This window comes from Gopherus evgoodei, chromosome 3, assembly GCF_007399415.2.
Source record: "Gopherus evgoodei ecotype Sinaloan lineage chromosome 3, rGopEvg1_v1.p, whole genome shotgun sequence".
Taxonomy (NCBI): Eukaryota; Metazoa; Chordata; order Testudines; family Testudinidae; genus Gopherus; species Gopherus evgoodei.
Window position 1 is genome coordinate 181,942,488 of NC_044324.1, and position 278,658 is coordinate 182,221,145.

At 40.7% G+C, this 278,658-nt stretch overlaps 1 protein-coding gene across 3 annotated transcripts; it reads right to left on the reverse strand.

The window, feature by feature from the left end:
* Positions 1–17,527: 17,527 nt before the first annotated feature.
* SYT14 (synaptotagmin 14) lies at positions 17,528–192,815 on the reverse strand. 3 transcript variants are annotated; one of them, XM_030557605.1, is made up of 8 exons: positions 192,752–192,815; positions 177,163–177,210; positions 127,862–128,026; positions 117,678–117,896; positions 67,730–67,998; positions 64,342–64,791; positions 25,257–25,446; positions 17,528–20,451 (listed from the first exon to the last, which is right to left on the reverse strand). In XM_030557605.1, the coding sequence occupies exons 1-8, from the start codon at positions 192,762–192,764 to the stop codon at positions 20,138–20,140; spliced, it is 1,668 nt and encodes a 555-aa protein (XP_030413465.1). In that variant the 5' UTR covers positions 192,765–192,815; the 3' UTR covers positions 17,528–20,137. The 3 variants fall into 3 exon arrangements, with proteins under 3 accessions (XP_030413465.1, XP_030413464.1, XP_030413466.1); XM_030557606.1 differs by lacking the exons at positions 17,528–20,451; positions 25,257–25,446 and adding an exon at positions 63,859–63,915; XM_030557604.1 differs by lacking the exons at positions 127,862–128,026; positions 177,163–177,210; positions 192,752–192,815 and adding an exon at positions 125,260–126,226.
* Between the last annotated feature and the right edge of the window lie 85,843 nt (positions 192,816–278,658).

Below are 278,658 nucleotides of genomic sequence, written 5' to 3' on the forward strand. Positions count from 1 at the left end.
CTGGTACTGCTGCCACCACCCAAAAAATTAGAGTGTTTTGGGGCACTCTGGTCCCACTGAAAAACCTTCCCTGGGGACCCCAAGACCCAAATCCCTTGAGTCTCACAACAAAGGGAAATAATCCTTTTTCCCTTCCCCCCTCCAGATGCTCCTGGAGAGATACACAGACACAAGCTCTGTGAAACTACACAGAGTGATTCCCCCCCTCTCCGTTCCCCAGTCCTGGGAACAAAAAGGACTTTCCTATTCCCCAGAGGGAATGCAAAATCAGGCTAGCCAATTCAACACACACAGACCTCCCCTGATTTCTTCCTCCCACCAATTCCCTGGTGAGTACAGACTCAATTTCCCTGAAGTAAAGAAAAACTCCAACAGGTCTTAAAAGAAAGCTTTATATAAAAAGAAAGGAAAAATACAAATGTTCTCTCTGTATTAAGATGATACAACACAGGGTCAATTGCTTAAAAGAATATTGAATAAACAGCCTTATTCAAAAAGAATACAAATCAAAGCACGCCAGCACTTATATTCATGCAAATACCAAAGAAAAGAAACCATAGAACTTACTATCTGATCTTTTTGTCCTTACACTTAGAAACAGAAGACTAGAAAATAGAACTACTTCTCCAAAGCTCAGAGGAAACAGGCAGACAGACAAAAGACCTCTTACACAAACTTCCCTCCACCCAAAGTTGAAAAAATCCGGTTTCCTGATTGGTTCTCTGGTCAGGTGTTTCAGGTGAAAGAGACATTAACCCTTAGCTATCTGTTTATGACACCTGGGTAGAGAAACCAATTTTACGGTGGTTAAAGGAAATGTAGTTTGATAGCTCTGTCTGACAAGCAATCACTTATCAATAGCTGTGGCTGTAAAATCCCCTTTTCTTTATTGTTTTGTCTTTATGGGGCCCACTCCTCTATTGTTTGTCTGTATGGTCTTGATCTGGTTGGTTGATTGTTTCTGTCTGTTACATAATTAATTGTGCTAGGTGTAAATTAATTAAGGTGGTGGGGTAGGATTGGTTAGAGGATTTTGTTACAATATGTTGGAATTGGTTAGTAAAATTTTAGTAAAATGATTGGTTACAGCAGTGGTCCCCAATGCGGTGCCTGAAGGAGCAATGGCGCCTGCCGGGGCATCTATGTGCACCTGCGTACTGGCCGGCGGACAAGCATCCACCAAAATGCTGCCAAAAAGCGATGTCATCAAGAGGCGTTGCTCCCAAAATGCCACCAAAAAGTGGTGTCACCTCCGAAATGCCACTGATTTTTGGCAGCGACACCTCTTGATGATGTTACTTTGGCAGCATTTTGGCAGCGATGCCTCGTGACATTGCCGCTTCTTGGCGGCATTTCAGCGGATGCTTGGCCGCCAACCACGGTCCTTGGTGACTCGTCGTCTGGCACCCGCCACCTGGAAAAGGTTGGGGACCACTGGGTTACAGTATAGCTAAGCAGGACTCAAGGTCTTGGGAACCAATTCCAGAACACAGCCCCAAGATCAGAGGTGCCAGACCTCAACATTCTGCCAATGACACTGTGCAGAAACTGGAGTTCCCCAGATAACCTGATCCGGACAGGCCATCAAGAAAAGTTCGTCTCTCTTGTTGGGAGTGGTGAGCATTGTATGTTTAGTGTATACATTTTGGGGAGGGGTAATTGTTAATAAATAGAAGTTAAGTAGGATATTACTATGTAAGGCTCTTTCACTGGTAAAAGACCCCGTGAACCTGCAGAGTGTAAAGTTACGCCCTGAGCCCACAGAAGGGGGAGGGTGGATGCCTAAATTAACAGGGTTTTGCCTGAGCTGTAGGAACTGGGTAAAGGTGGGTGCCCCTAGGGTGTGCAAATAACAGATAATTTTGTGCAGGTAACAGAACAAGGGAGCCCCATTCTTTGGTGGCCCTGATGCAATCCTATAATAAACATGATTATTCATCATCATCATGCAGAATAAAAAACATAGTGATGCATAGGTTGGATCTTAAATCATTAAGGCTCTTTACACCACCAGAGTGGTGTAAAGGGCCCTAAGCATAACTGAGAATCAGTCCCTTGTGTGTGTAGATTTTTTGTTTTACTGGCTCATTGTCGGGTTAAAAATCGGGAATTGATCAAGCGATCAATTCCTGACCCCTGTTATTCTACTAACGTAGATTAATAAAACTCATTTAAAAAAATTTCATTTGAATTTATTTACTTTTTGCACTTCACTCATTTTAGACAATGAAAATGATCAAGTCAGTTTCACTCTGTAGTCTTTCTGGATCTCAGGAACTAGCACAGTGCTTCAGTTGCAAGTTCTACAAAGGAAGGTTTAAACACAAATGAAAAGTTGTCATCATTAAATTATTAAAACCCCTTTTTAAAATACAAGATCGTACACATTTTGAAGTCTGATACTTTTAGGAAGGCTTTTGTTTCCATTAGTATGGTTATCTTGTACTGTAGGTGGTGTTTACATAAAAATAAAATAAAATATAATTTACATTCTGGGTTCAGACAGCTTGCCAGAATCCTTTAAACCACAAGAAAGACAATTCCAGTACCTGTGGGACACAAAAAGATCAGCTCTGTTCCATTTTATGCTGGCAAGATCTCTTTCTTCAGTCACATGCTCTCCAAACTTGGAAGTAATAATCTCAAATATATAGACAGTCTTTGGAGAGAGGAACTTTATGGACATGGAAACAACATCATTCCTCCCAGAAGGGAAGTAACAAGGCTAGTGAGATCCTCCCTGAGATATACTCTGTCTGGGCAACAGCCTGATATGAAATCATTCTGGGAACAAACAGGGTTTCCAGGCTACAAAGGAAGCAAATTAACCATTCATGTGTCTGACCTATTAAGTTGCTAAGCAGCTATTCCTCAATATTGGTAAGAGGGTTATTATTAAAGTACAGGCCTCAGCTACTCCTCCTAGAGGCCAATCCATGTCTACGTTGGTGCTGCAGAAAGTGACACTGGGGACTCAGTAGGTGGCACTTGTCTTTCAGCCAGCCTGGAATCAGTGCTCCAGCACAATGATGAGAAGGAACACTGGCCATCTTGTGAATAAGATGTAATCCTAAGATCTTGGTTGCTTGTGTTCATTAAAGATCACCTGGCATGTTTTAAAAGAGTAGATGTGTTAACATCAATGCTCTGACCAAATTCCAACTCCATTTACCAACCTATATTCCCCCTGAAATTTCAGTTGATGTGATATGTGTCATCACTTCTTCCCCCAAACTGTTATGCAGAACTGCTGTATACTATTAGGAAGCTTCTATGGTCCAAAGTAGAACTGGCTGCATTTTCGGGGTGGGTGAAATGATCTTTGTATATTCATTAGCTACTTCCTGGGGTGTTTTGAGGATTAATTAATATTTGGAAAATGCTTAGCGATCCTCAGTGATGATGAAAGGCAATATAAAAATGAAAGCATTTTGTTTATTATTAAAGGGTGCATTGTACCTAGCAGAGTAGCCAGTGGAGACTCTACTCGTGGTCTTGCTCAGAAATCCATAACAAACAATAGCATAGGCAGGTGTTAAGTGAAGGAGATGCAAATACAGACCTTCATGACATTTTAAACTGAGGTTTTAAAAAAGTCTGTATAATATTTATGTACTGTATCACTTCTACTCTTCATGCCCTCCGTGAATGTCATGCTGTGTTCCTGGATATATGCTTTGTAAATTTCATTGCATCATTTTACAGCTTTTGTTCTTTTGATTGCTGCATTTGCAAATTACATTTAATTTGGATTACCTAGAATGACAATGAACAGTTTAAGCATATACATTTTTGTTGTAATAGATCTTATGCAGCATGTCTACCCTCAGAGAAAACTTACAGTGAAATATTATGCATAATTAGACAGGATAGGATATAGACCAACAGAAAAATCATTCCTTAAAATATTTTTGGCAGCAAAAGGCTTTGCCTCAGGCCAGATCACCCCATCCTGCAGAAAACACTTGGAAGGAGGCAGGGGAGAAAACCTCTATGAGAGATGAGAGGGTTTGGGCTCTAGCATCTTTGGATCTCAGGGGATCATCGGGAAGCTTCTGCCCTCAAATTAGTGTCAAAGTTCCCCTATCGCCTCTTGCTTCCCGGTAGTGCAGCTCCAATGGAGCTCCCACTCTATGCTGTATTACCCCCACAACACCCAAAGGACCCTCCCTCGGATCCAAGCGCAGAAAAGGGGGGGGGGCTCTGTGCAGAGAGCCCTTCTGTGAAACAATTCTCACAGAACACTCACGCCTGGGGTAGTCCATAGGCAGACCGTGGGCCAATCCAGACTGCCAGGTGCTTTTCAACAGACCCCAAAATCTTTTTATTTACTTATTATCACTGGCAGTTTTTTTATTAGTTTCTCTGGAGTCTGGACCTTGACCAAGCAATTTGGACCAAGCAATGTTTAAGGGTTGGAAGACCCATTCATATTGAAGTCACACAGAATTTAATAAAAATATTAATCATTGTATACACTCTTTGCAGCAATGCATAAAACTGAGTAGAGACTTCTATCCTAGCTGTAGACATCTGAGACAAAAGCCTATAGAAAGAATGACAAGGTAGGTGAGAATAACTTTTGCTGGTAAAAGAATCAAGTTTTCTAGCTTATGTAGAGCTCTTCTTCAGGTCTGGGAAAAGTACCAGGCCCTGCCATAACAACAGATGCAAAATCTGCAAAAACAGCTCCACTCCTTCGATGTTCAATACTCCTCCCCCAACATGCCTTTCAAGATCCATGGGTCCTATACACACCTATCACAACACGTAGTGTACCTCATCCAGAGACCCAATAAACGCCTCAATAACAACTAGGTGGGTGAATCAGACAATCACCACATTCTCAATGAATTCAGACAGAAAATGATAAAAGACAAAAACACCAGATCACCTGTGGGTGAACACTTGTCACACAACAATCATTTAATATCTGACCTCTCAGTCCTCATCCTCAAAGAAAACCTGAATAGCACCTTCAAAAGATGAGCCTGGGAGCTTAAATGCCTGACTTTGTTAGACACTAAAAATCATGGACTGAATAGAGACATTGGATTCATGCACAGGCACTGACTGTGTTCTTTCCTGGGGAGTGTGCAAACCTCACTCTATTCCTTCCCCCAAGCTCCCACACCGCCTCACCTCTTCCTGCCCCTTATCTCAAGTGTGCCCTGCCCTTGCTCCTCCCCCTCTGCCCACCGTGCCTCCTGCACACTGCAGAACAGCTGATCCACAGTGGGCAGGAGATGCTGGGAGGTAGGGAAGCTGATCAGCAGGAGGTACTAGGGGGAGGGGGAGGAGTTGATAGAGGGGCTGTCCATGGGTGCTGAGCACCCACCATTTTTTTTCCGTGTGGGTGCTTCAGCCCCGGAGACCCATGTAGTCAGCACCTATGAATTCATGGCTCATTGCAACAATTTATAACTCACTAACCCTCTCTTGTCCTGTGACTGCAGAGGCATTAACTGCTCACTTCACCTGCAATGGTCTCTTACAACATGTTAATTCCTTATGCCAAACAATCTATTCCATCTGGTGTTTAGCTGTGAGACTCTGAATACCTTCCCAGATCTGAAGAGCAGCTTTGTATAAGATCAAAAGCTTGTGTCTCTCACCAACAGAAATTGGTCCCATAAAACATATTACCTCACCCATTTGTTGATCTAATACAGGGATCGGCAACCTTTGGCACACAGCCCACCAGGGTAAGCCCCCTGGCAGGCCAGGCCAGTTTGTTTACCTGCCACATCCACAGGTTCGGCCGATTGCAGCTCCCACTGGCCATAGTTCGCCATTCCAGGACAATGGGGTCTGCGAGAAGCTGCAGCCAGCACATTCCTCGGCCTGCGCCATTTCCCACAGCCCCCATTGGCCTGGAGCAGTGAACCGCAGCCAGTGGGAGCCATGATCGGCCGAACCTGTGGATGTGGCAGGTAAACAAACTGGCCTGACCCGCTAGGGCGCTTACCCTGGCAGACTGCATACTGAAGGTTGCCGATCTCTGGTTTAATATCCCGGGACTGACATGGCTACAACAACACTACAAACAACTATAGAAAGAATATCTTTCTATAGGTAATTAAGACCAATTTCTGCCAAACCTAATTACATGTATCCCTGTTTTTATAGGACCTTTCCATAAAGGGCTACATGGATTCCTTACAGGCAGAAGGTTTCAAGGTAAAAACTTGTCCAAATTAATATGGTAGGAATCATACAATAATTTTATTTGATTCTTGATTATACTGAGGATTACTGAGAGATCTTATACTGATCTATTTAACATGGTGGAAATTAACCTTACTTATATTGTGTCTTCTTGTGTATAAGTAAATGCAGGATATATGCTACTTTTTTATATAATAGCACTTATACATTAGCTTTCATGTGTAAACGCTTCACAGACTCTCTTGCTTTCCTGTCTCAAAGGTTAATAACAAGTGTAATTATTTCTGTTTTACAAATAAATACACCGAGGCAGGGAATTTACGGCAACCAGGCTGTTCTCATTGCCAAAATTCCCATTTTCGTCAATGGGAGCAGAAGCAGGGCCAAAGCAAACTATCTACCTGAGAGCCAGTCAGTGTCAGAGCTGGCATTCGAATTGAGGGGCTCCTACTCCCATTTCCATGCTCAAACTGATAGCCCACACCACGCTCACATCATATTGTATTACAAGTTACGTCAGTATTCCTGCAGGAACTAGATTAGCATCTTCAAACCATTTGAAAGGATAGATGCAGCTTTTACAAATTCCAGTCCATATTAGCTAGCAAGCCATCATGCTGCTTGTTCCGGTTTTCATAGTAAACTTTGGCTTTACTTCTGCGAAGTGCAGTTGAGTTCCTGCACGCTTGAAATAAGATGCTACATAAACCTGTCTAGCCCCCAAATTCTTGACGTGGTTGTATTCACTGCAGAGGATGAGGACTGAATGGGCCATAGAGAGTGAACTATTACAGCTCTAGAAGTGGTCACTCCCAAATAGGCGGAAGGCATATTGGCCCTAGGCTGTGTTAGGAACTACTCTGGATTTACACTGTCGAAACTGAGAGCAGAATATGGCCCTTTCCATATTGTAATGAAATGATTTAAAAGACAAGATTCACTCCTGCCTTTAAAATGTACATACTGGTGTCACTATGATCTTACCCACTTTGACAAGAGGATTTTCATTATTAATAAGATGAAATGTAAAGCTTCTAATTAAGTGGAAAACAAACCATTGTAAACTATATTCACAACACATAACCCTATTAAGGTCTTGTTTTAATAAATAATTTATCTAATAGTCAGTTTATTTATTATATGATCTTAGCGGATATTTGATTTCATCCACACATCTTTTTTAATCTCTTTTATATCCTTCCAGCACTAATATTTTTTATGCTGATCCAAAAATAAATTTGTTTTTAGGGCTACCATGTTGAAAACTATCTATACAAAATAATTAGGCAAGAAAATGTAGCAGCTCCTTTATTATTTTTTGGGAAGGAGGGGTATACATTTACAAGTAAAATTAAATCTATTATATACATCAAGTGACATGCATTGAAGTAGAACTGCACCGGTGGAGTGTAAAAACCCAAACACTAGAGGGAAAAGAGTATGCTACAAATTTGGACAGCAAGAAAATACTAAATAGCCCTTATTCGCCAGAGTATCTGGAGCCAAGTAATTAATTATTTTAAAAAGATTTTTAAAAATTAACTTGGAATCCATCACATGAATAAAACTGTGTGACAGTTGAATGTTTTGCCAAATAGACTATATATCTGTAAGTACTGTATATCAGAAGTTGCGTCTGATAAGATCTGTGTATAGCTATCGCTAGTACTGTACGTGGAGGTATTCAATGATCACAACCCGTACCATGCAATTCTGCTCTATTACATCCATGTAATCCCACTGACCATAGGAGAATGCACCAGATGTCACTGAGGACAGAACGTGGTCCATGGAGGACAATACACACCCTATTCATGATCATCAATCATGGCAGTGATGTAGATATTTAAAGTGAATGCATGTAAACCAAGAGATATCATACTACATTTTTTATTCACTGCATCATGAAACTTTTCCAATTCTCCACCTTACATATTTTCAGAGTGTCTTAATTTTTCTTTTCTCTTAATACTTAACTTACAGGAATATAGTGGGTCAAATGATCACATTGTCATAGATCTTTTATCACAGGTTATGTTCAATTATGAATACAAGGCCAAACTTTTATTAATAAATACAATAACAATAATAATATTTTGTTCTTATAGTAGATGTCTGGAGGTGTGAGAGAGCTATGCTGCAATTTGAACCATCTGTCCTCTTTTCTTTCCATATGCCAAAAAGCAAGGGAGCCAATAACCAATGCACAATCCCATTCCATGCGCATGTCCTACTGAGCACATTATCCCCCTGCCAGCTGTGAAAATTGGCTAATACACCAGCTGTGTGATCTAATAAAAACCACGTTACTTACTGTATGTTTAGTATTTGTAATACTTTTTTCTACTACTAATTCTTCATACACTACTCACCTGCAACATTGCTGTCTATCATCCTCTATGATGGCCCAGGGCTACATGCCCCCACTGGCTGCTGGTCTGCTTTCCAAGGTCCACCACCACCACTTGGTTCTATAATCCCTTCTTGCTCCTGAGCCCTCCTCATCCTCATTTGCAGGGGGGAAGCATTTACATTTGCCTTCTCAGGCAAAGGCATTGCATTTCTGATGGTTATGTTGTGCAGAGAACTTGGGCATGACGCATGTTCATTCTGAAAAGCTCCTTGTCCCAAAACTTGCACCAAACTCCATGTGGAATAACAGGCCACTTGCACTCACACTAGTTTTGGAAAATTTCAGCATTAACACTGACAAGATCAACATTAACATACTTGCAGAAGTCCTGTGGGCTGAGATGATTATGGGGGTTTGGGAAATGAGGAATGATACAGCAAAGACGCACTCCCCCTTCTGCACTCTCTCCTGGCCCAAGCTGCCAGGATTGTGCCACTTCCACTGGCAGCACTGGAGATAATGATAGGACTCCCTATAATAAGTTTTCCAATCTTTTGGGTAGAGAAAATTATGGTTTTGTTTCATTTTAAGCATTTTAACTAGTCAATTGTTTTGTTTTATTGTTTGCATGTACATAGTTTTGGTAAAACCCCATGATTAAAAAGTATGTACTCCCACACTTTTGAAAGCAGATACCATGATGGCTCCAGAAGTTTTGTTCTAATGTGCATAATAAAATCACTAGAGAGTGCTGTGTTATTGAAAGTGTAACCTTCAGTAAAATGTTTAAGTCAAACTCCAACTATCTGAGGTTATTGAACTCTTTTAAAAACTTAATATAACTTAAGCGTACAGCTGTTCTGCAAAATCTGTAGATAGAATAAATTCACGGAAGCCTAGATGAAGTCTACAAAATGCTATAGGAGCCTTTTTCAGAGGCCTATCAAAATAGTCACCTGAATGTCCCTTTATTTGCATTTGGAGGATATATGGTACCAAAGTGCTTTGAAAATTCTGTAGTTAGAAGATTCAAGACACAGGCAGTGCCTATGAGAGCTGCAAAAGTAACTGAGGAAACTCTTTAAAAAGCACAGAAATAGCACAAAAGGGAGTGTGTTGTGTCCAGATTTAGCTTCAGGAAATTAAGATCTCATCTTTTCCCTGAAATTCAAACTCCATAGAACTGTCAACCTGCTATTACTATTTGCTAAAAAGTGGAGTTAGTTATATTTGAACAAGACCCAGAGAATTCCAAAGTAAAAGAAACATAATTAGCTACTGCAATTGATTTTTCTTTCTTTCAAATATTTTCCAACTATTAAGGTTCAAATGTAAAAGGTTGGACTCCTTCAATGGAAAATTGCTTTTTAATTAACAAAGGATACACACGCAAACCCAGAACTTAGCAAAAATGGTTTACTTAGTCATCAATAGAAACACAAAGAGAGAGAGAAGGTAGACAAAATTTATAAATCCTTAGTTACACAGTCTCAAGCATGTAAATAACAGTCTTAAAGCTGTCGTATATACATTAGCTGTGAACGGTTCCATAATATATAATTCATTGATGAGTTTTAGTTGTATGTGTGTATGGGCACGGGTATACCTACAAATACATGATGGAAATTTTCCGTAAACCCTTTTTCTGAAACCAGGAAATGTCTATTTTAACAGCAACAGACATGCTGGAACCGTTACTGCTTTTTATAAAAAGACAACTTGACAACAGTAACTTTTTATGTACATTGGAGACGTTTAAGGGTTAACGTAAGCTAGTATCAAATTTTAAAGTAGTTTTTAGCTAGCTAATGATAGGGAAAGGAAAACAAAACAACAAATTTCTGACAACACTCAATTTGAGATACTGTGATACAGTGTGACATTTAATTATAAATCCTTCTCTAACATAAAATATTGCTAACGCCCCACAATTTGATACATAATATGCAGAGCTGCACTCACTGCTAGAACTCCATTTTTGTCTACATCCAGCTGAAATGCCATGAGAAAATGAGTCATCTAGACAATCTCTCTTTCAAAGTCCTAAATATCTAATAAATCATGTGAGTAGTTGAAAAAGGAGTCACTCATTTTTTAATCCTGTTACTGTCAGAATATAGAATGTTAATTACAGAGAATGTAAATTTCTGTTTATTTGACCTAAAATATAACAAAGGAAAAGATGGGCAAGAAAGTTTGATAATAAAGAGCAAATTCTGTTTCAGGCATCAGTTAAGGGTCCTTGTTTCTAGTTGGAGATCAAAGCATAAGGATGAAGAGTTCTTTATGTTTCAATTTCTAATGTCAACAAAAAAGATAGCCCTTTTTAGGAAGGGGGGAAAAACCCAAACCACTAATTGGGCATTGATGTTTCACTTCAAAAAAGTTAATCAGGAAGGCTTCTGGTTAATTCATGGAATTATGGGTTGAAAGGCTATCAGTGACTTGATCAGAATGTACTGATTTTAATTTCTGGTATTTTTATAGTCTGATATTTAAAATTCTTTTTCATGTGCTGAATAAGACTTGGAAAGTATGGTATGTTCTCTTAAACTGCTTTTGTTGTGATAAGTCTTTATTAAGGGTGTGCAAACAATTTGCAATTATAGAAGTAAATGGAATAGGAAAACCCTGTACCTTTGTAGACTAATCATCTAATGAAAATAATTTAAAATGGAAACATAATGATTGGAGGTTTTGTTATATTATGAATATTAACCACATGTACTTTTAGTACGTATTTGTCTTGGTAAGGGCAGTGTAGATATACAGATACATTATGCTGCTATCAGGGCTTCAGACAGGAATAGGCTTGAAATTACCAGGCTTCTGGAAGTTGTACATTCTTGACATAGGCATTAAATGGGTAAAATAAGGTTAAATATGTCTGCACTGTTTATTTGTATTTTTGTTTGCTTTGTGGGCACATTTGATTAACACACACATACAGATACAAATCAACTGTTTTGCTACTGACACAATAATGTACAACCAGTCAGAAAAAAGATATCTTCTACTCCCAGCAGTGAATCACATTTACATATGTCAATTTTATATTAGTTCAATGAGATCCATATTGTCACTTCAGTAACTCTATGGTAGCAAGCCCCAAAGTTATTTGTCCAATGAATTAAAAACAGGGCTGGTTCTTTGGTCAACACCACCTGACTAACATCAGACACAACAGTCTGTTAAGTACAGTCATGTGAAGAAGTTTCTTGGGATGCAGCTGAGAAGGGAACTTCCAACTTTTAACCTCCCAAGAAAATGTACTATGTTAAACTGACCTGCCATTTAAAACCTTCTGTACTATAATAATAATAATAATAATCTGGTTAAGACATTGCTCAAATAACAGTGACATTGTTTATAAATGATAACATCAGTTTCTCTACAGATAAATTTTATACAAAAGAAGCAAGGCATCAAGTGTGTCAGTGGCATACAGGCAGTATAAAAGTATGTGAATAAAACGCTACGTACTATATATTTAATACACTCATATAAAATTTGGTGGACGTGCGATCTCTCCATACAAATACTGCTTCACAAGCCCATATTTTTATATATTTTAATGAAAGAATGAATTACAATGTGAAATAAACACATTTTAATAACCTGGCTAACAGCACAATTCAGTACAGTATTTGAATTCACTAAGAAGGTTAGTTATTAGTTTATAGTCACCAGCAAACAAGTTTGATATCATTTAAGATGAAGGGAACTATAATCTATAACCATAACTACGGGGCAGACCCTGCATCTCTTATATGTGGGAGAAGTCCCACTGAAGTCAATAGGACTGTTCACTGAGGGCTCAGTTCTGCCATTGTTACTCATGTACCTTGCTCTGTGAGTGGTCTCGCTGAAACCTGTGGAACTACTTGTGCAGTAAGGTTCTACTCAACATGAAGGAGTGTGGCAGAATCAGACCCTGAGTAGGGGCAGTATGTTCAGGCCCTTAATCATTAGTACAGCACTTTAGATTGTTTAACAGAGATGTAGCTTTGCTCATAGAGCATTTAACTTGACATTGTTAGATCAATTTTTATAAAAATAGATAAGAAAGCTCTGTAAGAAAGTATATATACTGTATAGGGAAAAGCTTCTCCTTCAAACAAGCAAAGAGAGGGAAAAAGTAAATAAAAGATTTCCCTAATTACACTTTGTCAGGAAAATTACATTAAAAACAGTTGTAACAAATGAAACAGTTCCAAGCATTAATGAACCTTGTGGTTTACTGGAAAGGACAGCAAACTAGCTGTATTGTAATAAAAGAGCGTTGCTTTTTATTTTTTTTTTTTACCATTTCTTAAAACATTCAAACTGCTTTAGAATTTTTCTTAAAATATCATAATGAACCATATCAAAACTGACTATCAAAACTTGTTCAAAGTTCAGCTCCTGACTGTACCGTGCAAGTCTTAGAAATTTCCCTGTATCTCAATGCCACACTAATGTTTCTAACTCATTTGGCAGATTCTTACAAGTTTATATTTTGGAAATCAATCAGAAGTTATAAATCAATCCACTCTAGGTATATAATGGAAGGATGTAGGATTTTCGAAAGCACACTACTACAATTAACTGGATACAGTGGGCCAGATTCATCTCCATGGACACAAGAGGAAAGAGGAGGTACAAATTACATCTGCACTGCACCCAGGAGCGACTCACCCTTGTTGGAGGGCAGGTGATAGTACTGCTGCCATTCTCCCTCCAACATGTTTCTGCCATGGGTGGGCAGCTTTAGTTGATGGCTGGAGCTCCCTAGGAATCATGGTCTGGGTTGCACTTACAGAAGCTAGCACTGTCCATGGAGGGACTCAGACACAATATTTATATAGGGCCAAATTCTGCGCTCAGTCGCACCATTTTAAATAAGAAGTAACTTCACTGAAGTCCATATTTACAAGGCTGTAACCTAGATCTAAATCAAGTAGCTGGGCCTGAAGAGGTTCTACAGGGCCTATGGGAGGGAAGAATTCCAGCTCCTAGGGTACAGAGGGGTAGCAGTAAGGCTGTAAGGTTGCAGTAATCCCCACCATTCAAGAGGAGGCAACAGCCAGCGGTAAACACCGCAGCAAGTCCATGACCTGTGGCCCTCCCACATCCCTTAAATAGCAGGTGTTGGAACCCATAGAGCAAAGTGTGCCTTTTATGTGGTGTGGGCCCCACAAATCCTGCCCCCACTGCACATCAACACAGCATTGGTTTGGGGTCCAGGGAGAAGATTTACCTCTGAGAGCAGAATTTGACCCATAGGACAAAAGGCTGTTTTAACGCTATCAAACTTATTTTTAATTCTCACATTCTTTGCTGACATCGTTTTTTCAGGCATTCATTCAGTGAGAAGCAAATGCTTCACTGGATCTTCCCCATAAAAAATACCAACAAAACAAAACATCAACTTACAGTATGTTACAAAACCTGATAACAGATTTAAGAGATTACAAGATATAGTACATTCCTGGGGCAGTTTACTTTAGCACTGTACTTTTCTGAAAGCTACAGTTAAAACAATCAAAATATGTGTGGACCATTTTTATTAAATGTTAAATTAATGCTAAAGTAAAAGAAAGAATCCACAAGTTGGAACAAATAGAACCAAAGAGGAGAGAGAGAAATTATTTAAATACTTAAATTTGAGACTCAAACTATCTCCTGATAATTGACTTTTACCTCCATTCCTAATTGAAATCACATTTGGTTGTGTTACAGGTACCATGCTATATCTGTGCTCTGATCTGCTGATCCTATTTACTCTTTTGGGGTTGGGTCTATTCTCCCGTTAATGTCTGTGAGTTCCTCTCATTAACATTAATAAAAGTTAGGCATGCATTGCAATAGAATAGAACCCTTAACGTATATAAATACCTAGCTGTTACTGAAAATTCAACATAAGGAGAGAAGATAGTCTGCTTTACTTACTCCTGGGGGAATTCTGCACCAAACATTTAAAAATTCTGCACACAATTTTATTCTGCAAATTTTATTTATCAAAATAACACTATATAATCATACCAGTTTCAATTATTTTGGTAATTTATTTCAAAATACCTGTCAGGAAATATGTCTGTCACAATACAGACACACAAAATTCCCCCCCCCAGGAATACTGAGTTAAAGAAATCCCTATGACAATTCCCAGTTCCTGCTTCTCTGCCCCCTTTCCCTCCCCCAGAGCCCAGTCAGGGGGCCAGACACTCACACCCCTGTCCCCCCAAAGCCCAGCCATGGCCTACCCAGCCCAGATACTCATATCCCCTTCCTCCCAGCCGCAGCTACCCCCCAATAACTCACACACCCTCGCCCCCAGAGGTCAGCTGCAGGCCCCCAGCCCAGACACTCTCAGACCCTACCCTCTTAGAGCCCAGGGATCCAGAGGGAGAAACAGCCTGATGCAGGGTGCTGCGCTTGCATGGAGTTTCCTGTGTGCTGCCATCTCTTTCCTTCAGGCTGTGCTGGGAACTGCAACTGCTGGAAACCCTCCAGTTCCCTCCCCCTTCTCTGAGGCCTTGTCTTCTATTTGTGAGCTGGGCTCTGCCTGGTCTTGTGGCCCCTAGTGGCAGCTAATATTTCTGCAGCCCATTTCTGCAGGGGCAAAGAAAATTCTGCATGCACAACATTAATTTCCGCAAAATTCTGCATTGCACAGTGACGCAGAATTCCCCCAGGACTATTTACTGACAAGCCATAATATTAGAGGCCTGCTTAGACAAGACAGCATTCCTCCAGACAAATGTGATGGATACGAATAGAGTCTGATCCTGCTCCCAATTAAGTCAATAGGAGTTTTTATTGTATTAAAAGAGTTTTCCCAAATTCCATCCTTTCATGTCTTTGCTGAAGCTCTGGTGGCTTTGTATTTCACCAGCAGTAATCTACAAGGGTAGATCAAAGAAAGAGAAATTTACAACACTAATCTAAAAGCTAGTCATAATGTAGGGGAATGACTGAATCATGGTAACAGGAATTATTTGGTTTTAGTTTGGGAGACAATTTTAAAAAAGGATAGTATTTATTGAGTACAGGTTGTCTACTGATGCTAATGGTGCAAGACACCCAAAACTGAGTTAATTGCCTTATTTTGCACTCCACTTCAGTGCTGAGTGTCCTCACTCTCAAAGTCAAGTGGCTGAGGACAACAGAAGTTGAGGGTGCCTACCATCTCACAGAACCAGGCCCCTTAGTGAGGACAGAGAATGCACTGACTAATACAGAAACACAAATAGGGAAAAAAGGAAACCACCCAAACAATGTTGGGTAGGAAAATAATAAAAACAGGCACTATTGTAGCCAATAGGAATGATTGCAATCGTTTATGGATGAAAGTCTCTAGAGTGCTGAAAAACTGTCTTCTACAGTATCTGCAATACAACTAGTCAGTGGTTTGGGTACTCTCGCCTACTCCACTATAGCCTGTGAACTTGTTTAGTTGATAAATAGAGCCTGTGACACCAGTAAAAGGGTATGCCTTCATTTCAAGTAATCTCCTTATTTTGAAACTTCATTTTATTAATATGCTCCGAGGATTTTAATTATGTTTAGAAACGTACTTGTCAAGTAGCTGAATCCATAGCTCTTGCATACCAGCAAATCCTCAGCTGCTGCTGTCAGCCAAGGAGCTGGACCCTACTTTAAGGCTGAATTGTGGCTTTACCACAAGCCCAGCACAAGGGGCAGCATGTGGATGTGCTGCCACAGGAGCAGACCGGGACTGTGACTGTGAATGCCATGTCCCCTCTTGCTCAGGACGAAGTTAGCGGCACCAGTCCTATATCTGGCACAGATTCACTCTCCCCAGAGCAGAGATTCCAGATGTTCTGGCAGGCAAATGAGGGAATGGAGCCAAGGCTCTGTCCATTCCCCACCCACCTGCACAGGAAGCTGTCCTCTCTCCTGCACTTCTATATTACTGGCCAGTGCAGGGGAGTAACATTGCACCTGGGAACTTCATACTCTCTTGTATTGGCCCGTTAGGTCACAATCTGGCCCTTAATCTTTTGTGCAGTTCAAGTATGAAGCCAATCATTTTCTCTCACTTTTGTAATCCTTTTTGCAAAGAGCCATGTATAGTATGGAAGATTTTAATCCTTTCTTCAAATATATAGGTATATATATTGCAGAAAAGACAGAAACCCCTTTTAAGTGTAGTTTCTCAAAGAAACTTTGCATATTTTATGTCAATCCAAGGGGTAAAAAAATATCATTGCTGTGTTGTATCAAAAACCAGTATCAATACAAGGATTGTAATTTCTGTATAATCCTGATATACAGGAGAAAAATAATTTAACCATTTGATAAATTCTTGTAAGTGCTGATTGTACCTTTAAAACAGAGGTCTGAAGGGTGAACAACAGAAAAAGTCAAGAGAAAATAGAATAATGCACAATTTTGAGGCAAGCACAAAGGCCCTGTTCTGATTTCTTTTTACTACATACCAGTGTTTTTGTTCTTTGGATTGTCTGTTTCTTGACTAAGGTTTGTTCTATCTGAATGCATACAAAAGACTCTGTGCATCAGCTACTGGGGTAAGGTTTGCACAAAGCTTTATCTAAAGGCAGATTTAGAATATGAGAGTGTATATTCACATTAAGCAAATATAAAACAAAAAAACCCGCAAAACCACAAATCATAACATTGACCTAGGAATAAAGAACATAGCAGTTACCTGTTCTACTGCTAATTTATAAAAATCCTCACGTGAATTTCAGTAGATGATGATGTGATTGGTTTTGAAAGACAAAAATGTTTGATCACATTCTATTACCTGTATATGACGTCCATGTAAAATTAGAAATTCCTTTAAGCTCTTCATATACATTTATATTGCAGGAGCCTAAATAAGTAAGATCTTTAACTTTGTGATACACTTGTTGAATCTGAATTCTATGAAAATCATGTATGAAAATGTTGGAAAAGCATCATGATCTAACAAAAACAATCTCGTTAGACGTACTCAAGATGCATCTAAATTAATATGTTAATGTCTTATATGTCAGAATTGTTAATACATGAAAACGTCATTCCTAAACAATCTCACATTTCAAAAGGAATTTGATTGCTCCTATCATTTAGTGTAGTTTGGGTTCCTTTTCCAAGTTACAGACTCACCAAGTTTAATTTGTAATATAGTCTGTGGGTGACCTGAGATATCCCCCATGCTCTGTAATGGAATTACCTTGTTCAGTAGTCACTGTGAAATACTGTACATCACTTTATACAGTGAACCTGTACAAGAGACAACCCTTGACAGACAATATTTGATCTTAGGAGACTGCCTCAAAATATCCACAAATATACGTGGTTTATGACCCTTGGTTACTTATGACTTTTTTCCTGGTAGTAACTCAGTAAATAACAAGTGTGTCTATTGTAAGTGAAACCAAAATGAGCTGGGGAAATGGAGGTGGTTTTTCTTATGCACATAAAATTAACATATATTTATTTAAAAATTTATGAGTTTGATGTTGCACCTCACAAACTGAGCAACAAACAGAACTTGAAAGAACACTTTATACTGTACCGCTACTTACAATGTTTCTGGCTAATCAAAGTTCTTGGATGTTTGAATTACCAAAATGAAGTTTATTGTGCCTTACATAAAAAACAACATGCAAGACAGGAAAGAAAATTTCTGTGGCAATGTTCTGAGAAATCCTTAAGTCAATAAAAATTGAAGGCCCTGTTCTGCAAATACAACCATCCGTTTGTATTAGCAGCTTCAACTAGTGTGAAATGAAAGGCACAAAATAATGTCAGTTGAAAACTGTAACTGGAGATTTCTTAGGAAAGGGGTTATGAAATCATTTAAGTATTGTGAGTATCTGAGAATCACATGACGTATCTTTAACATTATACACTTGCTGTATGCAATCACACAGTACCTGACTGTCTTTGTATCCCAAAGCTTGAACTGTTCAGAGGTAACAAGAAAGAGTTTCTTTCTTTATCCAAATTCTCTACATCATCAGTAATTCTCACCAAAAATAATACAGCAATCGTACTCTCCTTCTCAGTGAATACTGCACTGGGGACTTCATTACGAAATAAGAAATAAACTGCAGTATGTTTGCTCACATACTGTAGAGCAGCAATTAAGATGAAATGAAAATTATTGTAATATAGAAAAAAATCCGTTTTGAGAATCCTGACTTTTTTTAAAAAAATGGTGTCATTACTTATTCAGTCATCCGCAGTATTTAGTAATCTGAATTGGATCTAGCGGTCAGCGTGAATTAGTGAGACTCTACTGTACTTACGGTATTTAGGTCCAAACCTCAGCTACACATACACACATATTTCCCTGATGTCGGTGGAAGTTGTGGGTATATATCCAAAGGGAAAATTTGTCCATTATGCTACAGCTTTTTTTTTTCTTTTTTTTTTTTTTACCATGACGTTGCTATGAAGCCAACCGTGCCAGCCTTAAATACATGCAGAGCAAAGGGACTCATACATTTGGGAGTTCAATGTTCCATGCAAGCCCTGACAACTCATGGGTTAGCCCTATTTCTCTCTGCCACCTGGAAAATAGAGAGGAAATAACTCTCTTCTAGATCCCCTGTATTCCTCCTCCAGCAACAAGACTAGAAATTATGGTTCTTGAAACTCTGTAATTCATATGACCAGCCATGGAAACAAAAATATCTTTCTTTTCCCCAAAGTCATAGAATTGGTCCTTTGCCTTAGCAGTTTAACTACTACTGTTTCTTTTATGATCTTTCAACATAATCTTCACAATATTGACATTTTAAAGAAATGCATATCAGTTGGTTTAATGAAAAGATATTTTTAGTAAACTCGTGCTCTATGAGCTTCCTATATTGGAATACATGAATACAGGAAGTGCTTTCAACAGAAAGTTACATAGTTTTACAGTACAACCTGTCTAAACAGACTTGCAAGGGACCAGAACAGTGATCTGGTCTCTTTGGGTTAGGCAGAAGCACAAGCACAATGTGGAGCTTGTTCCTGTCACAGATTGAAGAAACATTTATGTCAAAGTTCACCTGATTTTACTGAGTCCTAGAGTTTTTCAGACTAATTTCACATCAGAAATGAAGTTAATGCAACTAAGTGCCTAAAAAACAAAATCAATCTAAAATAACAATATATTCAATATTAAGCTTTATTCCCAGGTGGTAGTGATTTTTTGTTGTTGTTTGGTTTTCTTGTTTCACAGTTTAATAATTTGTTTCTTGTATTAAAGGCCAGTGTCGCTTAATCAGGAGGTCAGAAACTAAAAATGTAAGAGCACTAAAAACCCCAACATGATAGGAGAATTTTATAATAATTTGGGGATTTTCACATAAAATATATTTGAATTGCTAAATAGAAAATAATCCCAAACCAAACAGTATTGAATGCATCAAGGGGATGGAGCGATTGCTATCTCATCTGTGTACAGAAAGGTTTAATCTGACACTAGTGAGGTGTCTGACAAATGAATTGAAGAAAATGTGTCAAATGTTCTGCTCCATCACACACTGCATTTTTAAGGTGGAATGTTGAATTTGTTACTTCCATAACAAATCTCCTGGTGGTGACTAAGGGACAGTCTTGTGAAACATGGAACACCCTGGAACCACAACTGACCCTTGGTACTACCTGTTAAGACTCTAGTAATGAGTGCCATCTGCAGATTTGTTGTCCTTTTGATTCCTTCATTTCAGTCCAGTGAATTAGCTCCTCTTCTCCCGAGCTGTTGAGACCTAGAGAAATCCAGCCTATCATCTCTTTTCGTTTCATGCTGCGTTTATTATACACAGACAGTATGAGCGTCACATCTGAAAGCTGAAATAGTGCCACTTGAAAAATGAAGGTTTCTTTGTATACTGGATTGGGCTGCCCTCGGCGGATGGATGTCTTGCACTTGGACATCTCCTGACCCATGGAATTCAGCAGTGTTAATTTAACATATGTATCTACAAAATAAATGACATTTTGGAATGTTAGCTGTGTGTTAGACTAGGACTAGACTAATGAGATATATAACAACATACTACATAAGGATATGGTGTATACCATGTTGATTGAACATAGCTCAGTTTGGACATACATAGTTATAATGTGAAGAAGATGATAAGTAAGCAAAAATATTTGTATTGCGCTAAAGACATAGCTGGTATTTTCACTGAGTTAATGAGTTTAGTTAAAGGTATTCCTCATAATCCTTCTCTTCCCCACCACCCCCAACATCTGTACACAAAGCAGACGTGAATAGCATTAACACTTAGCAAGCTTCAACTAGCCACAACACTGTAAAGCATATCACTGAGTTTTCAGAAAATAAGAACACACAAAGTGGAATGAAGACAACTAATGAAGAGGAAAAACGAATGTTGGTGTGCAGCAATGACATCAAAATAGCTAAGAATGAAATGCTTAAAAAAAATCTCTGCATGGATGTGGTTTCTTATTTAAGGCTTTTTGATTCTGTTTACATTTAAAGACCAAAATGTAGCCAAATGAATATTTACAAAACAGATTAAATCTCTTTTATAGTTCCTAGTTTCATGCAAGATTACATTTAATGCATTTTTGAGAGAAAATAAATAATCTTTGCACAATTTAACATGGTTCTTTAAGATGTGGCTTGCCAAGGGCTTTAGGAAGTACTTTCAAAATGCTGCTGCAATGTTTAAAATATATACTGTAAAATGCATTTTAACACACCATGATTTTTAGTATTTGAGTGATAAGCCTTTTATTTTTAAAACTGTATTTTTTCTTGTTTGTCATAACACCTGCATACCGTATACAGCATTTGTATTTCATAAAGTTGTTACTCATTTTAAGAAATATACAATTGTCTGAAAAAAATCTACTTTTATATTCCTATTGTATATATGACAAGATTATTAAAAGATAAGAGCTTGTGTAAAAAAGAGGCTCATTGCATGTTTTCACTTTTTAGATACTCTGAAATACCATCATCCATAATCAGAGATAAGTGCTACCACTGCTTTTAAGAGTGCCACAGATAATAAATGTACATTTTGGAAACTAACATGGTGGACAGCCGTGGACAGCTTTACTGCTGGCAAGTTTTCTTTTGCATGAAAAAGACAACATCCAATTAGTCTCTACAGGAACTCACCTCGGATTATATAAACCTGTCCACCTATCAAGTGTTTTAGACAACAGAACAGTCCGTCTGACAACAGGGGGTGGAAAGCAGTAAAAGAAATAATGACCAGATGTCAATAGTTTGGTGAGAGAGGGTCAATGGTTAAAGTTTAAGAGGAAACACTGTTCACTGGAGCAGAAGAACACAAAACCTTAGCAGTTCTGTTCAGATAGAGGATTGAACAAAAGGATTGTTGGGTAAAATTTAATGAAATGAGAATTTTGTACATTCATTGTGTAATCTTTACCAAAAAAATTACACTGTTTAAATAGCGGGAGATCTTAATATTAATAGTTATTAGATTTAAAGCACATTGAACATAGAAAGAATCATGCAAGTGATCAGGTTATAAAAGACTAGGTTGATATCACTCTATTTTCTTTATCAAACCTTACGCTTTTTCATGCAAACTCCAGCATATTAAGTAAGACTACACACAGTAATTATGCTCAGTATATTACAAATTATAGGATGAAAGATTATTGACCTGAAAAGTTAATCCTATAAATGTATAATGATTTTGGTCAGTTATTATATTTAATGTTACTTTGTGACTGTTTGAAGCAGAGATGAAGTTGAATCACAAAGTGAAACTGATCTAAACTTCTGCAAAGTTCACAGATGCTCAGACCTGGGATTCAAATATGGGTCCATCTCTAGTTTAAAATTTAAACAATTCATTAATTAAAACTAATGCATACAATTATTACATGAAAGTTTATGCATTACTTTAACATTTTAAATTATAATGGAATTTTAAAAATATATAAAAGTTCATCAGGATTAGTACACTCATCTTCATCACACTATAGTGATAATTATACTATAGATACTATACCAGGTCAAATTCCAAACTCTGATTGTTAGCATAGGTCAGTCTGTAGCTTGATGAGTTCACTACAACTCTTATAACAGTAATAGAGATGCACGAACCTTTCCAGATTTGGTTTGAAAGGACTTCGCCCAATTTACATGGGTTCACAATCCCTCATCTACAAAAAGGGTCATGTCTGAACAAAACCTTACTTTTCACAGGTGAATCTCATTGTGATCCATGGGTGAAACTGGGATTCTATGGGATCATGAGTGTCTTAGCACTCATATCAGAACTAGAAATTAGATTACATCTCAGCTTTATGGAAACAACAGAACTCTGATCTCATGTTTGCACATATAGAATTAGGCCCTCATTATTAATCAAAACATAAAATAATAAGGCAATTCCCAATAACTGGGAAATGAATGAAAGAAGAATATTAGGACACTGCCAGACTTGCTAGAAATAATAAAATAAAAAAAAACCACAAGATCTAATTTGCATAAAATTTGTACACTAATGTATTACAGGAAACTAGCTTATTCCCTCTCTCCAGCACCTTCAGGGGCAGCTACCTCTTCTTTCTTCTCTACGGGAACCCAGAGTCATCTCTCCCCTACCTTGATTCTCACATCTCCACCTCCATCCCATCACTCAAACTTCCATTGTCCCTCTCCACACTCATCTCTCTTGCCTGTGAGAGCCCCATCTCTCCATGCATCTTCTGCTCTTCTCCCTCCTCTGGGGTCTTTGGGTCCTTCATGTTTCTCCATCTCTCTCTCTTGCTCTCTTTTCTTTCAGCTTTTCCCATCTCTCTAATCCCCAATCTCTTAGTTTTTTTACTCCAAACAGATGTCTCTGGAGCTGCTGCTTGGCAACACAAGGGGAGCTAAGATTATGCCATACCCTTCTCCAGCCATGACCACCAAGCTCAGCTCCATCCCTGCAGAAAGATATTCAGAGAGGGAGATGGAGGAGAAGGCTGAGACAAAGGTAATGAATGGGATAAGTAAAGAGCCAGGGAACGGAGAGGAGAGAGTCTCAAGCCTTGGTGTCCCACTCCTGACTCAGCTGCTAAAGAAGAGAATCCCAGAGATGGGCAGGATATGAAAACAGCTTTTTTAATGTAGGCAACCTGCCAAGTAAGCCTGCAAAATGGTAGAAAAATTGCAGATTGGGGACACTGTTCCCTCCAATTTTCCCCAGCCATGTGTGGAATGAATTTTTTTATGTGCACCAATATGGAGGTGATGTCTGACACATCACCACCATATTGGTGCACATAACAAAATTCATGTGGTGGGGTGGGGCTGAGTGGTTCTGAGTGTGGGAGGGGGCTCAGGGCTGGGACAGAGGGTTGGGGTGTTGGGGGGATGAGAGTTCTGGCTGTGGGTGCGGGCTCTGGAGTGGGGATGAGGTGAGTTTGGGGTGCAGTGGGGCTCCCTGGGGCAATGATGGGGAGAGAGAACTCCCCCCACAGCTCTTTCTCCCTGCAGCAGCACCTGGACTGGAGGGGAGAAGCACCTGTTCCTTGGCCGCTGCAGGTCTGGGCTGGGTTGGGAGGGGGAGGGGGCGCCTGTCCCCCAGCCGCAGCAGGTTTGGGGCTGGGCTGGATCAGAGCTGGGGCAGGTCTGTGGCTTGGACAGAGGCATCTCTACCCGCTGCAGCCCTGAGCGTCTGCACAGCGCTTAATAGGCAGCTGTGCAGCCGCGCAGTTTAGAGGGAACTTAGATTGGGGAATAATGTGGCCAAGATCAGAGCCTCCAGACATATTTGGCTATAACCTGCTTGAGTGAGACAGATACCTACTGAATTTTGCCAAGTTGGATCAAAGAATTAGAATGGAATCACATAGGAACCAAATAAAAAATGGATTCTGATTAGCTGGGCTTATTCTCCACATCACATGAGAAGGAGCAACCCAGTCAGAGATGGAGGTAGGATTGTCCTGGAGTCTCCAGGAATTTAAGATTAATCTGTAATTAAAGATTATGTCATGTAAGGAAACATCCAGGAATACATCCAGCCAAAATTGGGAACACTAGACAGAAGAAAAATACCATCTTCTTATTCCATGTGTCTTATTTCAGCAAATTATGCTCAAACTCAAAATACAAACTTAGAAAATTTAGAGCTATTTTTAGACACAGGTTCATCTCAAACCAAGGTTGAGTTTGAGTACATTTTGCAGACTACGTTAGAATGAAAAAGTTTTCCCAGCTCCATCCAATGATGAATTTTCCAATTTAAGTGGTGAGCTGTACTGCATCACTTGGCAAAGGCTAGAATTTGTCTTAGATTGTCTTCTCTGAGATTTCCAAAGTTAAATATATTTTCCAAATATATCACATACATATACAAGCTCATACACAATTAAAGACTGTAGCATCAGTCCCCTAGTAACAGCAATAGCTTCACCATATTTACACTAGTGTTAGTTGGCACATACTTTTTTTTTTAAAACTGTAACTTTTTATTCCTGGCCTGTGATGTGAGACATTAATAGTTTAGCGATTAATCATTATAATAAAGGTAATTTATTAGTCAGTCATCATGAAAAATTAAAACAGTCTTGTCAACTTATAAGTAATATTTTGAATTTTAGATTTTTGCTATTTCCCAACTGACTAGAAATATAAAACATGAAACAGATTAGTTGATGATTGTTCTATTTCAGTTTGACTGGGTAAGACTAAATGATACGATTGAAGTTCCCGCCACTGAGAGCCCCACAAGTGCAGAAGTATTAGGATGATTAAAAAAAAAAAAAGATTATCACTCACTGGGTGGTCTGTTTGCTGCCAAATTTTTGAAGTGGCTGCCTTTTATCACTTCTGCTGATAGTCTTCCAGTTGTGGCATTATAAAGTAGGCCGATGAGGATTTCTGGAGCTGAGCCATGTACCAGGGAGTGACAAGAGGAGGTACTTTCACTGCAGGACATTTCTGACATGCTTATTTGAGAGTCACAGCCCTGTAAGCAGAAAAAAAATATTTTGATGTGTTTCACAGAGTGAAGCTACTGGAGATCAATTTTTAGTGTAGCACTTAGGGAATTAGGCAAGCAACTTTAACAATAACAGGAGTTGCATGCCTAAACCCCTTATGCACCAGATGAGAATTGTAGTCCTTTAGTATATTTGTGTTTAGATATACACTTGAGGTAACAAAGAATAAACAATCTGGAGACAAAATTATTATTAATATTGTGTTTTCATTATTAACGAGTCAGGAAGAATAAAAGGACCAAGACAAACACAGCATTTATTGTCTTTACTTACTTGAATTTATTAGATGAGACATACAGTGTACTTTGCTGGCATCTAAAAGCCTAGTAAATTTAGGATATCTGCTGTTTTTTCCATAGATAGAAATCACCATTTGAACTTGGAACACAATTTTTATTTCTCCTTTGTAAAGGTTATCTGCCAGATTGAAAACTCATGAGCATACAGTTAAAGACATGAGGAGAAACAAACACAAACACACACTGCCAAGAACCAGTTTGTCTGGTAGGGCAGATTAATTGAGGCAGGCATATGGAACGTAACAGGCCTCTGTGCCCTGAGTGGCAGTGAGGGAAAGTCATGTCAAGGGTGGGCAGGCAGTGATCTAGTGTCCTCCACCTGGGTTCCTGCAGGGAGGAAGCTTTAATTTCCACCATGGGAGCCTCTAAGAGGATGCACATCTCCCAGCCATTATGACTGTACTGCATCTTGATCCACTACTACTCACACCCACCTTGGCCCCCTTCAGCCCCTCTCCCCCAGCAAAGGAAAGGTTACAGCTACTTTACACTTTCACAGTTATTGCCCTGGTGGACTTCCTACTCTGGGGATTATATGAATACAGTAACTCTAGTGCAAACAAGACTCTGGGTTGTATTTGGCCCAACTGCTATTTGCCTGGAAGCTGTGGAGAGAATTTTAAATGCCCAATTTACTTTAAATTCCTCCCTCAAAGATCCTAAGGGTCTGTCTACACTGCAGCTAGAAGTGAACCTTCCAGCCTGGGTAGACTGACTTGCACTATCAGGACTCAAGCTAGCACACTAAAAATAGCAGTATGGACACTGCCACTCAGGTAGAGATTTGGGCTAGCCACCTAAGATCATACCCACTGACACTCATCTTTGGGTCTGAGCTCAGGTAGCTAACCCAAATCTCCATCAGAACCATAATATCTACATTGCTATTTACAGGGCGCTAGCACAAATCTGTCTACCCAGGCTGGGAGGCCTGTAAGTTGTACTCGCCTTTTCTTCAGTCAAAGAGAATTTGAGGTGGCTCCTTTCAGACTCAACATTATTTAAAGGAGTCGCTGAGGGAGAGATTGAAGGAAGAGAAATTGATCCATTGTTCTTCGAGGTGGTTACTTCTCCAGTGTTCAACACATCCATACCCTTTCTAGAAATTGGTGGTAAGGGACAATGAGATCAAGTCTGGGACCATCCCTGGCCTAGGTCAATCTTAAAAGCAAATGAAAATTTTACTTTACTCATAAAGCATGAATGAAATACAGAAGACCAAATTATAGTACAGGTATTAGTTTAGTCTAGGAGATTGCATTTGAAATGGAACCCTTGTCCTAATTCTCGTCAACAAAAACAATACGTTCAAATAAATGTAAGGATGATACAAGCTTTCCAAAGCTTATTCCAAGAATTCCAGATCTTATATGTGAATGCAAATGGTGTTACCAAATACATTTCTGCTGGAGAAGGTCCTAACCCAAATCTTCAGATCCCAGTCCCCTGAACCATCCAAATTTGCATTTTCAGCCTTTGATAATTTCTCCCAATGCTCATTATTTAGGGCTGAAAATGAGCTATGCAGTATTTTTTAAATTGCATTTACTCTCTGCTTCTTTGGTATAAGAAAATAAAAACCCACATTCCTCAACCTAAACTATGAAATACAAAGTGGAAAGCTGAAAAGGAACAGGATTCAGCTCCAGCAAGCACGGTGTACACTGTACATTCCAAAAGCGCTGGCTGTCAAGAAATGGATAAAATCAAGGTTTGTCCAGTTGGTTTTTATAATGTGTTTTCATAACTGCAGGTATGGCACACAAGGACAATTTTTCACAGCTGTTAAAACTACATATATTTTCTCTCTGTTGACCTTATTCAGTTTGTCTACTTAAGCTGGAATTACACCCCATGATTGCATGACAGATATACCCATATAACGGTCAGTACAATAGGCAGTGGTGTGAGCCTATCAACAGCCTAACCGTTATCAAGTTTTTGTAGGCATCAGGGCAATGGAGAGTTTTAAGGAGGGATCTGAAGGAGGAGGATGAGGTATGTTTTCTGGAGTCCCTTTCAAATGGAGGGATGCCAGTGGTAAAAATGATGGGGTAGGAAAATGTTTTTGCAGCAGCATTCTTAAAAGATATGAGTGGGGCAAGGCTGCATTTGTCAGAGCCAGAGACAAGGATGTTGCAGTAATTCAGATGGCAGATGATGATAGCCTGGATGAGAGTTTAGCTGTGTGGATGGATTGGTAAGGCCATATCTTAGAGATATTACTCAGAAAAAATCTGCAAGATTTAGACATTACCTGGATATGAGTACCTAGAGAGAGGTCCAAGATGAAGATCACTGAGTGACAGGCAGAATGGTGATGTTGTTGACAGTGATTGAGAAAGAGCGGGGAGAGGACTTGGGGAGCGGGAGATAAAGAGTTCAGTTTACCCATGTTGAGCTTGGGCACACAGCTAGACATCCATGAGGAGATGTCAGAGAGACAGGTCAAGATTTTAGTCTGGACAGAAGGAGACAGGTCTGGGAGTAGAGAGAGAGAGAGATCTGTGAGTCATCAGAATAGAGATGGTAGGTGAATTTGTGTTTGCAAATGAGATTACGAGAAATAAGATATAGACGGAGAAGAGAAGGTAACCAAGAACAGAGCTTTACAGAACACCCACAGGAGGTTCGAGGGTGATGAAGAGGATACTCCTAAGAACACACTGAAGGAGCAATTAGAGAGATAGAAGGAGAATCAGGAGAAGACAGAGTCATGGAAGACAAGGGAGAACAAAATGTCAAGAAGGCGGCCATGGTCATTAGTATGAAAGACAGCCAACAGGTTGAGGAGGACAAGGATGGAGTACTGGTTCTGAGCTTTGGCCAGGAAGAGGTAATTACAGACTTTGGCAAGAGCCATTTCAGTGGAGTGCAAGAAGCGGAAATGAACGGTGGGGATCTAGGATAGAACTCGAGGAGATGGACTGCAGACAATGATTGTAGACAGTGCATTCAAAGAGGTTAGAGATGAAAGGGAGAGGGGGCAGTAGTTGGAGGTAAGTGAGGTCAAAGATGGCTTTGTTTTAAAAAGGGAAAGATTAAAGAATGTTTATATTGTGAGGGGAAGAGCCAAGGAGAGTGAGAGATTAAAGAGAAGAGTAATGTAGGGTATGAGAGTGGGAGCAAGGGAGATCAGGAGATGAGATGAGATGGTTTGGGATGGGCTCACTGGGGCAAGTGGAAGTGTTAGAAGAGGAGGAGAGCAGATGAAAAAACATTGCGTCTGTTACTGTGGAGGAGGCAGAGAGTCGTAGGAGGGAAAGGGAAGGGAAACCAAGGGGAGGGAGAATCATGTCATATTTTATCAGTTTTCTCTTTGAAGAAATTAATGAGATTCTGTGCAGAGAGAGACACGGAGACAGGAGGAGGGCAGTGTTTGAGGACTGAATCAAAGATAGCAAAAAATGACTGGGATTGTGGGCATGGGATTAAATTATGTTGGAGAAGTAGAGCTGCTTATCTAGCAAGATGGCAGAACTGATGAAGAGAACAAATTTGTAGTGGACAAAATCAGCCTGGTCACAGGATTTCCATAGAAACACTCTACAGTGTGATAGCAGAAGTGGAGGAAGTAGATGTTGGGGGTCAGCCAAGGCAGGATGGACCTTGTGATGGGAGAGAGAGGCCAAAGAGACAAAGGCGAAGGAGGGTGGAGCAGGGAGACAATCAACAACCACATCAATAGAAGAAAGGGAACACAGGACAGGGAGGAGAGGGCTGAGAGCAGATAAAAATACATCAATGCTGATGGACTGGAAGTCATGGAAAAATCGGTTCTCATCTTTGTAACTGTTCTTCAAGATGTGTTGCTCATATCCATTCCAATTAGGTGTGTGCATTCCGCATGCACGGTCATTGGAGAATTTTTACACTAGCAACACCTGGTGGGTCAGCTGTGGAGCCCCCGGGAATGGTGCCTTTATGGCACTTGATATATACCCCAGCCGATCCAGCGCCCCCTCAGTTCTCTCTTGCTGGCCATGCTGACAGAGGGGAAGGGGGGCAGGTTTAGAATGGATATGAGCAACATCTCGAAGAACAACAGTTACAAAGGTGAGCAACCGTTTTTTCTTCTTTGAGTGCTTTCTCATATCAGTTCCAATTAGGTGACTCACAACCCTTACCTAGGTGGTGGGGTCAGAGTGAAGTAACGTGGATAGTAGGACCGCTCTACCAAACGCCGCATCATCTCTGGCCTGCCGGACGATGGCATAGCATGAAGCAAAAGTGTTTACTGATGACCAAGTTGCGTCTCTGCAGATCTCCTGGATTGGCACGTGGGCCAGAAAAGCCGCTGATGAGGCCTGAGCCCTTGTGGAGTGAGCGGTGAGGGGTGGGGTCAGAACACTGGTCAGATCATAGCAAGCACGGATACAGGACGTGATCCATGAAGAGATCTACTGAGAGGAGACTGGGAGGCCCTTCATCCAGTCCACCATTGCAGCTAAGAGCTGGGTTGTTTACCTGAATGGCGTACACTCAATCTAGAAGGTAAGGACCCTACGGACATTGAGGGAGTGTAGCTGCTCATCTTGGCAACTGGCTTGCTGTTTTGGATTAAAAAAATGGAAGACATATGTCCTGGTTGATATGGAAGGTTGATACCACCTTGGGAAGAAAGGCAGCGTGAGGCCATAGCTGCACCTTATCTTAATGGAAGATTGTGTAGGATGGTCCTGAGGTAAGAGCCCTGATCTCGGAGACATGCCTTGCCGATGTGATAGTGATGGGGAAAGATGTTTTCCAAGAGAGGTATAAAAGGGAGCAGGTGGCCAGTGGCTCAAACGGGGCCCCCATGAGTCTGGAGAGGACCAGGTTAAGGTCCCATATGGGGACTGGCTGCCACACCTGTGGGTAGAGACGGTCCAGGACCTTGAGGAACCTACCGACCATGGGATTGGTGAAGACAGATCATCTATTCGCGCCCGGGTGAAAAGTCGAGATGGCCGCCAGGTGAATTCTGATAGATGATGTTGCCAAGCCCTGCTGTTTCAGGCTCAGAAGATAGTCCAAAATGAGAGCCATGGACACTTGGCGGGGGGCAGGGGAGAAGGCATGCTGCAGTGAGTGCACCAGCACAAGAATTGCTTCCACTTAGCCATATACGTGGCCCGAGTGGGGGGCTTCCTGCTGCCCATCAGAACTTGCTGCACCAAATGCGAACAGAGGAGTACTGAATGGCTCAGCCATGCAGCATCCACGCCATGAGGTGGAGAGATTGTAGGTCAGGGTGACAGAGGTGGCCGTGCTCCTGAGAGATCAGGTCTGGAAGAAGAGGCAGCAGGACTGGAGCATCCACAGAGGGCTCCAACAGCGTAGTGTACCAGTGTAGTCTGGGCCATGCCGGGGCAACCAGAATCAGTCGTGTCCTGTCCCTGCGCATCTTGAGCAAGACCTTGGGCACAAGAGAAAACAGGAAAGGTGTAGAATAGACTCCCTGTCCACGGGAGCAGGAATGCATCTGTGAGAGAGCCTGGAGAGCGACCTTGGAGGAAGCAAAAAGCTGGGCATTTCCTATTGTTGTGGGAGGCAAACAGGTCGACCTGGGGAACCCTCCACTTTTGTAAGATGAAGTGGATGACATCTGGTTGAAGTGACCACTCATGGGAGTGGAAGGACCCGCTCAGGTAGTCCAACAGCGTGTTATGGACCCCGGTAGAAAACATGCCACCAGGTGAATGGAGCGGGCTATGTAGAACTCCCACAGTTGAATGGCCTCCTGACAGAGGGGAGTTGATGTAGAACACAGCTGTGGTGTTGTCCAAGAGGACCGCCACACAACAACTGTGCAACTGCTCCTGAGTGGCTTGACAAGCAATATGTATCGCCATCAGCTCCCGTACATTGATATGGAGAGAGAGCGTGGACAGGGCCCATACGCCCTGCGTTTGGATGTCTCTGATGTGGGCGCCTCATCCCAGGGTTGACGCATCTGTGAGGAGGGACAAGGAGGGCTGAGGGGTGTGGAAAGGGACTCCTTTGCATACCACCCTGGGATCTGGCCACCAGCGGAGAGAGGCCAGGACCCGCTGTGGGACGGTGACCACCAGGTTCAGGCTGTCTCGACCTGGGCGATAGGCTGATGCCAGCCAAGCTTGTAGCGGACGGAGCTGAAGTCTGACATGTCTTGTCACGTATGTGCAGGAAGCCATGTGTCCTAGAAGACTCAAGCAAGTTCTTGCTGACAAGGTTGGGAAGCTCTGAAGATTCCGGATAAGACCCACTATAGCTTCGAAACGAGCATCCGGCAGGAGGGCTTGAGCCGACACAGAGTCCAGGACTGCTCCTAGTCTCTGTCGGTTCTAGTGTCAACTTTGCCACATTGAGAAGGAGGCCTAATAGACAAAACGTGTCCATGACCAAGCGAAGATGGGACTGCACCTGTTCCTTGGTGCACCCCTAGATAAGCCAGTTGTCGAGGTAAAGGTATACCTGCACCTGCCATTGACGAAGGAAAGCTGCCACGACTGCCGTACATTTGGTGAACACTCGGGGGGGCAGGGGCGTAGAGAGGCCTAAGGGAAGGGCCATGAACTGACAGTGTTCGTAGTTGACCACAAAGAGGAGGAAGCGTCTATGTGCCAGATGGATCGCTATGTGGAAATATGCATCGAGGGCGGCGTACCAGTCTCCAGGATCCAGGGAAGGTATAATGATGCCCAAGAGACCACGTGGAACTTCAACTTTACCATGAATTTGTCGAGTCTATGCAGTTCCAGAATGGGCCTGTCATAAATGGATAGTTAAGAGTTAATAGAACAGAAGTACTTCATATCTCTTTTGCTTGTAAAGGGTTAACAAGATCAGTGAGGCTGGCTGTCACCTGACCAGAGGACCAATCAGGGGACAGGATACTTTCAAATCTTGAGGGAGGGAAGTTTTTGTGTGTGCTGTTAGTTTTGGTTGTTGTTCACTCTGGGGGCTCAGAGGGACCAGACGTGCAACCAGGTTTCTCTCCAATCTCTCCGATACAGGCGCTTATAAGTTCAGAATAGTGAGTATTAGGTAGATAAAGCGAGTTAGGCTTATGGTTGTTTTCTTTATTTGCAAATGTGTATTTGGCTGGAAGGAGTTCAAATTTGTATTTTGCTGAAAGGATTTTAATTTGTACTTGTATACTTAGACTGGGAAGGTATTCCCAGTGTCTATAGCTGAAAGACCCTGTACCTATTCCACTTTAAATTTACAAAGATAACTTTTACTGTTTTTCTCTCTTTAATTAAAAGTTTCTTGTTTAAAAACCTGACTGTTTTTTTTATTTTGGTGTGAGACCCCAGGGGATGGGGTCTGGATCCACTAGGGAATTGGTGGGGAGAAAGGCGGGAAGGGGGAGAGAAAGGTTAATTTTCTCTCTGTGTTAGGATTACTTTCTCTCTCAGGGAGAGTCTGGGAGGGGGAGAGAGAAGGAGGGGGAAAGGTGAATTTTCCTCTCTGTTTTAAGATTCAAGGAGTTTGAATCACAGTGATCTTCCAGGGTAACCCAGGGAGGGAGGGGAAGCCTAGGAGAGGCAACGGTGAGGGAAAGGGTTTACTTTCCTTGTGGTAAGATCCAGAGGGTCTGTGTCTTGGGGTTCCCCAGGCAAGGTCTTGGGGGGACCAGAGTGCACCAGGCACTGGAATTCCTAGTTGGTGGCAGCGCTACAGGTTCTAAGCCGTTAATTTAGCTTAGAGGAATTCATGCTTGTACCCCATCTTTTGGACGCTAAGGTTCAGAGTGGGGAATTATACCATGACACGGCTGAAGCCCGACCTTTGCCTTGGGGATTAGGAAGTAATGAGAGTAAAAAACCCTGCCCTTTAGCTCCCTCGGAACCTTCTCGATCGCCCCCATGGCGAGGAGCATCTGAACCTCCTGAATAAAGAGTTGTTTGTAAGAGGGTTCCCTGAAGAGGGATGGGGAGGGAGGGTGGGAAGAAGAAAGTTGGAGAGAGTATCCCCTTTCCACCATGTGGTTATGAGAGACCAAGCATGGTGGCAATGGGATAAATGGTTCAAGAAAGGTGGGTAGGATCCTGAATTACATCCAGTACATCGTCCTCAGACATCCCTTCAAAAGATCTGTTTAGAACCTGTCGTTGGCTTAGATGGGCCCTGGCCCTGCCTGGACTGGTGCCTGGAGAGCTTCCTTCTTCAATTACACCCCCATCTCCTATAAAAATCCTGCCTCAGCTGAGGAGGGGGATAGAAATATAGTGGAGGCTGCTGAGGTTTAAAGGGCTTCCACTAGGTAGCTGGTGTGTGCACACTCAGTGACCTCATTATAGCCCTTGAGTTTTTAAGGCTTTGCAGCCTTGAACTGGTCTTGTCCAAAAACAGACCCTGTCCATCAAAGCGGAGACCCTGCAATGTTTGCTGAAGTTCCAGAGGCAAGCCAGAAGCTTGCAGCCAAGAGATTCATCTCATTGCAATCCAAAAAGATAAAGTCCACGTGGCAAAGTCTGCGGCATCCAACGAGGCCTGCAATGAGGTCCATGCCACCATATTGCCCTATTCTGCCAAAGCCCAAGCTCCTCTCTGGACTCTGGAGGTACTAACTCCTTGAACTTCAGCATGGAGTTCCAAGAGTTAAAATTATATCGGCTCAGGAGTGCCTGCTGGTTAGCAATCCTGAGCTGAAGATTCCCCAAGGAATAAACCTTGCACCCAAATAGATTACGGTGCCAGGCCTCTTTTGACTTGGGTGCTGGGGCTTACTAGCCATGACATTCCTTTTAGTTTACTATGGCCACCATCAGTGAACAGGGTTGTGGGTGCGTATAAAGTTAGTCATACCCCTTAGAGGAGACAAAGTATTTCCACTCCACTCCCTTAGCAGTCAGGGGAATGGATGCGGGCGTTTGCCAGATTGTTCTGGTGGTGGTCTGAATGGTCCGAATAAGGAGTAGAGCCACTCTTGATGGAGCTTTGGCAGACAAAATATCAACCACAGGGTCCTCCACCTCTATCACTTCCTCCACTTGAAGGCTCATATTCCGCGCCACCCTACATGGGAGGTCCTGGTGGGTGTGGAGGTCTATCAGAGAGGGACCCGATATTGCAGTGCCCGCTTCCACCTCATTGGGTGAGGATGAGGAGGAGGACATAGGAGGAAGAGGGTCATCTGGGGCATCTTGCAGAGCTGGGCCTAGTTGCCCTGTGCCAGCGACCTTGATGCCTGGACCAGGAACTGGAGTTGGAGGAGGGCCTGAAGCTGGGAGAGAAGTCACCACGGTCTCCATGCCGCCAGGGGCAGGTTGGCTAGCGGTAGCCTTTGTTACTTGCGGCTCAGACGGGGCTGATTGAGAGGCCCCAGATGGAGCACCTTGGGCCTGGTGGTACACCCAGGGCGTCCAGAATGGCCATTGGATGGACCCTTGAGCTGGACCTTGATCCTGTGCCTGCCAATGTCCAGCCGCTGAGTCCAGGTGGCTGTGTTCCAAATGGTGGCAATCTAAGAAACGCGACCCTGCCTCTGACCCTGACGAATGGTCATGGTGGTGCCGAGTGGGTCTGCGCTGAGTCATGCCGAAGAGACAGTGGAGAGCAGCGCCGCAATGTAGGGGAGCGGTGCCAGGATCTGGACCGGTACTGGGACCTGGAACGGTGCCTGGATCTGGACCTAGGCTGTGACAATGACCAGCATCGAGAGCAGCATCGGGTCCGGGATCTGCTCCTCAATGGCAACTGGTGGATGGAGCAGTGTCGAGACCGGTGCCGGGAGTCAGAGCGGTGCCACAAGCATGACCAGCGCTGCAAATATGACCGGCGTAGCGATGGAGAGTGATGGCGGAACTGTGAATGGCGCTGGGACTGCGAGCAGTATCAGGAGCGGGAATGGTGCTGAGAACAGGATCGGTGCTGCAGCTCAACTGATGGTGCCGGTGGATGGATAAGTGCTGGCTTGCCCCAGGACGGTGCCACACGTACAGGTACCAGCACCTTGGTCTGAGGCTGAGGGGATGCCGACACTGTCATGGCAATCAGATCCCTTTGCTGCTGCAAAGGATCTGAGGTAGACGGCAACAGGACCTCAATGACACTGTGAGTCCAGGAGTCCAGTCGCACCAGACTCAACAGCTCCACCCTCGAGGCCAGAGTCAATGGTGCCAAAGATGCATGTTGCACTCCTGGGGGCTCCACTGCAGGATGTGACTCTGTGGACAGTTCCAGGGAGGCTGGTCTTTGCTGAGGTGGGCCAGCCTTTTCCGGTTTCTGGTGCCACTTCTGGCCACAAGAGTGGGAGCGGTGCCAGACCGATGATGTCGGCGCCACAGGTCTCTATCAGAGTCCAACCGCGGTGCCGTTCCTACTGCTTCCACCAGGGCGCTGCACATCTAAGTGCTTGGTGCCGGATGTTGGCATGCCACTGGAGGCTGAGGGCTAAGAGCCGCCTCCATGAGGAGCTGTCTGAAACGAAAGTCCCGCTCCTTCTTAGTCCAGAAACTAAACCCTTTACAGATCCTGCACTTCTCAGCTTGATAAGATTCCCCCAGACACTGCAGGCAAGAATCATGGGGGTCGCCCATTAACATAGGCTTAGAGCAGCAACCGCAGGGTTTAAAGCCCAGAGCCTCGGGCATGAGCCCAAGAGAAAGATGGGAAGTAGGGAAACCCCTTCAAACCCACCAACTATTAAAGACTATAACTACAACTATTAACTATGAACAAAACTATGAGGAATACGCTAGGAAGAGTGGAGGGTAGCATAGTTCCAACAACTATCACGAGTGGTAAGAAGGAACTGAGGGGGCACTGGGTCAGCTGGGGTATATATCAAGCACCATAAAGGTGCCATTCCAGGGGGCTCCACCGCTGACCCACCAGGTGTTACTAGGGTAAAAATTCTCCGACGGCTGTGCACGCGGCACATGCACACCTAATTGGAATCGATATGAGCAAGCACTCGAAGGAGAAGGTTGAGTGACAGGACAAGGGGAGGGGCTGAAGGGCAATGTTGAAAGGGACCAGGTGATGCTCAGAGAGGGAAAACTCAGCAACAGAGATGAGCAAGAGAGAGAAGTGCTTGGTGAAGATTTTCTACACATAGATGGCAGTATGGAAAATGTCACAAACTAAGGACTAGAAGCATTTTCATACATGGCAACAGCAATTGTCCACCACACTGACCATTATGGGGAGGTCCCATTAAACACTATAGCAAAAGCTATATGAACTCAAGGAGAGTCTATATTAGCAGGATTTCTTCTCTACAGTATTTTTCCCAGTGTATGCTGCCCTACCTGAGTGTTGATGTGGAGATCTACATTGAAACAGATCCATTTATTGCCTTTCAAGTGACCCTCTTCTTGGTAGCAATGGCTACTGGTATTTACCCTCACTTAGTCCTTAGTCTGTATATTGCATGAAGATTTAAAAATATAACAGTATCACTGGGCTCCTTTCCAAGTCCTATCTTGTTTTTACTCTGCGCACATGGTAGAAAATCCAAAAAGAGGTCACCAGTCTTTTTAAGAAAGTGCGGAAAGAAATGATATTGTATTACCTGCCTTCGGATGGTACCGATATTTTGATAAATAAAAGCACAATAATCAAGTGCCAACTTTTAAAATATTAATTATGAAATTGTTAACCAATACAACATGAATATAAAGATGGACACAATAAAGCTTTAATCTTATGACAATAATGGAGTTCTATTTCTGCCTTTCATTGCCATCTAAATCTGCCTTGAACCTACCTATAAATCAGCATGGAGGCCACTTCATCACAGCAGTTTCACTGTGAGTAAGGTAAAATAAATTATTAATAATATCTTCTGCTTTTTATCCACAGATCTCAAAGCACTTTTTAAAAAGAGGGCAGTATCTGTATTCCCATTCTGGGGATAACTGAGGCACTGGGAAATAAAGTGGTATGTCCAAGGTCATCCAGCAGAGCTGAGACTAGAACCCAGGTCACCTGAGTCTCAGCCCAATGCTCTATCCTTAAAACCTGTCAAAACAAGTTTATCTCCACTGACCTATTCATAAAGGTGTTTGTTTGCATTAAGATAATTATATTTTTCCTCGATTATCTGTGACAAAAATATATTTTTAGTACACTAAGTACAAAATAAAAATACTAAGTGGTAAAACCTTTTTCAAGCATTTGGTCAGAAGGGCAATAGCTTTATGTTAAAATGCCCTGATTTCTAGCTTTCTGGCTTTATACATCAGAGCTATCACCCCCGGTTGATCTTTAAATCTTTTCTGCATACACCACAGCGCTGGTACTTTATCTGAAGGTCTTTCAGAATTGATTTGATCAACATCATTCGAATGGGTGAATTTACATCCGATTACAAGATTAAAATGTACTGTGTATGTACACATCTGAGATTAAGAGACTCTCTCTGTTAACTTCTTTGTATGTACCAAATAGAAAACAAAACTGAACCTTTTAAAAAGAATCCCTAAAGGAGTATATCAGGTACAGGAATGTTTCTATCAAACACATTATAACTGGTTCCTACTGCACAACCATCAATAAACCAAAAGAAATACAAGACCTTTTTTCCTCATAGAGGAAAATACATATAGTGCACAGTGTTGGCATGTTGAACTCCTGAGGAAAGTTTTCTTACTATCTGAACCTTAGCCCTGTGGCACATGAAGTGACTTCCTATTCCTGGGAGTTCAGTTCTGTTTTCTTCCCTATCAGCAAACAGAGTTAACTGGGTCAAATTAAACAGCAGACATTGTTCTCTAGAAAGTATCGAAAAAATCTGGTATTTGTAATGGTATCTCTTATGTAGAGCTTGCGATGTTCTGGGTCTCAAACTCAGACCTGGGAGTCCCCAGGCAGGCACAACACCCTAGCCTCCACGCAGTGCATTCTGAAATGTGGTGGGCCAAGAAGCTGGTGGGACTATAGCCTCAGCCAAGGCATCACCCACAGAAGCCCCGATTGGAGGATTGCTCTGCTCCACCAATTGGTACAACCACACTATTTAAGCCAGAAGTCTGCACAGGAAGTTTGTCTGAGTAACAAGCTGAGTTCCTATTGTGGTTGCACTGGCCCCTGCTTGTGCCTGCCTCTTGCATCCAACCCTCTTCCTAATTCCTGCTCCACTTCTGGCTCCTGCCTCATACCTACCCTCACTCCTGTTCCCAGTATGCTCCTGCTTCTCCTCCAATTCCTGAGCTTAAACCTCATCTCCAGTCATCAGTTACTAGTCCTGGCTCTGACCCTGGCCACCAATTTCTGACCCTGACTCTGGCTTGACCCTGGGCTCTGGCATTTGGCATCTGACCTCGACTCTGTGACCCTCAGCTTTGATTCCTGGTTCTCATTCGGGCTTGCCCCCTGGCTCTGGTAATTGGCAGTTGACTCTGGTGCTGACCCTGGGTTTCATTCCCATCGTGGACATCTGCTCTGCTCACTAGACTTGATTCCTGCTCTGACTACTAGGCAAGACTGCCTACATCCCAGTCTATAGCACAACTTCTTCATTTGTCTATCTTTATTTTTTACTATTAATCACAATTTCATTGAGATAGGATGTTTGTTTCTTACATGTTCATCTCCTCCTGTGACTTATTCTGGGCTTGTAGTAAGAGATAAATTATGCTCTCAGTTCAGTTGAACTCACACTGTAAGTGCAAGTACTGGGGAAGGGATATTTTCCTTCCCAATGTTTTAGGTAGGTCATTTGTCCAAACTCTTACCAGGGCCCATTTGTCATATAAAATGCTAATCCTGTTCTGCATGAGTGAAAGAGGTTCTGAAGTCTCCGGGCTGCCCACTATTCTAATGAAGAAATCTCTTTTGCTTTGCTAAACCTGAAGTGGGCTGTATGGGGAAGAAGCTTTGAAGAAGGTCATGTTTGGGGGGAAATCTTACATGGGTTCTGCTTCCCCATATTGCTGTTTTGTTTGTTTCCTTGGCTTTGTTAATACTGAGTATTTCATAGAATCATAGAAATGTAGGGCTGGAAGGGACCTCCACAGCTCATCTAGTCTAGCCCCCTGCCTGAGGAAGGACTAAGTAAACCTAGACCACTCCTGACAGGCATTTGTCTAACCTGTTCTTAAAAAACTCCAATGATGGGGATTCCTCTCTTGAAAGCCTACTCCAGAGCTTAATTGGTTAGAAAGTTTTTCCTAATACCTAACCTAAATCTCCTTTGCTGCAGCTTTAGCCCATTACTTTTTGTCCTACTTTCAGTGGACATGGAGAACAATTGGTCACAGTCTTCTTTATAACTCCCCTTAGCATATCTAAAGACTTATTAGGTGCCCCCCCAGTCTTCTTTTCTCAGAATAAATATGCCTGGTTTTGTTTGTCAACCTTCCTCATATGTCAAGTTTTCTAAACCTTTTATCTTGTTTTGCTCTCCAATTTATCCAGTCTTCCCTAATGTGGCACCCAGAACTAGACACAGTACTCCAGCTGAGGCCTCACCAATGCCTAGTAGAGCAAGACAATTACTTCCCATGTCTGACATACGACATTTCCGTTAATACTCCTGGGAATAATATTAGCTTTTTTTGCAATTGCATCACATTGTTGACTCATATTCACTATAACCCCCAGACCCTTTTCTGCAGTACTACTGCCTGGCCTATTACCCATTTTATAGTTGTACATTTGATTTTTTTTCTTCCTAACTGTAGTACTTTGTACTTGTCTTTATTGAATTTCATCTTGTTGATTTCAGACCAATTTTCCATTGTATCAAGGTCATTTTGAATTCTAATCCTGTTCTCCAAAGAACTAGCATCCCCTCCCAGCTTGGTATCATCTGCAAATTTTATACGCATACTCTCCACCCTATTATCCAAACAATTAATGAAACTATTGAATAGTACTGAACCTAGGACAGATCCCTCTGGAATCCTGTTAGATACATCCTCCTAGTTTGATAGTGAACCATTGATAATTACACTTTTTCAACTAGTTGTGCACCCCCTGATAGTAATTTCATCTAGACCACATTTCCCTAGTTTGCTTATGAGAATGTCATGTGAGACTGTGTCAAAATCCTTACTAAAATCAAAATCTATCAAGTTTACAGCTTTCCCCGATCCACTAGGCCAATAACCCTGTCAAAAAAGGAAATTATGTTGGTTTGGCATGACTTATTCCTGACAATTCCATGTTGGCTCTTACTTATAGCCCCATTATCCTCTAGGTGGTTACAAATTGATTGTTTAATAATTTGTTCCAGTATCTTTCCAGATATGAAGTTAGGCAGATTGGTCAATAATTCCCCTGATCCTCTTTGTTCCCCTTTTTAAAAACAGGTACTATGTTTGCTCTTTTCTCATCCTCCATGAGTCCTCCAAGATAAATACTAACAGTTCAGAAACTGCTTCAGCTAGTTCTTTAAATACTCCTAGGATGAATTTCATGAGGTCCTGACGACAACCATATATAACTTATTGAAATATTCTTGAACCTATTCTTTCCCCATTCTTACTTGCATTCCTTCCCCCTCATCGTTAATATTATCTGTGAGTATCTGATCACCGTCAACATTTTTTAATGAACACTGAAATGAAATAGGCACTAAAGGCCTCAGCCTTCTTGATGTCTTCTGTTATTAGCTCTCTTTACCGGCTAAGTAGTGGACTATATTTTCCTTTGTCTTTCTCTTGGATCTAATGTGTTTACAGAACCTTTCTTCATTCATTTTTATTTATTCTTTGGCAAATTATGACATTAGCTTTTGATGAACACATTTAAATTTCAATAGTTTAGTACTACTATTGAACAAGCACTGGCTGATGTGGTATGTCCTATGCTTTTCTGCCCAAACTTGTCATTGAAAATTCTGAGAGCTCAAACCTACAATGGAGCCAGCACTATGTTGGGCAAGTATAACAGAGTACGAATTATTAATACTAAGTAGTAGTATTTATGCACTGTTGATCGGAATGTGGGAACCCTACAGACGATGAAACAATAGAAGTCTGTTATAATTTGTGAACCAATTGGACTGGTGAACGATGTGGGCACATTTTGTGTCCAGTTAAAGTTATACATTTTCCTACCTGCACAGGTTAAAAATGTGCCTTCATATTTTATGAAACAAAAGCATCTGAGTCTTCTAGATTTAAAAAAATATATGTAAGAAAGATTAGACCTTGTTGATAATCTGTCAGTAGCAAAAATGTGATTCACAGCATGTTAGTTGTGGAAATGTCTAATATTAAACCATTTAACACATTGAATTTTTTTGGCCAGCTTTTGATTTTTATTTGTACTGTATCAATATAATGTATTGAAATCCCAGCCTCAGTGACTAGCTGAACTGAATTTGATATTGTAACTTCCATTTGTTTCAAGCATTCAGCCCTATATGTACCATTATTGTAGGCTCTTACAGAGTTAAGTTAGACAATGCTACTCCAAACAGTCAGAGACACCCTCTCAAGACACCCTCTGCATAGTCCTATATACACATTTTTTTATGAGCTTTGTTTGGGCAGGGAAGAGAAAAGTGGAAAACAAAGCGGGTTTTTTGTTTGTTTGTTTTTTAAGGCAAAGCTGTTCAAGTAAATACAATGTTTTTCAAAATTTTTGCACAGTGTACCAACAACTCACAATGAGCACAATAACATGGTCTCTATTTGATACTACATCTCCAAATTCACCAAAGACATTCAATATCATTAGGTTATGGGATTTAGGGAGGAAATTTAAATTCCTCATTCCCCTTGATCTCCCAGTACTCTCCTGTGCCCAAAAGAGGCTGATCTGCTTTTTCTCAGTGGCAAAGAGGAAAATTTTAGAGCACATGACAGTTCAGGAAATCTGCTAGATGGTACAGTGTGCATCACTTCATCATCATATGTTTTATAGGGCTAGCTCCCAGGGAGCCAATTTAACCTAATGATAATGAATGGCACTGACGGATATTTAACTGGGACAGTATTAGCATAAATTCTGCTTAGTGGGAACATATTCAGCAGATCCAAAGAGTTAAGTGATGCTTATATCCTCATGTTAAATATGCATGAAATAATAAGCTTCACTCCGTTAGTAAAGATGTTGCCAAATAGCAGTTAAATGAAGAAATGAAGATTAAATGTACTGAATATTCTTTTTAATCTAGTTTTTTCCCCCTAGTACAGCACTGTCATTTTACAACTTTCAAAACTTTTAAAAAAATGATCTCTCTTAACTGGCTATTCTTTTACTTATCTACATATGGACACTCATGAAAGTTAATCCAGATTAACTAAAGGTGTGAATTTAGACTGGATTAGTAAAACAATATTAAACCCTTGTTTGGACACACTTATTCAGAATTAAAATGATCTTAATTTGGTTTAATTTAATTCTCTTTAGAAGTAAATCAAGCTAAATCACATAAAGGCCAGTTTAATTCTGAATGGGAGTGTCTACAAAGGGGTTTAATGTGGTTTAATCCACTTAAAAAAATTTGGATTAATTTTCCTTAATATCCCTGATTAGATAAACCCTAATATTTTGGAAACCATAGGATGGTAACCTCCCAACACATTATGGAGGAAATCTTGACCCTACTGAAGTCAATGGGCATTTTGCCATTGACTTCAATAGGACCAGTATTCCATCCTACGTGTAAGCAAAAAGCTCAGGAGTAAAATTACCAAAGCCTGTGTCCCTTGACTTTCACTCTGGTGGCAAGCTGCTACTCCCCAGAAAGTAGTAGACCAGCTCATCTGAACGCCAGCCTATACAGGCTACAAACCATGAGCACACTAGGAAAAATCAAGGTTGGATGCCAAACACTGAAATTTATCAATCTTCAAGGACTAAAGTTGGACCAGATGCTGGAAGTTGTCAAGTACAGGCAAATTCCCAGTACAAGACTCACATCTGGCCAAAGTGACACAGGAACTGGGGACAAGACAGGCTGGGGATTTAAGCACATAAACGTAGACAGGTCTGTATGCAAATAAACCAGTATATCTGACAGAAGAGGACTGTATTCCTTGCTGTCCAACATTATTCATTTTGGAACTATTCGTTTTATAAGAAACTTTTTTAACAAGATACTCTGTTTGTAAAGTACATGTAAAGTTAAGATTAAGGTTAATAATATTCAAAAATTACAGAAGGAATTAATCTCTAATATTCTGTCATGTTTGTTTATATGAATTATGTTTTTCAGTGGCAAAAGATGTTAATGAAGACCTTAATCCGAAAACATTTAACCACATACTTAATTTAAGCACTAGAATTTCCCCATTGATTTCGATATATATAAGTACGAAAATTTACTAAATTGGAGTTACAATATGGTAAATTAGTAGAACATATGGTATCACTCTTGTGAGTCAAGTTGTTTTAGACTCTGAGCCTGCTAGCATATATAAAAACTTTAACCACCTGACAAGGCTCCAATTCAAGACAGCATTCCTGATCAGGAAGCATGCTTATGTGCTTTAACTGCTTTCCCAAATCAGGGCCTAACTAAGCATACTGCATAGTCCTATTCATGTGCTTAAAACTAAGCTTGCAGAGTTAAGTACTGAATCAACTTAAATCATAGGAGCAACATCAAATGTTTTACAAATATTACCATTGTGTAACTTCAGTTTATGAAACAACATTCTCATTTGTGTAAAATTTAATACTTTAAATGCTGGCATGTTTTCTATATGCAAATCCCAAAACAAGACTTGATATCAACTATGATTCAACATTAATAATATTCACATTAAATGTACAATTGTTTTGATGGTTATTAAATTATTATCTATGTGGTTATAATCAGATTACCTCAAAAATTGCTAAAATGATAACTTTTCATCAAAACCTTTTCCCTTTGTTTTTTTGCTCTCAGGAGAACAAGCTACTGAATCTACTATTCAAAAAAACTCATGTTATTATGGGCAAAACATCTGGAAAGGGAGATCAAATGAAAAATATAATTCATTCATTATAGTCAAGGGACTAAAACTCTTACATACAGCCTTAATTTATCACTATGGAGGCTATAAAGTTATATAAAATGTCCTTACTCATACTTTAAAAGTTAGAAAAATATGCACAGCCAAATTAATATAACAAGAAAAATGCCATATTATTCAGTTTTGTTTCTGAACTCAAGATATTATGAATAAATTAGCCATAAAATGAAATGACAAAATAGAATTTATGTTCTCAAAACTGGCAAAACAGCATTCTGTCTTCCTGAAAGACTTTAAACAAGCCAAGTAAGAGCCCTGTGTAGCTTGTCATATTTTGAGAACACTATTACTGCTCAGGGTACAGTAATTTTATAAGTCTCATAAAAGATCTTTTTCATACTAAGTCCAAAAGAACAAAATGCTAATATGTACAGAAATAGTTAAACATTTTATTTCATTTGGTCATAATGTGCATCTGCTTAGACTAAATATTTAAATGATAGCTTTACTTTCTACAAGAATACAGAACAGTATCTAGTTGCTCCACAGTTAAAGATCTAGCTAAGTTTCTATTTAAAGCTGAATTTCAAAGCTCGTCTAAGATCCAGAAGAAAACTTAGATGAGCCTGCAAATTTGTAGGGCATGTCTGGAAAAGGAAATTTAGAGTCATTTGCACTAGAGATTTCAGAGAGAGAGAACATTCCAAAAAAATCTGTTTTTAAAGTTGCAAAAGCCTTAACACATTTTCCACATACCTAGAAATAAAACAGAGCAAGAGAGACATAAAACTTATATAGAATCATAGAATATCAGGGTTGGAAGGGACCTCAGGAGGTCATCTAGTCCAACTCCCTACTCAAAACAGGACCAATCCGCAACTAAATGACCCCAGCCAGAGCTATGTCAAGCCTGACCTTAAAACCCTCTAAGGAAGGAGATTTCACCACCTCCCTAGGTAAAACATTTTTCCTAATAGCCAACCTAAACCTCCCCCACTTCAACTTGAGACCATTACTCCTTGTTCTGTCATCTGCTACCAGGGAGAATAGTCTAGATCCATCCTCTTTGGAACCCCCTTTCAGGTAGTTGAAAGCTGCTATCAAATCCCCCCTCATTCCTCTCTTCTGCAGACTAAACAATCCCAGTTCCCTCAACCTTTCCTCATAAATCATGTGCTCCAGGCCCCTAATCATTTTTGTTGCCCTCTGCTGGACTGTTTCCAATTTTTCCATATCCTTCTTGTAGTATGGGGCTCAAAACTGGACATAGTACTCCAGATAAGGCCTCACCAATGTCGAATAGAGGGGAATGATCATGTCCCTCGATCTGCTAGCAATGCCCCTACTTATACAGCCCAAAATGCCATAAGCCTTCTTGGCAACAAGGGCACACTGTGAACTCATATTCAGCTTCCCATCCACTGTAATCCCTAGGTCCTTTTCTGCAGAACTGCTGCCTAGCCATTCAGTCCCTAGTCTGTAGCTGTGCATGGGATTCTTCTGTCCTAAGTGCAGGACTCTGCACTTGTCCTTGTTGAACCTCATCAGATTTCTTTTGGTGTAATCCTCTAATTTGTCTAGCTCCCTCTGTATCCTATCTCTACCCTCCAGCGTATGTACCATTCCTCCCAGTTTAGTGTCATCTGCAAACTTGCTGAGGGTGCAGTCCACGCCATCCTCCAGATCGTTAATGAAGATATTAAACAAAAATGGCCCCAGGATCGACCCTTGGGGCACTCTACTTGATACCAGCTGCCAGCTAGACATGGAGCCATTGATCATTACCTGTTGAGCCTGACGATCTAGCCAGCTTTCTATCCACCAACTCTCTTTGCTGAGTTTAGTGTATAGTGCCCAAAAGATGTGTAATTTAAATTACTAAACGCTATTAGACCTTCTTTTGAGAATTACTTAGTGGAACTATGAAGTATTAGTGATCGACTTATGGACTGCCAGCATAATGCACAGACTTCTCAGCTACATTCCTGACAAAGCTAGAGCTACCAACTCCCCCACTCTTCTTTACCCCTCTGAAGCTAACAGGGAATACGGAGGGGATGTTAGGGAGAGGCCTGGGAGCTGAAACTCTGTCAAGAGTGCAGATAACAAGCTCATCTCTCTCAGCAGATTTCCCAAATGGCAAACTTCCTATAGATGACCAGCACAAAACCTGAGTTTGATGAACCAAAGCTGGTTCCTCAGACCAGGACTAGAGTTCTACAATCTACTCCAGCTGCTGCTCTCCCTATCTCCTAGTCCCTAAGTAAGAAGAGGCAGGGAGAAGGCAAAGAGGGGACAAGGAGATGGAATATTTGTGGAGCAGACATACAAATTCCACTCCTGAGCTCTGTCCTGCTGGTCCTATTTGTCCCCTCACCCCCATTCTCAGTAGACAGAAGATGGATTATTTAAGGTTGCTGAGGGCTGATGGGTACTTCTGTCCCCTCATCAGGCTCATTGCAGTGCCTGTAACTTTGTCAACCAACAGCTGAGACAGGCAGAATGGGTCCAGCAGTGGAGTTCCTGTTTCAGCTGCACAATTTGGTCCAATTGCTTTCCTCCTCATTTTCCCGCCCCATACTTGCTCTGCCTGGATCCTTGGGATAGTAAGGATGGGAGAGGAAAGTGGGAAGGGAAGTACCTGCAGTAGGTTGTAAGGCACAGCCAACAATTCCACTGCTGGGCCTTGTAGCAGAGAGGATCTCTGCTCTGGCCCTGAAGGGGTTAAAACAGCCCTGGATAAGGGGCTGGGGCCGGAGAAAGCAGCCTTTTAGGCTGGGCTGATTGGGGGAAGTGGCAGCAGCTGGGGCCATGCCCCAAACTGAGCAACAGGTCCTTATATAAGATAGAGAAGCCAGGAGCACAAACAGTCTCCCTCTGCCTGTAGATGGAGAAGGGCCTGGCTGCTGAGAAACCAGACAAGGTACCTAGTGTGGAGCAGGGCTGGGGAAAGGCAGTGGAGCTGGGGAGCTCCTGCCTGGAAAGCCCCAGGCTGCAGCCTAGGATTAGGCCAGGAAGTACCGGGGTTGCAGGGTGCAACCCAGGGGTAGGCCAAGGCAGCAGGTCCAAACCCCTTTGCTGATGATGAGTGGCTGATACTGCAGTCTGCCCCAGGGTGTGGGGCTAGACAATGACTGGCAGTAGCCAGTACTGAAGCAAAGTGGGGATAGAGGGTGGGGGGTTCCCAGGAGGGGGAAACCCCAAAGAAAAAGGGGTCACTGCCAGGGGGCAGAACCCCATGTAAAAGGGGCACTGGGGTCCAGGGAGGGACACAGGGCCAGTAGCTGAGAACAGGGTGGATCACGGGCCTGCGGAGGGCACTCTGAACTGGAATTTGAGCTAATTCCTGAGGACGACCAGTGGGAGGTGCTGCTGGGGTGAGTCTGCCTGGTTACAGGCCTGTTCCTGGAAAAGGCAGGGAAGGGAGTACAGTTGCTTTTTAAATTGGCTCAGGAGCAGTGACAGCAGCTCAATCACTGATGCAACTTTTCCCCTTAAAGATCCAGGTCTTCGTCAGTGGGGACACTGTGTCAGGGGAAGACCTATTTTGTTAAAAAAAAAATTGGAATTCAGAAACAATTGAATGTTTCTAGTTTTGGTGACAAATCAAGGAAAGTTGAGCCCAGGGGTGCCATTGGCTGCCCTGCTGAGGCTGGGAAAGTCAGGATGAATTAGAGAGGGAATGCATCACCTGGAATGCCCTTGATCCATGCTACACAGACTTTGTCTAGGTCTGGGACTTGGGTTTCAGCCTGGCTAGAAGTGGTCTCTCTGAGCCAGGAGATGACCCATGTGAGGGACACAGGCAGGAACAGGCCCAGGAATGGACTTCAACTAAAAATGTTCAATTTTTTCTGAATTCCAATTTTTAAACAAAATGACGTCCCCTGGCACAGTGCCCCCACTGGCCAAAACCTGCACCTTTGTTAAGGGAAAAAGTTGCATCAGTGATGGAGCTGCTGTCACTGCTCCTGAGCCAATTAAAGAACCATTGTCCTCCCTTCCCTGCCTTTTCCCACCATCTGCCCCCTCACGGTTGCCTGTTATGGGTAGAGGAGGATAAAATGTCCACCAAGCCTGTCTTAACTCCACAAATTGCTCCCATCCTCAACTGAGAGAATCCAGTGATTTTATCATATCCTCACTCCCTTTCTAACAGATACATTCATTCACTCCTGGAACAGAAACAATACTGTGTGACTAGGTTACAGTTGAACTCAGTTTGCGAGTAATCAATCTGCTAAAATTTGTTTGCATAAAATATTCATTGAATCATTTTGGATAATGAACACACTTGCAATATTAAAAATCTGTTCACAATACAGAAAAGAGGCAATGGCTGTCAATTAGACTGTTTTCTCTGGATAGTTCACCCAACACTAAAAAAGGTTGGCAGTGGCATCCCACATGATTTGTTCAGGTCATGTTAAATCTCCTGGACAGAGGATCCCAGATGTTTTGCAGTTTGGAAATGATCTGCTTTAATCTCACAGCTATCCAGTAAACTATAGAGAAGGGTAAGAAGTGAAGATAAGATGGATTCTCTTGGGATTCAGCTGCCAGGTGATTAAGCACATTAGAAATACAGGACATGTAATGTGAAATACATAGCTCAAGGTCAGAATTAGCTGAGAACCAAGCACTGACGAACCCACGACTATAAGGGTCCTTCTTAAAGGGACTGTATAAATGGAAATGTTTGTCTGAAACAGGATGAAGACTGCATGAATTAAAAAAAAGGAATTAAAATCATGAGGTCTTAAATGAAGAAAATAACCCATAGTTTTTATGTTAAAATGTACGATTCAAGGAAAGGAGAAGAACCCAGAAAGAAGCCACAGAGGACAGAGCATGTAAACTGAACATCGAAATGACAGCACAAAAAAGATATAAATCAAATAGTTGAAAGGCAAAAAGAAGATGCATATAGACAATTTCCTTGGTTTGATTAGTGTCATTGTTAATTCCTCAATCCAGAGCTACCCCTTTAGGCACAAAAAGACTCGCGGTAGGGAGTTCAGGTGCTTTGGCTGGAAAATCCAAGCCTAAATTCCACCCACTTGGCTTCCTGCTAAAAGAATATTCCCAAAGCTGCAGAAGATAACTTGTTCCAAGTTAAACAAGCCTTAGCTGTGAAACTTTTGGAGGGTCGCCAGCAAAGGAGAGGGAGCATACATACACTAAGTTTTGGAAGAGGGCAGAAATGAAAAAAGATGTCACTAACTGCTGAGTTAATGGATGGTTTCAGATTAGTGGAAACAATAACCGAAGAAAGAAAATAATCAGTTAGTGTTCCAATTCTTCATGTCTCCGTTGCTGTGAGAAGTAGCAAGCAGGGAGAGAAAATAAAATAGAAGTTGGGGAATTGAGACTATCAGCATCTCTAAGGGAAATGGAAATTTATCTTGGAACCCACAGATTGGACAATATGCCTCCTTTGGAAGGTATGCCTGAGAAGTCTTATGGGTCAGTTTGTTGTCTTTGAAAGTAGAACTTTTATGTCAGGTGCTGACCTTGCAAATCTTCAGCTAAAAGCTCTAGCGGGATGTTGTTTGTAATTTTAGGCAGGGCCAACGAGAGTGGGGGAAGCCGGTACAAATTACCAGGGCCTGGCAGTCCGGTAGGAGGCCGGGGGCCCGGGGCCTGACTTCCCTGTCTTTGTCAGCCCTGTTTAACCAATCCACCCTTGCTGGGGGGCCCAAAAATTTTTTTTCACTGGGGCCCAGACCAGCTCTCGGTGGCCCTGATTTTAGGTATGGCTTACCAGCTGCTCTGTATGGTTCTTTGATGCAGCATTTAATCCACCCAGCCCTGATTTTGTGGATTTAACCCATATGCAATCTGAGTAGAAGAAAATGAAGAAAGCTGAAGATTTTCTGATATCCTTGGTGCATTTGAAATACATCTTGACTGCCCTTAGCCTGATTCTTCATTCCGATACACTGGTTTTACGGGGTTTAACTCCACTTACTTCTCCACTGATTTAGATCAATGAACAAACATCTGCTGGACACACAGCTTCTATAATTGAAGTAAAAATTTACATTCTGAAGTGTGATTTTTTTTTTTTACATATCCTCACATGCAGGTAAACAGAATCATTGGTGAATTTTACTAACAGATGGATTCGATTTGCTCCAAATAGGCCCACCCCTTATATACCCTTTCTCAAGACCAGAGGGAGCTGGTGACTGGCATACAAGAGGTCTTGCAGGAAAAATCCTAGTTTAAGGTTTGATAGATTTTAATTGATTTATCAATAAAACCTAACTCACAGTAAAGGGGTAAATTTGCACTTTGTACAGTACATATGTGCTCTGTTCATAGTGTGAAAACTCCATCTCCTTCCATCCCCTCTTTCAAGTGTCTCACCAAACACTTTGGCTCCTGAGCATTTTGAAGAAATTCTTTGTCTTTTGAGTATTTATGGTTTTAAGAATGCTTGGAAGACAGTTGAAGGAATGTCTGAAATCTCATTTCTAAGTTCCTTCAGTGTTTCCAGCTACAAATTATTTTGGGGGGAAAAAAAACTCCCAATAAAATACCCATATCTATGGTTAATGAACCCACAATAATATCACGTTTAGGAAGAGAGACTAAACTAGATTTTGGCCCCGATTCTATATTTTCATGCAATGGTGGCTAATTTTTTTAAACATTGTCTAGCTTTTCCGAGTCCTAGGTTAGCCCTTCCTTACTTAGAAGTGGAAGATAGGCAGCCACACATCAAGTAATGTCCCTTAATATTGAAGCACTTATCCATGGTCAATTGTATCAAAAGATCCTAAATGATCAAAATGGCCAACTGATTCTAATCTAAAACAGGCAGATCATCATTCATAATCATGACAGCCAAGGTCTAAATTAAAAAGGAAGGTTGGAAACCCAGATTTAAATCCCTCCCAGGATAAAAGTGCTGTCTAAGAATGCCAGGCCTGTTTGAATCCTGGGCTTGGGGAGGGATGGACCTAGACCTTCACAAAAAAAGATGAAGTTTAAGACTGAGCAGTAACTGATAAGTAATCCGATATTAGGAGTTGATTTCTTGTAAAGGGAGTATACTTCAGCTAGTAGCTCAAAAATTGTAAAGAGAATGTTTCATTTCTGGAACACCCAAATCCATATACAGACTGTTTTATAATTCTTTAAAACAACCCTGTATTTCAGAAGTTTCAAATAATCTCTTCTATAGTATGATGTGGACTCGAGTAGAAAGCTTCCTTTGTTAATCTTTATAGAGAGAATTCATAGACCATGGGACAAATTCACCACTGGCAAACAGTTGGCAACTCCACTGAATAAGATTGCCAACATTCTAATAGCACAAAATGGAACTCTCTTGCCCCTCCCATGCCCCACCCCCTGCCCTGAGGCCCTGCCCCTTCTCTGAGGGGATGATTTAATGGAAATATACCTTCTTTCTGATCTTCAGCATCCTTGGCATTTGAGTCAAGAGCCAAAAACGCCACATGTCCTACAATGTGTAATCATTTTGTGACATGGAGAAACAACTACTAGATATTGTTGCTGTCTGAGACCACAAACCCAATCAGAGTGAAATTCAGTTCAGCATATAGCCTAAGTAATCAAGCTTTATGCAAGAGAAAGGCACCCCACGATGGAGTCAGGATACAGAGCTGAAGCACAACCGTACACATCTACTGTCTATAGAGGGGGACAGTGGCTGCCTGCATTCCACATGATTCCACTGGATCTGAATAATCATTGCTCCCATTGATCTACTGCCTGTCTTCAAAGCTGACCTACATGTTGCAGAACACGGGGTTAGTACAGAGGTCCCCTGATGCTCTGCCCCATGTTGTCTTAACATGGAATTTAAGTGGTGTTGAGAACTGTGCACTAACCCTCCACACCAGGAAGAATTTCACCCTTAATTTTTTACTAAAATCAAACACGAACCAAGGCTTTCAGACCTGAAAGATCAGTGTGTTAAGTCCATGCACAACACGCATATATCTCCTGAAAGCTACATCATCAGAACCTTACCCAGTACATACAGACTGTTCTTATACCTTATAATAGCCTAAATGCACAGCATCATCTTTCCGTTGCAGATCAACACATTTTAAAATTTCCAAAGTAGATCTATTCAGTTTTTCTGGTTACAGCCAATACCATTTTGAACAACCTAGAGCTGAGCTGCCTTTTCATACAGTACATGACAAAGTTCTGTCAAATTCACACAGCCTTAATTAAAGATCACATAACATCTTTGGTTAAAATTTGGAACCTGAAAGTCTGCTTTTCTTCAGGTCTGATGCAAAACTGAAATTTCTTTTGCTTTCTTTCCTTTGATTTATCTTAACTATACCTTATTGTAAGGCTCGCTGTAGACCCAGATTTAGCTATATATCAACAAGCTCTGCTTATAAAATACCAGTAAGCACCAGTAATATGAAATTTTGAAACTGATATTAAAGATGACATTATGCCAGGCTTCTGATGTTTCTTGTTGTATCACTGTTTTAGGCTTTTGTCTTGCACATTAAAAAGATCAGTGTCTCACAGTAAGCTCAAAGAGCTCACAGCCCTATATGTTTGATTTAGCTCAGTCCTGTTAATGTTTGGTCTGTTTTAATCCTCTATTAAACCTTATCAAAGAAACCACAAGTGTTTCATCGTCTGTACTATGAACTTCCATGCCTGATTCTACTCCTTCATATTTTATACCAAGGTAACTCAATTAATTGACTTCAGTAGAGTTATTCCCGTTTATTCCAGTTTAAAAGAGATGAGAATCAAGCCATAACAATCATAATATCTTACACTGGAGTCTGATTTTCTATTTTAAGGATTTCCTTCAGCAACTGGATAATTAACAATTGGAATCTTACACTCTTTTCATACAGATCTCTCAATCTCATTGAAACCAGTTCTCCCAATGACATGTTATGTATTTGGAGTTGCCTATAATAATACACCTCTACCTCAATATAACAATGTCCTTAGGAGCCAAAAAATCTTACTGTGTTACAGGTAAACTGTGTTATATTGAACTTGCTTTGATCCACCGGAGTGCGCAGCCCCGCCCCCTCCTCCTCTCCCCGGAGCACTGCTTTACCGCATTATATCCAAATTTGTGTTATATCGGGTGGCATTATATCGAGGCAGCAGAGTAAGTATGCGTTGGCCTCATTAGTGTAAAGTTTACTATATGCATATATTGAGATAATTCAGTAGAAGGACTGTCAGAAAGTGCTTCCAGGAAGTGGGGAGTGGATCCAGAGATACACTTGAGGGATAATGCAAGAGCCATTTGCTTTGAGGCTGTCATGCAACCCCCTTGATGGACTTGCCAGATAGGTTTCTCCAGGTCCAAATCAGTCTCTGTGAAGGGTGAGGTTTATCAATGGAACTGGGGGGAGGAGAGGGTGTGGAGTTTAGAGAGATACACAATCCTTCAAAGACAGAGACAGGTTTTTGAGACTGAGGCCATGGCTACACTTACAGTTCTGCAGCGCTGGTAGTTACAGCTGTGTTCGTACAGCTGTGTAGGGCCAGCGCTGCAGTGTGGCCACACTGACAGCTACCAGCGCTGCAGTGTGGCCACATCTGCAGCATTTGCAGCGCTGTTGGGAGTGGTGCATTGTGGGCAGCTATCCCAGCATTCAAGTGGCTGCAACGTGCTTTTCAAAAGAGGGGGGTGGGGTGGAATGTGACAGGGAGCGTGGAGGAGACAGACAGAATGGATTTTTGGAGTTGACACTGTTCTCAGCTCCCTGCCTTGCAAGTTCTAAGGACTGGAAGATACACAGTACCTACCTTCAATCATTTTAAAAGTTCTGACTCCCTTCCCCTACTCCTCTCTCATTCACTAAATGCAAATTATGCACTCCTAAATACCCGTCAGACCAGATAAGCAACTGCTCAACACGGACTTCCCCCTCCCCCTCTGCCATGTGAGAGTGCTGTTTCTCTCTTCAAGCAAACAGCTGTGAACATTCCAAAGTAATTCCCCTGCCTGCCTCCGCTCGCTCAGCAAACAGGAGCTGTGTTTGTTTTTTAAATAAGCAGTTTGGCTGAACTCCAAGCTCTCCCTTTCTTCCAGTTTGTTGTGGACAGGAATTCTGGGATATCTCCTGATATCCCGGAGGTCAATAAAAGTGCTGTTGGGGTCCACACTTGCTGACCAACGCTGGATCACCAGCTCTGGAATCGCTACACCCGAGGCTCAATCGGGTGTACAGCCAGCGCTGCAACCAGGGAGTTGCAGCGCTGGCCGTGCTTTGCAAGTGTGGCCACATCCTAAGTTGCAGCGCTGTAACCCCCTCACCAGCGCTGCAACTCTCTAGTGTAGCCATGGCCTGAGAACCTGAAGTTTTCTGTGTGCTGGTCTGTGAGAAGTCAGACCTACCAGGGTCCCTATCAGGAGGCTGGTTAGAGAGTTTAGGTAAGATGGACATGTGTGTAGGTCTTTTGTTTTAAGATCCTTTTCTCTGGAATGCTTTGTTTGTATGGCTAAATAAACAATACTTTTGTTTTGAGAAGTCTGATTTGGGTAATGATACTCTGTTGGTCACAGGCCCCCACAGGGAAGAACCACAGATCCAAACCTAGCCAGATCTGATGGGTAAGTACTGTTGATCTATAGGGCACTGGGATCTGTATGAGTACAGAGTTGAATTACATGTTTACAGCACACAGCTTTATGTGCAATTTTGAATTATTAGCCATTCTCAATAAGAGATTATTAGAGAAAAATCTGTTGGATAAAGTAGACTTTGTGGTCCTAAATCAAATATACAAAAATATATTTTTAAATCTTTCAGTGTTTAGTGATAACTGGATCTTACTTTGGTAGAGATGATTTTATAAACTACATTAATGTATTCATGCAATGTAGAGTAAAGTCATTGATACATAGATTAAAGTTCTGTCTAAAATTAAATTAATTATATAAAATATTATGAACAAGATCTTTCATCTGAAGTTGGTTCATTTACTGTAAATTGAAACGGCTTAGTTATTTCCCCCTTTTAATCTATTAAACTGGAAGGCCACCTGCTAATAATTAAGATAAATCCGTATGTTCAAATTTTAATATTCAACTCCAGATTTCTAAAGTAGGACAATGAATGCAATGTATTAGGGGAAGACTTACTATGGGAATACAATCTTCCGCAGGTCTAAGACACAACCATTTTTATTAGGGCTGTCAATTAATCACTGTTAACTCACGCAGTTAACTAAAAAAATGAATCATGATTAAAAAAATTAATCGCAGTTTTAATTGCACTGTTAAACCATATAATACCAATTGAAATTTATTAAATATTTTTGGATGTTTTTTACATTTTCAGATATATTGATTTCAATTTCAACACAGAATACAAAGTGTACAGTGCACACTTTATATTACTTTTGATTACAAATATTTGCACTGTAAAAATGACAAAAGAAATAGTATTTTTCAACTCAGTTCATACAAGTATTGTAGTGCAATCTTTTTATCATGAGAAGGCAACTTACAAATGTTGATTTGTTACATAACTTCACTCAATAACAAAACAATGTAGAACTTTAGAGCCTACAAGTCCACTCAGTCCTACTTCTTGTTCAGCCAATTGTTAAGAGAAACAAGTTTGTTTACATTTACAGGAGACAATGCTGCACACTTCTTATTTACAATGTCACCTAAAGATGAGAAAAGGCATTCACATGGTACTTTTGTAGCCAGCATTGCGAAGTATTTACATGCCAGATATGCTAAACATTCACATGCCTTTTCATGCTTGGACCACCATTCCAAAGGACATGTTTCCATGCTGATGATGCTTTTTTTAAAAAAAAATGTGTTAATTAAATTTATGACTGAACTCCTTGGAGGAGAAATGTATGTCTCCTACTCCATGGTTTTACCCACATTCTGTCATACATTTTGTGTTATGATAGTGTAGGATGAAAACCCAGCATATGTTGTTTGATTTAAGAACACTTTCACTGCACATTTGAGAAAACACAAAGACGGTTCCAGTATCAGATTTCTAATGATAGCTACAGCACTCAACCCAAGGTTTAAGAATCTTGTGAAAGTAGAATGAATTATATTGTAAGAATAGAAAGGATTAAAGAAATGTTGTCTGTACCTTTAAGCAAAATTGTTGGAATGTTGCAACCAGGTGTCAGGAATACAGACATTAACATAGAACAATTGCACCGTTTAAGGGCAATTGGCGAAGTATTAGCCTTAGATTGATAACAGTTAGTAAGGAAATAGGATATGCATGCAGTGCCCCAGGTGAATTTTACTGTTTTGCTTTCTTTGTCCCTTTGTCTAATTCCCGCTCTTTTATCTGTATAAATAAGACTGTTTGGGCCTTGCATGGCCGCTCACATATTCTGAATGTTATGGCGGAGAGCTGCGCTAATAAACAGAGTGGTCTGACAAATTGTGAGTCCTGATTCTAACTTTGGCAATCTGAAATACCTTCCAAAATCTGAGAGGGATGAAGTGTGGAGCATACTTTCAGAAGTCTTAAAATAGCAATGCTCTGATGCAGAAACTACAGAAACAAAACCACCAAAAAAGAAAAGCAACCTTCTGTTGGTGGCATCTGACTCAGATGATGAAAACGAACATGCATTGGTCCGCACTGTTTTGGATCGTTATTGAGCAGAATCTGGCATCAGCATGGACGAATGTCCTCTGGAATGGTCGCTGAAGCATGAAGGGACATAAGAATCTTTAGCACATCTGACGTGTAAATATCTTGCGACGCTGGCTACAACAATGCCATGCAAACGCCTGTTCTCACTTTCAGGTGACATTGTAAGGAAGAAGAGGGCAGCATTATCTCCTGCAAATGTAAAAAAACCTCATTTATCTGAGTGATTGGCTGAAGAAGAAGTAGGACTGAATGGACTTGTAGGCTCTAAAGTTTTGCATTGTTTTATTTTTGAATGCAGTTTTTTTGTACGTAATTCTGAATTTGTAAGTTCAAATTTCATGGTAAACAGATTGCACTAAAGTATTTGTATTAGATGAATTTAAAAATACTATTTCTTTTCTTTTTACAGTGCAAATATTTGTAATAAAAATAAATATAAAGTGAGCATGGTACACTTTATATTTTGTGTTTTAATTCAAATCAATATATTTGAAAATGTAGAAAACATCCAAAAATATTTAAATAAATAGTATTCTATTATTGTTTACCAGTGAGATCATGATAAATTTTTTTAATTGCTTGATAGCCCTAATTTATATAAAACTTGTCAGTCTCAGTCCCCAATGGCCATGAATCCTCATGACTGTGATGAAATTTAAAAGTTTTAGTTTTAAAATGCTTTTCTGAGAAGGTAATGAGTTGACAAATGTAGCGCTACTATATCCTGTAGGACTGCTACATAATGTGTGCCACAGGTAAAGAGCAACATGAAACAAATGCACAATGCATGAAGAAATGTACATATGCCCCCCCGACTTACGCAATCATTTCATCCTGGAAAGCCTTGTGTAACTTGAATTTTGCATAAGTCGGAAACGTATACCTGCACATTAAGCAAAAATTTTCGCAACTCAAAAATCCTATTTCTGGCTTATGGAACTTTTTCCAGAAGTGCAAATTTGCATATGTTGGGTCTTGCGTAACCCGGGGAGTGTTTGTATAACAAATGAATAAATATCAGCTTCTAAACTGATAAATATGAATGCCTTACTTCACTAAAAATAACTCAAACTAAAATGTTTCTTGCACAATTCCAGAGCCCAAATTAAGCATCTTTCCACAAATGTTTGATGCACACACACCTGCCCAGTGTCTAGTCACTATCATTGGGATCACATCTAGTATATCCAAGGATGGAGAGTGAGAAATTTAAATTGAATTATTCACAGCAAAATGACTAGCACAGGGATGTAAGGTGAAAGATCATTATGCCTACTCATTAAAAGGCATAACAGATATACGCACAAGGAAAATTATTTGTAAAGTACTGCAAGTGCTGTCGCCTCTTCTGCAAGAAAGATTTCGTTATAGAGAGTTTTAAAAAGTGATCATTTAGATTGCAAAGTTGGATTAGGGAGCTCAGTAGTCAAGAAGGTGCGCAAGTGTACTAATACAGGTTTGCAGCAAGTCGAATCCAAACACCAAGCCTTCCTCCACCTCTAAGCCCTCAATTAGGAACAGACAAAATATTTTATTAAAATAAATGGAATGTACTATTCAGATGTGTTGGAATTTTCCACACTGTACCCCCAAAATTAACTTCTGAATTCAGATCCAGAGGATATTAAATGTATTTTTTTTTGTTCTATCCCAAACGGCAACTTTCTGATGGACGGTGTTAAGGGGGAGGGGTAGTGTTTTGATTTTATCCAAATAATTTTTCCTCATCTGCCAATAAACTGTTAAAATTGTTTTTCTACTCATACAATACTGGAGACTCTGATCCAATTTCTTGCACAAGACAACAATTTTTCTTATTTACTTGGATGAAAAGAATGATGAACAGTTTTCCAATCCCTTTGGAGGAAAGTGCAGAACCACTTCAGTGATCCTATTTACTTCAGATAGATCAACAAAATCTTTTGTTCAGAGGTATCAGGCAGCTAACTGATCTAAAAGAATCACATGGACACACGGACTTAGATAATCGGCCAAAAAGACCAGAACAGCTGAAATCTGATAGTGACCATATTTGAGTATTTTCCTTGTGTGTGGAAGAAGGAAAGTAAGAGAGAGAAAAATATATTCTTTACATACATACACCCTTTTTATGGTAGAAAAATAGCAGAGAGGAGGGCAGGGGGAGAAGAGTGATGATAAGGCTGTAGATGCAGCGGAGAGAGGATATTTTATCTTGGGTGAGGAATAGGACTTGTGAGGTTATGAGAAGGAGTTAAGATGTGGCACTGAGCCATGTATAAGGAACATAGTAATGTGGATGGACTTCAAGAACACCCACCAAGGACTGTAGTTGACTCTATACCAGTATGTCCCTGACGTGGGGAAGTTTGCCACCAGACACACCAGTAACCATATGCATCTGTGGGGTAGGGGCAGAGGTGAACTAACCTGTTGACCTGGTCTCTAGCTAGGATCCCTTCTAAGTATTTTTAAAGGTGGAACTGAAGCTATGCTCCATGAGACTTATGCAGGACATGCACTGCTCCCAGACTGATTATTAGCAAATAAGAATTTATTGACATGCTATCAGGCAGCAGCAAGTAAGATAAACTTGTTCAGAAGAGATTACTGCAGATGTTTCAGTGAAGTTAGTAAGGTTCGGTGACACATATGTTTAATGTTTAACATATAAATATATTTTAAAATTAAAATATATTTAATATATAAATTATCTAATATGTACAATTAAAATAATGAGAACCAGAGGGGAGAAGATAGCTACAATATCTGTATGTACAAAGGATCAATCAAATACAGCTAGTGTTTAGTAACAAAACAGACTAACACTAGCATAAGACAAATTTGGTTCTGGATTTAGAACCTATGTAAGTACGAGATTTATAATTTCCAAGTTTCCCTACTCAGTTGTAGCTGCCCAAATTAAAATAATCCTCTCCTTTTCTCCTTTAAGTAATCCTAGCCCTGCTTTTAGGACTACAAGGACAATAACATTACAAAATGCAAACCTTAACTTTACTGTGGAATCATGTACACTTCAGAGCATGCAGTCATCAGTCAGGCTTCCCACTGAAAAACTATATCTAAAACCACAGTACACAACAACCCTTAAAATGTATGGAGTTGAAAAGTTTTGGAAACTGGTTCACATAAGTCCAGAAGTATGAATTCCTATTCAAACTATCCAAACATATGAAGGCTTCTTTCAGGCCATTTGACCTTCCATTCCTATGCAATTCCTATACCAGCAACAGGCTATGTAGAAGACCCTTTGACCCACCAATAATCTCCATTTCCCCCATTCCTGGTATTCTTTTAGTGAAGGAGCAGGAGAGGAAGACTGAAAGCCTGGTACCTATATCTACCTTCTTTAGTGGATAACAATCTCAGTATCATCTTTGATGTTTTTCAGAGACATAGCTCCACTCTCCCTCCCAAGGGCTGGTCTACACTATTATGGTAAATTGACCTAAGTTATGCTACTTCAGTTACGTGAATAACGTGACTGAAGTCAACATACCTTATGTAAATTTACTGCAGTGTCTACACTGTGCTGTGTCAACGGGAGACGCTCTCCTGTCGACTTACCTTACTCTTCTCAGGGAGCTGGAGTACCAGAGTCAACGGGAGAGCGCTCTACCGTTGACTTAGTGGGTCTTCACCATACCCATTAAATCAATACTGCTACATCAATCACAGCAGTGCTAATCTACTGTAACTCCTCACTTAAAGTCTACCAGGTTAACATTGTTCTGTTGTTATGTTGCTGATCAATTAGGGAACATGCTCGTGTCATAAACAGATAAGAAAAGTTAATAGCACAGAAGTACTTTATATCTCTTTGCCTGGAAAAGGTTAACAAGAACAGTGAGCCTGGCTGTCACCTGACCAGAGGACCAATCAGAGGACAGGATACTTTCAAATCTTGAGGGAGGGAAGTTTTTGTGCTGTGCTGTTAGTTTTGGTTGTTGTTCACTCTGGGGGCTCAGAGGGACCAGACGTGCAACCAGGTTTTTCTCCAATCTCCCTGATACAGGTTCTTATAGATCCAAAATAGTGAGTACGAGGTAGATAAAGTGAGTTAGGCTTATGTTTGTTTTCTTTATTTGCAAATGTGTATTTGGCTGAGAGGAGTTCAAATGTGTATTTGGCTGGAAGGAGTTCAAATTTATATTTTGCTGAAAAGATTTTAATTTGTACTTGAATACTTAGGCTGGGAGAGTATTCCCAGTGTCTATAGCTGAAAGACCCTGTACCTATTCCATCTTAAATTTACAAGATCATTTTTACTGTTTTTCTCTCTATAATTAAAAGTTTCTTGTTTAAGAACCAGATTGTTTTTTTATTCTGGTGAGACTCCAGGGGACTGGGTCTGGATTCACCAGGGAATTGGTGGGGAGAAAGGAGGGAAGGGGGAGAGAAAGGTTAATTTCTCTCTGTGTTAGGATTACTTTCTCTCTCAGGAAGAGTCTGGGAGGGGGAAAGAGAAGGAGGGAGGAAGGTGAATTGTCCTCTCTGTTTTGTGATTCAAGGAGTTTGAATCACAGTGATCTTCCAGGGTAACCCAGGGAGGGGAAGTCTGGGAGAGGCAACGGTGAGGGAAAGGGTTTACTTTCCTTGTGTTAAGATCCAGAGGGTCTGGGTCTTGGGGGTCCCCGGGCAAGGTTTTTGGGGGACCAGAGTGTACCAGGCACTGAAATTCCTGGTTGGTGGCAGCGCTACAGGTTCTAAGCTGGTAATTGAGCTTAGAGGAATTCATGCTGGTTCCCCATCTTTTGGATGCTAAGGTTCAGAGTGGGGAATTGTACCATGACAGCTCGTTTAAAGCTGTGAAATGCTCCCTTATAACGTTGTTTGACAGCCGCCTGCTTTGTCCACTCCTTGCAGAAAGTATCACAGAGGTAGCCGTGTTAGTCTGGATCTGTAAAACAGCAAAGAATCCTGTGGCACCTTATAGACTAACAGACGTTTCGGAGCATGAGCTTTCGTGGGTGAATACCCACTTCATCAGATGCTTCATCAGTGGGTATTCACCCACGAAAGCTCATGCTCCAAAATGTCTGTTAGTCTATAAGGTGCCACAGGATTCTTTGCTGCTTGCAGAAAGAGCAGCCCGTTGCAGCTAACTGGTGGGGGCTTGGAAGCAGGGTGGACTGGCAGCCCCCCATCAGCTCTCCGCTCCTCTAAGTTCCCTGTGCAGCAGCTGCTCAGCAGGCTATCAATTGCCTGCAGTTCAGCTGTCCCTCCCCGCACTGCCATGTGCTGTTCCTGCCCTCTGCCTTGGAGCTCCTCCAGGGAGCCTCCTGCTTGCTGTGCAGGGAGACTGGGGAGAGGAACAGAGGGGGCTAATGTCAGGGTGTCCCCCTCCCGCCACTCCTGCCCCCCGCTTACTCCTTCTCCATATAGAGCGGAGTGGGGACACGACAGGGCTCCGGACGGAGAGAGCTTGCTGGACGCAGCTGCTGTCTCAACTTCCTGATCTTTTTAAAGGCAATGTACTTAGAGTGGAGTCAGCTTACTTAAAGGGGCAATGCACATCTCGTTCTCTCTCCCACATACAGGATGTGTGTCTCTATCTCTGTCTGCATGCTGTCTTCCATCCCTCCATTCGTGCTGCCTTGTGGAGTGTGAGGCTACATTAACAACGTGTTAACCCTTGAGGGCTCAGCTGAATGCTAGTTCATCATTTAGCAGTAAGACATGCCCCGGGAAATATCCCACCCTCTTCCATCCTCTAACTTCACCACCTCAACTAAGCTTCACAATCATCATTGCTGTGTACAGTATTGTTTGTTTAAAACTTATACTGTGTGTGTGTGTGTGTATATATATACAGTTTTATGTATATATAAATAAAAAACTATATAAATTTTTTTGACTGGTGAAAAAAATTTCCCTGGAACATAACCCCCCTATTTACATTAATTATTATGGGGAAATTGGATTTACTTAACATCGTTTTGCTTAAAGTCGCATTTTTCAGGAATATAACTACAACGTTAAGCGAGGCGTTACTGTACTGGTAAGTGTAGACTGGCCTTAGAAAATAAGTCAAAATTACTTCTGATGAGCACATGAGGTATACGCTCATCTAGGGCCTGATCCACTGGCTTCGATGAGCTTTGAATCAGACCCCTAATCAGAATTTCAGCCATGTGACAAAACCCAGCCGAGCTTAAAACTCAAAACTTCTTCACAAGAAAGCTCTTGTTAACATCCAAAGGGATGGAGGAGCAGAAGGAACTCAACTTCAGCACAATTTTCACTGACACAAAAATGTTACAATACATATTTCATTGTTGCAGGATCCTCAGACACTTAAAAAAATAGAAAATTTAGCGTATTTTCAATTTTGTTTCAAATATTTTTCATTGCTCTTGTATTAAGCACCTCAATAGTAGGAAAGTTTACTTAAGGTGAGTGAACAGTATTTGTCCTCAGAAAGCACTATCCAGGATTCCCTTGCATTCCTTACAGAATCATAAAAAAATGGGAGATGATAAAGTCCTCTAATATCACCTGCTCCATTACCAGGATTCCATATTATATTTTTTATCTGATTCTCATTTCAAATCCCAACAAATTATTGTCCTTTATAGATTAATGTGACTAAAAATAAATTAAATATTTTATTTTGCTTGTCCTCTGAAGTCATTAAAATGAGGGTTTCCACATCTTCAGGTTTCCTATTTCCATTGTTTCTGGGAAAGCAAAGCATGTGTATTATATTACAAACTGAATTTTATTACGGAAGACGAAAATCACCTACTAATATAGATTTTTTAAAATGAAAGCACAATGGTTAACATGTTGATAAATCAAACCTGTAAAACTAATCTCAATATAATAATTTTATCCTCCTATTACTATTATAATATTTTATAGTGAAAATACCAAAATAATCAAAATGAAAAAGCATAGGCAGGTTCTACACATGAGAAATAAATTTACCTAACAGTAGCTAATTGGACTCCCTCCCACAAACTATTATTTTGCATAAAGTGTGCATGACAATGGGGAGGGGAGGAGTCAGTGGAAGTGTTGTCTCTATAAATATATAAACTATTCCTAATCAATTCAGGACAATTTACATAATTACATACTATTCTGCTTTGTACAATACTCACAGAAAGACTGTAAGAAGGCTCCATTATCACTGGTACTGACATCTTCCCTTGAAGATTCAATTTGGTTAAGTAAAAAATCTTTTCCCCCACAATCCTCTCTTTTTTCATGCGACGTACACCATACAGTCTAAACCGAACTGCATAATTCCCAATCATCTCAGATTCAACGTGATTAAATTTGAATGTCTCTGCGAAGACAGGGCATGGTCCCCGCTGGATGCTGGTTTTTGCTCTCTGTTTCTTTATAGGTAGGAGAACTAGATGTACTTGCCATGAGTTTCCGCCTGTCCTGTTATATGTTGGGATGTCTGTGACAGCTGTCACTGTTACTAGAAGCTTCTGCTCTTGTGAATTATAGTCAAAAGTCACATCCAGCCTGCCATATTTAGCTACTGGCTCAGGATCAAAAGGTTTAGGAAGCTGTGAAGATGATCCTCGAGCTGACATATCCTAAGGAAAGAAATATAAATGCTTTTATTTATTTATTTTTGGTATTCTATTATTAAATCTAGCATAGAAATGCATGGTTTTCTCTAAGCAGCATGATGTGACTATGATCTTTTTGTTCACTTCATAAACAAGGTAATTAAACACTGAAGAATGAAGAGGTGGCTGACTGGCAACCAAGGAAAATCAAAAGCTACTTCCAGCTAGTCAAAATAGAAAAACCCAGGCACCAACTGGAAAAGAAAAAGCTAGAACTAATAAAGTTATATTAATGACTTAATTTTTTCAGTTCCACATAAGCTTAGATAAATAAACTATCATTCATTGTGATAATCCAAATGTGTGCAATCCAAATGTCTGATTCAAGTGAGGGGTTCTGCAGAATTTTTTTAAAAAACCAAATACTCAAGTTTAACATATTTAACACATTAATACCTGATTTGACGGTAACAGAACATCGTGAAATATATAGGACTAGAGCAAGTAATGGGCCAAATGCTGCAGTTGGTTGCACATACAACTCCCACTGCAGTCAGATGTACATGCAGCAGATGGCTAATATAGGTTGTTAAATGTAACTTCTTAGAAGTATACAAGAACCATACCTATGTCAGAAAAGTCTTCTTACTTGCCATATATTGGATATCAGTTCTTAAAGCAATTATTGCTAATGCTTAATTTTTAAAATCTTCAGTGTTCTCATTAGCTGTGCACTTAAAAATTTAATAGCTAATAAAATAGTGAAGACATGCTGCTACTTTCTGTTTCAAATAAAATCACTTTGTTTGCACAATGAACCCTTCTTTAATATGGGATGATTTTTCTCCCTTACAGCATAAGTAGTTTACTACAAATTTACTCCATTTACATGGTACAGGTAGGTTAGTGAAAGTTAACCTAGCTGTACCTACAAATATATTCCTATCATGGGGCATGATTAAGGCTGTATTTTTTAAGAAAATAAGTGCTATTTTGTGTGAAGTAATATGTCAGATTTCATAGAGCAACTTTAATTTCATAAATACAGTGAGTGCTTCATACAGCGCTAGAAATGTTTCAGTATATCAATCTATGTAAAAGAAACAAATAATTTCTACTCATTATTTGACAAAAATTTTATTTTTAAAAAGTCAAGTATAAAGAAATAATTTGTGTGCCTCCCATTCAAAAACACAACATTTCAATAAAACCAACAATCTGGAACTCCTCCTATAGAAAGTGTTTTTTCAGTGGTGTTCATTCTGACATAGCATGATGTATAGATGAAAATTCTCTGGCATTTATCATTCAGCAGAACATGAAAAGAATCTTTTAACACATGCACTGTGGCCTGACCCAAAAGATGACTGACTACTGACTGACTACTAGGATGACATCTTGATATTTGGGGCTTTTTCTTATATAGGCACCTATTACTCTCCACCCCTGTACCGATTTTTCACATTTGCTGTCTGGTCCTCCTTCTGACTACAATATTTATCAATCTATATTTTTTTCCATTTGGGAAAGCCAGGTTGCCTAAGTATGTTTTCTTTTCCCATGATTGTCCTGTGATCGCTGGTCTGTGTCAGCAGGCTCAACCCAAGCAAGCCCAAAGAACAGGCCAGCTATTTCCAACAAAGACCTCCTCAGCTACCTTCGTCAGCAATATTGTTTGTTCAGTAACAATCCACATCTCTGAGGTTTTTCCTCTCTGCATTAGCAGTTTATTTTTAAAAAGGAGGGTATAAAGTTTCAATGCATGTTTTACACAGCAAATTGTCAGCTCCACATTTTCCATTAAATCTGTGATTACCATAAAAATAATACAGTCATAGTCATGATCAGTGACCAGTTTCTACGAGGATATCAGGAGGGAGCAACAGGTCCTCAAACCTCCTGGATGTCATTAAAATTACATTCATCCCCATTTATTTATTTATTAGGGAATGGGAAAATTCTAGATCACTGAGGGAGCCATTTGACCAAAGGTTGGGCCTGAATTGAATTTATAATACAAAATAGTTCTGATCAAGATAAAGCAATGGTTCTGTATGCTTGCATATTGTACCTCAATAACCTCAGTCCAAGGACTGATACAATTAGGAGCTAAAAAATGCAATGGCTAGTGTGACAAAAGATACTGTATAAATAAGATTTTTGAAGTATAATATAGATCATTGTATTATTCATATGAGAAGTATTTATTCCAAACATGTAAAACCTTAATGTAAATCCTGAGGTCCTTTCATATGGCTGAAGGTATGACTTTTTCATATCAATGAATAGGAAATGCTATAATGTAGCTTTTTTGATCTAAAAATTGTTTGCTTCTGGTTTAAGAATTGATACTATTGATTGTCTTTATACATTTTAGACATCTACATATTAAAAATATTAAAAATTCAGTTTAGGAAGAATAATCATTACAAATTACAAAGAGAAAAATGAGAAAGTAAGTGTACCATAAATCAATTACATTATCCATAATAAAATATTTCTTTAATCTCAAAACCATAAGGATACTTAATCAAGATTTTTCTCCAGTTCTCTAGGGAGTTTAATATGAAAGGCACTAAGAGAAATATAATTTTGATTGATTTATTGCTAAATTATTAATTGAAAATTGTTATAAGAAGCAAGTTGTTAATATATAGTTCCCCATGAGAATGTATATCATAGCTTTTACTGGTTTAAAATATAAACTATTCCTGCTGGGGGGTTGTTTTAAAATGAAGTGTCATTGAGGTCATTATACAGAGCAAGTTAAAATCTTATTGCTATATTATTTGGCAATATACATTTTTCTTCTTTATAATAGACCTTTGAAGTTAATGTACACTTTCTCTGTAAGATGTAAAATAAACATCTTGATTCTAAAAGATCTACAAGAGAAATTAATATACTATTGTGTTACATCCAAGATGCCTACAAGTGTAGTGCTAGACTGTATTTCATTTACCTCTGGGCTAAGGACAGCAGTACTATCACTGGGTACATCCTCTTCATATCCTTTGTTATGGAAGCTTTCTATTTCATGTCCGGTGCTTCCTTCACTTTGGCACTTGTATGAACATCTTGGACTGTTGCTACAGTGGGAAAATTCACATTTACTGTCATCAACTTCAGAGGGTGTACAAGAGAGGTGAGGAGAACCACTATCATCCTGATATGGTGGAGGCTGCAGTTCATCCAGTGGAGGTGTTCTTCTCATTCTTTGAATACAGTTTGCTGTGAATAAGTGATAGCTCTTTACTTATACGCTTTCTGAACTGAAAACAGATGTAGCATTTGGTTATTATTAACTGCTTTGGAAAAAGACTGAATTTGAACATCTGGACGCAACATTTAAACACAGCAGTTATCTTCAATTTCTTGATGTTTCAAATTAAATAGGACACTCCTGAAAACACACTGCATTAATAAACAAATAACATCTATCTCTTTTAGAGACAACGTATAGGAAAAAAAGCAAATTACTTGAATACATGAATTGTATATGCATGACATAAATATTTTACACAATATAAAAACTCTGGCTCTGATTGTGAGATGTGCTAGACCCCTCCAACTCTATTGGATGCAATTCACTAAGTCAGAGTTTTGGGAGTGTGAAGCAGTTGGGCAAATGAAATCCACACCCAGACCACAGTGGAAGATTGCTGAGTAGCTGCTATGTGGTGCTATTCCAACATGCTGTAATAGTGACTACAACTCCTCCATGTCAGTTGTGTGAAGTATCAGGGATAATGGATCCATGTAAATGAAGATCTGCAGCCTCTCTCCTTGCCTACCAGCAGTGTGGCTTAGTATATCATCTTATGTAGGGCTGGCACAAAGGCCTTTTTTCCATGGCTTGTAGGGACCGCATTGGCACCTCTGAGCAGGTGCTCAGTCAGTGGACTACCTGTTCAGCCTTTACATAGAGTTAAAGTAATGCAAAAGACTAGCAACATGCCCCTTCCCAAAGGTGAATTTCACCCACTGAACTTAAACTTAATGGCTTCTCAGCATCATATCCTCTGTTAGTTATTAAAATCAAAGGGCTCAAAATTTGGGTACCTGGACATTAGACACTGGTCCCTACTCACTGAAGCCATTGGAAAGATTACTACTGACTTTAGTGAGCTTTAGATCAATCCCCAAAGTGACTTCATTTTCCAAGGGGCTGAACATTTTCAGCTTCCACTGACACCAGCTGGACAGATAAATTCTGTCTACTCAGCATCAAGGAAAATCAAGGTGCCAGAATACAGATGTAGAAGCCTGATTTTATGCACTCATTTCAAATTTTAGCTTATTGCCTTACTACTTGGCACTACAAAGTAAACTGCAGATGGGAAAATAAAATATGGTCTGTGTTAGCAGAAGTAACAGAAATTCCAAAGACATAGGTAAAATATGTACCATAGAATCATAGAACTATAGGGTTAGAAAGGGACAGCAAGTGTCATCTGGTCTAATCCCCTGCCAAGATGCAGGGCTTCCAGGCTTATTGATGGGTCTTGGTAAGGTTGTTGAAGAGCTGGCTGGTACATAACATCAGTTTTTGTTCAGCTGATGGTTAAGGGCAAAGTTATGAACAAGGTCACACTGCTGCAAAAAGGTAGGTGGTGGTCAGATTTGCAGCACGGACTCACTCCCTAGGAATGTAAGGGCAAAAGGCTTTAAAGGTGCAAGCCCTGGTGTTCGAAACTCCTTTCTCCGTGCAGCAGGCAAAGTAGCATCTACTGTCCCTCCCCTTGAGGTGTGATTATCAGGCAGGGTTTGAACCTGCTGTGGGCATTGCACTAGTCACTCCTTTTTAGGGGGCTGGGAAGGAATTATTCCCACACTACCATATTGGCTTCAGTGGAGTGGGGTTTTTTTTTTTGCCTTCCCCACAGAGAGTGGCAGGGAAGACTTATTATGGTGAGCACAAAAGGTGGCAAGCTATATGTCGCAATTTATTTTGTAAGTGTGGGGTGGATGTCCAGTGCAGGTATTCCAGAGGGAAGGTATCCAGTGACCAGATAAATGGCCTGGTAAAGGACTTAAAAAGAAGGTGCTGGTAAAAGGAACAGAACGCTGTGGAGTTAGGGGCTCCTATAGTTGGAACGACAGGGAGCCAATCCCCCACTTAACGTCTCCTATGAGGGAGGGTGGATGGCAATGGATTTGCTAGAGGGACCTGGATGGAAAAGGATGGGTAGCTGGTGGAAGCCCCCTGGGTAATTACAGAATAAACATTGGGTTACCTGCATTGTACACTTTTATCTGCTGGGTAGTCACAGACAACTAATAATAAAGTTGCATCCTGATTAAATCCATATCAAGTGTCTTCTTCTTTTGGTATAGTCGGACAAAGTCACTAATGTTATTTCAAATCTAAAGTAACAGTTTCTGCTCAAAGTGGCAAAATGCCCACAAACAACATTAAATGAGACAACTACCACCATACAGCTATGTCTCAATTTTTTATTTTTTTTAAAAGTTGCAATCTACAATGACAATTTTTTTTCAGTAATTTGTGCACAACTTAGAGAAACTAAATGTGCCCGGACAGCTATAAGCACCATAATTGTCTTAAATGAGTAAATAAAATGACTATGTGATTCATTTTTGTTTCCACTTTGATGAACTCTCTCATGTGCCCCTATGGGAAAACTGCATAAGACTGTGTGACAGAAAAGGTGCTCTTAATGTAGGTGGAGTAACAGTGAAGAGAAGAAAATTCCTTTTAAGCAGCTAGAGTGATTCATAAATGTCAGAAAAGCAGAAACATAAATGCAAGTTTTTAACTATTTATTTTTGAAAGCTTACTACAACGTAAACTATTTAAAACAGGTTTTGAATGCCGATATTGAGGATCTAAGTACACATTTGTATAAACAATGTAAACAGGCACAAACCATTTCAGAATAAAAAAAGCCCTTAACTCAACATAAAGAGGTAACTAAGTTTTTAAAGGAATTAGACTGAAAATGGTTTTCGAGGTAAAATATTTTTTAAAAAAATAGTAACAGTGGATCTTTTTGTATTAAGAATCATCTAATATTAGATAGACCTTTCTTCAGGTTAAATTTTATTTCCCCTATGTGCACACATAGATGTAAATGATCAGTGCTGCAGAATACATATCCATATCCCTTGTCCAACTCTTAATCAGAGAGGGCAGAATTTCCTGATATACTAAGCAACTGCTACTCCCCTGACTTGAGTTGGAGCAGCAAGTAATCCAGTGCTTCTGAAAATCAGGCCCATTATCTCACGGCTGCCTAAACTCTTTCTGATCAATTATGCCTGTTCTGAATTTGTTTAAACTCTTGCCTCAAAGTTCAGAGTCAAGCAAACAGAAGTATGGATTAGTAGCTGCCTAGCATTGTAGGCCTAATATATTCTGGATGGAATTCCACTGAATTCAATTAAGTTACACCAGAGATTAATTTGGCCCTGCATTCTTCTATTTTAAGAAGCCCCTCCTTTGCAAACCAGTAGCATAGAAGCATTGCCAGTATATGCCTTTCCAATCTTACGTATATTTGTATTCCAAATAACACTTCAGCAGTCACTGAAATGAAGTAATATGGGTACTTTCCTCAGACAATGCAGGTCACACAGAAATAGGAGTGTTAGGGATGTTAGATGACCATATTCAAAGAAGGAGTTCAAATATAGCAGAAGCCATTAAAAATTAACACTTGCCAACTGCTACCATACAGTTACTATGGATCTCCCCTACTCTAACCATAAGGGATACTGTGGTAGCACAGATACCATTATGTGCTAATTTGGCAAATGATGGTTTATAAATGGCTATCATTGTTTATGTATTATTGCATGCATTAAAGTACTATCAGCAGGAACTCTGTGAAGAGACAATCTAATTGCTGATGGACATCAGAGACCAATGAAATCACATAGACTCGATCAAAGCTCAAAATAAGAAGTAGAGCATTTTCCCTAAGAATTTAACTAGTAAGAAGCAAAATTATATAACCAGCAAATAATATTTTTTTGATCAACTTGTGTATAGATCAAAGTTTAAAATTAAAAAACTTTGTTTGTGTATGTCAGCCCTTTCTGAGAGATTTTATTGATTGGGCATGTTAAGAACTATGGGTAAGAATCTATGAACACAAGCAGCTGATGGACTGCTGGTACAATCAGCAGTCACACTGAGTAAATGGCCATTAGCGGACTGAAGTCAGAGGTAAAAAGATTTTCTTTAAACTCTGTCCATTAAAAGATGGATGTTAGTCTATTTTCAAGAATGCCCTGCTCTAGGCTTGATTCAAAGACCACTGAAGCCAACAGAAGTCTTTCCCTGCTTCAATGGGATTTCCATAAGTCCCCATAGAAACAACCTATGCCAGGCTGAATATTACTATAAACATACCATTTATAATTATGTGAATTATGTGAAAATTTTCACATTTTTCAGAGCAGAATCATGCTTTAAGGTTTCAACAGCTTGCTGAATAGAATGCTTTTCTTCTCACATTTTTTGTTGTTTATAAAATGCTTCATCCCCAATTTTGTTAATTTTTTCCACTTTATTCTGGTCCATTACCTTCCACTTTAGTCCCAACAAAAGTATCCTGCTATTGGTAAAGCTCTTTTCTCTGTGTTTGCAAATGTAGGATCTTCAACTATTTCCCCCAAATGGTCATCATCTCCACAATCCTATCATTCTTTTATTTAATTTTTCCAGTCCACTTCCAAGAATGACTATCTCATTAGCATCTGGAAACTAAAACTTTATTCCTGTAGTTGTAATTCCCTAGACATATAAACAACAACCAAAATACACTTTTGTACGTGATCTTTGAACATCTTGTTATAAACATACAGTTAAGGGTTAATTCCTCTTTTACCTGTAAAGAGTTAAAAAGCCCACATAACCTAGCTGACACCTGACCAGAAGGACCAATAAATACATGGAAATACCATCTCACAGAACTAGAAGGGACCCTGAGAGGTCATTGAGTTCAGCCCCCTGCCTTCACTAGCAGGACCAAGTACTGATTTTACCCCAGATCTCTAAGTGGTCTCCTCAAGGATTGAACTCACAACCCTGGGTTTAGCAGGCCAATCTGGAAGGGGGAAAAGTCTTTTGTCTGTGCTGTGTAGGCTTTTGCCAGAGACAGAAAAAGAAGGAGTCATCCCACTCCTATAGGGTAGTAAGTATTTAGAGAAGAAATGTATTAGATTACTTTTATTCTCTTGTTTGTAAGTTCTTTTGCAAATAAGAGGGAGGCTAAATTTGGGTTCTTTGTATAACTTTAAAGTTTTGCCCAGAGGGAAACCCTCTGTATTTTCAATTTAATTGTCTGTGAAATTATCTTTCATTCTAATCTTACAGAGATACTCCTTTTACCTGTTTTTCTTTCATTAAAATTCTTCTTTTAAAAACCTGACTGATTTTTCATTGTTTTAAGATCCAAGGGTTTGGATCTGTGTTCACCAGGACTAATTGGTGAGGGGGATTCTCAAGCCTATCCAGGAAAAGGGGTGCAGGGGTTTGAGGGCAGAATTATTCTCAAGTCTGCCCAGGAAAGGGGGGCTAGGGACTTGGGAGGTATTTGGGGAAAAGCAAAGTTCCAAGTGACTCTCCCTAAATATTTGGAACACACTTGGTGGTGGCAGCATAAATTTAACCTAAGCTGGTAAAAATAAGTTTAGGGGGGTCTTTCATGCAGGTCCCCATATCTGTACCATAAAGTTCAAAGTGGGGAGGGAACCTTGATGCATCTCTTGTATATTTTTTCTTTAAATATTCACAATTTTGTGGGAGACATGCTTTACTGAAAACTTCATAATGAACCTGGTTCTAAGTTTCTTTAAATCAACAAACTTTATATAAATCCAGAATTTTTGCAAGTCATGTTTTGTAGTTTTCATGAATATCTTTACTTTAGGTGGCATCTTTCATTCCTCTGCAATTTTGCTACATACAGTATTTTTCATACTTCATTTTTTAATCTAACGTAAATTTCAAGTTTTAATCCTTCAGGGGGTTCTATGCAAATGTTAAGACAATTTTAATAAAACATAAAATGAAATACATGTTTAAAAATTAAAGACTTTTTTTTTATTCTGAATGATTAAGCACCCTTAGCTGTTTCTGGTATGCAGCTCAGACCATCCAAATGTCATTTTCATGTTTTAATATTTTGGATGGGAGAAAAGTTCAACTGACTGAATAACCCTACATCATAAGGAGAGGACAAAATATAAATATATAATATTGAATGAAGGGTTTATCTTCCCTTTAAAATGAAAAGATTATGTGTGTGTGTGTGAAAAAATGTTATTTTACTATGAAGCAGATTTCCTGGTATTTTAATTTTTACGACGGAAATTCGCCTATCAAAATGTGGGGAATCTAAGGTCAACATGAAATGTATCTGTATATTGGGAGGCAGACCCTTTTTAACAATCTTCTGTTTTCAAATGCTATATATTTTGGTTTTTATTCACAATACAGTAATCTCTGGTTTCTTTTCAAATTTAAAGGTTCTTAAAGTAAGCTGGAATTGACAGAACCAGGATTTAATCTACTATACATGCTGTACCAGCACAAATGATTTATTTTGTTAATGGCACTTTTTCTTTGCTCCCAAGTATTTAAAACATCATATGTTCATACTCATTATAGGCTTTATCCTCTGCCTGTGGAAGTGTTGGCATTCACTTCCATTTCAGGTCTGAATCCCATATCACTACACTGCATTTTCATTACATTCCAGAATAGTTTTATTAATCATAGATGAATATATTAAATATTGATTGTCATATGCTAGCACAATTACTTTTTATTATTATTAATACAAATGATTAGAGTATAATTTTTATTTGATAGAATATTAGATTCCCTAAAAATGTTAAATGTCATTTATGTACATTCTTTCAAGCGACTTCCAAATTTTCTCTCAGGAGAAGTAAAAACTCCCACAACTGAGACTATTGTTGCTGGTATAGTAAATTCCATTTACTTGTGTTTGTTTACATTGTGAGCCAATAAAACTGTCGTTTGTTTTGGTTTGCTGACAAAATGTGGGAGCCTGCAGAGTCTACTGTACTTTTCTGTTAACTTCTGCTGCAACTGCTGCTTATTATTTTGCTGCAACTGTTTTTGACCTGAAAACTATTCCATTAGCTTGACCAGAAATGCATCCCTTGTGTAAGGGATAAACAATGGTCAGTGCTGAATTAGTGAAGTGATTCCAAGCTTCTGAGTGCCAAAATGGACTAAAAATAGAAGTACATTATAAAAATGAAGGAAGCAAGAATGGCTATCTGGTATCTACTCCTTATTTTAAAAATTATATTTATCATTGTCCTGTTTCTCACCATCTCTCTCCATCCCTCCCTTCATCAGAAATGAATCTTGGTATGTCTTGAATTCATCTTCCTTCTACTTGAATAGCATTCCCTGATAACTTATTCTGTTCTCAGTAGTTTGTGTATGCAATGATTAAGTTCCCATTTTATCCTTAGTTTCTTAAATAATATTTAACAATTATCCTGTACAGTGCTTTATATTGTCAAAAGTCTACCCAAATACTTCTCGGCTGTACTTATTTAAATATATAAGCTTATTAGTATAACCATTTATATTGATCAATTTTAGCAAATTCTCTCAAGTGTTTTAAAGTTTCTGCCACACAAGCTCAAAATCTCCTCTCTTTCAGTGAGATTATGCACAAATCTCTAAAACCTTTCCTTGTAAGAGAGATTCTAGAGACTTGAAATGATAATAGTTGTCTGACACTGTACCCTTATTAATAATATACATCCTTGGGGATAATAACCCGTACTGTATACAGTTCTTCAGGTAGTGTTGCCTTATGCAGTACTACTGCTCGTTTTGTATTCTCTTCTTCAGTGGATACAAGCTAGACTCTGGTTTCACCTTTTTAACTAGGGTTGTGCACAGCGTCAATAACATTAACTATATATTACTTTCCAGAATTGTGTACTAAGTTGACTAATTAGTATGTATTCCTTGGGCTGCATCTTTGTTCGACTACTAAATTGCGTCTTCAATTTTGCAAAGTTTCTAGATACAAATCTGAGAGAGAGTTTTGTTTTTGAAACAAAAAATGGGCAAATCAAAGATATTCACAAATTGGCACAAAACATTCATGATGGCCAATAAAGCCACTCTATTTCTAGAGTACAAACAGGGTAAGTACAGAACTATTGGTGGTACTGGTTGCACTGCCTATGAATAACATTGCCCAACATTCCCTCATTATATGATCCTGTTTTCAGTTGTTTATAGTTTTGCCAAACTTTTACTATTTGTCTGAAATTTTCCATACTGGGTGCTTACCTTTGCCTGAATTGCATTTGGCAAATTTCAGCCAAAAACAAGTGAAATTCAGCCAAAATTTTGGAAAAGAATTTAGTCATTTTAAGAATGAAGTTGAGGGGGGGGAATATGTTGTTTTGCCCATGTTCAAAACTTCTAGCTTTTTCTTTAAATGGTTTAGTATCTCATGCTTTAGAACAGGGAGTTGAAGTTACGCAAAAACTTATTCACATGTTTAACTTTGCACACTCTGTGTAGTTCCAATGACTTCAGTGCATAAAGCCAAATTTGCGTGTATGTCTGCAACATCAGGGTCTTGGTGTGTCTTAGTTCAGTACCACATACATAACATTGCTGTATGTTGCTGAAATTATTGGTGTGTCCCTACACAGAGATATTTATCTCAAGACTGACCTCTCTCAGTCTTTCCTATTCATACCTGGAATGCAATATCCTTTGATAAACCAGGTGAGAAATACATAAATCAATAATTTGGTAACAGACTGGAACATTTATTTTCCAGGAATGAAATAAAGCAAATTTTAAGGTCAATGTTGGTGGAGATATTATTTATAATTTATTTTAAATTGCATGTAATTTCTTATGAGAGAAAGACTTCAATGAAATTTTGTTAAAAAGTGTTTAGAATTCTAGAAAGACAGAATTCTTAGAGAAATCTTCATATCCACACAAGAGGTTTTTTTTTAATAATTTGCTCTTCCCTTAAAGCAAGCAAGTTTTTCATCCAACAGTTCTCTGGCAGCAGCAAAGTCTCAAAATATAGACTTTGTGCCATATAACATGAGGCTTGATTTAACTGGATGAAGTGCAGGAAATGTGAAAAGGCTATCGATGGATCCAAAATCTTACTTCAGCAATGCAAAATGGTACTCTCTCTACTGGTTACTCCAGCATAGTCTAGAAATCCATGAATGAGCTATACAGCAATGCCCATTTTTTGTCACTGTATTTGCTCCAAAACTTGGTCTCAAAGACAAGGAAAAGCAGGTATTGACAATTAATATATATAACATGGTTCTTAAACATTTTAAAATGTGGCGCTTGTTTCAAAAATGTTAACATGCAACTTGACAAACATTATCAGGATAAAAATCTTTTCCAGATGTCACAGAAGAGTTAAACTTATTTTTCAGTAATTGTTACATTAATAAGAATATTAATATATAATACATACAATCCAGTCAGCAGTTCAAATAACCATACTTTCCTTAATTCCAAGAATTCCACTATTCTTACATTTTAGTCGATTTTCCAAATCTTCAATTTAACAAGGCATGTAAGTGTTGTCTTTAAGAGCTGTTGTTACAGTTTAAGATATAATTTCCCTTTTTATAGTTTCTTGGGAACAACTCCAGTTTATGCATTTAAGATTGTTACCATGGCAGCTAACTCCTGTAGTTGTATTCTGAAAAGTAACTCTCAAAATGGCCATGTGAAGTTCTACATATATTAGGTCCCATTCATCATTGCCTTGAAATTTCTTTGCACCGAGCAGACTGGAGCAAAGCAACTGTAAAACAGCTCTAAGCCGCCCATATTCCCCTTCCGAGGTGGGGGCTTCAATGCCAGACACAGAAGCCTCAGGTGAAGAGGGCAGTCTTCGGTAAGAAAGGAGGAAAATGAACATGGACCAAAGGAGAGTAGGGGTGTGGCTGGAGTGGACATATGTTCCCGTGATTCAATTGCCCTAGAGTGACCACTGCAATAGGGCAAAAGTTAGGATTTCTAGCTGTCTGCTAAGGTACATATATAGTCTCCATTTCCACAGTATCTGAGCACCTCACAGTCTTTAACATATCTATCTCCACACTACTCTAATTACTCCCATTTTACAGACAGGGAATTGAGGCAGACAGACAGACTAAGGCTAGCACTTTTTTCGGTATCACTTATGTCACTCAGGGGTGTGAAAAAGACCCATATGACATAAATTACACCAAAAGCAGTACCAGTGTGGACAGCACAATGTCAGCAGGACATCTCTCCTGATAACATTGCTACCACCTCTTGTTGGGGGTGGTTTAATTATGTTGGTGGGAGAGCTCTCTCTTGTTGGCATAAGGAGGCTACATGAGTGATTTTACAGTGGCACAGCTGCACTGGTGCAACTGTGCCACTGTAAGCTTGCTAGTGTAGACATGGCCGAAGTGACTTACCCAAGGTCACACAGGAAGTCTGTGGTGGAGTAGGGAATTGAACCCAGTTTTCCAAACTCAGGATAGCACCCTAACCACTGGACCATTTTCCTTGAGGGTAACCTGCCAAGGAATTTTTCTCTGCTTTTTATCTCATGCCTTTCAAAAACCAAATAATCTCAAATTCACCAGAATGCCCATGGAACTATGCATCTACAGGGGCTTGTGGCCCTCTAGGTTCCTAGCTACTTTAAGAGATTTGCTGCAGCAGAATTTCCCAAGTTGTCAGCTATGCACTGAAGAAGAGGGGGAAGAAAAAATATAGACTGAAACCAAGGGAGCAGATTAGGAGGAAAGAAAGAGGGAGGGACTGAAAGAAACAAAAGGAAAGGGGAAGAGAGAGAAGTATGCTGAGTGATTGGGAAGAGAAGGTGGTGAACCTGCCAGAAAGAAAGGTGACTGGGAGAAGAGAGACTGAGAAGTGGGAGAGAATTTTGAGAAAGAAGTGAATATTCAAGAATTCACATAGAGGCAGAGGAAGGAAGGTGCAAACTGGGAGAAAGAAGAAAGAGGTATGAATCAAAATTTTTAAAAATGGAAAATTACATACAAAGAAAAAAGAAAAAGATATAGAAAAAGGAGGGAGAAAGAAAGGACATAAACCAGATGAGATACATCAATGACACACAGGGATGCAGGCCACCCAGATCTGCCACAGGTGGCGCCTCCAATCTAGGTAAGTTTGGAACCACTCACATACAGGTGCATGTATGCTATGACTACTGTCAATCATATTGTGAAAATAATTGATACCAATACTGACGAAAAGATAACAGAAATCTGAATTACTTCATATGGATGTCAGCAAAATCTAGAGAGCACAGCTTGTTGCCTTCCATTAGAAGAAGCAGGATGGCTCTCAGACTTATTATCTGGAATTTTTCTTTGACAAAATATGCATTTAGCTCCCTGAGACTCCAGATGGGTTTGAACTCTCTTGCCTGCTAAAGTATCAAGAAGTACTTGAAATAAAATCTTTTAACTCTTTCACCTGGTGGCATAGGCTCAATAGCTTTCTTTACCAAGAGGAAATTAATTTCCTGAAACATATCTTCATAAAAAGGGGCCTGAAAGCATTCCTGAGAAAAGCAAAATGAAGGGCTTGGTTCTGTTTTATAAACCAAATCTTGTAGCCTAACTGACCAATTGTCAGGACTCACATGTCAGAGGTCATAGGGGCCATCAGAGTAAAACTCTCCTGGTCTCCTTCTAACAGGATGTTTATGGTAGGCTATAACTATGGCAGACTAGGTATAAGCTTCAGAGTCCTTCAAAATCTTTACAAATATTAATTCCTGCTAAAAGGGGGCTTAGGAACCCACAGCTCTTGGGACCACTGTTGATGTAAAGTGCCCAGAGAGAGAAATGGGCAGCAGACACATTTAAATCCAAAAGTAAACACATACCTTGGTATCAAAGGTAGAACCTTTCCTTCCCATTAACCTAAAAAGAGTGGGAAAGTGAGGGACAATATGTTGAAGGTGGCATTAGCCTATTTTGCTTTCTCCAAAATGGCCTCAACCTGGTTCCAAAAGTGTGTTCTCCTGCTTTGAGGTTTTTTCTGGTGAGAGAAAGCAGCAGACAGAGAAAGGGAGAATATCCAATCTCCTTCCCGTGTCTTCTCATAAACGGATTTCTTGCACTTTCCTCTGATTTATCTGATACTTGCCACCGTCAGAGACAGAATATTTGACTAGATGGACCACTGGTAAATCCTATGTTCCAGTGTTCCCCACATACTTCAGAAGCAGGTGATAACCTGAAACTTGAAAAGAGTGGATGAAACTGAGTTTGCATAGTGAAAACAGGTAAACTAAACTGCTGCAGCTGCCACCAGGGTGCAAGGCTATATGCATGTTGGGTTGATGAGAACATGGGAGAGGAGGGGGAGCTAAAGATAAGACAATGTGGTATTAACAAATGTTACAAGAATGCTATATCAGCCTTGTTCATATCATAGGGGATTCAGTGAAACAGGAATACCCTTGATAATCAAGGGTCACACTACAGCCTTTTCACTTGCCATCTATTTAACTCATATGCAGTTTAACTCAACTCACAAAAATAAGAGTTGGTGAGTATAGTAGTCAAGACGTGATGATGTGTTTACTTATCAGGCTGTGTGACAGACTAAATGTATACGTGCACATAAAAAGATTTCTCTGAAGGAGCATCCTAAATTAGCAAGATGTTATAGACCTAATTTGAAATTACTGTTTCGCACTATTTGTTAAATAAGAGATCTGAAGGTGGTGCACAAGCTGGTAATTAGTAATCTAAGTCTGACAGCTACAGTTGCAAGATATTTGTATGATAATTTCAAAATTGAAAATGGCTTATTGAACTCTACATGAAATTAATGTAGACCCATTCAAAAGCTAAATAATTATCTGGAGAAATACCACTAAAACATTTCAATACTTTGCTGCATATCTAGCAGCATATCATCATTTTGGTTCAATTTATGCAGACCAGGCCTATCCATGTTCTACCAATACTATTTGGCTGTGTAGATGAGTCCTCAAATCATATTAGCCAGAATTATATTAACACTGGTTTATATTAGAAGAGTACTACTGTTTCAAATCTCAGCGTAAAGTAAGCCTAACTACCTTATCCAGTGGTTTACAAAACCAACATTATATATTGTGTAATCCAGTACAGGCATCACATTATCTCAAAATGTCTGTACAGCACGTGTTTAAAAACACTTGAAATAGTTCAGCTCTCCATGCAGTTAATTATGCAGCTCATTTCTGATCTGCAGTAGTTCTCTTCTACTCCTGAACCTCATCTGAATCTACCAGCCATGCTGTATTCTACAAATCATACATATTGGTAGTTCTGTCATACGAAAAAAAAAAAAAACAGGGACTAAAAAACACTCACCTACATCATTAATATCTATGATATAACCCGGGATTTTCACAAGGTCAAGCGCTACTACAACAATTCTTGCTGTGAACTAGTTTCAGACTGAAAATAATAATATCACTGAGAATTGGTCCTTTGTCCAAATTAATAAAAGACATATGGATTTCAGATAACAAATTTAATAATTCTGTAGTTTTATACTTAGTATAACTATAAGTCACCACATAGTCAAGCACTTCATAAATAAAACTCAGTATTAAGAACAATTTAGGGTCTATGAAGTATTAACATCGAGTATAACTAAGATTAGATTTATGAAGTAATAACTATTACACCATACTGATATTGGATAGCAATTTATAATTCAGCAAATAAAAAAGCTTTAATTTTCTTGTAATTCAAATTTCTACAAAAAGTATAGTAGCTTACACTACAGAAAGAGATGAATGCAAAAAAACCCCAACAACCTCACATTAACATTTTCACCAGTCAGCAATTCAACAATGTTGAAATGTGTGGCTTAACTCAAAATCAGATGAAGCAATTTAATAACTTAAATTAAGAAATAAGTAATGAAATGTTAGAAAGCTGATAAGTGATCACAGCTGCACCAGAATTAGTTTCTATAGCAACAGAGAAGAAATAATGTGATGAATTGCACTGCAACACAAGATGAATTCTTTACAAACAATGTAATTCAAACTGCAAACTTTAAAGAATTCACTTCAATAATTTAATTTTTTTTAATAAAGTATATCATATCTTACACTTCTTTACCCTTTCTATTTTGTTTTTCCTGGAACCAATTCTAACTCATCCATTTAAGTTTCCAATGATATTTTCTATTCATCATTGCAACATGCATCCTTTTTTAAAAAAGAGATTAAAGTCATGTTAATCTAAAAATACGGATTTTTAACCTTAGTCTGATCTGCATCTTTCAACCATATCTCTCATATTATTCCTGCATAGAGGCACATATTAAATGTACCTTTCCAGTAATACATTTGTAAAACACAAAGGAAAGCTTTAAATATGATATTCATAAGAAGCTGCATCATTGCTATGGGAATTAACATTGACATGCAACTTCTAAAACTTGTCATGAGACTTAGACTACCTTTTATCAGTATGCTCTCTCATGTCCTAAGCATGATTAACAAACGGTAACAAGCCTATTAGTACTCATAGTCTGCATACCCTTAAGATGGTAAGAGAAAAGCCTATCAACTAAGCACATCTTTATATTTCAAATGTTGCCATTTCTAAGAGTTATATTGTTTCACTGCATCTTTTCTGTTTCTAGCTATTTTGGGAAACTAATTAAAAGCATATACTTGAACCTTTTATGTATTTTCCCCTTAAAATGAGACCTATTATTGTGACTTACTCTATCCCTCTGAGTTCCAAAGTATCTCTGAGTTACCATGGATACGAATGACATGCTTTCTCTCACAACTGCTTTTTGTGTCTTATTAAACATCAGAAAACTGACACACTAGGAATCTGAGGCATCTATACAGGATGAATATCTAATCTCTTGGTAGCACTCCTCATGCTTTCAAAAATAAGAATACATCATTCTTTAAATTTTTAATGAAACATACCAGTAGGTTGTTTCCTACTTTAAATCTACTACTGTTTTTAAAGAGAACTGAAGTGAAAGTGATGTTGTACATACAAAACTAAAACTAACCTGATCAGCTCCAAGATAGAGTTATAAATGGTGTCCAATGGTAAATCAATGATCTTAAACAATTTTGGGTTTGCTGTTCATTTTGAGTGGAGAGAATTTAAGTGTTTCTGAAGTGATACCCAATGTTTCTTGTGAAATACATTGTGACGCAAGTTTCAGAACTCATCAGAGGAATGGAGACTCACTGGGCAAAATTCAGAAATGATATATAAGGTGAGGCAAGTTAGATTCCTTTAAAACACAGATTAATACCTTTAGACCTCTTCATGTCCTCTTACTATGTGTATATGTGTTCAAGGTGTCCGAATTGGTGTAATTTACATTTCAAGGAGCCAGAAGAATGTGTAAAAAGTTGTACATTAACATAACTGATGGTCTGTTAGTTGATTTTCTTGTTACACTCCTGTCTTCTGATCCTTCTTCATGTTAGTTACACCAGTTTAGACTCCCTCACACTCAGGCAACCAAATTCAGAGGTGATGTAAAAGCAGAGGGTACATTACAGGCTGGTGGGTGGAGGGGAGAGGCAGCAGAAGAAAATATTAGTTACACTCATTTAGACTCACTATAGACTGATTCAGAATCACCTCTAATTTTGACCTATTGAGTTCAACATTATGGTAAGGTGTTGGCTGCAAAGTGACTGCACCACAACTAAGGTGGGGCAAACTGACTGCACCACAACTAAGGTGGGGCAGAGTTTGTCTGGGCTTACCCAGGAGGGACAGCTCTGGTTTATGGTGCGGGGGAGACGGGAAAGTTGGAAACTGCTGTAAAAAAGTACTTAGTGGTCAGCTTTGCAGCAATGACTCTTTCCTGCCCTCCCCCGGAAAGTGAGATCCGAAGTGCTTAAAGGTACAAAACCTGGCTGGGGTAAGTCTCTTTGTTCCACACAGCAAGAAAGCCAGCACCCACCCTCCCTTTCCTAGTGGAGGTGAATGGCAGGCTGGGTTATGACCTGTTGTGGGCATTACACTAGCCGCTCCTTTTAAAGAGGGTCTGGGAAGGAATTTTTCCCGCTCCACCAGAATTGGCTTCAGTAGAGTGAGGGTTTTTTGCCTTCCCCACAGTGAGTGTGAGGGAGGACCTTTTCTGGTGAGAAGAAGAAGTGGTAGACCATATCTCACAACTTATTTTGTAAGGTTGGGTGGATGTTCAGTGCAGGTACTCCATAGGGAGGGCAGTCAGTGACCAGCTAAATGGCCTGATAAAAGACTTAAAAGGAGGTACTGGATAAAAGAACAGAACGGGGGAAGGGACTGGGGAGTCCTCTGATTGGTACAGCAGGGAGCCAGCCCCTTCCTCCCCCTGCCTCTCTGTTCTATATAATAAAGTTGCGGCCTGATTAAAATCCATAACAAGTGTCTCCTGTCCTTCTTGCGGTGTGTACCCAGACAACGAGTGTGGCAAACATAACTACTATAAAGTCAAAAAGGAAGGGAGGTCACTACTGTGAAACAGGCATCCCAAAGCAGATTAATGGGTGACAGCTTTAAGGCATATATTCAAAGTGGATAACTACCGCCTAATCACTCTTCAGGATGGCATTCTTTATGAATCTGGGGAACTAAAGATTTTGTAAAAATAACTGGAAGTAAATATTTTAGACTTCAACTTTATCACATAACACACAGGATAGACAAGAGTTATAGAACGTTTCACTTCCTTTTCTCCTATTAGAACTCTTTGGCAAATAGAACTTCTGTCCAGAAAGAAATTCCAATATTTTGACATTTGTTTTCATCATGAAGCAGAACAAAACTCAAAATATTTTTAAAAATTGCAGGACAGAAAGTTTTAAAATTGTATTTTAAAGTGTCATGATGAAAAAATTTGACATTTTTGATCAAAATGAAATGTTTTGTTTCAACATGTTGATCTGAAACAAAATGTTTCTTTGAATTTTCCTATCAAAAATTGAATTCTTTTTTTCAAAATTGAAATTTTTCTGTGAAAATTGATTGTGGAAATCTGCAGATTTCATTGGGAAATTTTTTCAGCTGAAAAATGTCAGCCAGTTGTAGTTCACATACATACAGTCTCATTATTTGTATTAGCTTCCCAGGTTTTTTCTCCCATGCTTTGGTTGAAGGCTGTGGGGGATGGCAGAGCAGTAGTACATATGATGCCACAGTCACTGCAGTTTTTTTTATTTAACAAGAACTATAATGATATTATAAATAAAGAGAACATACACCAAATAGGGTTTTTCTGCACACAGAGTGAATTTAGATCTAATGTTTACATACAATAGTTCATTGTATATACAATGGCCAGGTGCAAGCTGGCTCTCCGAGCTGGAGTGCATAAGTGGGAAATGATTGGCTTTAATAAAATAGCTACACTGGAGGCAGCAATGGCTAAATCTGTTAAAACAGTAAAGCAAAATGACACCTTATTCTGCACTCGCTAAGAACCTCTCGAAGTATTATACTTTTCAAAGGCTAAACAACTTCAGGGAATGCAGTCCCACCAGTTCAACTCCCCAGGCTTTGAAGGCGCACTCAAAAAAACCCTTAACTCTGCTCTGTGGTGACATTATACAAAAAACATACTATTATGATTAATGCATATTAGTGTTGTGCCCCCAGCTTGGAGGAAATTAATTTTAAAGATATATTTAATGTTATCTCCTTTCCCCTGCCCCCATCAGTGTCACAATAGGTCAGAATTAAGGTTGTGTGGATGCTATACGTGTGTATTTTCATTCTTTAATATGTTTGGATTTTAATTTAAAATTAACTCTGAGTTTCCTGAGTTTATAATGCTTTCTTTGGGATACCACTAAATCCATTCAATGTTTGTACACTCAACTATAAACTCCATATCTGGGAATTTGTGTATGGGAATTTCTTTATTTTTAAAAATTTCATATATAAACACTCAACAAGAAACCTAAAGAGAATGCCACCATGTGATATTTTTGAAAAGTTGATTATACACATTAGCAGCCTTGCCTTCCTTGAGTACTTCTTTAGCACCTCTATTGTCCAGTGGTCCCACCGATTGCTCAGCAAACTTCTTGCTTCTACTTAAAAAAAATTGCTGGTAGTTTGTGTCTTTTGATATTTGCTCTTCAAATTCTTTTCTGGCAAGCCTAATTATACTTTTACCCTTGACTTGCCAGAGTTTATGTTCTCTTCTATTTTTCTCAGTAGGCTTTGATTTCCAATTTTTAAAAGATGTCTTTTTGTTTCTAAACACCTCTTTTATTGTGTTGTTTAGCCCTGGTGGTATTTTTTGGTCCTCTTATTTTTTTTTCATGTGGGGTATTCATATAGTTTCTGCTTCTAATGTGATGTTTTTTAAAAGTTTCCATGCAGTTTGCAGGCATTCCACTCTCATGACTTTTCCTGTTTAATTTCCAGTTAACTAGCCTCCTTATTTTTGTGTAGTGTCCTTTTTTGAAGTTAAATGCTACTGTGGTGGATTCCTTTGGTATTTTACCCCCTGTAAGAATGTTAAACTGAATTACATTATGGTCACTATTACCAAGCGGTTCAGCTATATTCACCAATTGGACCAGATCCTGTGTGCCACATAGGACTAAATCAAGAACTGCCTCTCCCTTTGTGAGTTCCAGGACTACCTGCTCCAAGAAATAGTCATGAATGGTGTCTAGAAATTTCATCTCTGCCTACCATCCTGAAGTGACATATATGGGGATAGCTGAAATCCATTATTATTGGGTTTTCTTTTTTTGTAGACTCTCTAATCTCCTTGAGCATTTCACAATCACTGTCACTATCCTGGTCAGGTGGGCCGCAGTACATTCCTACTGCTATACTCTTATTATTCAAGCATGGAATTTCTATCCATGATGAAGGATAAACTTTCAGTTATCAAGAATAATGGGTAAAATGATCAAGTGTCAAACTTCTTAAATGATCCATTTAAAAAATTAATATTAATTGATAGAATAAAATTAACTGATTTACCTGTAAATTCTCATTCAATTCATGCTATACTCAAAGAATAACCATGATAATTTGGGGGAAAATACACTGAATTCACATAAGGTAAGTATTTAACTACTGTGTTAAGTGAAAAACTCAACTTGACCTTAAGTATGAAGCTAAAAGTAGGCATCTAGATATTAAAGTAATTTTCAGTGGGTAGTTTTAAGTTCAGAAAAAAATTGGAATCTTTTGACTTTTATTAGCCATTAGACCAGGACCTATGAAAGCAAAGAAACTTTTTTTCATTCTGAACATCACTGTCTTGAAGGATTGTTAGTCATTCCACCTATCAGGTTATTCAGGTGCAATGAAAAGGGCATGAATACTTAAGAAGTTTTTAAGAAAAGTGACTTTAAATATTTAAACATATATAGTATTGTAGTCCTCATTTTTGACTAATCAACTATAAAATTTTGTTTTTAAAATTTAACTGTGTATTTGAGTTACAAGAACACACACAAAATTCTCTTCACAATAGTATCTCAAAAATTACCAATTACTTATTTTAAATGGTACTAAAAACTGTGTTCTCAATGCTGAGACCTTCAACACAAAGTTTCAGATTGTGTTATGCTTTTACTGTCAAGTTAGGGATGTTTACAAAACAAGAGTTTACTGTGGAAAAAGATATTGATCATTAAGCATAATGAGGCAAATGGAACCACTGAAATACATTTCTTGAATAAAACAGCAAGTATCAGGACCTTCAGCCAAAGCCATCTTGAGTATATTAATATCAAACAATTCATAAAGGATTGAGAGAATTTCCATTCAAGTCAATCGAGATACTCCTGATTTACACACTGTGAGAGCAGGATCTGGCCTTCTGTCTGCCAAAAGGTAACATACTTCTTTCTGATCTTTCTATTACAAGTTTTATTTTCTAGTGTTGAATAATAAACCAGTTATGATAAACAACAGTAACCTTTCCCCCATTCAGGTAGTAGGCTTACACATAAATAGTAACTGTTTCAGCTAAACAAAGCAACAAATAAAGAAAAATAAATTACAAAAATACAAAACAGTTATTACAAACTACACCTGAAGTCAGACTCTTGGGTATATCTACACAACATTTTGGAGTGAGCCTCCCAGCCTAGGTTGATTACTCAGGCTAGTGCGGCTCAGGGCTTGTCTTCACTACTGGTGTAAGTCGATCTAAGTAATGCTACTCCAGCTATGTGAATAACGTAACTGGTACTCCAGCTATGTGAATAATGTAGCTGGAGTTGACGTAACTTAGGTCACCTTACCCTGGTGTCTTCACTGCACTGCACCAATGGGAGACGCTCTCCAGTCGCCTTCCCTTACTCTTCTTGGGGAGCTGGAGTACGAGAGAGCGCTCTGCTGTCAATTTAGTGGGTCTTTACCAGACCTGCTAAATCAACACCCACTGCATTGATTGCAGCAGCATTGATCTCCCCGGTAGCGAAGACAAGCCCTCATTCAAGTGCTCTAAAAATAGCTGTATAGACAGAGCTTTGAAGATGCAGCTCAGGCTAGAGCTGGGTTCTGAAACCTCCAGCCTGAGACACAACTTCGAAGTGCTGTCTATATAACATTTTCATATTGCTAGCACAGGCCCAGTTAACTCAAGTCTGTTGACCTGGGCTAGGAGGCTGGCTCCTGCTCCCTACAAAATGCTGTGTAGACATACCTTTAGAGAGATCATCCTGGTATAGTTTTATTCTGCAAGATTCACATTTTCCAGATATGTACTCTCTTATTAGCTCTATTTTTAACCTGCTGCTCATATATTATACTTAAAATTCAGAACATGTTTACATTATACATCCAGCAGGCTAATGGAACTGCACACCAGACAGTCATGCATAATTCAAATCAATATCCCTCAGGCTTGCAACTCTAAGTCAAAGCTGCTTTTAAATAAGATAGGGTGTGACTTTAACATGAATAAAGTGTATCTAATTTTTAACTTTATCTGACAAATTGATACACTTTGCAAAGTAATGTCATAAATGTGCTGCATCTGTATAATAATGCATTTGTAAACTACTGGAAAAAAGGACAAATAACAAATAAAAAATAAGATAACTGTAAAATAGTCTTAGAAAATGAGCTCTAAATCTAACAATGTAGAGTGGTTCAACAAGATTCAAATACTAAAAGACACAAAAAGATAAGACAAGTTTTTACAAAATGTTCTGTTAATATCCATAAAAGTTAGTGTCAGAAGTTTAGATGGTATAGAGAGTGATTTCTCCTTTACATATCAAGAATGAAATGCATTCAGTTTAGCTGGCACCAAAACCCTATGCCCAGATTAATATGACTAGGACAGGCTGAAAATTAGAATATTGGAGGCGAAATCCTGGCACCACTAAAATCAATAGGAGTTTTGCCATTGACTTCCATGAGGCCAGGATTTCACTCTAGGAGCCAGATCCTCAGGATAAAATGACAATTCACTAAAGATTAGGCTCTGCCCCCAGATGTCTTACAAATCATGGAGGTCTCATGTTGCCACTAGGAAAACAATTGTGAAGTTCTTAAAAATTCAGGTAAATTTCTAACACAAGAAATGTTGCACCCAAATTGGGGGAGTTATGTATTAGACCTCATTCTGACAGATGAAGATGAATTGATCACTGATCTAAAAATAGATGGCTACCTATATGCAAGTGATTATAACCAATTTCATTTATTTGCAAACACAATATAGTAATAACCAGTAGAAAAAACACTAAAAATATCAATGGAAATAATCAGTGGCCAGTAAAAATAAGGACAGCAAGAAGGATTTATTTAAATATCAGGAAAAAATGAAATACAGGTCTCAGACTAGACAGCAAAGTTGTCAATCATGATGTACAAAAGGCAGAAGTATTCAATAAATATTTCTGTTCTTTATTTGTAAAGAAGCATGTTGATGTAGTCATATCTGACAGTGATAATGAAATACTTCATTACATCAATAACTAGTTACCTATTGAGGTTACACATTTTTAAATCTGCAGGACTAGATAATTTGTACCCATGAGTATAAAATGGATTGGTCAAGAGGGAGCTCTCTGAAACATTAATGTTGATTTTTAAAGATATCATGTAGCCTTGGTAAAAAACTAATATAGTACCAATACATCTCTACCTCGATATAATGCAACCCGATATAACACGAATGTGGCTATAACGTATTAAAGCAGTGCTGTGGGGGGGGGCGGCACACTCTGGTGGATCAAAGCAAGTTCGATATAACGCGGTTTCACCTATAATGCAGTAAGATTTTTTGGCTCCCGAGAACAGCATTATATCGAGGTAGAGCAGTACACAAAAAGGGTAAAAGGGATGACCCAGGTATATAAGCTGGTTAACTTGACATTGATCCCAGATAAAATCATGCAAAAGTTGATTTGGGACATAATCACTAAAAAATTAAAAGATAACAATTAAAATCACCATGATTTTATGGAAAATAGACCTCATCAAACTTTCTATTTTTTGACGAGATCACAAGTTTGGCTGATAAAGGAAATTGTGTTGATGTAACATATTTAGACTTCTGTAAGTCATTTTGACTTAGTACTTGTCTATATGGAGAAGTCGGTGCGCAGTAACACAGAGTTTAAATTTAAAGTGCACTAACTACTTTGCATTCACTCCCCATATTGGCAGCTTTACTGCACACTGAAAGTACCATCAGGTGATTTAGCTTAATGCACTTCTAAAATCTATTAAGGCAGAGCTATTGCATACAAAGGCACTCTTAGGTCTTCTCTATACAGGGACACTCAGGAAAGTTAATCCAAATTAATTTTTAAAGTGAATGAACACAAATCAAATTAAGGCCACTTTAATTCTGTATAAAAGCATCCACACAGGTATTTAACATGGTTTAACTAATCCACTTTAAATGTACATCATTAGTTAATTTGGAGTAATTTTCTTGAGTGTCTCTATATAGACAAATCTTTAGTCTGCAGTAAGAGCATTCACAAGGGGTAGTGCATACTAGTCAATGCAATCTTTTGCCCTGTGTAGAAAAGCCCTTAGTCTCACATAACATCATGATAAAATAATTAGCACTGTATAAAATCAATGTACCCCACATTAAATTGCTTAAATGCTAGGTGATGGACCTCAAAAAGTAACTGTAAATGGGGTATAGTCATCCAATAGAGGTATATCTAGTGATGTTCTTGGCTGAGTGCTATTCAATATCTTTATTATTTGGAAGTATTAAACCATTATTGGTAAAATTTGTGGACAACACAAAAATTGGAGGAGCAGTAAAAAAAGATAGAAACAGGTCAGCTATACAGGCAAACCTGGATTACTTGGTAAGGTTAGCTCATTGTAATAAACACAAATGAAAGCTCATACATGTAGGAACAACAACAGAGGCCATACTTACAAAATTACAAATTAGAAAAAAGAGTTCAAAAAAGAGCTACAAGAATGATTCAAGATCTGGAAAACACACCTTATCATAAGACTTGGATAAACAAATAGATTGAGATCCAAGAGAAGTTTAAGAAGTGATTTGATCATGGTCTACAAGTATCTATGTGAGAAAGAGATTTCTGATAGTTTTGATAAATCTTTAATCTAGCAGAAAAAGGCATAATGAGATGGAATGGTTGGAAGCTGAAGCCAGACAAAGTCAGACTCGAAATCAGCTCATTTTTTTTTAACAGTGAGGATAATTAACCTTTGGAATAACTTACCAAGGGATCTGGTGGTTTCTCCATCACTTCAAGTCTTTAAATCAAGATTGGATACATTTCTCTAAAAAATAAGCTACAAGTCAAACACAAATTATGGGCTTGATGCAAATTTTACTGGGTGAGATCAGGCAAATCCAAAATCTGACAATTTGTAGGAAATTTTGCCAAGCCTCCTTCCTTCCACTATAAATGATACTCAATTTCTACAACTCTTTTAGTCCCAGAACTCTCCTACTCTTCCCACCCCCCACGCCCCCCCAAAAAAAACCCCTACCACAAGCAGAGTTCTGACCCCATAAAGGAAGAAGTGCCAGAGACTCCACGAAGTCCACTATGGACTTCGCTCTTGATTTTAAGTGGAAGATGCTCAGACATTACAGTGATGGGTGGCCAAATAAAACTGATTATAGATTAGAGAGCTCTATTAGATATTGTTACTTGTCCTGCAATAGTCTCTTCTGCAGATTGTTCTGTTTCTAGAGTTTCAAACCACTGTATGATATTTTCACTAGCTTTGATAACTAGGTTCCAGGGTAATATTTTCTAAAAGTCAATACACTTTAGGAACAAAATGCTGAAATCATGCATACATCTTTATATTTCATGTAGAATAATGTGTTTAAGATAATGATTGGACATTTATATTATACCTAAAGTTTCAAGGTCAGGTTTTGCAGGGCCCTTACATGAATGAACATTTTAAGATTTCTGCAACACTGACAATCATTTTACAAGCTTTTATGTCACATAAGTGACACCTAGTTTTCAGTGTAAAACAACATAATCAACAAAAATTCTTGGTTCTTCAAGAATGTGTTCTTTTACACTGATACCGTACTACATCTGTGTTTGTACTGCATCTGATTTCTGTGTCTTTTTAATAATGTTAAATGCCCAAACACAGTATTATATTAAAATTTTCCATTTTAGCCAATTATTCACATAGGCTTTGCCAAGTTACTTACAGAAATAACAAAAAGATCTCATTCTCAACCCTTTGAGAAATCCCCTGATCCAGATGAGAGACTTATTAAACGAATATGTTTTAAATTAAATGAAAACCTTCCTGTAATTATTAATGCATGATTTCCATCACTTCAGAGACATCCCATTGCTAGGGGTGTATTTCTTCAAAGACTCCACGTCATTGCAAACGGTATTTCTTCAAAGACTTCAGAATGCTGGCAGAGGTAGCCTATTTTGGGAGATCACTTTGCTCACTTGCATCCATCAGAAACAAAAACTTTACATCGTAGAGTGGATATGCTCTTCTGAGATTGTTGTGTTGGGAAGGAGGATTCTCTTGTTGACAATTTTCATATCGCCATCACTAACTTTGAACTTAGTTACTACTTTTTAATCTGCTGATCATCTATTGTACATATTGTTCAATTTTTTAAAATGACACCATCTGCCATCTCTGCTGTTCATGACTGGGTAACACGTGGCTTTGGGGTAAAGTTTCATGTTTATCTAAATTTCCTTCACATATATCAACAAGAGACATGCTACTCTTCTCCAACAAGAGCTTGTTCAGGCATTTTTTCAGCTAAGACATCTCTATTTACCTGCCCTATCTTCAAACTTGATACTAACCTGACCTTGGATTCTCTTCCTCCTGCCACCATCTTTCACATCTGCAAATCTATCTACTGCTATTTCCATGATATTACCTAGGTATACTACTGTGTAATTCCAGCTCTGCTGCACTATTCTTCTTTGCTTTCAACTTCTCTCACTTTAATTACTTAATTTCAGCTCCTATCTATGGATTTTATACATTGCCAAACTCCAGATTCCAATATGTGCAGCAAGTTTTTCGACCCTTGGAGACAACAGAAACTGTCTTTTATTCTGATCAACTGCTAGTGCCTCAGTATCCTCCTTAATGAATGGGAATCAAAGTGGCTCTCTAACTGCTTCACAAAATTTGTGTCAGAAAAATATATCTATCATCGGGTGACCACAAATCCAGTCACTGGAAAATATTGTACCTCCCAACTCTGAAAAGGAGAAAAGATGAGTAGAAAGCCAGTAAAATGATATCTTCACAGATGTCAAATTACAAATTAGGAATTTCATTTTTTCTTAAGATACCATATTGACGGATTCAAACTTCTGGAGACTGAAAATCTCAAGAGAAGCCTCAAAACAAATATACATTTTTAAATGCTAAAGAACAAGAAGCCATCTGTGGTGGTTTTCTATATTTTGGATAATTGTAAATACCTCCCAAAATGCATTCCCCCAAACAAAAGGTGGGACAGTTAGGGAGAAAATACTGAAGACAAAGTCCAATTTCAAAAAAAACCCTGCAGAATCAACATCTCCAGTCATGTTCAATGGACTCCTGGAACTTACTCATGGAAAGGTTTATTGCTCTTCAGCTGGATAACTCAGGTTCAACTTTAAAGAGTATGGTTAGGGCCTGTAAGCATCTATCTAGCCATTCCTTTTCATTTGCTATGGAGAAAGGCATCTTTCGGAATCACTTTGATTGTTACACATAATAAGACAGCAGCAGGCAATGCAGTAGACTTTGAAAGGATCTCACAGAAATTCCAGCATGACTTGCAAAGAGTCTAGCTGGAAAATGTGTGCCTCTGTTTGGCTATTTACCACGTTACACAACTACAAGCTAACACTGGGATGGTTGTTATAAGTGCACATTTCTGAACATATATACAATGGAAATGACATATTGTATCATCATATTTAAATAAATTAATGAATTACTTAATCCTTTAAGAATGAATAATTACCATCTTTTCTGCAATATGGGGAATGAGGAACAAATATAAAAAGTAGGAAAACCTAGCATTCTAATTCGAAAAGTGCTGAACATTTAGGTTATGCTATTATGCAGTTATGGACATTTTCTGTATTGATATGGAGACATAATCGGATGAATATCAGAATGTTATCTCTGTATTTACACATATTTTATTATAGAACAGGAATAAGTAATCTAGTTTGCCAAATATAATTTTATCCAATACAATTTCACTATTGCTATCATTTGCTACCTAGTGTTCCCTCTCACTATTTTTCTGTATGCAGAATAATCAGCACTGAGAGCACAATTTTAATACCTATGAACCCTTTGGGCATCACAAGAAATAAAAAGCTGTTCATACACTCGCTCTTGGTACAGGCGCTCCTTTTCCACAGGAGACAGAAAAGGACATCTCTAGTGCCGCTTTCCCTGCTGGCCAGCAGCAAAGTGAACAGAAGAAAAAGTGCATTTTTCCCCTTCTGACAGGAGCTGAAGGAAGAGGAGGCTGCTCAGACAAATCTTTACCACATGGAGCTGAGTGGCAGGTTCAGAACTCTGCATGATGTCTGCCAGTAGGGAGCAGGGCTTAGAGGGAACACAGTTCACCACATAATCCTATCCTCACATCAAAACACACAAAATAAGGTAGAAAACATTTTTCAGTCAGTCTTAGCTAAATATAAATATACTATAGACTTTAGACTTCTCCTGGAGCCTAGAGTCTATTGCTGCTTTTAACTTGGCAGCACTGACACTGGCAGTGGAGTTTTTGAAACAGAAGCAGATGGGGAAGAAGAGAAGACATTAAGTTATCACAAAAGCTCTCTTTTTTTATGGTTGCTTTTTTCTTGTTTTCAAGATTGCGCTGACAAGAAAACTGCCTTTAAAAAATACACACTGTTTTCTTCCAACTATGTCAATTTTCCACACTCATTAAAATAGGAGCCCTTCTATCTGAAGCTGCTCCTAGGCTAAAAGCTTCTACATACTCCAGACTTCTGAAGGACTAACACTGCTGTGAACCTACACTAAGTTAAACTAAAAACTAAAATAAAAATAGTAAATAAATAAAAACAAATATATAAATTTACTACACCATATATACCTTTACCCCGATACAACGTGACCCAATATAACATGAATTCAGATATAACGTGGTAAAGCAGCGCTCCTGGGGGACAGGGCTGTGCACTCCAGTGGATCAAAGCAAGTTCAATATAAACGTGGTTTCACCTATAATGCAGTAAGGTTTTTTGGCTCCCGAGGACAGCGTTATATTGGGGTAGAGAGAGGTGTATAACTATTTTCCCTCATCATTTTCTAACTGAAAGACCCAGTAGACAAAGGAGTAAACTCCTAAGGAAGACTGCTAAGGCAACATCACTGATGTGTTCACACACAGAACACATGAAACAGTACGGCCAGAATGTTATCATTTTAATGCCATTCACTTTAGTAGAACTGCATCAAGGATTAATTTGACTCTAAAAGCCACTTTCTAACCTTTTGGAGATTTGTTAAATTTCAGCACATCTCTGTACATTGCAAGCTTCTAGCAGCCTTTGCTCCTGGACCTTCAACAGAACAGTGTTCGTGGACTTGGCTGTGAGTAGGTTTTCCAGAGCCAGACTGCTGCAAAATATTGTAATTTTTTAACTTATACCTGAGACCCATAAAGACTGCTTATTTATCCACAAGCCATCAGAACAAATATACTATATTAGGACACTGCAACTATACAGGCTCAATATAAGACTTTGGCTCACGAAGCATTGTATTCTTAGTATCATGACTCTGGTTGTGAAATGACTTTAGATGTAAACTGACCGCATTATGATCTAAGTTAAAGAATTAATTCTTTCAAAAGGCTTTCCCTCAGTAAAGGGATGTCCTCACAATATGTTCCAGAAGGTAGCCAGACAAGAGAAGGAAGGAAGAAGAGGAGGAAGAGAAATAGGATGAAAAGGACAACGAAAATTGCCTAGAACATGAAAAGACTGGGAATTAACTCCGCTTTGGGCATAATTATACTACTTTTTGTCATTTTGAGCACATAGATATTGAAGAGATATGCAACTTAGAAATACCATGGATAAATTAGGCATTTGTGTGTATACCATCAGCCTCATTCCATCTCACCAATGCAGACCATGCTTTCCATGATTTTTTTTTTTAATATATACACTGTAACATAGACATAGAGCTGTGTATGGGTAATCTATTTATTAGGTCTGGACTCTAAATCCCACCGGGAGCCTCAGACAGCTGCATTTTCTTTTAGTGCTGGATTTTATATTTAGATATCTTATTTAACTGTAATACATGTATAAAAACTCATACACACAGATGGCTCTCTAATGCCCCTAAAAAATCCATAGTATGGAAATGTACATTCTATTTCTCTCACTAGCACAGGAATAAACATTTTGGCCTTAGATAAAATTAGATCCCTAGTTATCAAAAAACCTGAGGGCCAGAGGCTGTATACACACTCTCTCTAGCTCCTTAGAGAGAGAAGGACCTGGCTGTCTGGGAAACTGAGGAGGGAACCTAGGGTGGAGCAGTGCTGGGGAAGGGCAAAGGGAGCTGGGGAGCTCCAGCCTAGAGAAGCCCCAGGCTGCAGACCGAGTTAAGGGCCCACAAAAGTGTACTAGGGCTGCAAAGGGGCAGCACAGATATAGGCAGAGGCAGCCCCTTGCCGATGATGAGTGGTTTACCGACTGCCGTCTCCCCCGTAAGCAGGGGCTAAATGGAGACTGGCAGTAGCCACTGAGGCAAAGTGGGGATAGGGGGTTGGGGGTTCCCCTGCTAGAGGACACCCAGAGTGAGGGGTTACTGCGGTGGGCAGAACCCCTGGGGAAAGGGGACCGGGGTCCGGGAGGGACATGGGGGCCAGCAGCAGGAGAGACATCAGCCGGCAGAGGGTGCTCTAGAGCGGGAAAAGTGCTAATTCCCTGGACCACCAGCAGGAGGCGCTATGCCAGTGAGTCGTCACCCCACCACAGTCCCCCTCTTGGTGTTCCACACCAGGTGTGCTAGCACCCCCACACAGTCAGTCAGTGTCAGTTTAGCCTGCACATGCATGTCAGTCAGTCTTGTGCCCTGGGCCACTGCTATATGGCACTGTGCCCGCAAACCACTCTCAGTTCCTTCTCTACCACAAAGCTCCATAGAAGAGAACACTGAAGCAGAGGGGAAGGAGGGCAGGTAATGGAGCACCCATAGGGATACACATTGCAAAGAACCACAGTTATTGCACAAGGTGGCTAACCATTTCTTCAAGTACTATCCGTATGGGTGCTTCACTCTATGTGACTACCAAGCAGAACCCTGTAAGGTGGAGTGGGCTTTAGATTTGATTCCAATACAGAAAAGCTATCTGTGCAGAACACAGTATCAGAAGCAGAATCCTGAGTTACAGCACAGTGTTCAGTGAACGTAAGTACAGACGCTCAAGTAGAGGCTTTACAGATACAAAATAATGGGGGCGTTCTTGAGGAAGGCATTGGAAGTGGCAAGAGATCTTGCAGAATGAAAAGTGGTTAAATCTTGCAAGACTCGTAACAAGAGTTAATTCAGACTGATATTCACTTGGAAAGCTTCTAGTGAGAGATTGCTGACCCTTTTAATCTATCTGCTAGCAAGACAGACAACCTATGGGTCTTTCTGAAGGACCCTATCCTACCTAGATAAAAGGCAAGGGCTCTCCTGATGTCAAGGGTGTGTAGCAGTGCCTCCTGGTTATCTAGATGCGATTTGAGATGGAAGATAGGCAGGTGAATTGGCTGATTGATATGGAACTCGGAAGAAATTTTGGTAAGAATTTGGGGTGGGGTTGCAGTGTGACCTTGTCCTTAAAAAAAATACTGTGAAAGGTGCCATCAGAGCCACTATTTCTCTAACCTGTTGTGCCAATGTAATGGCTATCGGGAAGAAGGTAGCCACCAGTTCAAACGGTGGTCTTGTGAGGCATTTAAGGACCAGATTAAGATTCCATACCAGAGTAGGGCATTGGATCAGTGGATAGACGTTTCCAAGCCCTCTGTGGAAACTCACTGTGGTTGGGCAAAGATGGAATAACCGTCTAACGGGGGGTCAGAAGCCATGATGGCTGCCAGGTGGACTCTTGTGGAGCTCATTGATAGTCCTGAGGTTTTTAGAGTTAGGAGGTATATCTGGAAGTGATGAGGTTATCAATGAAACATGCTTGAGGTCACACCAACCAGCAAACTTTATCCATTTTTGAGCGTACGTGTAGTGAGTAGATTGTTTCCTGCTGTGTAATAGAAATGTTTTAAGCCATCTGAGCAGGTTGCCTCTAATCCCATGAGTTATCGACCATCATGCTTTGAAATGAAGCACTGCGAGACTGGGGTGAAGAATGCTTCCACCTTCCTGGGAAAGGAGATGAGCAATAGTGTGAAGAGTGACTGGAGAGCAAATGATGAGCTGTATTAGCTAGGGAAACTGTGTTTGCCTGGGCCAGGTCAGAACTATTAAGATGACTCTGGCTTTGTCTTTCTTTATTTTGAGCATAACTTTGGCTATTAAGGGAATTGGCAGGAATGCATACTGGAGAGTTGATCACCACTGAAGGTGAAAAGCATCCCCCAGGGATTGGTGACCCAGTTCACCCTTCAAGCAAAAGTGGGTATATTTCTTGTGTAACTGTGGCAAACAAATCTATCTGAGGGGTGCCCCATTGACTGAATATGTGGTGTAATATGCTGGGGTCTATTTCCCACTCATAGTCTTGGAAGAAGTGCCTGCTTAGAGCTTCCACAGCCACATTTGGAGCCCTTTGGAGACAGGCTGCTGTGATGGCAATCTGGTTGCACATTCACCAATTCCAAAGCTTTACAGCCTCAGCACAGGAGGGGGATCTCGCTCCTCCTTGGCAATGGATGTAAAACATGTATGACATATGGTCCATCATGATTTTTACGTGTTTGCCCCCGATCAGTGGTAGGAACCAGAAGCAGGCATATCTGACCACTCTGAGTTCCATGAGGTTGAGGTGTAAGCATGCCCTCTTGCAATGTCCATTTGCCCTGCATTATGTAAGTGTCAAGATGCACTCCTCACCCTAGCAGAGATGCATCCGTTGTTATGACGACCATTGGGAAGGAAGTGCAAATGGAACTCCTGTACACATGTTGTGATGGCCTTTCCCCCAACTGAGGGATTGTTTTACAGAGATAGGTATGAAAAGTCGCATATTTAAACTGTGTTTGCTTGGTGAGTAAACCGTTGTGAGCCACCTTTGAAAACAGTGTATTCGGTGCCTTGTGTGTTCTGTAATGAAGGTGGTGGCTGCCATGTGCCTCAGCAACTGAAGACAGTTCTTGATTGTAGTTGGGGAGTTGAACTGAATTGTGTTGGATATGTTGGAAAGGGCCACAAACCTGTGAAGAGGGAGATACATTCTTGCAATTACTGAATCGAGGTGTACCTCTCCAGATTCTAAACTTTGTACAAGGGTCAAAGTGGATTTTTGAAAGTTCAATTGCAGGCCCAAATTTGAGGAAGAGGCGTATGGCCTTGGAGGTTGCTCAAATCATCTCTTCCAGGGAGTAGCCCTTCAGCAGCCAATCATCCAGGTACGGAAATACTAATATACCTTTCCTGCGGAGCTGTGCTGCTACTACCGACATGACTTTCAAGAAGACCCTCAGGGCAGATGACAGGCCAAAGGGGAGCACTTGTATTGAAAGTGATCATTGCCAACAATGAAATAATTTATGGGATGGGTGAATACCAATATGAAAATACAAATCCTGAAGGTCAAGGGCTGAGAACCAATCCCCTTACTCTACTGACGGAATTATGGCTGCAAGTGTAATCATTCTGAATTTCTGTACTTTCACATAGGTATTTATAATCTCAGTCTAGGATGGGTCTATAACCTCCACTCTTTTTTGGTACCACAAAGTAACTTGAAAAAAACCCCTCCCTCTGTGCTGCTGGGGACTGATTCTGTGGCTCCCAAGCATGACAGAGTGTCTATTTCTTGATAAAGCAAGCTCTCATAAGAGGGGTCCCTGAAGAGTGACAAGCAAGGGGTGGCGTTCATTGGTGTATGTGCAGTAAAGTGGATGGTGTATCCTGTGCAAATCATGTCCAAAACTCACTAGTCCATAGTGATCAACTCTCAGGAGCACCTGAAGTGGTGACGGTGCAGTCAAAGGGAGAAAGGTGAATTGGTGCAGCTGATGAGGCTGAGAATAGCAATTAGAGCCTTCAACCAACCCATCAAAATTGCTGCTTGGAGGTGGATGCGTGCGAGGAGGAAGGCTGAGAGGCAGAAAGTTTCCTTTTCTGAAATCTCTGCCTCTTTCAATGATATTCATACAACCTCTGAAAAGGTAAAGTATTGAGCATGGCAGGATATCTGGGCCATATGGAACTTGAGAAGGAAAGGTAGTTCTAGAGTCCTTTAATGTTCGCAGAGACTCATCCATTCTATCTGCAAACAACTTAAACCTATCAAAAGAAAAGTCCTCTTCTGTATTCTGGACTTCTTTTGCGAATCCAGAAAGTTGGAGCCAGGAAGCTCTTCTCATCACTATTACTGTAGCGATTGAATGGGTGGCAGTATCAGCAGCATCAAGGAAGGTTTGTGTGGCATTATCTGATTAAAATATGACCATGTAGATCATTGTTACTACCACTGTTGTATAACCGCAACAAGTATGTCAAGTAAAGTGTCTATGGAAAAGTTATGATTTGCTGAATATGATTATGCTATTTGTATGCATGCATCACTTTTGTATTTGAAGTTATGAGTATTGGCTCTTGTGACAGGGTCAGGCCAGATAGCTACAGGAGAGTGACAGACGGCAAATATATTAGCCCCAGATTAAGTAGGTCCCCTATCCCTGGGTAAGATAACAGGAAAGGTTCCAGAATAATCAGGAGCTTTCTGGAAACAATTAAGGCAGACAGGCTGATTAGAACACCTGCAGCCGATCAAGAAGCTGCTAGACTCAATTAAGGCAGGCTAATCAGGGCACCTGGGTTTAAAAAGGATCTCACTTCAGTTTGTGGTGTGTACGTGAGGAGCTGGGAACAAGAGGCACAAGGAGCTGAGAGTGAGAGGGTGTGCTGCTGGAGGACTGAGGAGTACAAGCGTTATCAGACACCAGGAGGAAGGTCCAGTGGTGAGGATAAAGAAGGTGGTTGGAGGAGGCCATGGGGAAGTAGCCCAGGGAGTTGTAGCGGTCATGCAGCTGTTACAGGAGGCACTATAGGCAGCTGCAATCCACAGGGCCCTGGGCTGGAGGGCGGGCCTGGCTTCCCCCTAAACCTCCCAACTCCTGATCAGACGCAGCAGGCGTTGACCAGGACTGTGGGTTCCACCAGAGGGGAAGATCTCTGAGGCGAGCAAATCCACCAATAAGCGCAGGACCCACCAAGGTAGAGGAGGAACTTTGTCACACTCTGTATTTCAAGTATGTGGTAACGCCCACGAAGTATTAAGCCTACACATCTTGAAGGGACTATTCAAGTTAAATAAGTATCACAACTCGCAATGGACCATGAGAGACGTCTATCTATACTTAATCAACTTTCCTGTGAACAGTCCATCCGGAGTATAGGTAATGGCTCCTGCTATGACTAAGCAAAATCATGCATGGACATGTGATTTGCCCATGTGACCCCAAAACACCATCTTGTTAGCTGTAATTTTCCACAGTGAGAACAATGGGTTTCTCTTCACTTGGCAGAGGCTATAAAAGGCACTGGAAACATACCCATTTTGCCTCTTTCCTGCTCAAACCTCTGGACTATAAACTTATACTAATGGGAGCATTCTAATCTTCCAGTGATTTGGAAGCAGAGACTTAACAAGGGAGCAGTTTATTCCATTACTGCTACAAACCTGATCCAATAACTTTGCAATTATTGTATACATTTAATTCCTTTAACCAATTTCAACTCTCATCTTTCTTTCTACAAATAAATCTTTAGATATTAGATAAAGAATTAGCAACAGCATGATTACTGGATAAGATTGGAGTTACATATTGACCTGGGTGTGGGGGTGGTCCTTTGGGGTCAGAAGAACCCTTTTGTTTGATTAAATTGTAACCACTCATCATTAAGTCTAGTGTTTTTGGTGGTGATACAAAGACTGGAATGCCTAAGGAAACTGCTTTTCTGACTTCTCGTCAGCCAGTGTGGTGAAACAGAAGTTTACTTTTGTTGCTGATTTGGTATATCTTATGGGAGAATAGCTACCAGTTTTGGGGTGTGTCTGCCCTATTTCTCAGTAGTTTGTCCTGAATCTGGTATTCTCAGTTGTGACCCACAGAGGCACCATGACAGCTTGCAGAGCTGTTCTGGCAAGTAATTGCCCCTCTACAATAATTGCTTGGAACTGATCCCTGTGTTCTGTTGGTAGGTGGTCCACAACAGAGTTCAGTTTGGTATAACTGACAGTTACATTTTGCCATTGACATCTGATAATTGGCGATTCTAAATTTCAAGGAGGCTGAGGAATAAGACTTCCTCTCGAGTAAATCCAGACACTTATGATTTTTTTCTTGAGGTTTGGTTTTAGTATGGTACTGCCATCCACTTTTATTAACTGCATCAACTACCAACAAGTGAGGGATGGAAAAATAAAAACACAGTCCTTTGCCAGGACCTAATACTTCTTATCTTCTCTTTTCCATGTAGGTGGAATAGAAGATGGCATGTGCCGGGTGATCTTCGCTGGGTCCAGAAGAGCTTTGCTAACAGGCAAAGCTATGTGGGCTGAACAGAGACTATCAAGCAGGTTATGATGAGGCCCTTCCATGTCCTCAAGAGGAATCTTCAAGGAGTCTGCAACTCTCTTGATCATATCCTGGAAGCGTTTAAAGTCATCTGCCAAGGATGGAGGAGGTGGCATGACTGCTTCATTTGGAAATGAAGAGGAGATGTTGGCTGTAGGAGAAACCTCTTCATCAGCTTTAGCTTCCTGCTCCTCAAAGATTTCTGTTGAGGGTCAGGTCTCCTGGAAGGACCAGGTGAAGCAGGTTGCCCCTTTTTATGGCAGGTGGTTCTGGATGCTCTGGAAAACTGTAGGTGATAAGCCACCCAAGAGTCCCAATATGGGCAAGGAGGAGGTGCATAAGGCACAGGACATGGCACCCAAGGGCACTCAAACAAATGAAGTGTTGGTGGTGATCGTGAGCCATGAATAGTTACAGTTTAGTTGAGGCTTCTGGAAAGAGACCTCTACAGGAGTGAGGGGGAGAACACTGTATTGACACTTGAGACACCAAGGCAAGATCTTCGTCAGAATCCTCTTCCTCAAGCTAACTCTGGAATGGTGGAGTACCTGGAGAGATCAGGCAAATTTCAGGCAATCTTGATGTTCTCGGTACCAACACCACATAGGAGCCAAACAGCAAAGAATTGGGCATCTCAGATACAGCCAGGTCCCAGGGGAAATGGAACTTCTGTGGTTTCAAGAGTGTTATCAGTACCAAGCCTGCAATCTGCACTGAGGTGATCATAGCCAACAGTGGTGACAGTACTGTAGATCTCAGGCACTCAGCAGGAAGTGTGGTTGCTGATGGTACCAAAGGTCTCGAGCACTTCAACAAAAGCATAATCGGAGCCTGAGCTGGCTTCTTCAGTACTGAGGAAGCAGAGTTAGAGCCCTTCTTGCTGCCTTGGTCCGTTAACAGTATCTCTCTGGGCCCAAAGCTTTGCCATCTTTTGGTCTAGCCATGCCCTGGCTCCCTGAGGAGCCAGTAGCCTTTTGAGTACATGACAGAGCTGGTGATGTTGGGGTAGCTGAGGATACCAACAAACTTGGCTTTTTAGAGGTAGATTCTCTGCCTTGTGAGCCAGGGACACATTCCGTTGAGGACTTACGGAAAGAGTCCTGAGTCTTCCTCTTAGATGACCTGCAGGTGTGGGGCATAATGGTCATGGAGGCAGCAGTGTTGCTTGGAGACCAGCATGCCTGGGGGGCAGGGGAAAGAGGAGTGTCCATTGGCCTGGGTCAGAAGATAGGTGTAAAGATCTCCATCATGAGCTTTATCTCTGTTTTTTCAGCTCTTGATTTCATTGCCAGACAAAAGTTACACTTCTGGACAACATGCAATTTCCTGAGACAATGGATGCAGTGGAGTACCTGTCACTGACCAGGATTGCCTCCCAGCATCACAGACAGCATCTGAAGCTGGGAGAACTAGGCAAAACCTCCCAGTAAAAGAAAAGACTACCCACTAGCTAATATCTATCCAAACAGAAAGAAAATCAAATAGTATTTAAAGAAAAAATAACAAGCTAAAAAAATTACTATTTACTAAGTAGAAAGTAATGCTAATACTACTACTGACTATTAATAAAAGTAGCAGAAAGTTGGGGAAATCTCAACAAGACAACTGTCAGATCTCTGTCTCAGGCTGAGAAGGAACTGAGGGCAGTTCACCTATGCAGTGCTACATAGCAATGGCACGAGGCACAAGACTGACTGACATGCATGCACAGGCTGAACGGACACTGCTATGAGAAATCTCCAATCAAAGGCACAGGGAGTGCTAGCACACCTATAGTGGAGCACCCATAGGGACACTACTCGAAGAAGAAACAGAGTTTTCAGAGTTCGAGAGAAACCTCTGCCTTCCTATTCAGAGACATTAAACTGAGGAGCAACGTGGCTGCAGTCCAACAGATATGTAAGCATACCATGCTGCAAGCCTAGCTGGGAAAAAAGAGATGGGGAAGTAAAAAAAACTATAAGAGAAACCCCTTGCTGTACACAATGTACAAAAGGTCGATAAAAGCCAGTGCCATATGCCTGCTAGAGCAGCAGATGCTCATTTAAGAGAACTTCTCTTTTCTTACTGTAATATTTTAGTACTTTCCAAAAATCCTTGTGATGAGTAAGACACAAATTAATCTTACAAACCAAATCTCTGAACAACCTAGTCTTTAGCCACAGGGTTACTGACTGCAATGTTGTTAAAAATACTTTAAAATAGGATGGAGATGGAATCTACAGTTGTACTGCACTGGTAATCTGTAGCTAATTTGAGAACACCTAAAGAAAAAGAAAGAAAGCTTTAAGAAATATTTATGTTGCCATTGACTTTGTCTTATAATTCCAACTACGTTACCACATATCAAGTGGTACTGAGGATTTCCTAATACAGGCAATAACAGCATTGCCAATTTTGGGAACTATGCCCCAGATTCACTGGCTATCATCCGGAATTTAGCTGATCAAGAGATTTGGGAAAAGCATGCTTAGTCAGGGGCATCCAAGGTGCACTGAGAACTTTTTGCACATTATGAATATAAAAAGCAAAATCCTTTTCGCTTCTTTGGGTAACCGGGATTTAGGGGATTTCTTGCTTTTAGAAACAAGGAAAAATCTAGGGCTTTTGACGTCTGTCTGCAATGTCTCAGTTTCACCATGTTTGTCTTAATATTATCAACTTCAAAAAAAAAACAAAACTTATTTTCAAGAACCTCGGGGGACTGTTTCTCTAAAGAAAAAATACTGCCCTCTTCGGTAGAACTGTTAGAAAAGGACAAAGGCATGACAATTTGCTTGTATGGCTGCTTTGGGGGTGTTTTAGGTTTAATAAGGAGCCACAACAGGATATATTAAGAGGGCCAGTATGACAGATTAGCTAACGTCTGTTGAGAAATCATATTTCATATGAATTGGAACTAAGAAAGTAGGGTCACTTTAAAATTATGACAGAGAGATACTGACAAATTGCCTCAGGTTTAAAAATATCAAAGGACAGTCAACTTAAAACTAAATTGTTGTAAACAAACAATTCCTTACTTATATTAATAATTAGCAGCTTGTATTATGAAAAATTAAATAATTTATTTACTTTTTTAAAAAAGAATTTTAACAGAGTATGAAATATTCACTCTTTGTGCTGAAATAAAAAAATTTTTATAGATAAAAGTGGACCAGATCCTGCAAATCTGATAACATTATGTAAGGAAGATTACTTTATATTTAACAGTATCAAAGCAGCATTCGAAATGCTAGGAAAAATAACTATACCTACAGTAGGGTGACCAGATGTCCCAATTAAATTGGGACTGTCCTGATATTTAACCCTTTGTCCTGCATCCCCAATGTATGATCAGGACACCATTTGTCCCGATATTCAGATAAGGAGGTGAGTGGAAGAGAGGTGTCGACTCTGTGGATGCTCCAGGGTTGGAGCACCCATGGGGAAAAATTACAGCCAATCTCCCCCCCCCCACACCTCCTTCTCCCGCCCAGCGTGCCATGTCCCCACTCCTCCCCCCATCCCAGCGCTTCCCGTTGCCTAACAGCTGTTTGGCGATGCTTGGCGTTTTCCAGGAGGGAGGGGGGAGGAGTGGGGATGCAGTGCACACAGGGAAGGTGGTGGAGAAGAGGCAGGGCAGGGGTGGGTACTTGGGGGAAGAGGCGGGTAATGGGCGAGCACCCATCTGGCAGAGTGAAAGCCGGCATCGTAGAGGCGTGTGGGAAGGGTGCAGAGGCAAGCGAGCAGTGGGTGAGGAGGTGAGCGGTGGGTGGGGGACTGAAGAGGGATGCCGCAAGCCAGCAGAGGGCCGGGGGCATGAGGAAGGGCGCGGGGAAGGGGGAACAAGTGGGGAGGTGGCATGGCTTGGGGGGCAGAGTGGGGGCAGAGCCTGAGAGGAATGGGGGTGGATTGTGGGCGGTGCTGACAGCACCCCAATGTATCCTGATGTTTTAGTGTTGTGATCTGGTCACCCTAACCTACAGTAAAGAGGGGATATCATTAAAAGCAATATGGCAATCATACTGGGATAGGAACAACGAACAAAGGTTACCTTCACTCTCCCTGAGAAAACATTATTGTCAAGATGCTAATGCTACACATACTTTCTTGTTTAATATGATAATGAGTAAGTTGACACCTGACCACATCAAAAGAGGGTATAACAGGATGTCAAAAAAGGGAAACTGACATTGGGATCTGAACAAACATCTAGTTTGTCATGGAGAATGGCATATGTCCAAATCCTGGTGAAACTGACAAAGCGTATGTCTACACTTACATATTCCGATTTTACATAAACCGGTTTTGTAAAACAGATTGTATAAAGTTGAGTGCATGCGGCTACACTAAGCACATTAATTCAGCGATGTGCGTCCATGTACCAAGGCTAGTGTCAATGTCCAGAGCGTTGCACTGTGGGTAGCTATCCCATAGCTATCCCACAGTTCCCGCAGTCTCCCCCGCCCCTTGAAATTCTGGGTTGAGATCCCAGTGCCTTATGGGGCAAAAAACATTGTCGCGGGTGGTTCTAGGTACAGCCTCACCCCTCCCTCCGTGAAAGCAGCAGACAACCGTTTCGCGCCTTTTTTCCTGGCTGAACTGTGCAAACGCCATAGCACAGCAAGCATGGACCCTGCTCAGATCAAGATCGCAATCGTGGACATTGTAAACATCTCGCGCATTCTTGTGCAGTCTATGCTGCGCCAGGACCTGCAAAGCCAGGTGAGGAGGAGGTGGCTACGGCAGCGCGGCGACGAGAGTGATGAGAACATGGACACAGAATTCTCTCAAATCGTGGGCCCCTGCACTTTGGAGATCCTGCTGGTAATGGGATAGGTTCAAGCCATTAAACGCCGATTTTGGGCCCAAGAAACAAGCACAGACTGGTGGGACCGCATAGTTTTGCAGGTTTGGGACGATTCGCAGTGGCTGTGAAACTTTCACATGCGTAAGGGCACTTTCATGGAACTTTGTGACTTGCTTTCCCCTGCCCTGAAACGCCATTAATACCAAGATGAGAGCAGCCCTCACAGTTGAGAAGCGAGTGGCAAGAGCCCGCTGGAAGCTTGCAATGCCAGACAGCTACCGGTCAGTCGGGAATCAATTTGGAGTGGGAAAATCTACTGTGGGGGCTGCAGTGATGCAAGTAGCCAAAGTAATCATTAAGCTGCTGCTACGAAAGGTTGTGACTCTGGGAAACGTGCAGGTCATAGTGGATGGCTTTGCTGCAATGGGATTCCCTAACTGGGGGGGAGGGAGCGACAGATGGAACCCATATCCCTATCTTGGCACCGGAGCACCAGGGCAGCCAGTACATAAACCGCAAGGGGTACGTTTCCATGGTGCTGCAAGCACTGGTGGATCACAAGGGACGTTTCACCAACATCCACGTGGGATGGCCAGGAAGGGTTCATGACGCTCGTGTCTTCAGGAACACTACTCTGTTTAAATGACTGCAGCAAGGGGATTACTTCCCAGACCAGAAATAACAGTTGGGGATGTTGAAATGCCTGTAGTTATCCTTGGGGACCCAGCCTACCCCTTGATGCCATGGCTCATGAAGCCATACACAGGCAGCCTGGACAGTAGTCAGGAGCTCTTCAACTACAGGCTGAGCAAGTGTAGAATGGTGGTAGAATGTGCATTTGGCATTTAAGGGTGCGCTGGCGCACATTACTGACTCGCTCAGACCTCAGCCAAACCAATGTCCCCATTGTTATTGCTGCTTGCTGTGTGCTCCACAATCTCTGTGAGAGTAAGGGGGAGACCTTTATGGCGGGGTGGGAGGCTGAGGCAAATCACCTGGCCACTGATTACACGCAGCCAGACACCAGGGTGATTAGAAGAGCACATCACAAAGCGGTGCGCATCAGAGAAGCTTTGAAAACGAGTCTCATCACGGGCCAGGGTACAGTGTGACTGTAGTGTTTGTTTCCCCGATGAACCCCCCCTTGATTGACTCATTCCATATAAGCAATCCACCCTCCTCCTTCGATTACAGCTTGCTTAAGGAAATAAAGTCACTATCAATTAAAAATCATGTATTCTTTATTAAAAAGTCATTATAAAAAGAGAGAGAGAACTGACAAGGTATCCAGGGTGGGGTTTGGGAGGAGGATAGGAGGGAAGGAAAAGGCCACTAAAAATATTTCAAAGTAATGACAGCCTTTTGGTTGGGCTGTCCACGGGGGTGGAGTGGGCAGGTGCACGAAGCTTTCCCCCACACGTTCTTACACGTCTGGGTGAGGAAGATATGGAACATGGTGAGTGGTGAGGGTGGTTACACAGGGGCTGCAGCAGCACTCTGTGACCCTGCTGCTGTTCCTGAAGCTCCACCAAACATCGGAGGATGTCAGTTTGATCATGCAGCAGCCCCAGCGTTGCATCCTGCCACCGCTGATCTTCCTGCCTACACCTCTGATCTTCTTGCCGCTACCTCTCCTCACGTTCGTCCCTCCTGTCCTCACGCTCGTCCCTCCTGTCCTCACGTTCACTGGCATCTTTCCTGTAATTTGATACCACGTCCTTCCACTCATTCAGATGAACTCTTTCATTGCGGGTTACTTCCATGATTTCCGAAAACATTTCATATCAGGTCTTTTTTTTCCTCCGCCTTATCTGAGAAAGCCTTCGGGATGGAGTAGGGAGGCTTGAAAAATTTGCAGCTGCATGAGGGACGTAAAAAAGGGAGAGAAGCGTTTAAAAAGATACGTTTTACAGAACAACGGTTATATTCTTTCACAGTGAACAACACTATTCACCTTACATAGCGCATGTGATTTCACTACAAGGTCACATTTTGCATCTTAATATTGAGTGCCTGCAGCTCTGGTGTTAGAGATCTCACAGACGCAGGTCCAGGTAGCAGAATTCAGCTTGCATGCGTCCATGGTAAGCCATTGTCTTTCAGCTTCTGCAGCCCTCATACACACAGTGCCCTCCTTTCCCAAATACCAAGCAGAGCCCGTTCAGTGCTGCTTCTTTCCTGTTAACATGCAGCAGCAGAAACCACCCCTCATCCAATTCTCTGGGATGATCGCTTTACCCTTCCCCCCACCATGTGGCTGGTATCATGGAAGATCACTGCTAATCACCCCCCTTTCCCCCACGCACCGCATGGCTGGTAGCAAGGATGATCCCTGCTAGCCAAACACGAAAAAGCTCAGCGCCATTACCCTCCCTCCCCTCCCCCCGCTTGGCTACCTGCAAGGAAGGATTTCTTTTAAGCAACAGGCAAACAGCCTAGTAGGAATGGCCATCTCTGTCCCCTTAATTAAATTCCTGAATTTCAACCAGGTTACCATGAACAATACCACTCTCCTGAGGATAACACAGTGAGATAAAGAACAGACGCTGCTTGAATGCCAGCAATCACCGGGACCATACGCAGCTAGGCTTTGTCATGCAATGATCCCAGATTATTTGCTACATGCATTGCGTGGTCAAGTGTCCTATCATGGTGGATGGAATAAGGCTGCCTTGCCCAGAAACCTTCTGCAAAGGCTTTTGGAGTACCTCCAGGAGAGCTTCATAGAGATGTCCTTGGAGGATTTCCACTCCATCCCAGACATGTTAACAAACTTTTCCAATAACTGTACTGGCCACGAATGCATCCCAAGTCCTCAGGGCAAATCAATCATTAAAAAATACTTGCTTTTAAACCATGTTTTATATTTACAAAAGGTACACTCACCAGAGGTCGCTTCCATGGCTTCATTGTCTGGGCTAGTGGCTTGGGAGGGCTGGGAGGCTAATTCCGTCTGGGTGAGAAAAAGCTCCTCGCTGTTGGGGAGAACGGAGTGCTGTGTGCTTTCTGCAAGCTTGTCCTCCTCTTCCTCCTCCTCCTCTTCCCCATCCGCAGAATCCTCAGGCACGGCTGAGATTACCAACCCCACCTCGGAATCCACGGACAGGGGTAGGGTAGCGGTGCAGATCAGTGTAGAAGCGGCATGTTTTCAGTCCTACCCCGGACCTTCCGTTTGCTTCTTTGGTTTTCTGGTAAGCTTGTTTGAGCTCCTTAACTTTCACTCTGCACTGCACTGAGTCCCTGGTGTGGCCTTTCTCCATCACGGCCTTGGAAATTTTTTCAAATGTTTTTTTCATTTCGTCTTTTAGAATGGAGTTCTGTTAGCACAGAATCCTCTCCCCATATAGCAATCAGATCCAGTACCTCCCGTGTGGTCCATGCTGGAGCTCTTTTTCGATTCTCAGGAGACTGCATTGTTACCTGTGCTGATGAGCTCTGCATGGTCACCTGTGCTGGTGAGCTCTGCACGCTGGCCAAACAGGAAATGAAATTCAAAAGTTTGCAGGGCTTTTCCTGTCTACCTGGCCAGTGCATCCCAGTTCAGATTGCTGTCCAGAGCAGTCACAATGGCGCACTGTGGGATACCGTCCGGAGGCCAATATCATCGATTTGCGGCCACACTAACCCTAATCCGATATGGTAATACCGATTTCAGTGCTACTCCTCTCGTCCGGGAGGAGTACAGAAACCGGTTTAAAGAGCCCTTTATATCGATATAAAGGGCCTCGTTGTGTGGATGGGTGCAGCGTTAAATCGGTTTAACGCTGCTAAAATTGGTTTAAACGCGTAGTGTAGACCAGGCCAAAGAGAAGCCTAGAAATGTAGCATTAAATTTGCTGATCTCTTTTCTGTGACTTCAACAATTTGGGCCTATCTGTGCAAGGCGAGGGAATTTCAGGCCTAGGTATGTCTTCAGTGCCTTTAAACCTTGCTTTGACTTGATCTTTTCTTAATTTTGCAATAAACTAGGGTTTATTTAAAGACACATTTGTGTCTTAGACTGAGGTAATTCACTACAGCTTGTCCCACGAGAGGTAAAATGATCCTTTGGCCTATGCAGAAAAGCCTGAATCTAAACCCAGTTCAGGTCAAACTTCCATTACAAAAGGTAAATTTTGATTCTGCAGAAACTGAATATATCATATTTGCTACAGAAATACATGAATAAGACAGATCCAGCTCATAAGCTGTGTTTGACCTCCTGGAATTAGAAGAACAGGAGTACCTGTGGCACGTTGGAGACTAACAAATTTATTTGAGCATAAATTTTCGTGGGCTACAGCCCACTTCATCAGATGCATAAAATGGAACATATAGTAAGAAGATATATATACATGCTCAAACAAATTCTAAGGTGCCACAAGTACTCTCGTTATTTTTGCGGATACAGACTAACAAGGCTGCTTCTCTGAAACCTGGAATTAGAAGAACGCTTTTTTTCTAACTAAAATACTTAATGAAAGATTAATGGAGCAAATTAAAATGGAGCCATAAAACAATGCAGGTAAAAACACAAAACTAGAAATAATGTTACAAAAATACTGATATGTTGTTATTACTTGTTTTCTCCATTTGAAGATTATTAGACATGCTATATCATGATATGTTATTTCTACACAGTACTTCTAGGTGGAAAGAAAGATTAATATGCCACCTAGAGGACAAAAGAATGATAACAAAATATGCCACATTCTCTTATGATTCCAAGCTTCAAAATAACACATTTTCAGAATATATGCATCCTGTAAATGTGAAATTAAATACAATATGCTGGTCAAGTATTGATACATGTTTTATAATTAATGTCAGTATTATTTTAGTAGTATAAGAAGATTTTAAGTTATTATAATTGAATTTTAACACTTTGGGATTACAAAAAGCAGGTAATGTATCAAGGAATGCAATCTTTCTTAACCTCATATGTTAATACAAGATTCTGTTTCTTGCCTGTCCTGTTGTAAGATTTTGTGTACATGTTTTTAAAACAAATAAGAACAAGACTAGCCAAACAAAAAAAGCAAACAAAAATATAAGTAATTGTTGAAGTGCAGAAAAGACAGCTTTTGGTAAAAACACGTCTATGGGTCCCTTCTTAGAAAATACATAGTAGGGTATATACAGTCTGACAGAACTACTGATTAATTGCCAAAAAAAATAGCACACGTTTCTGAAAATGGAAAACTATTGTAGTTTTATCAGCTCACATTGCTCCTTCTGATTTCAGTAGGAGTCATGCATAGGGATTGAAGGCTTTAATGTTCTGAAAGTGGAACTAAAATATCTAGAGTGTAGAAACAGAAAAGATTAAACACATTTGTGAAAACCTAAAAACATGGGGCACAAAGATATTACTAAGTATTAAAACTGTTTATTTCTTATATGACATTTTCCTTAAGTAACGTTGTTCCATTTTCCAAGAATTAAGAAATTTGTCTATTATTTGTCTTTACATCATCTATGTTTAAGTTATATCATGTAAACTAAAACTAAACTATTTATTGAAAAAATCTCAGTTAAGGTTGCTGTGATGCCTCATAGCATTAAGGATTCATAGATTCAGAGACTCCAGGACTGGAAGGGACCTCGAGAGGTCATCGAGTCCAGTCCCCTGCCCTCATGGCAGGACTAAATACTCTCTAGACCATCCCTGACAGACATTTATCTAACCTACTCTTAAATATCTCCAGAGATGGAGATTCCACAACCTCCCTAGGCAATTTATTCCAGTGTTTAACTACCCCTGACAGTTAGGAACTTTTTCCTAATGTCCAACCTAAATCTCCCTTGCTGCAGTTTAAGCCCATTGCTTCTTGTTCTATCATTAGAAGCTAAGGTGAACAAGTTTTCTCCCTCCTCCTGATGACACCCTTTTAGATACCTGAAAACTGCTATCAGGTCCCTTCTCAGTCTTCTCTTTTCCAAACTAAACAAACCCAATTCTTTCAGCCTTCCTTCGTAGGTCATGTTCTCAAGACCTTTAATCATTCTTGTTGCTCTTCTCTGGACCCTCTCCAATTTCTCCACATCTTTCTTGAAATGTGATGCCCAGAACTGGACACAATACTCCAGTTGAGGCCTAACCAGCGCAGAGTACAGCGGAAGAATGACTTCTCGTGTCTTGCTCACAACACACCTATTAATGCATCCCAGAATCACGTTTGCTTTTTTTGCAACAGTATCACACTGTTGACTCATATTGAGCTTGTGGTCCACTATGACCCCTAGATTCCTTTCTGCCATACTCCTTCCTAGACAGTCTCTTCCCATTCTGTATGTGTGAAACTGATTGTTCCTTTCTAAGTGGAGCACTTTGCATTTGTCTTTATTAAACTTCATCGGGTTTACCTCAGACCATTTCTCCAGTTTGTCCAGATCATTTTGAAATATGACCCTGTCCTCCAAAACAGTTGCAATCCCTCCCAGTTTGGTATTATCTGCAAACTTAATAAGCGTACTTTCTATGCCAACATCTAAGTCATTGATGAAGATATTGAACAGAGCCGGTCCCAAAACAGACTCCTGCGGAACTCCACTTGCTATACCTTTCCAAGCATTCATGTCCAGTTTTCAGAAACAGTAAAACTTGGCATTGCATAATTTATACTGAAACAAAATGACTAAAACATTTTTGATGTTCTTCACTTTTAATGTGAGACTGTAACTTCAAATGTTTAAACAGTGTTCTCGGAACATATCAGAACTGGCTGGTTGTATGCTCCAGCCTCTTTTTATGAACTGCAGGTGTTCTTTATCAGGGTCCCACTTTCTCTGTCACTAAAGCTTTAGGATGTGAAGCTTGCCTTTCTTGGTGAATAGAGTGCAACCATGCATACTCTTCCTTGTCTTTTCCTGTATTCAGAGCAAATTTGTATGTAACATATTTTAATAATAGTGCAAGGAATTTGCTGTTGTATCTGAAATTGTTTTGGAAGAAGTAGGAAGTATCAACAAAATATATACTGTACTGTACTACCTTCAGGTCATAACATATTATAAAGAACACTGATTTTTCTTTGTTGACTTGTGTAACATTACTGAGCAGCATCTCATGGAGACTAATGGCTACAGAAATAATTATAAAACATGGCCCTGATTCTACAAATGCTTTGCTCACAACTGTAACACACCTGCAGGTTTTCTGGCACACAACACTGCTGGAGTTCAACTCTTGATAATGGGTTGGAAAAGAATGTCATCTTACATAGAACAGCAAATGCAAAATAAGCATTCACAAAACTCTGATAAATATTACTTTGACATTTTTTCTGTAAATTAAAATATAGAACATACATGCAAATAACCTGAAATTGAACATATTTTAAATCAAACTTTTTTTAAAAATTCCTTAATTTTTTTCTATTAATAAATTAAATTGGTTAATTCACCACTTAAGTTGCTGACCTCATTTTGTGACAATCACCCCATTTCTTGAATGGAGACACTGTCTGGAAGCACGGGCACTGATGACAACGCAGCAGGGCACATGAAACAGGGTGGCAAACTCCTAGCTGCTGTGCATAGAACTTGCCAAAGATGGCCTATCTTTCATGGACCTCAATCACATTCTAAATTTCCAGCTTGAGGAGTAAGGACTCCAGCTCAGGTGAAAGGGGGAACCCAGCGTGAGCCCCAGCATTTTCAAGACAGGAGGCAAAAGAAGGTGACTGGTAAAATCTCACTGCCCCTGCAAGACAAGCTTGGAAGCAAGGAAGAGGAAGAAAAAACTTTAGGAGATGGGTTCAGATTCAAATCTCAGAAACTTTGCAGTAGGAGGAAGTGGGCAAGTGGGAGACACTTGACAGGAAAGAGGCAAACAGCATTCAGATTCTGTATCTTTCGTCTCCTATTTGCTGATGGCAACATCTCCCTTTCCCTTTCCCATCCCCAGCTAAGTATCTCCTATACTTCTCCCTTTAAGTAGCTCCAGGGGAAGCTGGATCCCCACATAGCATGGAGAGCATAGGTGTTGTGCGGAAAGGCAGCAGAGAAGGAGAGGGAATGTAGATGCTGCTATTGGCAATTTAAGTAGATAAAAGGAACTGAAACATCCTTCTACCCTTACTCATCTTTGCCTTTCTCCAAGTGCTTCCTGAGCAAACAATAACCATCACTTCCCCTTTTTCATCCCTAAATGCTCAGACTCAAGCTCGCCGATCTCTTAAGACGCGATTTTGAAGCAGAAGGACTGAGGAATTTAGATGGTGAAGAAAGAAAATTATCTTACTCTGCTGTGAGCTTCAAGTATGGCTTACCTATTCTGTGTCCTGCCATAGGTATCAGAGTACCCATCCAGCCCATGCTTCCAAAGAATTGGAAGAAAGGGTCACAAAAGCAACATCTCTTTTAGCTTAAGTTGTAAATGGACATTTTTCCAAAACAAAAATAAATTAAGCTCTCACCTTATGAAAAGACTTTCCAAATTTGTAAGGATGTTTTTAGGTTGCAAGCTACACTTAAATGTAAGCACTCGTACATGAGCATTGGCCTGCTATACCCAGGGTTGTAAGTTCAATTCTTGAGGGGGCCATTTGGGGAACTGGGGGAAAAATCTGGGGATTGGTCCTGCTTTGAGCAGGGGGTTGGGCTAGATGACCTCCTGAGGTCCCTTCCAACCCTACAATTCTATGATTCTATGAGATGTATTACTTTTTGCTAGGAAAAATTATTTAATCTTTTAAAATATGGTGTCCATTAAAATATACTTTCAGTTTTATTACATATACAATAAAAATTTCTAATTCCTCCATCAAGAAAGTCTTAACCTTGCACACACATGAAAAATACAACCTGATTTTTTTTTTTAAACTGGACCTCAGCCAGAACTCCATTTTTATGCTTGGAAATGCTTACAGATACAATTTTGCACCTGGAACTATTGCCAGATGCAAATGATATAATTTTGACACCTCAGTACCTGACTGTATACTTAGCTATCTACATGGCAATCATGGGGGATGATTGTAGCTTGTGTAAACATACCTTAGCTAGCTTTAATCTCGCAAGCTTGGATACCAATAAAGCCGCGGCAGCACAAGCTTCAGCGTGGCTGTACAAGCCCACGCAGAACCCTGGGTAATTACTCAGCTGGCTAGCCTGAGCTGAAGCCCAGGACTGTCGTGGTTTCACTGCTAACAGTACCTGAACTAGCTAAACTAAAGCTATTTCGGGTATGTCTACTCCAGCTGTGATCACACCTCACAATGGCAGTGTAGGCACTTCCTAATTGACATGAACAGAAGATTCAAAAATATGCCACAAAAAGGATCTATTTTCGAAATTTGACCTTTAGGAATTTTTATTAATAAAAAACAACTTTTTTTAGTTCTTAACTCCTGTGATTTAAATAAAAGGCATGGGACATTCCTGTCATTTACATGTTAATAACATAATAGGATAATTCCACTGAATGATAAGCTATACTTTGGAGCTATAAAAGTCAACATATGTATAAAGTATACCTCTGTACAAAGGATCCAGCAAGTATATCTTGTAATTTTGTACCTATACTACTTCATCAGAAGCCACCATGTTTTCCTCTCAATCCCCACAAAAATCAGCTTAACATTTTTTTTTGGAAGAACTCCTTTTACTGTTGGTAAAGTTGCATGCTATTAATTCCTCCTATATTAAATTCTATATGCAGTGCTTTTGGGAAGGGCATGAAAGCATGCCAGTACCTGTCTTCTGTAATGTGTGCAGATATAAAAAAATATTTTAGAGTTACAAGCAGATAGTAACTATTTCAAAGCCAGACTGTCTTTAACTGTAACATTCATATCCACAGTGTAACCTGAAGGTGAGGGATGATGGGAGAAATATTGTAAATCACATCTTACCTTCATCTATCGAGGCTTCACTACTGTACCCATCATACTCTGCAGACAGAGGGCTATATTTTTGTCTAGTTTCCCAAATGTAATTTTTTTGCTGTCTGCTATCTACCACTGGTGGCCTGGAACTTTGTGTTCTGGACAAGGCCTCATGGTATTTACCCAATGCCTCATCTTCACTTTCAGAAGAAGAACCATGCTGGTCTTTATTCATGTACGAGTTGTCTGTTTGAAGAAAACAGAACAGTAAATGACAGACGACAGCTCGAGAAAAAGTGAAACAAATCAATCAATACAATTTAAATATTTTCAATGTTTACTGAAATTTTTTGAAATAAACAAACAAAATATATTTAACCAACTTTTGTCATCGTTTTACACAGGTACCAGATTGAACTGTAATACCTCAGAAATGTTTATTGTTTTTCTACAAAGGCAGAAAAATTACAAATTCCTAAATATTACACAGTATATTTAATGGGAAATAAGCTATAGTTGTTTTTTGTTTGATTTTTTTTTGTTGTTTTTGGTGTTTTTTTTTTAGGAAGCACACTTATCCAATTTCTTGAATCTCTTTATTTAAGAAATAAAATTCCCAAAGATTTTATGTAAATCACAGACTACATAATGTAATGTCATATTTTGGATTACTGACTCATATTATAAAGTTAACTCCTGATTCTCTCCTGTTAAGGGGCTTATGGTGTAGAATATGGTATAAATAAAATTCTGATGTCAAAACAAAACAGATGACAAAATTACGTAAACATATTTCAGGCTAATAACACCTAAAGGAAAAAATGGTATGGTAATACTGTTGCTACATTTTTAAAGACAATCTAACAAATTGACCAATATGCTCATAGCTAAAAGCAGAAGTTTTACAATACAGGCACATACCTATATATGTGAAGGATGTAGAAAAGTACTCAGTTAAATGAAAATCAAAATGGGCATACAGAGTCTTATTTTACTTAAAACAACTGATTATTTTCCTCAAACCTGGAATTAATACAGATTCTCATAGAAGCCACTTGGCAATAGTTAAGGTTGCATAGAAGCTTATATTCTAACCTCTGTTTTTATGCAGTCGTAAATTCTGAAATGACCACATTTGTGTTTAAAATTTTCCAGCTTAGTGACTTTTGAAGGTTTTTTTGTTTGTTTGAAGTTTCAACAAAGATTCAGATGTTTTCAGAATGGAGTGAAAAATAAACATTTTCTATTTTAAAAATCCTACAAGGTTTTTAGTTAGGTTTTTTTTTTAAATCCTCCATTTGAAATAGCTATAGTTTAAAAGTTGAAGTTTAGCAGGAAAACAATTCTCACTTGGGAGCAGCACACAACCATGTTCCAGAAAAAAATATTTATTTGAACAATTCAAAACCATAAGTAGACTTATTTTTTTCCACTACGCATATTATGACAAAAATTCATTCAGTGCAGATGGCTAGTACAAGATCTACACTATCTTTAAGTTCCACTTAACCCCTATATAGAAATATACGACGTAACTATGATGCCTGAAACAGAAATTATGTACTCTACCCCAAGTGGATATCCAAAAAGAATAAGCTGGATAAGTATTTCCAAGCAGACTTAGTTTCACAGTGAACTGGCTAGTAAAATAAATTGTTGCATATTAATTGGAATAATTAGGGCTGAAACTTTGTATGGTGTGCAAGGGCTGAGTAAAGACTCCTATAGTTTTCTGGGGGCTGGCACCTCCTACAGTGTGCAAAAGGATTAAGGAAGGGGTCTAACCAATTTTGTAAGCTGCACAGTAGCTGAAGCAAAGGTTAGTGTGGATCTTAAGGTCTAAGAGGGATAAGGATGGGCTCCTGAGAACCTGATAAAGGTCAGCAGGATCATTGCCTGAAACTCCAATTAACTGCATATGGTCAGCAGAAGCCCTTGCCTTTGTCCCTCCTCACTGTGGTAGCTCCACAGATGGGGAAGGATTTGGCTGAAGGAAATCCTGAAGAGAAGCTCTTTTCCAGCGGAGTTTAGGAACATAGCCAGACTAGAATGAAGTCTTCCACAAGTGTGGAGTTCTTCAATTGCACAGGAAAGAGGCTCTCTCCTGTACATTTTAGCATACCCACCTGAGCTTCACAAATAGGTTAGTTGGGGCTACATGCACTACTAACTTAAGTGCACACTAGCTTCTTCAACTATGATTACAATTTAAGATAAAATTTATCATTTAAATTGTTTTACGTGGGCAGTGACTAATTTGAGAAAATCTCAAACAAAGGAGAAGGGCATTCTAGTGGTATAAGAACGGCCATACTGGGTCAGACCAAAGGTCAATCTAGCCTAGTATCCTGGGGTACCGCCCACAAGGTAGCTCGCCAGCACATCTTGGAGGGACTATTCAGAGTTAAGTGGTTCATCAAGAAACACTTGGTTGACAATGGACCATGGGAGACGCCAATCTACATTAAGTGGACTGTCACGTAAACGTGCTGCCTGGAGTGTAGGTAATGGCTTCCTGCAATGACTAGGGAAATTGGGTAAGAACATGTGACTTGCCCATGTGACTCCAAACTCCATTTTTTGTTGTAATTTTCCACAGTAAGAACAATGGAATTCCCTCTACACGGCAAAAGCTATAAAAGGCCCTGGAAACACCTCCATTTGGCCTTCAATTCTGCTTCTTACCTCTGGAGGACCTTTGCTACAAATTGAAGCTCTGAACAAAGGACTGAATGACCCATCCAAGCTGTGGATGTACTCCAGAGACTTGACTTAAGCCAGCAATTTATTCCATCACTGCTACAAGCCTGAACCAAGAACTTTGCCATTACTGTATGTAATTGATTCCTTTAACCAATTTTAACTCTCACCTTTCTTTCTTTTAATAAATAAGATTTTAGTTAATAAAGGATTGGCATCAGCATGATTTTTGGGTAAGATCTAAATTATATATTGACCTGGGTGTGTGGCTGGTCCTTTGGGATCAGAAGAACCCATTATTTAATGAGACTGGTTGTAAAGTACCACTTATCTCTGAATATAGTGCTTTTGGTGGTGATATCAGAACTGGAATCCCTGAAGAAACTGCTTTTATGTTTTCTTGTTAGTCAGTGTGATGAAACAGGAGTTTACTTTTATAAGATATACCAAACCAGCCACAAAAGAATAACCACCAGTTTTGGGTTGTGTTTGTCCTATTTCTCAGCAATTCGTCCTGAATTTGGCATCCTCAGTTGTGACCCGCTAAGGCATGGTTACAAAATCCTCTATTGAGTACTTACAAATTGCAATTTTCCCAGAGGTTTATAACTTAGTATAATTTGGGCAGTTTTTCCACAGAAACAGCAAAAGGCACTTCTCTTACACCAGAACACCCCTCCCACACCCTCAAATTTCAAGTTCTTGCTCCATAGCAGGGAGGTGCAAAAGCATCTCAATGAAACTGTTATACGATTTTTTATTTTTTTTTATTTTTTTAACATGGGCCAATTTATTTTTCCCTAATCTCATTCCTGGAACCAGCTGAAACTTAAACAAAACTGGAGCAAGGAGGCGTGGCAGCCTTCTGAGACTGACAGGGAGGAATCACAACCTGCCCTCTGGTGCGCTGAGCCAGGAAGGCCACGCCCGGCCCACTGGAAGCAGAGGGGCAGGACAGGAGCCAGAAGTATAAAAGGCAGGCCCTGCAGCTCAGTTGGGCTGGAGCTGCCAAGGGAGACAGATGCATCTCTTGTGATGCTGGAACCTGAAGAGTATCTCAACCATACTGAGAACTTGCTATAGCAACCAGCCAATCGAGATGCCGAGGAGTTGCTTTGGCTACCACTGGCCACCTGCCCTGGGAAAATAGAGGACACCCACAAAATGGAAGTACCACACAAAAGGGATGTAGGAAGTAGTCCAGGAAAAAAAGACTACAGTCTGGCTGAGTCTTGGCTTGATTCTAGATCAGTGTGTTGTAGGCAGATCCCCACTGACCTAGTATTGCTCTGGACTAGGACCCAATGAAGTAGAGTGGGCCTGGATCCCCCTGCCATCCCACCCCTTAGATGGCAACCTCCCCATCTTTAGGCCAAGAGGCCTGTATATTTTGGCCATCTGCTAGAATAAGGACACCTAACTATTTGATGCCCCCACCTTGCCTGAGGGCCTGGGCCCCTAGACTTTTTTGCTGTTCTGCCCTGACTACAGGCCAAAACACTAGATTGTTTGGTGCTCCACCCTACCTGGGTCCTAGGTTCCAAGACTCTGTATTGCTCTACACAAACTGATTGTTGCTCAGCCCATCTTAGAGGGCCCAAGTATCACAAACAGCTAATTTCTTCCTTTGCTAGATTGCCACTTTAAGGGTGTAGCCTCCCTCTGAGATTGAGAGGGAGGGACAGCCATACACGCCAAAAAAACCCAAAAATCTGACTAAAACAAAAGAGACACAGCATGGAAAATTTCGGCCTAAAAACAATAGAAGTCTGGCAAAGTTATAAGCAACTGAAAACAGAATCTCATAATGGCAAATGTCAGGCAACTGTAACCGTACATAGTGCTATCAACTCCATTTTGAATAAGTATATATGACCATATCTTAAGTTATCATTTATTGGGTGAGTTGATGCCTTAGGATATGGCTAATGAAGTCACTAGTTTGAATCCAGTCCAGCTCAAATAGAGATTTTCCATTTTATGCCATTATATGTAGGGTTACCAACTTTCTAATCGAACAGAACCCCAAACCCTTGCCCTGCCCCTACCACACCCCTTCCCAGAGGCCCCACCCATTCCCTGGCCTTTCTCCAAGGCCATGCCCCCACTTTCTCCAGCCTCCTTCTCTCCCTCACTTTCATTGAGCTGGGTCAGGGGGTTGGGGTGTGGGAGGGAGGTGAGGGCTCCAGCTGGGGGTGTGGGATCTGGGGTGGGGCTAGGGGTTTGGGGTGCGGGAGAGGGCTCCAGGCTGGGTCAGGGGTTTAGGGTCCAGGAGGGGGTGAGGGCTCTGGCTGGGGGTGTGGGCTCTGGGGTGGGGTTGGGGATGAAGGGTTTGGGATGCAGGATGGGGCTGGGGCACAGGGTTGGGGGTGTGTGGGCTCCAGTAAGGAGTCTGGATGTGGGAGGGGACTCCGGTCTGGGGCAGGGGATTGGGCTGCAGGAGGGGGTTCGGGATCCTGGCAAGTGTTTGCCAGGTCCCTGTAGCCCCTAGATACCACCCCCTGCAGATTCCATTGGTCGCGGTTCCCAGCCAATAAGAACTGAGGAGCCAGCCCTTGGGGACGGGGCAGTGAGTGGAGCCTCCCTGGCCGTCCATGCATCTAGAGGCTGCAGGGACCTGGAAGCTGCTTCCAGGAGCCTCGTAAAGCCAGGACAGGCAGGGAGCCTGCCTTAGCCCAGGGCACTCCACTGTGCCGCCAACTGGACTTATAACGGCCTGGTCAGCAATGCGGGCCAAAGTCACCAGGGTCCCTTTTTGACCGGACGTTCCAGGAAAAAAAATCAGATGCCTGGCAACCCTAACTATATGAAATCAGTTTCATAGGTTCCAATTCCATCTCTCACATCATAAACTCACCAGTATGCTTTGTTCTAACTGGTGGATTCAGCAGAGAAGTGATGTCCTGCACATGACATGGAGAAGGACCCCCTGCTATCTCTAAAGAAAGTTTTTGTCTGCCCCTCTCCCAGATCAGGGTTGAAATATGCTGGCAGAACAATGTGTTTAGGACATTTGCCCAGCTGCTCCCCAGATCTTCATTTATCAGGCTGTCACCAACTGATGCCTTTCACCAGCAATGAATCCACATATTTATAAGTATACATTTCATCTTAAAAATTAAGTTACTTGCAAATATGAAATTTAGCTCATTAAATAATTTGCGTAGTGTCACATATGTACATATTTTATAAGCTCAGTATGCTAAAAACACATCACAAAGCTTATTTACCAACAGCACATATAAGAAATCTCTCTGTATCAGACTAATCTTCCTTAAGACAAGTCATAGAAATAATTTAGTAAAGTGCCAAGTTTTTAAGTTTTTATGTCTACAGGCTTCTTAATTACCTCTTGTCAGTGATTATTCTATCCTAAAATTACTGTTTTATTTAAGCAGAAAACAAATGCTGGGAAATTTTTCTACCACAGTACAAATATATCAAAAATTCAGTTTTTTGTTTATCGTATGCCTTCAAAATCCCATCCTGAATGTTTTCTGCAGTCCTTAAAAAACTGTTTTCTAGATAGTCTTAAAAAGTGCACAAAATAATTTAAACTGCTTTCAAAGAAAAAATGGAAGATTAATTTTGGATTTTTGTTGTTTCTGAGAGAATACTGTAATTGCAAATAAAATGTTAGAAAAATAAATTTAAATCTTAAGCTCATATATATATGTTCCTTTATCCACATGCAATAAGGGCAACATAGATGCTTTGAAGCTGTTCCTAGACAATATAGTACAGTTTGCTGCACTAAGTGTTTTCTTACACATTCTGACCGGGACCACTGAAATAAACAGATTTTTAGGAACATTCTAGAGCCAAAGACTAGAGAAAAATTCCCAGGACCCAACAGAAACCACACAAAGGCACTTCAAAAAATGCAAAATAATTTTTATTTGGAAAAAAGAAAATTTAGAACAAACGATAGAGATTTAATCATGAGTACTAGCATAGACTCAGACTTGAAGATCAGAGGTGACCATCATGATCATCTAATTTAACCTCATACACACCCAGTCATTCCCAAAATAGACCCCTAACCTCTAGCCAAGTTTCTGAAATCCTCAAATCATGGTTTAAAAGACTTCAAGTTACACAGAATCCACCATTTACACTAGTTTAAACCTGCAAATGCCCCATGTTGCAGAGGAGGGCAAAAAAAAAAACAAAAACCAGTCTCCGCCAATCTGACCCGGGGGGGGGGGAAATTCCTTCCCGACCCCAAATATGGTGATTAGTTAGACCCTGGGCATGTGAGCAAGACCCACCAGCCAAACACTTGGGAAGGAATTCTCTGTAGTAACTGAGAACCCTCCCCATCTAATGTCCCCTCATCGGACACTGGAGATATTTGCTGCTAGCAGTCACAGATCGGCTACATGTCATTGTAGACAGTCTTATCATACCATCCCCTCCATAAACTTTTCAAGCTCATTCTTGAAGCCAGTTATGTTTTTGCCCCCACTGCTCCCCTTTGAAAAAACTGTTAACAGAACTTCACTCCTCTAATGATTAACAACCTTCACCTAATTTCAAATCTAAAAACTTGTTGATTGTCAGTTTATATCCATTTGTTCTTGTGTCCACACTGGTACTTTACTTTAACTCCTCTTCCACCCTAGTATTTATCCCTCTGAAGTAATCATATCTCCCCTCAGCTTTCTTTTGGTTAGGTTAAACAAGCCAAACTCTGAGTCTCCAATTACAGAAAGAAAATTAAATGGTTTTCAATAAATATCATTGCAATTAGAGAATAAATTACCTAGAAAATAAAATATACTGTAAAGTGATCTAATTGAAAAGGAAGAATTGTTCTAGTGAAGTCTGTAAATTAGGAGATAAAAGTAGTGTGTAGAAAAAGATGCAGGAAAGACCTAATGGAAAAATTTGATGAAAGACACCTCACCTTTTTCTGGTGTCTTCTTGCTACTTACTTCTCTTGAAATCTTTTCTGATTTCTTATCGTTTCTCTTTTTACCTCCTTTAGAAAATGTGGTTGTTGCATTTTCTTCACGTTTCACTATGGTTTGTTCATTACCATCTGAAAAAGTTTTGAATTTCTTTGCTTTTACTTCATTAACACAATCAGGATGATCACTCGGTGTCTTTTTAAAATTTGATTCTGGTAATCTCTGCTTTGGCAGGTCATTTGCTTTTGCTTCTGAATCCTTGAATCCATCTGTACAGGGTTGCTCTTTGGGGTCCTGAAAATCAATCGCTGAAAACCTGGATTTGACTTTTCTATTCAACTGATCCTTAGAATTCTCCAGTACTGCATGTAATCCATTGCCTGAGTCTTCAATAATAGGTTCACCTGTTATAAATTTGTTACTATTCAAATTATTATCCTTTGAAAACTTTTCATTTTCCAAGTATTTATTTCCAGTGGCTCCTTTGCTTTTAACATGTCTTCCTACTTTTTTCATGTCTTCAGATGCTTCCATATTATTAGAATGTTTGTTAGCATCTCCCCGTTTTAATTGATTGTTTCTTTTGTCCTGGACACGAACTGACATTCTAACTTGATTCAACTCTTGTTTTAAAGAATCTGATGAATCAGAATAATGAGTCTGCTTATGTTTATCTTCAACACATCTTTTTTCCTTCATATTAGTTTCCTTAGAATCTGCTAATGATGTTGTATTTTCCTCTCTAATAGGCATAGATTTATCCTCTTGCACTCTAGAGTTTTGATCTTCTGTGCGAAGGCCATTTATCATGCTTGTTACCTGCTCTGTGACTGAATCAACTACAGTATAGCTGACCTCTCCAACAACACTGGTCAGATCATCTACAGCATTACTAAGAGCGTCAATCAAAGAAGACACAGAAGGAAGGCTCAGATTTTGTTGAAAGTTTTTGAAAAATGCCATTTGTCCAATCTTAACCAACAAATTATTTTTGGTAGAAAAGTCTTCAGTTTTGTGAATTTGTCACCCACCCAAAAGACTCAATTTTACATTTATCTAGTTTTGCTGTCCAAAAGCCTACTGTATAACCTGCAGCCACTGCAGCTTTGTTCTTGCCCAAAACTCTATACGTATTGAAGGAAATAATAAATTGAACTAAAAAAATCTTTTAAATGAAGCCAAGATCAACTAGCTCAAAACAATATTTTTCCATTGCAAAATAAGTAGTCTTTCATCAAAGTTCAGTATCAACTAGCCATAATACAATAAGTATTTGTTTTCAAAAATACAACAAAACAAGGGGAAATGTGTATTTTATTCAATACCTGCAAAGAAGAAGTTAAACACTTTAAAATTATGTACTTTTACTAAATTAATTCACATTGCAATGAAATACTGTAGATTAACATAATAGCTGCATAATAGCACATACCCCGAAGGGTTTCCTAAGCTCAAACCATTTGTTGCTTTCTAAGCAATGTGAGATACTTTGGGCCACAGACAATTGTTTGGGCCACAGACAATTGTTCCACAGCTAGAAGGAGAGAAAGAAGCCCTAGCCCTTACCCAGAAAACAAAAAACTTACTCCTCCCTTTTGGGAAGCAACTTTTAAGAAGGCAGGAAAGAAGAACAGCCCAAGTAAAACAAACATACCATCTCCCATAGTCTATAGCTCCTTATCCCAGGCCTGTCTCTTCTTTACAAGAGAGCCAACAAAGCCAACTGGAATTCTTCCAGCCCAAAGGCCATTTTACCAACCTCCAATCCCAGAGAAATACAAAATTCATAACCCTGATACAGCAGTTTCCCTAATTATTATTAAATTTTTTTTAGACAGACAGTCAGGATCCAGTAAGCCACAGATAGTATCCAATCTTCCATATAGGCAAGCTCTAGATATGAGTTATTAGCCACCAAAGAGAAACCCTTGTGTTTTCTGGTGAGTGATTTCCTTGAAAATTCTTCCCTGACTAACTAAACGAGCCACCTCCCATGCAAGGACACTGGAGGACTAAATCAGCATGCTGAGTACAATCTCCAACAATGTGGTTCACCAACATCTATTTGAGACGGGCAATTATAGACAACCATGCAATATTTCAATTGGCATTATGCATCCAATATCAAGGAGCATAGGGAGGGAAAAGTATCTTCTCATAAGCCAGGGGTTCTCAAACTGGGGGTAGGGACCCCTCAGGGGATCACAATGTTATTATATGGGGGACCACGAGCTGTCAGACCCCGCTTTGCCTCCAGCATTTACAAAGGTGTTAAATATATTTTAAAAAGTGTTTTTAATTTATAAAGGGGGGGGTCACACTAAGAGGCTTCCTGTGTGAAAGGGGTCACCAGCACAAATGTTTGAGAACCACTGTCATAAGCAAAGATAATCTCTTTGGCTATATAGCCATGGAGACCTGTAGAGCTTCTGGGGGCAAGCAGTCAGAGGCTGCCTTTCCTCCAAATAGCTCCCAGTCATCATAAACTTTTATACATATAACACATCTCTTTCATTTGGTCCATTTTGTATTACTCTATGAAAGTGTCTATTAACTTTTACAGAATTAAACTGAGTAGAATATATTTCAGATACTTACAAAGTTTGTCTTGTGAATTCTTCCTCGCATTGTATCCTGAATCAAGGTCTGGGAAGCCACCAACATTTTCAAAACACATCTTCTTATTAATATATAGAAAAAGAAGCAACATGAGGATAATGAACACTCCAACAGCTGACAGAAATCCAACTGCCTCAGGAGATACTAAAAGAAATAGAAAAAAAAAATCTAAAAATCTACAACAGATTTCAGAGTATGATGGTTCAATAACCAATACCCACAGTGTCTCTAATGTATATGCAAGATTACTAAAATAAAATTATACTACTTCAGTTTTGATGTATTTTAGATATGGTGTTAAAAAAATGTGATCAGCTGATTAAACCTACTACACTTCTACCTTGATATAACGTGACCCGATATAACACCAATTTGGATATAACACCGTAAAGCAGCGCTCAGGGGGTTGGGGGGGGCTGTGCACTCTGGTGGATCAAAGCAAGTTCAACATAACGCGGTTTCACCTATAATACAGTAAGATTTTTTGGCTCCCGAGGACAGCGTTCTAACGAAGCAGAGGTGTATTTTCTTATAGTCATCCAACACGTCCTAAATTAGTTCTCATGTAAGAGACGTCACATAGATTTGCCAAAAATAAAAGGTATTTAACATCTCTGGCATCATTTTGAATATTTGTCTTACCATGTCATGTTATACAGTTTTTCATCATATCTTGATGAACTTCAGCTAGTCTACCAGAAATTGAAAACAGAATCATCAACTCCTTTCACACTGATCAGTGTGTGCACAAACATGATTTTTTTTAATTGAAAATATAGATTGTTACTAAAAAGGTACATCCATACTGTGGAAATTCCAGAACAATGTACACGTACAAAAAAGCCCTGAATTCTGTAATGATTATATTGAATAGGCATGGAGGAAATACTCAACTTCAAGAAACACAGCTCACGCCTACCAAACAGCCAAGGTATGTTGAAACAGAATGTTTGATTGATTAACCTAATGAAAACATTACAAACATATGAACTCTTTTCTGAGAGGAGAGGTTACTTACCTGTGCAGTAAACAGAGTTCATCAAGGTGCGCATGTACTCAATGAACCTTCAGAGATTTTTTTTTGTTGTTGCCAGAACTGTCTGCTTAATCCATGCATATGCCTTAAATATACTCATGACTTTATCGAGGATACGTAGGCTAGTGTGGGATCAGCTGCCAATCCAGTTCCTTTTCTACTATTGAACCCAGCCTCAACTAGGGACTTTGAAGCAGATAGGAGGGAAGGTGGTTTGTGGAGCACGATACAGATAAGTAACCACTCCTTTGCTTGTCCCTGTGGGTGCTCTATTCTAGGTGCCTCCCATGCAGGGATTCAACTATGAAGATAGATGTTTCAGAGAGTTCTATCGAAGACAGACTAAAATACAGCCACCTCAAATGAAGCATCTGCTCTAGCAACCTGTATGTGTAGTTGCCTTCCAGATGTCAACAACAAGAGTTTTTCCTCAACAAGGCTGTTGAAATGGACTGAGCTTGCTGAATGGGCTCCAAGGTTAGGAGGGGAATCTACAGTCATGATCTCCTAACATATCTTATACATCCTGAAAATTAGTTAGACAGTCTCTGTGTGGAGATAGGGTCATCCCTAATCCTTTCTACAAAGAAAAATTAAAAAGCCTCAGGGAGTTTCTGAAGGGTCTGTTCTCTGAAGATAAAAAGTCAACACAGAATGTCTAATACACGTAACCTACCTTCCTCATGATTGACATAAAGTTTGGGACAATACTAGTAACTGAAAGCAGGTCTACACTATCAAATTTTGCTGACTCAAGTTATGTCAGCATAAAGCCACCACGGTCAGTAGATCGCTTGTGTACATGCATAGTTGGCTCCTTGCATCAGCGCTGCACATTCTCACCAGAAGTGCTTGTGCCAATGCATAGCGCAGTGCACCATGGGTAAGTATTGCTGTGTGCAACCCACCACCATCATGTGCACAGTCCTTTGGGAAGCTTTGGCAATGCATGGTGAGGCATTCACAGAAACAAATGGCACAGGGATGATGGAGCAAGAGGTCAATTTCCCAGCATGCAAAGAATGGTTTCATGAGTGCCAAAAGGACCAGATTAAGCTCCCAAACCAGAGATGTCTCCCTAATAGATAGAAAAAAAATATAATCACCTCTTAAGAAAACTAGATTTTGTACACAAGAAAATATGGCAAGGCTTTCCAATGGATGGTGAAAGACATTAATGGCTGCCAAATATACCCCTATGAAACTTGTGTATGAAGAGATCTTTTGCTGTCTTGATGTAAAAGATCGGACAGTGCTGTTAACTGTATCAATAGTCAGGCTGAGACAAAAGGATTAAAGATATGGGCCAATTTAGCCTATATAACTGCTATACTAGTTGTACTTAATGCTAATTTATACTTAATGCATACTAAGGTATATATGGTGCAGATAATATCTATTTTTAATTTTTATATTATATATATATATATATATATATATATATATATATATATATATATATATATATATATATATATATATATATATATACACACACACACACATATATACATATACACACACACATATATACATATACACACACACACACACACACTAGTCAGCACATATTGTCACCAGGCACCACTTGTTATAGCAAAAGGTGACACCTTTGCCAAATTAATATGTGAAACAGTGGCAAGGGCCTTTAAACATAATTTAAAATGTTTTACCCCTGCATAAGTGGCAATACATAATGAACACAGCTAAAATCAATACACCTTGAACCACTAGTAAAGCTTGAAATGGAACTTGCGTCCAAATGAGAAATTAATATTTTAAGATCCCCATCATGGATAAGGTCTGCCTGTGCATGTCATTGCTAATCTAAATAATGTGTATGTCTTTTGTGTCTAGTAATGTTTTTAAATTTAAATGAGTGAATTAATATGCATGTTAAAGACTCACTTTTGGTAACAGCTTTATTTTGAAATTGGAATAGGCATTATTACAGTGTCCCCCACAGTGCTACATACAGGAAGAGTAAAATAGAAATTTGGAGTAGTAACATTGCAAGTCAGGTCTCCATACTGTCCATCCATCTTAAAGGTTACCCTTACTGCGGGTTGTCGCCATTTGGTAAGCTTCACTGGGCAGGAGACAGGAGCAGCTCAGCTTCTCTGTTCCTTGTACTGGCCTGAACATTATGGCCATATACTGGAGTCGCAATCTCAAAAACATTGCATTGGCACATGTATCGATCTCTCTTAGTGGAACATGCAAGATATGTGCGGTGCTCTCAAGGTTTGTGTTGCTGTGCGATAACACCAATAGTGAAGATAAATCCAATCACTCCTCATAGATGCCATCTTTTAGGACAGTAACCAAGTTATCAAATATTGTAATGATGATGTAAAAAAAAATCATACATGAAATCAGACATTGAGCAAGACTGTTTTGAATAACATATGGCTTGATTAGGATGTGACGTCACTGACATCAAATTACAAAAAGTCTTTTACCCAGCCATTGAGTCTTGTGCACATTCCTGATAAGATGCTATTATATTAACAACGAATACAGTAATGATACATTTGCTTTTACACAATAGCGAAATTCAGCCACATTCCACTAAGAAAGGGAATTTGCCTACATGATTCAACGCACTACTGATTTACCATAGTTTTTGTTATACACTAAGGGAAATAGTAGTTAGCTAACTGTTCATCACTAATAAGGTCAGGCAGTTTTCCTTTCTCTATATTCCCTAATGAATTGGTTATGGTAGTTAACATGTAATTCCTATAAGCAGTACAAATATTTATTTACCTTGCTGATTTTCCTTTACATTTTTATTTGTTGGGAATAATTTATTAAATTTTGCTTGTGTTAGGTTAAACAGGTTAGCAATGTTGTGCATATTATACACCACATACTTTTTTGGTTTTTAGTAGCTACACCTCAGTGTCATGAATTGTGGATTTAGAGAGATTTCAGAGTAGCAGCCGTGTTAGTCTGTATCCGCAAAAAGAACAGGAGTACTTGTGGCACCTTAGAGATTAACAAATTTATTTCAGCATGAGCTTTCGTGAGCTACAGTTCACTTCTTCAGATGCATAGAATGGAACACACAGACAGGAGATATTTATACATACAGAAGACATAAAAAGGTGGAAGTATGCATACCAACACGAAGAGTCTAATCAATTGAGATGAGCTATCATCAGCAGGAGGAAAAAAAAAAAAAAAAACTTTTGCAAGTGATAATTAAGATGACCCATAGAAGGTGTGAGGAGAACTTAACATAGGGAAATAGATTCAATTAGTGTAATGACCCAACCATTCCCAGTCTCTGTTTAAGCCTGAGTTAATTGTATCTAATTTGCATATTAGTTCAAGTTCAGCAGTCTCTCTTTGGAGTCTGTTTTTGAAGTTTTTTTTGTTGCAAAATTGCCACAATTCAAGTCTGTCACTGAGTGGTTAGAAAGGTTGAAGTGTTCTCTCACTGGTTTTTGAGTGTTATGATTCCTGATGTCAGATTTGCGTCCATTTATTCTTTTGCATAGAGACTGTCCGGTTTGGCCAATGTACATTACAGAGGGGCATTGCTGGCACATGATGGCATATATCACGTTGGTAGATGTGCCGGTGAACGAGTCCCTGATGGGGGAGGTGAGTGGGTGTATGTGTTTCCTGGGTTAAGTCTCATAGCTCATGTTGCAGTTTTGCAATATGCGTACAGACTGATGTGGATGAGTTGGGTACGTGTGTGTGTGTGTATCCTAGATTGGGTCTTACAGCGTATGCTGTAACTTTTTGTTAAATATCTGGATGGTGGATATAGACAACAGGGATGAGGATGGCTAGGGTGTGGGAAGGGGCTGGACAGTAATCCCTTCCGTACCTCTTAAGACAATCTTGACTCTTGGTGACATTACATTAATGTAGGTGATTAGAAGGCAGAGAAGGGACTTATTCAAAAAGGCAAAGGGAAGACCAGCAATATGCTGTGATGTTATTCACCAAGATGGCCCCCCTGGAAGTGCTGCAGGAATGGAAGAGCAACCATGGAACATCCGTGCCAATACAGAGCACTTCTTTGCCTTTAATTCTGTTTTAACTCCTCTGCAGACATGAAAAAAGGGCAGAAAGAAATAGAGTGGGTTTTGCACTGATTGTTTGAAACCTTAATGGCTCCCAGTCTTTTTCTATACACTACGCTATGAAATGTCATTATGTAACATTTGCCTAATTGATTGCAATGAGGAAAAGGTACTGGAAATACCTAAGCTGGTGGCCTCAAAAGCTCTAAATCTATGCAATCCTTTTACCTACATACTCTTCTTGTACACTAACTTAGCTAAACTGAAAACAAAACTAATCTAAACTTCTTTCCTGTCTAAAACTCTGGTTGCAATGTTGAAAAGGGTACTTGATGTGTCTCAGGTGGGAGCAATAGCCCAAATAGCTGTACAGGTGCGTAATCCCTATGTCTACACACACCCCTCATGTAAATTGTGAAATCTAACCTATCCTTTTTTCCTGCATTGATTGTTTCAGTAAACTTTTAAAACTTTGTACAACTACAAGGTTTCATTATTTGAATCTACTTCCCAAGGGGAGAGGGATTAGGGCCACCGTATGTGGATGCCAGTTTGGGCATACAAATAGGGCTGCGTAGGGGATCGGCATTCACCAGCCAGTGAAGAGAGGCAGGCAGGGAAAAGAAAATAAGTAGAGGATATGTGCCCTCCATGTCATGGGTATGTAAACAATCAACGTTTGGGATGTCAGTATGAGTTAATGGCTGAATACCTGGTCCAACTGCCATTTTGAAAATGTGTTTGGTGGAAAGGGGGAAGAACAGGAGACCCCGCAGGGCGAAGGAGAGAGGGAAGCAGGGGCTAGGAGCTCAGAAAGGCTCCTAGCTCACATCCACTACAAATGGCAGGTGCCACCAGGCACAGTTACCACTGCTGTAAAGCGTAATAAATAATAACAAATTATAGTGATAGATATTTACATGCTGAGGTCCCCTCAAAAGGATCATCATCCTGTGCCCTGGACACAGTATCTGGCTAGGCTATCTGTATGGGTACTCTTAGGGTTTTATTGAAGGAGAGCGCCTTGGCTGTTCGGGAAGATCTCATCCTCCTCTGAATCTTGGTCTTTCTTGGAATTAACAGTCTCCGTGCTGGTGGCAGTGACAGTGTCAGCACTGTCCATACATGAGCTGGGTTTGATAGTGGGGTGCCTAAAAAAACATTCCTATCCATCTCCTCATAAAATGAACAGTATACAGGGGCATTACTGAAGATTTGATTTGCATCCCTGGTTTTCTTGTAAAGGATCCTAAGCTCTTTGCTCTTCAGGTGACACTGATTAGTTTCCCAGCTGTGACCCTTTGCAAACAGCTACTTCACAAAATCTGTGAACATGTCTTTATTGTGGTGGTTGATGGCAAGAAATGGCTGCACTATTGCTTCTCCCCAGATGGCAGGATCTCTGCATGGCTCTGAGTGGATGCACAAGGTATTATGTAGCACTGCTGTAATAATACCACTGTAATATTGATGTACTCAAATCCGGGTACAAATGTACAAATCCTGGCCCCGTGCCAGATTTTAAACCGGGGAGGGGAGATCTGGTCAATTTGATCTCAGAGCAGTGGAAGGCACACAGGTAAACAGACAGGTCGGTCACAGCAGCATGCAAAACAGTGCGGTATAGCAGTTGGAGGACTGAAAGTAGTGTGAAGGAGCATTCAGTGCACCCAAACACTCAATTTGCACTAACTTAAATTTGCAACAAACTTACTACACTTTCCAAGTGTATTACTGATTGCACAGTTAGGGAGTTACTATGCTTTTCAAGGGTTTTTGTTGTGTACACAAAGGCCATTTCAATGTGCACAAATTCAAGTTAGTGTGTAGTAACCCTCCCATCCCCACCTATATAGATAAGACCATAGAGTACAAGCTTAATATGTTCATGAAATGACACACTTAACAAGATGACTACTGAATTTTGCATTAGTTGCAGTTTCTAGATGGATTTAAAACGTAGCCCCATGCAGAATAATGCACTAGTCTAATCTCAAGGTGACAAAATGCACGGAATACATACGTAAGAGACAAGTGTACACTTCTGGCCATCAGAGATTAAAAAAGCCAGCCTAACTGTAGCTGCTCCTGCTCTTCTAGCAGAGGTTGGGAATTTAAACCTGACTCTCAGCTTGCAAACTCAATCCACAAAATAGTACACATATACTTCAAACAAAGGAGGCTGATATTATTTCCTGACAAATCTTCTGATTGCTTCCTTCAACCAACCAAAATCATTTCCATTTTGACTGGATTGAGTCTCAGCCACCTTTCCTTCTTCCATATTTCAGTTTCCCACAGACAGTTAGTAATGCATCTGACCATTATGGAAGACTCAGCTGAGATGGGAGACAAAGTTGTACATCATCAGAATACTGAATACAATACAATCCATGTCTCCACACTAACCCTCCTAATGACCTAGTCCACTTTTCTAAGCATGTGATGACAAGATGGATCCCCTGAAGATCCACACATGAGAGCACCTTCATATTGGAGAAGTAGCCTACCATCATCCTGTGAGAGTACCCACTAAGCCACTCAAAAGCAGCCTTCGACACCCCACAGTGGTTCACAAATAAGCCAACAAAACCTCATAGTTAACTGTACTGAAGAAAACTAACAGATGTAACAACATCAGCAAGGATACCTGACCTTCATCCTCCACCAGGAGATCATCAATCAGCACAACCATAGCCACCTCTGTTGTACCCGGGTCACTAACCAGATTGACAAAGATCAAGATCCAGAGTAGGGTCAGAAGACCTCTTACATTTCAGACTGGATGCATATAGCAGAGCAATTTACCCTCTATGCTGATACTACTTTGGCTCATGCCGCACCAAGTACCCAGCCAGAACCAACTGTACTAAAACTGGCTCAGCAGCATTGTTCAATCAGGTCTCTGATCTATTATACAAACAAAGTCATGGGCCTCATGTTTAACCAAGTTATACATTGTTGTTACCTTACATCAATCAATTGGCTGGTATGCTATTTGTTTAGTTTGATTTTCTTTAACTTCTTATCAGAAAGCTACAAAAAGGAAAAAGGACTGGGCACGCAGGGAGAAAAGGGCAAATGGCCCAAAATTACACAGGCCCTGGTAAGTGGCCAGCTACATTTTTTTTAAAAGCATCCTGCATGAAAAGTACATGGACAAGTGTCTTGTGTTTTTCAATGTTTAAATATGCAGACAGCACATGGATGTCACCGGCAGAAGAGAAACGGACTCTTATTTGCTAAGTCTGCAATTGTATTTCTGCTGGTTAGTGGTTTCTGATCAGTGACTCCACATGGGACAGAGGGAGGGTATGAAATGAGTTCTAATTTAAAAATAAAAACAAAAAACTAATCATCCAAGTTAACTACAATTACTTCATCCTAAAATCAAAGCATATTTTCAAGTATTATGCACCCTGATATTTAAAACTAAAATAAAAAACAACTGAATGTGCTTATATCATTAACATTTATAATGCACAGACTATTCTTGTCAACCTCAAAGGTGATTCTGATCTATTCAACATGAGCCCTGAAACAGAAAGGAACCTATAATAAAGCAGTTTGTTCCACAATACAGTAGGCCTAGTATTAAATTAGTATTCAAGTAGTATTCAAGAAAGGAAATAAAAAACCCTGTAACTAAGCTACGCAGCTCTCTATGGATACATAGTATCTAATGACATCATTCTGAAGTGAAGAAAGCACAGTATCTAACCTTACTGAAAAGACTGAAACTTTAGCTCCAGAAAGCCTAATTATTAATGTAATTTAATACCACCATTGGACTTTGATACAAAAAAGATAATTTCCAATTTGCATACATGTCAAATCCTAATGCTTGTACATGGGCTGAATATGTTATCAAGTTAAAAAATTTTTTTATTTTTAATGCTATTATAAAAGCCATAATAAGTAAAACTGTATTGTGTTAAAACTGTATTTTGATTTTCCATACTTTTGTGAAGGTATCTTCACTAACTGTGTAGTATATTATGAATAATGATGAGTCCCTAAATTAGTTTCTCATAGTTCAAGTGCTAACCAATTGTGCTCCTTAGACAGAAAACAATAAGAAGCAGCATCTTTCCATGTGTAAAACATGGTCTTTACTATATTCATGCATGAAAATAATTTCATTCAAAATATGTATTCACGTAAATTCTAATTAACAATCCAAACAGACATTCATTAAACCATTAAAAGTGTAAAAAAAAAAAAAAACACTGAATTTCCAGTGACTATAAAACTAGAGCAGAAAGATGTTTTGTTTTGTTCTGTTTTTTAACTCAAAATACTTTCTGTAATCTGATCAAATTCACATATTTTATTTCACTAACTTGATAGTTATCCTCAGCTTATATTCTAAACAATATAAAATAATGGCCGAAAGGATGGTATGGTAATTAATGTAATAATGCTCTTTCAACATATTAAAAAAACTCAAATGTCTTACCACAAAGTTGGTATTATGACTAATTTATTCACTGGCAATGAAAATTAATGTTTAGAAAGTATACTTAGTTTACAAAAGTATTATGGAAATATTACATTAATACATTTGGATTACTAATTAGGACTATACTAGAGAACAAACTTACCTTATTTTAGCTGAGCTGTCTTAAAACATGAAAATTAGTGCCTCTCTCTCGAATCTAATTTCTGTTATTAAAATGTTACAAAAAGCAGTTTCAAATGTACTGTATAATTCTCATCAAAATACATAATCATCTTTAAAAATATCTTGAAGCCAAATAAAAATGTAGATCTTCAGATATATAATCTACAAAACAAAAATATTTTTAAAAAAAGAGATTAATTTACAACGTGTAATTTAAGGCAAGTTATTTTTGGAGCTCACGCAATGTAGTGTAGTTCTCACCTGTCCGGTAATGTATGAAACCATATGGTAACCTAACTCTATGTCAATGAAGCTTTAATTATTTATTTCATAGATGAAATCTTACCTGCTCTTTTCACAAATTAAGTAACTGTGGGCTTGATCTAAAGTCCATTGAACTCCCATGGATTTCAATAGGCTTTGACTCAGTCTGTATGTGAGAAGCAGCTTGAACAGAAAAAAGTATACCTGCTTTCTAGTTTAGATACTGGATTTTTTACAGCAATTTTTATCTAACAGGTTCTCTTTGTTTTCTTCATTACTTGAAATTTAAGTGCTAAAATATCTGTTCTGAATCAGTTCTAAGAAAAATTATATTAATTTTTACATTTGTATATTTTGAAATTTTAAAAATGTAATTATCTAGCTTATAATATTATTCTAGTACAAAGATTACTCATTGTAGTTTGTCATTTTAATCAACTATCTTTCTGAAATTACAGGTGAACTTTCCCTCTTGCCATACAAAATGCATACGACTGACAAAAAGCAATTCAGCCCAAGATTCCTCCTATCCATCCTTTATTCTCCTCTGCATACTGTGTGTGTGCGCATGCGTGTGTGTGTGCATATATATTTCTTGCTACAACCCATGTCACAATGAAACTCCATCAGAGTTAGTTTTTAAGTGAAGTATCAAGATTGATTGGATAGCAATAAAAACTATAATTTTCTATGTTTGTATCAGTAAAAGTAGTTTACAGATAATAAAAATCTCTTCTTTTACAGTTAAATTACAACACCCAGGATATTGATGACTTCTCTAATAACAGGCACTGAACCTGAAGGCTACTTTAGTATTTTATTCTCTTTAAAAGAGAGAGACTGTTGGTTGAGAAAAGCAAGTTAAATACACAGGGCTTCAAAATGTGGTATTATTATTCACCTGGGTAATATTGTACTTGTAGCAAGCTACTCTACATCTTTAATTTACCATAAATAAAATACCATAATTAAAATGGTAATATTTTATTTCAGCCTTCTGCTCTAATGTTTCAAAAGTGAAAAAATAGACCCATTATTATTTGATAGAACATACTCTGTATCTTAATAATATTCAGGTGTCATCTACTCACCCATACAAAAACAAAAAGTGTCTTAAACAGATATTGAGCTGTTTGTGCTCCCACTTAAGTCAGTGGGAGATCTGTGAATAACTTCAGAGAGAGCTCTTTTAAAAAGGTTTGCAAATTTTTATCTTTTTTTTTTTAAGGTTTGCAAAGATTTTCTTATATTTTGTCTCCCTACTTGACAGTTCCTTCCTCTTCCTCAAATTTCATTGGAAATTGTGATATTAAGCAACAGGACAAACAAGTTTTAATCCATGCTGTTTTACTAACACACAAAAACTTCAGCTGTAAGAACAAGCACTCAAAACTCAGGAGCTCCCAAATTGAAGGTTGTACATGCAACCTTAGCTCCTTGTGCCTCATCCACATGAATGACATCAGGCTAATTATATAATCACATAATATTACTCACTCTTTTTCTACAAAACATATATTTAGCAATTTGTAACATTTTCCCTATTGTTGGACATTTATACTGAGCTATTAGGCAATGAAATAGGGTAAGGGACAAATTCTGGCCCAGACCATATGTGACATATATTGCAACCAAGTGTAGTATCTTTGGGGAGCATATTGTATTTTATATTTAAACTACAAAAGAACTAAAAAATATATTGAGATTGGTCAGACTGTATAAGCCGTAGAATATTCATAGCCCTTTGTACCAATACAGGTGATGGGGCTAACTTCTCTACAGAAATGATATCGTCATCCATCCAAATCGCTATCTGTGATATCTCCTCACGGATGTCCAGACATCAATTTAAACTGAATATGGTCCAAACTAAACCTTTGATCTCCCTCCCTCTCAGCTCTCTATATCCCCTTCTTTACCCCTTTAGACATGACAATCCCCCTCCCAATCATTCCTGTGGTCTTGTCGATACTTCAAGTCAGCCCTCTCTCTGTTTAGACCCATATATTCAGGGTGCATCTAATCATGCATCTTCTTCCTACATAGCATTTGAAAGATCTAGCTTCTTCTGTCTGTTCATATAGCCAACACTTGCTCATGCTTACTGTAATCTCCTCGCTGGTCTTTATATCTGAAGCCTCCCCCCTCCACTCAAGCTTACTCAAAACACTGCTGCTAGGATCATCTTCCTGCCTCATCATTCTGCCCAAGTCACTTTCTTTAAAAATGTCCACTGACTATCCTTTTCTCCATTGCATGAAACATAAGCTTCTTGTCAATACCTTGTAAGGGCTTCAAGATTTAGACCAGACATACTTATCAGCACTACTGTCTATCAAGACAACTGATCTCCTGCCTACATTTTACCAATGCCAACTTCTATCAGCTATTCATTCGCTTCTCTCACAAATGCCTCCACAATTTTTTTCACATATCCCTTTCTGTAGAACTGATAAATGAAATTGTTTTCAATTGTTCACTTTATTAATGTAACTTCTGTTCACCATCACTACACTTGCCTACACTGTAACTTCTGTTCCATATTGTAATTCAAACCCCATTTTAAAACACTCACTCCATTTTGTAAAAGCTTCCTCCAACCTTCATTTTTGCAAACCCTGCTGTAATCTTATTAGTTTAGTTTAGATGTGTGAATGAGGTATGTATGAATGATGGAATCAACCTCCAGCCCCAGCCTGTCCTGATGAGATAAAGTTCAAATACCAACGGCTGAAGACCTAGACAACAGCCCTAAACAAAGTAAGAAGCATCCACCCTAAAAAGAAACGGACAACAGAACAACAGAAGGAAGATCAAAGCCAGGTCCAAGGCTGAAAGTCACGCCTGCAATTGATGGGTGATCAATCTAAACCCAGAGGCAGCGTGACACAGCAAGACCTATAGACTTTGAATCCAAACTAAAAGCCTATAAAAAAGAAGGGTGAGATGAGAGACTCTGGGGGCTTGTCTACATCAGAAAGTTGCAGCGCTGGTGAGGGAGTTACAGCGCTGCAACTTTGAAGGTGTACACATCTGCAGGGCATCACCATCGCTGCAACTCCCTGTTTGCAGCGCTGGCCGTACTCCCGTTTTGTCTCGGGTGTAGAGGATCCAGCGCTGGTGATCCAGCGCTGGTAATCCAATGTAAACACTTACCAGCGCTTTTCTTGACCTCCGTGGAAGGAGGAAGCCTCTGGTAATCAAGCTGATCTCCTTTCCCGGTTTGCTCTCTCGTTCCCGGAACCCCGAGCAAGCAGGTAAGGAGAACCGCTTGCTCGGCGGTTCGGGGAACGAGAGAGCAAACCGGGAAAGGAGACCAGCTTCGCCGCGGTTTGCTCTCTCGTTCCCGGAACCCCGAGCAAGCAGGTCTCCTTCCCTGCGGTTTGCAGGGTGGCTCCGGGAACGCGAGAGCAAACCGCGGCGAAGCTGGTCTCCTTTCCCGGTTTGCTCTCTCGTTCCCCGAACCGCCGAGCAAGCGGTTCTCCTTCCCTGCGGTTTGCAGGGTGGCTCCGGGAACGAGAGAGCAAACCGCGGCGAAGCTGGTCTCCTTTCCCGGTTTGCTCTCTCGTTCCCCGAACCGCCGAGCAAGCGGTTCTCCTTACCTGCTTGCTCGGGGTTCCGGGAACGAGAGAGCAAACCGGGGAAGGAGACCAGCTTCGCCGCGGTTTGCTCTCGCGTTCCCGGAGCCACCCAGCAAACCGCAGGGAAGGAGACCTGCTTGCTCGGGGTTCCGGGAACGAGAGAGCAAGCCGGGGAAGGAGACCAGCTTCGCCGCGGTTTGCTCTCGCGTTCCCGGAACCCCGAGCAAGCAGGTCTCCTTCCCTGCGGTTTGCAGGGTGGCTCCGGGAACGCGAGAGCAAACCGCGGCGAAGCTGGTCTCCTTTCCCGGTTTGCTCTCTCGTTCCCGGAACCCCGAGCAAGCAGGTCTCCTTCCCTGCGGTTTGCAGGGTGGCTCCGGGAACGCTAGAGCAAACCGCGGCGAAGCTGGTCTCCTTCCCCGGTTTGCTCTCGCGTTCCCGGAACCCCCCTTGAAGCCGCCCAACAGCGCTGCAGTGTGGCCACATCTAACACCACTTGCAGCGCTGGTTGCTGTAAGTGTGGCCACTCTGCAGCGCTGGCCCTATACAGCTGTACTAATACAGCTGTAACAACCAGCGCTGCAAAATTTTAGATGTAGACATGGCCTGGGTAACATTCTGCTGCCAACATGGAAGAACATCGGTGCCTACCCAACAGAGATCCAGCTCAGCCTTGTGCCCAGCTTTCCTGGCCAGTTAGCTGCCACAAGCTACGAACCCAAGCTGCAAAATCAAGCCATGAACGTAAGCTATCTTCAGGACTGGTAACTATGCAGCAGCTGCAGAACACCTGGTGTGTGTGTGTGTGTGTGTGTGTGTTGGTTTTTACTGGTCTAATATAATTGGTACAACATTTCCATGCCTCCTTTTACATGTGGGACAAACTCTGTCACAAATCTATAAAGCCATTATTTTAGCTTTCTTAAAATTTAACTCTGCCATAAAGCTTTCTGAATACTGCCAGATAATAATGTCTCAGTACAAGGTGACCTGTGACTACAGCCTACTACTATGCAAAATATTCTTGTTCCATGTAAAAATGTAAAGCTCTCCAGCACAGGAACTATGTTCTTCTTATTTGCTTAACTAGTGCCTAGCATAATGTTCTTTGACTGGGGCTATGTGCTATTGTAGTACAAATAATAAATATAAAATAATAATAATAGTAAGTCCCATTTTCAACTTGTATACAGTGCTCTAGGTTAAGAGGAAATTTTGGTGGGGGAAAGAAGCAGTAGCAAATTTAAAAAAAAAAGTTTAACATTTCTCAAACATTTAGAAATGTGATTTGGGCGCTTTGGAATATTTCAGGAGACTAACTAAAGTAACCAAGCATATGCAGCAGAGCCTACATGCATTTATAATATTATAAAACATCTGTATCAACGGTATTGCTCATGAGTGAAGCATAATTTTCAAATAGACACAGCTGTCAAGTAAAAACAAATTTCACCATAAATAGGACTACTACCTTGCCAAATTTCAGCTCTATATTCTCAACTATTTTAGCACTTACAGCTATTAAAGTCACAACTTTTTCTCCTTCATTTTTTTTTCCTTTTTAACAAATGGATTTCCCCATGCACATACTACTTTCAAAGTTCTGTTTTTTTTAATTTGCTCAAACTTAAAAAGGAGTAAAAAAAACCTTTAGATAGAGACTCAGGATAGAAAATTTCAGCCCCAAAAGTTCAAATTTTGGAAAGTTATGATAGACTGATAACATGGCATCGGAACAGAGCTTATTCAACCTTAACTATCAATTCCCCTACAATTAACAGCGCTAACAGTTAATCAGGTTGTTATCAATTGGTGTTAAATAAAGTGAAGACAACATGAATGAGGGACAGTCTATACTATATTACACTGAAAAAAAATATTTTAATAATGCTTTATGAACATTGAAAATATTCAATTACTACTATATATTGCAATATTACTGACAAATATCATGAAGGAAATATGTCTTACTTCATTCACTTAGAGCTTGTCTGAACAGGGGAATTTACTGACATTACTACACAGGTATAATTATTCCACTATAGTTATACTGATCAACTCCCTACTGTGGATATTCTTATTCGGAATAACAGTGGCCTTTTTTTAAAGTTTAGTTCAGGGGTTCTCAAACTGAGTCGTGACCCCAAAATGGGTCATGACCCCATTTTAATGGGGTTGCCAAGATGATGTTGGATTGCCAGGGCCCAGGACTGAAGCTGAAGTCCGAGCCCCACTGCCTGGGGACAAAATCAAAGCCCTACGGCTTCAGCTCAGAGCAGCAGGGCTCAGGTTACATGCCCCCTGCCCGGGGCTGAAGCCCTTTGGCCTGGGCTTTGGCACCCTCGCCTCGGGCAGTGGGGCTTGGGCTTTGAGTTTCCCAACTTGGGGCAGCAAGCTCAGGCTTCAGTCCCCACTCCTGGGGTCATGTTGTAATTTTTGTTGTCAGAAGGGGGCCGAGGTGCAGTGAAGTTTGAGACCTGCTGGTTTGTTTATGTTGTTTCCAAAGTATACAAATGTAAAATGTAAATATAGAATTTGATATTAAGTTACCTTAGCTAATAGGCGGCGCCATCTAATGCTAACTTATAAAACATGAACAATCTGTATAACCTGTCACTAAATAAAACCAAAATCTAAAGGCTTATCTACACAGGGAAATTTACAATACTGGTATAACTGCACGATATGCTCTTATTTGGAAGAACAGCAGCCTTTTTTCAGTTTATCTTGTTACTTCACGTTAGCTCAACGACTGTCACTACTGTGAAGGTAAATCAGATATAGGATTTATAAAATGAAAAATCTTGCAACTGCAGCTGAGCGAGTATTAAGATGGCAGAAAACTGGCTGCTCTTCTTACACATCATCAACAATATCTAAAAGGGCAAAAAGTGAGGAGAATTAACCATGATTTAAATTTGCCTGGATTCTCATTGCATCCACTTTGCACTTAATAAATACAAATAATACTTTGAAAATCACTATATTAATGCAACAATCTAGCCTTGCTCCACCCCAAGACTTTCACTGGAAACCATCAGAGACAACTGCAAACAATTGAAAAGGAACATTACAACAGAGAATCACCAGGACTATGAATAAAGATAAATGACTTTTTCAGTGTCACACAAGGTGGGGAAAGGTACATTATATCCTTTTACTGAGGAGACATCTTGTGGTGTTTTCATGAAAAATTTAATCCTGGTTCCTGTGAAGCCAGCCAGCTCTGCAACAGATTGGAGTTTGGTGGGGAGAGGGGAAAACCTACTTTATTAGACTGAAAAGACAAGTGTAAATCCAAGTTTGTGTTTTATTATTTTGTTTGTATTATAACCAGTTTTTTTCAATCACTCCTTATTTCTAATATAATGTGTCTCCTTTTTTAAATAAACTCTCTTTTGTTTTATTACAAGTTCTCACTGTTAGGAGCAGGGGATTAAGGTAAAAGTGGAGTACTCTCCCCTTTGGCTGCAGAGGATTTGGGATTTCTCTGAATAGCCAATGTTAGACTTTGGATATCACAGGGGAACACTTCAAGGGGACTCAGTTAGTGGGGTGCACCTATAGTTAACCTGCATGGTAAAGTCAGGGCTGGAGGAGAGCACTCAAGCAGCTGATAGCTCCCTAATGCCACCAGACTAACACCCAGCCACCCCAGGCGAGATTGTCTCACACTGGAGGCAGGAGGTAACAGGGTGACCCCAGTCCTGGATGCCCTGAGAACCATCACAATTGTCTACTGGAATTCTCCTTCTAAAAAGCAACAGAAGGATTCCATGACTGCTACACACCTCATAATGTACACATAATATGGGAATGAGGAAAAAAAGCCAGCAAAGCCAGGTAGTGATGAATCCATTGGCCTCCCTCCATCAAAACTCATGTACTCTGAGGGACAGCAAATCCCAACTGAGTTGTTCAGTTGCAAACTGGTGCAGACTCTCTTATGAACTCTACGGACTCACTCCTCCCTAAAGTAACAATTCACAACATCCAGGACCCTCTTCACCCACTGAGAAAGGGGTGAGGACTGGGTATAATCTTTATATGAATTAATTTTCATTAAGATTGCAAACATCAAAAAACAGAATTTATACTCCGTTAGTCTCCGTTGCATTTTCTGTCAAAGCATTTATTATAGTTTATTATATGGTTCAGTCATAAGTACAAATCTATGACAAAAAAGCTAAACTAGTTCTTAAGTTAATTTTATGAACTATTCACTAAAAGTTTTTGGTTTTATATATTGTATAGAATTTATACAAATTATTACAAAGTAAAAGTATTTCTAGGAACTGAGGTTCATAACTCAATGTACATCAGCTTACACTCTTAGTACCAAGTGTTCTGTATACAAAAGTATGCTATTCTATCACAGCAGCAAAGAATCTTGTGGCACCTTATAGACTAACAGACGTTTTGGAGCATGAGCTTTCGTGGGTGAATACCCACTTCCTCAGATGCATGTGAGGATGCATCACATGCATTAGTCAGATGCCAGACTAACACGGCTACCCTCTGATACCATTCTATCACAGAAATTCAAATAAATGAGCTTTTTAGGGAAACATCAGCATGGAGAGAAACTTTTTTTTAAAAGTGTTACAATATTAATCTACCATGTGCTTGCAAGTTTAAGTCATCATTATGTTTGCCAGATTAGATTTGAACATATTTAAAAAAATAAAAAAAAAAATCAACAAGGAAATAAATCACTCGTGATTTTGATTTTTTATATCTGCTTTAAGAGAACACTATCAATTAAATTGGGGCTGATGTCTGACCCATTTTAAAATTATTATAATTGGAAGAGAAATTCCCTCTGTTTTAAAATATTTTGTTTTTAAATCCACCTCTCATTTTTATTTTGTGCTTTGTGATATTTTGCGCTTTGTGATATTTTGCAATACATTTTATAGGCTGCATGTGACTATTGTTGTTAATACATATCTCAATATTAAACTGAAGTAAGAGTGCATGCTTTCTATACAAGAAAGAAAAATTACTTACCTTTATAGCAACTGAAGTTCTTCAAGGTGTGTTCATATATATTCCACTCTTGGTGCACACATATCCCATGAGCTGGAGATCAGAGTCTTTTGGTCAGCAATACCCATTAGGGCTGTGCATGCACTGACTGTCCTCCTGTACAGAGGACTTCAACGAAAGAGCAGGCCCAATCACTACTCAGTTACTTTGCGGCCACAGAATCCAAGCATAATAGGCCTCCATAGTAGTGTGGAAATCATGGAATATATAAGGACAATACATGTTGAAGAACTCCAATTACACTGCTCTACAGCCAAAATGCTTCTGAAATAAATGTAGTCCAACTTCACTAATTCTGGGTCACTGAGAATGAAAATGATGCTTAAAATTGTTAATTGGCTCTAGTTTTCAAGATATGCTATTGGGTCAGTACATACGATCCTTGACTTGGGAATGGCGGAGGATAAGTGAGTTATAAAGGGAAGGGATCTCAATTTAAACCAGAAATTACTAAAATACACCTTTGACTGGATCTATGAATAAATCTATGACTGGGTTTGGACAGTACTTGCTTTTGAGGCAAAACAATGAATGATGCAATCTGAAGCTGGTATTGCGTCATACATGATATGAATTGCATCATGTTATTCCTAGAAGTCATGGATGATGCAATCATAAGGAAGCTTACTTACATCACTCTGCTGAACAAATTGCCCTATATCAGCTCTAGAAATCATACAGTGTCGTGCTCTCTTATTTGTCAGTGTTTGATTTTGCAAAGGGACACATTTCTGTTTAGCCAAAGTGAGCAGAGATGCCTCGTACTTGTGTGAACAGTGCAGATAACTTCTGCTATGTTTGTGGTGAAGTGACTTTTGCATCACAAAAGCGCAGTATAACCACTATGGTTAAGAAAGCCTATCACCTTTATTTTGGCTGCAAAATTGGAGATCAGGACAAGAGGTGGGCCGCACACATATGCTGCAACACTTGTGCAACAAATCTTGGCCAGTGGTTGAACAGGAAAAGGAAATCTATGCCTTTTGCAGTGCCAATGATTTGGAGAGAGCCAACAGATCATACCAGCAATTGTTACTTCTGTATGGTGCCTCCAGTTGGGAAAGGTGTGTCAAAGAAGAAAAAGTGGACTGTGCATTATCCAAACATTCCATCAAGCTATACGCCCAGTAGCCCCCGGAGAAGGACTGACTGTTCCTGATGCACCAGAATCACTCTCACTTGAGTCAGACGAGGAACAGGAAGAGGATGAAACTTCTGGTCCTGAACCATCAATGTCACAGGACCCACATTTTCTCCCATCCTCCTCCTCTGAACCACACCTCATGACACAAGGTGAACTGAATGACCTTGTCAGGGATTTGGAACTACCCAAGAGTAAGGCAGAGCTGCTGGGCTCCAGACTACAGCAGTGAAATCTCCTGGCAGGCTTCAGGGCAAATGGAGCCCATCCATGCTTGCAGACTATTGCTGGACAGTGACAAGAGATGCTCCATTTAATGAATACAAGAGACAAGCCAAGAAGCGCCGAGTAGACACTGAATAGGACTAAACTATGTACATAATAGTTCTTTGCCTTTTGTTTCATAATAAATTTTATTTATATAACCCTTTTGCTGATTTTTAAAGTGTTACATAAACAGGACAGGTGAAATATTATCATGTAAAGCAACCATAAACACATGAAAAGACTTAGGTTTACAATTTATGATTAAAACTCTATCTACACAATGTACATAGACATAAAATGTAAAAAGTTAAATATCTTAGAAACAGTAGCCAATTTGAATTCAGCACATCAAAATCCATAATAAATATCACATTTTATCTCTGAAGCAGACGACTTCTCAAAAATTGTAGACCAGTGTTATTTTAAAGTTAAGTAATTTTTTTTACCTTTTCAAGCACTCATCCATGTGTATTCCATTCTTGTGATGCCCATTGACCTGCTATGAGGAGGCGGGTGCTTGGAGTCTACTTAAACAACGACAGGTTTCAAAGTAGCAGCCGTGTTATTCTGTATCAGCAAAAAGAACAGGAGGAGTACTTGTGGCACCTTGGAGACTTAACAAATTTATTTGAGCATAAGCTTTCGTGGGCTACAGCCCACTTCATCGAATGCAATCCCTCAGACACAAACACCTACAAGATCTCTATCAAGTGTTCTTAAAACTACAACAACCACCTGCTGAAGTGAAAAAACAGATTGACAAAGCCAGAAGAGTACCCAGAAGCCACCTACTACAGGACAGGCCCAACAAAGAAGATAACAGAATGCCACTAGCCGTCATCTTCAGAGCATCAAAGATTTACAACCTATCCTGAAAGATGATCTCTCACTCTCACAGAACTTGGGAGACAGATCTGTCCTCGCTTACAGACAGCCCCCCAACCCACTAACCTATCCTTGCAACAAAGCCCGATGCCAACTCTGTCCACAGATCTATTCAAGAGACACTATCATAGGACCTAATCACATCAGCCATGCCATCAGGGCTCACTCACCTGTACATCTACCAATGTGATATATGCCACCATGTGCCAGCAATGCCCCTCTGCCATGTACACTGGACAAACCAAACAGTTTCTACGCAAAAGAATAAATGGACTCAAATCTGACATCAGGAATCATAACGTTAAAAAATCAGCAGAACACCTTAATCTCCCTAATCACTCAGTGACAGACGTTAAGGTGGTAATTTTGCAACAGAAAAAGCTTCAAAAACAGACTCCAACAAGAAGCTGCTGAACTTCAATTAATATGCAAACTAGACACCATTAACTTAGGTTTGAACAGAGACTGGGAATGGCTCGGTCATTACACTAATTGACTCTATTTCCCCATGTTAAAGTATCCTTACACCTTTGTTTCAACTGTCTGAAATGGGCCATCTTGATTATCAATTCAAAAGTTTTTCTCCCTTGCAGATAATAGCTTCTCTTAATTAATTAGCCTCTTACAGTTGGTATGGGCACTTCCACTTTTTCATAGTCTCTGGATGTATAAATATCTTCTTACTGTGTGTTCCATTCTATGCATCCGATTAAGTGGGCTGTAGCCCACGAAAGCTTAAACTCAAATAAATGTGTTCGTCTCTAAAGGTGCCACAAGTACTCCTGTTCTTTTTACTTAAACAATGTTTGCAGTAGAGTTCTGCCAAAAGAGGCATCAGACTTCAATGCTTCCACTATGGAATAATGTTTAGTAAAAGTATGGACTAATCCCAAATGGCTGCATTAGAGAGATCTGAAATTGGTATGCTTCAGATGAAAGCTTTAGAGGCTGCCATGAGTCCTAGCAGATTGAGCCATAATGTTAGCTGGGTGTTCTAAACCAGTGGTTCTCAACCCGTGGTCCACAGACCCCCGGGGGTCCACAAACTACACCACTGCCTTGCTATAATGTGACCCGATATAACACGGGTTCACATATAGTGCGGTAGCAGCAGGGCTCCGGTGGGACTTTAAAGGGTCCAGGGCTCCAGCTGCTGCGGGGAGCCCTAGGCCCCTTAAGTCACCACCAGAGCCCTGCTGCTGCTACCCCGGGGCTGTGGCAGTGCAGCTGGGCTGGTGATTTAAAGGGCCCGGGTTCCTTGCAGGCCGGAGCCCGGAGCTCTTTAAATCACCGCTGGAGCCCTGCCATCGCTACCCCAGGGCGGTGGAAGCAATATACAAAAACCTGTAGGAGAACACTTCAACCTCCCTGGCCACACTATAGCAGACCTTAAGGTGGCCATCCTGCAGCAAAAAAACTTCAGGACCAGACTTCAAAGAGAAACTGCTGAGCTTCAGTTCATCTGCAAATTTGACACCATCAGCTCAGGATTAAACAAAGACTGTGAATGGCTTGCCAATTACAAAACCAGTTTCTCCTCCCTTGGTTTTCACACCTCAACTGCTAGAACAGGGCCTCATCCTCCCTGATTGAACTACCTCATTATCTCTAGCTTGCCTGCATATATATATACCTGCCCCTGGAAATTTCTGCTACATGCATCTGACGAAGTGGGTATTCACCCACGAAAGCTCATGCTCCAAAACGTCTGTTAGTCTATAAGGTGCCACAGGATTCTTTGCTGCTTTTAGGAATCAGAGAAATTGGTATGCATACATTCAGTACCAAGGCCTAGTGAATGAGCATGCACGTGAAATCCTGGGCCAGACTCCATCTGGAGGAAAAACTAAGACACATATTGTTTTCATCTGTCACAAACAGGTCTATTAAAGGAGTACCTAAATCCTGAAAAAATGGGTGAATCGCAGAATCTTTCATTGTCCACTTGTGGTCTGCTGGAAAATGCCTGCTCAGACTGTCTGCTAGGGCATTCTGGAGACCTAAAAGGTGAATCTCTGTGAAAGATACGTGATGTCAAATGCACCAGTTCCACAGCTGAAGTCTGCATATGGAATTTTAACTTTCTGATGTAACTCTTCAGTTTCTTCAGCATATGATGAGGTGAAGGCTCTCTTTCTGTTGTGAGATGAATAAGTACCTTGAGTGGCATTCTTCCTCTGTGCTGCTTCCTCTTCGTCAGCTTCTAGCCTTAATAAAGGAACCCATCTCTTCTCTGAGCACTCTCTCTCAGTATTTCAGAGGGATATGAAAAGTAACAGGGAAGGTGGGTTGTATGTGGTTTGGGGGGGAACCTCCAATGTGCAATCAAATTGGATTATTTCCAAAGTCCAACAACCAACAGTCCCCTAATGGAGGGGAAGAACAGCTGGTAACTGGAATGAAGACTCCAACTAGCTCTCATTAAACCTGCCAAATCCAATGCCATCAGGGCACTGAAGAACCTGTCTCTATCTCTATGGCAGAGGTCTGCAACCTTTCAGAAGTGGTGTGCCAAGTCTTCATTTATTCACTCTAATTTAAGGTTTTGCGTGCCAGTCATACATTTTAATGTTTTTAGAAGGTCTCTTTCTATAAGTCTATAATATATAACTAAACGATTGTTCTATGTAAAGTAAATAAGGTTTTTTAAATGTTTAAGAAGCTTCATTTAAAATTAAAATAAAGTGTAGAGCCCCCTGGACCGGTGGCCAGGACCCAGGCAATGTGAGTGCCACTGAAAGTCAGCTCGTATGCCGCCTTCAGCACACATGCCATAGATTGCCTACCCCTGCTCTATGGGCTTGTGACATAAGAGCCCACCACATCAAGCACTGACCTGGAGAATGGCCTTCCCTGAAACAAATTAGACAAGTGAGTATATTGAACTGTGGGAAGATGGAGGGGTACAATGAAAATCATTTAAAACTGGCCTTCTTGGAAGCTGGGTCAGCCATGACATCCAGAACTGAACCTGAAAAAATCTCTAGGAACTAATCTTTGCAATGGCTCAAATGCTACCAAAAATTGATCTAAAACTAAACCTAATAACTATTTACACAAATATATTCTGGAAGAGGGGAGAAGGCAGGAGGTTAGACTTTGGATACAGCAACATTCCTATACCTGCAGCTTGCTGTAGAAAAGAAGGAACTGAAGTGATTGCGGCTGCATGACCACAACAGGCACTACTTACCGGAAGATTCAAAAGCTCTGCAGCCTCAGCAAGAATGCATCTCATATGTGGGATATACAAGAATGTACCTCAAAGAACAGTATTTGTGTTTCAAGTCAATATTTCACTGCTCCAAAAATATTCGGGTATAGATTAGTTGTTCCACAGATTGATAGTAAAATAGTCAACAGCAAAACAATTTAATATCTTAATATTTTTAAATATAACAACTTTAACCTTCAGTTTTCTAAAGGTTTAGTGATATTCTCTGAACATCAAAACCTCAGTTATAGGTCTGCTACTTATGGGATAATTATAGATTTTCATACAGGACATTTATTATAAAAACAAATATAAGATAGATTTCTGCTTTGCAATCATCTAATGAACCGATTATTACTGTCTTCTGAAAGTGCTATAAGATTATTATTTCAAAAATTGTATCTTGTTTTTAGTTCAAGGGTTTTTATCCATACTTAAAGCAACAGAGGAAAGCTGGTAACCTTTGTATCTTCAATATTTATGAACTACACACTGAACAGTAACATGAGATAACTACATTTTGTTTCACTTTTTAGTCATGTTACCTAAGTTAAAGAAGCTTGTCATGCTCTGCAGTCTCCTCTTTCTCTTGAGCTCTAATTATAAGCACCAACTGAATGAGAGGAAGGGGAAACAAAAAATTACTTTTTAAAAGGTCTATTTTTTTAATGTAGAATGTGTCATAAAAAAATAAAATGTTCTTTTGAGTTTCATAAATAGTTTGATTCTACCACTCAATAAATAAAAGTCTCTAGTAATAAAATGAGATTCACAAAGAAGTGTGAATGGATTTTTTTGTACGTATTATATATGAATGAGATGAAACACAGATACATCTTGGTAACTTAATAACCAAAAAGGGTAAAAATGAGGAAATAATATTGCCTTGAATATTTAAAGGGATAATGACTACTTAAAAACATAAAATCATGCTTCAGTTGGATTTTACTTTAAACAGATATTGTTAAGTGACATTTAGCATTACGTTACTTAAGTTAAATAAATGATTTCAGTATTTTCACAGCTTCTTTATGCTGTGCATTTGACAGCACTGCATGTACAGTCAGTTTCACTCTTTCTGCTCTACAAACAGTTTGCTGAAATTTCTCCTGCTTGTGTAGGTCTCTCACAGCAACAGAAAAGGGAAGGGGAAAAAAAGGGTAATTTATTAACAAAAGAGGATAGCAAAACCACAAAAATTCACCAAGCTACTCAGGACCTGGTGACATACCCAAAACTACTTTTACCTCATTCATTAAAAATGGACTGATAGTGTCCCTTCAAATCTTGGAGAACAAGTCATGAAAAAAATCCATGATGGTCACACATAGTTTGTTTGTATAATAACTTTCATGGGGTAAAGTAATAGTTTGTAAAATGTATTTATCTTTTTGTTAATTTACAATCCAGTAAAACAAACAGCTTGAATTTCACACACACTGAAAAAAAATGCATGAAAGAGAGTTCAAAGCTTAATTAAAATACTAGTATGTCTATGTGACATTCTATACCTTGGGGGAGCATCATGTAACCCCCATATTTCTCATTTATATATAATCATGATATTGCACATAAAACAGGCCATGTGAGGTATCAGGGGAAAGGTTATGATCTGCTGAAAGTCACTGTTCTATTGAAATATGTATATCATTAGTGTATATGAAGTTATGAGACATGTGTTATATGATAGTCTCGAAAATATGCTATGGGTCTGGAAGGTGCCCAGATACTAGCTCTCCAGAGACAATGCCAAGGAAAGTAACCAACACCCAGGTGAGTGTCAAACCCTTCAACAGCAATTGTCTAACAAGGGAGCTACAATTCAATGACTCACCTACATAAGGCCACACCAGGCAAATTTCTGAACCTTACCTGGGGATTCAGCAATGCCCACTAGATATGCCTGGACTTGCGTTCTCCAAGCACACATGGATTAAGGGTATAAAACAGAACACAGGGGCCCTATGCTTCGCCTTTCTCCTTCCTCCTCCTATGCTGCAAGCAAAAAAAAGACACTCAAAAGACTGAAGACTCTAACAGAGGAGACTGGCCCAGATTTAAGGGACAAACCTGTATATTAAGGACTGCGATATCCAATGGGATGAGAAAAAACTGCTGAACCTAGATGTCCAGCCTAATAGGATTGATAGTTTAGACTGCGTGCTTATATTTTCTTATCTTGTGGTAACTAACTCTGACTTTTTACCTTATAATCACTGAAAATCTACCTTGTGTGGTCAATAAACTTTTTATTGCTTATCTTTACCAGTGAGGTTGCCTGAAGTGTGTGGCAAATCTGCTCCAGTTTGCAAAGGCTGGTGAATATCTACTTTCCATTGATGAAGCGGTGAGCCAATTAATAAATTTGCACTGCTCATCTTAATGGTATATTCCTGAGGTGCAAGGCTGGGAGAGATTTGGCTGGCGCCTTTCTCTGAGTAATTCATGAGTGACTCTGGGAGCATTCATGCAATCTAGCTAGATGTGGGGCTCCACATGCTGTCTTGAAAGTGAAAATAAACCATTTATTTAAAGTAAAAAAACTGTTTATTACACTGTTTTGTTAAGTTCCAGACACAACTGTATAGCTACAATAATACATACTATTCTCTATTTTACCAGACTTCCTCAGGCTCTCTCATCACCACTATCCCTAGCCTGCCATTCCACTTCTCAGCTTTGACAGTTCTGGACTGCTGCTTGACCCTCAGCTTCACATGTCTGTCTCTACACGTCTATGTTTTTTCTTCCTATGCTGGAAGTATAGAGAGAATGATACTTTAAGGTCCTGACCTATGGGTTATTGGACCCCACTTCTCTCTATTACTTGCACAAATCGGAAGCTTGACCTTTGATCACTTTTCCTTTTCTGTTCTCTCACTTCCTAGAGATTAAACAATTTTATTACACCTTTTATCTATCCAAAACAAATTCCACTGCTATTATAATTAAACATATCAAGCAACTGGGATAGGAGAGGCTCTTGCCTGGAATGAAATAATTGACCTATTCAGATACTGTGCCTCCTAGTCTTGTTCACCTTTCGGGGCTTCAAAGCTTCCCACCACACCCTGCGTTGCAGTATGTCCTCCCATACAATTTTTACTCCTGGGAAAAGTCGAGAATCTGCTTTGATCATTAAATCTACCCTTCCAAGAGTGATATCAAGTCTGCTTATTGACTGCTGCCAGGGCATCCTTCTACTTCATACTTTTAGATTTCTCATTCAAGGGACAATTTTATTTTGATAAAGCTATGCCTATGGAATGTGCAATATTCTGTTCAGCATTTGAGAAATTTAGTACAATGCTTCAATGTGCAGAGATGCAGGAAGTAGTTTACAGCAAGTAGTGCATTACTCAGAGAACTTTTTGTTTGCGGGCAGGGCGAATTTGGATGGTTGTGTTAACCTGATGGACACCTTTCAAGCCCTTGCTTAAGAACTGGGGGTACCCCTAGTGAAGGAAAAAAACAGAGGGACCTTCCACTATACTAATCTTCCTAGAGATTTAGATAGACACATTGGCAGGTATATTGCGACTCCCTATGGATAAGATTCAGGAGCTACTGGGCTTAATTAGGAGAGGTAGAGGGGCCTATGACAGGCAGGGCCTTGCTGGTAGAGCTGGGGTGCCCCTGTCAGTCCAGTATGTGGGTGGCCTGCTCCGCCGCTCAGTCACAGACTTTCCCTTTAAGCGGATGATCTCTGTCAAGTGTGAGTGACCCCGTCCAGGGGCCAGGCCAAACAGGCGGTCAGTGGATTCTGAGTGGCAAAACAGTCTGTGGGATTAGCCCCCAGTCAGGGTGAAGCAGCAAGCAGATTGCAGCCCCTGGGAGGCGCAAAATAAGTAAGTAGTCTCTATAGCGCAGCAGCCTCCTGCCTGGGGCAGCAAACAATCCAATAGTTGGGGGAATTAGCCCACTGGCCAGGGCGAAGCAGCAAGCAGGCTGCAACCTCAGGGCAGGACAAGGTAAGCAAACAATCTGTCTATAGACCTCACGTCTCTCAGGGTTGGAGAAAAGTTTAGGCAGTTCCTCAGTGGGCAGGGGCTCGGCTTCCACGGCGGTCTTCATGGCCAGCGGGTCATCTGGCAGGTAGTCCAGGTCCCCAGGCTTTACCGCCACGGGAAATACAGGTACCCCTGCAGGAGCCAGGAAAGTGCTCCCTTTCTTCCCCTCCCCTCCCTTGATTGGCCTGGGCTGCCTCCTTTTATCTGAGTTCTCCACTTGGAGCATGTGCAGCAGGGAAGAGGGGGTGTGGCCTCCTGGGCCCACAATGAGTGGTCCGCCCCTGGCAGCCCACTGCGGGGCTGGTACACCCCGTCACACACCCTTCCCTTCAAGTCTGGACCAGATGGCAGTCCCCAGTTACCTCCTTCCCCTCCTATCTGGTAAAAGAAGTCCGCATTTGCATGGACTCAGCGCGGTCAGTGAAGTACCTCAAAATTGTAGTGTTGGAGGGCAAAGTATCACCTCATAATCCTGGAATTAGTGTCTTTCATAGCAAGGCGCCATCGGAGGGATGCATGATCTGTGATGAGCTGGAAGTGGTTCCCAAGGAGGTAGTATTGTAGTGCTTCAATGGCCCATTTCACAGCCAGTGTCTCTTTCTCAATCGTTGAATACCTGGTCTCGCGAGAGAATAACTTCCTACTCAGATAAAGCACCAGGTGTTACTCTCCATGATGCTTTTGTGATAGGAAGGCTCTCAAGCCTACCTCTGAAGCATCAGTCTGGAGTATAAACCTTATTGCAAAATCTGGGTGAAAAAGAACCGGCTCCTGACTTAACCGTGCCTACCAGGCGTTGGAAGCGTACTTGCAGTCCCGGGACCACTGTACCCTCTTAGGTTGGGAAATTTTTTAAATCAGATCTGTTAGGGGTGCTGCTAATGTGGCAAACTGCAGGACAAAGCATCTGTAGTAGCCGGCCAGGCCTAGAAACTGTCTCATCTGCCTCTTGCGTCGTGGGGTTTGGACAGTCCTTCAGGGCTTGGACCTTATCTACAAGTGGGTGCAGCTGTCCCCACCCCATCATCTACCCCAGATACGTTAGCTCCTTTTGCCCTAGGTGACACTTTGAGGGCTTGGCCGTCAACCCAGCTTCTCCAAGGGCTTGCAGCACTTCAGTGAGGTGTCCAAGATGGTCCTCCCAGTTGGTACTGTATATCACTATATCGTCAATTTAGTGGTCACATATTGCTCATGTGGCCACAGTAACTGGCCATAAGCCTCTGAAAGGCTGCAGCAGCCCCACGTAGCCCTAATGGCATTGTTGTCAATTGGAAGAGGACAAATGGTGTGTCAAAGGCTGTCTTCCCCCGGGATGCTGGAGTCAGGGAGATTTTCCAGTATCCTTTTGTGAAAATCGAGAGTAGATACGAACTTGGCATTCCCCAACCATTCCAGTAACTCATCTACTCATGGCACAGGGTATGCATGAAACCTGGAGATCACATTTACTTTCTGAAAATCTATGCAGAACCTCATGGATCTGTCTCGCTTGGGCACAAGGACAATAGGACTCCTCCACTCACTACGGGATTTCTCCACAACCACCAAGGCTAGCATCAGCTCAAGTTCTTCCTTTACGATCCCCCACATCTTCCAGGGCAACCGTCAGTGATGATCCCCCATTTTCTGTCTTGGGCGGGTGGCTATGTGATGGTATGCCACCTCAGTCTGCAAGGTGACAGAACGGTTGAGAAAGACTGGATCAGTTGTTGTAGTTGTTGCCGTCTTTCTTCATTGGGCTCCTGCCCCATGTCAATCGTCATTGCGTCAGGGAGGCTTAAAGCGTCTGGCCCTAATTCTGGGTCAGTTGGGTAAGAGGCAATTAGCATGCCCTCCTGGGCTTTCAAGGCCTTTAGGTTGACGTGGTACACCCACATCTCATGCCACCATCTGGGCAACTGGACCTCGTAATCTACCAGTTCCACCCTTCAGACTACTTCAAATGGTCCCTGCCATTTGGCTAACAGTTTGGACTCAGATGATGGGAGTAGCAACAAGACACAATCACCAGGTCTGAAGGTCCACAGATGGGCACCCTGATTGTACCTCTGCTCCTGAGTCTGTTGTGCTTTCATTGGGTTCTCATGGGCAAACCCTCAGAGCCTCTTAAGGCACTCTCACAGTTGTAATATATAGGGAACAGACACAGTAACCTAGGTTGCCTTCCGTACAATAGTTAAAATGGAGAGAACTCTGTGGACGCTTGGGATACCTCCCATATTGCGAACGGCAAGGCAGGTAACAGTTTATCCCAATGTCGTGGATCATCCTCTACAAATTTACACAGTATCAAATTCAAAGTCCCATTAAATCTCTCAACTAAGCCATCAGTCTGGGGATGGTAGATGGAAGTCTTTGGGGCCCGGATGTTTAGCTTGCATAGCTCTGCTACTAGTCAGGATGAAAAGTTGGCACCTCAGCCTGTCAGAATCGCTTTTGGTATCCGACTCGGACAAACATTTCTAAGAGTTCCTTTGCTATGGCGGCTGCCATTATTGAAGGCAAGGAGACCATTTTGGGATATCGTGTTGCATAGTCTACCACCACCAATGTGTAGCAGAACCCTGAACTACTCTTCTCTAAGGGCCCAATTAGGTCCATACCTATCCTCTCAAATGGCACTCCTATCACTGGGAGCAGAATCAGGGGTGCCTTGGGTATCCCTTTGGGACTGGTGCACTGACACTCCGGGCAGAAAGCACAAGAGTCACTTACTTCTTTATGGATGCCAGAAAAACCTAAGGACCACCTGTCATAGGGTCTTCTCTCGCTCAAGGTGTCCATCCCAGGGCACCAAGTATGCCAGACACAGCAAGTCCCGCCAGAACTTACATGGCACCAGCAGTTGTTGGATCACTTCTTGGGTTTGTGGGTTTTTGGTCATCTGATGTAGGCGCTCGTGGTCCTCAAAGTGGGGCCTTTGGGGTGGCTGTGGGTTGGCATCCCTTCCTCCTCAGTTAAGGTCAACTGCTCCCATGCACAACTCGGTGTGGGGTCCTCCCTTTGCTCACTCAGGAAGTCCCCGTAAGTTACCAGCCATTCACACAGGACATGGTCCAGAGTCCTCAGAGAGGCCGGGGGCGGGCAACTCATCCTGTCCCTCTTCCTCCTGCTGGCCCAGGAGTCCCCTTGCTCGTGATCTTTCGTCTGTTTCCGCCAGTGGCCAATTCCCCCATTCTTGCATGACCTCCCCAAATCAGCGCCAGTCACGACCTAGAACTGCGGGGTATGCTAGTTTTTTGTCCAGGCTGACCCAGCACATCTCCTGGTACCTGCCCACCTTCAGTTTCATCTTGGTGGCAGGGTAGGGTTGTACCTCCCCGTGGATACACTGGAGGTATATAGGAGCCTCTGTCCAGTCTAGTGACTTCACCAGATCAGCCTGTACAAGTGTTTGGCTGCAACCCGATTCAATAAGACCAGCTACTAGGGTGTCATTGACCTGCACAGAGATGAACAGTTTCAGGGAGCCCCTTTGCTGGGCCCGAGAACCTGCTACCCAGACATGGCCATAATTACAGTCCATGAAAGAGCAGTCATGTCTGAAGTGCCCTACCTAGCCGCACTCATAACATCAACCTTTCAATGCATCTGCCTCCGAGTTGAGCAGTGCCAGCACAGGCCTACTGGCAGGGACCTCTTTCCCACAGGGTGGCCCACTAGGTCTCCACATAACTCCAGGATGGGAAGTCAGCCCTCATGACCCCAGCCTACTCCGAGGTCCTTCTTTTTCAGGTTTGTGCGGTTTTTCTCTTGGGTCCCTCCTGCGGTCCCCCGGGCTCTCTGGATTAGGAGTTGGAAGTCGGGGCCCTTTTCCAACCAAGTAATCTTCCATCGTGGACACCACCTCAGTGAGAGCCCTTGGCTGATGTTTGCGAACCCAATCCTTCCCCCCAGGGGAAGGATTTCTATAAACTGCTCCAGTACAATAGCATACGCCACTTGAGGCCCAATCAACTTCTTGGGTTCCAATCACTTCCAGCAGTAATCTCAGAGTTGCTGAGCCACCACTCAAGGCTGTGCCCCTGGGAAATACCTCTGCCTTCAAAACCACTGCTGGAGTGTTTCGGAGCTCACCTCAGTTTGGTCTAAGATGGCGGCCTTCACTTTGGCATAGTCAAGAGTTTCTGTAAGGCCTAAGTTCCAGTAGGCGGTTTGCGCAGATCCGGTTAGGTATGGGGTCATTAGCATAGCCCAGTGTTCTGTGGGCCAGCAGGCCGCCATGGCAACTCATTCGAATGTGACCACGGAGGCCTCTGGGTCATCCCCTTTTGGCCAGCCTCATCAGTAACCCAGTGAGAGTGTTCTCCAAGCCCTAGCTCCCTGCAACAGATCCAGATGGTCCCCACGGCTGCAGGAGCGCCATCATCTGCTGAACTAGCCATTCTTGTTAGCTCCCTAATCAGCTGCTGCTACTCTTGGTGCTAGGACGTGTGTTGCTGTTGTCGGGCAGCCATTTGCTGTAGTAGCTGGGCTTGTTGTTGCTGCTGCTGCTGCTGGATTTCTAACATCCATTTCAATATCTGCTCTGTGTCCATGGTGTTCTCACACGTAGCTCTTCTTGAATTAGTCCTCTTAGCAGGACCTGACCTTTGCCCATATTCTCCACCACTTGTGATGGGTAGCGCCTTGCTGGTCGAGCTTGTTCAAGTCAAGTTCAGTATGGTCAGATCAGTATGGGGGTGGCCCACTCTGCCACTCAGTAGTAGGCTTTCCCGTTAAGCAGGTGATCTCTGCCAAGTCTGGCCTACCCCCTGGACAGGGTCACCTAAATGGGTGGTCCATGGATTCTGAGTGGCAAAACAATCAATCAGTCTGTTGGATTAGCGCCCTGGTCAGGGTGAAGCAGCAAGCAGGCTGCAGCCCCTGGGCAGGGCAAGGTAAGCAAACAATCAATCAGTCTATTTATCTCATGTCTCTCAGGGCTGGGGCTAAATTTAGGCAGCTTCCTCAGCGGGTGGCAGCTCGGCTTCCATGGTAGTCTCCACAGCCAGCAGGTCCTCTGACAGGTAGTCCAGGTCACCGGGCTTTACCACCAGGGGCGCTACAGGTACTCCTGCAGGAGCCAGCAGTGTGCACCCTTCCTCCCCCATCCCATCCTTTACTGGCTTGGGCTGCCTCCTTCTATCTGAGTTCTCCACTTAGAGCATGTGCAGCAGGGAAGAGGGGGGTGACCTCCTGGCCCCACAATGATTGGTCCGCTACTGGTGGCCCAGTGCAGGGGTGGTACACTCCATTACAGGTCCAAAAAAGTAATACTCAGAGCCACAATTTATTATTGGGCATGCTAACTTTGCCTGAGGGGTGGTAGTCCCAGGGCAGGCATTCTGTGACTGGGTTGCAGCGGCCACCACAGGCATAGTAACGGGGCCATTCCTAGCTATTCTGGGGCCCTACGCAGCCCCCCCCTCCCCCCCGCAGGTGGTGTGGGGCCCCAGACCTCTATGTGGGGGGGGAGGGCTGACTTGAGAGGCAGGGGGGGACTGCCCCTCAGCACCCACTGGCGGCACGGCTGGGGCCGGGTAACTGCACTTCCCACTGCCGGTGAGTGCAGGCCCTGCCCTGCTGTAGTCCTCAGGTTCAGGAAGAGGCGGAATTTGGACGGAGCAGGGGCAGGAAAGGGCAGGGGCGGAGTAAGGCAGGGGCGGAGTGGGGACAGGGCTGGGACAGAGCAGGGGCAGGGGCTGGAGCAGCATGCAGCTGTGCAGAGCACCAGGAAATTTGGTACCCTACGCAGCTGCATACTTTGCATATGGGTAAGGATGGCCCTGCATAGTAAGAGCTCACCATTTTATATGAATTACTGGAGAAATGAAGAATATGGGAGTATAGGAACTGTTTCTGAGTCATTTTAAAGGAGTGCCATTATGGAGAGAAGAATCACTAGACCATCAGATCACAGAAAGTTAGGAGATTGGTGAGCGCATTTCTACAAAGTTTAAACTTTAAACATCTGTTTCTCTTCCAAGCACATGCCACGGGTTGATAGCTGGGTTTAAGTGGTGAAGCAGTCCTGAGCTGGCATGGGAGGGGGGCCATGTTATGGGATCAGTTGATGCTCCTTCTGTGCACTGTGGAAGCATATGAGCAGGCACCTGATAGAACTATAACTCAGCTTGGGGAAAATGATTTTGGAATGTGTAAAAGGGTAGACCTAACAATCAGAGCTAAGAGGGACTTGGGGCAGATCCTGGAACTTTTCCAGTTGTAAATATAGTGTGGTCGGACCTGTTGCAACGCAGGGTGTGGTGGGCAGCTGTGAAGCCAAGTCAACAAGGCACCAGAATAACTCAAAAGAGGATGGGATCCACCTGTCTGACTTGAGAGCTGACACTTTTTGACAAATATTAAAGGAGCATTAGGAGATGTCTGGGAACACAGCTAGATATGGGTGTGGGGTAAGGCAGCCAAGCTAACTGCTGGGCACTTCTCTGTAATGACTGTCCAGTGCAGGTACTCCATAAGGAAGGGATACAGGGACCAAATAAAATTGATTGATAAAGGATTTAAAGCAGGGGAGGGCAAACTTATGGCCCATGGGCCAGATCCGAACCATCACGGCCTTTAATCCAGCCCACAGGATTGCCAGCCCCATGGCACAGCGGGGCTAAGACAGGCTCCTTGCCTGCCCTGGTCCACACTGCTCCCAAAAGCAGCCAGCCCCACATCCCTGCAGCCCCAGGGGGAAAAAGGGGCAGAGGGCTCCATGTGCTGCCCTCTCCTGCAGGCACCACCCCCTGCAGCTCCCATTGGCTGGGAACAGGGAACCGCAGCCAATAGGAGCAGCAGGGGTGGTATCTGCAGGCAAGGACAGCATGCAACAGAGCCCCCTGCCCTGCCCTGCCCCGCCCCATCCCATCTGCAGGAGCCACTGCCGGACATGCTGGCCACTTCTGGGAGCAGCGTGGGGCCAGGCCAGGCCAGGCAGGGAGCCTGCCTTAGCCCTGCTGTGTGCCACTGCCACCCCAGAGCCACTTGCACCCCACACCCCTCCTGCACCCTGTACCCCAACCCCTTGCCCTAAACCCCCTAACCCCCTGCCACACCACTCCTGCACCCCAACCCCCTGCCCTGAACCCACTCCTGCACCCCGCACCCCTCCTGCACCCGATCCCCTTCATGTACCCTGCACCCTTGCTGCACACCACACCTCTACCACACCCCAATCCTGTCCCAGACCTACATTCATGGCCCTACATACAATTTCCCCACCCAGATATGGCTCTCAGGCCAAAATGTTTGCCCATCCCTGATTTAAAGGAAGTAATTAAATCCAGTGTCTCCTTTCCTTCTAGCACAGCCAGACAGTATCCAATTGTTTGTTGTTCTTTTTGGTGACATCTTACATTCTGTGACAAACTGAGGACAACTAAGCAGTATCGCAAGATAGTTTGAAGATTTTTATAACAAGCATTATTTATTTTAAATATTTTTAGTTATTGGTTCAAGTAACTCCTGTAAATCTGTGTATAATCATAACAGGAAGTGCTTTGCTGAAAAGTTTTGGAACTTCCTGTCACAATTTTGTAGAGGAGTGTTTCTCCTTAATTTTTGAAATGTCAATTCAGGTAGACTTATATTAATATATCTGGTCTTTCAGCCTAATGCAATCCTGGCCTCTGATTGCTGATCCTACGCCTGGATAGTAATAATATCCACCAACCTTTTCAAACTGGTTTGGGGCCTGATTTTGCAGGGGATTGAATGCCCCAGGCATGCTGGGAGGCACGATTCCCAGTACAAGTAGACAGACTTGCCTGCATCCAAGCCCGCCTAAACCTTCTGGGTCCAAGCTCGAGCGGCCAGTGCTGCAACGTCCACACTGCTAATTTCAGTGTGTTATCTCGAGCTCAGTTAGTGCGAGTTTGTCTACCTGTGCTGGGAATCTCACCTCTCAAATGCAGTACAGACAAATCACACCGAGTTCTGGGCTTCAATTTGTTAAGAAAGTTTTTCCATATCATGTTTTTAAAAAGGGCGAAGGGGGAGGAGTTCTGCCCTCTTTTAAAAACAAAAAAACATTCGCATGGAAACTGGAACTTTGTTTTATGCATTATCTCCTCCAAATGCTTACTTCTCACTTGCAATATTATTTCTGTATTTGTTTATGACATGACAATCATCCCTGTAACAAATAAACTGACAAAAATAATGGATTATGATTTTAGGTAGGGAAGTAGTAGCCAGAGCAAATTAAGAATCAAGTATCTTGTTTTTGTCACAAAATACAGAACATTCAGGGTAGAAAAATGCAGAAAATATGGGACAGAAACACAGCATTTGCCAAAAAAAAAGTGGCAGTGGGTAATTCTTTGAAAAGAAAAAAGAAAAATACTGTAGATGGCCTGGTAACAAAGCAGCATCACACTGCACTGCCATATGGGATTTTTAGGTTTGTAAACAACCTTTGGATTGCTTCTTTAATGGTCAGTGAAAAACAGGCATGTCATAAGATGAAATAAGGAAACTGAGTAACTGTTTAAGTAAACAAATGCCTAATTTGGAGAGCTTTCTACTTAGGAAGCAAGTGTTATGGTACTTATAGCACTCATTATGGGTTGAGGTGATGCATGATACTGAGCAGGGAAGCTAAAGATGCTCCACATTTTCCAGGATTGGGCCAAAATTGTGGATAATAAATAGCCCCAAAATAGTGACCGAATTGTGTCCAAGTAAGAAACCTGAATCTTTGACCATCAAAAAACAGGGGGAAAAAATATGAATAACTTGTATTTGTTTTTTTATTTATTTCCACTTTTTCCTTTAATTGTTCCTTTTATTTCAATTAGTTAACTGCCCTCAAAGCAATTCAATAATTAACTCAATTCATACTAGTTCAGAGCTAAAGATCATAAATCTGTTTGCAAACTGACACATATGGCTCGCAGGACACTCCATAAACAAGACAAGTGTATTATTGCTTTGGAAAAAGGCAGCTGTTAGTCAAGCAGATTCACCACACAAAACCATTCAAGAAAATCTGATATCTAAAGCAAAATGAAAATGAGGCTTTTGTAACAGCTTGATGAATTATTTCTGCAAGACTGTCACTGAGTCTTGTTTGGTCTGGTCAACTGCTCCAATGGCGGGTCGGCGAAAGATTTTTCGTTTTAATTTTATTTTTAAACATGAGTACACACTTATATTTATATATCTAGATTTTAAAAGACAAGACACCTATCCAAGGTACTAGGTGCCCTAACACCATTATTTACACAATATAGCTGAATCCCAGTAGCACTGGAATAATCATTCCAACTAGAACTCAGCCAGCCAGACACGTACAAAAACTCCTTCTCACCCTTTATTGTTATGGGAAGCATACTCTTAGCTGTTTCCAAACATTCTATCAAACAGATGTTCTTTACAGTATCTAGGCTATTTTGGATCAAGTTCAAGAGTCTGGAGCCCTCACAGAGAATGCACTGTCAGATGCCCTCTTTCTTTTATAATGAGAGAAGCCCAGTTCAGGAACTCCTGCTGTCTGCAGTTTGGTAGTATGACTTAGGGAAAGAAACAATCCACCAAATAGGCCAGTCCCAAGACAAATATGACCTGTAAAGCCACACATAACACCTCAAACTCCACCCAGAGATCAAAAGACAGCCAATATAGATCCCAGGACACTGACGTCATATGCTCCCTGCTAAATGTCCCATTCAACAAGCAAGCCACAGCATTCTCCACTAGCTTCAGTCTCCAGACTGTTTTGAGGTATACCCCATTGAAAAGTGACCTGCAATTGCATAATAGGGAGGTAACAAAAGTATGGGTATCAGTAGCAAGGTCTGCATCCAAAAGGAGAATTCACAATCTCCTAGCCAGATAAATATAGTAGAAAGCTGACTGGTTACTTCTGTTTTACAATCGTCACACAGTTGGGGGGCCTAAAATCACCTCTAAATTGTGAAGCCTAGTAACTAACGGAACACATACTTCCTCAGTAAAAATAACTGATATTACCTTTGGCATTTCCATACACTTTTAAAAATAAAAATAATTTATATATTTTTAAAGAAAACCCTATTTTATAGTCATTTTATAGCAATAAACCACTTTTATTTCAATTTTTAGTGTAAGTTACCCTGAAACAGGGAAAAGTACAGCAGAATTCTGATTATCTGATCTAACTGGGCACAGGATCACGTCAGATCAAAAATTTAGATAATCAGGAGAATGGGTTGGACTCTGCTGTTAGCTCCCCGGGGGCGGCGGGGCTGACAGCCCAAGCCCTGTCATCCAGAGAGACAGATAATGAAAGCCTGAATAAATGGTATTTTATTGTATTCTAATTATTCACATTTTCTATTAAGCAAAATCAGTTAAAATTCTCAGAATAAGTTTGATTTCATCCACACAAATTTATCATCTATTAAATTATACATCAACTTGAAATCAAGATGATTTTTAAACAATAAGTTAATTAAGACCTTAACGTACTTGCCCTCAGTCCACATACCAACTTGCCCTTAGTCAAGTTTCACAATCAGGTTTCATTATGTTCAAAAACGTTTGTTTCTCATCTGTTGCTGCATGAAAGACTCACCCAAACAAAAGGGGAAACTGACTGATAACCCATGAAAGATTATGAAACTGACTATTCTCAAAATGTTGAGAAACACATAAAGCAAACAATCTAAAAACAGAGAATTTTTTTCTTTCATCTCTCAGTTATAATAATCGTAGATATAATTTATCAGACCAGTGGATAAAATATTTTCACACAAACATGCATACAGATTTTTAAGGCCCTGATCCAATTTCTATTAAAGTCAGAGGAAAGACTACTATCAAATTCAATGGTATTGGATCAAGTTCTTAAAGAAACACAGATGGTATTTTACTATATATCTCCATTTATTTCTAGCATTTCTGCTTTATTTCTTATGTGCTGGATGTAAAGCAAAGCAACATAACAGGTTCCTTTTAATATCAGTTCCCCGCATATCCTCAGAAATATCAACTGCATTCACAGGAAGAAAAAGGTGTGTGTGTATGTATGTGTACACACACACACACACACACACACACACACACACACACACACACTAAATTATAAGCATCTGCAAATATTTCCATTCCAAGAAGTATAATGATAAAGGGGTAAAACCTGACCTCTGCACTGAGGCTTTCTACTGGGTACTGGGGAGACAAGTTTCTGATATACATTCATAGATTGCAGAACACCAGCATGGCTGCTCAGTGACTACTAATGTAATCAGAGGACTGAAATGGCATTCTGTCTGTCCATCTAAGGTACTTATCACTATATCATACAAGAATTTCCAACCCACAACTCTTTTCTCCAGTTTTATTCAGTGAATTCACATAGTGGAGGGTCAACTGGGCATGCTCGTCCTGCTTCTCCACCAGCCTGTCTCTGCCAATAAAATTCCCTCTATAGTGGCACAGAGAAAGATGCCATGCAGCAGAGTTCTGTAGGATGATGGAGAACAGCTATTCTTTGTGGTGACTCTCTAGGGCTAGTCAGAAAGCTCTCCAAGTTGTACATCTGTCATCCAGTGAAACTAAAAGACAGCATGTTTAAAACAAATAAGAGGAAGTATTTTTTCACACAACACTCAGGTCATGTCTACACTACTTGCCAGATCCGCAGGTACTAATCAATCTATCGGGGATCGATTTATCGTGTCTCATCTAGATGTGATAAATCAATCCCCAAATCGACACCCGTACTCCACCTTGGCAGGAGGAGTAAGCAGAGTCGACAGGGGAGCCGCAGCGGGCGACTTGCCGCTGAGAGGACAGCCAGGTAAGTCGAACTAAGATACTTCAACTTCAGCTACGCGAATACCGTTGCGTATCTTACATCGATCTCCCACCCCAGTTTAGACCAGCCCTCAGTCAACATGTGAAACTCATTGCTGGGGATGTTGTGAAGTCCAAAAGTATAACTGGATTAAAAAATAATTAAGTTCATGGAGGATAGGTACATCAATGGCTATGACTCAACATGATCAAAGATGCAACCCCATGTTTCAGACATCCCTAAATCTCCAATTGCCGGAAGCTGGAACTGGACAACAGGATAGATCACTTGAAACTGCCTTGTTCTGTTCTTTCCCCCTGAAGTATCTGGCACTATATATTCTCAGAGACAGGACACTGGGCTAGATGGACCACTGGTCTGAACCAGTATGGCTGTTCTTATGTTCTTATCTATCTAAGACTGTGCAGAAACTAGTGCACATATACCCAAGGACAATAAAAGACTGGGCCAGTTCAGGTTAAGGGGAAATAATAGTAAGTAGTGGCAAACAGCGCCCCTGAATGTCCGCTCTAGCTATAGAAATAAGTAAACATTTATGGATAAATGAAATTGCAACTAAAAAGGCAAATTCAGAGAAAAACAGTACCAAATCAAGTACTATATTTTGAAACATGGTCTCTGAAGTTAATAGAAAATCTGGGTGCCCACTGTGCCAAAAGACTGTTAACCATGTTTAACCGGAGAACATCTAACCTGCAATATCATTACAAAACATGCTATCCTAATATTTGCATATTTTTAATAGTGTACCGTGATAAATGTGTGTACACGCTGTATATATATGTGCCTCCTGTATTTGGTGTAGATATCTTTGATAGCCACATAAATTTGCATCACCATGTGATAAACAGCAGTCATGTACATATGAGTGCTTAACCTGCCCTCTGAACCCTAATCCATCACCACCAGGAATTAACATTCCAAACCTCTAAGCAGCTTTCAAACAGTTTTGATACAAAGATCAGGAGTACTTGTGGCACCTTAGAGACTAACAAATTTATTACTCCTGTTCTTTTTGCAGATACAGACTAATTCGGTGCTACTCTGAAACTGGATACAAAGATCTCTCTTTTTAAAACAAGTACAACTTTACACACTGGGGGTGGGGGGGAATCACATGCTCCTCCCCAAAGACAACATTTCCTGCCAAAACCACATTTGTCTGAGACACATGATGGGCAACATTCAACTTTGGACCAATGACTTGCAAGATTCAATAGCTCACAAACTAAAAGAGGTAAAAACCAGATATTTTTGTACCACCAGAGTAAGAGTTCTCACTTTCCAGTGGTATGCAGCATTTTTTCAAGCTCTAGTAGGTCATGAGGTATTAAATCTTCATTCAAGTTGAGAGCTTTCATTATGAAATGCTATTTTCAATAAACTTTGGAGATTTTGAAAATTTATTAAATTATAATGTTTCTCTGTGGCTTGAATGGTTATGTCAAGGTAATGAAGGCAGCATAATGTCTTGCACAGAGGTTATCATAGAATATCAGAGTTGGAAGGGACTTCAAGAGGTCATCTAGTCCAACCTCCTGTTCAAAGCAGGACATAGCCCCCAACTAAACAATCCCAGTCAGGGTTTTGTCAAGCTTGACCATAAAAACCTCTAAGGAAGGAGATTCCACCTTCTCCCCAGGTAACCCATTCCAGTGCTTCACTACCCTCCTAGTGAAAAAGTTTTTCCTAATATCCAACCTAAACCTCCTCCACTGCAACTTGAGACTATTGCTCTTTGTTCTGTCATCTGGTACCACTGAGAACAGTCTAGATCCATCCTCTTTGGAACCCCTCTTCAGGTAGCTGAAAGCAGCTATCAAATCCCCCCTCATTCTTCTCTTCTGCAGACTAAACAATCCCAGTTCCCTCAGCCTCTCCTCATAAATCATGTGCTCCAGCCTCCTAATCATTTTTGTTGCCCTCTGCTGGACTGTTTCCAATTTTTCCACATCCTTGTAGTGTGGTGCCCAAAACTGGACACTACTCCAGATGAGGCCTCACCAATGTTGAATAGAGGGGAATGATCACGTCCCTCGATCTGTGGGCAATGCTCCTACTTATACAGCCCAAAATGCCATCAGCCTTCTTGGCAACAAGGGCACACTGTTGACTCATATCTAGCTTCTCGTTCACTGTAACCTCTAAGTCCTTTTCTGCAGAACTGCTGCCTAGCCACTCGGTCCCTAGTCTGTAGCAGTGTATGGAGTTCTTCCGTCCTAAGTGCAGGACTCTGCACTTGTCCTTGTTGAATCTCATCAGATTTCTTTTGGCCCAATCCTCTAATTTGTCTAGCTCCCTCTGTAACCTATTCCTACCCTCCAGCGTATCTACCACTCCTCCCAGTTTACTGTCATCTGCAAACTTGCTGAGGGCGCAATCAACGCCATCCTCCAGATCATTAATGAAGATATTGAACAAAAACAGCCACAGGACCGACCCTTGGGGCACTCCGCTTGATACCGGCTGCCAGCTAGACACGGAGCCATTGATCACCTCCTGTTGAGTCTGATGATCTAGCCAGCTTTCTATCCACCTTATACTCCATTCATCCAGCCCATACTTCTTTAACTTGCTGACAAGAATACTGTGGGAGACTATCAAAAGCTTTGCTAAAGTCAAGGAATAACACATCCACTGCTTTCTCCTCATCCACAGAACCAGTTATCATAGAAGGCAATTAGGTTAGTCGGACATGACTTGCCCTTGGTGAATCCATGCTGACTTTTCCTGATCACTTTTCTCTTCTCAAGGTGCTTCAAAATTGATTCCTTGAGGACTTGCTCCATGATTTTTCCAGGGATTGAGATGAGGCTGACTGGCCTGTAGTTCCGCAGATTCTCCTCCTTCCCTGTTTTAAAGATGGGCACTACATTAGCCTTTTACCAGTCATCCGGGAGTTCGCCCGATCGTCATGAGTTTTCAAAGCTAATGGCCAATGGCTCTGCAATCACATTCACTAACTCCTTTAGCACCCTCGGTTGCAGTGCATCCATCCCCATGGACTTGTGCTCATCCAGCTTTCCTAAATAGTCTTGAACCACTTCTTTCTCCATAGAGGGCTGGTCACCTCCTCCCCATACTGTGCTGCCCAGTGCAGTAGTCTGGGAGATGACTTTGTTCATGAAGACAGAGGCAAAAAAAGCATTGAGTAAATTAGTTTTTTCCACATCCTCTGTCACTAGGTTGCCTTCCCCATTCAGTAAGGGGACCACACTTTCCCTGAACTACTTCTTGTTGCTAACTTACCTGTAGAAACACTTCTTGTTACTCTTAACATCCCTTGCAAGCTGCAACTCCAGGTCCAATTTGGCCTTCCTGATTTCACTCCTGATTGCCTGAGCAATATTTTTAGACTCCTCCCCAGCCATTTGTCCAATCTTCCATTTCTTGTACACTTCTTTTTTGTGTTTAAGATCAGCAAGGATTTTACTGTTAAGCCAAGCTGGTCACCTGCCATATTTACTATTCTTTCTACACATCGGGATGGTTTGTTCCTGTAACCTCAATAAGGATTCTTTAAAATACAGCCAGCTTTCCTAGACTCCTTTCCCCCTCATGTTATTCTCCTAGGGGATCCTGTCCATCAATTCCCTGAAGGAGTCAAAGTCTGCTTTTCTGAAGCCCAGGGTCCATATTTTGCTGCTCTCCTTTCTTCCTTGTGTCAGGATCCCGAACTCGACCATCTCATGGTCACTGCCTCCGAGGTTCCCATCCACTTTTGCTTCCCCTACTATTTCTTCCCTGTTTATGAGCAGAAGGTCAAGAAGAGCTCTGCCTCTAGTTGGTTCCTCCAGCACTTGCACCAGGAAATTGTCCCCTACACTTTCCAAAAACGTCCTGGATTGTCTGTGCACTGCTGTGTTGCTCTCCCAGTAGATATCGGGGTGATTGAAATCTCCCATGAGAACCAGGGCCTGTGATCTAGTAACTTCTGTTAGTTGCCGGAAGAAAGCCTCGTCCACCTTATCCCACTGGTCTGGTGGTCTACAACAGATTCCCACCACGACATCACCCTTGTTGCTCACACTTCTAAATTTAATCCAAAGACTCTCAGGTTTTTCTGCAGTTTCATACTGGACCTCTGAGCAGTCATACTGCTCTCTTACATGTAATGAAACTCCCCCACCTTTTCTGCCCTGCCTGTCCTTCCTGAACAGTTTGTACTCATCCATGACAGTACTCCAGTCATGTGAGTTATCCCACCAAGTCTCTGTTATTCCAATCACATCATAATTCCTTGACTGTGCCAGGACCTTCAGTTTTCCCAGCTTTGTTGTTTTTAGGGCTTTGTTTCAAACAGAAAAAATGTTCACGCACTTAGAGAATTTCAGATGCGTGCACTATATAAATAAAAGAAGTTGCAAGCATGAAACTAAAAAAAATAGTACCAATAAATATTGTCATAAGGACACCAGATTAAGAACTAGACTAAGATCGCCAGCACAGTGCACGCAAGAGCCAAAATACAACCACAACCTCCAGTGACTATTAAACTAAATGGAAGAGGCAACCTATTTCAATACAGAAATAAAACCCACTCTGATCGCATACCCCTAGTTGTCATAGATTCATAGATTCTAGGACTGGAAGGGACCTTGAGAGGTCATCAAGTCCAGTCCCCTGCACTCACGGCAGGACCAAATACTGTCCAGAACATCCCTAACACCCAACACTGGAACCCATACAGGGTAGCATCAAACAAATACAACTTCTCCTCAATGGTGACTCCATCCTGAAATCTCCCTTCCTGAACACCACTTCTGTCCTTTGAAGAATCGCCCAACCTCTCCAAGTTCAGCATCAGAAAGAAGCTGCCCACAGACCAAGACAAACCAACTCAAAGTGGCACCAGACCCTGCCAGAACAACAGATACAAAACCTGCAGACGTATCTCCACTAGGGATGTAAAATATTAAATGGTTAACCGGTAAGCATTAGTCTTACCATTAACTCACCCTAACCATTAACCCTCAGCCCCGGGCTGGCTGGAGCAGCCCCAAACCCGGGCCAGCAGCCCTGGGCCAGCTGACCCTGGCCCCAGCCCCGCAGGCCAGGTCAGCCCGCTGTCCAGGGCAGACCCAGACCCTGACCCCAGCCACAGCCCAAAGCAGCCCAAGTCCCTCTCCCTTTAATCAGTTAACCAGTTAAATCTTATTTTAATCATTTAAACAGTTAACTGTTTAAACGATATATACATCCTTAATCTCCACTGCTACAATGATCAACACTCATCTTTCACTCACCACAATACATTTTTCAAAATCTATGGGTCCTACACATGCTTATCACAACATATGGTATACCTCATCCAGTGCATTAAATGCTCCAACAGCAACTGTGTTGGTGAAACCAGACAATCACTACGCTCTCAGATGAACTCACACATGAAAATGATAAAAGACAAAAACACCACATCACCTGTTGGTGAACACTTTTCATAAAGCAATCATTCAATATTGGACAGTAGTAGAAAGAGAGAGCCTGAAACATGAGGCCTGGTATAAGAGGCCTGGTACAAGGCCTGAGGTCCGAACTAAAATAGCATCAAACCTTGTAGACATAAAGCAAAGTTAACAAGACTCAGGTTGTGGGTAGAAGTCAGGCTCTGTTACAAAAGATGCCTACTTTCAACAAGAACTGGGCTGACATTGCAAAAAACACACACATTCCTAAGAAGTGCTAGGCACAGGCCACTCACACAAATACATTCCAGAAGGGTGGTACTGTGACAGATTTTTGTTACCAATCTGCCTGAGGCGTCAGGTGATTAGGCTGAAGGCACAGGATTTTTAGGGAGGAGATGAAACACATTAAGTGTTTAAGTTTTAAAGCTTTATTAATAAAATAATAAAATAACAGCAGAGATTGATGGGTGCTTTTTATGTTACTTAGAGGAAGGAAGAAAGTGTTAGTGTCCCAAGCCCTAACCCACTTTTATACTTACACACGGTTTACCCGAGGCCGGCCACGCCTGGATGTAAGGTAAGAAGAAGAAGAAGGGGAAGGATGGATGGGAGTTTTGTTTTGGGCCCAGGCCGTTTGAGGTTCGCTGTTGATTTTTGAATTGCTTTAGCTTTTAGGAGGGTTTTTAAGTTTAGGGTTTTTTTGGGGTGTTTTGTTTTGCGATCTTTGTTGGTGGGGTTTTTTGTACCAGTAAAAAACAGCTTTTGTGGGGTTTTTTAACTTTTTAAAAACACACTGACTAGACTTTGTTGGGTTTTTTTGGGGGGAGGGTTTTGTGCTGGTCTTTTGTGACAGTACCAGAACACCCCAATTCAGGGTTATAGTGTAAAAACATTCCCTGAAGATGATACCAGGATACACTAACCCTCTCTTAAAAATAAGATTACAATGACAGCGTGATGATGGAACCAATATGTACAAGGTAAAGGGTGGTAACTAACCACCTCAATACATCAAGGGACAATATATAACTTATTTGTATTGGTGTATAAAAGAAGGGTCACAGAGGATCTGTCTTTGGCCAGTCAAGAAGGGAATGGAAAGTCCACCATTCACTGAATTGCATCTAGTGCAACAGGCATGCATGTGCTGGTATAACTGTTAACACTAATCCAGAGAAGTAGGACCATGCTTTGTTGACAATAAACCTGGCCAGGTGCCTTCACTACTAAGCCAAGTCTTGTGGTCTGACTGAGAAGTTTGATCAGAGTCTTCTGTATGGGCTATCTGGCCAGAGCCAGTGCAGCATACAGAGAGAACACACACGCAGCTAAAGACTTACTACATTGACCTATCAGTCCTCACCCTCAAAGGAAACCTGTATAACACTTTCAAAAGATGAGCCTGGGAGTTTAAATTTATAACTTTGCTACATACCAAAAATCATGGACTGAAGAGAGACACTGGATTTGTGGCTTATTACAACAACCCATTAAAACTAGTCCCAGCTATCTCCCCCGACCCTTGCCTTTCTTCCTATGACTGGAGGGGTGTTAAAAGGCCCCTTCACCTTGAATGGTCCCTTGAAATGTGTGTTAACTACTTATGCTAAACAATCTGTTCCATGTTTAGCTGTGACACTCTGAGAAAGGCTATGTCTACACTACCACTAATGTTGGTATAACTTATGTCGCTTGTAACAGAGTGCTAGGCAAGAATTGCTGGGCCTGCACTCTGGTCATGGCAGCTCCACTCAAACAATGCAGAATACAGCTGGTTAAACAGAGTTGTGCCTAATTGGTTGGGGAAGTAGAGCTGGAAGGCTAATTAAGCCATTAAGCAGAGGCTATAAATAGGTACAGGAAGGAAGTATAAGGGGGGAAAAGGGAATAGCAGCAGGAGGAGTGATTTTGTTCTTTCCTGCTTGTTGCTGGAGCTGGGGGCTCCCTAGGATGGTTGGAGTAGAGCTGTATATGGTATGAAGGGGTGGGAACCCACATTGTAATCAGACTACTCAAGAAGTTTGACCAGCACAAAGGTCTCTGAGCGCTTTGTGGACCAGAGCAGAGGCAGGAGCCAGGGGGCCCTGTTACATTGCTCAGGGATGTGAATAAACCACCTCCCTGAGCAACATAAGCTTCACCAACAGAAGCACCAGTGTGGTCAGCATTATGTTAGTGGGAGAACATCTCCCACCGATATAGATGCTGCTGTTCGTTAAGGGTGGATTAAGTCAATGAGAAAGCTCTCCCGTCATCTTAGAGCAGCTACACAAGATAGCTCCCAGCAGTGCAGCTACATCAGTGCAGCAGCACCGCTGAATGCTCTCTAGTATAGCCATAGCCTAAGGCTATGTCAACACTAGCACTTTTGTCAGTAAAACTTTTGTTGGTTGGGGCATAGGGGTGGAGGGGAGGGGAGAACTACACACACACACACGCCTGAGTGACATAAATTTATGTGACAGAAGCGCCGGTGTAGACACTACTATGTCAATAGGAAAGCTTCTCCCACCAACATAATTACCACCGCTTGTTGAGGGTGGATTCATTATGCCACTGGGAGAGCTCTCTCCTGTCAGCATAGAGCATCTACACAGGACACCTTACAGTGGCGCAGCTGCAGCAGTACAGCTGTGATGCTCTAAGGTCTGTAGCGTAGACATAGCCTAAGGGCTTGGCTACACTTGAGAGTTACAGCACTGGTGGTGGCTTTACAGCGCTGTAACTTACTCCCCGTCCACACTGGCAAGGCACATACAGCTCTGTAGCTCCCTGGCTACAGCGCTGGTTGTACTCCACATGGATGAGAGGAATTAAAGAAAACAGCGCTGGTGCTGCAGCACTGGAGTGCCAGTGTAAACAGTGATTAATCTTACTACGCTGTAACTGACCTCCGGAACCTTCCCATAATGCTTTTAACTAAAGAACTCTCTTTGTTTTGTTGTGAACTCGGGGCTCCCAGAGCTGCTTATCTAAAAAACAAACACAGCAATTGTTTGCTCGAGCAGAGGCAGACAGGGAATGTCCATAGCTAGTGTTTGCTTGAGAAGAGAAACAGCACGGAGGGTGGGGGGCGCTGGAGCAGCTGCTTATCTGGTCTGAAGGCTATTTGCATTTAAAAGTGAATGAGAGAGCGGTGGGGGAAGTGGTCGGAATTTGCAAGTCAGGGAGCTGACACAATGTCGGCTCCAAAAATCCACTCTCTCTCTCTCTCCCCCATGCTCCCTGTCACACTTCACCCCACTCCCCTCTTTTGAAAAGCACGTTGCAGCCACTTGAACGCTGGGATAACTGCCCATAATGTACCACTCCAAACACCACTGCAAATGCGACCACACTGCAGCGCTGGTAGCTGTCAGTGTGGCCACACTGCAGCGCTTTCCCCACACAGCTATATGAAGACAGCTTTAACTCCCAGAGCAATAAAGCTGCAAGTGTAGCCAAATCCTCTGTTTCCCAGACCTGAAGAAGAGCTCTGTGTAAGCTCCAAAACTTGTCTCTCTCACCATCAGAAGTTGGTCCGATAAAAAGTATTACCTCACCCACCTTGTCTCTCTAAGGCCATGGCTACACTGGCGCTTTACAGCGCTGCAGCTTTCACGCTCAGGGGTGTGAAAAAAACACACCCCTGAGCGCTGCAAGATACAGCGCTGTAAAGCCTCAGTGTAATCAGTACCGCAGCGCTGCAAGCTACACCTGTAGAGGATGTGGAGTACGTGCAACGCTGGGAGAGCTCTCTCCCAGCGCTGGCGCTGTGACCACACTTGCACTTCAAAGCACTGCAAGTGTAGCCATACTCTAATATCCTGGGACTGACATAGTTACAACAACACTGCATACAATCTAAATGGAAGTAATAGTACAGCAATTTGAAAGTATAGCATAAATATCCAGTTTAAAATATTTCTTTGTTTCCAAAAATTACCCTTAAAATTAAACTAAACATTCATTTTAAAAAATTGTGTACCTTTTCTAATGCAGATTAACTCATGTACGCCACAGGTTCGTTCTCCACCTATTTGGGAAAAATAACATTAGAAAATAGTAAATAGATATTATGAAATCTATTCTAATATTTAATAAGGTTTACAAACTGCAAAAAAGATAAAGGGGGAAACTGAGTATCACTTAATGAGGACATTACAAAAAAAATAAAACAAGTTCCTTTTTTCAGAGGATATTATATGTAAATAGGAAATATGAAAACTCAAACAGTTCTTTGGTATTATCATTCTACTAAACATGCAGTTATTCATGCATTGGATTCAATGTATTAGACTGAATATTAAATTATCCCTAAACTTTTCATGTGGAATTTACACACTGAAATCTGTGAGCTGAAGTCACCCCAAACTTCTTCCTAACTATAAACCAAGCCCTCTAGTTCTGAAAAGTTAGTGAGCCAGCTGATTTGCAAATGAAGTTTCAGAAAGCCAGAGTTTTAGAACATCATATTGACATTCTGTTGCAATGTCTAATTGACAAGTTGTACAAAACAGGTTTTATCTCCTCAGGGGAAAACCGAGAGGTTATTTGTGTCATTCCCATCACCCAGGTTTTATCAGGTTTTTCCATTTGGTGAGGAGTTTTTTTAAACTCATGTTACTTTGAAGTACTTACATGGGCATAACATATTTAAAAGCTTTTTGTTACTAAAAGAATTAGGTTGCAATTTCAGACTGTGAATGAAAACTTTAACTATTCTAAAATGTTCAAAGGGAAGCTGTGAGAATATCGAAATTTGTCATGCCTACTACGGAAAGTTAAGAAGTGTCTAGAAGCCTAAAGAAAAAGAATGGAATTAGTCATTTGTGATTAGAGAGAAAGGATTGGTTATTGAGTGAACTAAACGGTCATTAAGTGTTAAAAAAGGTGTGTGTGTGTGTGTGTGTGTGTGTATATACACACATATACACAATCATTTTAAACAATGTTTTTATTTAAGCTTGACATCATCCAAACTCAAACACTTAAACTCAGGGTAATACTAAGTTACAGGACACTTCTTAACCATATCTTAATGCCCATTAACAACAGACTGGATATTCACAATGAAGTTTTTTCTGCATCCAAAAGATAAGGAAATGTATATACAATATATTAATCTCCCTCACAGCATAATGCAAAACCTTAAATTGCGCCCTCAGCAAATATTTAGAGTTGACAGAAAGGGCACAGGTGTGTTAAGTGTGGTGTGTTAAGTGTTTATGGGGGAAGAGTGCATGAGACTGTAATTAATGTTACCTTATAAGTGAAAGTAATGTGTTGTACATAGTATAGTTTCTCATATGTTGGAGACAAAATACTCCTTATGAAAATATGGAGTTTGTTCCTGTCAGTGGACAGATGCTGTGTAGACATTAAGGTATGGTAAAGATGTATCCCATGACTAGGTATTTTCTTGAATTTTAGAGCCTGAGTTGAACGGACCAGTAACTTCAAGCCCTTTTAAACAAAGTTTCTGTTTAAGGAATTTCCCATATTTTTAATACAGCAAATGTAGGAGAGATGTTGTGTTTATATTTTTAAGGGGGGCAAGGCCAAAGGGTGATAAAGATGCCTGGACTTCCCCAATGGCATGGGACTATGGCAGGAGTGGGAATGTTTGCAGTGGGGGAAGGGGGAGACATCAGGCGTAGTGAGGAGAGGACTGATTGTGTGAAGAAAGGCGGGGCGGAGAGAGAGGGGACAAAGAAGGCCCTTCTCTATGTTTCCAACTCCAATACAATAGCTGGAAAGCAGGTTAGGAGATCTTGTCAAGTGCTGGATTTGCTCAACTGGGCAGGAAAAGTGTTCCTCATGTATGTCTCACAGCCTGGGCCAACAGACCTGAACTAGCAGGGCTCACGCTAGAGCTCTAAAAATAGCTGCATATACAGTGCTTTGAAGTAATGACTTGGGGTAGCCAGGGCTGGGAAGCTCACTTCTGCAGGCTATGCAGACATACTCATAGTCAGAGGTACAAAACTTTAACAAGACTGGAGAGATCTCAGAACTGGGGCTCCAAATTTCTCTCCCCTGGGAATGCTAATCACTGCTCCCCAATTGAGCCAAAGTTATGGTATACACCTTCTCCTCACAGTTTCCCAACTGTAGACCACAGGGAAGGACCCTTTTCCTGTGGATAGTTTGTGGCTTCAGTCCCACCAGAAACAAAAAAGACCCAAGAGGTGGCAATTTTGACTAGGGGCAGCCTCACTTTCACATAGCAAGCAAGCAAGCACTTAAATATACTGGACTACAGGTGAAGTAGATTCCCAGTTTTCTGGGGGATGGAAGGGTCAGAAAAAGCTCTCCATCAAATTATTATTCAGCCTTGTGAAAGGTGCACAGAGCTGGGAGCCAGGAGACCATGAGTTCAAATCTCATCTATTCCTTTCACTCCAAAGAGTTTATTATTGAGCAACATCTCATATCCCTATATTATGAGGTGGCAAAATATCATCCATGACTTTCACATATAAAATAACTGAGAGGTCGCACAAGATCATCTCAAGCAGAGCTAGGATAGACACCAGGGTGAGAGTCTTTCCACGGCTCTTGCCACTTTAGGCTGTTTCCTTGCCCTCTAGCCCAGCATAAAGAGCCTCCAAAAAGATCCAGTTCCATCCAGGGAATATTCATCTTGATGCAGGGACTGAAGACATCTGCGGGCCATCTTCCAAAGATCCCCTTTGAAGTCCCTGCATAGGGGCATGCCAGGGATAATATGGCTGTGTGTGGGAGGAGTACATCAAAAGTGGGGCTGAAACATGTAGCACTGCAGAGATTCAGGGCAGCACTACTGCCCATGGGCAGCCAAAGACAGGCTATTATAACTTACATGCGACCCCCTCCTGGCTTTAAAGCCACCTTAGTGCCTCTTCCTCCTGGCCTGTTGATTCTGTGCTGCACCTCTCACTTCCTGTCTTTAATATACACAGCCTCATTGATTCTGCCCCTCAAAAAGCATTTGCCAAATCTAAGTGCTTTGCTACCCTATCAGTAATCATGGTTCTAACCACAAAGCCAATGCACCTCTCAGAATTAGAAACAGAACCCAGCATTCCTTACTCCCAGTCCACCCACTACTCTAACCAGAAGACCATTATCCCCTCCCATGTGGGAATAGAATCCAAGATTCCCGATTCGTAGCATTATATTGCTGTCTAGCAAATAACCAACCCACTGGTTAAGTACCACTTCTCCTTCTGGGGACATCTCTTCAACAAATAAAGTAGTGGCCATCTTTATTGAGGCCATGAGTAATTTCATACCCAATAGGTAGCTTCAGTCCCACACTAAATTATGGAAAATGGTGGCCACTTTTAGCAGTGGAAAATTGTGAATGTGATGGGAAAGACAAGAAAATACAATTGTTAGAACTTTGCTTAATTACAATCTATTTTTATTAAATGCATTCAAGGAATGCTGGCAATAAACTGTTAACTGTATAGAAAGTGTGAATGATGATAAAACAACCATTTGTTAGCAAAACAGATATGAAGAAAAGTCAAACACTAAAAAATGTTTTAAAGTCCCATTTAATTTTAACTCAAAGTAAATGATTTAGTTTGAAATACTTCTGAAAATTCAGTCTTTACTCAGACTCTGAGCTTGAAGTTTGGGGAAGATACAATGTGTTTTTCATGCAAATCAAAGAATGAATCTTCCCAAATTAAAAAAAAATGGAACCCAATCTTGATTTAGAGGTGATACCGCTCCTCTGTAAAAAGGTATCGAGTTCATCAATCTTCAGTCTCAACAGGGTAATTTATTACGTGGTCATTTCTCATTTTAAGTGTAGTATGTGTGAAAGCTTCTAATCAATATGCTAAAACAACTGTTAATGATTCCTTCATTGGCACATAAATTTATCTGACTCGACATGAATGAAGATGAAAGAAATGGTAGGATCAAATAAATCAAAGCAATAAAACCAGGTAACCCTTTCACACTATAATGCAAAAACTGTCAAGAATTGTTTAAGTAGCAAGTGAGAAAGGGCCATGCTCATCTTAAAGAGCAGAATATCTGTTTCTTCTGATTCATCAAGCCCAAATGTGCCATTGACTGAAACTTCATCTACTGAATGGGAAAGATAGAATATTGATGAGTCTGATGATCCTGCACGTAAGATTTTTTTCACGGTCATCACAGTTATCAAAATGTAGCTAGACTGATCATTTAAGTCCCTGTTCAAGGTTTTCCAGCAGCTTTTCAATATCAGCTTAGTTTAGGAACAGTATTTTTGTCCTTGACACACAAAAATCTGACGAAGAATAATGAAAGATTTGGCTGTTTTTATGGCATAAAGGCTCAAACCCGAACTCGTTAAGATAGTCATAACCACTTATGTCAACATAACAGCCTTCAATGGAGTACAAATAAGACATTTTAAAAGAGGCTACTTCTCCCTAGATACACTCCTCCAGATAGATTTCAACTCACTAGTAAAGAAAGAAAATTATGGAAAGAGTTAAAAGAATCAACACTGACATTAGTTGATTGGTTGAAAATGAGAAGTCACTCAATAATTATTACAAACATCTATTTAAGGAAATGTATTCTTGTTTAATGCTACTGATTCTACACATGAAAATAAAAAACAGAATACTGCCAAATTGCTGAAAATCCCATCCAGAAGTCCAGAAAAGTGTTAAACAAAGAGGACTTCACCAATTTTCAGAAAATGAAAATAAATTGAAAAAAGACGACAGCTGAAATAATGCTGCAGCAACATACTGATATTCAACACACTACTTGATGCTTGCTGAGAATAAAGTATCAACTAATGCAGTTCAAAAGCATTAGTGTAAAAACCACCATCACGCTCCTGGTTGATTGGATGAAACTGGAGGACTGATGTCCCAACTTCTCAATTAAACTGAGCAGAACTGAGGAAAAAACTGTCTATACAGCCAACTACGATAAGTATGCCGAAATTTGCCCTTAGCACAAGGACAACAAAACATATTTTATACAAGAAACTCTAGAAAGCCACTAAATCTATTTTTAAAAAAATGAAGAATTTACAGGGACTTCGTAGATGTGAGGGAGAGACCTCAACATTGATGCAAAATTATATTAATAAAACTATTTTTGCTTAGGTTATTATAAGTTTGTCTGCGTCTTTACCGAAAGTTAAGATACAACTACAAATGTATTATAGCCAGAATGCTTGAAAATAAACATACCACAGATATTTTTGTAAGTTAATTATGTTATAAAAATTTCAGGCTGGCTAAAGAAATTGTGGGAGGTTTCTGCTTTCTGTCTCCCAAGAACAAGCAAATCATCTCAGAAGATTATCATACCTTAGCCATAAAACCATGAGTGTTATACAAACTAAGAAAAGCTACATTTTAAACATTACCTTACTTTAACTTTTGTACTATTTTTGTTCTATGTTTAAAGGATGTATTGGTTATTGAAATTTATGCTTTGTACAAAATATCTGAGACATTTACTTGCTATACCAGATAGACTGTAACTCTAAGGACCTTGGATAAAGAGACTAACACCTGGCTGCATATTCAGAAGCTGAAGATAGCACCTAAGCCAACCTCAATGGCAGGAAGCCAATGAAAAGATGACAGCAACCAACTCTGAATCTAAACAAGCCTGAAAAAGATGTGTCTTCCTAACTTCACAAAACAAAAAGGAAAAATATTTTTAAAAACCTCTGAAGTGAGCACCCACATAAACAAATCCTGTGCTACTCTACTTAAACAGCAAACATTTATCAACTTATCCTTTCCATCTCTATAAGCAAGCTGCCACAAAAGCTAAGGAAAACTGGAGAAGACTCAAGGAAAAAAAACAAAAAACAAAAACAAACAAAAAACCCCACAAGTATAGCTTCCCCAAGATTTCAACATGGATTGGTGAAAGAAAGTTAACCAAGAGATTAGATTTAACACTCTTGTAATGATCTTATTGGGATATGAAAATGCTGTTATAAATTAAAACATTAATAGTTGCTCCTGTTAATCATCAAATGGTTAGACCACATACACCTGGAGAGGAGTCAAGGGCTTAACACTGGAAATAAAAGGAAGAGGGATTTAATTGGATCTAAGATTCTTAATGTTGGTCAATTGCCCTGTCTCAAGACAGCTCTTTAAATGGCTTCTGCTCTAAAATCACTGATTTGAACACCTCCTTCAGTTTCATAGGATTGAGTTAAGATTGCTTACTTTGCCCGCCTATAAACTAGCTGATTACACTGCTCTACGGCCAAAATGCTTCTGAAATAAATGTAGTCCAACTTTACTAATTCTGGGTCACTGAGAACGAAAATGATGCTTAAAATTGAAATTGGTTTTCAAGATATGCTATTGGTTCAGTATATATGACCCTTGACTTGGGAATGGCGGAGGATAAGTGAGTTATAAAGGGAAGGGATCTCAATTTAAACCAGAAATGACTAAAATACACCTTTGACTGGATCTATGAATAAATCTATGACGGGGTTTGGACAGTACTTGCTTTTGAGGCAAAACAATGAATGATGCAATCTGAAGCTGGTATTGCGTCATATATTATATGAATTGCATCATGTTATTCCTAGAAGTCATGGATGATGCAATCATAACGAAGCTTACATCACTCTGCTGAACAAATTGCCCTATATCAGCTCTAGAAATCATACAGTGTCCTGCTTTCTTATTTGTCTGTGTTTGATTTTGCAAAGGGACACATTTCTGTTTAGCCAAAGTGAGCAGAGATGCCTCGTACTTGTGTGAACAGTGCAGATAACTTCTGCTATGTTTGTGGTGAAGTGACTTTTGCATCACAAAAGCGCAGCATAACCACTATGGTTAAGAAAGCCTATCACCTTTATTTTGGCTGCAGAATTGGAGATCAGGACAAGAGGTAGGCCCCACACATATGCTGCAACACTTGTGCAACAAATCTTGGCCAGTGGTTGAACAGGAAAAGGAAATCTATGCCTTTTGCAGTGCCAATGATTTGGAGAGAGCCAACAGATCATACCAGCAATTGCTACTTCTGCATGGTGCCTCCAGTTGGGAAAGGTGTGTCAAAGAAGAAAAAGTGGACTGTGCATTATCCAAACATTCCATCAGCTATACGCCCAGTACCCCACAGAGAAGGACTGATGGTTCCTGATGCACCAGAATCATTCTCACTTGAGTCAGACGAGGAACAGGAAGAGGATGAAACTTCTGGTCCTGAACCATCAATGTCACAGGACCCACATTTTCTCCCATGCTCCTCCTCTGAACCACATCTCATGACACAAGGTGAACTGAATGACCTTGTCAGGGATTTGGAACTACCCAAGAGTAAGGCAGAGCTGTTGGGCTCCAGACTACAGCAGTGGAATCTCCTGGCAGGCTATCAGGGCAAATGGAGCCCATCAATTCTTGCAGACTATTGCTGGACAGCGACAAGAGATGCTCCATTTAATGAATACAAGAGACAAGCCAAGAAGCGCCGAGTAGACACTGAATAGGACTAAACTATGTACATAATAGTTTTTTGCCTTTTGTTTCATAATAAATTTTATTTATATAACCCTTTTGCTGATTTTTAAAGTGTTACATAAACAAGACAGGTGAAATATTATCATGTAAAGCAACCATAAACACATGAAAAGACCTAGGTTTACAATTTATGATTAAAACTCTATCTACACAATATACATAGACATAAAATGTAAAAACTTAAATGTCTTAAAAACGGTAGCCAATCAGTTGTTTTAATTGTCATATTTGAATTCAGCACATCAAAATACATAATAAATATCACATTTTATCTCTGAAGCAGACGACTTCTCAAAAATTGTAGACCAGCGTATTAATAACAAGACAACTTCTATCTACCCTTAAATTAATTATGTCCATACAGAAACAGCTTCTAAGTATCTAAGTAAGATACTAAGACTGGGTTCATAATAATTTTGGATAACAATATACTTTGGTTTTAACTTATCAAATGAAGAGCATCCCCAGCAGTGGTCCACTCTCAAAGGTATTATATCTGTAAAAGCTCTCTATAGAGAGATGGACAGAAGAGATTGCAATGGAAGTAGCCAATTTATCACTTGCATTTTATCATTTGTGTTGTATTAAAATTTTCTTTTACTTTCTTCAATAAAAAAATATCCATGCTTAATAATTCTGATTTTGCTTGGTTTTAATCCTAGGGTCCCCTAAGGTATGGAAAAAAAACCCTTTGAGTGAAATGAGTCAGATTCCATGAGTCAGAATAACCTGTGTCAATCTTTTGATTTTGCGTTTCCCTGATTTGTCAGTAAGAGAAAAGAGCTGGTCTACCACTTCTTGTTTCTCTAGATTAAATTTTTCAGTAATTTTTAGAATAAAATTACTCTGTTTTCAACAATTTAAAATTATCTCTTTCTACCTCACCCAGATTACAGGCTGGTGACACTATTACTGAAATGTTATTAGAAATTTGGCTTGATCTAACTAATAAAAGAACTGGAACCACACAAGAACAATATCAAAACATGATTCAGAGAAGCTATGGAATCTTTCCATTATCTAGCCAACATGACTGATCTCAAATATAAAGATCACATGTTGAATCCAGAATAAGAAGAGGCAGCTGAAACATAGTTGATGGAATACAATCATCTCTCATCATTTTAAATTGAAGATTCAGATTTCTACCCCAAATCTGTGTTTGTATTCACAGTTCTGACTACATCATAAAGCAGAAAATGGTCCAAATAAAGTCACAGGAGATAAGACAGTTGAATTTTATCAATTTTTAAAATCTCTGCATTCCTATCCTGCAAACTTTGCATCATACGATCAAGTTTTAGCTCAGATAGATTTAGCTGAAACTTTATAACAGACTTGATGCTGAAAAAAGAAAGTCAGGAAACGTCACTCTTCATGTTGTATGCACAACCTTAGTTCTGTATGTATGCATTACAATAGCCTTTAGTTATAAGGCCAAAAGCTATTGCTCAAAGTACAATATATCATACAATTTCTTCTACATCCTTGGTTATTCAGGTCATAATGAACTAATATATCTTTCCTGACAGACTTTTTATATGATAAATTTTCTTCTGAGGGATGTATTTTAATAATTCAGGTTCTATATAACTTCACTTCACTTGTGGACCATACGAATGCATGGACTGGGAATGGCAGACAGTCAAGGAAATACCATTATACAAAAACTACAATAAGCCATACTTACACAACATATACTAAATATTAAATCTAAAATAAACAACAATAGTGAAAATCTTGAGGTTTCTACAGGCCTCCAAAGATTACTTCAGAGCAAACCACTTCATCCCCTTAACTGCACAAGGAAGACTTTGATGTTGGATTTAAACAAAAATGTACAGATGCAAAATATCCAATACAGAAGCAAGTAAATCTAGAGTTTGCATTTGTAAGATATCTCAGAACAATGTGCCCTCCTGCAAACTTCATATGCAACACAAAAGCCCTCCCAAACATTTATATGAAAAGAATATTGAAGGTGTAAAGAAGCTAAGCATTCCTCTGGTATCCCTTTTATGGATTTAGGGAAAAAAACAGTGCAAAATGTGCAAGCAAAGCATGACATTTTCAAGGGGTAATAAATCCATCAAATTTTTTTTTAAAAGAGTTTACAAGAACTCTTGCAAAGTATTTATCTTTACAGAGAATTACTGAAATGCCAATTTCAGTGTTTTCCAACCATTTTGGCTACAAAGCTGTGAAAAACAAGACAAGATTTCCTTTTATTATGGGAAAGCATAATTGATTTACTCTTTTAGTAAAATCAGGTGAACTATTTTTGCTCAAATAAAAAACAAAACCCCTTTGGGGCTGAAAATAAACCTGGAAAATTTCAGCCTACGAAGGTGAAAGATTCAGAAAGTAAAAAAAGCAACTGACAAGGGGCTTGGTATTGAACTCATTACTTATCCTTAGCAACAGAAGTCTTTGCCTCTAATGCTAACGGTATATATTTAAAAATTATTACTGCTTATTAATTTAAGGATACACACTTTCTTCTTCTGTCTTCATTTCATCTTATCAATCGTTGACGTGAAACTGAAATTTTGTTTTAAATGTACACCTCTACCCCGATATAACGCTGTTCTCAGGAGCAAAAAAAAAAATCTTACTGCATTGGTGAAACCACATTATATCAAACTTGCTTTGATCCACCGGAGTGCAAACCCCCCCCTCCCCCGAGCACTGCTTTACAGCGTTATATTTGAATTCATGTTATATCCACTCATGTTATATCGGGGCAGAGGTGTAGGTTTTCTGGCTATCACTATACTATATTTGCTGGTATTTGTTTAATATTTTTATAAACTTGGTAATCTACTACACAATTCAGTTCTTCTCTTCCAACTCTTGAATGCAACAGTAGCTTATTGTGTCAACTGCTTTCTAATGTATGAAAGCCTCTGCTTCCCATAAAATCCTAAACATTAGGGTCAGAAGAGACTACTTGAATAACCCAATTAATCTCTTGAATATTGCAGAACTATTCTCTATATCATTCCCATTAGGTTTCAGCTACACTAAGATTTTTCTGAAAATCTCTTTTTGTGGCACTTATGTTGTTATATTCATGCAGCTCTGTAACTGATATCACTAATACAGAATGGTTCCTAATTTTTTAGCATCTTGTCATCCATCCTGAAGGGTGGTAATGTCGGCACCTGATCTATGTTAGTACTCCAACTACTGTTAGCATCAGTGGAGCTAAAACCAATTCCACAGCAATGATGGGAGATTTGAAGAAAAACGGCAGTGTAGGAAAGGGCCAGTATATGTAGTCTAACCTGTTCTTAAGTATTGACAAATATGGAAATTCAACCATCTCCCATGGTAAGTTAGATCCCTGGCAGACTGCTCCTTACTATTAATAACATTTTCTTAATGCCCAGCCTAAACTTTTCCTTCCTTACCTTCAGGACATTTGTCCTCATCCTGCCATCATCAGTAATTGATTTATTCCTTTCTTAATTTATACTGCTACACTGAAGCCATACATGAAACTGTAAATTGTACCCTGTCCAAGCCTTCTTTTAGAGTAAGCATATTTACCTCTAAGCACTTCCTCATATGCCCTTGAGCCAAATTTGTTGTTCTTACTCTAGTTTTACATTTATCCATCCTAGCTTATGGGGAGCACAACTGGACACAATAATCCAAGTAAGGTCTCATCAAAGCTATGCAAAGAAGCACTATTATCCCTCTGGCTCCTTATGTCATCAAAGAAAAATATTATTATTTGGTTAGTGTTTTTTAAACAGCACTGCACTGCAAGGTCAGATTGAGTTTGCTGTTTCTCTACTAGATTCACTATCTACTGTCCTACAAAAGGTGTTTTTCAAACTTACTGGTTTCCAACCAATCATCCCCCAATTTGAATTTGTGCTATTTACTTCCTTTTCATGTTGCATAGTATACCTTCATAATTATTAACATTAAACAATCTCCACTCCTCCCAGGAAAACCTGCAAGAGTGAGTATAAATTCAAGAACTTAATGAGTTTGAACTGGTGAATTTCTAACTGCATTCTCACCTTAAAGAGGTCAAGTGTACAACTTTAGAGAGTGAACAAGAAGGAAAGTCCAGAAATGTGGCAGAAGTAGAGGATTTACAGAGCTATTCATCTCAGATCATAAAGCATTCATTCTGTCCCTGTACTTTTCCCTCCATCCTTCATGTATCACAGTTAAAGAGATGCTATCATCGGCTTCTCAGCTGGGTCCTGTTTCATCAAAGCTCATTAGCAAATGTCTGAGCCTAGCCCTTTCTCCAAGAGGGAAGGGAGTGCAGGTGTGAAAGTGAAACTAATGCTGCTACAGTATAAGCAACATTAACGTATACTGTGTGAATATGAAAGAAGCATTGCTACAAAGAACAGCTTCTCAGTGGCGCGCGCTCTCTCCTCCCATCCCAGTACACTGCCTGAAATCTCACAGAGCCCCAAATCCCAGGGAGCTGTGGGAAAGCAGCCCCAATAGAGTCACAGAGTGGAGTTAATATGACACATTCCTTTCAACAGCTACTTTTAGTGACTTACTGCTCCATTTCACTTTCAGTTTTCCCTCTTAGGGAGCCCACTCTTCCAATCTCGTAGTCATTTTTCCATTTGACACTATCATTGATTGTGTTTGCCACTCCTCCAATTTTTGTGTTCTCTGAAATTTTTTATTACTTGAAACTTTACTTTCTTCTATTATTAGTGGAAATATTAAACAATGTGCCTCCTGTATCTACCCCTCCAATGTATCTTACACTTGACACTATGTGTTACTTGTTTTGTCTGAGGGAGAAACAGATCACAGGAAAGGCTGTCAAAGTAATTCTTTAGTCCCATTTCAGCCTGCACCTTTCCTAGTTGTCCTCTACTGTTTCCTGGTACTTCTGGAGTTGCTCAAGCCAAATCCAAACTATCTACCTGATATTTTAAAAAATGTTAATGTATTTTTTAAAAATTACTATCCCTACAATGACTTGAATTTCAGCTTCATAATGACTTTAAATGATTTATTATTTTATAACAATGTTTATTTTGAGAAATCATCTCAGCAAGTTTTATAATGGTAGCTACTAGCAGAAAATATGGCTATCCGAACTTCACCTCATGAAGTAATATTTCGTTTTTAAAGCTTTGTCAGTAACCAAGGTATTACCACACTGCACAAATGTAGCTATAAATAATTTTACTGATCAAAATAAATTGCACTTGCTTTCTTCCCTACAACTATTAATATTTATGAGCTTTACATGAGAAAAACATCTTAGGTTTTTCAGTTAGCACTGATGTAAACTGGTGTATGTTAACATGACTGACATATTGAAAATGATACCTAAAATTCTTTTAAATATACCAAAAGTACTTCTTTACTAGAGCTAATAAATATTATTTGAAGCTGATATTTTAATTGTGTAGATTTCAGATGTAACTATAAATTACTTTGTTTCAAATGTTTAAAAAAAACCTTTGATATTTCTTCTAAACGCTGAAATGTTTTACTTTGCAGATTCCCTGTAGTTACAAATAGTAATAATATTGACCTAGTATATAGTGTTTTTTAAAAACACTATAATACTTTCTATGAACATATTTTATGTCTAATGATGTGTTTGAAAATGTCTTGGACATTGTTATTTCTGTATCTTAGTGCTGTAAGATGGAAGACCTGCTGCCAGCTGGACTTGCAGTATGGAAGACAAAAGAAGTAGCATGTACCAAGGCTAACTAATATAAAACATCAATTTGATTAGTCGACTGGTAAAGGGGTTTGTCAAACACTAAAGCAAAAGGCAAGGTGCTAACAAGCAGACCAAAGGAAAAAACCAAACTTAGAAGGAGAAGGGAATATGTATACCGATCAGTAAAACTGAAGGAAAAAAAACAGTTATACTTTATTAATAGAACGCATGCTACACTGTTGCTACAGCCTATAGTAATGAAATTCACTTCAACTCCTGCCTTGACCAAGAGAATTAAATCAATACTTAGCTGCTCAATTTCATAACGGGATTTGCATCAGATTTTCAGAAGAGCTCAGCTCCCATTTAGGCCACTATATTTAAGTGTCCAAGCGGAAACTGAGTTCTTTTGAAACACTAGCCCCCACTGCAGGGGGTGAGCACTTTTAAAAGTCTGAATCTTTTTTGTTTTTTAACATTTTTAGTAGTAGTCTTCTTCTTCCTACCACTCATCTTTCAAAAATAGATTTCAAATATAGAATTCAAAGGGTGATAAAAAAATATTTTCAGCCCAATAAGCTCTCATGCATTTGGAGGAGATTCTCCATTTTGGGAAAAAAAGTTAAGGCACTGTTTTAAAGGACACTGTCAACTTGATTTGTTTTTAGTGACTAATTTAAAAGATTCCAATTAATGATAGCACATCCTTTATATTATATAGTAAGTCACGGTTTCTTTCTCTTCTCCCCCCCCCCACACCAAATAAATAAAATAAATAAATAAAAGCTATCTGAGAAGGGATTTCTGCTCCCCTGCTATTTAAAGGGGATTTTTCAGAATGGGAGAAGCTGATCAATTCAGGTTCTTATCTTGCATGCTACTCCATGTGGGTAAACCCCTGCATGCACACAGCATTCTCTTGATTCTGTGTGGGCACTGGAATCTGCTTGCATAAAGCAACTTCCACAGTTATAGGAAGCCAAGTCCCTACCCTGTGACAGTGAAACTAACTAAAGGTATGGCTACACTTGAAATTTCAAAGAGCTGCCGCAGTAGCGCTTTGAAGTGTCAGTGTGGTCGGAGCGCTGCACGTAAACCACATCCTCTATGGGTGTCGCTTGCAACGCTGGGAGCCGCGCTCCCAGCGCTGCGGCACTGATTACACTGAGGCTTTACAGCGCTGTATCTTGCAGTGCTCAGGGGAGTGTTTTTTCACACCCCTGAGCATGAAAGTTGCAGCACTGTAAAGTGCCAGTGTAGCCAAGGCCTAACGTGCTGGCAAATATACAAAATAACCAAACTAACGAATAGTTTTTTACTTTATTTTTTAAATTATAGCTTTTCAGCTACAGTAAGGAGAAAAAATTCTGACAAACATTTTGAATTGACAGTGTACCTTTACAGTCTCTTTCACTGGAAATTAGAGTTTGTGGGGTTGTGAGTTTTTAATTACATTTATAATTTTTTTCAAAATTGAATGAGGTTTCAAAACAAACTGTGCCAATTCAGAAATGGCACCCCTTTCTAAACAGAGGGTCACCTTCCAACAGTACCAACAAGTGTCTATCATCCCTTATTCTCCCAAGTGCCCACTTGATCCTCACTCCTTTAAAAACAAAAGTGATGAGTGTAAAGAAGCTGGAGCAGGCACAGACAGCCCTGCAAGTCTCACTCCCTGGGTAGCACGGAGAAAGAGGGAGACGCCATCCTTTGGAAGAATGAGTTTTAGAGCAACTGATGAAGTCTCTCCAGGGAGGAAGATGGGGGAGTTAAGCTGCGTGGGTTTCGATGCGATCCACAATCTCTGTGACTGAAACCTGAGCGTCTCTTTCCAACGGGCTTGAAAACAGCAGCAGCCCCCCAACAGGCTGCGTCCCAACATCTCCTGGTCTGCGCGGACACCAGCCAAACCCCACTGCCGCCCCGCCTAAGCCTCGCACCATGGCGGGGGGCGCTCAGAACCTGGGCTAGTCCCCGTCTTCTCCTGGCCAGCGAGAGGCGAGTGTGCAGCGAGGGGAAGCTTCAACCCGCCTCAGGCGGAGTCCTCGGCAACACCCGCCCGGGGCAGCCGCCTGGCACCCCCGGGGAACCTATTCAGCGACTCCTCGGCGCAGACACAACAGGGTGGGGGAGAGACCCTGTGGGGAATAGCCCCCCCCCCCCCCCCCCGGGGTAGCTGCTCTGCTGCAGTCACAGACACCTGGCACCACAGGCTGCAGCCAGTCCCACCGCCCAGCCGGCCACCCGGGTACCACAGCGACCGCTTGGCACCACAGTCCTGCTGTGCCAGGGATTATTTACCTGAGGGGGGAGTGAGCCCCCTGCTCCCCACGCCCGCTGTCCGGTGGGAGGGGGTGTTCAGGAGGAGGGGAGCCCGTTATTGGCCTACTTACCATCAATCGCCATGATCTTCCAGGTGGGCCGTACCAAGTGCAGCGCACGCAGGAGACACACCGACAGGCAAGAGGCTAGAAGAAAGAAACAGCGGGGAGGGGGGGCTAAAAGGGGAGGGAGAATGGCGCGTGCCACGGCCGTGGGGCTGCGCGTGACTCCGCCCCTTTCCCCGGGCCACAGGTGCGCCCAGATTCGAAAGAGCGGCAGTTGCGTGGCGGTGGTCGACACGATACCGAGGCCAACGGCCGTCGCCGCCCTGGTTCGCGGCTGCCGCTGTCAGAGGCCGTTAGTGACCCGGGTCTGCGTTCCATCCTGCTGCTGCTCTAAGCCTTGCACTCCTCCACCCCCTGCTATACCCTGCCTGAGGCCAGGGAAGACAATGGGGTTTAGGTGACCAGATGTCCCAATGTTATAGGCACAGTCCCAATTTTGGGGTCTTTTTCTTATGTAGGCGCCTATTACCCCGGTCCCAATTTTTCACACTTGCTGTTTGATCACCCTAACGGGGTCTGTGCCTGTGACTCCAAAGTAAGCAGGATTTGGCCCTGTTAGGGCATACAATGGTCGTTTCTACTGTGCAACCAAGGAATCGGGGCTCAAATCCTGACTCCACACTACAATGTGATGGGAATTTTACCTTAGCATTCAGTAGGATCATGATTTGGGCCATTTAAAATTTGGCATAAAGTGCATATATATTCTTTGCCAACTACCAAAGACAGTAGTTGATTTCTTTTTTCAGCAAAAGCAGATTTTTCCCATCCAAAATAGGCAGAATTCTGAAATTTTGCTCATCTGGTATCAATAGCCAATCATAGAATATCAGAGTTGGAAGGGACCTCAGGAGGTCATCTAGTTCAACCCCCTGCTCAAAGCAGGACCAATCCCCAATCCTTGAAAATTTAAAAACATTACAGTTATTGTTAAAAATGGTTTATTTTCAAATGGAAACCCATAAAATTTTCCAGGTTTTTGAAGTTTTATTTGTTTAAAAAACTATGCATATAGAAAACAAAAAGACTTAAATTTTTAAATAAATTCCCAATTTTACATACACCACAGTAACTTTAAGCATGTGAGCACATGAGCTTTATGCACTCAGTAAAGGTGTGTCTATGGGATCAGAGCATATATCGTGAATGAGATAGTCTTAATTCTGGCATTTCCTTGACTTTAAAGTGCCTCATTCTGCAACATTAACATTCTTCTACTGTACTGTTTATGGAATTGCCTTTATTTTTAAAAATGTAAAAATAAAAATTAAAAAATTGATTATGTAGAGCCACACTCATTCTTCTCCCCTATATGGACCATCAGCAGGTTTGAGATCTTTAGGTTCATTGCACTGTCCTCTATCAGTTGAGGTAAGTATAACCAGTAGAAGACTTGTTTCCTGTGTGGACCTTCTGCTAGATGGAAACACAGTGGTTTTCACAGGTATTTGCTACACAGAAAAGGAATGTTGAGCCACAGAAATATGGGTTCAATTCCATGTTCTGTAACTGAGTGTGCTTTAGTGATTACAGACCCTTCTTTTATCCACTTCAGCTCCTATCTTCCACCCAGATCCTGCCTCTCTCCCCACCCCCAACCCTCGTGGCCATACCCTCTTTGCAGCTGGCCCCTCTCCTCTGTCTGCTCCTATGTATCACCCCATCAATGAATCCAAATCCTCTCCCCCATTGTTCCTGCCCTGTCTTCTAACCTACTCAGCTCCTGCCCTGTTCCACCATCCCTGAGCTCCTGCTCCTGCCCGCCACCCTCAAATCTCCATCTCTCCACATTTGATTGAGGCAGGTTCCTCTTTCTCTTCTTCACTCCATGGACATCATAAGAACAGCCAGACTGGGTCAGACCAATGATCCATCTAGTCTAGTATCCTGTTTTCTGACAGTGGACAATGCCAGGTGCTTCAGAGGGAACGAACAGAATAGGGTAATGATCCATCCTCTGTTGTCCAGTCCCAGCATCTGGCAATCAGAGGCTTAGGGACACCCAGAGCATCCTATTGCATGGAGTTGCATCCCTGGTCATCTTGGCTAATAGCCATTGATAGATAAGATCATGGAGGGATAGGTCTATTTCTTTTGTGAACCCAGTTATACTTTTGGACTTCACAATAGCCCCCGACAATGAGTGCCACAGGTTGACTGTGTGTTGTGTGAGGAACTATTTCCTTATGTTTGTTTTAAACATGCTGTCTATTAATTTCATTGGGTGACTACTAGTTCCTGTGTTATGTGAAGGAGTAAATAACATTTATTTTTTCACTTTCTCCACAAAATTCTTGATTTTATAGACTTCTATCATATCCCGCCTTGGTCATTTCTTTTCTGAATAGTCCCAGTCTTTTTAATCTCTACTCATATGGAAGCTGTTCCATATCCCTAATCATTTTTGTAGCTCTCACTGTACCTTGTCCATGTCTAATATATCTTTTTTGAGATGGGGTAACCAAAGCTGCATTCAGTATTGAAGGTGTGGGTGTACTATAGATTTACATACTGGTATTATGATATGTACTGTCTTATTATCTATCCCCTTTCCTAGTGGTTCTTAACATTCTTTAAGCTTTTTTGACTGCCACTGCACATTGAACAGATGTTTTTAGAGAACTATCCACAGTGACTCCAAGATCTCTTTCTTGAGTGGTAACAGCTAATTTAGACCTCATAATTTTGTATGTATAGTTGGGGATTATGTTTTCCAATGTACATTACTTTGCATTTACCTGCATTGAATTTCATCAGCCATTTTGTTTCCCAGTCACCCAGTTTTGTAAAATCCCTTTGTAACTTTGCAGTCCTCACTATCTTGAGTAATTTTGTATCATCTGCAAACTTTTCCACTTCACTGTTTACCCCCTTTTCATCAGAGGGAGTACTGAGAGCAAAAAGAGAGTCTCCCTGCTCTCCGTTCCTGGGCCCGGCACTACAGTTGTTAGCAGCCAGAAGGAGTAACTGCAGTCCTGCTTAGCTCCTACAGCCCAAAGCCAGAGTATACTCAGTTGCTATGTAGGGATGACACATGCATAGTCTGGTTGATGTGTATGAAGGGATGGACCATGCTCATTGAAGATAGATTTTGGCAGGTACAGTCTCTGAACATCTGAGTCTCTGAGCATATGAGAGCTGAGATTTTTAATGGTTTATAACTTGGGCAAATTTTCACAGGACCACTAAAGTACATCCCAGTCAAATTTCAAGTCCCTGCTCTAAATCATAGAGGCACTAGATCTTCACAGCTAAACAATTGCCTTAATTTAAAAAAATTCTTACAAAACAACATAATTTCCCCTAACATCACTCTGAAACAGCTGAACCGTGTTGGCTTAAATTAAAAAAAAAAAAGCCTGAGGCAGACACCAAACACATACAATTTCAACTCAAATGATTTACATTTAGCCAAGTTATCAGCAACTGTAGACAGTGTCTTATAATGGAAAGTGTCAGGGAACCTTAATTATAGGTGTCACCACCTGAACTGTCTATAATATTTACCTCAATTCTCCTAATCACAGACACAACAGGAGATGTAAGGAAAAGTTCTTAACTCCTCATCCATTCACCATCCTATATCAACCCTCAGGTAGCTTTCCATATATCTATCAACATTAGATTATTTCCTCTCTAAATTTATTTTTTTGCCTTTTTAAAAACTGGAAAAAACAAACACACACAATAACAAAAAAAAACACAGATAATTTTGACTAATGGTTATCACCAAACAGTGCTATATACACTTTCTCCCTGAATATTTCCTGTTTTAATCACACCACACTGTCTCCATGCCTTCTTTCATTTGAACTGTTAGCCTGGGTACTATTTTTATCTGAGTTTGATCCTAGGAGAGTCTGAGTTTATATCTGATAATTTGTTTTGAACTTTCAGAAAATCCTTAAAGAGAGGCTATGAGGGGTTTGGTTTGGTGCTGCAGGAAGAATATAGTAGAAACTGTTGGGATTTGGTGGTTCCCAGTGAGTCTGATGCTGGGTAGAAATCATGGGACTTCAATCCAATGGAATTCAATTCAATAAAACTTTATTCAACATGTGCACAAAGAGAGCCCCTGGTACAAAGAATCAGGCAGAGTCCCTCCAGCAAATAGCCCCTCCCCTTGCTACTTTATAGCACATGGTGCTTATATAACAAGTTATATAACAACTTACATAACATGAACCTTAACCAATCAGAGTTAAACAAACCCATATATGGGTTTGTTTATCACATGCTCATAGTGCTCCAGTCCACATGCTGAGCTCACACCCCTCCTCATGACCTTCTCCAGAATGTTCCTAGGCCAGTGAGCCACAGCATGCTTCCCTAAATAAACACAACCATACCCTTCAGCTCCCCCATTTGGTTTTGGGGCTAAGAACAATTCTTAGACCCCACTAACACCACTTCCTTGTATTTATTAGGAGCAATAATTAGCTTTATTAACACTTAACTATAATTTTAGGAACAAATAAACTAATACATAATATTTACAATAAAATAATAAGTCCTTATGCCATTGCGAGAACACAACCCAAATCCATTTCCATTTGTTTTTACAATGGCAAACCCTTTTATTCACTGAATCAGTGTAACCGTCCTACCACTCCTTTCAATATTTCTTTTAAAAGGCTTAACACAATAGGAGGAACTAGATATTTAAGCAAGGCTTGCCTGCCAAAGTTAAACACTCACATTCACACCAGATAGTGGAGTCCTTCCTCACTGCTATATCATCCATTAACTTACATTACATGCATCATTAAGTCAGGTCCCAACATTTGAGATAAGGCTTGTCCTGACTTCAGGTTTCCCATACACAAAACCCATCCTCCCAGGATGGAACATTGGTCCCGTACGAAAGCCATGTAGTTATCTCCAGCCCTTATGTTACACAGGTATTTGTGACATGCGAATGGAAGTGGGTGCCCTGGCTGAGCCTCCAGTTCAGGAATTAACATCCCTCCAAAGATGCAATGACCATCTCAACATACCTGTTATCGATAGGGACCACTCCCCTGCCACCATCCAAGGTGAAGACATTCAGTTCTCGAGAATCACAGCTCTTACCCTACATGGCACTTGTGGCACGAGTGAGTCTCTTAGCAGGGCTGCAACTTTCATGTTGAACACCAGGATGTTACCATGTGTCATAAACAGATAGCTAAAGGTTAATATTCTTTTACCTGTAAAGGGTTAACACAGGGAACCAAACACCTGACCAGAGGACCAATCAGGAAACAAGACTTTTTCAAATCTGGGTGGAGGGAAGTTTTGGGTGTGAGTTCTTTGTCTTGGGTCTGTGCCCTCTCCGCTCTGAGAGTGATTTATCTATCTTCAAGCTTATAATCTTCTGTTTTCAAATGTAAGTACAAGGATAGTAAGACAATAGGTTTATATTGTTTTTTTTGTATTTACATGTGTGTAGTTGCTGGAATGTGTTAAATGTATTCTTTTTGGATAAGGCTGTTTATTCATTTTTTTTTCTTTAAGCAATTGACCCTGTATATTGTCACCTTAATACAAAGACCATTTTATGTCCTTTTTCTTTCTTTTTATATAAAGCTTTCTTTTTAAGACCTGTTTGAGTGTTTTTCACTGGTTAAGGCTAAGAAACAAAGGGAGGGGGAAAATCTCTTTGTGTTAGATTTACTAAGCCTGACTTTGCATACCCTCTGGGTGAAGGGGGAGAAAGGTTAGATCTCTTGGTACTTGTGTTTCAAGGACTTGAAGCAGGGAGGGTGGAATCCCTTTGTTTAGATTCACGGAGCTTGAATCTGTATATCTCTCCAGGAACCCAGGGAGGGAATACCTGGAGGGGAAGAGGGAGAAGGGAAGTGGGTTATTTCCATTTGTGGTGAGACTCAAGGAATCTGGGTCTTGGAGTCCCCTGGGAAGGTTTTGGGGAAACCACAGTGAGCTAGGCACTGTATAATTCCTGGCTGGTGGCAGCGATACCAGGCCCAAGCTGGTAACTAAGCTTGGAGGTTTTCATACTAATACCCATATTTTGGATGCTAAGGTCCAGATCTGGGAAGAAATGTTATGACATGGTGTGCAGCGTTGTGGGAAAGATAGAATCCAGAAGCCAGTAGGAATATTATATATTTTCTTTTCTCTGCTAGGGGCTTTTAAGCAGAGAGGGTTTGGTTTTAAAAGGAACCAGAGAGAAATTTTTTTTTCTGTTCTCTCCTGGCAGTAGCTTGCATATTAAGCAAGGAACTATCAAGCTGTGACAAAGGGTCTTTTGTAAACAATAGCACTCCGATTGAGAGTCAAGTACCCAGCACAATACACATGCAAATAAAGTGGTATTTCTGGTTTAATTTACATTTAAAAGATTAGCTAGAGCAAGAAAAAAAGGCACTGTTGCTAGGCCAACCCCAGGAGACAACAGAGAGCCTGCAGTTCAGACAATAAACACCAGAGGGCACCCCAACACAAGAAAACAAGAACCATGACTTCCAAGGTAAAAATGGAGGTGGAGAAACAAATCAAAGAAGCAGAACACAGGTGACAAATGGAAAAAAGAGAAAAAAAGGTGGAGCTGAAAGAAAGAGAAGAACAGATCAAACAGGCAGCCCATAAAAGAGAACAAGACGCCAAAAATGCAGCCCACCACAGAAAACTACAAGAAGAAGAGGTGGCCCACAAAAGAAAACAAGCAGAAAAAGAGGCAGCCTACTGCTGAGAAATGGAAAAACAACAAAAAGAAAGTGAAGAGAGGGAAAAACAGAGAAAACATGAACTGGAGTTAGCGCAGGCTGGGCAGCATGCTCCAGCCAATCCTAACAACTCTTCGCCAATTATGGTTCCACATCCCAAGAAATTTCCCACCTACAAGGCAGGTGATGACACTGAGGCCTTCTTAGAAAATTTTGAAAGGGCCTGCCTTGGGTACAGCATCTCTGAAGACCAGTACATGGTAGAGCTGAGGTCACAACTCAGTGGACCCTTAGCAGAGGTGGCGGCTGAAATGCCAAAGGACCAAATGAACGATTACAAACTGTTTCAAAACAAGGCCAGATTAAGAATGGGGATAACCCCGGATCATGCCCGTCGGCATTTCAGAACCCAAAAGTGGAAACCAGATGTGTCATTTCCCAAACACGCCTACTACGTTGGAAAGAATTATGAGGCCTGGATATCAGGAACGAAGGTTAAATCCATAGACGAACTGCACCTCCTCATACAAATGGAACAGTTCTTGGATGGTGTTCCTGAGGACATAACATGGTACATACAAGATGGAAAACCCAAAAATCTCACCGAGGCAGGGGAGATTGGAGCCAGATGGATGGAAGTGGCAGAAAGCAAGAAAGCTACTGTCAAGGGGAACGAATACTCCAGAGGGCACACCAACAATAAACCCTACAACCGAGGGCAGCCAAAGACCACACTTACAACCCAAGGAAAGCCACAGACACCCTATTCTTCCACCTCCCCAGTCTCCAGTAACTCACCTCGACCCAGTGATCAGTCAGCTGGAAGATGCTTTAAATGTAATGAACTGGGACATATAAAGGCCAACTGCCCAAAGAACGCCAGTCGAGTGCAGTTCATTACACCACCATCACACCAAAGATCCCCAGGCCCAGATGCCTCTCAAATACCCTTGGAGCGAAGGGAAAACTTGAGAGTGGGCGGAAAGAAGGTTACTGTGTGGAGAGACACGGGGGCACAAGTGTCAGCTATCCACCAATCCTTTGTCAACCCCAAATTCATCAACCCAAAGGCCCAAGTGTCAATTTACCCCTTCATGTCACAAGCTGTAGATTTGCCTACAGCTGAACTGCCTGTCCAGTACAAAGGCTGGTCAGGAATGTGGACTTTTGCAGTCTATGACAATTATCCCATCCCCATGCTACTGGGGGAAGACTAGGCCAACCATGTGAAGCGGGCCAAGAGAGTGGGAATGGTTACACGCAGCCAAACCAGGCAAGCTTCCCGACCCATTCCTGTTCCTGAGCCGTCCACTGAGGCCCTGTCTGTGTTACAAGAGACCCAGACAGAGGTGATGGACTCGGATCCCATGCCAACAACGGAAACAGCCACAGTGCTTCCAGTCCCAGACCAGGAACTGGAAAAGCAGCCAGCACCAGAACCGGTGCCAGCACTGACGACAGTGCTTGCAAATCCATCTTCAACCCCAACGCCAGAGGGCGCCAGCGAGCCTGAACTGGCAGAAGCAGCAGACAACCACACCCAAGAGGCTCAGCCAGAGCCTGAAATAACCCCTGGTGCACTAGCGGAGAGCGGTTCACCAGCAATGGAAACAACCCCATCACCTACATCGCTTCCGGAGGGACCAAGCCCAAGTCCCCAGTCTGAGGAAGAACTGGTGACCCCAGCCTCAAGGGAACAGTTCCAGACTGAGCAGGAAGCAGATGACAGCCTTCAGAAAGCTTGGGCGGCGGCACGGAGCACCCCACCACCTCTCAGCTCTTCTAATCAATCCCGGTTTGTTGTAGAACAAGGACTTTTATACAAGGAGACTCTTTCTGGTGGACACCAGGAAGACTGGCATCCACAAAAACAGTTGGTGGTTCCAACTAAGTACAGGGAAAAGCTCTTAAGCTTAGCCCAGGATCATCCCAGTGGCCATGTTGGGGTGAACAGAACCAAGGACTGGTTGGGGAAGTCCTTCCACTGGGAGGGGATGGGCAAGGACATTGCCAAGTATTTCCGGTCTTGTGAGGTGTGCCAAAGAGTGGGAAAACCCCAAGACCAGGTCAAGGCCCCTCTCCAGCCACTCCCCATAATTGAGGTCCCATTTTAGCGAGTAGCTGTGGACATTCTGGGTCCTTTCCCAAAAAAAGCAGTACATACTGACTTTCATGGACTTTGCTACCCAATGGCCAGAAGCAGCAGCTCTAGGCAACACCAGGGCTAACACTGTGTGCCAGGCCCTAACAGACATTTTTGCCAGGGTAGATTGGCCCTCCGCTATCCTTACAGATTCAGGATCTAATTTCCTGGCAGGGACCATGAAAAAACTGTGGGAAACTCATGGGGTGAACCACTTGGTTGCCACCCCGTACCAGCATCAAACCAATGGCCTGGTCAAAAGGTTTAATGGAACTTTGGGGGCCATGATACGTAAATTCGTCAACGAACACTCCAGTAATTGGGACCTAGTGTTGCAGCAGTTTCTTTTTGCCTACAGGGCTGTACCACATCCCAGTTTAGGGTTTTCACCGTTTGAACTTGTGTATGGCCACGAGGTTAAGGGGCCATTACAGTTGGTGAAGCAGCAATGGGAGGGGTTTACCCCTTCTCCAGGGACTAACATTCTGGACTTTGTAAGCAACCTACAAAACACCCTCTGACACTCTTTAGCCCTTGCTAAAGAAAACCTAAAGGATGCTCAGGTAGAGCAAAAGGCCTGGTATGACAAACATACCAGAGAATGTTCCTTCAAGGTAGGAGACCAGGTTATGGTCTTGAAGGCGCAAGAGGCCCATAAGATGGAAGCATCATGGGAAGGGCCATTCAAGGTCCAAGAGCACCTGGGAGCGCTTAACTACCTCATAGCATTTCCCAATTCCTCTCTAAAACCCAGAGTGTACCGTGTTAATTCTCTCAAGCCTTTCTATTCCAGAGACTTACAGGTTTGTCAGTTTACAGTCCAGGGAAATGATGCTGAGTGGCCTGAAGGTGTCTACTACGAAGGGAAAAAAGATGGTGGCGTGGAAGAGGTGAACCTCTCAACCACACTGGAACATCTGCAGCGGCAACAAATCAAAGAGCTGTGCACTAGCTTCGCCCCATTGTTCTCAGCCACCACAGGACGGACTGAACGGGCATACCACTCCATTGACACAGGTAATGCTCACCCCATTAGAGCACCACCCTACCGAGTGTCTCCTCATGCCCAAGCTGCTATAGAACGGGAGATCCAGAACATGCTACAGATGGGTATAATATGCTCATCTACCAGTGCATGGGTATCTCCAGTGGTTCTGGTACCCAAACCAGATGGGGAAATACGCTTTTGCGTGGACTACCGTAAGCTAAATGCGGTAACTCGTCCGGACAACTATCCAATGCCATGCACCGATGAGCTATTGGAGAAGTTGGGACATGCCCAGTTCATCGCTACAATAGACTTAACCAAGGGGTACTGGCAAGTACCGCTAGATGAACCTGCCAAGGAAAGGTCAGCATTCGTCACCCATGCGGGGGTGTATGAATTTAATGTCCTTCCTTTCGGGCTGCGAAATGCACCCACCACCTTCTAGAGGCTGGTAGATGGTCTACTAGCAGGACTGGGCGAATATGCAGTTGCCTACCTCGATGATGTGGCCATTTTTTCTGACTCCTGGCCCGAACACCTAGAACACCTGGAAAAGGTCTTTGAGCACATCAGGCAGGCCGGACTAACTGTTCAGGCCAAAAAGTGTCAAATAGGCCAAAACAGAGTAACTTACCTGGGAGACCAGGTGGGTCAAGGAACCATAAACCCCCTACAGGCCAAGGTGGATGCTATCCAAAAGTTGCCTGTCTCAAAGTCAGAGAAACAGGTTCAATCCTTCTTAGGCTTGGCCGGGTACTACAGGCGATTTGTACCACACTACAGCCAAATCGCTGCCCCACTGACAGGCCTGACCAAAAAGACCCAGGCAAATGCAGTTAAGTGGACTGATGAGTGTCAAAAGGCCTTTATCCAACTTAAGGCGACGCTCATGTCTGACCCTGTGCTCAGGGCCCCGGACTTTGACAAGCCATTCCTAGTAACCACGGATGCATCTGAGTGTGGTATAGGAGCAGTTCTCATGCAGGAAGCAACAGATCACAACTTCCATCCTGTCGTGTTTCTCAGCAAGAAACTGTCTGAGAAGGAAAGTCACTGGTCAGTCAGTGAAAAGGAATGCTACGCCATTGTGTACGCCCTGGAAAAGCTACGCCCATATGTTTGGGGACGGCGGTTCCAGCTACAAACTGACCATGCTGCGCTAAAGTGGCTTCATACTGCCAAGGGGGACAACAAGAAACTTCTTCATTGGAGTTTAGCTCTCCAAGATTTTGATTTTGAAATTCAGCACATTTCAGGAGCTTCTAACAAAGTAGCTGATGCTCTCTCCCGTGAGAGTTTCCCAGAATCCAGTAGTTAAAAAGTGTTCTTAAAATGTAAAAGTCTGTTAGTTATATACTTAGTGGTATATGTAAAGGTGCCTGTGTTGTATTAATCTGTTTATTTTAAAGTTCTAGGAGGAAATCGCCACCAGTGAAGTTCCCCACTGTCTGCAATTTGGGGGGCGTGTCATAAACAGATAGCTAAGGGTTAATGTTCTTTTACCAGTAAAGGGTTAACACAGGGAACCAAACACCTGACCAGAGGACCAATCAGGAAACAAGACTTTTTCAAATCTGGGTGGAGGGAAGTTTTGGGTGTGAGTTCTTTGTCTTGGGTCTGTGCCCTCTCCGCTCTTAGAGTGATCTATTTATCTTCAAGCTTATAATCTTCTGTTTTCAAATGTAAGTACAAGGATAGTAAGACAATAGATTTATATTTTTTTTTATTATTTACATGTGTGTAGTTGCTGGAATGTGTTAAATTGTATTCTTTTTGGATAAGGCTGTTTATTCATTTTTTTTCTTTAAGCAATTGACCCTGTATATTATCCCCTTAATACAGAGACCATTTTATGTCCTTTTTCTTTCTTTTTATATAAAGCTTTCTTTTTAAGACCTGTTTGAGTGTTTTTCACTGGTTAAGGCTAAGAAACGAAGGGAGGGGGAAAATCTCTTTGTGTTAGATTTACTAAGCCTGACTTTGCATACCCTCTGGGTGAGGGGGGAGAGATGTTAGATCTCTCAGTACTTGTGTTTCAAAGACTTGAAGCAGGGAGAGTGGAATCCCTTTGTTTAGATTCACGGAGCTTGAATCTGTATATCTCTCCAGGAACCCAGGGAGGGAACACCTGGAGGGGAAGAGGGAGAAGGGAAGTGGGTTATTTCCCTTTGTGGTGAGACTCAAGGAATCTGGGTCTTGGGGTCCCCTGGGAAGGTTTTGGGGAGACCACAGTGAGCTAGGCACTGTATAATTCCTGGCTGGTGGCAGTGATATCAGGTCCAAGCTGGTAACTAAGCTTGGAGGTTTTCATGCTAACACCCATATTTTGAACGCTAAGGTCCAGATCTGGGAAGAAATGTTATGACACCATGCCAGGATGATAACACAATTTTTCCACATGCCTAGACCAATGCTTGGTTATACATTTTAGTAGTTCTTAATAGATGGCTGAGTACAGCAGTGAGGACCTGACCAACTGTTGCTGAGTTAAGGTAATATCTAACTTGATTAGACGTGAACCCTACTCTTACCACAATAAACTGTCATTCCTGTTACTAACAAATTTTAACCCAGTCCCTAGTATTAGATTTGAGTGATGGCATTTACAACTGATCCAGTGGCTCCTCCCCAGGTAATTACATCAATAAAACACTGAGAGCTACTGCAGCATTATTAAGATGACACCGCTTAAATAAACTTTCAAGTTTCAGAAACCACTTAAACAATTAGTAGACTACAAAATTCCTACATTAATTTTAAACTGGGAATATCAAATGCAAACACTTAACAATATTAAGAATGGCTTTCCAGGAGTCCAAGGAGTATAGGGAATATTGTGCCCCATATTGGGTCTCTCTCTTGTATAGTTTTACACTTGAGAGGTGCACCCAAATTGGAATTCCAGTGACTCGGGCTGCTGAAGGAGTTACTAAGAGAACCGTGTGAGGCCCAGTCCAGGCTGGTTCAAATGTTTGTTTCCTATAGGCTTTCACCATCACCTGATCACCAGGCTGCACCTCACATATGTCCTCTTCGCCGGCCTTTGAGTCTAGTTCAGTTCGGGGGTCCTGTGAGACACACTGCGATAACAATTTGCAATATTCAACAAGCTGGTCACCCATGACATACAATTCCCCCCCCTCCAATGCACAGATTTCCTGGCATCCTCATTGCCCGCCCTGTCAGCATTTCAAAAGGAGATAAGGAATGTGGATTAATAGGACTGGTTCTCATAGACGTGAGAACCACTTGCAGGTTGGTGACCCAGTCTTTCCCTGTAACAGAAAACATCTATTTGGTTAATTTGTTTTTAATGGTTCGGTTAGCTCTTTCTACTAATCCCGAACTTTGGGGATGGTAGGGACAGTGGAATTTCTGTTTGATTCCTAGTGTCCTACATACAGTTTTCATCACCTTTCCTGTAAAATGAGTACCTTGGTCACTATCAATGAAGCATGGAAGTCCCCATCGGGGAATTATTTCAGTCATCAATATTTTAGCTACATCAGCTGCAGTGGCCTTGGCCACTGGGAAAGCTTCTACCCATTTAGTAAAGTGATCTGTGATCACCAGAACATGTTCTTTCCCTCTGCACCTTGGCAGGGGACCAATGAAATCTATTTGTAACTGCTCGAAGGGCTGTGTTGGTCTTGGCTGATGTCGCATTCTCACTTTTATTGTGGGAGCAGAATTACATTGAGCACACGTTACACACCTTCTCACATAATCATGCATGTTTGCATTAAGCTTAGGGTGCCACCAGGTGTTTGACATACGGTGAATCACCCTCCGTGCTCCATCATGTCCCAACATGTGATACACTTGTATCATAGTTCCCATTAGCACATTTGGTAACACTAATGTGTTGCCTGGACCTCTCCAAGTGTTATCATCACACAGTTTGCCCCCATTATCCATCCATAATCACTTCTCTGCCCTCGGTGCAGCGTGCTGAATGTCCTGTAATTCAAAAAAGTTTGGGGTTTTTATGAGAGGCTGTGTTGCAGCAATTAACTGGGTCTCTTTACTTTCCACTGCTGCTTGTTTAGCTAGTTCATCTGCCCTTCAATTCCCCTTGCTATGAGGATCGTCCCTTTTGTATGGGCCTTTACTTTTATTACTGCTACTTCAGTAGGTTTCAGCATGGCTGCATGAAGTTTCTGCACTATCCCCCCATTGGGGATCCTGTATTGGGGATCCTGTACTTGTCAGGAATCCTTGATTTACCCACAAGTTAAGGTAATCATGTACAACCCCAAACGCGTATCTAGAATCAGTATATATGTTTATAGCATGACCTTCCGCAGCTTCACATGCTGAAATTAATGCCTGTAGTTCTGCTACTTGGGCCGATGCTCCAGGTAAACTGCCATGCGCCACCAGCTGCCCATCTTGAGTACAAACAGCCCATCCTGTGTGTCGCTTGCCGTTGACATAGAAGGAAGAACCATCCACGTATAGGCAAGGAGCATCAGGTATTTTAGTTTCTTTTATCAATGGAAGGTCCATGGGCTCTACCTTAAGGCAACCATGATGCGGGTGTCCCTCATCTGGGCTAGGAATGAGGGTGGCAGGGTTTAGCGATGATGCTCGTTGCAGATGTACCAAAGGCATTAGCAAACTTGTTTCCCATCGAGTCCATCTTGCCACATGGACTGCCGAAGATTTCTTTCCTGATAAAATAGCAAAGATAGCGTGAGGCACAACAATATTTACATCCTGTGCACCAATAAGTGGTAAGGTCTGATTTAGGGCCATAGAAGCTCCTTCCACTGCCTGGAGGCATGGTGGCATTGCTTGAGCGACAGCATCTAGTTTAGAAGAGTCGTATGCTACTGGGCGCTGTTTATCCCCATGTTTTTGCATTAACACTGCTGCCATATGTCCCTCACTGACATGCGTGTACAATGTAAAAGACATTAATGGATTAGGAAGTCCCAACCCTGGGGCAGTACTTAGCCTCTGTTTCAATGTGGTAAATGCCTGTTCACATTCAAATGTCCATTCAATTGCATCATGTGGTCCACCAGCACCCTTTAGGAGATTATTAAGGGGCTGGACAATTTTTGAATAATTTGGGATTTGAGTTCGGCAGAAATTGAATAGCCCCAAAACTTTTTCTTACTCCCCTGACCATAATTGGTCGTGGACATGCATTAATAGCCTCAATGCGGTCAACAGTTAAACGTTTGTACCCCTTGGATATTAGATACCCCAGGTATGATACTTCCTCCTTTGCAATCTGAGCCTTCTTAGCATTACATTTTACCCCACTGTCTGCCAAGTGTTGCAGGATTACTTCTAAGTCTTCCATGTGCGTTTGGCAATCTGGTGAGGAGATAAGAATATCATCAATTTACTGTACAACACAAGAAGCCATGTCTGGCAGCTTTGCCAGCACATCAGCTAACGCTCTATGAAATAAAGTAGGTGAGTTATGAAAACCCTGGCTTAGGCGAGTAAAGGTATATTGCTTTCCTTTAACAGTAAATGCAAACCAAAACTGACTGTCAGGGTGCACAGGAACAGACCAAAAGCCATTGCTAATGTCCAAGGCTGAAAATACTACGTGATCATTAGGTACAGTAGAAAGAACAGTACTGGGGTCAGCAGCTAGGGGGGTGAGCCTGTCTGCATGCATGTTAATATTTTGATAATCAATGGTAAGCCGCCATGATCCATCTGTCTTCTTAACAGGCCAGACAGGCGAATTACATTTTGACTGTATTTCTTTTACAACTCCCCTTTTTATTAACTCTTTGACTGTACTTTCTACTGCTGCCAGGGCCTCTGTTTTAATTGGATAGGGACGTGCGGGAGGGGGAGGATTTCCTGAAAATCACCACTGGTGGGACATTCATCAGACCACAGTCGAGTTTATCAGCTGCCCACACTCCCTCTGGTCCTGGCAGCTTTGGGAGCACCTGCACAACGCACAAACGTCACCTGGAGAAGAATAGATTAGAGGCACATTAGCACTAAACTTTTGAGATGGTATTTGCAATGAAGGTGACTCACCCAAATTTAAATAACACTCTAATATTCGTAACATGTCAATTCCCATTATTGTACCTTCGGCTTGTTTTGGCGCATAATAAAATCGCCCCATCCAAAAACGTTCTTCTTTTCAATCAAGAGGGGCTTTGTCAAATATGCTTTTATACTTGCTCCCCCCAACCCTGTTAGAATAGTAAATTTAGATGTCAAAGGTAATCCTGGAATATCAGTAATAGATACTGAAGCTCCCGTATCTATAAAGATTTTTACATGACATTCCCCCAACCCTAGCATTTAGATACGGACTTGCAGATGAGCCACACTGGCTTGCTGCAATGGGGGCCGAAAGCCCCTAATCAGAAGATTTTTTCATGGACTTGAGGATTTCTATTAATTGGTGCCGAGACATAGTCTCAAGAGGATCTTTACCCTTCTTACTAGGGCAATTCTTGGACCAGTGCCCTGTCTGGTCACAATTTATACACTGATCAGCTTTTCCACCCCCTTTTTTGTAACATTCCTTTTTGTCATGGCCCAACATTCCACAGTTACTACAATTAACACCTTTCACATTTGCTGCTTTAACTGCAGCAACAAAGCTATTTTCCAAACTCATGTTCAGTTTTCCTTTTCCTTTCAGTCCTCAGGTTTGCATTCTGTGCACCTTTTCTCCTGTATCCTGTTCCTGATTATGTCTGCTAATATTTGAAGCCCATGTTAATAATTCAGCATAACCCGGAGGCTGAAAGCCAGTTTTCAGGGCTGCCTTATATGGGCCACATACCCCATCAAGTACCCCTCTATGAATATAGCATCTTCACGAGTAGCATTCTGTTGCCCCCCATCTCGCTGATATAACTCAAACTTGTTTTCCACATATTTTTCAAATGGCTCATTTGGATGCTGTTTTCGGTTAGCATATAATGAGTACAAATTAGTACCCGGCCCCAAAGCCATCATTACAGCCTGTCGGAAATTCTGCACTGCAGTTTCCATATCAGCTGAAGAGGCAAAAACAGCAGTTGCCCATGCAGAGTTATTAAAACCACCAGCAATCCTACTCCAGGCTGTGCCAGGACATTTTGCTTTTACCATGGTGAAAACATCAAAAGCATGTAAGCCTCCCACTACCATCCACTCTTGTACCTTTTCCCAGAAGGGTAGGTTTGGGTTATTAAGCTGCAAAGATGGCAATTCCTTTAACATGCTCCGCAAATCAGATGGGCTTATAGGAGTATGCTCTAGACGACTAACAATAGCAGGGTTCCTTTCCCCTTGATTAGGATTAGGGACAGTGTGCACTCTCATTGGAGCCATGAAACTAGACTGATAGCCCCATGTTCCATATGTAGGGTCCAAAGGTGCTGAGGGACAAGATCTCTTTCCCTGCAAGTCTGCTTCTTTATACTTTTTTGCTTCTGCTTGCAGTTTTTCTACCTCTGCTTCTAACTCTCCTACCCTTCCTTTTAGCATATCACTCTTTCTAACCAGCTGTTCATAATCAACAATTAAACACATACCAGCCATTTCATCCTTCTCTTTGCTGTTTTTTAACCTTGTACACCAACAAGCAACATAATAGGGATGTTTAGTTGGATAATCATCATGTGTTGGATATCCTTGTTTCAATGCCTTGTCATACTGAGACAGGACAGATTTCACAGCCAGCCACCTTAAATCTACACTGAGGACATAATCTTTCTCAGATAAATATTGTGTTTTACGCACAAAATCAATGTCGCCCGCCTGTAATGGGGGGTGGTCATCCTTTATTTTAATCATACAGCCAAAATATCTCCACAAGAAAGCTAATAAACTTACAACTACAATAGTTATAAAAGCACTAACCATATACTCTTCATATTGTGGATCATTATATCCCTTCATCTTTCCAAATTTATAACTACAATTCTGTTTACAGACTAACAACAATTTATTCCAATAAAACACACCAGACTAAAATGCTCAATCAGCAGATTAATCCTTTTTCCAATTTATTTGATCTGCACAATTACAAATTCCAATTAGGAGATCTGGGCCTGCCAACACATCAGCTAGAGGTACTTATGGCTATACCTGCCCCTACACTAACTGTTGGTCCTTACAGCCTCTTTGATTTCCCACTTCAACAGCACTTAGTCAGAGGAATTACAGCTTAGCCAGGCCCCACACTAAATACAATGCCTTAAGACTGCAACAAACCCCCTGACACCTAGACTTGCTTACTACAAAAGGTATGAGAGTCACCAGTCAGGTCAGAGACACACAACCAAATAAAAAATGAACAATCTCACCCTCTAATTTGATTGTAGGTCGTGATCCTGAAGGATATTTCAAACCCTGCTCGCTGCGCCAAGAAACTCTTGGGATTTGGTGGTTCCCAGTGAGTCTGATGCTGGGTAGAAATCATGGGACTTCGATCCAATGCCATTCAATTCAATAAAACTTTATTCAACATGTGCACAAAGAGAGCCCCTGGTACAAAGAATCAGGCAGAGTCCCTCCAGCAAATAGCCCCTCCCCTTGCTACTTTATAGCACATGGTGCTTATATAACAAGTTATATAACAACTTACATAACATGAACCTTAACCAATCAGAGTTAAACAAACCCATATACGGGTTTGTTTATCACATGCTCATAGTGCTCCAGTCCACATGCCGAGCTCACACCCCTCCCCGTGGCCTTCTCCAGAATGTTCCTAGGCCGGTGAGCCACAGCATGCTTCCCTATGCATAAGCACCCTGTAAACCACATTTTATTTAAAATAAACACAACCATACCCTTCAATACTATACCTTAAAACTTCCAGGCAATTTGACTTGTTCTTAACAATCATCTTGTTTGACTATATTGTACAGCTGGTTCTGAGTACTGGGTTAAGGACTCTATTAGATCCAAGTACTTTTCACCTCTGTTAAGGTTGTTATTCACATTTTTTTCTAGCAGTATCTCCATTTTGTTGGGGTAATGTCACGTCACATAACACACTGACTTCAGTGGGGCTCCTGCTGGGTATAGCAATCTACCCCCACAGTTCTGGGCTCCAGTTTGAAAGACATTAATGAATCATCCCAAATTTGTGGATGGCCTGCAAAAAGTCATCCCATTGTCACATGCTTGCACACCATTACTATGTTGTGACACACAAGTTTGTCTCATTGGACAAACGTAGATAAGTGGTAAGCCTTCCTCTGGAGGCTGTGAGTTAATTGTTGCTTGGGTCACAAGTAAAATGGTGACTGGAAGTCTCATCCCAGTCCCCATTTTTTCACATCCGAAAATCTCCACACACTTAGTCCCAATTAGCTGTTAGCTCAGGAAAGAGTTCCAGGACTAAAATAATAGGTGTCACTCCAGGTCAGCAAAGAGGTATATTGGCAGAGATGTGTGAGGAAGCATGAACACTGCTTGCCAGCACTATTCCTGGCTCAAGTTTAAATTAATACCTTACATTCACATGTACTATGTTTACATTTTTTAATCTTTATACTAAATCACTAGATCATAGAATAATGTAGTGGTCAGCAATGTCCTGTTTTTTCAACTGCAATGTTATTAAAAGAGGGACAAAGCTTTAAATCAAATTGCAAAATTAGTTCTTTGTTTCGGCCATATAAATCAGTTTTCTTTTAAAAATAATGTAGATGCTTGTGACAAACTGAACTTTGTCTGAATACACATTGCCCTTTATAAAAGTAATATAAAGGATCTGCTGATGTGTAAAATTCTCTCTGCCAAATCCAAGGAGCCAATCATTTTGTTGAGAGTATTATTATTAAGGCTACAACTAAGTCAGAGGTCACAGAAGTCATGGAATCCGTGACTTCCAGAGACCGCCATGACATTTTCTGCTTCAGCCCCGGGGCCGCAGGGCTGGAGCTGTCAGCCAGGGGGCACGCCAGAGCTCTCAGCTGCAGAGACCCACCAGCTGGCAGCCCTTGAGCTCCAAGCTTTGAAGCAGGGACCCCCACATTTCCTAGGCCCACAGGTGGTAGAGAGTCTGCAGCTCCCAGTCACCTGCCTGAAGCTCCAAGCTGCCGAAGCTCCGTGCCACAGTGTGGGGACCCCGGAGCTTCAAGCTGCAGCAGGGACTCCAGCAACTCCCAGATGCCAGTCCTGGAGCTCCAAGCCTCCACAGGCAGTCAGGGCTGGCAGCTCCCAGCTGCTATGAGTGGCAGCAGTGGAGAGTGCTTTACCCCCCAAACACCCCATTTTGTCAGGGTTATTTTTAATAAAAGTCACAGACAGACGCGCTTCCGTGAATGTTTGTTTATTGCCCATGACCTGTCCGTGACTTCTACTAAAAATTACTGTGACAAAATCTTAGCTTTAATTATATATGATGATGTGAGTCTGCCATTTGTACAGGAGGGCATTAATACACAATTATGCAGCCAATTTATTATGAGATTTTCAGCAACTACATGAGAAAACAGCACAGTGACCCACAAATGCACTAACGGAAAGCTGATTCATAGTTTAGCAATAGGTTTAATACTTAAAGAGAATACCATGTTTGTGACAAATCCTTTACTCACGCTAACTTGCCACAGTGATTCAAATAACTGGCAAATTATAGAGCAGTTTTTATCCCATAAGTCCCAATGCATTTAACAAGCTATCTACATAGGGATTGCTTCACCCATTATTGAAACGCAGCCAATTCTGGGATGAAAAAAGCCTTTGGAAAGTGCACAACAGAACTACATGATCACCTGGAATGGAAACTGAAAGATCTCTACTACAAGGGAATTTTTGATTATCAGAATGCCATCACCTAATTGGAGTTGAGGCCTGCTGTCATCCCAGTACTTGAAAAATGTTCCAGAAGATTTTTAAAATGAATATTAAATGGACAGGATCTAAATTCACATTGCATATGAAAGATTACATCTCAACAACACAGAGGCCTTTATCATACTGGGTCATTAGTTAAATAGGAAAAGTGCCACTTACAGTATCACTTGCAACATTTCCTGCACCAAACAGATTTTCCTTACAGGTTACCTATCCAAGTAATAAAACCCCTGAAGTCTGCTTAGTTTGTGAGATCTATTGAGATCATAGCACAAGGAGGTATAGATGAGAGATAAGTAAAAAGTAAAACAGGAGAGGAAGGATTGTCCAGTGGTTAGGACACTAGCCTAGGATTTAGGAGATCTGAGTTTAAATCCTTGCTCCACCACAGACTTCCTGTGAGACTTTGAGCAAGTCACTTAGCCTGTCTGTGCTTCAGTTCCCCATCTGTAAAATGGCAATAAGTGTTTCCTTTTGAGAACTATAGTGATCGGGCCATATAAGTACCATAGATAGAAATTGATGATTACTTCTTGGGATCAGTTCTTTTTCTATAGTGTTTTAACCACCAGCATGCAGACTTGAGGTGTACCGTTGTAATGTACCATTGCTTTCTAGTGGGCAGAACTAGTGCAAGTGTGCATCATTTTGTGCTTTTTTGGCAAATTAATCAGTTTCATAGCAACATACAACCTTGATGACTTTATAATAAAATGTGGTAAAAAGTTAATCATGAAAGGGCAGATGCAGTTCACATCATATTCAATGGGAGTTTTACAATGGGATTACAATAAGAGGAACATGAGACCCAAAGGAAGCAATCTGACAAAGGTCCTCTTCCTTGCAAACTTGAATTTTATCAAAGCTACAAAGTGGATATGGCTGTACATAAAGGAAGTTTGAATGCCATGCAGATTGTCAGAACAGAAAATACTAAAAATATCCAGTAATGTGATGTTTGGATTACTGATTGAGCACATCAGGGAGAAGATAGAGGATTATTAAAGAAGAGTATTGTCTTTCTGCTCTTAGGAAAATAATAAGTTTCTTATTAAAGCATATAGGATTAAATCCTGCTTCCACTGAAAAAGTAAGTGAACAACTTCCACGGGCTTCAATGGGATTAGTATTTGGCTGATAATGTATCAATTCAAGTGGCACTATATTTTTTCGATTCTCATAGATATACACAGAGGCTACAAGAACTTCCATTGAAATCCATGGGAGTTCTTGTATTGTGCAGGCTGAGGGAGGGGGGCAGGCAGAGTAAACATCAGAACTGCAAGGATTGTAGCCAGACAGCTTTGTGAAATTCCATCCTAATCATTTTCATATTTCAGTGAGATGTGAGGCAGACATCTAGAAGTGCAAAGATTGTGTATGGCACAAATGGAATATTACATAAATGTGGGCTTTGCAGCTAAAAATGTACTTTCTAACTAATACCAACCCCCAAAATACACTTTTCCAGCTAAATAATGCCAACAAAAACTGTAAGTCCTATTTGTTGTGTTATGTAATTTTGTCATACTACTAATAAAATTATATTATACTATACAACAGAATGTAAAACTATACCTCTTTACCTGCCAAAACTAGCAATGGAAGCTTTGTACATTGGAAAGGGGAGATTTCCAGCTTTTCAGCAGAGGAGATACTTCTGTCTCTGGAACGTTGTGAGCTATTGGGTCATGAAGTATCATAATACAGAGGAACGGTAAGTGAATGGTTCAGTATTTCATTACATATCCCCTTAAGAAATCCAATTCCCCCATAATAAATATATAAACATACATTAAATATTATCAAAACAGTAACATGGGAACACAACATACACTGAAAGAGCATGAGCAAATAATTGTGAAAAACTATCAAATATGTAAAACTATTTTAAAGCTGTGCTTCAGTCTCCTAAGTAATGCCTTAGTGCAACTATGTATGTTATCATTTGACATGTAAATATGATCTTGCCACCATCTCGGAATAATATCAGAAGATTCCAGGGCTTTTTTTTTTTTTGAAGGGGGGGGAAATTGCTCTCTTCTGTGCAGCACACCACACTAATTTTCATCAAAAAGAGCAAATAAATTGTCCCAGAGACTCTACTGAATTATTTGATTTTTGCCCTTGTTGTAAATCGTTTCTGTGCACACCTGATGCATGCTCCATACAGAATCTGTTCTAACTTTCTTTTATTCCCTGGCATGAATGATCATAACCTACAGCAGAAGTGACTGACTAAAGGGCAAGAGAATCTGAGCTTAGAAAGTATAGATGAAAAGATTAGCTGTAATGGTACAATTGATAATGTAGGGTATCAGCAACCAAAGAGGCTAGAGAGAAGACCACTAAAGTGCTAGTTCAGAATAAGGGACAAAAATTGCATGTCAGACAGACATGACATATATAATTGTCATATATGTGGACAGAATAGGTACACTGCACAATTTTATTAAGGATACAGTTTAATTACACTTCCACAGAGCTGGTAAAAAATGTTTGACATCGTGTTTTTCCATTGGAAGATATCATTTTGATTAAACCTAAACTTCCTGATGGAGTGTGTCAGGAATCAGGGCCTGCAGCACAGTTAGACTTCAGGCAACCTAATGAGCACAGCTGGCCTGTAGTAGGCTACTTAATTGACTACACCACCTGAATGGTACCACTGGCACCAGCTTCTGATTTTCCCCAGGGTGCTCAACCCCTGCTCAGGCCCTGCCCCCACACCACCCCTTCCCTGCCTCTTTCTGCTCCCTGCCCCCAAGCACACCCCATCTCTGCTCCTCCCCTTCCCTCCCAGCGCCTCCTGCACACTGTAGAACAGCTGATCTGAGGCAGGCGGGGGAGGCGTTAGGAAGGACGAGGAGGAGTTAATCGGTGGGGACTGCCGGCAGTGGGGAGAGAGCGGAGCTTGGCTGCCAGTGAATACTAAGCACTTGCTAATGTTTTTCTGTGGGTGTTCCAGTCCTGGAGCACCCACAGAGTTGTTGTCTATGAGTGGTACCAGCTCAGCAGACTGGCTTTTAAGCCAAGCTGCAGCAGTTCAATAGGTGGTCAAAGCATTTGCCCATGGCTGTGCTAGTGCGTGCCCTACTCTACTCCATTCCATTTCATGCCACTCCAGGTAACCCAGTTCTGACCCTCAGCTCAGATTTCTCACTTTGGCTCTGACCCTTTGCTCTTGCATCAGGCCTCTGATTCCTGGCTCCTTAAACCATCTCTAACCACTGGACTCAATGCCTGCTCTCACCACGAGGTACAACCAGCCACCTCCCAGGCACTGACAGATTGTGTCACTTTCAACTAATTTTTGTTTTGAACCCCCCCACAAAAAAACATTTTGATGAAGTCAAAACATTCCATTCTAAAACGTCAAAATGTAGCACTATTTAATTTCAGTGACTTTGTTTTTAAATGTTCTATACACACATACACTCTGAAATTAGATGTTTTTATTTTTATCAAAATTAAACATTTCATTTGACCCAAACCAAAAAATTTTTCAGAAATTTCATCTTGTGGGAAATTTTCAAATTTTTTTTGTTCTCAATCAAAAAAAAAAAAAGCAAGTTTCCATTTCACAGGAAATTCTGCAGATTTGAAATTCTGGTTCCCGCACAGCTCTAGTCTTCCAGAGTCCCAGCAAGAAGCAGAACAATGTGCTGTACAGTACATTTCTGAACCTTCCCAGTGTGAGGAAAAGGGTTGTTCAAGGGGACTTGAAAAATATCAGACTTAAGCAATATCATAAATAATGTACTAACAAAGAAAACACCAGACCTGCTCAAGACAAAACCTGTCTTCTCCCATATCTTCAGAAAAATTTCCTCCCAGGGACACTATCGCACTAGCAAATGAAGAGATGGTTGAAACAATTATGATACAGTGCTATGTCCCAATTGATTTGGGAGCTCAGTTTACATCTTTCGCTAAGAATTTTTGGCAGCAATGTTGTGAACACTGCCAACTGGAGCTGAAATTGATATCCACTCAGATTAGTTTCCCATGAAAAGTGTTCCCTATTAGGGCATTAACAATATACTTTCTAATCTGAGGGTTTGCATAATCATTTTGTTGGTACCAAAGAAAGTTTGAGTGAATATCTGTAGCTCTTATTCTTTGTCCCTTATGGCTTCTGAAAGCTTCCCTCTACTGACAGAAATTGTTTAGCCTGCTTTGGTGAGAACCATCTACCAGCCACCATAAAGTATGAAATAATTTGATCAGTGCTCAAAAAGATGATTCTTGAAGCAAATGATCTGGTCAACTATTGCCCGGTGTCTAACTTAGCATTAATGAATGATCTATTGAGAAAATAAAAAGAGAGCATTTCCAATAACACTTAACTTCTACCATCATCCTAGACTCCATATGGTCAGGTTTTCAGTGAGGATCTGCTACTGGTCAACAATCGCCTATAAGCTGTGGCAATGAACAAACAGTTATGATCAGGGTTCCTATTGCGAAATATTTCAGTATCATTTATTTTCCACACATATATAAATTAATATAAATATTAACATTTTTATGCATTTTATTATTTTATTTAGTGCTCCATTATCCAAGTCCTGTAACAAAGCAATCTTTTATCCCAGATAGAATGGATAATTAAACTTACTGGTATACTCCTAAAAGGCCAGACCTGCTCAAGTTACCAAAGTAAATCTTACTCCACAGTGTATACTGTACTTTATAGTGTTCCAAAACAAATAATTAAGTTACAGTTAAGGTTTTAAAGTGCAATTCAAGAGAAAATATCAGTAAATACATACTTTTTACATACATGGGAACATGCATGTACACACACACAGATCATGTAAACAATTCTGGAACAAAATTAACACAAAATTCATGCACACACATACCATTGAACGAAACATCTCAGTAACCAGCATGCAAACAGCCATTACTCCATCCTGTAACAAAATATTCACAATACTTATAATCTAAATGAACCATTCATCTCCATTTTCAAAATTATCCATAAAATTTAAAACAATCTTTACATGAGTAAGAATTAGGTAATAGGTATGGCCTGTCCACAACAATTAGTCACAATCACATCCCTTATAGTACGCAAGCACATCCAAATGATAGTTTTTTTGCTGAGAAGAATAGTTCCATGTACTTCTAATTAAACAGATATTAGAGATTAGCAACTGTATGACTGATGTACTATATAAACATATCAGTTCATAAAACCATGTCCACTACTTAAAAAACAAATTGCCCTTGTCATAAAAAGCCATCACACTTGATACCATAGAACAAATATATGTGCATATTCAATTAGCCACATAGAAAATGTTAAGGTATGTAAGGGCATTGTCCAACTCATATTAATTGATAGGTATTAAAATCAAAGGAAAGACTACCATTGCCTTCAACAGAAGCTGAATCAGATAGATATATATGGAAAGAACTATGATTGTTTGGGTGCTGGTAATTAAGAATTCTTCTGTTGAATAAATAGTTTGTTTATGCATGAATCTAGCGTTCTTGTTTTTTGTCAAGGTTTTTGTCAGAACTGTTTTAAAGTTGTAGTTGGCCAAAAAAAATGAGAATATTTTTTTACCTTTCAAAAAGTGCTCACGTTTGAGGGCTTTCCACTTAAAATTTTTCTCCTACACTTTTGAAAGTCTACTTTTTTCTCCTCCCTTAAAATAATGAAACCATGTTATTATTAATAGTTCTTTGTTATGAAAAATTATAAAGGTGGAGGGAGAGTCAAAATATTCCTTTAAGACTTTTCAATGCATCTCTATAATATATTTAATCAATGAGGTTTTTATGGTTCTCACCATTTCTCCTTTTATACTTCATATTACATAATTTTCCTGAGTATATGGAGAGTAATGGGGAAGGTATGGGAAATGGAGTACTGAGGTTGATCCATGGGAGAGAGTGGTGCTAATGTCCATGTCCACCAACTCCTAAAGCCTAAGGCTTGTAAAGGGGATGTTTTTAACGGCAGTGGTGGGGTTGCTGTGGGTTAATTTGGAAGTGAAATTGATAAGAATCTCAAGGTATTTTCTAGTGTTAGTAATTTACAAATCATGTGCAAATCCTGTTTACCTTGAGCAGCATTGGGCAAATATAGACACAGGCTTTTCCACTTGTCCAAACCCCAGTTAAGACACCACTAGGTCAGCCCTGATTGCCAAGAAACAGCTCCCCTCATTCTCACTCTTGGTGTCTGTCCAATTGCTTTTAGTGCACTGTCTCATTGTATATTCTGCTTCCCTCCCTTCCCATCCTGATAACTCCTTAGCCCAAAGCCAAAAACTCTGGACGACATGGGTGAGCTTTGTGTAGCTGCTCTGCACATAAAGGAACTCACAAAGATTTGTCCACAGAGATCAATTACTCTGCTAGTCTGTATTAGACAGAGAGTATTTACCCACTGAGTCCCCTTAGCAGCCATCTGGGTGCAGTTGCAGCTACCAGACCTCAGAGTATTTGTATGCTTAAAGCATTTTATGCAATAGTAAGTGTATATGCAAATGAAATGTCAACTGTGTTGTGTGATTGAGTTACTTTTGATGCTGCAGTCCCAACAATGCTAGTTTGGCATCTGCAAACGGTTTAAAGGAAAACATTGCATATCATGCTGACCGGTATTGTCTCATTGTTTCCTTGTACTCCCCTATCTTATACTCAAATTGTAAACTTTGGGGCAGGGACGTCTTTTTGTTCCATGTTTGTATAGTGCCTGCCACAAAAGGGTCTTGGTCCCTGACTGGGTCTCCTAGGCACTATCACAATACAAATAAATAAAATTATCTGTATCCTGGCAACTCTCACATGGACAGAAATTAATCCTTGGGATGGAATGGAGCTTTGAGACAGAATGTTTACTGGTGTAACAGAGGCAGTCAGACAGAAAGAGCAGCAGGACTGACAGAGGAAGTGGCACTGTGGAATTGAAAGTCATAAGGAAATTTGGTCCTTTCTTTACAGGATGCACTTTTCATGTAACAGAATCATTCTGAGGTTTGTTCTGTCAGAGTGCCCTTTTCATTACAAAGGCTATATAGCATAAATTCTACACTGGAGACATGTTATGAAATTACTGTGCAGAACTGAAGTAAAAACTTAATGTACTTGATGTGGTAAAACATATAGTTTGATAGAGTTGTCACGTAGAAAAGACATGCAGTTACAGTTTTAGATTGTTAACTATTTCAGATTAATGTATATAAAGCTGCCCTGCTGATTTCTGAGTTAACATATGTTTAATTCTGTGTCTTGTTATTAAAATGCTCAATTATCAGTTTTTGTTTATAGTGAGACATCTTAGAGACCTGTTATGCTGATGTGGAATATTTAAAAAAAACAAACCACAACCAAACCTATTAAATTAATATGCATTTACACCTGTTTGGCAGGTATTTCTAAGGCAAGGTTCCTAATGCTTATGAAAAGGTGTGATTACCAAATTAATTTTTCAAAATATTAATAATAATACTAGCTCTTCTATAGCACTTTTCTTCAGTAGATTTCAAAGTACTTTACAAAGAAGGTACCATTTCCCCCATTTTTAGGATGGGAAAATAAAGGAAAAGATAGGTGACATGGCTTACCCAAGGTGACCCAGCACGATGGTAGAAGAGTTGGGAATAGAACCAAGTGTCCTGAATCCCAGTTTAGTGCTATATCCACTTGGTCACATTGCCACCAAACAAAAAATTGAAAAATGTTGCTGTTTCTTTCATCAGTTCTAGCTAATATGTAATTATCTTAAAGTAGGAGAGACATATTTCCAACATATTTACACCATTAATGCTCTTAAGTAGGGTAAATAAAAACCATTTTTAATTAAACAAATGCATTAGTCCTCAAAGAACACTATAAAACTTGTCTGAGACAAACTTCAGCAACTTTTGCTATGGCCCTGTTTCTTTTTCTGGAATACTGTTCACAAAATGTTTTTTTACAGTGAGAATCATCTGATTTGTTTCAGCTCTCCCATAATTCAAAAATAGCTGATGGGATTCTGCTCAAAATTTCCACCAAAAAAACAAAAACAAACTTGCCGCTGACTAAGATCAGTTATGGAAAATTTCAGTTCAAAATGTTAATGTTCCAGAAAGTTATGAGGATCTAAAAATTGTGGATTATTGTGGAGCTTACTAGCTATAGGAGGCAGAGGCACTCACTATAATTAGTCTTTGTGTAAACAATATAGGGCTTTATTCAGTTAAAACAATTAATCATTTACCGTGTAAGAAGTCAGCTGCACCAAAAAAGGCAGTTTTTAAGAAATGACTTATTTTATCTGGCAAAGAATGGACCAGAAAAGCATAATTCATTTGGAACTGGACATCAAGGCTCTTTCTGAAAATCCCACCAGGAACCTAAAAACTTTTATAAAATCTAGCTCTAAGCAACTTGCCCAAGGTTACACAGGAATTCTGTGAAAGAGAAGGAAATTGAACTCAAGCCTCCCAAGTCCTAGGCTAGTTGTCTAGCCACTGGATAATCCATCCTCTCTCAGGTATCTAGGTAAGATCACTTCTAGGAATGAGAGGGCTATTCAGTTTCAATGCCAATTCATTCCTAGGCACCTCCGGCTGAGGCTGCTAATACAGGTGCAATTTGGTACCAACTGTGGTGCTGGTTTTTGTGATGAGAACACCTGACAATTGGGAACTGAACCAAGACAAAAATGCCAGCTGTATTTTGTAATGAAATTAGTAACAAATTGATCAGCAGTTTAGACTGAAGCCACTTTGCAATAAAGCTCCATGTACAGGTCAAATATTGTTAAGTATTTAGGGCCAAATACAAACCAAAATGAAATTTCATTTACATTAACAAGGTCTAAATATGGATTTTGGTATCTGCTATACTTATATTTAATATGAGCAAAATGCCATAAAAAACCCCACAAGTATCCTGCATAAGAAGCAAAACAAAGTGGTAAACATACTGGAGATCGACACATCCACAATGCTAACACTACATTGCTCAAGGATCCTCAGGGATAGAAACATTTACTAGTAACACATTATAGTTCATAATTCTAATAACACAATTTAATTTTGTTGTGATGGATGAAGGTTCCTAAGGGGAAATAATGCCTGTCAGGGTTCCCTCCCCACTCTGAACTCTGAGGTACAGAGGTGGGGACCCGCATGAAAGACCCCCTAAGCTTATTAATCCCTTACAGGTAAGTAATTCTGTACCTCTGGCCAGGAAGGATTTATGTAACTGCATACATAAAGGTTGTTACTGTTCCCTTTATGTTTATGACAATGCCAGACTCAAAAATCACAAACAGCAGGAAATAAAGATTAATCCCATGAGAGGGCATAGTTAAAATTGTCTGGACAAGACCTTGGCCACAATGGTTGAGCAGGGTAATTTGGGAGGGGAATGGATGGTGTGTGTTTGTGAGCATCTGGCTGGGAGTATATGAGGGAGAATGTAATGCATATAGCTTTAATTTGTTTTTTCTGTGGTTTTGAGTATGGCATAATTGTCCCTTAGGAACCTTAACTAGTTTTCACAAAGTAGCTTTTATATCTGAATTTCCCCGTTTTGATTTTTTAAACAAACGTTATTATTTGGTTTCATTTCAAAAAGTTTCAATTTTTGTTATTTCCACTTGATACAAATAATTTCTTCCCATTTCCATGAAAGGCAAGAAAAAACCCTTTTTTTAAAAAAAACAGGCAAACCATGTAAAATGGGAAAAACATACTCTGACTCATTAGAGAAGATGAAAATTATCCAAAGAACCAGTTACTAGGTTTAGATTTTGTTGCACTATAAGATGCAAATTAGACCTTTTTCAACAATTGTCATCAGTGATTCTAGCACTCTGCCTTTCTCATACTCAAGCTTGTTTGTTTCTTTTCAGCTGCATATTGTCCCCAACTGGAATCTCTCTACTCCCGGTAACAATCTGTTTAACTGCTTTGCCTTGGCAATCACTGTTGGCTCCTATAGCTGTTTGCGAATCCAAAAGGTGATCCAGATGAAAGCTGTATTCTCCATCACTGTCTTCTGGTACAATTCTCCTCAAGTTGTTGGTTCCCTGTGTGACACTGCACCCCATTTTCTTCTTAGTAATATTATTATGCTATGGTTATAGCATAAATATGATGCATTTTATGCAAGATGGGTCATGTGAGATGTTATTAGAAAATTTATGATTTTCTGAATATAAATATCCAATTTGTATGCGTGTATCATACAGATTATAAATACTGACTTTGTATCTGTACTTCAAATGTAGTTATCCTTGAGTAACACCCATTAGACAAGATGCCTTCAGTCTAGAGAGCTGGTTGGGAAGGGTCTATTCAGGACAATGAGCCATTAGGGAAAACAATAGGCCTTCGGAGAAGCTTATCTCCCACGTGGGGAGCCTTTCTGAGAACGCTACAGATAGCCTGTGAGTGATGGCTGCTATGACTCTACAAGGACATGTGACTAGGCCACATGAGGCTGGACTCCATCTTGGGATGTCAGTATTTTTCCATAGACTGGTCTGGAAACCAAGCCTTGGAACAAAGTGTTCCCACCATATGCAAAAGCTATATTAGGCAGGGAGAGACATTATCTGGGGGGTTTCATTCCCTATACAAGAAGATTCCTGGAAACACTTGAGGAACAAAAACTGAACTGGGGGAAGTGCTGGACCCAGGCTAAAGGGATTTCTAGCCTGTGTTTGACACACCTGGGGATTCCAAGCTGTAAAGCAAGTGCAGCTTGACCCTTAAGGATCTGCAGCCTGCTTGTATCATTTTTCAGGGTGAGAATCTGCTAATTCATATCCAATCTATTTAGTATATTAAGTTTAGTTTCTGTTTTTTATTTACTAGATAATCTGCTTTGATCTGTTTGCTATGACTTATAATCATTAAAATCATTTTTAGTTAATAAACTTGTTTATGGTTTTAATCTAAACCAGTTAGCTTTGACTGGAGTGCTTGGGGGAAATCTCTGCTTGGTTACCACAAGTGTGCATTGTTCTCTTCACACTGAGGGAGAGACTGACCGGGTATTAAACCCACATTCTGGCCAGATTTGGCCAGGGCAGGACAGTACTGCTTTGTGGTCTCAGGCTGGGAAGCTGGTGCTTAGAGATCCTGCACGTAACTGCAGCTGGGTGTGTCCCTACATGTATGAATGCTGGTTAAAGTGCAGGCTGGAAGGCTTTGCAGCTTGTCACAGCAGTACAGTGGTAGAGGGAGCCCAGGCTGGTAGGTCAGGGAGCTCAGTGGTACCCCAGTTGTAGGTGGCTTCCTGGGGGGAACCAGTCACACCCTGGTCCTAGCCAACATCTGAGTTCTCTTCTCCACTTGCTGCTCTGGGGAGGTCATTCTCTGGGTCTCCGTTCCTCTTCAGCTCTGAACTCTGGACCTTGATCTGGCTGGCTGTCATGGGATAAGTGTACCCTGTCCCCTTTGTTGGCTGGAGGGAGGGGCATAACAGGCCTATTGCTAAGTTCTCCTGAGGTCAAGGGCAATCAAGACAGTCTGGCCTAATGGCCAGAATCCACATAACTGCCCTCTCCATCAGGATGGTGTTGCCTAATGGCCAGAGTCCATATTATTGCCCACTTTCTCAGGGCTGTGTTGCCTAATGGCCAGTGGGAAGTAGTGAGCTGCCATCTAGGGATGGGTGGCAGCCAGGGTAGGGGAACCTGGGCTGTCCATGCTCCACCAGTTCCCAGCCCAGGGCCCTGTCAGTGTTGGGAGTATTCATCACTGAATCAGCAGGGATTCTACTGAAAAACACTGACATCCCTCAGCACAGTGGCTAGTCCATCCCACCCCAGGCTACTTCCTACCATATCCCTTGAAGCAGTGACCTAGATGTCTCTGGGGTCTCCAGGTTCCTCAGCATAGGTAGCTCCAGGGGACTCTGAGCTCCCTCAAGTGTCTGCAGACATCTGGGTATCTGCCTGAGTCTCAGCATCCAGGGCTTCTGCAACTTCCAGGCTGGGGCCTGCAGCAAACATCCTCCCTCCTGAGCAGTCAGCCCAGACTGAGCTGAGCTGCTCCCTTTATACTACTTCTCCAACTGGCACATTCCCAGCAGGGACAACGGGGCAGGGCTTCCTCAGTCCACAATGTGGTGTTAACTCTTCCCTGTCCAGTGCAGGATAAGTGCTTCCCATCACACTCTCCAAAAAGAAATGTACTTCAGTGGAATTACTTTGGACTTACATTCGTATTACTTTGGGTAGGTTTGGCCTTTCCTCTTTAAATTGTGTAGTGAGAAATTTATCTGATTAATCATTTGTATCAAAATAAAATCTTTTAGCCCTAGAGAAAAAAAGTTGAGCTCCTTTGCTTAAAATCTCATAATGGGTTACTTCACCCTGCATTAAATTATTGATATATTAAGGAACTACCTTATTACTGTTGTGTTTTACTAATTTCTGTGGAGTTCTATACTTTTTTTTTTTAACCTCAAAGGCAGTTTTTGTTGTCATTGAAATATAACTGACTATCCAGTCTCTAGAAACTCCTTTATGTACATCCTAAATGTATATATTTGTGTGTGAGGACGTTGCATTTTCATCATTTTAAAAAAAAAATCTGTAAAGGGCTGTAAAAGAAAGCTATAAAGAATGGCTCTTTTAACAAAAAAGAAAGAACATTGATTCTCCAGTATTTTCTGTTTGGGAAGATTTAATTCTATTTAAAAAAAACACAGTTGAAAAAAGACTGTGATGAGTCTGTGTGGGAAAAAAAACCAAATCAAATCAAGTTGTCAAGACTCAGAGTATGTTAGTAAGAGTAAATCACATAGGGAAGTGATGTAAATGGTGCTGTAAGTCACACATGGTGTAGATTGGTCAGAAAATAGATGTCAGCTGCAAGGAGCAAAATAGCATAACTTGTAACAGTTCAGCATTCAGTAGGGTGGGCAGTGAGTGAAACTTATATTGGGGCTAGGGGGAAGTTGTAACAGTTAAAGCACTTAACATATGGGGCAAGCTAAAGCGTATTCCCCCCAAACATCATGATATGCACCTACCATAGACCCTCAGAGTTACGAACATGTTGGGAATTACTGTTGTTCGTAACTCTGAACAAAACATTATGGTTGTTCATTCAAAAGTTTACAGCTGAAGAGTGACTTAATACAGCTTTGAAACTTTACTATGCAGAAGAAAAATGCTGCTTTCCCTTTATTTTTTTAGCAGTTTATGTTTAACACAATACTTCACTTTGTTGCTTTTGTTTAATTTATTTATTTATTGTCTCTGTTGCTGCCTGACTGGATACTTAGGTTCCAAATGAGGTGTGTGGTTGACCGGTCAGTTCATAACTCTGGTGTTCATAGCTCTGAGATTCTAGTGTACCTCTCTGTCTTAGGTACTTATATAGCCTCCCTTACCATAGTATTCAAGGGCCTCAATCTTTAATGAATTTATCTTTTCAACACCCCTGTGAGGTAGGGAAGTATAATTTTCCCCATTTAACAGGTGGGAAAACCGAGGCAGAGAGAGACTGCACAACTTGCCCAACATCACACAAGAAATTTGCTGCAAGCAGGGAACTGAGCCCAGGTCACTGACTACCACCTGCAACACTGGACAATCCTTTCTCACCTACCTTATCTTTACATACGCCCTTCATTTGTTTTTCCTGATTCACCACCTCCTTCTGTGCTCTGGGCATGAACATTGGCTCAGGGAACATTGCTTGGTTTTACACACACACAGCCAAATTCCATGCTCTATCCTGCTTACACTAGCTGAAGTAACTCCTCTCAAGTCGGTTGAGTTACTGCAGATTTGCATTGGTGGAACTGAGCAGATCTGATTTAATGTCACTCATGGAAAACGTCCTGAAAATGTGATTTCCTGTCTGAATGATAACAACTATGTAAAATAAATGTATATTTAACTAACTACACCAGTGGTTCATAAGCTTTTGGAGATTGAGGATCTCTTTTCCCCCAAGCAGAGATTTAATCCCTAAATAAATCTATTGAATGGTCTAAGTGTGCTAGGTTCATCAGTTTGCCACCGTGGTGAAAATCCAACAGTCAGCTTCATCTGCATTAGTTAAACACAGTATACATAGACAGATCATCTCTAGAATGTAAGTTTGGGCATGAAAGTTCAAATCTCAGGAATGTTGCTGTTACAATGACATCCTGATATAAGGCAATTCATACTCTGGAAAAGGACAGTGTCTTAAACAATTTGCCTTTGTTCATTCTCTCTGTAGAAATGTGACATGACATTTCATACCATTAGGATTTTTATTTCCAAACATATCTCATTTTAAGCAGTATTTTTTTAAAAGCTGAATTTTAGCTACTTTATGTTCCCTGAATAAATAATTTTTGTGAAATGTAGTTTGCTTTTTAGAATACAAATTCCTAGCTTGAGGTTCTTAGTTTTAACAGAAATAGATATACACAATAATCATATAGGTATTTAAAAAGTAAGCGGTGGGATTCACAACTATAAGAAATATGTGGTTCTGTTAATGATAGATTCCAGCAGAAGTTAATGTATCGAAATTATTGTTGTATGTACACATTCTGTTACTCAGCTGTATTTCAGCAATGATGGCAAAACATTTTTTACTGCCGGAGCAAACCAGTAGGATTCATTATGTCCATCCAGATGAGTAATAGTACTAGATATTTTCCTTGACACAGATAGAGTGCCATTCCCTTAGGTGGGGCTAATCTGGCAAGTCTACACAGCCAACATTAAAGTGGAACCTTTCACTGCTGTTCTATTTAGTGTGATATAGGTCACAGCTTGTGTCCTGACAAGATGATGAATGATAGACTACAAAATACTGTTATTTGATACAAAAAAGTTAGTTCCTAGCTATAGGTGCATGATAAAAACATACTTCAGATGATTCACAGGCTAGTCATATAACCAATCAATGATTACTCATTAAACTATGTAAAAAGTTCCTGCATTAATTACTAATCTATTTGATGACTCTGCCTTAATACTCTGCCTTAAACTGGAGATTTCCACTTTACCTCAATAGCAGTTATTTCACTTCTGGTCAGGACAAGAACCATTTCTGTTTTGTTTTGGGTTTTTTTGTTTATTTTTTTGTATGATATTTAGCACAGTGGGGCCCGGCTGGAGCCCTCATACTAATAAATGAAATCTAATTTAGTGACATGGTTAAAATCATAAGAAGACTGTGTGGGCTGTTCTTAGAGTGACTAGGCATAATGAAAGCTGAAATGTGCTGTTTATTCATAGCCCACATATGCTATAGAAGGACAAACACTGCACTGTTTTCCTCCTCTCATCCTTCCTACAACTGAACCCTTTCTAGGAATGAGAAGTTATGTTACTACCTGTTATTTCTTGGCTTACTCCTCCACATTGGTGACTAGGTTTATAAAAGGTACACTACCTAGTGCTAACAACAAACTAAAATGACAAAAAGCAGAAGTCAGTGGAGTTGCCCCTCACAGGAATTATGGTGGGCTAAATCCTGCCTGTTGTGATGCAGATACATCAGGATACAAGCATGTCAAGAAATCAGTGGCTTTCAGACAAACGGCAATGCACAGGGAGTTGGAGAGGAGATGTATGTGTATATATGAGGTAATCTTAATCTGGGACATTAAATACAGTCCTCACAAATGGATACAATTCCCATTGAACAAGAATTGTGTCTGCTTATGACATGGCTGAAATTGGATCAAGGGTGTGGAAAGTTAGGCAAGTATAACACAAAAGAAGGCAGAAATCCGAGAAATGGGCATGAAGACAGTCAATAACCCAGCATTTGCCTCTGCAGCCATGTAACAGATGGGCAAGATAGTCACAGAAGCAGCATCAAGAGGCAGTGTATTGGGATGCCCCAATAAACCTTTCTGTCCTGCACAACCAAGATTTCTTTTGGACAAGAGGAATCTGCTGCCCCATGAGCTGCAAAAAAATAATAATGGTACACGAGGGAGGGTCACTGCCTCGTTCACGAATGGAGCCCAGAAACGTTTGGAAAAAAAATGTAGCCACATAAATAGGTCAACTGTGATCATCAGGAACTCCTAGTGACATGTTGCATCATGAGCAACTTATTGGATCGCTCTGTGCCTCAGTTTCTCTAACTGTAAAATGGAGACATGGATAATTAGCCAACTTTAGAGAGAGCTTTGATATCTATGGTTAAAGTGTGTTGTTTATGTGAAAAAAATAATTTATTATTATTTCTACTTGGGAGAGCGTTGTAGTTTATGGCACTCCTTTTTCAGTGCTTTGTTTTAGCATATTTCATTGTGAATATCTTAGATCATCTCTTATCACAAAATCCATTCATTGTATCAAGAATGAACAAGAATGAGCTATGTAATCTCTTCATGAGCCTGTTTTTCACATTTTATTCCATACTAGTAGGAATATTCTGAAGAAACAAAAGAGGCATTACTTTAAATAAATTGTTGAATCTGAACAGCAGCTTACAATTGTTCATTAGATAAAATACATTTAAAATGCAATCACAGATTGAGATGCTTGAACTGGATTAGTATTTACTATGCATATACAGTACAACCATCTTGGAGATATTGTTCGCTTTGGAAATTTTAGCAAACGATATAGCATGTGATATGGCTAAAGACAATGAGATTGGAGGGAGCCCAGCCCTTTGTATGATCAGATCCATACTGTGTAACTCTCACTCAAAAGATTCTGCAAGAAAATACAGTGTTCTACTAAAAGCTTCATTTGCTTCATGCCAGCACATAACAGCCATGCCAGTACAATCAGCCAAATGAATCTCATTCATCTTCAAAGCTAATGACCTGAGCTTTATTTTGATTGATAATATTCAAGACTATGTTGAGAAGTGAGCCAGCAATATGTAATTGACCAGAAAGGGTGTGTATATATACCAATGTCCAGCAGGCATAGACTAGTACTGTATGTGCCAAATTCCATAATTCCAAATGCATATTTGGAATAAATATATAATACATTGAACTATACAATCAAAATTAAACCCAAACATTTAAAAACTTTCTGTTTCTACACGGCAACAAGAAAACATTTTCCACAAGCTTTTGAAATTTAATGTCTGCATTTTTGGTGATAATTCTAATGCGATGATTTTTTAAATAAATATTTACTCTATTATTAATTTTGCCTAACCTTTCCCATTATAACCTTCTGTTTTCAATTACTGATAAGCATTTGGCCAAATCATTCTTTGTTTAGTCTCTGCCTTAAGTGGAATATTTTCAAAAGTTTCAACAAAAATGATCTAGTTGTTTCTGGGAATGAAGCAGGGGGAGGTTGTTTTAACAAGGTTAAACCTTTGTTCATGAAGTGACTGTTCCTGCATGCCAGAAGCAGCCACAGAAGCCAGAACACATGGGGCATAGAAGAATTATTCCTCCTCCTTTTATGGGGTGGGTAGGTGGGTAGTGTAATTGTATAGCTGGCTGGAAAAGAAAGAAGCCGATTTCCACAATAAATTTCTATTTTTCAGTGTTGAAAATAGACCAAGTTGTCATTTGTTATTTACATTTTTAATAGAATATTTTTTCAAAAGCTTTCACATTTCTGAAAAAGATTTTTTTTTCATTTATGAATGTGACAGGAAATGTAGATAGGTTTTTCAGCTATTTTTGAAAGGAGAGAAATAAGCCCCAAAGCTTTGCTTCTTTAGAGACACAAATTAAGGTCATAGAGTAAAATGTTCAGAGGTACCTAAGTGACTGTGGAGCTCATGTCCCATGAACCTCAATGGGACCGAGGCTCCTAATTCACTTTTATCCTACACCAGGGGTCTCAAACACACGAACCATGGGCCACATGCGACCCGCAGAGTTATTTCCTGCAGCCCACCATAGGAACCGACTCCACCGGCAGCCAAACTCCCCTCACCTCCTGCCCTCCCTCCTTCCTTCCCACCAAGTGCACTGTGTCCCCGCTCCTCCGCCTACCTTCCAGCGCTTCCTGCCACCAAACAGCTGCAGTGCTTAGGACTTTCCAGGAGAGAGAGGGAGGAATGGGGATTCAGCACGCTCAGGGGAGGAGGTAGAGAAGAGAGGAGGACTCGGGTAGGGATTTGGGGAAGGGATTGGAATAGGGGCAGGGAAGGGTGGAGTTGGGGCAGGGACTTTGGGGAAGGGGTTGCAATGGGGGCAGGGAAGATGTAGGGGCCTCATGGAAGGGGTGGAGTGGGGGCACGGCCAGGGCAGGGAGGGGGCTTTAACTGAAGTAAATGCGTGTTTTGTTGAGTGAGGTGCATTACTGAGTGTTTATATTTTATTAAAACCCTTCTTGGCATTACAGTTTTTAAAAAGCTAATACATTGACTTTTAATAGAATACTATATTACTTTTCATTTTTTACTATACTTTTGTATCGTTGTATGAAAAGGTTTCAGTGATGAGGCCCTCAGGCCAGTGTACTAGTCCTCATGTTGCCTTGTGGTGATTTGAGTTTGAGATCCCTGTCCTACACCCTTTGAGAAGAAAATTCTGCCCAAGGAAACAGGTGTGATTCTGTTCCATGGAGGCAAGATTTTGGAAGTCTGCTCATAGGGACTAGCAAGCAGTCTGTGCACTGTGAAGCTGAGTTTCATAAGTGTATCCATGAGAGCACAGAGGGTATGTAGTAGGCAAGATATGTGTGTGGTTATGAATCCATGCATATGTCATTTGGCTACATCCTCCCACAGAAGGGGTGAAGCTTTGCAGAAGCTATTGCAAGGCTGAGGTCGCTGTAGTGGCCGTATAGTACCTCTGCTAGTCTTTCACAGCCTAGAGGGGAGGATTTTGCCTCCATGAAGAACCTTGTATTTCACTTCGGCTCACCACAGTGGAAGGTATTTGATCTTAAGTACAGAATCTATTGGCATGAATGGAGAAAGAGCCAGTGCCCTGATTTGCCAGAACTTAGAGACAGCAGTATTTTTCTGTTGGCTTTTAATGTACTGTTGCCACAGTGGGTATAAAGAGACCTGTTTCTGTTCCCTGAAGAGGATATCTTTGAGAAGTTACAGAATAGCAGTTCAGGAAAGCAGACAAAGGCAATTACAGAAACCGCAGTGAAATAAGATTACCTTTCAATCCATTTATGGCAATGTTTTGCAAATTTGATTTTAAGGCTGGGGAAACTATAATAAATACTGAGCAAAGGAAGTGAATCTATATCTAAAGAATTATATTAAAAAAATCAGCTCAGACCCTTTGGCTCTTGCCTACACCTAGATGACAGAAGAACCCAAGGCAGACAAAGCAGGGACTGCTCTGCTGGGGGAGAACGTAAAATGGGGCCCAGTCAGGGCCATCCCTTCTCCCAGCACCCTAGACCCAGAACAGACCCCACCCACCTGCCGACAGACTTTGGGGTCACTAGGATCCAGACAGTCCCTCTGCCCCCCTTCTGTCCCCCGTCCCCCCCACCATGCATCGTTAGGGTAAAATTGCAGCCAATCACACTGCACCCACTAAAAAAACAGAAACAGCCAAAACAGGGGCCTCTGGACATTCCAGTTAAAACTGAAAAGTTCTGATTTTCCCTGCCCTGTGATGATTGTGCTGATTGCTCAAACTTTCTCCCTCCCCTCATAGTCACTTCATTTCAGATTTACTCCAGACCTCCCCATTTACCCTCTCTCTCCTGCTTGTCTCTCTCCTGCCCCTCCCTTCCCTTTTCTTTCCATTTAGCTGATCCACTTCCTACTAAATCCACTCAAATAAATAAATAAATTGTTGAATTACCATGCCATTTGTTGCCAGCCTCTTGTTCACTCTGTTTGTGTTCTACCCCTTCCTCCACCCCCATCTGAGTCTGTCTTGTCTATTTAGATTGTAAGCTCTTTGGGGCAGGAACCAAGTACTACTCTATTTGTGCAGCAAGTTGGCCAACAGGACGCTGAACTGAGACTGGGACCCATAGGCACTACTATAATACAAATAATAGATATTCTCAAAATCAATTATCTATTACTGTTATATTGTTCATAGTTGAGAACTGTCATATGGATTTTATTCCAGGATCTCTAGTTTCCAGAATTCCAAAAATCTATGTATCTAAGGACAAGTCTACACTACAAAATTAAGCCAATCCAACTTACGTTGACATACAGCCACCACAATAATTAAATCACTTTTGCATAACCAAACTATGCTCCTTGTGTCAGTGGTGCATGTCCTCACCAGAAGTACTTACAATGATTTAACTGTCAGTGTGGGGCATTGTAGGATGGCTTCTGAAAGGCAGCAACAGTGTTTACTCTCACTCTGTGTTGACCTAACTACATCAACCTAAGCATTACACCTCTCACAGAGGTCAAGTTATTAAGTTGGTGTGTTGGGTGAGTTACATCTGTGGGAGCAACATTTAAGTGTAGACTCTTACAGGGTTAGGTTGATGTAAGGCCTAATTCTTTACAAAGAAAGAGGAATATGGGTTAAACTTGACACTCGATTTTTGCTGAAGGTAATTAACGCATGCACAGAGGGGCATGGATCAGCGTTCATGTTGAACTCTCCATCAGTACCTGGCCCACGCTGGGGAAGCTAATGATCCAATCAGTGGACTTAATTCAGTGATAAATTCTGATCACATGCCACCTGAGGCACGTTGCACATATGCTAAGAAGAATGCATGCATGCACATAATGATATAATGTTTCTCACACCTCATTCCCTTGGATTTTTCATGATGAAGATTTATGGAGTAATATTCAAGGCCTACCATGCATTCAAGCTTGAAGAAAATGTTCTTTTTACAACTCTCTTGTTGGTTTTAGAAGTTGTTCACAACTTAAAAGGTCTGTAACTGTCCAAGTTCTTATACAAGGAAGAATACTTACAAAACATTTATGCAAAACTACCTTTGATATTTTTAAAAAATATTTTATTTCATATTTGGAGCCCAATCCTACAGTTTTTGAACACTCAAAATTCCCACTAAGTTTTGACTGCACAACAAAAGCAGGATGGGACTCAGAGTGTATAAAAATTTAAGAGATGGAGCCCTGTCAGCAGCTGCCCAGATATGAGCATAGGGGTGATCACCAAGGCAGAGGTTTACCCATATAAGCACATGGACAGACCACACCTCTATAGCTTCTGTCATGGAGGCTTGCAGAATAAACTCCCAATTACATTTTGAGCGGGAAGCCATAGTAATAGCCAGCTTCCAGCCTGTATTCTAGTGAATAGACACAGCTCTTCTATGTGCAGTAATTGCTTGCATTTGACCCATAGGGAAAAGTTCTACAATCCACTGTAGAATAGCTACTTAAATATAGATAAACCCTTTCTACATTTTCTATTAAATCCACTATACCAGACCACCACTGCCTGAGGAAAACCCATAGAATGGGGTTTAGGTAATGTAAACCAGTGGGCTAGTTTGCCTTTATTATATTCACTGCTTTGCATTATATTTTGCTTTGCATTACATTCAGCAGTAATACAAGAAACTTATAGGCCTGTATCCTGTAAGACATTAGCTTCAGCAAATCAGCATAAGGCTTGAGGCCTATGAACTTCGAACATTTGAACAGAAACTTTGCCCAGATAAACGGCCCAATAGAAAACCCCAAGTATTTGGGGAGCTAAAAGTAGAGTTTAAGGGAAAGTTCTGACCACAGGTACATGTGTGATGTTGCAGTCTATATGATTTTATAAACATTTGATAATGAGTGAATATAATGTAACGGGAATATGCTTCATGCAAAAGGTCTCTTGTAAGGTATCATTACAAAGCTTATAATCTACTGAGTGTGGTCATCCTATTTGTATAAAGATATCACTCTTGTATCTGAAACTAGAAATATGAAATATAACTCTGAGAGCCTATTGTAATTATGCAAAGTGTGGGCCATTAATGGTGGTTTGGAATCTTATTGGCTCCCATCAACCAAGACAATTGACTGGCTGGTTCTGTTTGCAGGCAAATCTTCCTGTGAGTCAGGCTGGGAGGAATGAAGGCTTGGGGTCTTACAGTGACATGTGAACATATCACATGAACTGGAATCCATCTTTAACCTGTTGCTTTTCCAGTGTAGGGGGGCGGGGTGGAAACCCAGAGGGACAAAGGATTCCCACCTTATGAAAAAGATATATAAAAGAGTGGAACAGAACAAAGAGGAAAGAAGCCATCATGAAGAATCCCCTACCTACCACCTGAGCAAGTCACATGTCCATGCACGACTCAGTTTTTACAGGTCAAGTCCATTGTTTACATGCTACCCAAGAGGGTTTCTGTGATCCAACCTGTCACAACATGACCACAGAAGTGTCCTGGCAAAGAACTGACATACATAACAGGGACGTGAGATACATCTAATGCTAGCCTGCTTGCTTGCCTATATATATAAATCCTTTCTTGCAAGTTTCTTATTTTCTTATGGGTTTGATTATTTATTTTATTATAATAGGTTTACAATTTTATATTAAAGTATATTTTGGATCTAACACAAGGGACCTACGGATCATATCCTGTATGTTGAGCTAGGGCAAGGTTAGCATACATATGTTTGGGACCTTTCATCTAGATAGATGGTGATGAGCTAAAGTATAAGGTCCATATATGGCTGCCACTTCAACATAGAGGATGAGTTGAAGTAGGTTGGTATAGGGGGCTTCCTAAGTTCATGCCCTTTTAAAGATAACAAGACACTACAATTTGGAAAGAATCGAAAGAACCGGTTAGGACAGAAATAACAAATGTAATACCTAACCACAAAAGGGGTATGGTAACGAACTGACGTATATAATAATAAGTTGAAATCATTGATATACTGTACTAACCTATAAAAAAAGACACTCCAATGTTAGCATGGTGAAGAGTGAAGGTCAGAGAAGAAGTAGTCCTTGGGAGGTGCCAGAATGATGGTCACTGGTGATGAGGGGGAAGGTGATGGTGATGAGAAAGATGATGGCTAATGTTTCAGGTTTTTCTACAATGGATGGTGTGAGTATGTGGATGTGCAGATGTACATTCTGTAGTATATCTATCAACCTTACTGAGTTGGGGTATGCTAACTGTATCAATAAACTATATTGGTAAATATAAAAAAGTTCCTATAGTGTAAGTGTTGCAACTGTGCACAACAGGGTTCCCAACTATATAATAATTTAAATAATACTGGGCCTGATCTTAAGGCAAGAACCTGTCAACCCTCAAAGTGATAACTGGGGATTCTTCAGTAATCAATACAATTAATACATAATCTAAAGATTGGGCAACGGTAGAAAAATTGCAAGGAACTTTCCTTCTGGTGCCAACTATTCTGATGGGAAGGTTTAGGCTGTTGGAGATTGAGGCTGTGACATTATCCAGGGTACAATCTGGACTGTAACAGCTGTGTCCCCTTTACTGTCCAGCCTAGGGTGCCTTTTACATTGCTTTGCTGTAAAAACAGCCATTCATAGCCTGCTCACACAGCCTTCAGCTTGCAAATTCACTTCCAGCTAAATACATGAGCACTCTGACCAGTCTCTCATGAATTACACACAGGGCAACTCCCACAAATTCTTAGTCCTAACCTTGTTCCCCCAGAAATGTGCATTTTATACTGTCCAGCACACTGCTTACCAATGCAAGCTCATAGAAAGTCCATTATTTCATCAAAGGAAAATTATATATGCAACAGCTTTGTTATCCCAAACAGAGTTTCCCCACACACTCTAATCCAAACATACTGGTTAAGATAATAAACTTATCTTATTGTTTTAACTACAGAAAGATAGATTACAAGTGATGATGCATAAATGTCAGGATTGGTTACAAAGGAAAATAAATGAGTGATATGGAAGCTACCACCTAACTTAACAAGCTATGTGAACTTAAAGCAAAGGTTTTATCTCACCGTACACTGTTGTAAGTTTCACAGGCTTGATCTCTTTCTCAGTCTGGGACCACTCCCCCTTAGTTCAGTTCTTTGAGAGTCGTTGATGTCATGAGCTGAGAGATGGGAGGAGAGATGAAATGGAAGCCACTATCTGTCTCTTATATCACCTTCCCCTCTCTGAGGATTACTCCAACTGGGGTGTGGATGACAAGTAGTGTCTTGTGGATGTTAGGGTTGGGCTGTTTCTGTGAAGAAATGTAAATTTTGTGTTTACACCTTCCTGTTGCTGAAGATGGCTGCTTTAGCTGGTGTTAGCTCTTTATCAACCTGATGGAGCCAGTGTGTCCTTGTCTCTGAAAAACTGGTTTGTGATTTTATAGAATTACAACATAGTTCACTAACAATCATACAGTAGAATCTTATAACTGCACATATTATGTAGCTATACATATTTTACCAGGACAATAATGTTCAGCAGATTATGGCATTTCAAATGATACCTCACTAGGCATACTTTGTACAAAATTTATCACAGTCTTGTAAAAGTGGTGACCATAATAGTATTGTTACCCCCAAAAATATATTTTGGGATGTTGCTATAACCACTTTCTATTGCCTCCTTGGTGTGTCCTTCCCCAGGAAAAAGTTCCTGAGGCTGCTAAGGAAAACACCAAAGAACACGGATATAACCTTCCAATAAGGTAATTGAGACAGGCAGTATTCTTTCCAAAACAAAGTATCTTTTTATTAAAGTGTCTAATAATCCCTACTACAATCTGATCTAAAAATCCTAAATAAGGCACAAAATCCCTTATTGCAAGTTAAAGAGCATTTAAACTACAATAGCATATAGTTCAAATGATACTAAGCAAAGCAATTTGTTGCAAGTGCTCAGTTTGCAACAAATTGACAGCAGATTGTAAATTCCTTTAGTGTACATAAGTAAAATACAATTAAACACACACATTAAATGCTATATACTATCCTAAACTATACTTATATTAAATTATAATTAAAAGAGTATTAAGCTTACTCTATAGATCCATGGCTTTCATTTAAAAATCAAATCACTGCTGTTACTGTTCAGCTCTTAATCAGCCAGCTCTGCTCTGCTCCAGCTTTCTTTTCTCTCTCTCTGCAGCAGTCCTTCTTCGGCTTCTCCTGCTGTCTTTCTGGCTCTTCCTGCACGTCTCTCCTTCTCGGATGCTGCCTCATTCACACATGCTAAGTCTTGAGCATTATCTCAGAATTCTGATTGACAGCTCTGACCTTTAAAGCAAGTTATGACCAGTATGAGTGGGTTTTGACCAGCTAGCTGCTTAACTGACTGACTTCTGTCACCCCTTACTGCACATGTTAATAGTTGCCAATCTTGCACATGCTCACTGTTGTCTTTGACCTCAGAACTGTGATTCTGCCAAGCCTCACTCACAACCATTTGGCTTTTTTTTTTTTTTTTAAAGAAAACCAAAGTTCTTACTGAGCATGCTCAGGGTCCGCAGTGTCCATCTCAGGGTGGAGTGATTTTTGCTTATTCAGAATGGAGATCAGAAATACAAAGTAGAGACTGGAGAATTTTCCTCTGGTAATTGTACAGATTGCCACAAAGGCCTTGCTCACTCCCAGCCCCATGAATCCCAAGGGCCAAAGAGGAAGTGATTTCCTTTCCACATGGAGAAAGGAAATGTCTTATAGCAACAATGCTTGGCTTTGCTAATCTTCCCACTTTCTGATAGCACTGCTAGGAGTTGCAATGCCATTGGCTTCATCCCATTGAGGCTGCTCAGTAACAGAAAGACCCAATGGAAGGTGAATTACCCCAGCCTACATTTCTGCACTAAAACCTGGATGCAGGACAAATGATGAAGCGGAAGGGAGCAGCATCTCCTCTATTTCACTCTTTTGTGTTCCCACAGGACTCCTTCTATGTGAAGCTTCCAAGGAGGGAGATCCATGCAGAGTCAAGATGGAAGTTGTTTTGCAGAGGTTGCACCTTCTCACTTCTGCATGAAAAGGGAGAGGCCCCTAGACACAGAAGCCCCCTCAGTGAGCAGATCTCCAGAAGATGAGCTGGGCCAGTTAGTGAAACTGCAGAATGAAGCTCTCACTTCTAAAACCTGGCCCAGCTCATCCTCTGGAAATCTGCTCACTGAGGGGGCTTCTGTGTCTAGGGGCCTCTCCTTTTTCATGCAGAAGTAAAAGGAGCTTGATTTTGCTCAGATGTGTCGGGGTGCCTTTGCTTTTACTACTTTGCCTAATATTAGGCAAATCTGAGCAAATGCATCAGATGCACCAATGCATCTGAGCAAAGCCAAGCTCCTTCTACTTCTTACAAACCATACATGGGCAAAACATCTTTAAACATGCCCATTCTGGATCTTCTTAAACATCCTCTTTTTCCCTCACCTTGTAACTATCCATAACTAATCGAAACACATGCATGATCCATCTGAATTACTTAGGTGGAAGTCCTATTTGGGAAACCTTATACAAAGTAATAAGAAGTGTCCTTGGTATTGTTAATTCTCAGTCTTGACAAAATTAATTGAATTTTAAATGTGTGATTAATTTTAAGACTTTGGTCCATTAATAATGTTTGTGTTCTAATTATCATATTTAACCTACTTAGTGACCAAGATAATTGCCAGGCAAAACACTTAATTAAATTGGAGTTAAGACTGTAAACATAATTTTCTTAATAGAAAAACCTTAAAGAGAATGCTCAAGATCTCAAAAAAATACAAATTTACAAGAACCTGGAAAGTCAAAGTTAAAACATATTTGAGTGTAACTGTAAGTTATAAACTTAGGAAGTTAAATATTAAGGTTATCCAACCAATTTCAACTCTGTCCCTTTTCTGTCTCCTATATTCTTCCCCCTGCCCAGCCACTGCATCTTGTATGAGAAATACTGATATTTTGATGAAAGGTTTAAGAAGCTCACTGTCTGTGGCTCTGATATTTGAGATCTGCTTTATTTGGGGTATTTGTTCAAGAATCAAGGGGCTTGAAGCACCTCTTTGGTTTTACAAGCTCTTCAGGACAGACACCAATGCACAATGGATTCCCAGTCCCTAAGTGGAGGCTCTAAACAAGACTGCAGTAGAAAAACACCTCCATAATGGAAATAAATAAACTAACAACAATAATAATATATATGTGACTATGAGATGAAAAGTCTGTTCCTATTATCATGCACCTGTGGCATGTAAGCTACATAATTTTTGATCCAACTCCTCAGGGGTTCAGAGCCCCAGACACAGTAGACTTTCCCAAGCATGATGTCTCTCTTCCTCTCATTCACCTCCAGGCAATCCCTTCATGATTATCCCCACCACCCCACCCGCCTAGAGAAGAGCAACCTCTTCTGCTTCCCCATGCAACTCCTACCCAAATTGAAGTCATTGTAATAGAGCAAACTTGAGCTCAGTGTGCTTATTACTCACTTCTCTCATTGTGTATTGTGAAGCTGCAATTAAAATATTTATTTAAGATTAAATTTTTGCATATTGTGTCAGGAACCACTCTTTCACTTGACATATTGGTATTGTTACACACGTTCTTATCCATGTCTCCTCTCAATGCTCTCACTTTCACTTGCAGTTCTAACAGAATGAGGCTTCCCCAGACACTCAAAAATTGTACTTGCAAATACAATTCCCAGCTTTTATGAAGCTTCTGGATGAGTAATGCAGACACTAATGTTCTTGTTAGCTCCCAGCTCTCGGTTAGACAATTTATCTCAGTTAACACTTAACGGACTGTACTCACAGAGTGCCAGAAACGTATCCAGTCACTATTAGATCATATAAATGATAGATTGTCTATAGAAAAAATACAAGTCTAAAATGTACAACAGGAATAAAAGAGGGGGGAGAAAACATTTACCCAGAATTGCACTGTGTCATATCTATGATGTTTCAGAGACAAACAATTCTCCCTAGGCCAGTTTCCCTCTGTCATTATATACTTTCCTAAGAGCTCTTTTCCATGCAAGCAATTGCTACAGTTGCCAAGGGATTATACATGATTACGAACAAGAGGAGAACTGCTCCATTCAACAGTGAGTGGGAGGTAGTTGTGCAACAGCTAATGGGAGAGGAGGTGTGCAGGAAAAGGAGATACACTTCCCAGAAAGATGCAGATTTGCACTATGGAAACATTTGAGAAACCCTGTTATGTTCTATTATCCCTGTACACCTGATTCCCTGCAATTAAACCCAGATTCTTAGTTTATTACTTCTTTGCATATGCATCATTTTACCATTTAGCTGTCTATAGTTGAATTTCTCTGTCTTCTGTAGTGAGTTCTTCTGAACATTTCATAGTAATAGTGATGGGGAGTTTAATTATGTATATTCAGTAAGGATAGCTATATTCTCCCATATGCAATGGGCTGTTTGCTGTTCAGTCATTCATTCCACTGCTCTAAATTCATCATGACAGTATACCAATGCTGATAGTGTTAATTACAGTGCTGGCCTGAACTGAATATGATCTATAGTAAATGCTTTTGGAAAGGCAACAAACAAGTTTTACAAGGATCTTTAAGTTGCATAATCTTGGAGACAGATTTCTTAAAATTCTATCCATTTTCTAGGTTCCACAGGCTCCATAAATATATTTCAGTTTGCATGGCCTTCCGTAGCATGAATCACCTTGTGAATGGAATTTATTGACTGACTTTTAGGAACTAAGGCCTGGTCTATACTACATGTTTAAACCGATTTTAGCAGCGTTAAACCAATTTAACGGCGCACCCGTCCACACTACGAGGCCCTTTATATCAATATAAAGGGCTCTTTAAATCGGTTTCTGTACTCCTCCCCAATGAGAGGAGTAGCGCTAAAATTGGTATTACCATATCGGATTAGGGTTAGTGTGGCCACAAATCAACGGTATCGGCCTCTGGGCAGTATCCCACAGTGCACCACTGTGACCGCTCTGGACAGCAATCTCAACTCGGATGCAGTGGCCAGGTAAACAGGAAAAGCCCCGCGAACTTTTGAATTACATTTCCTGTTTGCCCAGCATGGAGCTCTGATCACCACGGATGGCGATGCAGTCCCAAATCCAAAAAGAGCTCCAGCATGGACCATACGGGAGATACTGGATCTGATCGCTGTATGGGGAGACAAATCTGTTCTATCAGAGCTCCGTTACAGAAGACGAAATGCCAGAGCATTTGAAAAAAATCTCCAGGCTACACAGTGCTGCATGACAAGTGTAATGGAAAGCCAAAGAATCAAATGGATGCTCATGGAGGGAGGGAGGGGATACTGAGGACTCCAGCTATCCCACAGTCCCCAGCAGTCTCCGAAAAGTATTTGCATTCTTGGCTGAGCTCCCAGTGCCTGTAGGTTCAAACACATTGTCCGGTGTGGTTCAGGGTATAGCTCGTCAATTTACTCCCTCCCCCCCACATGAAAGAAAAGGGAAATAAATCGTTTCTTGACTTTTTTCAATGTCACTCTATGTCTACTGAATGCTGGTGGTAGATGCGATGCTGCAGCACTGAAGAGCAGTATCTGCTCTTCTCCCCTCCCCGGTGGCAGACAGTACAATATGACTGCTATCCATTGTCACCATCAGCCCGTGAGTGCTCCTGGCTGGCCTCAGGTGAGGCTGGCCGTGGGCGCCTGGGTAAAAATAAGAATGATTCCTGGTCATTCCCAGTAGATGGTACAGAATGGCTGGTAACCGTCCCCATCATAGCAAGTGGGGGCTGAGCTCCATCAGCCCCCTCCCTTTCATGTGTAAAGAAAAGATTCTGTACTGCCTGGATTAGCATAACAGTGGGATGCTGGGCTCCTCTCCCCCGCACCGCTTAATGTCCTGCCTGGACTGTCAGAGCAGCGGGAGACTGCCTCCCCCTCATTTAATCTCACTAACAAGTCACTGTTTCTTATTCCTGCATTCTTTATTACTTCATGACACAAATGGGGGCGACACTGACACGGTAGCCAGGAAGGTTGGGAGAGGAGGGAAGCAACGAGTGGGGTTGTTGCAGGGGCACCCCCCCGTGAATGGTATGCAGCTCATCATTTCTGCAGGATCTGACACGGAGCAGCTGTGCTCTCTGATACACTGGTTCTCTAGTACACTTGCCCCATATTCTAGGCAGGACTGACTCTATTTTTAGATACCATAAAGGAGGGATTGACGTGGGGAGTCATTCCCATTTTTGCCTTTGCACCCCCGGCCAACCTCAGCCAGGGGCACCCATGATAGCAGCAGACAGTACAGAGCAACAGATAACTGTCATCTCATTGCCAATTTACAATGGCAGCAGACAGTACAGAACGACTGATCACCATCTCTGCTATCATGCAAAAGCAAATGAATGCTGCTGTGTAGCGCTGCAGTAACGCCTCTGTCAGCGGCATCCAGTACACATACGGTGACAGTAAAAAAAAAGCTGAACGGGCTCCATGGTTGCCGTGCTATGGCGTCTGCCAGAGCAATCCAGGGGAAAAGGGCGTGAAATGATTGTCTGCTGTTGTTTTCCCAGAGGAAGGAATGAGTGACTACATTTACCCAGAACCACCGGCGACAATGATTTTTGCCCCATCAGCCACTGGGATCTCAACCCAGAATTCCAAGGGGCGGGGGAGACTGCGGGAACTATGGGATAGCTATGGAATAGCTACCCATAGTGCAATGCTCGGACCATGGACGCATACTGCCGAATTAATGTGCTTAGTGTGGCCGCGTGCACTCGACTTTATACAATCTGTTTTACAAAACCAGTTCATGTAAAATCGGACTAATCCCATAGTGTAGACGTACCCTAAATGTTGAAATCAATACTTTGCAAGCTGATTTTCATCAACACTAAAAGCTTGTGTTTCAAAAAGTCAGACCTGCAATGTGATGCTCAAAAACACACATGAATTGTACAGTTAATTTGTGCATATAGTTATTGTAATTTAATGTGAATACCTGCTCCCTGCATGCTGTCATGGTGCATGAAAGTTAGGCATGCAATTGAATGTGCTTTTTTTGCACTCTTGAGTTTTTTAAATTAGCCAATTAGGTCAGCGGTAATTATTTAAAAGGAATTATGAGGTTAATGTTTTGACTGACGCAGTGAATTTAATGACATTTTTATTGTTACAAATTTAAGTTTGATGTGACTGCCATGAAAATATTATAAATCCAAATTAAATCCAAATTAAAATTCCATGTTAGATAATGCTATCCCTTCAAACTTTGGGCTTTCTCTCCTGATCATACTCTTGTCATCCAACCATCAGAATAAATTTGGATATATATTTGAACTTCAACACCACCACTGCAGCCTTCAAAAAAGCATCAACTTGGCATTCACCATTTAAAATATAACCTCTAAAGTCCTATAAGAAATTTGTTTTATGCTTGCAGCCAAGTATACATTATTGATCAAGATGCATTTAAGATGTTAGCAATAAGTACATCTTAGAAAAGTAATTGTATTCAATCAATTTTGATATTATTTATCACAATTAAATATCTCTCTTTTCATGCACCATAACCACAAATGCCCTGTTATCTAGAAATCAGCTGTTTTTTAATTCAATTTAAGTGTAAATATTGTGTTAATGTAACATTAAAGGATGAGCATTTAAATACACAGAAGGCAGAAAACTGAAGTGTTTAGGCTCTTAAAATAATACTAACACAAACAAATTACACATATGAAGTGGGGCCCTAAACTACAGTCTTTATTCAAGTAAAACTGCCATTGACTCCCTCTTCAGGAAGTGTGGCTATTAAAATAAATACACAGTTGCCTCAAAGTGTATACTTCCTTTTTGCGCCAATAGGTTTATTCTGCTGCTTTAAAACGGACCTGCATTTGCCTGTGCACCACTGGTAGGGACTTTTGCCCCCAAACCCAGCATAGCCATGGCCAAAGGAAGATTACACCCGTTAGCAGGGGCCTCCAGTGACAGAGAGCTGCTAACATAATGGCTCCTGTGCTAATCCACCACTCTGCCAGGAGAGGGGGAGTGACTGGAGAGAGGGGACTTGGCCAGGGCTTCCCTACAACACATTCATGCCAACTGCCAATTGGGCCCTTTGGGGCCAGTGGCACTGAGAATAATTTAGAGCATCTCTAAATTATTCTGGGGGATTTAGCCACCCCAACACTGGGGATTGTAAAGGCCACTTTTGCAAGCCTTCTTGGGCAGTGCTGTGAGCCCTTTGGCTGTAGCTGCTGATTTAGACTGTCAGATCTGATCCTACTCCCACTGAAGTCAACAGCAAATTTCTGAAGGGAGCAGGGTTCTCTGCCACATAAGAATACTAACAAAAACATTTCTCTGTCTTTTAAAATGATAGCATTGAGCATTTTAGAATGATTTATATTGGCTAATGCCAAGGAAAGGCAACTCAGTTCAAGAAACTTTTGAATATTTATATTCTTTAGTCCAGAATGACACAGCAGCAGTTAAAGTTAGTTCCACGGTTACTTGGAACAATCCCAAACAAATATAACTGTATATATAATTTATCTTTGAATCACCATCTTGTTGTTCAGCACTTCTGGCCACAGTGTCTCTCAGAACATCATCTATATACCGAATGTATATCTTTTACCCTCTCAGTAAATCAGAAGACAGATGCTAAGAGCCAGAATGCAAATATTTTTAAATAAAAAGTCCTTTGTTTATTCCTCTTTTTTATATTAATACTCTTGTCATATTTCTCAACAGGAGATTGCAAATTACAATTCAGACAACTTATTCATAAGAAAGAAAGAAAGAAAGAAAGAAAGAAAGAAAGAAAGAAAGAAAGAAAGAAAGAAAGAAAGAAAGAAAGAAAGAAAGAGCTAATTAAGGACACTATAAACCACTAGCTAAAAATAAAATAGATCTACGTACAGTTAAAGTAAAACTGCTTTAACAGTAACTAGTACATCCTATGGGAGATAGAAGTACCATATGAGGTCTAATCCCACAGACTTTTTTGAAGCAAAGCTCTCATTGAAACCATTGCTGCTGAGGCCAGTTGAAGTTTTTTTCTGAGAAATGATAGCAAGAAAAGGCCAGTAAAGCACCTGGATTTAGAACACAGTCTCGAGAAGTGTTGACGTGTCTGAAGCGAACTGAGGACGGCCTGTCTAAACAATGGATATCTGTTTTCACTGACATCCATAGGAAATGGCTTTGAATATTCTTTTCAATTTACTGCAGGGCATTTACCAAAGCGTAAGAAATTTCATGCAGCATGTGACTTTTTCCTTCTTTTTCTACCATATTCATTTTGTACTTAAAAACATGGAACATCAAGCTAAACATGATCCCTAATAGATACTGTCCCAACCGTTCAAGGTTAACTTAGGCAACAGCACTATACATTCAAACAAACATTGGGTAAAACAGTCACCTTGCAACTTTTAAAGTAGGCAAAAGAAGGAGAAAAGTAGGTGTCATAAACAGATAGTTAAGGGTTAATGTCCCTTTTACCTGTAAAGGGTTAACAAACAGGGAACCAAACACCTGACCAGGGGACCAATCAGGAGACAAGATACTTTCAAATCTCGGTGGAGGGAAGCCTTTGTTTGTGCTTTTTGGGTTTTGCTTTGTTCTCTCTGGGCTCTGAGAGTGACCACACGTACCTACAGGCTCTCTAATCTTCTATTCCAATTTTGTAAGTACAAAGGTAGAAAGGCGGTATAATCTTTTTATTTGTTTTTCTTTATTTGCAAATGTGTATTTGCCTGGGAGTATTTTAAATTGTATTTCTGCTGGAGGAGGTTTTTTCTCCAGTTTCTAGAAGCTGACAGACCCTGTAATATTCCATCTTGAATTTACAGTGATTATCTTTATTCTTTTTTTCTTTTATTAAAAGTTTTGCTTTTAAGACCTGTCTGATTTTTCCCCTTGTTTAGGCTCAAGGGAATTGAGTCTGTACTCACCAGGGAAGGAGAAGGGAAGGGGAGAGAAAGGGGGGGAACCCACCTGATTTCTCTGTGTTGTGATTCAAGGAGTTTGAATCACGGTGATCTCCTAGTGTATCCAGGGCGGGAAAGATCTGGGAGGAAGAAAGGAGAAGGGGGAATCCCTTTGTTTACATTCACGGAGCTTGAATATAGAGACAATTTTTATGTTTTTCCTTCTTTATTAAAGTTTTCCTCCCTCTTTTTTTTTTTGGTAAATATACAGGGTTTTTATAGCTTATAGACAATAGAAAGAAGCTTTCTCCAGCAGAAACACAATTTAAGCTACTTCCAGCAAGTACTCATCTGCAAATAAAGATAAACAAGTTAAAAGACTATACCCGCCTTTTTACTTACTCACTATTCTGAATAGATAAGAGACTGTAGCAGGGAGATTGGCAGAAACCTGGTTGCACCTCTAGTCCCGTCCAGGACCCAGAGAGAACAACACACAAACCCCAAACCCACAAACAAAGGCTTCCCTCCACCTAGATTTGAAAGTATCTTGTTTCCTGATTGGTCCTCTGGTCAGGTGTTTGGGTCCCTGTTTGTTAACCCTTTACAGGTAAAAGAGACATTAACCCTTAACTATCTGTTTATGACAAATGGCCCTTTCAAAGATAAACACAATCTGCAAACATCTGGGTTCCTAAGACTTACTTCCTACCATATTACCCTTGCGCATACAGTTTCACCTATCATGAGTTTTAACTATGTTATGATAACTCTCAAGCCTCCTCTTTCAAGAGATGTCATTCATTTTAGTCCTAATAAGCACCTGCAGCCTACAAAATATATCCCCTCACTATTGTTGCTGAAAATTATTTACACCAGAACACAGACTTATGAAATTGAAGTTATGAAAAGAGGTTTTTTACACTAAAGGAGGAAATTTCACAGCATTGTAAGTCTCCTGCATGCATCATTATGCCATCATTCATCCAATGGGTCCATGTAATGAAGTTCTGTTCATTTGCAGTTTATGACTGACCCAAAGGGATGCTAGTTTTGAATTGTATGTTTTCTACCAGTCCAGCTACACCCCAGAGGGTTCTTTATCTGACATTGTAGATCTACTTGGATTAAATGTATATGTTTTTAGAATAGGTGCATTTTATAAAACAAACAAACAAACACATACATATGTGATGTGTCCCATGAGTCAAGCTAGTGCAAACTTTGAAATGAAAGTTGTAAGCTTGGACTTCAGAGAGGAGAAAATTGACTTCACCTCATTACTCCTTCAAGACCAGTCACAAGATGAGCAAAACTGGTGCCAATTCTATTCTCCCAGCCAAAAGTTCAGAACAGTGATAATTTAATAATGAAAGTAATTGCACTTTTGTAGTCACCTTCTTGGTGGATCTTTAATGGCTTTACAGTCATTAGCTGATTAAGTTGTACATTATTTGTTAAGACATTCCACAGCTATATTGTAATCACTTCTCCCAACAATGAAATGCGACCACTTCTGGGGCAGAGTACAGCAACTATTTAACACCACACAGCAATACTACACAACAGTTTAGGATAGGAAATAAAGAACATCATTTTCAACTAAAGTTACATGTTGAATTTCTATAGGTAGGATATAGCTACAAAAAATGGAAAAGCAGCAAAGAGTCCTGTGGCACCTTATAGACTAACAGACGTTTTGGAGCATGAGCTTTCGTGGGTGAATACCCACTTCGTCAGATACATGCAGTGCATGCAATATATACAATATATATCTCCAGATCAGTGGCACAGCTTTGGGCACCCGCATGGCCCCACAATATGCCAATATTTTTATGGCCGACCTGGAACAACGCTTCCTCAGCTCTCGTCCACTCACACCCCTTCTCTACCTACGCTACATTGAAGACATCTTCATCATCTGGACTCATGGGAAGGAGTCTCTGGAAAAATTCCACCATGATTTCAACAGCTTCCACCCCACCATCAACCTCAGCCTGGACCAATCTACACGGGAGGTCCACTTTCTAGACGGTGCAAATAAGTGATGGTCACATTACCACCACCCTATACCAAAAACCTACCGACCGCTATGCCTACCTTCATGCCTCTAGCTTCCATCCCGGGCACATCACACGATCCATTGTCTACAGCCAAGCACTGAGGTACAACTGCATCTGCTCTAACCCCTCAGACAGAGACTAACACCTACAAAATCTCCACCAAGCATTCTCAAAACTACAATACCCGCATGAGGAAATAAGGAAACAGATCAACAGAGCCAGATGTGTACCCAGAAGCATCCTACTGTAAGACAAACCCAAGAAAGAAACCAACAGGACTCCACTGGCCATCACATACAGTCCCCAGCTAAAACCTCTCCAATGCATCATCAGGGACTTACAACCCATCCTGGACAATGATCCCACACTTTCACAGGCCTTGGGTGGCAGGCCAGTCCTTGCCCACAGGCAACCTGCCAACCTGAAACATATTCTCACCAGTAACTGCACACCACACCATAGTAACTCTAGCTCAGGAACCAATCCATGCAACAAACCTCGATGCCAACTCTGCCCACATATCTACACCAGCGACACCATCACAGGACCTAACCAGATCAGCCACACCATCACCGGTTCATTCACCTGCACGTCCATCAATGTAATATACGCCATCATGTGCCAGCAATGCCCCTCTGCTATGGATATCGGCCAAACTGGACAGTCCCTACTGAAAAGGATAAATGGACACAAATCAGATATTAGGAATGGAAATATACAAAAACCTATAGGAGAACACTTCAGCCTCCCTGGCCACACTATAGCAGACCTTAAGGTGGCCATCCTGCAGCAAAAAAACTTCAGGACCAGACTTCAAAGAGAAACTGCTGAGCTTCAGTTCATCTGCAAATTTGACACCATCAGCTCAGGATTAAACAAAGACTGTGAATGGCTTGCCAATTACAAAACCAGTTTCTCCTCCCTTGGTTTTCACACCTCAACTGCTAGAACAGGGCCTCATCCTCCCTGATTGAACTACCTCATTATCTCTAGCTTGCCTGCATATATATACCTGCCCCTGGAGATTTCCATTACATGCATCTGACGAAGTGGGGATTCACCCACAAAAGCTCATGCTCCAAAACTTCTGTTAGTCTATAAGGTGCCACAGGATTCTTTGCTGTTTTTACAGATTCAGACTAACACGGCTACCCCTCTGATACTTGACAAAAATGGAAGTTGGCCAGGCATTTTTGAGCACTCAAGAATCCCATCGACTTCAGAGGGAGTACAAAAAGTCTGGTATTGGGCCACAGATTTCCTAGCAGAACACTCCGCAGGAGCTTTTACATTAAAAAGGGTGGTTTCCTCCTGCCCCATATGCATTTGAAAGTTTGTGAGTTACAGTTACAATACCTTTTCTGCAAGGTATCAACACTATGCTCATCCACATAAACAATATATTTCTTCTAACAACATATTTTAGATGAAAACATCTTTATGGAGAGTTTTAGATATCCCAGATGGATCATTTGAACACAGGTTTTCAATCATTTTCCCCAAAAATGTCACATGCCTCACAGAATCCTATACATTTGATTTTCATATGCAACCTCTGGGGGGAAAAAATACATTAACTTAAACATCTTTGAATGAAATTATCTTCTGCTACCAGTCAGTGTTATGGATTTTTTTCAATACTTTCTGTTTGAAGTGGAAAAGTTAAACATTTCCTCCTCAAACATACAACCCATATAGTTTTCCTTCCTCCTCAGGGGAGTATCGTTGCTCTACTCCTTTATAATAATAACCCACCTTACAATAGATATGAAATTCCAAGAAGCCTCTGGACAAGCTCATCAGGATTAGTCCACAATGTGATGATCAGAAGGCCATTTCTGAAGCACTTCCAGCCACTGATGTCAGCTAAGGAAAACAAATAATTTTTAAATAAGAAAATGAGATTTGACAGCAACACTGGGAATCTTGTTCTTGGGCACTGAGAGATACTGCAGCTGCAGTACCAGGGAGACCCAGAATATCCACAGAAATCTATTCTAGCTTTCCTGGTCATTCACTTTAAGTGAATACAAAGCTAATATAACAAAAGAAAAACTGACTAACTACACCTGAACCAGTAAATCTTCCTAATTAAAACAAAAATCCTGCCCTAAGTAAACAAGTCTGCAGACCAACTGTCTATCTAAAGTAGTTTTTTTCCACATGTTACACCTACCTCTGACACTAAGAAAGAAAGGATGTCCTTGAAGGCCCCAGGTCCCACCTCCTTCCTAGGTCACTTCCTGTCAGGACAATCCTCAGTCAATTAACCTAGGTCTGTCTATCTACATACTTCTATGGCCTCCACCACTGCGCTATCTGAGCACTTTCCAAGCATTCCAAAATAAGAACAACAATAATTATAGATCACTTCCTTCCTTCCCAGCTTGTATAAGAAATAGCTTGGGGGTGAGGGGATAGATGTTACTGAAGGAAAGCCAGGTCAAAGATCAGGGGGTTTGCATTTAGTTCTGAAAGAGGTAAAGTCTACAGTCATTCTTTTCTCTTGAGAGAGCAAGTTCTGTAGTGTAAGTCTAGCTTCTGTGATTTTTCATTCTTCTGTGCTCACAAACCTTAGACTGCTGGTTGACAGTATTGTTGTTCTATTGAATATAGCTGTCTCAAGAGCCAATGACTACAGAAGAAGGACCAATCTCTCAGTGGGTAGGGCCAGTCACATGAAGGGATTGAATAGCAGGATACAGACCGTTATTCTACTCTGTAGTCATTTGGGAGCTAGTGCAGCGAGAGCAGAGCCCGAGGGCAATATGCTCACAATGACCTGGGCTGCTGCCTTTTCTACCATCTGGGGTTTTGGGATGTGTGACTTCATTTCTAGGACTGTCATTTCCTAGATTTATCTTAGAGGATGATTTCGTCCACTATGAATTTCTGAGAGAGAAATTCTTAACTTCCAGGCCAGATAAAGGATAGACAGATATAGCTATATCCCTCTTCTGTTTCCTTTCAAAATACCCACTTACACCACTGGCACATATCTAAATAAAGTGCTGATAGTCTGTGTCCTTTTGCTGCCAGACCAAAGTAGGGGAACTTTGTGGTTGCTTCGGGTGTGCACCTCTAAGCAGCTGGTCCCTGCACCACAATCTGGCCCTAGCAGCTAAGTTAAGGGGCTCTTATAGAGAAATAGAGCTAGTAGCAGCAGCTGTGCTGCACACATTTTGGTTGTTCCATAAGCCGGCAGGAGACGGTGACAGAATATCCCTGAAGCAGACAGGAATTTATCAAGTTGTGTCCTACATTTTCTCTGTGCTGCTATGCTGAAGAAGGCAATTATACGGTATACAGAATGAGGTACATTCACAGCTCACATACGCAGTTGCAACATCAGCGAAGATAAACATGGATTCAGAATCTCATCAGTGAAATCTAAACCATCAGGCTCTTTATTATGCCCTTGGTGTGGATCACAAAATGGCATGTAAAGTTAAATTCATCACTGGCATAAGTGGACACAAATCCATTGACGTGGGAGAGAACAAACGATCTTATATGAATGATAATGGTCTTTTGCCAACATTTCATCCAGTGATTTTAATGGGACCTGGATTCTCCCCTTTATGAGGGTTAATTCACTGATTTGCCTAATCCTAGAAGCCATCAACCTATCTATTGTACTTACCTGAGCACCTCACAATCTCTTATGTATTTATTTTCCGAACACTCTTGTGAGGTAGGGTAGACCTGTTATCCTCATTTTATGGACAGGAAACTTAGGCACAGAGAGACTAAGTAACTTACCCAAAGTCAAACAGGAAATCTGTAGCACAGCAGGAAATTGAACCCTATTTTCCTAAGTCCAAGGCTAGCAACCTAACCAATCAACCCAGCTTTCTAACTGACTCTAGAGCTCAGCGGGGATTTTGCCTATAGGTTCAGGCCCAGTGGTTGTACATTTCTTTGTGATCCTTGGATACAGGGTATTTTAATAGCACAAAACATGTTTATTATTCATATTATCATTATCAGAAACTATTAAACCACGTTACTGACAAATTAAAACTAATACCTGCTTATGGTTGACTCAGACACGATAAACGCAAATTAAAGAATAGATTTGTATATAATAAATTACGTTCTGAACTGATTCAGGATTCGTGTAGCAACAGCTTGCTATTAAAAACAACATTCCATTCAATGGAAATTAACTGCTATGGGTTCCTTAAATTATTTTTTAAAATATTGTCAATAGTCTAATATACTAAGGTGCTAAAGTGAAGTTACAGAGGAAATTAATGGGCCAAATCATCAATTTCTGGACAACAAAAATATGAAAAAGTTATAAACTTGATTTTAGTGTTACCTGATATATTTATATCCATGATTTTTTAATGTGATATCCTCTCATTGAGCCAAGACTACAGATTATGGCTCTGTCAGATCTCCCAGTGACTTCTCTGAGGTCTTGTCTAGCAGAGCCTTGCCTTTTTCCCTAAAATTTCCCACTTTTGCATCCACCAGGTCAATTCCAGTGGTGGAAGCTGTAGCGCAGACAACACGCAGGAGTTTTTATCAGTATATCACCCATGCCTACTCAGAGATGCTATGTTGGTAGTGAATTATGACTGTGAAGTTTGCTACTGTAGGTGAGGTGTCAGTGTAATTTGCGGAAGTTAATTAACCTGGCTGAAATTTTATTTCAGCCTAAACCAACAGAAAGAAGGAAGAAATCAGAATGTTTAATCTGGGCCTTCCCTGCTCCATAGCGCCCAAAGGTAGGGCACAATGTGGGAGACAGACTCAAAATAAAAGAGAGAGAAAAATAATTCATGCAGGAAACACATGCTACCATGGGACTGATTCCTTCATTCTGTATAAACAGCTCTTTCTCCAACATCTGCTTCATAATTCTGTATATCTGATTTAACTCATGTTCATTTTGTGTGGAACATGTATAGCTTTAGGACTAAAATGAGTGACATCCCTCAAGATTCAGTCCTATTTACTTCAATGGCCTCCCTTTTCTTTCCCTAGCTTCCTTCTCTCCCCCTTTTTCTATAGTGATCTCTACTGCTATGGTCCTGAGACTTTAGTCAGGGCTTTAGTGACCCAGGGCTGGTTTATTAATTCAGGGACGGTCTCAGCCAAATCAGAATTGTGCTTTGATAGAAGCTTGCACAGGACTTGTCAGCTCTTTGCCTGGTGTAAGCAAGGACTATTCATTCTTTACTTTCATGAGGACCGATTTAACAAAAGTTTTGAGGAGAAAAGACATTTTTGAAGGAGGTGTCAGAGTGCAATACACGATTTATAAAAAAAAAATTCTGTGAAAGAATATCCTTAGGACCATGCATGTTAGCTGATTATTCACCATGATTTTCTAGTCTTTTCAGAGTCATTGCTTCCCACGGTAGAGGCCCCCATCCTGCATTCTTTGTTCATAAATTTATAATTTTACATTTGGCCATATTAACCTATGGTTTTTGCTTGTACCAAGCAATCCAGAGTACTCTGTATCAATGTCCTCTTTATTATTTACCTCTCCCAATGGCTGCCCTGTGCTATCAGTGGATTCCCATAGGCCAAAAGAACCTCCGTTCACCACTTAGGCTGGCTTTCTAGTCACTTTATATGGCTGGAGTAGTGTAAAGTCACCTTAATGGGGCTAAGGATGGGGGGAGAGATCCTAAGCCCATTGACATCAAAAAGGAATTTTGCCTGTGACTTCAGTGGAACCAGGATTTTACCACTGATGTTTAGGGCCTGATCATCTGAGGGGTAGGGTTGCCAAGTGTCCGGTTTTCGACAGCTGTAGTCAGCTCCCTGCCTGCCCTGGCTCCATGCAGGTCCCAGAAGCAGCTCCCAGGTCCCTGTGGCCCCTAAGCACATGGGCGGCCAGGGAGGTCTGCATGTACCCCACCCCCAGAGCCAGCTCCACAGCTCCCATTGGCCAGGAACTGCAACCAATGGGAGTTGCAAGGGCAGCAGCTGTGGATGCAAGGGCAGTGCACGGAGCCTCCCTGGCTGCCTATGTTCTTAGGGGTCACAGGGACCTTGTGGCTGCTTCTTAAGAGCTGCCAAGATCCAGAACCCTGAACCCCTCCTGCACCACAACCCCATGCCCCAGTCCAGAGTCTCCTCTCACACTTCAACCCTGGCCCTACCCCAGAGCCTGCACCCCGAGCCCAGAGCCCATACCCCCCGTGCACCAACCCCCCCAGCTGGAGCCCTCAGACCCCTCCCACACGCCTACCTCTGCCCCAGCCTGGTGAAAGTGAGTGAGGGTGGGGGAGAGCGAGGAATGGAAGGAGGGGGGGAATGGAGTGAGTGGGGGAGGGGCCTCAGAGATGGTGAGGGCGGGGGTGTTCTGTTTTGTGCAATTAGAAAGATGGCAACCTTACTGAGGTACTAAGTGCATCCTGGAAGGATGTGAGCATAGTCACCTCCCCAGGACTTCATGGGAGTCAAGGTGCTCATCTCCCAGGAAGCAATGCTCTACAAGACTGGTTTATTAGTGGGCCAAATCCTGCCACCCTTACTCAGGGAGAATGCCACAGACTCAATAAGAACTTCAGGATTTGAAGAAATGCAAGAACTGTATGTTCTATTTAATTTGATAACATTGAGGTAACAACAACTTCCTGACAAATGGATATGTTAGCCACTTCATAGCTCAGCTATGTTTGTTCCTGAATTGACAAGAAACATAAGAACATAAGAGTGGCCATACTGGGTCAGACCAAAGGTCAGTCTAGCCCAGTATCCTGTCTTCTGACAGTGGCCAGTGACAGGTGCCCCAGAGGGAATGAACAGAACAGGTAATCATCAAGTGAACCATTCCCTGTCATCCATTCACAGCTTCTGGCAAACAGAGGCTAGGGACACTATCCCTGCCCATCCTGGCTAATATCCATTGATGGACCTATCCTCTATGAATTTATCTAGTTCTTTTTTTGAACCCGGTTATAGTCTTGGCCTTCACAATATCCTCTGGCAAAGATTTCCACAGACTCACTGTGTTTTGTGTAAAAAAATACTTCCTTTTGTTTGTTTTAAACCTGCTGCCTATTAATTTCATTTGGTGTCCCCTAGTTCTTGTGTTACGAGGAGCAAACAACACTTCCTTATTTACTTTTTCCACACCATTCACAATTTATAGACCTCAGTCATATCCCCCCTTAGTCATCTCTTTTCCAAGCTGAAAAGTCCCAGTCTTATTAATGTCTCCTCATTCGGAAGCCGTTCCATATCCCTGATAGTTTTTGTTGTCCTTTTCTGAACTTTTTCCATTTCCAATATACCTTTTTTGATATGGGGCAACCACATCTGCATGCAGTATCGAAGATGTGGGTGTACCATGGATTTATATAGAGGTGATAGGATATTTTCTGTTTTATTATCTATCCCTTTCTTGATGATTCCCAACATTCTGTTGGTTTTTTTGATTGCTGCTGCACATTGAGTGGATGTTTTCAGAGAACTATTCACAATGACACTAAGATCTTTTTCTTGGGTGATAACAGCTATTTTAGACCCCATCATTTTATGTGTAGTTGGGATTATGATTTGCAATGTTACTTTGCATTTATCAACATTGAATTTCATCTGCCATTTTTATACAATGAAATGTCTGACACATAATTGAACTAAAGTTGATAAAGTCAGATTGCTAGGTTTATTGTGAACATATGAATGTTGAATTGTCAAAGCAACAGCCAGAGTGCAAGGACTTGTATACTGTACAGTGACGTAAACTAATCTCCAGTCCTTATTGTGTTGACTCCTTGAGACCATCCATTTAATTGTAACAAAAAATCAAAGCAGTAATTTGTGCTGCATATTAAGTTTTTGTTTGTAACCAGTACAGTTGAGTAGGTAGCACACTGTGTGTGACTGGTTGCCTAGCAACTTCAGTTCATTTATCAAAATTTAATATCCATGTATTATTATTTCGTATCAGGTACAGCTGAGTAATAAATTCTTCCATTTTGCTATTTATTGTGTTTAAACTTTCCCTCAGAGCTAAAATAAGCAGGATCCTGGAATGAGAGCAGGGGCTGGGGAGGAGAGGGTAGAATTAAGGAAAGACATGCCAAAACGTGACAACTTTAAATTATAATTAAGCAGAGGAATGTCCCAGAGAATCTAACTATTCAAGTATAAAGATCCTCTGCTTTTTTTCCTGGAAGACAATAACACTGTTCATGCATTATCACTATCCATTGAACACATTTACAAATAAAGAGGAAGACGTAGTCCCTTTCTTAAGGACCTTACACTGTAAAAGACAATCATTTCTAAGTTATCCTTAGACAACCCCAGGGAGGCAGGTAAGTGAGGCAAATGGAGGGAGAGACTGAGGATCTTTGGGCACTAAAAGTAGCTCAGGAGCTCCCTGACTCTTCACCCCCGCCCCTAGAGAACAAATGCATTTTATTAAGATCCTACAGCACAAATACTCAGTATAGATGCATTCTTTGGACAGTGTCATTCCCCTTTTTAACGAGCAGCTGCTGTAACACTGCAAGGTGTAGGGCCATAGCAATAGGAGGGACAGGGACTTGCAGTTCAGGCTATTGTGTGTGTCTTCCAAGTGAGGAAAGAGAAATTTTGCTACAAGCATTTCACAACTAGCGGGTCTATAGTTGGCTTGCGGCTGTAGCTCACCTTTGTTTAGAGTGCCACCTAGTGTTTCACACACTACAAAATATTGACAAGGATACTTATTTCAGTGTGATACAGATGCTAACCAGAGAGAAGGTTATATAATGGAGATCTGTTACCCAAGGGGAAAGCACTATTTTTTGCATCTATTTTATAATGTTATGGGTAAACTTCTATTCCAAAAGGGAGAATAGTTTGCTGTGTGAATTATACCATGATAGAGGTCTCTATGGAAAGGATCTTGGGGAAAGTTGTCTGATGCGTTTGGATTGTAGGGGTGAGTTCTGTCCTGAATACTTAAGAGGACAAATACAGGCTAAGAAGTAGGTGGTATTATTTAAACTCATTTGAGTCTGTGACAGTGCATTTGAACGAGCCCTCTGAACACAGTGGGCTATTAAAGAAAGAAAGAAAGAAAGAAAGAAAGAAAGAAAGAAAGCCACCGAGATGAACGGAAAGGCTGGTCTACATAGCAATGTGAATTAACATCCGTTCAGTTATTTTGATGCAGGTGTGGGAAGACACTTATTTCAGAATACATGTGGCTACAATCAATTAATTTAGCTAAGGTCAGTAACAAAATTGAATTAAGCTAATTTGATGTTAGCAACTTTTATTCTGAAATTAAGGTGTCCACACAGCCTGGCTCTGAAATAAATTTGTTTTGGTTCACAGCTTTTGATATTTTGTGCAAGTCTTTGTACAGATCAGTTCTAAACAAGAATGTAAACTAATGAAAGATAAGACATTATCATCTGTGGCTACACTATAACTATGATGTGCAGTATAATGTCTGTCTGTGGGATGCTCAGTGAGACATGAGCCACTGCTCTAGGCAAACTCCAGTCTAGATAGACTGATGATTGGATCCAGTGAGGCAATTGCTGTGTTTTAAATGTATGAAGTACTGAATTACCAAATGCACCAGATGGACAAATACAGCTGAATATGATAAGCAGATGAAGTGAGAATTTCAAAACAGTTACTTCACAGACTTACATCAGCACTAAGAAACCAAGGTGAATAACAACAAGTGAATAGGTATAAATACTATGCATGCCATTAGAAATGCCAGCAGTAATGACAGAAAAAGTATATTTATGTGCATTTTGAAAACAGAAACTTTGGAATAACATCATTGACCAGGCTGGTCTTTGATTGCAACATGTAATCCAACAACAGAGATTAGATTTTGGACACCGCACAAAGAAAAGTGTGTGTTGTGCGACTCAGCTGATTGTCCTGTGATTTGATGCATGTTGGAGGGGATTCTTTACATGCTAGTGAACATGTATTATTTGTATAAAAATGTATTTATTGGATCATGCTTCTTTGTGGCTGGGGTTCCCTTGAGGAGGGAACCCCCTGGACCCAGCCAAATTCACTTTTAGTTATTGTGAAACCCTTTTAAAGATCACTGCAAGAACAGACTAGGCATTAAAATCAATCTAATAAACATGCATGTGTACCTCACTTTGACAATCTATACCTCCTCTTGGTATATAGGTACCAATATACGGCAGATATATACTCTGTACAGTTGTTGCATAATTTCTGAATTAAATCTGTGTAATTTGTATGTGTAGCTCACTAACTCCACATATATTCTTAAGACAGTGAAAGTTCTACGAAGTGAGCACTCCCAGGGGCTGATAAAAGTTGGTCTTCTTGACTCTCACACAAATGAGCAGGTAGTAGTTTAGGACACAAAAAAGAGGAGGCTGTAGAGGAAAAACTGTAGCTCCTAAACTGAAAATCTGCAGATATTCTCCCCTTTCCTGATTAATGTGTCCCTGTAGCATAGTGCAGACTCAACCCTGCGGCACCTCCTTCTGGTCATCCTCAGGAATTAGCTCTTCAACCCATGAGCGCCCTTTGCAGGCCAGTGAGCCGCTTGCCATTGCCCCCCCCCCCATGTTCCTCCCAGGATCCCAGTGCCCTTATCTCAGGGTTCTGCCTTCTGCAGTACCCCACAGTCTTACTGGGTTTCCCTACCCTCTATCCCCACATCACCTCAGTCATGGCTACTGCCAGTCTCTGTTTAGCCCCCACACCCTGGGGTGGACTGCAGCCAATCATCACAGGCAACAAGGGGTTTGGACTGGCTGCCCCTCTGCAAGCCCAATTCCTAAGTGGGCCTACGACAAAGCCCTACAGCCTTGAGAGTTGCTGGCCTAGGGCTTCCCAGCTTCTACAGCCTTTACCCAGCCCTACCTCCCTCTAGATCCCCTGGGTGAGTTCCCCAGCAGCCAGGCCTGTCTCCCTCTCAAATCAGAGAGAGGAACTGCCCCCTCTAGCTTCCCTGGCCTTCTTATAAGGCCCAGTTGCTTAGCTTGGGGCATGGCCCCAGCTGCAGCCACTTCCCCTAATCAGCCCACGGCCCAGTCAGGGCTCCAGGATTCAGCTGTGGGGTGGGAGATCTTGTGGTTTTAGTCCCATGGGGCAGGGGAGAGCAAATGTTACCTGTGGCAGCTATAACCACAGAACTCCATCAGGACAAACATTTATTTCTATATTTATTCTTAATTTTAGCCTTTTCTGCTGAATTAAAAGATTTCACAATGAGCTGGCAAGCCAAGATTGTGTCACCAAGCAAGCAGCAGGTGTTGTCTCCCTGGTTCTCTGGTGAGGCAGAATTCAACTGGGAAGCTGAGGAGAGCTATCAGGGGTTGAGGGAAAATACAGAAATGCTTCAGTTTGATGGATTAGTTCCCATCCTGCCCGTTGCAGCTTGTCACTTCAACTTCTTTTGTCAAGTATCTTACGACCTTTCCACAGATTGATGGTAGGGTGGGAGAGCAGAGTTAACTTTTTAAAAACAAATATCATCAAGACAGAGAAGTCACAGACCATGATTTGAGTAAACACAGTTTGGTGTTAGAGCAAAGTAATAGGACAGCAAGTGTGGCAGAAGCAAGAGAATTCTCATCCAAAGTAAACAGATATTATAATACAATAAAATATTTATATTCATCGGATCCCCTGGTTGTTTTTGTAAGTGCCATTTTGTTCATAAACTAAGGATTGCAGCCAACTCATAAAAAATGGCCAATATCTGTTTGCTCATCTCTAATTTGTACATAATTAATATGTCCCATATCCTTTGAAACCAAGCAATACCATTTGGGAGAGCTTTCCTTTCCCAATACTCAGCAAGTGAGTAGCTGGAGGAGACCAAAATATACTCTGTACTGTTTAACCAACAGATTACCTTATGGGGAAATTTAATGATACTACCTGAGACTGTGGCACACTGGGCCAAATTCATCCCTGTCACTTTATAGAAGTCAGTGGAATGACACCAGGAATGAATTTGGCCTAGTGTGGCTTTTCTCTGGTAGGTGGAACTGTCAATGTTTTCATTACAAGTTCTTTTAGTGGAATGTAGGACGTTGCTCTGAGATCGCTAGTTATGCAACCAGCTGGTAAATGCCTGTGAATACAAGTGCTATGTTTCATTTCCAGGTTCGTATGTGTGAGTGTGATCTTTGTTTTCACAGCTGTTAGCCCATTTGGAAAGGTTCTGTTCCTTTACAGTTAGGGATTTGCTGCCATATATTAACAAGGGCTTCCTTGCAAACTCCCAGGGAAGCAAGTACAGCTCTTCCATATCCCAGGTGGTAGAAGGAAGGGTCAGTGATGGTGCTTGCAGAGAGCATGGGACCTGGACTGGAACATCTATTTATTTATTTTTTGCTAAATGGGCAATACATTAATAAAATGCTTTTCACGAGGAAGAAGACACATAGCAAAGAAACTAATAGGAACTGCACTTTTCTGGAAAGGTTTACACTTTCTCTGAAAAACGGAGTGAGCTTCCTGGTCGTATAGTGCAGCGTTGACAGAAAATGCATTCTTGAATTTGAAAGGCAGCAGGTAGGCCGGACACCTTGCTGGGGAGCTTAGGTATGTCCTTCCCACTTGCTTTTATAATGCCTGCCATCTGGTTTAGTCCCAATCAAAAAGTTAGCTCTTCACAAGCATTTTTACAAACCACAGAGATAAGTCATCTCCGGTAGGGATGGGTTAGCAGAATCTGGAGAGGAGGTAAACACTGGCACAAGTATGAATTAACATATATCTTTGCTTTAGCCTTCCCTCTGCAACTTCAAACTAAATTCTTTGCAAACATCCTGTAGAAGGGTGGACTCACTGCTAGAGCACTTCTTCATATCTAGGCATGGTGGCCTTCTCCTGTCTAGCACCCTCTCCAGACAGTCACTCCACTCCTGCAGTGTACACATTTTTTTGTGACTCAACCCTCTAGCCGGGTCACAGTCTAGCCCCTAACCCTAATAGAAGGTCCAGCAAAAAACAGATGTCCAATATGTCCATCCCTCTGCCCTCAATTCCGGATCCAGTGGTTCATACACCCTTCTCCTCAGGCTCTCAGTCATCCTTAGCCCTGATAGGGAAAAACAACCCCCAGGTATAAATCAAAGGTATATTGCCTATAAGTGCTCCATAAGTATAGGCCTTAGGTTTACTAACTTTATGGGCCCTAGGGTTACTAACTTTGTAGGAAGTAAGTTGCTATATTAACAACTGCGGAACTGTACTCCCAGAAGGCAGTTTCGTTATACACAAACCATGATCGTGCTGCTTGCAAAGGGTAAAACTCAAAGAGAGTCCCCTAATAACCAGTCCATCACTGCCCTAGTATTTAACACCGACAATGGCTTCTATGGAAATTCCCCGCACTAATATGCATGCATTAGCATAAAAGTATAACTCGGTATCAGCATAAAAAACATCTGGCCAGAATTGGGAACTGGACACCAGACACTGAATCCCAGTGGGCCATGCGAAGCTTGTCAGCCTGACCGCAAGTAGGGGTAACTGAACTGTCAGGGTCTCCTGACAATCAAGTAAGCATCTATAAGGAAGTGAAAAGATAAGGCTTGCAATTTTGAATATGTTATGCCATATAAGGACAATATTAATTGTGTTTTTGCAGTGTATGCCATGTGATAGCCAAATAAGGTTGTGATTTATGTGTAGGCAAGATATGATAATTTGTGGTTTTAAGCTTTATAAGCGCTGGCGAAAATCAGTACGGGAGAGCTGCTTAACCCTTGCTACGCTGACTCTCTGTGTGTGCACACATGTATTAATGATATATCAATAAAAGGAGCCTCCGGCTGTCTGATCAAATTGACAAGGTGGTGGTCTTTTCCCCGACAGCCCCTTCTCCGGGGCTTCATGGGACTGGTAGGCCCACCACCTACATCCAGAGATGCAAGATTAACTCTGCCAGACTATTCGCTGCCACTTCCCTGGACTCTTTCCTACTAAGCCTGTCAGCAGGCCCTTCCCACAACCTTTCCAAGTTCACCCTTTTCTCAGGGCCAGAACTCACAGGGTTCTCCCCTGGAATCCCCTAAGAAAAATCTCAAAATGTGCTTCTGCCCTCCTCCAGTTTGACCTTCCATCCCTCTCTGATCCTCAGGTGAATGCCTCCCAGAGATCTCTCCCTGGAAGTCCAGATCCAGCCCTATTATTAGGGCTCACCACTGGAGCTTGCTCCACCCCAGTGACTGCTCTGTGTGCCTCTTGACCTCTTGCCAGATTTAGCTCCTCAGAAGAGGACTGCAGGGCCTACTTTCCCGAGGCTTACCCCTTGATCCTCCCAGCCTCCCCACTCTCATCCCAGAGTGACTGCAAATTTCTTCCTGCAACCCCTGCTGCTCCAGACTTCCTACCTTTATAGTTACCTTCAAGCTCCTCTCCCAGCTGAGACTGATTTTTAATGGGGCTTGGCCCACACTTCAGGTGTAGCAAGGGTGTTAACTGGCACCTGAGACCCACATTAACCCTTTTAAAGACAGGATGGGATATATACCCCACCACACATCTTTGGGATGGAATAAAAGACAAAGAGAGTGAAACAAATCCCTTTTAGTTCCTTGTATGGGACTTGATGCCACACTGAGTGCAATACAAAGGACCAGACAGATTAGATTCCTGCCTCCTATTGGGGTTAGTGGTGGCATTTTAAAAGGCTCACAGCCAGTACAGGCAAGTAGCATCATATGCGCATTTAACTTATGTGAACTCAACTATATGTGCTCTGCAATAAAAAGAAAAACAACAAGATGCCTGTAAATAGTCAGACGATTCCACCCAATGAGCATATACCCTGGAATGAGCATGAGATGGGAGATGTGAATCTGCTGTTCTCTCAGTCAGTTTCAGTTCCTGCGTGACTCTCATAGTGTGAGCATCTCACTGAGTGTGATTCTAGTGTTTAAAGATACGTATTTTTCATACAACATGGCCCCTAAACGCAAGCCAACTACTTCATCTGGTGCTCAGCCGAAGAAACAGCGATCTGTTCCAATGCTGGAGGAAAAACTGGCTGTGTTGGACTTACTGAGAGACGGTATGTTGGTCTCCAACGTGGCATGTAAATCTGGCCGCAACATGCCACGTTGGAGACAGACATACCTCTCAGTAAGTCCAACACAGCCAGTTTTTAATACTGATGAGACTGGGCTCTTCTGGAAAGAAATGCCCAACCGCACTTACATTTCAAAATCAGAAAGACAAGCCCCTGGCTTCAAAGCAGCTAAAGACAATGTGACTGTGTTGTTTTGTGGCATTGCGGCTTGGCATTTAATAAAGCCAGGCTTGCTCTACAGGGCTGTAAATCCCCATGCCCTAAAAGGCAAGAACAAAAATCTCCTGCCTGTGTTCTGGCAATCAAATTAAAAGGGTTGGGTAACGGCAGCATTATTTCTGGACTGGTTCCACAAGTGTTTCATTCCAGAGGTCAAGCAGTACCTCGAAGAGAAAGGACTTGACTTTAAAGTGTTGCTGATTGTAGACAATGCTCCTGGCCATCCTGTGGCACTCCGGTTTGCACATAACAATGTTGAAGGTGTCTTTCTCCCCGCCCTAGTACCACCTTCATCCTCCAACCTCTCGATCAAGGCGTGATTTGCTGTTTCAAGGCCACGTACATGAGACTTACGTTCTCACGGGTACGTAGCACTATGGATGCTGATCCCAATCTTAATGTGATGGAGTGTTGGAAGTCCTTCAATATTGCCGATTGCATCACTTATATTAAACAGGCAATGGATGCAATCAAGCTTGAAACAGTCAATGCATGTTGGCGAAACCTATGGAAAGAATGTGTGAATGATATTAAGGGTTTCCCAACCATTGACAAAGAAGTGAAATACATTGTTCAAGTGGCCAGGCAAGTGGGTGGTGATGGCTTCGTTGACATCCTTGAGGAAGAAATTGAAGAATTAATTGAGAGCCATAGAGAAACATTGACTAACGAAGAGTTAGAGAAACTGATAAAATCATCTACAGAGGACAAAGATGATAACGAACAGGAAGAGCCAGCAAGTTGGAATCGTCATAAATTTGCTGAAGTGTTCCAAGCAGCGAAACACTTGGATGATTTAATTTCTGAATATGATCCCTCTATGGAACGAAGTCTCAAAATCACACATAGTATTATGGACAATTTGAGACCGTATCAAGAAATGTTTGAGCAGCTCAAGAGATAACAGCGACAGTTGCCGATCACCATGTTTTTCAAGGAAAAACAGCCAGCAGCAGATGAGCCTACGCAATCAACTTCTAGAGCTGAACCAGAGATAATCACTTTGTCCACGACTCACTCTCCATCACACAAGCTCTCCGTCACTTCCATTTCCTGGATCGACATCAAGCCCTGACAACCCCCTGTAATTAAAAATACAGTACTGGAAAATTATATTTTGCATATGTACTCTTTATTATATACTGTACATTACTGTATACATTATACATATTACTGTACAGGGTCGTATACACAAAACCATGTACAGTATACTGTACTTTATGGGCAATTTAAGGGATTTTCAAGGGTCATTTTGACTATAAGCAATTTTCGCCTTGTGCGCTGACTTTAGAACCTAACCCCCGCATAAGATGCAACTCCACTGTACATTTTTTTTTTAATTCAAAATTTGGAAACCTAACTGTGGAGGGGTCACTCGCCAGCCAGTGTACCCCCTTATGGCCTGCAATGGTACAGCAGCCTCTCAGGCTCCAGCACCCCCTGTCAACTGCCCCATCAAAATTGTGGTGATTTGCCTTTTCTCATTACTCAACCCTTTGGCAGGTTGCTTATAGCAGTGGTTCTCAACTCAGACAGTGACTTATTTATACTATTCTATATACTATATCAGCGGTCCTTAAACCATGGATGAGTTCATTTTAATGAGGTCAACAGGGCCAGTGCTAGACTCGCTGGGGCCCAGGGCAGAAAGCCGAAACCTGAGCCCTGCTGTGCAGGGCTGAAGGCAAAACCTGAGTTTAAGTGAGGTGAAACTTGGGGTACACAAGACAAATCAGACTCCTGAAAGGGGTACAGGAGTCTAGAAAGGTTGAGAACCACTAATGTAGAACAATCTTTAGTTGTATATCAGCACCCCCTATTGGTATGTTTTTTCTGGAGCTTTAGCTACCAATGATATTTTTTGTATAGAACTATGAATGGTTTTTACTAAAAACAAAACTTAGGCCATATTGTCTTAAAAACATGGTAACAGGAACAACTTCACATAGTTTTTCTGGCAAGCTGAGGTGACAAATGTAATCAAAACATACAGACTAAAACAAAACCGGTGCTTCTCAGCTGAATAAACACTGACACCTGTTCACATCAAACTACTTTTTCTAACTTCCTCTGTTAAATTGTTCAAGCTTGATTCTCCTCTCATTTAGACTTGTGTACTTCTGGAGTAACTCCATTCAAATCAATAGTTAACAGAGGTGTCAAACTGGTGTGAGCGGAAAATCAGGCTCAAACTTGACCATGTCATGCTCATAAGGCAACACTGACCAATCAGCTTAATTACTTTGCCAGATTAATTTATTTCAATGTAATGTTAATTATATTGTCCCTATTTCAGGAGCTTATAAATAGAGCTTCTGTTTTTTTATTTTATTTTTAACTGATAAACACAGATTAAAACAAACCAATACCAAAAATAAAATAAAATTGGCATTTATCCAACAAACATTGGGAAATGATTACTTGTGTCTAAGGGCTTCCTTGCACAGAACAGCAATGCAGACTACTGGGGTGTGATTTCTAAAGCGCATTAATGTGTTGGCATTAAGTAGTCAGTGTAGACTGCTGATGTACACTAAAGGTTCTCTAGTGTGCTTTAATGTAGTGCTGTTTGAAAAGTACTATGTTAAAGCACACTAGAGGACATTAGGAAGAGATTATTCATGACAGCATATATTACTGTTGTCAAGCCTGATTCCACACTCTGGCACTTCGAGTGCAGAAGATGGGGGCCCGCCAGGATTCTAAAAATTAATACTGTACTGGTCACAGCAGGCTTGTATTAAACTTTCAAGGTTACAGCTTTTTTTCGGACCTTAGATGTGGGAGAGATAGGTCAGTGGTTTGAGCATTGGCCTACTAAACCCAGGGGTGTAAGTTTAATCCTTGAGGGGGCCACTTAGGGATCTGGGGCAAAATCAGTACTTGGTCCTGCTAATGAAGGCAGGGGGCTGGACTCAATGAACATTCAGTTCTATTAGATAGGTATATCTTCATTTATTTTTTTTGTAAGATGCTGCCATCACCCAAGAGCAAAACCCCCTTTGAGAACCCAGGAAGGCACACTTGGGAATTCCTTCCTGTGGGGTACCCTCAAGCCCACTCTCTCTTTCTCTCTCTCTCTCTCTCTCTCTCTCTCTCACACACACACACACACACACACACACACACACACACCGGGAAGAGCTGAGAAAGGAAAACAGGAAATCGGCTGTTGCCATCAGCTCAACAAACAACATGTGCACAAACCTTTTAGAACACAAAATCCAATTCTGTTTTTTAATAAAATGTACCTTTTTTAAAACAAAAAGAAAGAAAATACATTTGAAAATTCAGACTATTGATAGATTTAAAAAAAACCATTTGCAAGAATTAAGCGTCAAGAATAACCTTTGGGAGGTCCAGCTTAAAGGTTACAAGCAAAACAAAAGCATTTGGGGTTAGCACAGAGGAGTCAACAAGCCATAAAGAAATAAAAAGAAATAAACTCAATCATGTCTTCCTAGACATTTTCTGATCTACTTTCATATCTGGGGGGTTTAAGTGAGTAGTTTTTAGGTTTGAGTCAGATGATTTTTCATACCTGGCCCTAAGCTTCTTAGAGCAGAGTTCCAGCCCTGTCTTTGCTTCTCTCCAAGAACAACAGACAGACAGACAAAAGGGGAGTCTTGTGTCAATTTTATAAAATTCTAGCCTTCCCATTGGCTTTCTTGTTCAAGTGCCCACTCACTTCCTTTTACTTTGAAACCTTTACAGGTAAAGCAAGTAGAGAACAGCTATTAAGAGGGATTTGATAGCTAACTGGCTGGCTGGGTCCATAAAAGGGAGCTCTCCTCCCTCTTCATTTATCACAACTGTAATGAGTAAAGTATATAATATAGATTAATCATTACAGTTTACAGAGAGAGAGCCCTGAAAACCCTGATTTTTTAAACTTTATAAAAAACTCAAATTGGTAAAAAAAAAACCCTGAAAAATGGAATTAATAAACCTTAATAAACAGAAGGCCAGTTTATACAGCAGATTTGGTACAAGAAAATACATTTCATTTTTATATAAGTCATTAAGGATAGACTGTATGATAGTTCAAAGGCATAGCCAGTTTGCATTATATGCCTCTATTTTAGCTCCCCTATAACTCTGAATTTTAAAATCATCCCATTTACTCTGAGGGCAAAGGAAACCTGTTTTGTAAAGTTTGAAGAAAACTCATAAAATAGTTCTAGCTTAAACTCATTAAAATATTACTCTGATTCGAAATTTTGACTCAACTAATGTTTTCTTGCCCTGTCTAGCTGAAAAATGGCTTGCTATTGACCCTTCAAACTTACAGCTCAGTTTTCTCATACAGTGGTTCTATCTGAAGAAGACAGGTTATGATCAACCAAATAATTACATTTGATAGAGAGAGTTTTTTTGTGATTAGTTTTGAGCCCAACCCTGCTCCTTTTGATGGAAAGCAATTAAAGGTTTTTGCTATTGACTTCAGTGGGAGCAGGAACAGGCACTGTCCATGCTGGAGTATGTTCTTGCAACAGACCAGGCATTCTGGGAATTGTAATTCAATAGGGGATCATGTGACCACAGGCTGTAAGCATAGCCTGTTGGGGCCAAAGGTCTGGGCCCAGGACTGTGTAAGAGGCGCCTAGTTTTTTACTGCATGAGACCAGGGATGAGGCAGGTCTTTGTAAGGAGCTTGAATGCTGTGGAGAAAGAGTTCAGTAGGGATCCAGAGTTTGAACTGAAATTGGCAATGGGTGCCTGTTGAGATGAAGCCTGGAATGGAGCCTGGGAGAGGTTACTTGATGCATCCTATAACATACTGCCCATCACTTCCTAGGCAGGGAAGTGGCCAATAAATTGTTAGGACAGTTTGGCAACTAGCCATAGCTGGAGCAGGAACAGGCTCAGAACACTGAGACTCAAGGAATGGCTCATCACATAAACAAGGAGTCCAATGATCCTATACTAGGTCTTCAGTCCAACTCTAGTCTCGGGAATCCTTGACTCTCACATCAGAATGGCTTTTACGTCCCTTTTAGAAAGAAGACGTGGGAGAACCAAGATCTTCTCTCTATTCTGGGATCTAGCGCAGGAGCCCTGTATTAAGAAGGTAAAGTCTGGTTCCTCAGATTCATTCACATTTCCCCTAGCCACTTCCTACCTTCATCTGCCTCCATGTCTCATTCACAGAACTCCTCCTTCCACTGCTTTGTATCACTCACTGCCAATTTGTAGCTGATGCAAAGGCCCCTTGAAAGCCTCCTTTCTGCCGGATATGTAGATTCTTATCCCAGCTGTTGATGGTCCATCAATTAGCTGCAGTTGAGGTGCTATGTACTCAGTCTTTTAACCTGTAGGCAGCTGTGGCAAGATGGGGTTTACACATCACACTATTCCTAGTGGGCCAAAATGAAGTTTGAAAAGCAAATAGCTCCAGGTGTGAAAACAAACAAGAAGAGATTCTTTAAGTATCTCAGAAGCAGGAAGCCTGAAAAAGAATCAATGGGTCTGCTGGGTCACTATGTGCTAAAGGGAGAAATTAGGAAGATATGAATGTTTCTGAGAAGCTAAATAATTTATTTACACTGAGGATGTTGAGGAGATTCCTACCCTAGACCTGACCTTTCCTGGTAACAAAAATGAGGCATTCTTACAGACTGAGATAGCAGAGGAAGATGGGCTGGGAAAATAATTATTTAAAATGCAATAACTCACCAGAGTTTACATCCAAGAATTCTGAAAGAGTTGAAGTATGAAGTAGATGAGCTGCTAACAAAAAATTATAATTACTAATTAAAAATATATACTGTTCCAGAGGATTGTGAGATTGGAAATGTTGTAGACATAATTTAAAAGCTTATCTTTCCCTCCTTGGATGCATTTCTTGATAGTCCTGCTATTGAATTAACTCAAGAGGTGCACACAGTAAACATCACAGTCCGCACAAAACATTCAAAAATTATTACAGGCGACTCTAAATCCATCAGAATTGCTTTGACGATTAGCAACTCCTATGATATCATACTTCAAGATTGAGCCAATATCTGCCATTAAATTGGGGGCAGGACAGGGAAAGCACAGTCCTTCCATATCTGGAGCTACCGAGCATTCCTGAATTGGGCATGGCCATCTCTAACCTCCAATCTAAAGGGAGATTATGTCTTGAGTCTGTCAGTTCAAGACAGAAGTTCACAGAGATGGATGGGACAATGGAAAGCCAAAAGTTGGATAAAGTGGGCCTGACCCTGGAAGGTGTTGAATGACTCCAACTCCCACTGATGTCACTCATTAGGCAAGTAGGAGGTTAAAGGTGCTCAGCACACTACAAGTTCGGCCTCAGTATGGAGTAGCAACCCTAGCCTCAATTCCACTTCTCCTCAGTCACTGCCAGAGGGCAGAAATCTTTAGCCTAGGCTCTGAGCCAAAGGAGAGCACGGAAAAGAGTGTGTTCTAAAGATTAGAGGAGAGAGCGGCAAAGAGCCATTCCTGAACTTTCCTTAGTGTCACTGCGCCGTTTCTTTCTCAGAGAAAGCTAACTGCTGCTCTTGACATGTTTGATGTCAGCTGGAGGAACAGATGGCTCAATGGTTCATTTCAAATTGTTCACTCAGCCAAACAGCACAGCTCAAATTGCATTAATTGCCTCACAGTATGAAAAAAGAACTAAGCCCTCCACATGTCCACAGCTGTGAATCATTGAGATGTCTTATCATTATTCTAACTTGACAGATCAGTTAGGAACTCATCCATATGGGGGAGGGGGACAGAGTAAAGCACATAGCAGGAAAGATGATGTCTGTGATGGGCACTCTGCATGTGACAAGAGATTCTGTAGAGTCAATTGCTCCTTCAACACTTAGTTGAGCCTTAAAGTGGTTTTAGCAGCAAAATTCCACTTTGTGAACTAGTTTTTCTAATCATTTTAAAATCATGCAGTAATGCACTTACTGAAATATTGAGGTGGTGGGGGGGGACAAGAAGGGAGCATTACCCATCTAACCTAAAACCAAATTGAGACTCGTGACTTCCTAAATATCCTGTATATACTCTGATCAAATTTCCACAGCCCATGTCTTACCACACACCCCGCCTTACCCAGGTATGTTCTGCTCTCCCTTGATTGTCCAATTCATTATTTAGAATGAAATTCTGATACTCTCAATATACTTCAATGGGGCTATTTGTGGAATAAATTATATACTCCACTGGGGCTATTTGTGGAATAAATTACTATTCGACAAGAAGGGAGGTATCAGAATCTGACCCTTAACTTGTAAGTTTAGCCCAACATTGAAACACCTCACATCTTTGTGGCCACTATATAAAATATTTCAGTAAAATCTTTAATCAAATAGAAAATTGGGGCCAGGGTGGGAAGGTGGCAGCAGCACAATTGAGTTTTATACCGGAATGCTCCGTTTTTTATTTAATTTGTGTGGTGCTGGTTGTAACAAATTTCTGCTCTTGGTCTTGTAGGTTATAGGGGGTATTTTTATGCCAGGTCAGCCTTAGAGATTCTTTGGGTTCAAGCACTAAAGAAATAAAAATGCATTATTGCTAAATTCAGCAATTCCACAAGGCACAAAAGTTACACAGAAAATTATTATTTTTTTAAATACAGCATTTATTTTAATTTCATCAGTGGGCTTCTAAGAAATGAATTAAGGACAAATCAGCCAGGCCAATGGAGCAGTCTCTTATGTATGAGGAATAACTTATTTTGGAATATAGACCCAAGTGGGTTTCATCTTGATAGGCTTTCAAGTAACATTCCTCTGTCAAAATAAAGGTTCCAAGATAAGCTGTTTGACTTATAGCCTCATTCAAAAATAGAAATATTACCGTACTTGCCTCATTTCTACAAGAAACAACTGTAGGTAATTATATTGAACATAAGTTTGAACTTATTTTTAATTTTGCTGATGGATCAATGTTGAGTGACTGGATATTGCCTTTTATCAATCAGCCATTTTTACACTGAACTTTCAGAAACTGGTGACACAATATCATCTCAAGACCTTTTTCACCTGGATAAAACCAAGCCAGCTTCCTCAAAAGTGATCTCATGCATCCAGATATGAGAGTCCATGAGACTGCTAGAGCTGAAGAGTATGCAACTCCGCTACTGTCTTAACTGGCTTATTTTTCCTCTCTCTATTTTTATTAGCTGGGAGATGTCCAAGTGTGTCACAGAGGCCCACTGGTGGTTCACTACTCTGTGAACTCTACTCTAGTGAGCAGAGGCAATGGAATGCATGGGGGAGAAGGAGGCAGGGCCAGCTCTAGGTACCAGTAAACCAAGAACATGCTTGGGGCGGCACAATTCCAGGGGTGGCAGTTGTGCTCTCAGAGGTTTTTTGAGTTTTTTTGCTTCGGCAGTTGCACTCTCTTTTGCTTGGGATGGCAAAAAATCTAGAGCTGGCCTTCGGGGGAGGGCACATGAGGGAGAGAAGAATAGCATGGCATGTACTCCAGATAGCATGGAGTCCATACCCAGCAGGGAAAAAACACATTGTCTGGGCTTACTTTTCAAAGAATACATTTCAACAATTTACTGGACTATAAAAAGAAAGGGGAGAAAACCCCATAGGTATCCTTTACTGGGCAGATAAAAAGAGGCCAGGGATCTTGTACATTTGAGAAAAGTGGCTCATTCAACAAACGGAGTTGTAGCCAATGATTTTAGTTTATTCTTTATTTATTGTGTGATATTATAATTGCTGTATATAATCATTGTATGCTAAATAGAGTTAAATTGTAGGATTATAGAAGTATAAGATTGATCAGTATGTAGAGGGAATAATCATGTATTAGTTATCTAATTAAGTAGAGTTGAAACGCAAGACCTACAGGCCGAGGCCTGTAAGATTTTATCTTATCCATATTAGACCTTGGAGATAAGGAATGCTGACATAAGTAAGTGACTGAAGAATAACCCAATGCCCTAAGATATTGGGAAAAGAGGAACCAAGTGGTAATATTGTGAAAGATTAGCCAGAAGATTAATTTTAATTCATAAAAATGCTGCAAAGGTGCCTGTTTCCAACGTGTCTTAACCACAGGATACAGATTGTGCGTCAATGCTCATGAGAATAAAGAGAACCTACACAACCTATAGAAATCAGGGTCCCATGAGTTTCTAGGGGACATCAGACCAATAAGGAAAAAGATGGTTGACACTTTTATGGACATGCACAGAATGTAGGTATAGACAGAATCACATTATAAAGTGCCCAGAGCAGGAAAATTGAGCTCCCTATGGGAAACTCTGCAGGAACCTCTGCTGATGATCAACCCACAAGAGACGCATCAGACCCTAATGCTATTGTTAAGAATGTGAATATAATTATATTTGTAACTTATACATAGGTCTGTTTAAAATTTCTATAAGCTTGGATAATAACTTTAATTGTAACTTTAATAAAACTTGTAAAATAGACTAGACCTTGCACTTGTTAATGTAAAGACCCTTGGTCTTTGTGTGTTTCTAGAAACTCTAAATCTGAAGCAAGTAGCAGAGGTAACTTTTACTTTGTTAGGTGTGAAACTGTAGCCACCAGAGCTGAACCCACAATGGTGTAATACCACATTACAAAATTATCTTTAAATAAAATAAAAGGCTACGGAGTTGAAGGCTCTAGGAATTGAAAATAAGTGAGAAACCTGCTTAGGCAATAATTATAACTTGCCAAAGTTCAGTTTTAGTCTTAGAAGCGTACTTTTACTTTTGTTTGTTCGTACCCATTTCTATCTTTCAGCCTTGTACTTGGTATCACTTAAACCTATGACTTTTTGTATAATAAACTTGTTTTAATATAAACTCATTCAGTACTGTGATTGAAATAAGAGTATGTCAAACACCTGTTAATGAGCTGCAGCAGATAGACTCTTAAAGGAGCAACAAACTTAATGATGTCCAAGAGTGTTCCAGGAGAGGACACTACAGAGGGAGGCAGTTTGGGAAAAATTTGGGAGTTGGGGGGTCACACTGCAAAAAGTAACTGGGTGGTGGAAGCCAGGGCTGAGCTGTATGCAGATGTTTGGTGTCAGGCCTGTGAGCCACAGCAGCATAGTATTGAAGGTTACCAGACCGGCAGTGACACAACCCTTTACTGGTCTGGACTGAATCACAGTGTTCCACCAGCCTTTTTATAGTTTTGTAGTGTTAGCGTGTGGAAGCGTAGTTATGTGTTACGTGTAAAGAGGTATATCCCCAGATATAAACAGCCTTAAATACTGCCTCATTGAATTATTCATTAGACAAAGTTCTGTGTTCTGTTAAAGTCCTGAGAGAATTGAAATTGTCAGTTGTAATTTCTGGTAAATAAGAGTTGTCAAACTTTTGCTTATCACAAGTGTTTTGTTAAAGTTCGTATTATAGTATCTCTGTTGTGGGGAGGGAGGAAAGGGATAACTCCACAAAAGAACAGAATCCTAAGAAGGAGGCTTTATAATTGGCCAAGGTTGTGGTTTTGACATTAGGGGCATGAGTCATGTAGGGACTTAGATGTTGCAATGTTAAGCATCATGGTGCCTGATTTTTAGATGCCTAGAAAATCACAAGAACAACATTGCGATTCGCAAAGCCTGATCTAGGTGCCTGGGGCTCCCTATATAATGAATGGGGAGCCTTAGAATGCGATCCACAAAACCTAGCACGCTAGGTGAGGAGCCATGTAAGTTAGCAAATGGGAGATGATGACCAGAGGGGTGTGTACTATGCCCTGCCCCTCTCACAGAGATAGGCACCTAAGTCCAGGCTACAGGGAGGCATCTCACTCTGCTGACTGATCCCTCTCCTGTAGCCAGGTGACTTAGGCACCTAAGGCATTTCTTGTGAGAATAAGTTAGTCACCTACCTCACGCTACACAAAACAGTTGGAGGAGGAAGTGGTGGTGGTACAGGTAGTGCCCACTTTCTAACGTTTAGCCTAGTGATTAGTGCACTCTCATTTAGACACAGAAATGTTTATTTTTAAGAATTTTTTTATTTTTATCAATTTAAATTTTCACAGCTGCACAAAATTATGGATTTCAAAACTTTTTTTCTATTTTGATCTATTTAAATTTTCACAGTTGTGGAAAATTATAGCAGGGTGCCAGACAGGAGGATCAGACAATGATTATTCAATAACAGTAGATGTTGCGATTCAAAAGCTAAAGCTTTATAACTGTTCAAACACAAATTGTCAATATCACATGCCAAAATGTACAAAGTAAATGTGCTTAAAACAAACTCTAAGGTCTCAAGAAGCATTTTTCTTACTTTGCCTATCTGTAAATTTCTATTCTCATCAGTGGAAATACTTCTTCATCAATCTGTGTCTATGGTGAAATCGATATTTACTGATAAAAATCTAATCTTTCCAAGCCTATATTTTCTTGATGTTGACATATAACAAAAGGCATCTTCTTGTGTCTTTCTGGAACACATAATTATGTTTTCTGTATAGTTATCAGTTTGAAATCCACATGGAATATGATAGAAGCATGGTGCAGAACATTGAGATAACCATGCAAATCACAATAGTGCAATAATTGCTGTTTAGGAGGTTTTCATTCAAGCACTGCAATTGCACAGTCAACCGCACCATATGCAATACCCACCGAACCAGAGCAAGCTAAACATAGCTAAACCCAGTGATTAAAAAGCCCTCTAAATCATCTGTAGCGTATTTTCTAAATGACCACTGGACATGGCTCATGATTTCTGAAGAGCCATATTTTCTATGCCATTCCCAAAGGGAAAAAAAAAGAAGACAGAAGAGTTTCTAAATTCTAGCTGCCAATTAAAGGGAGAGAGTAGGAGAGAAAGGAATGTTAGAATTACCACAGTAACAGCCACATATGTTAAACTTTCCACTGCATCCTTCATTTCCACAGATGCCAACTACAAATCTGTTTAGCTTTATTATGGTAAAATTATCGTCAGCTAATCCTATGTTTAATTTGAGCATTCTGGGCATTTGAATGGTTGGATTTGACATATTCCAGGACTGTAAAAAGTTGGAAATCCTAATGTACATAAGTTTTGGTTGTCTGTGCATCAATGTCGTTGACTTCAGTGGGACCAAGATCTCACCATGTGTGACTAAATTGATGGTAAGTAGCCACAGTTCAAAAGCTTGGACTCAAAATTATAGCAGACGATTTTAACATGCTGGTAATCAGATTAAAGGTCATTGACAAATGCCATAGTCACTTAAAAAGTAAAAACAAAAACATCCAACTGGGGTCTGGGGAGAGAGCTAATGGGAAATTGTATTGATTAATCCAAATTCTTATTTAGACTATTACTGATTATAGAGCTAGGTAAAACTGTTAGTAAATCCACTGCTGCACTAATATTATGGGTGCGTAATATTACACACACAGAATATTTTTGACAGGGTGGACTGGTATTAGCTTTCAAAGGTAAGCAATCCCAAACTTTTCAATCATTATCTTCAATCTTCTCTGAACACATTCTTTTTGAACTGTGATGACCAGAACTGCACCCAATGTTTTACATGAAGTCCTACCAATAACTTATATAAAGGCATTATAATATTTTCCATACTGTTCTGTATCCCATTCTTTGTGCATTCTAACACATTTGCTTTTTTGACCATAGCTACAAATTGAGAGCAGGTCTTCACTGAGCTATCCACAGTGACGGCCAAGTCTCTTTTCTGAGCTGACAGAGTTAATTCAAAATGCAGTAAGGCGTAGGAGTAGTTTAAATTTTCCCCTCCAATGTGCATTGCTTTGCATTTATAGAACATTCACTTTAATTTACTGTCATACTACCTATGCACGTAGCTTATTTAGATTCCTCTGAAATTCCTCATCATCCTTTCTGGACTAAACAGCTTTGCCATCTGCAAATTTTGCTACCTCATTGCTACCCCCTCCCCTTTCCAGATCATTAATAAATATTAAACATAAGATCTGCATTGAAACTTCAGGCATCACACAGTTAACCTTGTTATTACAAAAATTTACCATTTATTCCTAATTTTGGTTCCTCTCTCTTAGCCAGTTTTCAGTATATCACACTACTTTGCATTTCATCCCATGACTATAGAGTTTCTTCGGTAGCCTCTTGTAAATGATCTTTTCAAAGGCCTTTTGAAAGTCTAAATAAATTATACAAACAAGGTGGGTGAGGTAGTATCACGTATTGGACCAACTTCACCTATAGAAGAGCTCTCTGCAGGTCGAAAACTTGTCTTTTGGTCCAATAAAAGATATCACCTCACCCACTTTGTGTGTCTAACATCCTGGGGCCCACAGGGCTACAACAACACTAAATAAACTATGTCAACTAGTTCTCATTTATCTACTACTTTACTGGTATGTTCAACATGAGTTACTACATCTGGCTGACATAATAACTATAGTATCTATTTAAAACTGTGACTTAGTTCCTTTCTTGATTAAATATATCTTTCGTCCGTTTGGCTAAAGTCAAATGTTCTTGGTTTCTTTGCTAACCTATGAATTAAATGAAGATAATGTCTTTCTATATCCGACACCTAGTACAAGTAAATAACATGGAGAGAACTGCCTAGTACGTTGTAATATAATGGTATAGCAACATGCTTTCAATTTTAGCCCATGGGACTGCTGTCATATGGATGTATATGTAGAGTAACTACTGAAATTACAGAATTCTGACAGGTTTCAGAGTAGCAGCCATGTTAGCCTGTATCCACAAAAAGAACAGGAGTACTTGTGGCACCTTAGAGACTAACAAATTTATTTGAGCATAAGATTTCGTGCGCTACAATATTTGTTTTTAATAGACAATGGAGTTATTCCAGATGTATATCAGTGTAACTGACAATAATTTGGCCCAAAGCTTAGTATCCATGTACAGTAGATAAGACTTTGGTGTGTTTTTACATCTAAAAGACTAGGGGCCAACCTTTACTCTCTGTTACAGTGTCCTGTTATGCCTTCACTTGTTCCCAGGTTAATGTCCTGTTTCTGTCCCATGTGTTGTTCTTTCCCCATTCTTTAGCTCATTCCCTCATGCTTGCTCTACTGAAGATTCCTGGATCCCTTTTACGTGAATCAAATCTTCACTATTTCTCCATGTCTCTCTTGGACATTTCCACTCTAGTTTTCTGGTTCAGATTCAGCAGTAATCAAATCCATCAGCTGTTAACCACTTTTATAAAGGGAGTTGATGTTCTTAGTCCAATTCCCGGACCGCTGTCCACATCACAGATACCTAACTCAGTTGAAACTAATGGCCATTTCTATATAGGCTTTAAAACACTCATCACTGTAGTAATTGTCCTTTTCTTTCTGGCTCAATACAGTGGACTAAAGATTTAAAGGGCAAGGGGACTGAAGTATGCTCTCACCTAATTTAGGGCTGAGGCATATTAGTGAC

Bases quoted from the DNA above. Each gene is read 5' to 3' on its own strand.
- SYT14 (XM_030557604.1), bottom strand. From the start codon at position 126,226: ATGGCATTTTTCAAAAACTTTCAACAAAATCTGAGCCTTCCTTCTGTG. The intron at 117,897-125,259 runs GTGAGGTGTCTT...TTCTTCAAACAG, and splicing joins CAAGAAGACACCAGAAAAAG to ACAACTCGTACATGAATAAA. The intron at 67,999-117,677 runs GTAAGATGTGAT...ACTTATTCACAG, and splicing joins TGAAGCCTCGATAGATGAAG to CAAACTGTATTCAAAGAATG.